General features: G+C 42.9%; 2 protein-coding genes across 3 annotated transcripts; one reads left to right on the top strand and one right to left on the bottom strand.

Annotated features, from left to right (window-relative positions):
- Positions 1 to 351: 351 nt before the first annotated feature.
- Positions 352 to 145,337, top strand: CCDC78 (coiled-coil domain containing 78). 2 transcript variants are annotated; one of them, XM_033915014.1, is made up of 22 exons: positions 352 to 487; positions 9,169 to 9,315; positions 13,182 to 13,417; positions 16,149 to 16,315; positions 19,180 to 19,320; positions 21,671 to 21,867; positions 29,966 to 30,140; positions 36,792 to 36,923; positions 41,257 to 41,388; positions 50,590 to 50,676; positions 53,943 to 54,122; positions 56,371 to 56,544; positions 57,114 to 57,164; positions 59,809 to 59,897; positions 60,365 to 60,443; positions 74,303 to 74,428; positions 97,253 to 97,464; positions 101,591 to 101,765; positions 129,075 to 129,118; positions 133,426 to 133,507; positions 136,508 to 136,608; positions 144,777 to 145,337. In XM_033915014.1, exons 2-22 carry the CDS (start codon positions 9,191 to 9,193, stop codon positions 144,901 to 144,903), a joined length of 2,832 nt encoding a protein of 943 aa, XP_033770905.1. In that variant the 5' UTR covers positions 352 to 487; positions 9,169 to 9,190; the 3' UTR covers positions 144,904 to 145,337. The 2 variants fall into 2 exon arrangements, with proteins under 2 accessions (XP_033770905.1, XP_033770904.1); XM_033915013.1 differs by having other exon boundaries at positions 19,180 to 19,323.
- Positions 145,338 to 150,524: 5,187 nt separating this feature from the next.
- ANTKMT (adenine nucleotide translocase lysine methyltransferase) lies at positions 150,525 to 174,240 on the bottom strand. Its single transcript, XM_033914924.1, has 6 exons — positions 174,111 to 174,240; positions 165,722 to 165,885; positions 159,305 to 159,409; positions 154,901 to 155,041; positions 154,589 to 154,639; positions 150,525 to 151,792 (listed from the first exon to the last, which is right to left on the bottom strand). Exons 2-6 carry the CDS (start codon positions 165,881 to 165,883, stop codon positions 151,604 to 151,606), a joined length of 648 nt encoding a protein of 215 aa, XP_033770815.1. The 5' UTR covers positions 165,884 to 165,885; positions 174,111 to 174,240; the 3' UTR covers positions 150,525 to 151,603.
- Positions 174,241 to 243,793: the final 69,553 nt, after the last annotated feature.

The following is a 243,793-nucleotide window of genomic DNA, read 5'->3' as shown; positions in this document are numbered from 1 at the left end:
AGCAAATATTTCCAAAATCTGCTAATTGACAGTTTCTAGAAAGAGATTTTAAAATAAATAAATAAATAAAACAACACTTGCGCCCACTCATACTTCTAATATTACTTCTTTTACAAATTAACAGGTACCAAAATGGCATCGTAGGACACGATCGAAATCAAGCGATGTGAAGACACTTTAATTGTAACCGTTTAATGTAAATAAATGATAGCCGGCGTGAATTCTTTGCAGCTCAGGCTTCAGGGCAACAGAGAGAGAGAGAGAGAGAAAGAAAGCACCGCTACAAAAGACGCTCTGGGGCACTTTGCGCCCTGTTGCTTCTTTGCAAACTTGCTTTAGTCGCCCATTTTCCCTCCCTCGCTCGAATCCGACCTGCGCTGTAAGTCCTGCGGTCGCTCAGCTGGAGCTGTTGCCAAGGTTTCGAACCGGAAGACTCGGTTACCCTAGCGACGACGTGACACGCTGCACTGTCCAGGATCCTGCTCAGGTAGGCGACAGCTGGTTCTTTCTTCGGTCTTTCCCAGCGAATAGCTCCAGATTCGTCTGGGTGGACGGAGCTGAACGGTGACTCTTCAAAGACTAGATTTCTCATATAAGCTTGCAAAGGATCTGTGGTGCTCTATGAACTACATTTTTTCTGGGTTAGGGGGGGGTCAGTCTACCTTTTTTTAATTTTTTTTCTGAACTTCCGTTCTACATCTTTAAAGTTAGTATTTGGTACTGTAGGGAACAGACCACGCAAATCAACCTAAGCCTTTAGGCATCTGGGTACCGGTTTCTTTTAAAGCTACAAATATATAAGGCAATAGAAATATGTTTTTCCAAGGTTAAACTCCAATAGTAAAACACATACAACCTTAGATTGAAATATTATTCCCGTTTAGGACCTCAGTGGTGCAAGCTGTGAGAGCATTTCATTCACAGAGTTGTTTGCACTAAAGTCTTCATCGGTCTTGATATTTTATATATATATTTTTTTATAAATATTTTTTCTTATTTAAATATTTCATTTATTAAATAAATTAGAAAGGTACTCATCTCTTTAAAGAGATGAGTACCTTCCTAATTTATTTAATAAATGAAATATTTAAATAAATAAAGATTTATTAAATAAATTAGAAAGGTACTCATCTCTTTAAAGAGATGAGTACCTTTCTAATTTATTTAATAAATGAAATATTTAAATAAGAAAAAATATTTATAAAAATATATATATATAAAATATCAAGACCGATGAAGACTTTAGTGCAAACAACTCTGTGAATGAAATGCTCTCACAGCTTGCACCGCTGAGGTCCTAAACGGGAATAATATTTCAATCTAAGGTTGTATGTGTTTTACTATTCTTTTTAAGCTGCCATAAATTCAGTTTTTAATGATTTGTTACAGACCAACAAGAATATAGGGCTCCCTTTACAAAGGTGCACTAGCGGTTTTAGCGCGCGGTAGCCACTACTGCCTCCTTTTAAGCAGGCGCTAATCTTGTGCGTGCGCTAAAAACACTAGCGCACCTTTGTAAAAGGAGCCCATAGTGTTATATAACAAAACATATTTTCCACTTTTAAAAATTCTACACAACACTTTAATATTAGCTAAGTTGCAGTTTTGCTTTTGTTAGGGAACTCATAGAATATAATGTCAGATCAGGACCATATGATCTACCTCTTCTATCCATTTTCATTCTTGAAGGCAGATTTTTCATAGTAGGTGGACAGGGGAATTCACACATTCAGGTTGGGATAAGGAGAATTCCACTACACACTCGCCTAGGGATCAGGGTCTGTAAATTCTACTTTTTTACTCAAAACAATACCCTATATGGAACTGATAAAAAACTCTGCAACACTAAAAGGCCTCAATCAAATACACCATACATTCACACACCCACAAGTGAAAAAGACAAAAGATAAGCAAGAAAGAAAGAAAAAAAAAAAAGAAATAAGTGGAGAAAAAGCCTCAGTTCTGCTTCATCTGGCAAAAAAACTCCACTTCATAAGATAACCACTTGCACATGTGAAAACAAAAAGTGAAAAAAGCACTATAATAGCCTGTCATGACATTACTCTACAGGCTATTACAGTGCTTTTTTCACTTTTTGTGTTCACATGTGCAAGTGGCTATCTTATGAAGTGGAGTTTTTTGCCAGAGGAAGCAGAACTAAGGCTTTATCTCCACTTCTTTCTTTTTTTTTCTTTCTTGCTTATCTTTTGTCTTTTCCACTGGTGGGTGTGTTGAATGTATGGTGTGTTTGACTGAGGCCTTTTAGTGTTGCAGAGTTTTTTGCCAGTTCCATATAGGGTATTGATTTGAGTAAATAAGGAGAATTCCCCATAGTAGTTGAGAAGAAGCTCCTCAAAACAGAACATCTTGTAAAATATGTACCGGACTGTACATACTGTGCACCTCACCATATATATTGGGAGCAGAAATTTTAAAAAAGCTGTTCATGGCAAACAAAAAGCCTCAAGTATAAATACTCCTCACATATAGGGGAGTGTGTGGTGCAGTGGTTAGAGCTACAGCCTCAGGTTGTGGGTTCAAACCCACACTGCTCCTTGTGACCTCTGGGCAAGTCACTTAATCCCCCATTGCCCCAGGTACATTAGATAAGAGTGTGAGCCCACCAGGACAGATAGGGACAAATGCTTGAGTACCTGAATGTAAACCACTTAGGTTATAAGTGGTATATAAATGCTGAAAAATATTCAGCATCCACACTTGTCAATAGCTCTCTTTTCAACTGGCATTTCCAGATGCAGCCAAATATACATGTGTAAATGCTGCTATTTATGTGTGGAGATGCTTCAAGTTTATTATATTTTGATATATTGCTTATTAAAGCCTAAGCGGTTTCCAACCAAATTTTACAAAAATATAAAATTAGGGTAGACTTACAAGGATAATTAGACACTATTAACAGACATACAGGGAGATTGAGAGGGGATATGATCGAAACATTTAAGTTACTGAAGGGGATAGACTTAGTCAATAAGGACAGGTTGTTCACCCTCTCCAAGGTAGGGAGAACAAGAGGGCACTCTGTAAAGTTGAAAGGGGATAGATTCCGTACAAACGTAAGGAAGTTCTTCTTCACCCAGAGAGTGGTAGAAAGCTGGAATGCTCTTCCAGAGGCTGTTATAGGGAAAAACACCCTCCAAGGATTCAAGACAAAGTTAGACAAGTTTCTGCTGAACAAGAACGTGCGCTGGTAGGGCTAGTCTCAGTTAGGGTGCTAGTCTAAGACCAGAGGGCCGCCGCGTGAGCGGACTGCTGGGCATGATGGACCACTGGTCTGACACAGCAATGGCAATTCTTATGTTCTTATGCATAAAAGGGAAAAATGATTAAAGGATACATCATATTAAAATAAAAGGAGAAGGGAAGGGACAAACCAAGAGGATGGGAAAAGGGCAAAAGGTAGAAGAATGGAAAAGAAGGAGAAGAAGAGAAAAGAGGGGAACCCCCCCAACTTCTAAAACAACCCTCATAGGCTCCTTTTACTAAGCTGCACTAGCGTTTTTAGCATGCGCTGAAGGTTAGCGCGGGCTTACCCACGCGCTATGTGGAAAATACTAATGCCAGCTCTATGGAGGTGTTAGTGCAGCTTAGTAGAAGGAGCCCATAGTGTGTAGTTCCTAACACTCTGGTAGATATCTGATTAGATTCACTACTAAGAATCCTCTCTCTGTTTCTACCAGCTTTCTTGAATTCCTCTAGCTTTTTCTTTACCACTGTCACCGAAAGGCCATTCCATGCCTGCACCATGCTTTCAAATTTAATTTACCTTTTTCAAATTTTGACTTCTTGGTCTAGAGAGCCTTGGTCTTTACTCCCAATCCTTGAAGGCTGCCAATAGGTCAGGATCTGAAGATACCCTGAGAGTGATTTGCAAAGTATGCAGGTAGTGGGCCTGCAAATCTCAATCATTCTATTCATTGGAATTTAGGAGTAACCTGAAAGCCTGAAAGCCTGATCAAGGCCTGGAAGTGAATACCGCAGGTCTCTAGAGTATCTTTTCCTCTGAAAAAGGATTTTTTTTTCTTGTGCATATATACCTACCTACCTGTCAGTGAAAATTATCAATAGCCTGTGTTGTTCTAAGGTACACATGAACTCTAGTTTATGCAGACTTTGCTGATTAAAGGTTTCCCTTTGAAAAATGCCTTAAAATGTAGGTGCATACAAAGTGACAGAGTATATTTGTAACTGCTGTTTCTATGGGTGTCTGATCAGCAGGGGATAAAACTGCATGCTTAGTTTTGAAAATTAAATCTCTGCATGCTGTTCTCTTCCCGTAGCTTAATCCCCTCCCTCAGGAATTTCTCTTATTAATCAAGCTTAAAATAAGTACACTGTGGTAGCCCATTATTACTTTTAGCTGATCTGAAGGGAACAATGCTTAGCTAGAACAATCCACCTGAAATTTACCTGAGTTAATGCCCCTGACATTTGTGTGTGTGGGGGGGAGGGGGGTGTAATTTTTTTTTTTTAATGTATTTGGAATTTCTCTATCCATTCCAAAGGGAAATCAAAACTCAGCTCGACTCCCTTCACATGGAATTTTATGCTAACCCTATTGAATATGCAATCAATTAATGTGGAAGAAGATCAGTTTACTTTATATTGATGTTAACAACATTATAGAGACAATTTTCAGTTGACATTGGGACAAAATCAGTACTGTACATACTTTTTAGTTGTAGACTTGGTGCCAGTTTGCAGAGAAAGTAAGCGCAAACTTTTATTTTGAAACTTTCAGCAGTTACAAATTATCCACAAACATTTGCACCTGCTGTATGGCTGGTTGGATGGAAACATCATAAACAAATTTGAAAAGGAAATCTGTACATGCTACAGTATATGCCTTGTGGAACATCAGGCAGACTTCGAGGGGTGTGTGGGCAGTAAAGTCAATTTGCACACTCAGACAAGTCAGTTTGCACACACAGATTGTTTTGAAAATGGCTTGCCTACTTTCACGTCAGTATGAGGTGGGAATTCATCAATGTGTGCTTCTCTTAAGAGGTGTTATTTTGCACAAGTTGCAATATTTTAGCATAAGGGCTCATTGGATAAAAAGGGACCTGTGGTGAAAAAGCATGACTTGTGGTAAAATAATCTGTCTTAACAAAAGTACACATTGATGAATTCTCCCCTAAATCTATTAAAATAATTTATTTCTTATTCTGGCACCCATTATATAAATATGTACTGTAATAAAAAGGAAAATCATAATAATAATTTTATTTCTTATATACCGCCAAAGCCATAGTAGTTCGAGGCGGTTTACAATAAAGAAGGGCTGGACAATCAGTGAATGGGTACAATCAGCAGATACAGATACAATTAATATATGTAAGCATGGAACAAGTACAATATAAGGGGTCAAATGTAAGGTGAGCGGGAAGGAAGGTAAGAAAAAAGAGATCTTAGGGGGCAAGGGTCAAGTAAGGGGTCTTAGGCTACAAATCGGTTAAATAGATTAGTTTTTAATAATTTTCTGAAGTTTAGGTAGGACGAAGAATGCAAGATAATGCTTGGAAGGCTAGAGTTTTGTTCAGGTATCTTTTATAAAGGCAGGCCTTTAGAGTTGGATGGCTGAAGCGATGAGCTCTGCGAGTGGGTCTGGATGGACAATCTAAGGTAAAATGGGGAACCACGTATAAGGGGGCCAAACCAAGAATGGATTTGAAACAGAGACAGGCAAACTTGAACAGCACTCTTGCTTCCAGGGGCAGCCAGTGGAGTTTTTGGTAGTAGGGAGTTATGTGTTCCCATTTTTTTAGTCCAAAGATCAGTCGAATTGCCAAATTTTGGATGATACGTAGTCTTTGAATTGTTTTTTTGATGGGTCATAGACCAGTGGTATTCAACCCAGTCCTCAGGGACCACCTGGCCAGTCAGGTTTTCAGGATATCCACAATGAATATGGATGACAGAGATTTTGAAAACCTGACTAACCAGGTGGTCCCTGAGGACTGGGTTAAATACCACTGTCATAGACAGCTACTATATTTCTTTGCAAAGAAAGACATAATGGAGATCATTCTATAAAGAAGGCACCAAGGGCCAGATTCTATATAGGATTCTATATAGTTCTTCTTCACCCAGAGAGTAGTAGAAAGCTGGAACGCCCTTCCAGAGGCTGTTATAGGGGAAAACACCCTCCAAGGATTCAAGACAAAGTTAGACAAGTTCCACCTGAACAAGAACGTGCGCTGGTAGGGCTAGTATCAGTTAGGGTGCTGGTCTTAGACCAGAGGGCCGCCGCGTGAGCGGACTGCTGGGCATGATGGACCACTGGTCTGACTCAGCAGTGGCAATTTGATTCCCGGTGTCAGAAGCTGCCTAAGCAGCTTTTGAGAATTGCACACATGACAGGATTAATTCATTGGGGGCCCTAGGCATCCAAGTATACTGGGCCCCCATGGACCTGGCCCTTCCCCTCCCCCATGGCCCCTTCCTGTAAGAGTGTACCTATGGGCCCAGCTCCAGAAGTCCAAGCAGCACCTTCTCGATCCTTCTTCATTATTCAGTGTAGCTGAACTTGCAGTCTTCAAAAGACCGTGGGTAGAGGTACCTACACACCACCCACGGCTGGCCTGGAAGCCTTCCCTCTGACACAAAATCCCAGTGTCAGAGGAAAGGCTTCCGGGTCAGCCGTGAGCAGTGTGTAAGAACCGCTGCCCATACCCTTTTGAAGACTGAAAGTTCAACTGCACTTAATAATGAAGAAGGCAATACTTGGATGTCTGGAACTGGGCCTGGAAGCAGGTACACTGATGTCATCGGAGCAGGCAGTATTCTGGGACCCCCTGAACTCTTCGGGCCCAAGGCACATGCCTACTTGGCCCACCCATTAATCCTGACCTGGTTGCACACGGGCATCCTGTATAGAATTGCATCTTTCCTCATGGACAGATGCCTAAGCCCGCCTAACACAATGATTCTTTAACTGGCGTCTATGTCACAAGCGTTGGTTAGAGAATTGGGTTGCCGATGAGCAGGGACGAGAATCTCTCTCATCCATGATCAGTTTAGTGGCAGGGAACCCATCCCCCACCACAAGGATTTCCGGAACCCCTGAAGCTACCCCCTACCCCTGATTGTCCACAAGACATCCCCCAGCAGGAGGGATACCCCCCTCACGAGACATCCTCCGGCAGGAGGAGTTCCCAGTCCCTCCTGCCAGACCCCCCACCCTCATGAGACATCACCTGGCAGGAGGGATGCCTAGTCCCTCCTGCCAGAACCCCCAAAGCTATCCCCTACCCCTGAAAGTCCACAGCAGGAGTGCCCAATTCCTCCTGCTGCCACCATCCTGAGACATCTCCCGGCATATTAAAAAAAAAAAAAAAAAACACAAATAAATATATCAAGTAAATTTTCATGATATTTGTGAAAAGTGCTCAGTGCCCTTGTCTCCTGCAATCAGACAAGAGGACAATTTTGGGACCATCATTTCACATTTCTGCCCCTGTATAACCTTCAAATATTTTATACTTCTAATTTGTTACTGAATTACATCTACTATTGCAGTAACAGCGGGATCTGGATAGCCCCTAACCGCCCAAATACCCCCTCCCTGTATCCCATCCAAATAATTAATAGACCACACACATATTTGGTATATATAGCCGCAGCTCAATTTATTAACAAAACAGGTAATAATTTGCATAAATTAACATCCACAAGCATTAACTTCCATATAACCAATCTGCAGCTCCTCCCGAGCTACACGGTGTAACCATCAACAAATTTCCCCCGACCCCGCCATAAACAGCAAGAGTCTGAGGGGTGGCATGACCTCATGCCCCATTAACCAAGTCAGTAGATCCCCGGGCACGGCTCCCCGCCGGCCCACCACTCATCGCCGGATGAGCCCCAGCACCCAGTAGCTCGGGAGACCCGCCAACCCGAGCTACCAAGGCCACCAATAAAGGGCGGGTGGGCAGGAAAAAAGCCGCCCTGGAGGACCCGGAAAAAACTGAGTCCTCCAAGGTCCCAGCTTTAAAACTTCCTCCAAAGCCACTCCCACTCCTTTCCTCCAATCACACGCTAAATTCCTAGCGCGAACCACACCCCCACTATACTCACGACTTCCTATCCTATCCTTCCCCCCCTTGCTAACCTGCCTCATGGGCAACCTAGGGGCTCCCAGCCCCGTGTTACCCTTCGCCCTTCGAGACGGGCTCTTGGGCTACTCTTGCAATAAACATTGAAACTTAGTAGCACTTATCTCTGTTTCCTAGAAGTATCGTAATATTCTTTGAAGGATATGACTGCAATGTGGCCCAGTAGGATTTTTTTTATTCTTTCCTTTTAAGTGAATCATGCTCCATAAATATACATAAATGATCTCTTTTCTTAGACACATTAAAATACATCTCTCAACTGTAGCTCACAAATGACAGACTGCACTGAACAAGTTAAAACTTGACACACACTGTTACTAAGGGTTGACGTACCGCTTCCCTTATTGAAGATCCTTGCCTTTCTGTTGGATGGCACTCGGCATCAGCATTCACCGTATTTTATTTTATTTTTTCACACCTCATATGTGCACAGATATGAGGGTAAATGCCAATATTTTGGCTATAGTTCTAGAGAATAGCATCTAAATATGATGGTGCATAGTTGGGCGTACACACAGGCAGAATCTGGGTGGAAGATGGGCAGGGAACACAGTTAAGCGCATAAATTATAGAATTCTATAATTTTTGCCTGTTTTTTTTTTAAAAAACAATCTAGGCATGAACATTTATACCAATTTTATGGCTGGTGTAAGTAGTTGCACCTATATTATATGCATGAATTTTAGCTCTTACTCTAGTATTCTGTAAAGGAAAATCTGTGGTTACCTTCCTTTACAGAATATGCTCCAGGTAGATTCCCCTTTTATAGAATTGCCCTGTGACCTAGATTTGCCTAGAGCTGAGATAATGCATGCAAATTTATCGCATCCATATTCATTGTGGGTATCCTGGAAACTTGACTGGCTGGGTGTGTCCTGAGAACTGGATTGAAAACCCCTGTTCTTGGAAGGATCTCATTTAGGACTGCTGTATGTGGGAAAGGTGATCAGTTTGTGTTCTCAAGGACTATTGATCAAAAGTGTTGTCTTAGGATATGTATTGTAATGACATTTCTTCAACTTCTTCATTCCAGTCTTTTACCCAAGGGGAGTGAAATGAATATTGACGTTATTGGGAGAATCCGGCCTAGCCGGCAGGGGGAGAAAGTGCCAAATCTGTATATGTCTGGATCAGGGAAGACTGTATCATTAGTTCCTGGTGGTGAGGGACTATCTTTCAGGTAAAGTTGAATTTGAAATTGATTTACTTATATCATGTTATATTAACAGATGAGAAAGAATAGCTTCTCAGGAATGATGGAAACTATCTTATCATCTATATAATAAAACCGTAGGCGGCGCATGCGCAGTCTTATCGGCGTGCTTCCATGATCCGTATGTCCGTGGCCGCCAAGACTGCAGCATGCCCCGCTCTTACTACGGCCCCACTGCCCTACACTCTCCAGAAGGACTGGACTGTACGAGTCCCCAGCAGAAGCGCGTCGGCTCGAGCCACTTCTCATCTCTGCCTTGATTACACATAACAATAAAAAATGCCCCAGACGTTAACACCAGCCAGAGAGCAAGAGGAGCGCCTGCGATCCACTGTCACGTGAGCCCTGCATTTGACACATAGGAAGTGTGCATGCGCGGCTTACGATTCTTTGAAAGACGCGGCGGTGGCTAATCTCACGATCCCCGCCTGCGTTGGACTTCCGACGCAGGCGGGGATCATGAGAGGAGCCACCGCCGCATCTTTCAACTAAAAAAAAACAAAAAACCAAGGCGGATGTCGGCCCGATGGCTGGAGTTCACCGCTGAGTCCGGTGAGGAGTGCTTCCCTCAACAGGAACCGTCGGGTCTAATTCAAATACTCCCAGCAGGTCGGGAGGGGGCGGAGCATGCTCGCACGCCTGGCGCGGACCGGACAGGAACTAGACTCCCTGCAGGAGCCATCCTGTTGGCTGGAGATCACCGGACTGGACAGGGGGAGCAGGTAAGGGGGTGCTGCAGTACAGGAGGAGCGGGGAAGAGGTGATTCTGGACAGGGGGGGAGGTAACAGGAAGGGAGGCCTACTGCTGGATAGGGGAAGCAGGGAAGAGGTACTGCTAGACCGGGAGGGGGGGGATAAAAGGAAGGGAGAAGGGCTCCTGCAAAGGAGAATAGCTACTGCTGGATATGGGGAGCTGGAAATGGGGTGATGCTGAACAGGGGGAGATAAAAGGAAAAGGGCTACTGCTATATAGGGGGAGCAGGGAATGGGTGGGGGTGCTGCTGGACAGGGAGGAGGTAAAAGTAAGGGAGAAGGGCTGCTAGCACCCGTTAATGTAACGGGCTAAACAACTAGTATACTATAATAAAACGCTAAGCTAAGTTAGATAGCTCTAAGTCTAATAGATGCTGGCATTGTAATTTGGAAGTAGGGACATTGGATCATTTCCTTTTTTACTGTCCCTGTATTAAAATATTTTGGAATTCAATTTGGACGCAGGTCAACCGCTTACTTGAAAATCATGTTGCTTTGTCTTATGATACTATTCTGTTCGGTATGGATATGAGGAAAAAATCTCAAATTTCATCCTACAATAACAAGCTTCTATTGATAATGACGGGGGTGGCAATTCAGCAAATTACTAGAAATTGGAAAAATTATACCAATCTTAATTATTCATTTTGGTGGAATTCACTTTGTCATATTTTTAAAATGGAAAGAGCAATTGCTATACAGAAAGGTAACTATAATAACTTCATAAAGATCTGGGGGGCCATTAGAAAATTATTGTAATGAATGAACACTGTTTTCCTTTTTGATTGTTATATCTATTTAGTTGGGAGGAGGGGGGAAATTGGATGCTTAAGATTTTAAAATAATGATTTGATTTGGATTTATTATGGTTATATTATTTAAAGGACTGGTGGGTGGGTGGGAGGGGTTATAATTTTTACATTAAGGGATTATATGTATAAGAATATCAAGTGTTGTATATCTTATTTGTATTGTATTGTTATAATGTTTATCACTTGTTTGTCAGTTTTAAAATGAATAAAGAATTATTTAAAAAAAAAAAGACAATTTTTTTTCTTTTTTAATTTTCAATGTGTCTGAGCTTTGCAACTTTCTCCATGTATCCTTTTTTCTCAAAAACCACCCACAAAACTTCTCAAAGTGATATCAATGTCTTTAGCAAGGACCACAATATAAAGCTGGAAGGAGGGAGGTTCAGAGGAAATATGAGGGTCATTTCATAAATAATGTACAGGTTGGCAACATTGGGGAGTGGATGATGCAATTGCAATAAATCTTATTTCACTTTCACTTCAGTGCTTGAAGCAGCAGGACATGTGCTTAGTAGCTCAGTAGTGTACATAATGTGGCTATGACAAGGGTGGGAAATGGAGGCTGCAGATGTCTTGGGTACTGTGTCTCTTGACGATCAGAGGTTGTACATTAAGATTGAAACTCTACATGGCAAAAACCCAACAGAAATCCACAGTGCATTACGTGAAGTTTGTGGTGAGTTAACAGTAGACCGTAGTACAGTTTCTCAGTGAGCAACTCGTTTTCGGAGTGGTCGTGTGAGCATAGATGATGATGCAAAACCAGGAAGGCCGAAATCAATAACCGATGAATGATGTATGAAACTTGTGGCTGATGCTCTTGAACAAGACAAAGTTCCATGTGGAAGAAGTGTCACAGCAGTGTATTATCGTGATTTTTTGCAAGCAATGCGCAGAAAAAACCCAACCTCAGTTGCTTTTGGCTGGGCCACTTATTCTTCACGACAATGCTCGCCCGCACATAGGGAATGTAGTCATTGAAAAACTATACGAATACGGCTGGGAGATGTTACCTCATGCTCCCTACAGTCCAGACATGAGTTCACCAGACTTCAACTTTTTCCAAATTTGAAACAACCTATGCATGGACATCTCTGGAAGAGCTTTCTTCCGCAGGTACCGGAGCAATTCAGCAACTGAACAAAAACGATGTCTTGGATGGAATAATGAAGCTTCCCGGATGTTGGGACTCAGTCATTGAAAAGCAGAGAGACTATATTGAAGGATTATAAAGAAATGCTTGAAAAAAAAACAACAACATATAATTTTTTTTAAAAAATAGTGTGTATTATTTATGAAATGACCCTCGTATAAGAGAGTGGTGGTTATCTGGAATAGCCTGCCATTTTGTGAGTGGGGGCCAGAGTAAATCTGTCAGAGTAGGTCGCCAGTGCCAGATGTTGAAGAACAGGGGACTTTCTCCCTGGATGTTGATCAAAATCTCTTACTGTACCTTCACCACTACCTGTTGTTTCACCCATACCCTTCTTTCTTCCTCTGAGGATTTCCCTGCCACCATCATGGGGTTGTAGCCAAAATATGCATGGGATAGATAGTCAATGTAGTGATAAGGACAACAGAGGGAAATGACAGAAAACTGGGTAGTATTTCTGATTCTCTAAGCTTTCATTTTCATACTAGCAGTTGAAATACACTTATCTGGCATTGCCTTTTTGTTTGGAAATTTGTCATTTTTTGTATTATTTACATTTCCAGATCTCTTTTCAAACGCGGTGTATGTACCAGAAGAGGTAGAATTTGAACCCTGCATGATGTATCATAGTTTTCTTCATTCATTTGGTCTTGTTAAGGTGTTTCTCTGTCTTGGACTACTACCTCTAATGCCATCTTTCATGTAATAACCATAGTTTTCACTTCTCAGATGAGATTTCCAAATGATTTCAGAGTACTAGACGGTATACGTGTTGAGGCACAGCTAATTTCCATTTAGAAGTATTTCACTTGCAAACCTTGTTTACAAACCTCCAAAAAATAGAGGATAGAAATGCCAATTTTCACATCCTATTCTTTTTCTCATAAAAATTAGCAGTTACAATATTATTTTGACTTCTGAAACATAAAAACATTTCCAGTGTGGAAGTTATATATTTTTCTGACATCCAAACTTGTAATGGAAGCTCTGGGGAAAGATAAGTCAGACTATTTTGCTTTAAAACTCCAGGCCTACAGTTTTTTGGGGCCTGTAATTCTGATATCTTTCAATGGAACTCAGGTAGTGCCCTTCTTTCTTAAAGTACTTCCTTTCAGTTTCCAGGAGCTGTGTGATGCACAAACCTCAAGAACAGCTGTTTTCTCCAAAACCCTGGAGCCCCTGCTGAGTTTCTTCATTGAAGGGATGAATGTGAGCCTTTTGACTCTGGGGGAGTGGGACTCCAAGAAATCCCAAATGTTGACTGGTGATAAGAATGACCGCTCAGGTCTCGTCCCTCTGGCCATTGATCACCTGTTTGGAGAACTGTTGACTACTCAGCGATTAGCAGCAGGTGAATGTAAAATAAATGAGGTATTTGGGTTATCATTCTTAAGATTTACTGGGGGATTTTGTGTAGTTTGTCCAAAATTAGGCCCTGGGATGATCCATTCGTAAGCACAGACTCTATAAAGGGCTGTTCCCAGTGAACATTTGTTGGTAAAATTCAAAGTACTTATGAAAACTTGCACTGGGTTTTACTAAACAGTAGTAGAGGCTTCTACCATGGGTCAGTGAGTTAAAGGCTCCAATGCTCTTAGAATTCCTATGAGCGTCGGAGCATTTACCTCACTGGCCCATCATAGAAACCTCTATTGCCATTTAGTAAAAGGAGCCCTTGGTCATTTCACTCTATTTTTCCTGAATTCACCTCTTGAGGATTGTCCCTCTTTTGGGATTTTTTAAAATTTTTTAAACTTTTTAGTGGTGCCTTGTTTTGTTCCCTTTTGTGTTCTATTGTATGTATGTTTTATGGATAAATATTATTGTTTTATTTAGTAGTTGTGAATTATTTTTAATTTGTTTTATGTTCTGTTTCTTTATCTTTATTGTTCACTGCCTTGATGGCTCTCTGAATGGTGATTTATTAAATTGCTTAAATTGTTTAAATAAATAGAACACTATTTATTCCTGCCCAAGGGTGGTGTATATATATATATACACCCCTTTGGAGTTGTATGCTATGAAAATCTGTCACCCATGTTATATAATAAGGCATAGGGTAGATCTGTGCATAACTCCTAATGACTGCCATTTAAGTGCTTGTTATTGCCAGTTATTGATTGTATCATTAATTAAGCCAATTAAATTGAGCATTTAACTTTAGGTGACCTATACAAAATCCCCCATCCCCAATAATGTGTATAAGAAGGATGCAATATGTGAGAGTGAATCAGTATGCAGGACAATGAAACACCATTTCATAATAGTATTTATGCCATATATGTATTTCCCAGTTAACTGTGGTTGAAAAATAGCAGGCATAAATCTAGCCAGCCAAATTTTGTCTAGCTAGCTTTAGGTGTCTTCTCAATATCTCACCTCTCTTATCTCTCCCTATACTTCCCCTCGGGAAGTCCATTCATCAGGTAAGTGTCGATTCCTTCTCTCTTGCTGCGCCTTATACCTGGAACAGACTCCCTGAATCATTACATTTAGCACCATCCCCGGCTGTATTCAAATCCAGGCTCAAGGCTCATTTTCTTTGAGGTTACTTATAACTCCTAACCCTCACTTTCTATAAGGCATTCATGCCTGATGAACTCCCCAACCCCTTATTTGTCATGTTTGTCTGTTAAGTAGAATCTAAGCTCTTCTGAACAGGGACAATATCTTAAATGTTCTAATGTACAGTGCTGTGTATATCTAGCAGCGCTTTAGAAATGAAATTGGAATAGTAGTCATTAGTGAACATTCAGTTCATTAGTGTGCTTTAAAAAATTTATTGTGCACAACTTTGCTTTAATACATGTTAAGTTACAATTGAATGCACGTAAAATTGATTAACGTATATTAAAAATGTTATTAAAACAAATATGTGAAACGAACTGAAAAGCAATCTGAAAAAGGGATAATTAACCAACACACTTTTTCCTTCGAATATCACAAGTTTTACATAAAGTATTTTCATCTGAAAACTTAGCTGGTTAAGTTTGGCTTAAAATCCAGCTAAAAATAACCAGGTAGAATTGGCTGGCTGATATTACTTCAAATGTCATTGCCTTGAATCCTCAGTCCTGAATACCAATCCCAAATTCAATTTTTACACTAAATCCCACCAAGCTGGGAGTTGAATTAGAAAAGCGACATCCAGTAGGAACTCAAGTTTTACTTGCATTTTATTTTAAGTGGTTCAGTAGAAGAGCAAGTAAATTATCCACACATTCATCTGGTTTTTGTTTAATTGAAACAGCAAAAGGAATGCTCAAAGTTATTGAATAATCCTGTTTAGCTACCAGTAGAGACAGCAGGGAACTGAAAATGCTTCAAGGGCAGATAATTTAAACTGATCAAGTTGCATGGATAGAAGCAATCAGGGTGCAGATGTCTCCCAAAACCTGCATTGCACCATCTGGATATATCCAAAATGTACATAAATATGATAGAAACTCAGGAGAAGCTTATCAAAATCTATGAGCTTGCCACTATTATTATAATTTTCTTCTCAATATAAAACTTCCATTAAAATAGTTTCTTATATGGCTAGATTAAAATGTCTAGGAGACATTTTTCAAAACTGTACAGGTAGTTGCAAAGTCTGTAGGTGCTTTCATCTGTAGAATTTCCATCAAATCTCATTGGGGAAGTATGATGTACCTTCCTTTTGAAAATTGCTTAGGGATAGAGTTCCTGCAGAGATGTGTATTTGTGCTTAGTGTAGATGCTTTTCCCTGCAAAACAATGTTCATAGTTTTTGAAAATTCAAAACTATATGTGTTAATTGTACCTGCAAATTTACCAACTTTTCCTGTGGATAAAATATGCATATTGTTGATTCTTGCATGGACTTTTACCTACATACATAGTGGATAATGTTAAAACAGCCTGTTTATCCAGATAAAATTGACAGAGGAAGGTGGCACTTTATCGACTAACCAATTTATTGAGGCATGAGCTTTCAAAGACCAGCGTTCACATAGTCAGACTGAAGCCTCAATAAATTAGTTAGTCGATAAAGTGTCACTGGCTTAAAAGTACTGCATGGAATTGGGGTTTTGTGACTTTTGATTTTATAATCTTTTCAGCTTCTTCTTCCCGGAAGCAGCAGCAGAGGAGCTCTGTGACTTGGATTCTTTCTATGTCCATGTATGAAATTAACAGTGAAGTCTTAAAAGATCTTCTCCAATCATCAGGACCAGCTGCTGTGAATTTAGGACTAGCTTATTCTGCTCAGGATGGAGCCTACATCAAGGTAGATTTTCTCTTAATATTTATTCTATATGGTTACCAATTTCTTGCAGAAGTCTATAAATATTTGTGGCTGGCCCAATAAAAAAATCTTCAAGTGATGGCTACTGGGTTGGATATACTAATGGAACTCCTTCCCAGCAATCTGCTGTAGTTTGTTCTTTCAATCCCTTATTCTTGTTGCCTTGGACAAGAGAGATTCTAGTGGCATAGCAAAATGGTTTTCAACCTAGTCCTCAGAGACCACCTGGCCAATCAGATTTTCAGAAAACCCACAATGAATATGCATGAAAGATATTTCATGTAGTGGAAGAAGTGCATGCTAATACATCTTATGCATATTCATATGGATATTCTGAAAATCCAGCTGGCCAGGTGGTCCCTGAGGACTGGATTGAAAATACTAGCATAGTGAGCTGCCATTGTTTTGTTCGGTGCTGGAGTAAAGAGGCATTTCTGGAAACCTTTGCTGGAAACACTGGTGAGACACTTCTGGAACCACTAGACTGCAGGATCTTTTGCAATATCTCTGGGGCTGTTGGAGCAGAAAGATATTTTTAGAACTTTCTTTGTAGTAGGATGCCACTGAAGTGTGTTCAATAGTGTTGAGCGGACAGCTGTTGTATGACACTCTTTGAAAACAAAAGGATCTGTGGAGATGGTGATGTTCAAGATGCAGGCTTTATTCAAAAATGTACAATTGGATAATCCACATAAAATATATCTAGGACCTAAACCATAGAGAGATGTGGACCCAACATGGTCCGTGTTTTGATAATGATGTCTTCCTCAGGGGTCCTATAGATGACAAATTAATGAGTGCAATCTTACAGTATATATTTTTATATTTGCAAGTTAAGTGGACATAATGAACTAATAAAGTGACTGGTGCAAAGATAATGATATGTTACTCTTCACCATTTATGAGGAAATTTTAGACTGTATGTGTGGCATTGATCTTTAGGTCTGGAGACTTTTTAAAAATGATTTTGGGATGTTGCATTACGTCTGGCAGCACTATAGAAATGATAAGTAGTAGCAGGATCCTCTATTCTGTGGCCCAAGTTGCACATAAATTTGTGCACATTGCCAATTTGCATGCATAATTTAATTAGTTAACAAGCCATTCAGCACTGCTAATTGCCAATTAGCAAGCAATTATTAGCTCTAATTGACACTGATTAGAATTTATGTGCACAACTTTTGAAGAGTATTCTATAAAGTGGTGCATGTAAATTTCAGTGCGCAGATATCTAAAAGGGGTATAGCCAGGGTAGGAGAAAGGGCATGTCACGGGCATTCCTAAAAGTTAGGTGCACTGTTATAGAATACACTCAATCTATGCACAGGCATTTAGACCTAGTTTTTATTGGCATAAATGCCTTTGCCTAAATATTAGTCAGTCTATAAACTGCGCCTTACTCCGGAAGTGGTTTATAGAATCATGCTAAGTTTCGACCTTTTTTGATGCTGATTTCTTAGGTGACATACGTAGAATTTTGGCCTAGCTATAAAATGTTTTGATGCTTATTCTATGCCGATGCGATGGCCCTCCCTCCAAAATTTAAAAAAATTAAATAGCACCTAGTTAGTGTGTGCTGATAAGCAAATTACTGGAATACGCTTAACACAGATTAGTAGAAGGGCTATTTAGTAGCATAAATAGACAAAATTATCCATTTAAGTGCTGTGAATTTTTTTTCAAAATCACTTATATGATCAGTACTACTTTTGAGCACATAAAAGCTATTACAGATTGACCTAAGTGGGGTGCCGCAGGGCTCGGTGCTCGGACCTGTGCTCTTCAACATCTTTATAAACGATCTGGACATAGGTACGACGAGTGAGGTGATTAAATTTGCGGACGATAAGAAGTTATTCAGAGTAGTGAAGACACAGGGGGATTGCAAAGATCTGTAACGTGACATAATCAGGCTCGAGGAATGGGCATCAACAAGGCAGATGAGGTTCAATGTAAGTGTAAAGTGATGCATGTCGGTAACAAAAATCTCATGCATGAATACAGGATGTCCGGGGCGGTACTTGGAGAGACCTCCCAGGAAAGAGACTTGGGAGTTATGATCGACAAGTAGATGAAGCCGTCCACACAATGTGTGGCAGTGGCGAAAAGGGCGAACAGAATGCTAGGGATGATAAAGAAGGGGATCACAAACAGATCGGAGGAGGTTATCATGCCGCTGTATCAGGCCATGGTGCGCCCTCACCTGGAGTACTGCGTCCAGCACTGGTCGCTGTACATGAAGAAGGACATGGTACTACTCGAAAGGGTCCAGAGAAGAGCGACTAAGATGGTAAAGCGGCTGGAGGAGTTGCCGTACAGCGAAAGATTAGAGAAACTGAGCCTCTTCTCCCTCGAACAGAGGAGATTGAGAGGGGACATGATCGAAACATTCAAGGTACTGAAGGGAATAGACTTAGTAGATAAGGACAGGTTGTTCACCCTCTCCAAGGTAGGGAGAACGAGAGGGCACTCTCTAAAGTTGAAAGGGGATAGATTCCATACGAATGTAGGAAGTTCTTTTTCACCCAGAGAGTGGTAGAAAACTGGAACGCTCTTTTGAAGTCTGTCGTAGGGGAAAACACCCTCCAGGGATTCAAGACAAAGTTAGACAAGTTCCTGCTGAACCGGAACGTACTCAGGTAGGGCTAGCCTCAGTTAGGGCGCTGGTCTTTGACCAGAGGGCCACCATGTGAGCGGACTGCTGGGCACAATGGACCACTGGTCTGACACAGCAGTGGCAATTCTTATGTTCTTATCCTGTCTGAGTTAATAGCTCAGCTGGAGAATAAGAGTCCAGTTGCTGTCCTGATCCAGTTTCAAAATGTATCTTGTCTTTATGTTGACAGGGTTTGTCTCATGTTGTAGTATCCTCAGCATCAGAAGCTACCACAGCATTCCGTAAGGGTTGGGCACGAAGAACTGGAGCCATATCAGACCATGGACCTATAGCAAGTCATTCTTGTACCATCATCCACTTTAATCTAAAGGTGGTAAGTTTGGTACATATTCTTGTATATCATTCATTTTCTGATTATCTCATTGATTCATTTTGTTTTGTTTTCACCATGATTGTATACTATTTCATCCCAATTTCTCTCTATGTCCATATGTAACAGTTCTTAAAAATACTTGATAGCACTGGTTAAGTGCTGCCGTATAGAAGGTCCGTAGTTCAATTAAACCAGGTAGATTAAAGGTGGAATTTTTTAAAATTCTTTATTGTAAACCAGGAAATATCAACAGACATACAGTGGGTTTTCAGAATACTCTCAGATAGAAACAATAAAACAATTTTCTGCAGTTCCATGTAATGCTATAGCAAATGATTTTTTACCCATCATACCCTCCTACATTCTCCCCCACCTTCCCCACAGAGGGTATAATTCTTTAACTCTCACTAGTAATACTCAATGGGGACCAAAATCTGTAAAGCCTTAGCAGTTCCAAATTGTCTTTAAACAGGAGGTTTCCTCCAGATACCAAAGGTCTCTCAGACTTGTCAAGATAGATGATCCTTGAGAGGATCTTAGAGGCCTCAAAGGTGAATGGAGGTTTAAATTATTTTTTAGGGTCTCTGGCATGGGAGAATCCTGCTTTTCCAGTCCTGAGCATTTCACATATCTGTACTGCTCCTGTAGTAGATAGTGGTTTTGTGGTAGAGAAGTTCCCTTTGTCTCTGTAATTAGAGAGAAATTTACGTAGTTACAATGTTCATTCAAATACTGTCATACCATCAGACACCAGTCTTTTTGAGGAGGAAACCATTTCTGGAGAACAGATTTGTTTTCCATTTTCATATATGAGGGCTGATTGGAAAGTAATGAGACTGCCTCTGGTTTTTTGTTTTTTTTTTTCTAAGAAGTAAACATGGCAATGCTTTGCTAGTTCTTGTGAAGCTCATACAACGACTTTTCTGAACCTTCAGTTGGACTGCCATAGCCTTCATTGTTGGGTCACTGTGAGAGGAAGCACTTCATACGTTCCATCATGGCAGATGAGGAAGATGTATCTGTGACAGTACGCAGCACGGCTAATTAGTTCACCTCTGTATGCTTGCCGTACCATTTCAAGAGTTTCATTACTGCTCTTTCCAAGTTGAACACAATATTCAATCACACACCTCTGGTGTACTCTCACAGACATATCTTCCTCATCTGCCATGACGAAACCTACAAAGTTCTTCCTCTCACTGTGACCCAACAATGAAGACTATGGTGTAAGGATGGAGGAGCCCCCAAAATGTAAGGATGGAGGGGATATGTTGAAGCGCCCTTACAAATGCCAGGTCCTGGGTTCAATTCCTTCACAGAGGTTTCATTAGGAAGTAGAATCAAATGACAAGCACAGCCAGAAGTGATTGCATAAAGAATATAATATAGAAATGCAGAAAAGCAAGATTCATAAAGATTACAATTAAGGAATAAGTTTTACAAATACAGACTGCTTCTGTGCTCTTGTGAATGAGAGAGAAAAGCAGCTTCCTGAATAGGTGTTGTGAGGACAAAGAAAGAGAGAGAAAGGGGGGTGGGGAGGGTGATGTTCCAAGCTTCGGGTTCCAGAGAGAGAGAGAGAGGTAGAGAGAGAAGGCTTTTATAGCTTGGAATCTTATTCTAAATATAGAAACTATTGTATTTCCCAGTATCTTTCTGTTTATAATTTGTAAACTGTTTGAAACAATGGTTAGTTTAATTGATAAGGAAGATGTGATACTTGCAGGCATGGTAGATGGGATTAGTCTCTGGCTTCTTTGTCCCATTCAAGAAGCCTATTTTCTTGATAAACAATCCAGTCTGGCTGGATGCTTAATGTATGTGAATTCTGTGCAGGAGCATTTAGGGTCTATCTGCATCAACATTCCAGAGTCAGATTGATATAATGTCCCAAAGGTCTTTGCTGACATTGGTTAGGACAACCGAAAATGCTGATTGCTAGCAAAGCTAGGCTGACATACGGCAGCCCAACTGCAAGTTCAGAAATGTCAGTGTATGAGTTCACAAGAACTAGCACAATGTTACTATGTCTACTTCTTGGAAAGGAAAACAGAGGCAGTCTCATTACTTTTCAATCAGCCCTCATATTTCAGAGTTTCTCTCAAACTCTGCCTGACCAGTGGACCCTAATCCTCAGTTGGAAGTTAAATAAAGCAGTTAAATAAAGCAGAGTATCTGAAGTGCTTTCCCACTAAGTCTTTGAGACCCACAGTCTTATATTGGTTTTTTTATGTGCTCAGTTTAAGGGATTACTTATATTCCTTCCCAGAAAGTAGCAATGTTTGGGCAGCATAATTCACCTTCCATTTCCTCTCTTGAGATGTGGTTCTCTCATTTCATTTTTCAGCATCTGTACAACGAACCCTATTCAACTAGATCATGGTTGAAAATTGTAGATCTTCCTGGTGCAGAAAACCTCTCTGAAGACTTAACACTGGTGCATTTAAGAGAGAGGCCACTGCTTCACAAATCTCTGTTGACATTTTATCGTGTTGTGAATAAATTAGCAGGATCCCCATACCCAGACCGCGTGATCAATTATAGGTAATGTCGAATGTCTAGAATAAAATTTCTTTTACATTATTAGCTTCCAAAGTGGTGTATGCTCACTTATTAATAATTTTTGGAAGATTTATATGGCAAAAAGGTCTTGAAGCTCCATGTAGGAAGCAAAACTGTCATTGATGAAAGGAGATGTTAAACATTCCAAATGTAATCAAATGAGTTTTTCAAAATTCAAACAGTTTTTGATGAAAAAAGTGTACACATAAAGAGGGTAATTTTATAAACCATTTTCACACGTAAATTATAGATTGATATGTGTAAATGGGCTTTTAGGAAAATAGGTCACCTCTAAAAGTAAGTGCAGTGCAAGTTGGTACATACTTATGCCATATGTATGCTCAGAAGTGGGCAGAGCTTGGGTGGAGTTGTGATTTTTACTTATATTTTATAAGATATCTGCAGGCTTCAATCTAAGTGTAATTTGTGCTAGTATTTTATAAAGACATATAGATACCTATGCATCTTTATAAAATAGGCTTATAATGGACACATTCCTGTCCTGATGAGGACCAGCCAGCATGGCTTCAGCAAAGGAAGATCTTGCTTGACAAACTTACTGCATTTCTTCGAGGGAGTAAACAGGCAGATAGACAAGGGTGTCCCGGTCGACATCGTATATCTAGATTTTAAGAAGGCGTTCGACAAGGTCCCGCATTAATGTCTACTTCGAAAAATTGTGAGCCATAGAATCGAGGGTGATATACTCACATGGATTAAAAACTGGTTGGCGGATAGGAAACAGAGAGTGAGAGTAAATGGACAGTACTCGGACTGGAAAAGCATCACGAGTGGAGTGCCACAGGGTTTGGTACTCAGGCCCGTGCTCTTCAACATATTTATAAACAGCCTAGAAATTGGTACAATGAGCGAGGTGATTAAATTTGCGGATGATACAAAGTTATTCAGAGTAGTGAGGGCACAGAAAGATTACAAAGACATAAAATGAGACATAAACACATTCAAGGAATGGGCCGTGAAATGGCAAATGAGGTTGAAAGAGGATAAGTGCAAGGTGATGCATGTCAGTAACAAAAATCATATAGATGAATACAGGATGGCTGGTGCTGTACTTGGAGAGAGCCCCCAGGAAAGAGACTTGGGAGTGCTTGTAGACAAGTCAATGAAGCCGTCCACGCAATGTGCAGCGGCAGTGAAAAGGTAGAACAGAATGCTAGGAATGATTAAGAAGGGGATCTCAAACAGATCTGAGAAAGTTATCATGCCGCTGTACTGGACCATGGAGCGCCCCCACCTGGAATACTGCGTCTAACACTGGTCGCCGTACATAAAAAGGACATAGTACTACTCGAAAGGGTCCAGAGAAGAGCGACAAAAATGGTTAAGGGACTGAAGGAGTTGCCGTACAATGAGAGATTAGAGAAACTGGGCCTCTTCTCCCTTGAAAAGAGGAGACTGAGAGGGGACATGATTGAAACATTCAAGGTACTGAAGGGAATAGACTTAGTAGATAAGGACAGGTTGATCACCCTCTCCAAGGTAGGGAGAACGAGAGGGCACTCTCTAAAATTGAAAGGAGATAGATTCTGTACGAACGTAAGGAAGTTCTTCACCCAGAGAGTGGTAGAAATCTGGAACGCTCTTCCAGAGGCTGTTATAGGGGAAAACACCCTCCAGGGATTCAAGAAAGGGTTAGATAAGTTCCTGCTGAACCAGAACATATGCAGGTAAGGCTATACTCAAATAGGGCACTGGTCTTTGACCTAAGGGCCACCGCGTGAGCGGACTGCTGGGCACAATGGACCACTGGTCTGACCCAGCAGTGGCAATTCTTATGTTCTGTTAATCCATCTAGTTTTCTTGTTATAAAATTACTCACAAAGTATGTTCTGACTGTTCCCTGTATGCACTTCGGTGAATTAGTAATTAAGGAAAATGTTTAGTTTGATATTTGATATATTTATGTATTTTATTGTGTATGCTTTACTGTTACCTGCCTAGATTGACAGGTAGCATGGATTAATATTTTTTTGTATAAAATAAATATATTTTTTATTTTTTTTTTCCAAATTCTTTATTCATTTTTTAAATAAATATATTTTTTAAATGAAAGAATACTTCTATCTTGAAAATTATCTCAGGGAATTTGAGTACACTTGTAAATCACCATGTACAGATTTTCTGGATTAAAGAGAATGTGTGCATGCATTTTTATCAAAAGTGTACATAAACAACCCCCTCGCCAACTTAACCTTAGGAATGTCTTCTCTCAGTCTAGGGAAAGGGGAAGGGACTTAAGGGACTTGATATACCGTTTTTCTTTAGTTACAATCAAAGCAGTTTACATATTATATACAGGTAAGAATTTTGTATCTGGGGCAATGGAGGGTTAAGTGACTTGCCCAGAGTCACAAGGAGCTGCAGTGGAACTGAACGCAGTTTCCCAGCTTCTTAGGCCACAGCACTATCACTCCTGTGGGCAAAAATTTGTTTTTATAGTTCTTTGAATCTGTGTGGCTGTCAGAATGTACTGTTTTGCTTTTGCCATTCCCCATAAGTTGCTGCCCAGTTTTCCTAATGGTTAAGCTGGCTCTGAGATCTCTGAGTTTATAACCTCTTCAAACACTTCCAACCACATATCTCCTCTGAACTTTGATTAGGTCTTTGAGCCAAAATCCGTTCCAGTCTATACCCTCTTCAAACAGGAGGTAGGTCTGTGCCCACCTTTCTACTTTTCCTCCCCTCTTCCACAAACACCAATATGGCCTTTCTAGGGATTAACATTAGGGCATTTATTTGAAAACATCTCTAAGTATATATAATGGCTTATACACATCCAGAAGGGAGATAAATCCTTCTTCAGGTATATCAGTGATAGAAGAAAAAACTCAGGCGGGATTGTACGTCTTAGGAAACCAGACGGAGACTATGTGGAAAAGGATTCGGAAAAAGCCCAACTATTAAATGAATACTTCTGCTCAGTCTTCACCCGAGAAGCGCCAGGGCTCGGCCCTCAGCTACAGACAAGGGTTGGCTCAATTGACCCGTTTAGTAACTTTGAGTTTACGCCCAGCAGTGTCTACGGTGAGCTGTCAAAGCTCAAGGTTAACAAAGCAATGGGGCCGGACAACCTGCACCCCAGGGTGCTTAGGGAGCTGAGTGATGTCTTGGCGGAGCCACTGTCCGCGCTCTTCAACCTCTCCCTTAGTACAGGCAGCGTCCCGTTGGACTGGAGGACGGCTAACGTCATTCCACTCTACAAGAAAGGCTCAAAGATGGAGACAGCAAACTACAGACCAGTGAGTCTAACATCGATAGTGAGCAAACTAATGGAAACTCTAATCAAACACCAATTAGATAAGATCCTGGATGAGGAGAATCTACGGGATCCCCGACAACATGGATTTACTAAGGGGAGATCCTGCCAATCCAACCTGATCAGCTTCTTTGACTGGGTAACGGGGAAGCTGGATATTGGGGAGTCCCTGGACATCGTGTACCTGGACTTTAGCAAAGCATTCGATAGCGTACCACACCGCAGGTTACTGAGCAAGATGAGTTCTATAGGATTAGGTAACACATTGACGAAATGGGTTGGGAGCTGGCTTGGAGGTAGGCTCCAAAGGGTGGTGGTGAACGGCACCCCCTCCGAAATGACGGAGGTGATTAGTGGAGTACCACAGGGCTCAGTCTTGGGCCCAATCCTATTCAACATCTTTATAAGAGACTTGGCAGAAGGGCTTCGAGGTAAAATAACATTATTCGCCGATGACGCCAAACTGAGTAATGTAGTGGGCAAATGCACAACAGACGAAGATTCAGTGCCCGACAACATGATGCACGACCTACTCCTACTGGAGCGATGGTCTAGGACATGGCAACTCAACTTCAATGCCAAAAAATGCAAAGTTATGCACCTGGGCAGCCAGAATCCATGCAAGTCTTATACCCTTAATGGCGAGATCCTAGCAAAAACGGTAGCAGAACGAGACTTGGGGGTAATCGTCAGTGAGGACATGAAGTCTGCCAATCAAGTGGAGCAGGCTTCGTCCAAGGCAAGACAAATCATGGGCTGCATACGAAGGGGTTTCGTCAGTCGTAAGGCGGAAGTCATTATGCCATTGTATAGATCCATGGTGAGGCCCCACCTGGAATACTGTGTGCAATTCTGGAGGCCGCATTATCGCAAGGATGTGCTGAGACTGGAGTCGGTGCAAAGAATGGCCACCCGGATGGTCTCGGGACTCAAGGATCTACCATACGAAAAACGGCTTGACAAATTACAGCTATACTCGCTCGAGGAGCGCAGAGAGAGGGGGGACATGATCGAGACGTTCAAGTATCTTACGGGCCGCATCGAGGCGGAGGAAGATATCTTCTTTTTCAAGGGTCCCACGACAACAAGAGGGCATCCGTTGAAAATCAGGGGCGGGAAACTACGAGGTGACACCAGGAAATTCTTTTTCACTGAAAGAGTGGTTGATCGCTGGAATAGTCTTCCACTACAGGTGATTGAGGCCAGCAGCGTGCCTGATTTTAAGGCCAAATGGGATCGGCACATGGGATCTATTCACAGGGCAAAGGTAGGGAAGGGACATTAAGGTGGGCAGACTAGATGGGCCGTGGGCCTTTTCTGCCATCTATTTCTATGTTTCTATGTTTCTATACACAGGTTAAATGCTGATTTCAGAAAGACTTCTATTTAAACATGGAGATCACTGGGATGCAAAGATTTCAAGGGAGTGTAGCATGAACATAGTTTAGGTGTGGCATAGGCAGGCCAAGAATCTACACATATATTCCCCATATTACTTAAAGAATACACATCTACATGGGTATGTTAAAAAAATAATTCCTTGCTGGGTTTTGCACCAGCTTGGAGGCATGCATAGATTTTTAATAAGTGCTAGTTTTTTTATAGGGCTTTATATGAAGGATTATAAAGGAATAATTCTTCTTAATTCCCCATTCTTTATTTCTGCCTTAACCCTCCCCCCCAAACAAACCCTGCACCCTAACTACTTGACAACAGTTAGAAGTGGGTAGTACCATTTTAAACAGGTTGTGGAAGTCGGAATCGAGACATGCAGGGCAGTACATTTCAAGTTTCATAAATATTTTAATACAGAATCTGCCCATGTAGAGCTGGCTGTAAAATACAGGAGAAACGGCTGTATAGGCATTGGGGGCCTGATTTTGTAAACAGCGCCTAACATGTAGGCACCATTCCATGCAGTTGTCAATCAACCACTAGGTGTCCTTTATAGAATCACACCTAGCAGTGCCTAAGCAGACTTAAGCATCGCTAGACATCTTAGAGGTAGGCGCCAGTATATTAGGCCAGGTTGTACCTAGTCTAATTTCTGGGCACCTGCCTCAGATGCCTAGTGATGCCTAAGTCAACCACGCCTATTCTTCGCCCCAACCATGCCTACTTTTTAAGTAGGCATCATTAGGCATTGCTGTACATTGTGTGGTATTCCACGCACAACACAAATTAACAATTAAAATAATTGGTTTTTAATGGGTTTTTAATAGTGTGGTCAATTGCCACACCATTTAACCCATTAAGAAACAATTGACTTAGGTGCAGATTTAAGTTAGGCATTGCTAGGCATCCTCAATGTAGGTGTCTAACTGCGCCTAATTTAAGCACCTCTTATAGAATCAGGCCCTGGGTGTGTTCAGCATAAACATCCATTTTTAACTAAGTAAATATAGAAAATAGTGATGTGTTCAAAGCCAGCACATAACCAGTTAGTTACCTTTGCAACTGTAGAAATATAACTTCATATTATCCTGATGCTGTCACAGAGACTTGTTTCCTTGCCCATTTGGTATTTGGGGAGGAGACAAAAACCACTGGGGATTAAGGGGGCAGTCTCTCCTGATCCCTCCCTCCAGCATGAATTTTATGTTAAACACACATGCTATACACAGGCATTAAGTAAAGACTTTCCTAATGTGTCAGATGGGGGATTCAATAATAATTGCCTTTAATATATTGACTTCCTAACGTGGGTTTAAAATTGTTGTTCCTAAACTCCCGTTTAACTAAGTTCTGAGCTGTTAATCTTTGAACATTTACCCTACTGTGCAACTTGGGCAGAGAAATAAAAAAAAACCCCAAAAAACCCCAACCATATAGCTTGACAAACTAATCTTTTATGAGTTGATTCCAAGTCTCTTGAATACTTTGTATTAGCCACAATCCTTTGGTAATCCTGCAAATTATGCTGTTCCAGTCATAGAGCTCAGATCTGTAATTATATTGTACCAAAAGGAAAGGTTATGAGTTACATAAATGGGCACATTATAGGGGAATGGGGAGAACATTGAATTTAGAAGGCTTGCTTCTGGATTTGTCTTAGGAGTTGTATTGTATGAGCTATACAAATCATGGTTATAAATACAAGTAATAAGACAGGAAGTTTTGAATCTGTACAGAATAGTGCTGAGAAGTGAATTAGGTCCAGTGATTTCTGAAGATGTGTTGTGTTACTAATAAAAGGAGGATGGATTGAGACATCTGGGTTTTACGTCCACTGAAAGCAATGGAAATAAGGAGGACAGACTGAAACATCTGGGTTTTACTTCCATTGAAAGCAATACCTGGATGTCGGAATCCGTCCTCCTTTTTCTGGACTTGTATGGTAACCCTAACTCTTAACCCAGTTAGTATCTAGGTTACATTGCATAAAATGGGACCTATGCTAGAATAGCATGGATTGGTGGTAAAATAACACATCTTAATGGTAGCCTACATTGATAATTATGTCCTTTAATCATTTACCCCCAGATTCTATATAGGTTACTTAATGTTAGGTACTCAATTTAGGGCGTGGATTGAAAATCTGTATGCAAAGTAATTGGCTAAATTGGTGTGAAAAATAAAAAAATTAGTGTTAACAAGCACTGTTCCCGGGAGCAATTTTAGCAGCTCTTCAGTGTGGGACTCCTCATAGAGGCTGTGAATGTTCCAACAAATCTAAGAGCACAAACCAAAACAAAGAGAACTGCAGACAAATGTACAAAGATGCAGGCTAAATTTATTATACCAAAATCATGAATGCAATTAATGTTACCACCTTGTACCAAACCAAAGGACCCGACACAGTCCTTGTTTTGGTAAACATGCCTTTTTTTCGCCACAGCGGAGTTTTCAAAGAGATTATTTTCATTGCTGTCGCTGCTATTTTCTCAGGCTAAGTTCTTGTTTTACGGTTTTATTTGAAACCTTATCCACCTGGGACCCCTGATGAAGGTGTGTTTACCAAAACACGGACCGTGTCGGGTCCTTTGGTTTGGTACAAGGTGGTAACATTAACCACATTCATGATTTTGGTATAATAAATTTAGCCTGCATCTTTGTACATTTGTCTGCAGTTCTCTTTGAAAGCAAAAGAAGTAAGGAGGACAGATTGAAACATCTGGGCATTACTTCCATTGTAAGCAACAGAAGTAAAATCCGGATGTCTCAATCTGTCCTCCTTTTTCTGGAGCCATGCGTTAACTCTAGCTCAGTGGTCTCAAACTCGCGTCCCGGGGGCCACATACGGCCCGCCAGGTACTATTTTGAGGCCCTCGGTATTTTTATCATAATCACAAAAGTAAAATAAAACAGTTTCTTGATCATATGTCTCCTTAGCTATAAATGACAATATTATTATTAAGACTTAGCCAAAAGGAAAGATTTATAAACTATAAAGAGTTTTACCTCATGCAAAATTGTCATTTTTTAAATAAAACTTTAACAATTTTTTTTTCTGAGGCCCTCCAAGTACCGACAAATCCAAAATGTGGCCCTGCAAAGGGTTTGAGTTTGAGACCACTGCTCTAGCTGGACTCAAATCTTTCACAAAGTGTAACCAGCAAACAACTGGGACAGCACAAGTATTCCCTGGCTTTTTTAATGTCAGAAGGGAGTTTACCTAGTTTTAGACAGGGAAAAATGTTTGAGTACCTGAATAAATTCATGTAAACCATTCTGAGCTCCCTTAGGAGAATGGTATAGAAAATTGAATAAATAAATAGAACAGCTGACATTTCAAGTACAACATGGACCTTCTGCAAACTGAGAACTTAGCAGTTTTATATTCACCTCTGTTTATGTTCACAGTGACTCCAAATTGACTCAACTGCTGGAAGAAACCCTGGGTGGGAACTGTAAAACCAGGGTTCTTTGTTGCCTGACTCCTACCCCAGAATCACAACGCCTGGCTGTGGTCTTGAAAACTTGTGCAGCGCTCTCTCAAGTCAAGAACTTTCCTGTTGTAAATGACTACTACATGGAGGTATGTTTCAGACAACACAGGAAACAGTGATGACCAAAAGTGTTGTAACTCTTTAATTCAGAATAAAAGTCAGAATCAGTCATGCTGAAAAAGAGCTCTACAGAGTATATGTGGTTTACCAGTTCTGATAGGATACAGGCCTTTGAATATCTTGTGCTACAGGCCTTTTGAAACATCTTTTGAACTCGTATTAAAGCTATATTACAAGTCATTTATCTTAAAGAAAGTGGTCTAAAGAATTAAGACTCCTGCTGTAGACCATGTGGGCTGAAACACAATCTTGTCCAGTCTGACTCTTATTCTGAATTAAAGAATTACAACACTTTTAGTCATCTTCACTGTTTCCTGTGTTAGTTCATTTCTGTGGATTAGGTGATTCCATTTCTTCTCGGTATGTTTCAGATACCACAATCTCTCACAACTCTCCTGGTAAAAACATTTCCTCTGCAGTAGAAAGAATGCCATATTATACTGGCTGATGTAGTAGTGCAAGGGAATGTACTGAATTTATTATAGTTTCCATTATATAAAATTAGACCCCCCAATACATGCCACACATTGCAATGTGCAGATGTAGTAACACATGCTATTAGTGTGTGTCATGGTTGCGAAAGTGGAAGTTAACAGGGCTATGTATATATTGGAGAGACTTCTTCCACCTATCAAAATTCCTTTGAATTATCTGGGTTTAGTAAAATCCATTATGACATATATCTTTGGATGATTTTCCATCTGCAATCTTTGTAGAAGTCTTAATCAAGTAGTTTGTTTTTTAGATGACTCTCCATATGCATCAATTGCATTCATGTGATTATCACCCAATGCCATCAGAATGGAAGTAAACATCCTGAGCAATAATGAATCCCAATAAATAAATAAACAAACCAACCATAATTGAAACCCAACGCAAGTCCTCCCAGAACTTATAGATAATGCACCAGATTGGTTATATTTGGAATGGCGCCTTATGTTTCCCCTAAATTTAGTTCATCTACCAAGTATTAATATACCTAAAAGATACAAAGAAAATAAAATAATAATGGATACTTGGAAAACATTGAGATTTATTGATAAATTAACACCCATCCCAATATACAAATCAACTAATCAATCCATATGGATAAACTCCAAGATCAAAATTGGCGGAGCTCAAATCCTTTGGAAGAACTGGATTAATGCAGGCATTAGAACTCTAGATGATATTATCTCAGAAGGTAAACTGCTGGATTTTCCACAATTGCAACATAGATTTGGTCTCAATAAAACACAAAGTTTTAAATGGTTGCAATTGAAGCAGGCCATTCAGGTTGGGTTCCCTGAATGGAAATCATTAAACAATCAATATAGTTTAAAGTTCTTATGCTTTAAAGCAGACTTCCTAGGACATCAAGCCGCATTGTGGTATAAATTAATATCTGGATATTTAAATAAAAAACCAAAAAATGGTCTAAGAGACATTTGGAGCATTGAGATTGGACATCAAATTAATGCATCTCAATGGCCACTAATTTGGTCTTGGAGAATGGGATGTACAGTGTCAGCATCTATGAGACAAACATGGTTCTTTTTATTACATAGAGCTTTTTGGACCCCTACTCGTTTGCAAAAATTAGACAGTTCTAAGTCTAATAGATGCTGGCACTGTAATCTAGAACCAGGGACAATAGATCATTTATTATATCATTGTCCTTATATTAAAATTTTTTGGAATTCAATTTGGCCACAAATTAATAAATTAATGGAAAATCATATTGCAATATCATATGATACAATTTTATTTGGAACAATGATGAGAATAAAAAGTCAAATTTCACCAGAAAATAATAAGCTTTTATTAATTATGACAGGGGTTGCCATTCAACATATAACTAACAATTGGAAAAATTACAACAACCTAAATTACACATTTTGGTGGAATACAATATGTCATATTTTTAAAATGGAAAGAACAATAGCAATACAAAAGGGGACATATACTAAATTTATAAAAATATGGGGGCCATTGACAAAATACTGTAATGAATAAATAATATGATGTTTTCTTCTTCTTTTCTTCTTTTAAGGATCTTTTTTTATGACACACATAAAGGGGGGGTAAGAAAAATTAATTTATACATAGTATGTTATAATATATTATACAAAATATAACGTATGAATAAAAGGTAATAAAAGGGTGGGGGGAGGGAAATGGGACAAAATTTGTTTAGATTATATTGTATTAGATATAAAAAAGTTATTGAATATTTATCAATTGTATTCTAATATGTTGTATACTTTTTATAAAAATTTGAAAATTAAAATATTATATTAAAGTAATGAAAGGGAGGGGGGAGGGTGAGGGGGAAAATCAAATTCAGATATATAATGTATTAGATATAAAAGTGATAATATGCATTTATCAATTGTAATTTATTATTATGTACACTTTATGAAAAATTAGAAAATAAAAAATAATGGAAAAAAAAAGAAACCCAACGCAAGGTTGCTGCCTGCGTTGGCATCGGCATCGGCACTCTCTCCCACGTCACTTCACGGATCCGTGCCTAGGAAATGATGTCAAAGCGCAGCCGACACCAATATGAGTAAGCTGCTCATGCCAGAGAAGTTAAAAGTATGGGGGGGGGGGGGCAGGGCCGCCATCAGAAATTTCTGGGCCCCTTACTGAGCAATCCTATTGGGCCCCCCACGCACCCCTTCCCCCCGACCCCCCCCTTCTTCCATGGGCCGAATACACACATACTTTTCTCTGTCACCGCACTCTTTGACCAAAAGATTTGTAAGCCTGCAACCACGTCAAGGTAGACTCTTTCAGCAGGGCCCTAACCTAACCTAAACTAAACTAATCTATACCTATCTATTCTAAACTAACATATGTCTAATACTGAACTAATAACAAACTAACAAACATCTGCATAATAAATAACTAATAAATAATAGTGCTAGTAGCTTTAATTCACTTTTGAATGTAAAATCTCAGTTAAGGATTTCTTTTGACCTTTGTAGGCCAGAAGTAGATCACAATTGCACAATATTTTTTGTAACAAGTATTAAATGTGTTTTTATAAATACTGTAAGCTTAATAAATATATCAGAAAAAACTACACATCTAAGCGCATATCTGAACATACACATCTGTATGATCCCATCCTCCTCTGCTTGCCTATAGCTGCATCATGCATGTTAAAAATGTACGATATGTTGATATGTGCACCTTCCTTCCTTCCCATCCATCCTCCTCAGCCTGTCCTTACACATCCACAGCTGCATGTTAATGATGATGTATATGTTATGATGATAAATAAGTGCATATGAGCACATCATTAACATGCAGCTATGGATGAATATAAAAAAGAAACAATATTCTGTACAATTGTCAATTTATAAATCAGCGTCTTCTCCCCATTCTCTCTTCCCCATTTCCCTTCAGCGTCCTCAGCCCACTCTCTCTCCACTTTCCTTCAGCACACGCACATAAAAACAAGCAAGTAATTTATATCATTTTCATTCTATTCATTCATAGAAATTAAAGTCTAAATAATGCCAGTCACATAACAAAACATGATTAAATTCCCTGCACAGTCAAGCCTTCAAGGATTATTAGATGTCTTTCAGCAGTTCCCCTCCCTCCCTCCCCCTTACCTTTGTGGCCAAGTCAAAATGATCTACCAACAATAAAATTTTAAAAACACAAAGCACGCTGTACGCAGAGAAAATGTTAATTATCATTTATATTCCGCGGGCTTTCAAAGAGGTCAAGGCAGATGACTTTATGCAATGTCACCTCAGTAACAACTATACAAAAATAGACAAATATTCCCCCTCCCTTTTTACTAAAACGCGATAGCGGTTTTTAGCGCAGGGAGCTGCGTTGAATGCCCCACGCTGCTCTCAATTCTCATAGGCTCCCTGCGCTAAAAAACGCTATTGCGGTTTAGTAAAAGGGGGCCATAGTGCAAAATATAGACAGCATATATAATTTCTCAAAGCAGACACATTTTGATCACTAAATTGAAAATAAAACCATTTTTCCTACCTTTGGTAATTTCATCAGTCTCTGGTTGCACTTTATTCTTCTGACTGTGCATCCAATATTTCTTCCCTTCTTTCAGCCTCCTGTATGCTTCCTCTCCTCCAGACCTCATTCCCTCCCCAAACTTTTTCTTTGTTTCACCCTGCCCCTTCTTTCTTTTTCTCTCTCTCCATACCCCCTTTCTTTTTGTATGTCTGTTTTTCTCTCTCACCCTGCCCCCTTCTTTCTCTCTCCACACCCTCTTTTGTTCTGTATGTCTGTCTTTCTCTCTCTCTCTTTCCGTGCCCCATTTTTCTTTGTTTCACCCTGCCCCCTTTCTTTCTTTCTGGCTTCCTGTCCCCCCTTTCTTTCTTTCTCTCTGCCCTCCCCTATGCCACCACCATTGGGAAAATGCTGCCACCGCCACTGGGGAATAGGCTGCCACTGCCGCCATCGGGAACAGGCCAGCGCCGAGTTCGCCCTGCTTCTCTTCCCCGCGGGTCCGACCAACTCTCGCCACCCGACGTCAATTCTAACGTCGGAGAGGACGTTCTAGGCCAGCCAGGCAGCGATTGGCTGGCCCAGAACGTCCTCTCTGACGTCAGAATTGACGCGAGTGGCGAGAGTTGGCCGGCCCCACAGGGAAAAGCAGGGAGAACTTGGCGCCGGCCTGTTCCCGATGGCGGCGGTGGCACTCAAGTGACTAAAGAGCCGCAGTTTGCCGGCCTAGGGAGAACACTGGAGGGTGGCCAGCTGTGCACCCCCTTGGGACGTAAACCCGGGGCGGGGCGGACCGCCCCCCCCCCCACTCTGGTATGCCACTTTCTGTACCTCACTCCCTCCCTATGACCAAAAATTCTCCTTTCTTCTATTCCCCGTGTACACAACCATCTCTTTCCCGCCCTTCCTCTCTCCCAAGTCCATGCCTTCTGTGTCCAAAAACTCATTCCCTCCCCCACCTCAGTATCTCTTTCCCTCCCTTCCTCTCTCCCAAGTCCATGCCTTCTGTGTCCAAAAACCCATTCCCTCCCCCACCTCAGCATCTCTTTCCCTCCCTTTCTCTCTCCCAAGTCCATGCCTTCTGTGTCCAAAAACCCATGCTCTCCCCCACTTCAGCATCTCTTTCCCTCCCTTCCTCTCTCCCAAGTTCATGCCTTGTGTCCAAAACGCACTCCCTCCCCCCTTTTGTGTTCCGCGTTTGCCTCCCAGCCCATCTTTGCAACTTTCTCAGCAAAACGAAGCTCAAGCCGCGAGGCTTGTCTTCTGTTTCCTGCCCGGAGCTGACAGGGGGCCCGGGCTCCCCCAGGGTCCTAGGCCACAGTCTAGGGGGAGGGGAGGTCCGCCCCACGTGGACAGGAGAGAGCTGGACGGGGGACCCGCGGAGTTCAATACATCTCGAGCCGCGAGGCTCGTCTTCTGTTCCTGCCTGCCCTGCCGCGCACAAATAGCCGACCGGAAGTATTCTCCGACGTCAGCGCTGACGTCGGAGGGCAGGCTTTGCTTAAGCCCTCCCTCCGACGTCAGCGCTGACATCGGGGAACACTTGCGATCGGCTATATGTGAGCGGCAGGGCAGGCAGGAACAGAAGACGAGCCTCGCGGCTCGAGATGTATTGAACTCCGCGGGTCCCCCGTCCAGCTCTCTCCTGTCCACGTGATCTAATGTCTTGAGCTGGAGCAAGAGAGAGGGGCAGTTCTTTGTGGTAGATTCCACAGAAAAGGAGAGCATTGTTATTTTTTTTTAAAAAATAGAACAAAATATGTATTTTCTTTAAATCATTGACAAGACTCAAGTGACCTTCTAAATCTCACTGCTAACTGGATAGCAGAATTGTTCCATTTTTTTTTTACAAACATAAACTGCTACTTTTCTGTACAACGTTTTGTGCAATGCGATAGCTTGCCAGTTTAGAACTGACATTTTCATACGCGATACATTTACATTAAAACAAATTAGCACATTATTCATTTTTGCTTGCCTGCTGTCTATATGTGGGTAAACAGCTTTAAAAATCCAAACAATAAATTATTAATAAATTATTTAAATATAAAGGTGTTTTAGGATATACCTGCTTGAAATAGATATTTTCAGATTAGAAATTGAGAATTACCTGCTTAGACTGCTCAAAAAAAGTTAATTCTTCTAACCAAAGAAGTATCTCAACATATACATAATTTTTTCAGAAAAGAAAATAGGGAGAAAAGATATAACTAGAAGTATAAGACATCCCATAAACTGCCAATGGAAAGGAAATAATATACATTGAACCAAAGCTTTTTCCTCTGCGAGAGAATCATATTCCTAATCCTGCATTTGAGTCACTGCACCAACATGTAGTAATAAGAAAGCACGCTCCTCTGTTGTAGTGGTCAACCTTTACCATCTCATCCAGTCAAAAATTCAGATTAGGCTCGTATGCCCCTCCTCTCAAAGATCATGGTGATGCCTCCAGATAAAATAATTAGCCCTGCCTCTGTAGAAATGAGATAAGGTTCACTGCGAGAAATAGAGACAAAGGCATATTAGCAACCTGAGTTCCTAGCAACCCCCAGGCTGTAAACACACACAGGTTAAGTAAGTGGCAGAAACTGAACTGTTCTGATTAGACTCATCTGAGTTCCCCTTCTTTCTTTCCTCTACAGTCATTGTTGACCCAGTATCGTGCAAGAATCCTGGCCCTTCAGCATCGTCCATATGACAACATGGACACCCAGGGGGACACTGAGAACACTATTGCCCTCAAGGAGCAGAACCAACGCCTTATCAGTGAAAATGTAAGGATTCAGTCTCTATCTGATCTAAATGTTTAATTTCGGTCTAGTTTGTGTACGTAATATTCCTATGCTTTCCTATGGGTTTAGCAATGAAGTTGAGAGGGTTTGCAAGCAAGGGTTTGCAACAAAATAATCCTGTGATGTGTTATGTCAGTGAATTATTTTTATTCATAGGTTTAAAGGCTTTGTGACTAAAACATATTCTTCTCCCTTTTTTCCTTTATTTTGAGGTACTATCCCAGGATGTTCCCCTATTCTTAGGGCTTTTCATTTTCTATTTAAGATGATTTTTGCCTATAAATTCTCAGCAGATTAGCGTGCGCTAACCCCGCGCTACGCGGCTAGAACTAACGCCAGCTCAATGCTGGCATTAGCGTCTAGCGCGCGCTATTCTGCGCATTAATGCCCTAACGCAGCTTAGTAAAAGGAGCCCCTAAAGTAGCAATTTTCAAACTTCCTATTGTAGCCCTGGCCTGACTCTTATTTGCTGTGGCTGTTTTAGGGAGAAGGAAGGAAGACCACGTAGCTGACTTTTAACTCCACACAGGAAATTTAAACCAAGTTGTATCCATAACATCAAGCTGTTCTCACTCACAAGGATTGTTGGAAAGTATGGAAAAAGTCACAAACAGTAATGTCCGGTGATCTCAGGGGCCACTTGAGGAACACCTGGTCATTTTGTGGCATTGCAATTGTCTGAAGGTTGTAACTTCTGCATCATTTGCAGTTTATAAGGGTGAAAGTGCAAACGATTATGTAAGATCTTGTTAACCGTGCTTTGTGGGACTTGTATTTGCTGTCATCTTATTTATAAACATTTTCCAATAAGCAAGGAGCGTTTTTGTGGGCACCCTGTATATCCACCCTATCCTCATCAGTGACAGCATGCGGTAAATTACCAGGTTCTGAATGCAAGGTACATTCCATACTCATTCCCCACCCATAACCTGCCCATTTCATGCCCCATTCCAGGCCCCATTCCAGGCTATATCAGTGGTTCCCAACCCTGTCCTGGAGGACCACCAGGCCAATCGGGTTTTTGGGATAGCCCTAATGAATATGCATGGGGCAGATCTGCTTGCCTGTCACCTTCATTATAAACAAATCTCTCTCATGCATATTCATTAGGGCTATCCCAAAAACTCGACTGGCCTGGTGGTTCTCCAGGACAGGGTTGGGAACCACTGATCTATATGGTTCCAATATCGGTGGCCTCCTGAAAAACATGTCAATTTGTATAAAGAATTGCGCCTCTGGGAAAGATAGGTGCTTGAAAAGTAGGTCAGGGTGTTCTAGGCTTACATTTCCAGTGCCTATCTTTGTTGTGAATCACGCCTACATAGGTACTTTACTGTGTCTAACGCCAGCGTTAACAACACCCATAGTGGCATTAAGTGCCGTAAAGCCCCTACATAGGCTCAATTCTGGTGCCTTTTATTTAGTCGCCAGTAGACGCATTAACTGTAATGTTTTTTTTGCCATTTTAAACAGCTGGTGCCTAAGTTGAAGTGCTGTTTATAGAATTTCCCCCTTAGTGCATGAATTTATGTGTGCTCCTGTGGCAGCATGGTAATTGATAACACAGCTGGGTTGGTATTCAGCATGTCTTAACCACTTAAATCATACTGACTGGGTCCTGCGCTCATATTCAGTAACATAACTGGAGACTGCCACTGAATATTTGCCTGGACTTCAATGGCATTCTTCAGTTAGTGCCAGGGCGATCGGGGCTTGGAGAAAAGGCAGAGCCAAGAGTTTTCCAGACACCACTAATATTCAGGGCCCATGCCCAAAAGCATCGGGCAAGTTGGAGCAGATAAGAGGCTGTCCTACTGGCACTGAACATTGGTGGTATCCAGATAACTTCCAGTGGCTGCCAATGTACCAGATATTCGTGCTAGTATCAGGATACTGAATATTTAGGGCTCCTTTTGCTAAGCTGCGGTAGCGGTTTTAGTGCACATTGCAGATTAGCGTGCACTGCCCCCCGTGCTACGCGCCAAGAACTAACGCCAGCTCAATGGTGGCGTTAGCGTCTAGCGCATGTGCTAAAACTGCTAGCGCAGCTTAGTAAAAGGAGCCCTTAGTCCCATATCTGCCTTTGGCAGTCAGTGTTTCAAAAGCACATTGACCATCATGGGCTAAATATTAACTGGATTTTGTTTATTATCCTGGCTTCTACCCACCAATATAAACATTGACAATTAATTGGAAAAACTGGCCACTTTTCACTGATTTTCTCCCTTTTCTTTTTTTGGTCATAATAGTGCTATATTCCTGGGAAAGATAAAACAAAATAAAAACTGAAAGTCCCTGTCTATTTTGTATTTAAGGAAAATAGAAAACCAGAATCACGTGGGGTGGGGTGAACTTACTATGATAATTTTTTTTTTTCTGTTTCCATCTTAGGAAGTTATAACATTTTCTAGCATTAAAATAATCTAAATGGAACTAGTAATAGGCTGTCCGCCCAATATTCAGCACTATTTAGTCGGCTGGGAACAGTTTCCTCCAGCTTCAGCTCTAGCTTCTCACCAGCTAAATAGCGCTAAGCTGACTAACCTCCAATTTTCAGTGGGTGATAGCCAGCTATCTCCCACTGAATATCCCAGTCAGCAGCTAGCCTGGTCACTGGCTATGTTACACAACATAGGCGATCAGCACCAATATTCATTGGCTGACTGGCTAAGTTGAGCAGCCAATATAGAGCTGCCTAAATAGCAGGTCTATCTTTGGCTGTTATGACTTAGCTAGTCAGCCAATAAATATCGGCTTGGCCAGCTATGTCAAACATGGCTTGACATAGACCAGAATTCAGTGCCAATTGTCAGATATGGGCCTGGCACTGAATTTCTGGGTTCACCACTGACCATGGGAGGTAGCCAGGCTGCTTCCCATATCTGAAAATCAGATCCTGTGTTACCAGAAAGACAATCTGCTGTGTAAAAAAGATTTTCCATGGACAGCGCAGATTCATCCACTGAAGGGACAGACTTGGAAGCCCCTCAGCCGAGAAAGAAGGGCATCGCCCAGAGGGGGGCTCGAGGATCCTTCAAACAGGAAAGAAGAGTATCCCCAAAACCAACCCACAGAGTGAAACACTGAAATTAGAACATAAATATTCCCAGCTGTGAAACAGAAATAACAAACGTGCAAGCAGAAGTATTTGGCCAAACTATTCAATCAAATATACTATTTTCAAAGTTTCCATAATACCAGACTGCCTTTGCACTAACAGGAGGAAAAATAAAATGGGAGATTCAGAGGCACTGAAGGGGCCAAACAGAAAAACCCAGCCATACACAGCACTGGAGTAAGAATCAATGTATTACCAAGCACCAAGTGGTAACCAGTTTTTCTGAAAAATCCAAAACAGTCCAGTTCAAGGTCTCTAGATTCCCATCCATCAATAACAGAGAAAGACATGGGGATGGGAACCTGTGGGTAACCTTGGTTAAAAAAAAAAAAGGACTTTTACCATGGCTGTAAGAATAAAGCTTTTTACCGTCTCACAAGAGTGGTTTCAAAAACTCATAACAGGCAGCTGAAATTTCATTTCTATGCTGTAGTGGCATTGATAGTGTTGTAAGCTCCCTGTAGTGGAATATAGGTATAGAATGATGTAACATCCAGAATAATAAGCCATGCATCCTCTGGAACATAACCATATTGATCCAGTAATTGAAGCATCTGTGAAGTATGTTTGATATCGGAATGCATCTATATGGCCACCAGCTTCAAAAAACAATTTAAAAATCTTGACAGCGGTTCTAGCCACTGGTGGATACTATTGATCTTTCTGGTGGCTTTCTCAAATTGTTATGTATGTTCAATAATAAAAAAAAATATATTGGGTTTTGAGATGAATTTCAATCAGAAAATTCCTTTTCTTCTTTAGGCGCAGTGGTTGGATCTACAGCCTCATCACCCTGGGGTTGTGGGTTCAAACCCTGCACTGCTCCTTGTGACCCTGGGCAAGTCACTCAATCCTCTGTAGCCCCAGGTACGTTAGATAGATTGTGAGCCCGCCGGGACAGATAGGGAAAATGCTTGAGTACCTGATTGTAAAAACCGCTTAGATAACCTTGATAGGCGGTATATATATATAAAAAAATCCTAATCCTAATCCAATACTACACAATTTATAATCTGCATAATTATCTAGTTTGTTGGATCCATAAGGACCAGTTCTGCCATCAGATTCATGATGTAGCCCTGAGGTCTACTTTTGCCCGTTCAGTAGTCACAATATATTTGGCACTCCTAAATGTGTAATGTGACCATTAACAATGCTTTGACAGAACTGCTGGAATTGACTGTTTGTCACATCCAGGTGCAGCTGCAGGATAGAAATGAGAGATTGTACACAAAACTTGGAGAGATTCAGGAAAAGATGGGAAAGTTGGCAGGCTCCAAAACTGACCTTTCATCTAAGCTGGTCTTCAATGAAGAAGAGAAGCTAAAGGTAAGGCAGACAAGAAAGCGAGCAGTAAAGGATGGAGACTAGAGTTACTGAAGCAGAGTATAAATTAATTGAGATAAAAAAGTATAGCCAACATCCCATGAGCTCTTACAACAAATGCTTTTTGCAAATATTTGTATTCATTGTTCACATATTACAAAAAAAAAAAAAAATCACGTTACAGGGTAAGTCCACATATATTTTTTATTTATTAATTAGGATTTATTTACCATCTTTGTGAAGAAACTCACCCAGGGCGATTTACAGCAAGATAAATTGGACTTAGGCAAAAGACAATTACAGCAGTAAAAATATTCATTTTTTTTTTCCTTCTTTATTCATTTTCAAATTTGACAATAAGGCCCTGATTCTCAAAAAGTGCGTCCCGATTTTAGGCAGCTGTAGGCGTCTTACAGCTGTCTAATCAGCCAATCGGGATGCACGTTTTAAAAAAAAAAAATGCTCCCCAGGCAGGCCTGAAGGCACCTCAGGTAGCCTAGGGAGACCCGCAAGACGCCTAAGCTCGCCTAAGGGCCTTAGGCGAACCTAGGTGGCCCTACGCGTCTCCCTAGTAGAGGAAGAAACCTTAAAAATGTAGGCCAGCAAAATGCTGGTCTACATTGTAAGTAGACGCAGCTGCTATACTTATCGCGGCAAGGGATCTCTCTGCCGCTATAAGTATAGCGGGCCGCGGCCTGTCCGATCGGATGCCCCCCCCCCACGACATTACCGATCTCCCTCCCACCCCGACACTACCGATGCTGGCAGGAGAGTGCCCAATCCCTCCTGCCCGAAGACGGCGCACCCCCCTCCTGCCCGAAGACGGCGCACCCCCACCCCCCTCCTGCCCGAAGACTGCACACCACCCCCCGGCGCTAACAACCCCCAAACTAACCTGTTCTTCGGGCCAGACGGTTCTTTCCCGTCTAGCCGGTAAGCCCGCCTCGTCGAAATGAGGCAGGCTCGCCCCTTCCCGGCCCATCCCGCCGAAGCCTAAGGCCTGATTGGCCCAGGCTCTAGAAGCCTGGACCAATCAGGCCTTAGGCATAGCGGGTCCGCCCATCCCCACTTGGCCAATCAGACCTTAGACTTAGTGGGGATGGGCGGACCCGCTATGCCTAAGGCCTGATTGGTCCAGGCTTCTAGAGCCTGGGCCAATCAGGCCTTAGGCTTCGGTGGGATGGGCCGGGAAGGGGCGAGCCCGCCTCATTTCGACGAGGCGGGCTTACCGGCTAGACGGGAAAGAACCGTCTGGCCCGAAGAACAGGTTAGTTTGGGGGTTGTTAGCGCCGGGGGGTGGTGTGCAGTCTTCGGGCAGGAGGGGGGGGATGTGCCGTCTTCGGGCAGGAGGGGGGGGGGATGTGCCGTCTTCGGGCAGGAGGGATTGGACACTCTCCTGCCAGCATCAGTAGTGTCGGGGTGGGAGGGAGATCGGTAATGTCGGGGGTGGGGGCGGTTGGTAGTGTCGGGGGGGGGGGCGGTCGGTCGGTATTGTCGGGGGGGGGCATCCGATCGGACAGGCCGCGGCCCGCTATACTTATAGCGGCAGAGAGATCCCTTGCCGCGATAAGTGTAGCGGGCCGTGTCTAATCTAACCCGATTCTCTAACCCGCGTCTGTAACATGGACGCCGGTTACAGAATCGGGGTTTAGTTTAGGCCGATTCTGAATAGGACGCCTCTCCCGGGCGTCCTATACAGAATCAGGGCCTATCGCCTTCAATATAGGCGGCCTGCCTGGGGAGCATTTTTTTAAAAAAAAACGTGCATCCCGATTGGCTGATTAGACAGCTGTAGGACGCCTACAGCTGCCTAAAATCGGGACGCACTTTTAGAGAATCTGGGCCTAAGTGCACAAAATAATATATTTCAACAAGTTATTACACAATAGCACTTTGATATCTACTACATAAAAATCTAGTGATACGTTTACCCCCCTACCTCCCAACCTTCATCATATTTTCAATCAGAATATACCCATATTATAGAATATATTATAACATATTATGTAAAATTGTACCCAACACCTTCCCCTCTGTGGAGTTAACAGTAAAAATATTCAAATAACAGTACACATTATGGCATACGGCCTCTTTTACAAAACTGCGCTAGCGGCTGCTGCGCAGCAACAGCCCCGAAGCCCTTTAAATCTCTATGGTCTTTGGGACTGTTAGCGCAGCTGCTACTGCTCTGTTAGCGCAGCTGCTCTGTAAAAGAGGCCGATAGTATGCTACTTAAAATGTCAATATAATATACAGTACATTAAATTGTTTTTATAGACAGCGTGGAGAGGCATAATCGAAAGGGACGTCTAAGCCGGTTACGTCCATCTCGCAATTCGTCCAAAGTAAAAAACAGCTTAAGACACATTTTCAAAAAATACGTCCAACTTTTTTTTCGTTTTGAAAATTGTCTAATTATACGTCCTGCCGATATGATCGTCCATCTTTATACCACATTTTCGTCCAACTTTCCGTCCAAGTCCAAAACGCCTAGAACAAGCCCTGTTGGACGTGGGAGGGGTCTGCAAAGTGATGGACTGCACACCCAGACATGCCACCTAAATAGTGGGGTACCTTACAGGGCACTGCTGTGAACTTCACAAAAAGGGTACCATGTCTTCTCCTCACTACAGCTCCCTTATAGGTTACGATGAGCCCCCCCAACCACCTCCAGAATCCCCTAGACCCACTTATCTACCACCGCAATAGCCCTTATGGCTGCAGGAGCCACTTATATGCCAATAAAAAAGGATTTTGGGGGTGTATAGGGCAGTGCACATGTTTAAGTATCAGTGCAGTGATTACAGAGGCTTATGGGCATGGGTCCTCCTCTCTATTGGTTCCTAACCCACCCCCAAGACGACTTAAGCTGCCTCTGTGCTGGACGACTAGACTTTCCTATGCCAGGCGGCCAGGTGATGATGGTCTGGAGGCTGAATTTTAAAGATGTGATTAATATTTTTATGGGGTGAGGGGAGATCAGTGATCACTGGGTGTGTGGGGATCTGTATTATGTGTTTTCAGTGCTTATCTGGTGAGTTTAGGTGGTTTTTTGTGACTTAGACCATGTTTTACATGGTCTAAGTAACAATGTCCAGGTTCCGTCGATCCCTGGCTGTATAACTTTCGGTTATACATGCTATACGACTAAGTCTAAGCCGGCCCATGTCCCGCCCAACTCCCGCCCTCAACATGCCTCCTGAAACGCCCTGTTTAGCTTTGGTCATTCAGCAGCACTATGAAGGCCTAGGTCGTTTAGAAATACGTCCAAAACCCGTTTTTGGTATCAGCACTTGGACGTATTTGAGAAATGTTCATCCAAGTGCCGAATTAGGCCGGTTTTGGGACATATTTCTCTTTTGATTATGAGCCCCATAGGGTATAAGCAAAAAGTGGAACATATAGGCCCCCTTTTTCAAAGCCACCCAGGCAAGTGCCACAGTATGGCAAAGGCTCTGACGCCCATTCAATTCCTATGGGCATCAGAGCATTTACCGTGCTCTATTGGGCTTTGTAAAAGGGGCCATTGGGTACTATTGGGCTTTGTAAAACGGGCCATAGATAGATAAGATAAAGTAATGTGAGTCAGATGGAAAATAAGGGTGACTAACTTAAGAAAAACATGCACATGGAGTCAGAAAAATTCTGTGAAAATGATTTCAGTACAATAAGAGTAGATAAGCAAGCCCTGCTACAATATGTGCAGCTGGTATTAGTCCTTGTGTATGTGTCTAGCTAATTACCGTATTTTCTCGCATATAACGCGTGCGTTATACGTGGTTTTTACGTACCGCGCATACCCTCGCACGTTATACGCGTGAGCGCGTTGTACAAAATTTTTTTAACATAGTTCCCCCCCCCCCGACGTCCGATTCACCCCCCGCAGGACCGCTCGCACGCACCCCCACCCCGAAGGACCGCTCGCACGCACTCCCACCCGCACCCGCACCCCCACAGCCTCCCGATCCCCCCCATCATGTAGAAGCTCCTACCGGTGTCCTGCTGCTTCCTCTTGGTGGTCCCGACACCCGACACGATCGGGGCAAGAGGGAGCTCAAGCCCTCTTGCCCCAGCCAACCGCGGCACACCCGAAACGATCGGGGCAAGAGGGAGCTCAAGCCCTCTTGCCCCAGCCAACCGCGGCACACCCGACACGATCGGGGCAAGAGGGAGCCCAAGCCCTCTTGCCCCGCCGACTCCCCAACTCACCGACAATATCGGGCCAGGAGGGAGCCCAAGTCCTCCTGGCCCTGGCGACCCCCCCCCCCCCCGCTAGTTGTTCCGGCCAGGAGGGAGCCCAAACCCTCCTGGCCACGGCGACCCCCTACCCCCACCCCGCACTACATTACGGGCAGGAGGGATCCCAGGCCCTCCTGCCCTCGACGCAAACCCCCCTCCCCCCAACGACCGACCCCCAAGAACCTCCGACCCCCCCCCCCAGCCGACCCGCGACCCCCCTGGCCGACCCCCACGACACCCCCATCCCCCTTCCCCGTACCTTTGTGTAGTTGGCCGGACAGACGGGAGTCAAACTCGCCTGTCCGGCAGGCAGCCAATGACGGAATGAGGCCGGATTGGCCCATCTGTCCCAAAGCTCCGCCTACTGGTGGGGCCTAAGGCGCCTGGGCCAATCAGAATAGGCCCGGGAGCCTTAGGTCCCACCTGGGGGCGGGGCCTGAGGCACATGGGTCCAACCTGACCATGTGCCCAAGGCCCTGCCCCCAGGAGGCTTGAGCTCCCTCTTACCCCGATCGTGTCGGGGGTGCCGCGGTTGGCTGGGGCTAGAGGGCTTGAGCTCCCTCTTGCCCCGATCGTGTCGGGGAGTCGGGACTGCCAAGAGGAAGCAGCAGGACACCGGTAGGAGCTTCTACATGATGGGGGGGGTCGGGAGCCTGTGCGAGCGATCCTTCAGGGTAGGGGTGCGGGTGGGAGTGCGTGCGAGCGGTCCTTCGGGGTGCGGGTGCATGCAAGCGGTCCTTCGCGGTGAGGGTGCGAGCGGTCCTGCGGGGGGGGGGATGTGAATCGGACGTCGGGGGGGGGGGCATCAGGCTTTCAGGGTGGGGACAGGACTTCAAGAGGGAGAGGAGAGTCGGGGCGGGCGAAAGGAGAGTCGGGGTGGCCAGAGGAGAGTCGGGGCGGGCGAAAGGAGAGTTGGGCGGCGACGGGAGAGTCGGGCAGCATGCGCAGTATACGGGTGTGCGCGGTATATAAAAATTTCTGTACATAGATTTGTGTTTTTCGCGTGCTATACCCGTGTGCGCGTTTTACACGGGTGCGCGTTATCTACGTGAAAATACGGTAGTTGCTTCTTCAATTAAAAGCTTGGGAAAGCCAAGCCTTTGTGTGCTTCTTGAAGTAGAAATAATCTTGTTGTGGGGGCTACTCCAGAGAATGGGTGCCATATTTTGTGATTTCTTTTAGAGAGGATGCGTTAAGGATATTTTTGGGGAAGTGTATAGAGAGATTCTGTTCTCGAAAAACACTGGCTCATTTATTTTAAGGGCCTTAAAGATCAGACATGAGTTTTAAATTTAGCCCTGTATAGCCCTGTATTGTACTGGTAACCAGTGAAGTTTTTGCAGGAATGGTATGATGTGATCACATTATTTACAACCTTCCATCAGTTATGCTGCAGCATTCTAAATCAACTGGAGTTGATACTAGAGAATGACACGGGCAAAAAATTTGTCCCTGTCTCTGTCCTGTCCCCGTGAGCTCGGTCCCTGTCCCGTCCCCACAAATTGTCTGATCCCATCCGTCCAAGCCTCAAATAGTTATGATTTTATATTGAACTTATTTATATTAAAGTATAAAAAGAAACAATATTCTGTACAATTATCATTTTATAAACCCAAATAATACAGAGCAAGGATCAAGCAAACCCCTGAGTCCCCTCTCCTTTACATATATTCCCTCCACTGTTAAGAAAATGGAATAAGCCAAATTATTACAGAATACTACACAGAAATATCATGCTAACCGCAGTTACACATGACAGGAATAGTGTTAGGGGAGTGCAGCTAAAGAAGCACAGCCTGGGCTTTGTGGTCCCCAGTTATGTCTAATACCAGCTCTAGCAGGATACATATTTCAAATCTGATATATTCTAATCACAAAATAGAAAATAAAATTATTTTTTCTACCTTTTGTTGTCTCATTTTATTCTTCAAATCATGTTGGTCTCAGGCGCTGACATTTAATTTGTCTTCTCCTAACTCACTTGTCAGGGTCTAATGACCATTTGACATTTCTTCTTTCTCCATCCTTACCATCCATCTTCTGTCTCTGTGTATGTATTGTTCCCCATGTTCAGCATCTCCCTTCTCTATATCTCCTATACGTTCCTTTCTAGTATTTCCCCTGTGCCCATCTCCCTGCCTTCATCATCTCACCATTCTGTGAGAGTAGGGAAAAAGAGAGAGAGATCCAGGCTGCATCTCTCCCACTCCCTCTACTGCCACATCCAACATTTCTCCCTCTCTCATCCCCCAGATCATGTGCAGCATTTTTCACCCTTGGCCACCAGCTCCATGCCCAACATTTCTCCTTCTATCACTCCTCTCTAGTACCATGCCACACCTCTCCCTCCATCACTATGTCCAACATTCCTCCCCCTTGCATCCCCTTTAATCTGTCCCTCTGTTCCCTCTCCACCACCATATCCAATATTTCTCCCTCTCATCCTTCTCTTCCCCATTTATCTCAATCTCACTCCTCTCTCTCTATTCCCAACAAATTTCCTCTTTCTTCCTTTCCAAATGTGCACCATCTATTTCCCTCTCACTTACACACTCATGCCCAACAATTCTCCCTTTCTACTCCCTCCCTTGTGTCCCAAGTTCATGCCCCCTCCTTCGGTTTCCCGAGTTCGTGTCCCCCTCTATGCCTTCCAGCCTTTGTCCCAAATTCGTGCCCCTCCCATGTCCCAACACACTCCTCTCCCACCCCCCCATCATTTGTCCCACGCTATCCCTTCTCTTACTTACTTGTTCCCTTCAGGGCCATCCAGCTGCTCCTTCTTGTCTTCAACACCAGATTACTTCTTTGCTGGGACAATGCGCAGTGGCTCTTACATGCGGCACTCGCTTCCGGGTCAGCCACATGCAGCATGTAAGAGTCGCTACGCGCTGTCCGGCAAACAAGTGCAGCTGACACTGAAGACAAGCAGGAGCAGCCAAGCTGGAAGGAGGATAATTGAGGTAACTGGGATCCCTGGCTGACCAGAAAGGCTTCCCTCTGACATCAGCTCTGACATCAGAAGGAAGCCCTCGTGTTGGCTTTGGCAGAGGAGACCTTGTTTATAAATGGAACCCCCGGTGGCAAACGCATTGGGTACGAGGATAGGGGACTGTTCCACCTGTGATAGGGAGGGAGGGTGGCTGCTAGACTCATGAAGGGGGGTGCTGCTGCTGATTCGGAGGGGAAGGAAGGGAGGCAACTCAGCAGATCCTTTACTGCAGGGACAAGGCCATTCACCACTCCACAGGGCAGTGAATAGCCTTGTCCTCGTACCCAGTTAATTGTTTTCCCTGTCCTAGTGGGCTAGCCGCAGGTAACAGTCACCATATCATTCTCTAGTTGGTACAAACCCTTTCTAGAGTGCACTGAAGTAATCCAGCTTTGATGTTATCATGGTGTGATAAGATCTGTGACAAGACTTACCTTCACGATGTATGAGAACAGACAGTACCAAATCCCTTCAAAAATTAATGTGATGCACACAAAATAACACCTCAAGGTGACACGCTATTGTTAAAGAGTAATAGCAATAGTAATCTTTACAACGAGACCAGGGATCTCAAGCGTCTGTGGTTAACCCTTTAGAGCTAATCATGAAAAGTAACCAACAAGCAGACTATCATCAGTCCCATTCGTCTCTTTTAGGGTTTCCGTAAATTATTAATTGCACAGACAGACATTGTCATTGGCTACAGTATATAAGGTTTACTCCTCATCAGTTGGTATTTCTATGTCTTCTATGAATAAGCTGAAAGAAGCAGAAGGTAAAATGCACTTGCAGACTTTCACCAAATGTTGCAGTGACTGGGAGGTAGATTTGCATATGGCCTTGGGACACTGGGATGTGTTAAAAAGTCTCAAGTTCATACCTTCCCTGACCCAGAGTGCTTGGTTATGAGAGACCTATTATTTAGTGTTTTTGCGTGCCTATTTCATACAAAACAACTATTTTATAGAGGGGGCATCCAGGCACCCACCTGCCTGAAGTGTGGGCAGGCTAATAATACATTTGGCCATGCCTTCTGGACCTACTCGGCCATTAAAAGATTTTGGCACCATGTAGTGATTTCTATGTCTGATTTGGTGGGCAGGCCCCTACAGGACACTCTTTCTCAATTGGTATTAGAGTTGCCTGCGGCATTTGACCACTGGGGCCGGGGACATCTGATCTTATGTGGGGCGATGTGCCTGTTGGCCTGAAATTGCATATTGCAGAATTGGACAGTGGCAGACCCCCCCAACCCAGCCTTTTGGCACTGGTATAACCAACTGGCAATATGGGAGGCTCGAGATGCAAGGGGGATACGGAAGAGGAAGCTTATCTTTTTGAAACTTGGGACCCTTACATTCATTTTTTACATCCAAGGGGCAGAGCCTTTTGTTAAACATATTGTGTTAGCCCCCTTCAGCTCCTCCATAGCTGTGATAGTGGGGGAAGCTACCCTATTTTGGCCGGGAGGTGGGTGGGATGTGGAAGTGTGGGGTGGGAGAGGGGGTTTATTGGGAAGGGGGGGATATGACTATTTGATGAACTGGTGGGTTTAATTTTCTCCATATAGTGCTGAATTTGTACCTGTGCAATGTTTTAAAGTCATCATTAACATTGTATTTTCATAAAAGACAGGGAGGGGTATGCTGGGGGGAGGGGAAGGGGGAGTTGGGGGTATAACAAGCTAAAAATGTTTGATGACTACAGCATTATTATTCTTTGTTATGCTGATGCAGTCTGGCTATATTGCATACTTGATGCCATGATTGTTGTTGTTCAATGGATATCAGTTGTCGTCAATAAAATTGTTTGAACGTAAATCCTAAGATGGCAATAACTGGTTTAAACCTTTGGAAATCACTGCCTTTGTGAGGTGTCACTGAGTTATGTCACTACAGTAAAAAAAAAAAATATATATATATACATTTACTATAAGCTCCCTTTCTGTCTTTAAATTGTATGTAATCTCTTTTCAGATTTCCAAGGACCTAATTGACCTCCAGATTGAGACAAATAAATTGAGGGAGCAGTATGAGGCAGAAACCTTTGAACTCAAGAACACAGTAAGATGTTTTTTTGGTTCATAAAGTGAATTTGAGTTTCATTCATTCCGCTGATTGTGTGGTAAAACCTGTGGGTCTGATATTCAAAGCAATTTAACCATTTTAGATACATATACATTTGTTATTATCTTGATAGATTTATCAAGTGTTGTTTGTAAATCTAAGTATCACTTTTATTGTACACTTGTTGAAAAATAAAAAATGAATAAAGAGAAAAAAAACAAAGCAATTTAACCAAACAGAAAAGGCTCCCTTCTGGTTAAATACTTCTCAGCATCTCCATTGTTGGTAATCAGCAGCACTTAACAGGTAGCACCTCTGAACATCAGCTCGGATCTCCATGGTACTGCTTGGTTAGTCCTGGGGCAGCATGTGAGTGGAACTGATAAGGAACTAGCTGTTATGTGAGCACTGGCCATATTCAATGTCAGCTAAGCAGGAAGACAGGACTGCACAAAAGGCAATCCTATCTTTGCCTGCTTGCTGTTTGGATGCTGTCACCCATGTAGTTTCCAGGTTGGTGGCTATCCTCAGATATTCAATGCTGGTGCTTGAATAGAACCTGGCATAGAATAGAAGGACTTTATTCTGCCTGAGGTTAACAGTGGCTTAAAATAATAACAATAATATAAGGGTTGTGGGGGAAAGATGGATAGGGTCTGACATGTGTAGATGTGGGGTGAGAGAGGTGGCAGGCAGAGGAGCAGGGCTGGTTAGGTGAGAGACACAGGCAGGCAGGTAATACAGCACTCAGCAACTCTCCAGTAATTCAGACAAATGCTCACTTCTTGCTTTCCAATTTCCTATACAACCAAATCGCTAGCACAGTGTGCCGCAAACTTTTAAAGCTGCGGCACACTAATCTCGGGGTTGCAGCTGGAGGGTACCCCACAATGCGTGGACATTGATGTGATGACATCACGCACATGTGTGATGTCATCATATTGACGTCTGCGCATGTGCAGATGTCCTGCAGCTGTGGCCCTAAGCCGGAGAAGGAGTAGAGGTGCTGGTGCTGTCTGGTTGACTGACTACATAACATGCCTCTCACCGTGAGTCAGCTGGCACTGGCACCTCTTTTTCTCATTGGCATCTTGTAGCACACCTCTAATTTGCCGGGGCACACAGTTTGCGATACACTGCGCTGGTGGGTCAAAAGACAAGTTGTTCCTCACTTTATTTGCTTTTAAAACAGGTCTAAATCTGGGCATGTTATGGGACTCTCAAATAAATCCTTTTGCTATCTGTTATCGTTCCAAGACATACATTCCCTCAGGCTGCCCATATCATGCCTACATTATGCCCATGGAATGCCCATTTTACAGACATCTTGATTTCGATGACTAGCACCATGAGTTTTTTTGTTTTTTTTTAATGGAACTTATCTTAAGACTCCTACATTCAAAAGTTAAGAGATCTGGAAGGGGCTGTGAAGATCATATTGGAACTTATGGCTTGGAAGATTTTTACCTTGGTGAGTCAAAGGGGTCTCATTATCCAAGACCAATTGTGGATTGGTAAGGGGCCCAATAGACCTGATTATGATATAGGGACAGGAAGAAAAGTGACTGTGCTGGTATAAGAGAGAAGAAACTCCAATTATGTGAACGACTGGCAGAAGGAATGCCCTTTAGCATGGATTGACAGAAGACTGCTATAAAACAGGCATATTCAAGTTTCAAGTTTTATTAAGATATGTTATCTACGGAATATCATATTTCAATACGTATAACATTTTTTAAAAAGAGGAGGACAAAACAAAACATTGAATACAAATTAAATGCGTTCTAATACATAACTGGTACATAAGGCAAGGGGGATGAACTACAATCTTTAGAGAAAGAATAGAAACATTTAGGGAAGAACACATTTGGTGGGGACACAAAAGAAATAAAAGGATAATTTTGCAACCTACTCGTAGGATTGATTAAGGTCTAAAAGATTTAGTGATTGGTAAATTATGCTGTCTATGTTTCAAATGCGTTCTTATAATTATATATTATTCAAAAGTACAGTTGCTTGAAGGCCATTCGGAAAGCGGCATGGGCCCAAGCAGGAGCATGTAAAGCTTGGGCCTGATGTCCATGCTCCTGATTTGTGTGCCTGCTGCCCAGAAATAGTGGGTGGAAAAAAAAGTGCGTCGTATGGAGCAAAAAAATACAGTATATTCATCTTGAGTCTGCTAGATGAATGGTGTTTTGTTGTGCTTTAAATTGGCTTCGGGTTGAGGCCAGAGAACTATTTTGTTTAAGACCAAGCCTAAAGCCAGGTAGTTCTATCAAGCATTTGGTTAGACCTCTAGTGGTGTAGAGTGGTGAACTGAGTGGCAAAGGTTTATAGAATTTTATAATGTTAATTCTTTGTTATTGTTTGATCATCATTGATTATAAAGATTTGTTTGGTTTTATATTGTAAATTGTCAATATTGTAAACTGCTTTAGTGTTGAATTGAATAGCAGAATGGGAAGCACAGAGGATGAGGTAAGAGCGATTAATGTAGCTGGATTTAAAAAAGGTTTGGACAAATTCCTTGAGGAAAAGTCCATAGTCTGCTGTTGAGACAGACATGTGTAAGGCCATTATTATGTTCTTAGTACACTAAACTGAACTAAATTATTCCTTCTGCAATGTAGTTAATTTTCATGTTGTGGATGCATTATGCTTCTTGGATATGCATGATATACATACTAATTCAGGGGTGTCAAAGTCCCTTCTCGAGGGCCGCAATCCAGTTGGGTTTTCAGGATTTCCCCAATGAATATGCATGAGATTTATTAGCATATAATGAAAGCAGTGCATGCAAATAGATCTCATGCATATTCATTGGGGAAATCCTGAAAACCCGACTGGATTGCAGCCCTTGAGGAGGGACTTTGACACCCCTAAAGCAAGTCTATCTTACCTGGAAGCCCCTCGTATATTAATACCACTCCTGCCTTTTTCTGAGTAGAAGACGCTGAATATACCTGCCCCATTTATCTTTTCTTCTCCTTAGCATGTTCCTTCTCATGAAGTATAGGCAGCAATGAAGTTCCTTAAACAAGGTTAAGAACTGAACCTGTGAACTTGCAGTGACAGAGTTACTTTGAGAAACTTTATTTCAAAACCCAAGCCACTGCTTTGGAAAACTGAAAATTGATCCTGCCTAAGTATATAGGCTTTTCTGTGTGGGGGCAGAACTTGCCCTTCTCTTTCCTCTCTCTCTTTCTCTCATGCACATTGTGAGTGCCAGTTTAGAAGGTTACTGTTATAACTATTATTTGTAGATTTTGACCTTAGAGAACCATATCATGGAACTGAAATTCCATAAAGAGAAGCTGACTAATGAGCATGAGACTGCACGGGAACGTTTGAAAGCTGTGGAAACTAATCGCAAGGAGCTGGCTGATGAGTACATTGTGCTTAAGAGCAATTATCTAGCTCTGAGCAAGGAACATGAACGAGAGGTGAGTTTAGAACTGGCATGTTGTCTACTCCCCACATTTGCTCTGTGCTGCTCTGGTATGGTTTGCTTGTTCTCATGCTGTGTGCTACATTTCAGTGCATTCATAATTACTGCTCTTAGTCACTCTGCTGTCATCCATTGTACCTGGGTGTGCTTTCCTTTGAGTGTCTTCTATATACTAAAGGTGTGCTCTGAATTTTGTTGTTTTGTTTTTGTTTCCTTTATTGTTATATTTATTTTGCTTGCTTGTTTCATTAAATTTAAATAAGTCGATGGCACCTAACACATACCACTTCTAGTGTTCTTTCTCTACCTGCTGTCAGTGTACTTTCCTTTCAGTGTATTTTCTACATTTGCTATTCCTCCAAGACTTCATAGCTACCAATTTATCCATTTCCAGGAGGGATGTTTTAGGCTAGTCCTGCACTTTTGACAACTGTATCCTGATATATTATGGGCCTCACAGCACTGATTTCAAAGGGGAGAATCAAAAACCACAAATACCACACTACTTGGACTGTAAATTCAAACATAGGAGTAGCCTAAAATAATTTATCTCTTGTAGTTCAAATGATAATAATATTTATTTTTATATACTGCTCAACCAGGAGCTTACGCCTTATGATATTCTGCTGATTTAATAATTTGTCATATTAAGAGTTATATATAAAGTTTTATAAGTCAGCTGTAAAGTTCCATTTCCTGCCACCATTTCCCACCCCTTCCATCCCCACTCCACCACATCACAAGATACAGTACAGTAGATTCAGTTTGGTATTAAAACAGGGGCCATAGCTTTATTCCATGTGTAAAAACATACCACCTATGACTTAATCCCTTTCTCCCCTGCTACTCCAAATTCACTCTCTGGCACAGTCTACATTACTTCTCTTTAATATTCCTGTCACAGAGGTACCAAGTTACCCATTTCCAGGGTGAAGATTTTGAGACCACTCCATCCTGGTGCATTATGGGACTTGCAGTACTGGTTTCAGTGGGCAGGATCAGGCACCACAAAACCCATAGAGCTTTGGGATGTAAGTTCAAACTCAAGAAGAGTCAAGATGTCTCTAGTCTGGAACTGGGAAATTTAGCATGTCTGCATCAGCTCTATTGTCAATTTTTATATCATTATGCCACTTTATATTAACCCTCCATCAGTAGCTTACTGACTTGGATAGGGTTACCAGATCTCCAGGAAAACCCAGATATGTCCTCTTTTTAGAGGACTGTCTGGGTGCCTGGATGGATTTCCAAAACCTGGCAGTTTGTCCTGGTTTTGGAAGGCCATATGTCCGGGTTTTGAAAGGCCATGAGCTTGGGGTCACGTCTGGAAAGCCACCTAGCTTGCACTGATGTGATGTGATGATATCACACACATGCGCGCAAGCATGTCACATCCATACATGCTCAGAGTCCCTCCAGACATGCCCTGGACTAAGGGAAGAAGAGTTGGGTTTGTGTGGGGGCAGGGATAGGGGTGGAATGGCGTGTGGCTGGAGGTACAATGGGGTGGGGCTGGAGGTAGGATGGAGCAGGGCCACATGTTCTCTTTTTTGCACAAACAAATCTGGTAACCTTAAGCTTGGGTATCCACTCCCCTGAAACTGTGGCATGCTTTCCTTCCTAATGTTCCCCTTTCCATTTCATCCACTGGAGGAGGAAAAGAGAGCAAGTTATCTGGCTTCAACTTGATCCACTTCCTGACCAGCTCCTCAAGCTGAAAACTTCTTTTCAGCAAGAAGAAGAGTTGCCAAATGGTAGAACCACATCAGTTTAGAGTGACTGTCCATTCCAGTCTGAGGTCTTCTTCCTACTTGTGGAAAGTACCTAGATTACAGTAATTAGTCCAGCAATATGACACAAACCCAATTTCTCAGTTTGTGACTATATTACCACTGGCAGTAATGTGACTTATGATGTTTGTTCTCCATTCCAATGAGGTCATAATGGGATCTTGATCACGTCACTGCTGTATAACATATATAAATAGCTTAACATCAGTGAATTATTCATAAAGCTAAAATGAGATGAAGCTGCCTTCTCAGAACAACTTACAATCTGTGTGGATGGAGAAGGGAGGAAGATGGTAAGAACAACAGCTCTGAAATATACAACTCTATCAAATTAGTTGTCTTTGTCTATCCATTTCATGAATTGTAGCTATCTTTATGAGAAAACATCAGATTACGTAAATTGTGTTCTGTTCTTAACATATGTAAATCCTGTGTTTTTGCATGGGCTTGCAGGTTATGAAGAATGATGAGCTGAGTATGGAACTACTGAATATGGCCAACAGCAGACGCAGTTTCCAAACACACCAAGACACCTACTTGCAATCCCAAACTCTTGTCAATGAGGCCACAGCTGAACTTGACAGGGTTCGCGCCATGGTCAATCGCTTATCTGCCCGCAAAATTAAGGTATGTATTAAGCACCCCTATCTCAAGACTGAGCTAGTAGAAACTAGGAGCTGATTTTTCTTTCTCTCATTATAGCACTATACAGTACTATATGCTTGAAGAGCATCCTTGGATGTAAGATGAACTTTAATTTCATTCACTTTGAGGAAGGAAAAATAAATTTAGAGGCACTTGATCATAAGGCAAACAGCCAATGTTAGAAGAAAAAAATCATTTGACTTTTTCTCATTAAGTTTTTAAGTATTTATGTTTCATGAACAGTACACACTATTGCTCAATAATGCACCTTTGATAATTAGTGCACATTATTGAGAATATGAACTGTCTATTGACAACAGAAGAGCAAATCTGTTTTGAGTTAAAAAAGAAATGGGAAATGTCATTTCTTGCCTCTTTTCCAGTTTGTACAGCAGTATTCAGATCCAGTGTGAGGCATCATAAAAAAAACGTTTAATTCACCTAGCATGATTACTTCTACTCATAAAATCTAGCCAATACATGGTTAGTTTAAATCTCCCAAGAAACTGACCAAACCTTTTTTTGTTTATGTGCATGTGTTACTGGATCAGCCAGAAGATGTTGTGGCCTCTGAACATGAACGTCGGAAACTGGAGAAAAATGTGAGTGTGGCCATCAAAGGCTTCAGACCCTCCACCTTGTCTGTCACATGTGTAGCAAGTTGCTTCATGTTCCCCCAGTACTTGGGGCTCATTTTCAAAACACAAAGACATCCTAAAAATGGCATAAACTGGCACTTGGACTTTTTTCTTGCGAAAACATCCAAGTGCCGATTTTCAAAACTGACTTTCAGGATGTAATGCTAGGCTTCTTGTCCGTTGAGTGTCCAAAGTTCAAGGGGGTATGTTGGAAACATGTTATTGGCAGGCTTTGGGTGTGCTTAGCACTTGGACATCTTATGGTGATAATTAAACCTTTCCTAAGATGTTCAGGGTACAACTTAGATGTACGGAGCTAGACCTGATTTAAAAGCATCTAAGTGCCAAAAAGGTAACCAAATTGACCAGATGACCACTGGAAGGATTAAATAATGAACACCCCCCCAATACACACTCCCCCCAAAGATCTGAATAAAACAGTATATACCTGTAACTAGAAAAATGGCATCTGGTATGGGAGAGCCTAGTATAGCAGCAAACAGATGTCTGGAGTAACCTGATGGGCAGTGTAGTGAATCATAGAGAGGGGGGACTCAGGCCCATATCCCATTCTAACCACTACATTTATGGTGAAAAGTGTAGACCCACCAAAACTGCCATATAGGTGCCACCTGGAGCCATAATGGCTATTGGGTGGTAGACAGGTGGGCATAGTAGGTTTTTGATGGAGTTTTGGAGGGTTCACTATATATTATAAGGGGGTTATGACGAGATGTACACATGGCACCCTTAATGTGAAATTCACAGCAGTGCCCTCTAACGTGCCCCACTGCTTTGCTGGCATGTCTGTGTGGCCAGTATAGTATAAATGGCCCTACCTTTGTCCAAATGACTTGGGTTTGGACATTTAGAATTTGGACAATTTTTTGTTTGAAAATGGCCAGAAAAGTTAAGCGGTCCTAAGATTGGATGTCCTGACAGCCAAGAAGTCTAAATAGGCCATTTTTGAAAAGAAAAGATAGACATCTAGCAGTTTTGAAAATGGCCATTTTTGGCATCTGAATTTTGGATACACTTCTCAGGATGTCCAAATCAGACTTAGACACACTATTGAAAATGCCCCTCCACATAAACCACTTAGATGTTTTTATTATTTGTGGTATTTCAAATAAACATGGAACATAAAATAGGCATTCTGACTTCACAGTCATGATAAGCTAAAATAGCTGATGGACTTGCACAGAATTAGTTTGTAATCCCAAGTTTAAAAGATTTAGTAAACAAGATAGGGTTTGGTAAATTGGACATGATATAACACCTTGGTGGCTAACATTAACCATTGAACAAAACAAATTCAATTTAAAACACGAACTTCCTCGAAGCTAAAAGAATATCCTGAATTTCCTGAGAGGAAGGAATTTTAGAAATCACAAACTTTTCAATATCTGAGCTGTAAGGGCTAGAGATTTGAGATTATGAAGTAGAAAGTGATCTTCCTGATATTTTAGGAGTTCTGGATAAGGCTCCAAGAATATTGGTGCATTCATATGAATTATATTTGATGAAGCCAGTGAGGTGATATCAGAATGAGAGTTGACTTGTCCTGAATGATCTTTTGAATCATCTTTGATAGTAAAGGAAAAGGAGGAAAAAAAACACATACTGCCTCTTTTACAAAGCCACGCTAGCGGCTGCCATGCGGCAACAGCCCCGAAGCCCTTTAAATCTCTATGGGCTTCGGGACCATTATTGCAGCTTTGTAAAAGAGGCCGAAAGAGTAAGCCCCTGTTGCAGGAGATAGATAAAGCATCATGAGATAATCTGTGTGATGAACAAATTGATCTGGGGATAGCTGTATTTCTTGAATATATTTAAGGCCACTGAATTGTTGAGGGATCACTCATCAGGATCCAGTCTGTGGCTCAATTTTTCCACAGTCTAGTTGTGATCACCTATAGGCTTGTTCATATGGAGACAGCCAAATTCCAAGGTATGATGGCTCCTTTGCATAGTTTTGCACACTGCATTTCTGCTCCTTCCAGACATTCCTATCCAGACAAATTCTTTGACGTAATCCCCCATCTGAACAAAGTTAGTTTTTTTAAAGTCTAGAACCTTTACTTTTGAATGAGCCCTCTCTATACCCATCTTAATATGTACCATGCAGTGATCACTGGATGCGAGATATTAGAAATTCTGACAAAGACTGTCACCATGGCATAGCATTATCTACAGTTTATCCCCCAGTCACTTGTGGAAATGTTGAATGTGAGAAAAACACTGTGAAGGGGTGTCTCTTCTAAAGGTATGCCTCCCATTGCCAGCAGCAGAAAGTGATTTCAGTCACTGCTGTCTTGTGAACTGATTTACTAAGGTTTATCTTCAAGTCTGTATGTGGCAAAAGATCATGGTGAATGAAATGGTAGTATTTGGGGTATACAGGTAGCTATTTTCAAATGCACTAACATTAGCTTTAATTTTATATTTAAGTTATATGTGTACTTCTTTTCACTGGCCTCCATCATTTTGCTCCAGAGAATCTTTATTTTATTCCAGTTCTTTTCCATCTCTCTGATAGTCCAGACTCCCGCTATTTCATAGCTCTCTGTGCAAACTTCCATCCAGTGATGTCTTATTCTTATCTTAGTTACTAGGTAACCAGGATCAGATAAAAGAAGAGATTGAGCAGATGAAAAAAAAACATGATGGACAGCAACAGAAGTTGGAAGAAAGAGTGTGAGTGTTCACATAGCAGCCAGGATTGAGACCTTCTGATGGGGACTGTGAGGGAGAAAGACTATGAATGTTCACAGGGAACCCAGGTTTGAAGTACTATATGAAGGAAAGCATGAGTATTCACATAGAACTGGGACTGAAACACTGTGATGGGATCTGATGGAGGGAGAGGATAAATATTTGATAACCCAGGTCTGAAATCCTATATCAAGAATGGATAGAACAAGAATTTGAGGGTTGCATACTGAACACACATGACATAGTAGCCTATGATTGATGCATTTGTTTCTCCAGTATCATATCTGAAGAAGGGTCTATGTCCTCTTGAATGCAAAATCATCATGGTAATCCAATAAAAAGTCATAATCTGCAAAGTGTCCATTTTTTTCCAGAGTAGTTAATGGACTCTTTCACTGTCAAGCCTTAATATAAAACTGAATATTTTCTGGTTGCTTGTTTTTTTCCAGGGTTGTAATGGGGAAAGAGCTGCAAGAGGCCAAAAAAGCTATTCGTAACACCCAACACAAGATAGCAGAGCAGTCAGCGGTAAGAGTGCTTGTGCTTCCAAAATTTTAAATGTTTAGCTCCTACTTTACCAGATGTCCATTTTCCCTTTCCTTCCCTACATCTCAGGTTCCACCATGTGTCCTTCCTTTCCCTGCAGTCTTTTATCACCTCAACAGGTTCAAAGCCAGCACATAACTAGTTATCTTTGCAACCTTGAAAACATAACCAGGTATTATCTCAAAACTGTCACTGTGACTGGTTTCCCTTGCCAGTTTAGCACTGGGGGGGGGGGGGAGGGAGGGAGGGAGGAGGAACAAAATCTACTGGAAGATTAAGAGGACTGTCACTCTCAATGTCAGGCACCAGGGCTCTCAAACAGGTTTGGTTTTCAGGGGAAGCAAAACACATAAATGAATCTGATTATCAGGCCAGTGTAACCAGAGTGTTCCAAAGTTCCTGAAAGGGCTGTGTGAGATCTAAGTACATTTGGTCAAGTAGATTTATTTTATTTATGCTTTTGGATTTATTAACCGTCTTTATGAAGAATTCACCCAAGACAGTATTTGGCATGTATATTCAAATCTAATCTAATCTGGTATTTGTGCATCGCACTATGCCTACAGAGGTTCAAGATGACTTACAATACAAAAAGGAGAACTGATAGTACATTGTGTAGAAGCTAGGATATATATTAAAATACAAAGAAGTGTTAACAGTATAACACTTTTTTTATACGTGTTAATAACGTAACATTTGTAAAAAGAATAATACAAGCACAAATACAATCAATGAGATAAACTTGGAGAGGAATATAAATTATATTGAGGCTGAGATGCTGTTCAGCGTCCCTCGTTAAGTTTGATCGGATCTGTTACACCCTGAGGCAGCAGAATTGTGAAACGCTGGCCACCGTCAGTGTACCGATCAACTACAGATAAGTGGAAGCTTTTTCTTCTATCTTTATAAACATATCAACAGCACCAAGCAATGCTTTTATCTATTTACAACATTACAGAGATTGTTTTTTTTTTTTCCAAATATGTTTTATTGTTTTGTAGAAGAAATACAAACACACAGAAATGCAATGGTGTACAACAATGTAAAATGAGTACCAATATCCATCCCAACTTCACCATATACCAGATCTGTCCCCCCCCCCATCCCACCCCCAATCCCCAATCCCTACGGAAACTAACACAAGGTCAGTCCAGTGCAATCCCTTCAGAGAAATTCAAACATTCAATAAATGACTACGTGCTCTAGGCATTAAAGTGTCCCAAAATGGTGTCCAGCAAGTACTAAATGACCGTCCCTGAGCAGTGTCCAAGGATGGAAAACAAAGCCTCTCCATAGAAGCTTGGTGAATCATTAACGTACGCCAGTGAGAGAGTGTCGGAGAGTCCGTAGTAATCCAGCAAAGCAACATCACCTTTTTCCCCAACAATACCGCTCTTGACAGAAGGCTTCGAAATCCCTTCGGTGCAGACAGTGGAACACAATCCAATGTAAATAGCATTATCGGAACTAGTGTAAAGTTGTAATTCCACATGGTTTGAATGTGTACATTGAGCTGGTGCCAAAAGGCAGTAATCCTGGTACAAGACCAGAACTCGTGGCCCAAAGTAGAGGGTGATTGAAGGCATTTGAGACATTGGTAAGACGCGCACATTTTAGCGCGAAATTGGTAGGAAGTAGACCTATAGAGCCTGTGCAGAAATTTATAACTGAGTTCAAACAAAAGCACGTTATGAGTCACCCGGGCCGCTCGAGAAGTCCCCCTGCGGATCATGGATGCAGTCACCTCACAAGGAAAGTCCTGGGTCCAACAGATTGCAAGAGAGTCGTAGGCAGGTTCACCCAATTGTTCCTGGAGGTGGTGATGATGAAAGCGCAGTGGAATTTGTACCTGAGCCAATAAACTCAACGCCTCAGAGAGGGATTCCATGCAACGATCTGCGAGGGAAGCACGCGGCAAAGAGTTCACATAGGAAGAAAGTTGAAGATAAGAAAACCAGTCCATGGGCCCCCATTCATGGTCACATTGAAGTTCTTCAAACGTCTTCAGGGAACCTGAGGAATGGACCAGCTGAAACACATATTGATTATTGCGTGAATGCCAGATGACACTGGGACCAGTCCTGCTTTAAATGCTCCATTGCCCTGTAAAGGTAAGTAGGGAGTCACCTGCGATGAGATCCGAAGTTGATGACACAATAATTTCCATAGACGTCTCAAAGGCATTAGGAAGAGATCCCGTGCAGAAGAGGTCCGCTTTGGCATACTAGGAGCATGAAGCAAATAACTAAAATGATAAGGTGCACAAAGTAAAAGTTCCTGAGTGGAAGCTGAAAAATGTCCAGTGCCTCTGAACCAGTCGTTCAAATGTCTCATCCGACATGCCCGAGACAACAGCCTAAGATTGCGAAGACCAAATCCACCACGATCTCGAGGGCGTGCCAGATGAGACAAGGATAAACGAGCTCTCCTCCCATTCCACAAAAACCTCTGTAAATATTTCCCAAGCAATTTATCATGTCGAGCAGACAGTAATACAGGAATTATTTGGAATACATAGAGCCATTGAGGCACCAGCACCATGTTATACAATGCTATTTTTCCCAATAATGAAAGTGGATAGACCCTCCAATTCTCCAATTTTTGAACCATTGTTAGAACCAGGGGGTCTATGTTGAGGGAGTACAGTTGAGAAGGATCATGAGAAATAATTATACCCAGGTAGGTAAGGTGGCCTGTCGCCCATGCTAAAGGAAATGTACCCGGCCATTGCGTCCGCACCTCCAGGGTCAAGGGCAGTACCATTGATTTGGATTTGTTCAGCATCATACCTGAGTACATACTAAATTCATCTAACAGTTCTAATGCCCTAGGGAGAGAAGAAGTAGGAGATCTTAAAGTTAATAAAAGATCATCCGCATAAGCCAATACTCGTAACTGGGAATCCCCCTCTGGCATGCCCTGTAAGATATCGTCCCGTATGATTGTACACAGTAAGGGGTCTAAATACAATAGGAAAAGCAAAGGGGAGAGCGGGCTGCCTTGACGCGTACCACGCGCTATCTTGAATATAGGAGATCGGGTCCCATTTACCAAAATACTAGCTGTGGGATCAGTATAGAGCAGATGAAGCATGTCAAGGAACCATCCAGCAAAACCCATGTAAGTAAGCACATTAAACAAGTATGTCCAATTAACCTGGTCAAATGCCTTGGCTGCATCTAACCCCACCAATATCCCTGTAGTTCCAGAATCCTTAGTGCGCTGTAAGGCAGTAAGTAATCTGCGTACATTGAGTACTGAATGACGATTTTGTACAAAACCTACTTGTTCTGGCACTATCAATTTCGGCAGCAAGGTAGATAGTCTATTAGCCAATATTTTATCTAATATTTTGATATCTACATTAATTAGGGAGATGGGTCGATATGATTCTAGGTCCGTCTCCAGTTTGCCCGGTTTAGGTATTAAAGTGATGAATGCCTGGTTTGCCCCTAAGGGAAAGGATCCACCCTCCAGAGCCGCATTATAGTATGCCTCCAGAGGACCGCAAAGGGAAGGAGAAAGAAGTTTATAAAACTCTGGAAAAAATCCATCTGGGCCAGGTGACGTGCCCCCTTTAAGCTGTTTAACTGCTACCTGCATCTCCTTACCCTGAATGGGACGATTCAAAAATAATCTTTCTGGGGATGACAATCTGGGGACCCCTGCATCCATCAGATAATCCTCCACCTCGGGTCCTCCCCGGCCGTCCCTAGATGCGTAAAAGTCACTATAGTACTGTAGAAAACTATCCGCAATCTCAGGGGTGGTATTTAATTCCCTACCTGAGCCAAGTAAAATACGAGAAATATGTCGGTTTGGACGGTGTGGTTTGGTCAGATTGGCCAGCAAACGCCCTGCTCTATTTTCGAATCTGTAAAATTTATTATCCCAGGACAAGCAGGCAGCATATTCTTGACTGATGGGTGACGGCACCGACGGAGCCCCGGTACAGACAATTTTAGAGTGATTGCACTCTAAGAACTTGGAAAGTTCTGGTAGGCCGCACCGCGCACGCGCGAGTGCCTTCCCGCCCGACAGAGGCGCACGGTCCCCAGTTTCTTAGTTTCCGCGGAGCTAAGAAGACGCGTTTCTCTCAATGGCCATTGTGAGAAAATCTTTTTGATTCTTCCCGCTCGTGTAAACTCGTGAAGGAAATATTGTTTCCTTCCTTTTTTCTTTATTTTCTTTTCTTTAAAAAAAAAAAAACATTTGTTTTTTTCTTCTTTTTTCGAATTCGCCCCGGCGGGGCCTTTTGCCACCATCGAGGCCTCGGCCTTCGATTTGGCTGAAGCCGTTTTTACATTCATGCCCCCTCAACCCGGGTTCAAGAAGTGCCAGCGGTGTGCACGACCAATTTCACTCACCGATCCACATAATTGGTGTCTACAGTGTCTTGGTCCTGACCATCGAGCGTCTACCTGCACCCGCTGTGCGACTTTAAAAAAGCGAACTCAAAAATTGTCAAATCCAACAGAGATTGCTTTTTGGTGCCGAAATGTCTGACTCTACGACACCGGCACCGACATCGGCTCCGGCGCAGTCGGCACCCACCTCATCGATGCCACGCGATACCGCGTCGGCGTCGACTCCTTCAGGTAAGCCGGCTAAGAAGCCTTCCCCGTTGGAGCGTCCTCCGGTCTCGGTGGCAGCGAGCCCAATCCTGCCGACCTCGAGGCGCCCACGGAAGCGCTCCGCCCCAATAGAGGTGAGCCCCTCGACATCGGGTTCCTCATCCTCGGGGCATAGAGCAGCACCGCAGGTACCGCAGAAGAAAAAGGCGGTACCGGTGCCCAGTGCTCCCTCTAAGCGGGCGGGTGTTGTGAGCAAAATTTTTTTCGCTGTGCGCTAGGCGCCAGCAAGTTATGAGCCAACTCGCCCGATTCTCCTCTCGCCGCCCTGCCATCTGCCGTACGCCGTGCGCTGTGACGTGAAACTTGTGCGCTGCGATGTAATATTTTGTGCGCCAGCGCACGCCAGCGCAGCTTAGAGGGAACACTGCCGGTGCCCTCACTCGAAGAACGTATAGCTGCTGTTCTGCAAGTGCAGCTTAAAGAACAGTTGCAACACCTTCTTCCTTCACTCTTGGCACCGAGCCTTCCGGTCCCGGTCCGGTCTGAGCCACCGGTACCGACAGTGGAACGCCCTATTTTATCCACTTCCACTTTGTCGGTACCGGTACAATCTGCTTCCTCGGTCTCCATGCCGGTTCTTGCACCGGAGCCGAGAGCTCACCATCAGGCTGTACAGACTTCGGCTCCGGTGCATCCAGTGACATTTCCCGGTACCGAGTCGATCAGGTCAGGGAAATCGCTTCGCAAATCTCGTCACCTAGAACCCTCCACACCAGAATCTCGGGACCGGAGTTTTCAAGTTCGAGATCCTGATTTGTGGGGTGATTCAGAGGATCCTCTCCTTTCTGAAGGGGAATGCTCCTCTGGTGACGAGGACCCTTCTGCTTTGGGACCTTCCTCTAGACCAGATGTGTCCTCTTTTTCTTCCTTTTTGAAGGAAATGTGTGATTCTCTCTCCATCCCCTTGGAGGCTGAGTCAAAGAAATCCAAAGCTTTTCTAGATGCATTGGATTTTGACCAGCCTCCAAAAGAATATCTTAAGTTACCTCTCCATGATATCTTGAGAGAGACCTTTTATAAAAATTTAGAATCCCCTTTAACTGTACCTGGAGCTCCCCGCAAATTGGACTCTTTGTATAAAGTCATTCCCATTCCTGGGTTTGACAAGCCCCAACTACCTCATGAGTCCCTTTTAGTTGAGTCCACACTCAAAAAGTCTAAGGGGGCTAGTGTGTACGCCTCAGTCCCTCCTGGCAGAGAGGGTAAATCCATGGACAAGTTTGGAAAAAGACTGTATCAGAATGCGATGTTGGCCAACCGGTCAGGAAATTACGCATTCCATTTCTCATTCTATCTAAAGCAGCTTATACAGAATCTGGCTCTTTTCGAGAAATATCTCCCTGACCGGAAGAAATCTGTTTTTCACCAAACTTGTTCCTCTCTTTTGCAGCTTCGTAAGTTCATGGTCAGATCAATCTATGACACTTTTGAACTGACCTCCAGAGCCACAGCTATGTCAGTAGCCATGAGACGGCTAGCCTGGCTTCGAGTTTCTAAACTTGATGTCAATCATCAGGACTGGCTAGCCAACGCACCTTGTTTGGGGGATGAGCTGTTTGGAGATTCCATGGATTCCACTACTCAAAAGCTCTCGGCTCATGAAACTCGGTGGGACACTCTTCTTAAAACTAAGAAAGTAACTCCACCTACCAGGCCTTTTCGTCAGCACTCGGCCTACCAACAAAGATTTGTGGCTCGTCTTCTGTCACAGACTACACAACAGCCTAGACGTCAGAGACAACAAAGACCAGCTGCTAGACAGGCTCAGCAACAGCAGCAGGTGAAACCTCCTCCTTCACAAAAACCTACTCAACCCTTTTGAATTGGTTCTCCTGGACATAGCCAATCTTCCTCCTTCTACTCATCTTCCACAGCCCATAGGAGGACGCCTTATACATTTCATAAGCCGTTGGGAAATCATCACCTCGGACCTGTGGGTCCTCAACATCATCTGCCACGGCTACTCTCTCAACTTTCAGTCACCTCCTCCCCAAAGTCTGCCAAGAGAGTCTGCTTTCAACACTCCTCGGTCTTCCCTCCTTCTTCTAGAGGTTCAATCCCTCCTCCTTCTGAACGGTATAGAGAAAGTTCCTCTAGATCAGAGAGGCCAGGGATTCTACTCCCGTTATTTTCTAGTCCCCAAAAAGACAGGAGATCTAAGACCCATTCTAGATCTTCGCGATCTAAAGAAATGCTTGGTCAAGGAGAAATTCAAAATGCTTTCTCTGGCCACTCTTTACCCTCTTCTCAATCAAGGCGACTGGCTATGTTCCCTCGATCTCAAAGAAGCATACACTCATATACCGGTCAATCTGGCCTCCAGACAGTACCTACGCTTCATGATCAATCGTTGTCATTACCAATACAAGGTGCTGCCCTTCGGTCTTGCCTCCTCTCCAAGAGTGTTCACCAAATGTCTGATTGTGGTGGCTGCCTTTCTACGATCTCACCACCTTCAGGTCTTTCCTTACCTGGACGACTGGTTAATCAAGGCCAATTCATCTCAGACTGTTCTCCTAGCCACCAACCAAACCATCAGGTTTCTTCAACTTTTGGGGTTCGAGATCAATCTACCCAAATCTCATCTCATCCCCACTCAGAGACTTCAATTCATCGGAGCTGTCTTGGACACAGTCCTCATGAGAGCGTTCCTGCCATCCAACCGTCTTCAAACGCTTCAATATCTGTGTCAGCAGGTGCTTCTACAACTTTCCATCTCTGCCAAGCAAATGATGATACTCTTGGATCACATGGCCTCCACAGTTCATGTCACACCCTTCGCACGTCTTCACCTGCGCACTCCTCAATGGACCCTAGCTACCCAGTGGTCCCAAGCGATGGATCCTTGCTCACGTCACATATCTGTCACATCATCTCTTCGTCAGTCTCTACAATGGTGGTTGACATCCTCAAATCTCTCCAGAGGTCTTCTGCTCCATCTACCTCCTCATCAACTAGTCATCACCACCGATGCCTCCCCTTATGCCTGGGGAGCTCATTTGAACGAATTCCAAACTCAAGGCCTTTGGACAGCCCAGGAAAAGAAGCATCACATCAATTTCCTGGACCTCAGAGCGATGTTTTATGCCCTCAAGGCCTTCCAACATCTCCTCTTTCCTCAAGTTCTCCTTCTGTGCACAGACAATCAAGTTGCGATGTACTACATCAACAAGCAGGGTGGGACGGGCTCTCGCCTCTTGTGCCAGGAAGCCCAGAAGATCTGGACTTGGGCCATAAATCACCATCTATTTCTGAAAGCTATCTACATTCAGGGAGAACAGAATTCCTTAGCGGACAAGCTCAGCAGAATTCTCCAGCCTCACGAGTGGACACTCGATCCTTTCACTCTACAGTCTATCTTCGCTCAATGGGGCACTCCTCAGATAGACCTCTTTGCAGCTCCTCACAATCACCAGCTGCCCCTATTCTGCTCCAGACTCTACTGTCCTCACCATCTGGTAGCGGATGCATTTCTCCTCGACTGGTCCAATCTGTTCCTGTATGCTTTCCCTCCTCTGCCTCTCATGTTAAGAACCTTGTTCAAACTCAAGAGGGAACGAGCCTCCATGATTCTGATTGCTCCGAGGTGGCCCTGGCAACATTGGTTCTCCCTTCTACTTCAACTCAGTTCCAGGGAACCTTTTCTTCTTCCACTGTTTCCTTCTCTGCTTACACAGCATCAGGAGACCCTTCTACATCCCAACCTCCAGTCTCTGCACCTGACAGCTTGGTATCTCTCGGGATGACCTCTCATGATACTCTTTTGTCTCAGCCTGTTCGTTCCATTCTAGATGCCTCCAGGAAACCAGCCACTCTGCAATGTTACCATTAGAAGTGGACACGATTTTCTTCCTGGTGTCTTCTCCATCATCTTGATCCCACTTCCCTAGCAGTGGAGACATTGTTGGATTATTTGCTTTCTTTGTCTGAATCTGGCCTTAAGTCTTCTTCCATCAGAGTCCACCTCAGTGCCATTGCTGCTTTTCATGAGCCGGCTCATGGAAAACTTCTCTCAGCTCATCCCCTGGTGTCCAGGTTCATGCGGGGTCTTTTCAATGTGAAACCACCTCTTAAAGCCCCTCCTGTTATCTGGGATCTCAATGTGATTCTTTCCGCCTTAATGAAGCCTCCATTTGAACCTTTGGCTACCACTCCTTTCAAATTTCTCACTTGGAAGGTACTTTTCCTTATTGCTCTTACCTCTGCCAGGAGGGTCAGTGAGCTACATGCACTAGTTGCAGATCCACCTTTTACGGTCTTTCATCATGACAAGGTGGTTCTGCGTACACATCCAAAGTTTCTCCCTAAGGTTGTCTCTGAATTCCATCTCAACCAATCCATTGTTCTGCCTGTCTTCTTTCCGAAACCTCACTCTCATTCTGGGGAACAGGCTCTGCATACTTTGGATTGTAAGAGGGCTCTAGCTTACTATCTAGAGCGTACGAAACCACACAGATCAGTTCCCCAACTCTTTCTGTCCTTTGATCCGAATAAATTGGGACGTCCTGTTTCTAAACGTACGTTGTCTAATTGGCTAGCAGCGTGCATTTCATTCTGTTATGCTCAGACCGGACTGACACTGGAAGGTTCTGTCACGGCCCATAGAGTCCGAGCGATGGCAGCATCTGTAGCTTTCCTCCATTCCACTCCTATTGAGGAAATCTGCAAGGCTGCTACTTGGTCCTCAGTTCATACTTTTACATCTCATTATTGTCTGGATGCATTTTCCAGACGGGATGGACACTTCGGCCAATCTGTTTTGCAAAATTTGTTTTCCTAATGGCCAACCTTCCCTCCATCCCTCTTTTTGTTAGCTTGGAGGTCACCCATCAGTCAAGAATATGCTGCCTGCTTGTCCTGGGATAAAGCACAGTTACTTACCGTAACAGGTGTTATCCAGGGATAGCAGGCAGATATTCTTGCGTCCCTCCCACCTCCCCGGGTTGGCTTCTTAGCTGGCTTATCCTAACTGGGGACCGCGCGCCTCTGTCGGGCGGGAAGGCACTCGCGCGTGCGCGGTGCGGCCTACCAGAACTTTCCAAGTTCTTAGAGTGCAATCACTCTAAAATTGTCCGTACCGGGGCTCCATCGGTGCCGTCACCCATCAGTCAAGAATATCTGCCTGCTGTCCCTGGATAACACCTGTTACGGTAAGTAACTGTGCTTATTTGCAATAATGAAAGTAATGTTGGGTATGTTCATGTATTAATGAGTTCAAGGCAGTCTGCGCTGCCGTCATGGCTTCCTGAGACTGCGGAGTGGGGTGTGCAATATGAGCACGTTTTTGACGTTGGTAATCACGCTCCAACTTCAAAATTCCCCTGGAAATACGGTGGCGGTGTGCACTGACATAGGAAATGATGTCCCCCCGTAGAACTGACTTAGCTGCCTCCCAAAAGAGCAAGGGTCTGTCCTGATGCTGTGAATTAAAGGTCACATAATCCTCCCATTTCTGTGTGAGATATTTCTTAAAATTCAAATTGGTGAATAAGTAAGATGGAAACCTCCAGGCTCCCCCAGACACGAAGTCTGTTCCACTCAAAATGTCAATCCAAATAGGACAGTGATCGGACACCGAAAGGGGCCCCATCACTGAAGCCTGTATTTTAGGTAAATATGCAGACGATGTCAAGATGTGATCAATACGGGAAAACGTGTGATGTGCCCTAGATTGATGCGTATAGTCACGCTCTGTAGGGTGCAATACACGCCAAGGATCAATTAAGTCTAACGTATCACACAGATAGGGTATACCCTTGGTGGGACCACCGGACCGACAGGGCCCCGGGCCCGTTCTATCCATAGAGGGGTCTAGCACTTGGTTAAAGTCTCCCAGCAGTATCAGGGGATTTGCAGGGTCACGCACATCCACCCCCGCCAAATTAGTGAAAAAAGAGTGGTCATAGTGGTTGGGAGCGTATATCATTAGTATGTTAAATATAGAACCTGACATAGTTACCCTACAGAGTAAAGTCCTCTCCAAGGTGTCCCGATATAGTTGTTCCACTTTCCCCGGGAACCCCTTTCTGACCAACAACACCACTCCAGCTTTTTTGGTTGTGGAAGAAGTATAGAAAACCTGTCCCACCCAACTTCTTAAGAGCTTAGCATGTCCAAGATCCGAAAGCCTGGTCTCCTGAAGGCAGGCCAGATCTGCTTTATGATGTTGAAGACGCTGAAGGATTTTACTGCGCTTTACCAGGGAAGTAATTCCACAAACATTCCAAGATAGTATACAAAAAGTAGGAGGAGTCATGAAAACACCTGAAAATGGTACATTGCCCAATATCTCATGAAAGGTCCCCCCGGCTCCCAGCCATACCGGAGAAAACCCAACAGCAAACAAACCAATTTTGTAAGTGAGTGAAGTTGATATGCGAAGCACTCAGAAACTGCACTGGAAGGAAACACACAATTGTATACTATTCTCCCCAAGTCCCCCAATCCAAACCCCCCCCTTAACCCCTGTCCTACCCACCCCCCACCCCCCACCTCCCTCCCTCTCTTCAATCCCCTACCCATCTGGTTCCTGCACTAAACCAAAACCCACCAGGCTTTAGGATAGCAGATCACATCGCAGAGGCTATCAGAGCCCTGCCTTCTTGAAATGTACCTAACAAGATGCACAAACAACAATCAACATTCAATCAAGTGTAGTGAACTCCCAACACCAGCTTTGCCATAAAAGAAGTACATTAATCAGACAGCTCCAGGATTAAAATCAGGGCGGTTAATAAACTCTCCCGCTAAGTCAGCAGAGTCAAATACATGCCACTTTCCATTTTGATGAATTTTCAGAACTGCAGGATATAGAAACATAAACTGCTTCTTTTGTTCCACAAGTTTAGAGCAGAGAGGATGAAAGACTTTACGCTTTTCAGTAAGCGCTGCGGAGTAGTCCTGTCCTATGCGCACCGGCGAGGATTCATATGTCAGGGATTCTCTTTTGGCTCGAAAGGCACGCAGCAGTTCCACCTTATGTCTGTAATTATGCAGTTTGCCCATGACTACTCTGGGTCTTTGGTCGGTTCCAGCTCGGAGGCCCACACGATGTACCCGCTCGAAGCGAGCCGGGCCTAAGGAGGAGGGCATTGGGAGCTCACTGGCCAACCATGATTACACCACCGAGAGGAGCACCGAGTCGGAAATAGTCTCCGGTAGGCCTATAAAGCGCAGGTTCCCTCGACGAGACCTATTTTCCAAATCCTCAAGCTTATCTTGGCAGGAACGGAGCTGAGTTGTCAAGGTAGTCACAGTAGCATCCATCGCTAGTGCCCCGTCCTCCGCCGCCGAAACCCGCGTCTCCAGGTCTGTAACGCGCTTGGCGTTGTCCTCCAGTAAATTTTCCAACTTGGTCAGTTGGGAGGAAATCGTTTCCATGCGCGGCCCCAGTGCCTGTAAAATCACCCGTTGCAGTTCTGAAAGCGTTTCTGGGGAGAAAATTGCCGCCGAAGTGTCCGCAAGAGGCGTGGCTGCCATCTTGTCTTTGCCGGGCCGTGCCTTTTCCCGATCCTTTTTCGCCGATTTAGTGGTCATGGAGGCGGGTGAATGAGCCAGAAACCTGTCCATGTAATGTACACCCATTTCGCCGGGAATGGGGGCTGAAATAACCCGCGTCTGTGCTCAAATTGCTGCTTATTGAAGTGCAGGGCTCCGGAGCCGAACGAGCGTGCAGCCGTTCAGCTCACAGCATCACGTGATCTCTCCTACAGAGGTTTTTTGCCAGTGAGGTTATCGTCTAACCACCTGTAAACCACCATTGTGGTGGTGGGAGGGCCTCAGTCTGAGGCTTTTTCCTCTGTTTGTGTGTTGTTTATGATTTAGCTTGCAAGGTACCACAGACATCTAACAGATGTCCTCTTTCATTTTTGTGAAAGTGTTTATTTGATTAAACACTTGGAAGAACAGCCGGATGGTAGAATGGACCAGAGGTGGCAAAGAAGAATCAATTTATATAGTCCTCAGGGCAAAACAGTTCCTCAATCTGTTATTTTCATCTAAAACTGCAGACTACACAGTTGGCAGCTTTATTAACTAAATACAGGAAATCAAATATTGACAACCTTCTGCATGCTAATCATTCCAACCTGCTGACTTCAGGTTTCCTCCTAACCATCTCTGTATCTTTCCTCAAAAACTGCCCAGCTATAGCCTGAATCCAAACACATGGAATCTCACATCATGAGTGTTCATAGATTAGAGCTGTGCAAAATATGACCCATGAGCCAATTCCAGCCCATGGGACTGTTTAATCTAGACTCTTCAGCTTTTTTTAACTAATTTAAAAAAAAAAAATCACTTTATTTATGTGCTATACTGTCATATAGGAAATAAGCAACAGGAAGAAAGAAACCTCCATGTATGTGTATGACACCAAGACAGCAGAGGTAGCCAAGAAAAAGCTAGACAAAGAGAATGCCTCTTAACTCAAGCATTTACAGACCTGTCAAAATGCAGCAGCCAGGTTACTACTTAAAGCCAGAAAGGCTGACCATTGTCAATAGTTACATTGGCTTCCTGTTTCATTTTTTTTTTTTTGGGGGGGGGGTTTCACTATACTACAGTTTTGTTAAAGGGAGTGGGGTTAGCTTGTGATTACATATTCCATACTAGGCGAAGGTGTTTTCTGTGTTCTGTGTGTTCGAAAGACATGGTCTTCTGTTAGGATTGACGGTGTAGGATTGATCTGTACTAGTCTGGCTTGTTTAGTTTTACAATAGGTACTGTGGTATGTAAGATGCTGCCTTTTTCTAGGTACTCATGTGTGATGTGTGGCTTGTTACTAAAAATCATGTTTTACGTACAGATGGGGGTGTGTGTGTGCCAAAAAATGATGGGCCCTGGGTGTCACATATGCTAGGTACGCCACTGCTCTGATGCATTCATGTATGCCTAATTTGAGCTGTGCTTGGTCATTTGTATAATAAAGGATCTTGATGACACATCTTGGTTGTTCTCCCTTCCTCTTGTCCCTTGGGCCTAGATTCACTAAACTCACTGATATAAATGTATTCAGATTCTTGTCAGGCAGTTAGTGGAAGGGACGCACAAAATTTTCTAGTTAATTGTACATTAAGAAATAACTTCAAGATGTTCTAAACTCTTAGTAGCAGTCAGTAAAGTAGTAGTAGCTCTCTAGTAAGACGTAAGATGACTCCTGAATGAATTGGTTGTCTAATTGCCATATTCCTGTTGCTGTACCTATAGCTGCTACTGACATCCCAGAGTCAACTAAAAGACGTAGAGGCAGAGAATTCACATCTGCAGTTGCAACTGAAGGAGCTGAATGAGGAGTACCGAACACGGCTTACCCGCTATATCCAGGATCTGGCAGTAAGTGCTCTCTAGACTTGCTCACTAGCTCCCTGATATTCAGTGCTATTAACAAGTCAGGAACGGCTCCTGATGGTTAAATAACCTTTAGCCAGCTAACCACTAATATTCAGTGGGAGTTAGCCGATTAGCGGTTGTTCAGTGAGGATAACCAGTTATGTCACACAACGTAGCTGGCTAGCTGTGAATATTCGGTGCTGGCCAGCTAAGTTTAGTGGGCAAATTAGAACGCATAAACAGCAGTCCTATCATTGCCGCTATTAACTTAACCAACTAGTGTGGAATATTTGCTTAAATCAGAACCGGCCAAAAATAATCCGGATATTCAATGCCAGTCACCAGAAACAGCCCAGCATTGAATAACTGAGTTGAACACCGCATTGGCAGACAGCACACTGCCCAGCACCAGCTGAAAACCGCCTAGTAGAAGTTCCTTTCAGTTTACTCTTGTTCTTTCAGAACTGCCTTCTGTTGTGCTAAGATATGATTCAAAACTATTCATGGATTTATTCCCCCTTTTCATAACCCCTTCCAAATTTATTTAGTTTAGTCATTTCATCCATAATGCTTAAATACATAGAAACAGAAAATGAAGACAGATAAAAACCATATAGCCTATCCAGTTTGCCCATCCATACCATCTACTACCCTTTTCTTTCTCTTAGAGATCCTATGTGCTTGTCCTAAGCTTTCTTGAATTCAGATAGTATTTGTCTCCACCACCTGGGAGGTCATTTCAGGCATTCATTACCCTTTTTGTGAAGAAGTATTTCCTCAGGTTATGCCTGAGTTTGTCCCCTCTCACTTTCATTCCAGAGCTTTATATCAACTGAAGAAGAGACTCACCTCCTGTGCAATTATGCCTTGAAGTTATTTAAACACCTCAGTCATATCTCTCCTCTCCTGCCTTTCTTCCTGATTGAGGATCATAAACCAGCTCCCTTGGAGCTATTGATAAATATGGGATTTATGCTTCCACTTTGATTCATGTTGTCATCGTATCTTGGAATTCTTTTTTTTTTTTTTTTTAATAAATCTTTATTCGTTTTCAAAAATTACAAGAAGTGTACAATAATCCATCAGAAATATATTAATTAATCACTTGACAATCTTATTTGTAATCTTCCAATACATAAATATAAAAGAATCTCACCCCTCCCTCCCATATACTAATAATTAACAATTATCAATTCTTATCATTCATACTCCCACCCTCCCTCTATCTTTTCCAATACTGAGGTGTTTAATATTATCTATCCGTGGCCTGATACAACTAATTCAGTAACCTACTCATGATATTGATCATATATTAGATATTTTGATTAGTTAGGAAGTCATGGTAGACTCATTTTATGCTTTTTAATCATTTTACGTTTTAAGACATAATTTGATTCAAAATCCTCCTCTGCCATGGGGTCAGAAATAGACCCTGAGCAGTTCTTTTCAGTTATAGGCAGAGGATTTTATTAGTTGAGCTGATGAATTTGGTGGTGCAGAGTAGGCAATATTGTTAAGTTTGGATGAGATTGCACCCAACATAGAAAAGTGCACCCAACATAGAAAAGTGAGCCAGCACTGATTTAAGAGAGAATAAAAGTCAACTGAAATTGGAGACTGGCACAGTTGGAAGTGGCGAGATTAACCTGAAGAATAAAGTGTAAGAAGGGAAAGTAATCACTACAAAAAAGGCTTCTTTAGCACTCTCCAGACCAGTAGAGGTTAACTTTACGATTGGGTATATATCTAATCATGACCAGCAGGTGGAGACTGAAAACAAAACTTTGGGACAGTATATCCTAGCCCCTCCTCTCTATTTCCCTCAGTCTTCTTTCAGTCTCCAGCAGGTGTTGAGTGATCTGTACCCATCTCCCTTGGTAGGGCTGTTGGAATTTGTTTAGGGGTTTATTGTCCCTGTTTTTAGCCGGACGGAGCTTGGACGGACTCTGTTTGGGGGTTCGTCCGACCTCGGGGGTGTCAAACCCGGCGGGTCACGAGCGGGGTCCCTCCCCCCACTTCCTCCACCTCCCCATATTTTTTTAGAGGAGCCTCAGCAGTAAGCCTTGCCCCCTAAATCAAGCAAGGCATATTGCTTCGAGAGCCTGTGGAGTCTGTTCTGTAAAAAAAAAAAAAAAAAAAAATCCTGAGGTAGTGCTGGTCTGGAGGGTTGTATCCCTTTAAGAAAACTGTATTTTACTGTATTTTTTCAACTAACCGGCACTTTTTTACAGCTAGGTCGCGTATGGAGCAATGAGCACTTCTAAAGGGAAAAAGTGCTCATTGTGCTCCAGACGCGAGGCACTCGCGGCCGGCCTGTGCAAGCGGTGTTCAGGCCGGTGCGGTGGAGGAGCTCCGTCGGCAGCGGCTGCAGGCGCCCAGAGCTCCCCGCCGATGGTGCCTCGCGAGTCGGCAGGGAACGGTGGAGAAGCCCGGTCTTCTCCGTCCGCCCACGGAGGGATTCCCCGAGCCGCCGACGGTCGGGTTTTAGAGGATTCCCTCTCAGCTGATATTTTGACAGCTGATGCCGGCTTGCCTGTTTTAGCGGCTGAGACTATTCAGGTCTCTCAGCCGCTGCAGGCTGTGGAGGGAGCTGTTTTGGCGGGAAAGACGCCATCTTCTCTGTCTGGCCCCTCCATTTTGTCTTCCACCTCAGGTGACCTTCCCCCTGTTTTGGCTAAGCAGGGGCAGGTTTCTGCTGGGTCCCCTGCTGTGGCAGGGAGTCCCTTGGGACCCTCGGGGGGTTTTTCCCCTGATTTTTTCTTTTCATTATGCAAAGCCTATTTTCAGGCGGCTGGGGGTCCCGGTTGCGCCCAGGGGGTCTCGGGGGGTGGGGTTTCCTCCGCGCTCCCTGCGGCTTTGCCTCTCTCGTCTGACGTGACGTCCCCTCCGCCGCCTCTCTTGTCCAAGCGTCCGCGGGTGTCGTGGGACGAGGATTTGTGGTCGGAGGAACGTGTCGGTCTGGAGGAGGACCTGGACCCTTCTGAGGAATTCCAGGACCCTCTGGAGGGGACGGAAGCTGGCGGCGGGTTGTCGGGTTTCCCGTTCTCCAGTGACGAGGCGTCCGTGGTGCGCCTTTTTCAGAGAGATGAGCTGCCTGACCTTATTCAACAGGTTTCTTCGGCTTTGCGTTTTGAGGACACGCCGCCGGAGACTCCGCGTGTGGGGGACCCTCTGTTACGAGGGATCCGTTCCGTTTCCCGCTCTTTTCCTATGCATCAGGATATTCGGGATATTATTCTTGAGTAGTGGAAAACGCCGGAGACGCCTTTTCGGCTGGCGCGCAGCATGGCTCGCCTGTATCCCATTCCTGAAGGGGATCGGGCTACGTTAGCTTCGCCAGTCGTGGATGCGGTGGTCTCGGCTATTTCCAAGCGGCATACCGTGCCTGTTGAGGGCGGTTCTGCCTTGCGGGACTCTGAGGAGCGCAAATTGGAGACCATCCTTAAGCAAAATTTTCAAGTCTCTGCCTTTGGGGTCCAGGCGGCTATTTGTGGGGGACTGGTCGCTCGCGCCGTGTTTCGGTGGGCGGAGCGGGTCTTGGATCGAGAGTCTGACGACTGGTCTCTGGTGGATCAGGAGGTAGCGAAGATTGAGATGGCTGCCTCATTCCTCTCGGATGCTCTGTATGACTTGGTGCGGATCTCGGCTAAGTCCATGGCTTTTGGCGTGGCCGCAAGGCGTGTGTTGTGGCTGCGCGCTTGGGCGGCGGATGCTGCGTCCAAAGCTAAGCTTACTAAATTTCCCTTTCGGGGGTCGTTTTTATTTGGAGAGGACTTGGATAAGTTGATTCAGACTCTGTCGGACTCGAAAGTTCCCCGTTTGCCGGAGGACCGTGCCCGCCCGGCGTCTCGGGGTGGTGCGGCCCGGGGGCGTTTGCGGGAATTTCGCAAGTATCACCCTGGGCGTGGGGCTGCTTCTTTCCAGTCTCCGGGGTTTTCCCGGGGTCGGTTCTTCCAGCGCATGCAGCCCTTTCGGGGGGCCCGTCGGGGGGCAGGGAATCCCTCCGCCGGTTCCCCCGCTTCCCGTCCTGCACAATGACGCCTTGCCGGCGCCCCCCTTGGTTCCGGTGGGGGCCCGGCTGCGCGACTTTTTTCCCAAATGGGCCGAGATCACGTCCGATCAGTGGGTCCTGGAGGTGGTGCGGGACGGTTATGCCCTGGAGTTCGCCCGCTCTCTGCCGGATTTTTTCCTCGCTTCTCCATGTCAGACTCCTGGGAAGACGCTGGCGTTTCGCCAGACCCTTCAGCGCTTGCTAGATCTCAGGGCAGTAGTTCCGGTGCCCCCCCCGGAGTGGGGCACGGGCAGGTACTCCATTTACTTTGTGGTGCCCAAGAAGGAGGGGACTTTTCGGCCCATCCTCGATTTGAAAGGGGTCAACAGGGCTCTCAAGGTTCCCTCTTTCCGTATGGAAACGCTGCGGTCGGTCATTCTGGCGGTTCAGCCGGGGGAGTTTCTCACTTCTCTCGATCTGACGGAGGCCTACTTGCATGTCCCTATTCGGGCCTCTCATCAGCGTTTCCTGCGCTTTGCGATCTTGGGTCGGCACTATCAGTTCTGTGCGCTTCCCTTTGGGCTGGCCACGGCTCCCCGGACGTTCACCAAGGTGATGGTGGTCGTCGCGGCAGCCTTGCGGTCGGAGGGCATCCTGGTACACCCCTACCTGGACGACTGGTTAATTCGGGCCAAGTCGTTGCAGGAAAGCTCCCGGGTTACGGCTCGGGTGGTGGAGTTTCTCCGGTCGCTGGGCTGGGTGGTCAACCTTTCCAAGAGTCGGTTGGTTCCGGCTCAGCGTCTGGAGTACCTCGGGGTGCTGTTCGACACCTCCTTGGGGAAGGTCTTCCTCCCAGAGGCTCGGGTGAGCAAATTGCAGTCTCAGATTCGCCTGCTTTTGGCGTCCCGGTGTCCTCGGGCGCGAGATTTCCTCCAGGTCCTGGGGTCGATGGCGGCGTCCCTGGACGTGGTGAGGTGGGCGCGGGCCCACATGCGTCCTCTCCAGTATGCTCTGCTCCGGAGGTGGTCTCCCCAGAGGCACGGGATGGATGTTCCGGTTCCCCTGCGAGGCTTGGCGCGCTGCAGTCTGCGTTGGTGGCTCCGGACCCCTCACCTAGTTCAGGGGGTGGGTCTGGATCTTCCGCAGTGGACGGTGCTCCTTACGGATGCGAGTCTCCTGGGTTGGGGGGCCCAGTGTCTGGGTCACTCAGCTCAGGGAACCTGGTCCACGGAGGAGGCCTCCTGGTCGATCAACGTGTTGGAGACCAGGGCGGTCCGGCTGGCGCTGTTGGCTTTCCACTCCCTTTTGTTGGGCAAGTCGGTCAGAGTCCTGTCGGACAATGCCACGGCGGTGGCTTATGTCAATCGTCAGGGGGGCACCAAGAGCACTCTGGTGGCGCAGGAGGCGGCTCGGCTCATGGTTTGGGCGGAGTCGCATCTTCTGGACCTCTCGGCCTCTCACATTGCCGGGGTAGAAAACGTTCAGGCGGACTTCCTCAGTCGTCACTTCTTGGATCCGGGAGAGTGGTGTCTCGGCGCCGAGGCGTTTCAGTTGCTAGTGCGTGCTTGGGGGCAGCCCCTGATGGATCTGATGGCTACAAGTGGCAACGCCAAAGTACCCCGCTTCTTCAGTCGTCGCAGGGACGGTCTGGCCGAGGGTCTGGATGCTCTGATCCAACCGTGGCCAACGGAGGGGCTGTTGTATGTGTTCCCTCCTTGGCCATTAGTGGGCAGAGTACTGCTTCGCGTAGTTCGCCATCCGGGGCTGGTGGTTTTGGTGGCTCCGGATTGGCCTCGTCGTCCGTGGTATGCGGATCTGGTGAGGCATCTGGTGGCGGATCCTCTTCCTCTGCCTCTCGGGTGCGATCTTCTGACGCAGGGTCCCATTCCCATGTTCGACCCGTCTCCCTTTTGTCTTACGGCTTGGCTCTTGAAAGGGGCCGCCTGAGTAAGAAGGGATATTCCGACAAGGTGATCTCTACACTTTTGGGGTCCCGGAGGCTTTCTACCTCTCGGGCTTATGTACGGGTTTGGCGTCTTTTTGAGGAATGGTGCCGAGCGCGGGGAGTGGTCTCCTTTCGCGCTTCTCTGCCTAACATTCTAGAGTTTTTGCAGGATGGCCTGGATAGGGGCCTGGCCTGGTCTTCTCTTCGGGTTCATCTGGCGGCCCTGTCGGCTTTTCGGGGGCTGGTGACAGGTCAGCGTTTGTCAGCCATTCCTGATGTGATTCGCTTTCTTAGGGCGGCCAAGTTGCTCAGGCCTCCCATAAGGCCATCGGTTCCCTCTTGGGATCTCAATCTGGTTCTCTCTGCTCTAGTGCGCCCTCCTTTCGAGCCGTTGGATGGCTGTTCGTTGAAGGACCTTACGCTGAAGTCGGTCTTTTTGGTGGCCATTACTTCCGCTAGACGGGTGTCGGAGCTACAGGCTTTTTCGTGTAGGGCTCCCTTCCTGGAGTTTTTGAAGGAGCGGGTTGTTTTGCGGCCTGTTCCTTCCTTTCTGCCGAAGGTAGTTTCTCCTTTTCATGTCAATCAATCGGTGGTCCTCCCGGTCTTGGGTAGTCGGGAGGGTTCTTCTGAGCAACGACAGCTGCGCAAGTTGGATGTCGGTCGGGTCCTCCATGCTTATGTGCAGCGGACCCGGGAGTTTCGGAGCTCCGATCATCTCTTTGTGCTTCTGGCGGGTCCTCGTCGGGGGGCTGGCGCTTCTAAGGCTACTATTGTGCGCTGGATCAAGGAGATGATTGCTTCCGCTTATCTTCTGAGTCAGAAGCCGGTTCCGGAGTTTCTCAAGGCTCATTCCACTAGGGGTCAGGCGGCTTCTTGGGCTGAGTCGTCGCTTGTGCCTCCGGTGGATATTTGTAAGGCTGCGGTTTGGTCCTCCTTGCATTCTTTTGTTCGGCATTATCGGGTAGATGTTCAGGCGCGTCGGGACGCGGTGTTCGGTGAACGTGTACTGGTATCGGCCCTTCGGGGGTCCCGCCCGTGAGGGGACTGCTTTGGTACGTCCCAATCGTAAAGTTAACCTCTACTGGTCTGGAGAGTGCTAAAGAAGGAGAAATTAGGTTCTTACCTGCTACTTTACTTTCTTTTAGCTTCTCCAGACCAGTAGAGGTCCCCACCCTGTCTGTTGTTGTTGTTGTTGGGGCTGTTGCGCGGGCAGTTTTTGGTTTTTTGCTGCGGGTTCTAGTATTTTTCTAGGGCCGGGGAGTATTGAAGAACAGCGGCTGTGGCTCGGCTGGCTTAGCTGGCGAGCTGTGGGGACCTTCTTCCTTCGGGAATTTCTCCTCTGCATTTTCCAACAGCATTTTTGGGTATGTTATTTGTTACTCCTTTCGGAGTATTGTTTTTTCTCTCTGTTGTTTTCCAGTTCTTGGTTCTGCTTGGCTATTCGGCAGACTGAGGGAAATAGAGAGGAGGGGCTAGGATATACTGTCCCAAAGTTTTGTTTTCAGTCTCCACCTGCTGGTCATGATTAGATATATACCCAATCGTAAAGTTAACCTCTACTGGTCTGGAGAAGCTAAAAGAAAGTAAATTAGCAGGTAAGAACCTAATTTCTCCTTATTTTGCCTCTGGGAATTCTTCATAAGAACATTTTAGAATTGGTAGTAATCTTTTGGAATCATCAGTCAGAAAAGGAAAGACCAGATGTTACTAAGGCCTCCTTTTATCAAACCAAGTTAGTTTTTATATCGCCAGCCACTGTGGTAAAAGCTCTGACTCTCATAGAAATTCTATGAGCATTGGAGTTTTTACTGCAGCGGAGACGATAAAAAGCCCTAATTCGGCTTGAAAAAAGGGAGCCTAAATTTGTAGCATTCTTTCAGGAAAAAATTCTAAAGACTCATAAACAATGCTTCCTTCACAGCTGTAGCATTCTTTTTTTAAGTTTGCAATATCATAACAAGTGATACACTTGTAATAAGCAAAACAAAGTAAAAAAAGAAATACAATCTCTTATCAATGGAAATTAGATTTATTAAACCAAATCATTTGCCAAGTTTATTCCAATTTTTTTTTTAATCTTTATATTTATTGAAATTTTTACATACTCCACAAGAACATTCTTCTTGTACAAGTAAAACAGAAAGAGAAACAAATTAAAGATACTCGCATTTACTGCTACTAGGAACATAATCAATCTTCCTTAGACCACTAACTCAAATGGGGGAGAGGAATTGAATAAATTAAAGAGATACAATATTTAGGAATATATCAATAAATGAAAGGCTTAACAGCTATTAACCCCCTCTTTTCTTCCTGATCTTAAACATTCCCAGTAGCCAAACCTTTCAAGTCTAAAAAAGCACGTAACTAATCTGGTGTATAGTAGACATATTTAACTCCTTGATATTTAATCAAACATTTGCATGGATATGCTAATAAGAATGTCGCTCCAAGGGTTAAAGTCTCTACTGTCATAGCTAGAAATAATTTTCTTCGCTCCTGCGTTGTTCTCGTGACGTTGGGAAACATCCATACTTTCTTTCCTAGGAACACTAGTTGAGGATTTCAAAAATACAATCGCATAATTGCATTCATGTCTTGTTCAAAGACAAAAGAAATGAACAGTGTAGCCCTCTCTGTGGATTCGGAAATAAGTAGATTCTAATAATTCAGTAACATTTTTTTTTTTTTAAATTCTTTATTCATTTTCATATTTTACATCAAGTGCACAAAATATTGAATTACAACAAATGAATACACAATATCACTTTTATATCTACTACATAAAATTCTAAGCATATTTTTTCCCCTTCCCCCACCCCCCACCCTTCAAGTACTTTCCAAACACCTTATACACATTATATACCATATTATAACATGTTATGTACAATTACTTTCATTACCCACCCCTTTATATGTGCCATAAAGAAGACAACGAAAAAAGAAAAGAAGAAGAGAAATCCTACTATTCATTCATTACAATATTTTGTCAATGGCCCCCATATTTTTATAAATTTAGTATATGTCCCTCTTTGTATTGCTATTGCTCTTTCCATTTTGAATATATGACATATTGTATTCCACCAAAATGTATAATTTAGGTTACTATAATTCTTCCAATTGTTGGTTATTTGCTGAATGGCAACTCCTGTCATGACTAATAAAAGCTTGTTATTTTCTGGTGAAATTTGACTTTTTTTTCTCATCATCATTCCAAATAACACAGTATCATATGATAGGGCTACATGGTTTTCCATCAATGTATTAATTTGTGGCCAAATTGCATTCCAAAAACTTTTAATGTGGGGACAATGATACAGTAAATGATCCAATGTCCCAGGTTCCAGATTAGAGTGCCAGCATCTATTGGACTTAGAACTATCTAATTTTTGCAAACATGTAGGGGTCCAAAACACTCTATGTAACAAAAATAACCAAGTTTGTCTCATTGATGCTGACACTGTACATTTCATTCTCCAAGACTAAATTAGTGGCCATTGAGATGCAGTAATTTGGTGCTTAATCTCAATGCTCCAAATGTCTCTTAGACCATTTTTTGGTTTTTTATTTAAATATCCAGATATTAATTTATACCACAATGCGGCTTGATGCCCTAGGAAGTCTGCTTGGAAACATAAGAACTCTAAACTATATTGATTATTCAATGTTTTCCATTCAGGGAACCCAACCTGAATGGCCTGCTTCAATTGCAACCATTTAAAACTTTGTGTTTTACTAAGGCCAAATCTATGTTGCAATTGTGAAAACTCCAGCAGTTTACCTTCTGAAATAACATCATTTAGAGACCGAATGCCTGCAATAATCCAGTTCTTCCAAAGGATTTGAGCTCCGCCAATTTTAATCTTGGAGTTTATCCATAAAGACTGATTAGTTGACTTGTTTATTGGGATAGGTGTTAATTTACTAATAAACCTCAACGTTTTCCAAGTATCCATTAATATCTTATTTTCCCTGTATCTTCTAGGCATGTTGATACTTGGAAGATTAACTAAATTTAGGGGAAACATAAGGCGCCATTCCAAATATAACCAATCTGGTGCATTATCTATGAGTTCTGGGAGGATCCAATACATACCCTGATGTAAAATATAGGCTTGATGATACCTATAAAAATTTGGAAAATTTACCCCTCCCTCCTTAATTGATTTTTGCAAAGTTACTAAAGCTATTCTAGGTATTTTACCAAGCCAAAGAAATTTCGTTAAAATGCTATTAAGCTTTTTATAAAAGGACCCCTGAAAATAAATAGGTATCATACTCATTTGGTAGCAAACTACAGGCAACATCATCATTTTAATAGTTTGAACTCTCCCCCACCAAGAAAGATGTAAAGGATTCCATTGCTCACACAACTCCGTAACTTTTTTTAATACAAATTTTTCATTTTCTTTTACTGTATCTTCAATTGTATTTTTAACTTGAATACCAAGATATTTAAATCCTTCTTCTTTCCATATGAACGGAAAAGCATCAAATAGACCTTTTACACAATGAACATTTAAAGGTATAAGTTCAGACTTACTCCAGTTAATTTTATATCCTGAAAATTTACCAAACATATCAATAATTCCAATAGACAAGATAAGGTAGACTCTGGATTCCTCAAATAAAGTAAAATAACATCCGCATATGCCGAAATTTTATATTCCATATCAGAATATGGAATACCCTGTATCCCCCTTGCTTGCTGTATTGCTAACAATAAGGGTTCTAATACAACATCAAATAATAAAGGAGATAAAGGACAACCTTGTCTAACTCCCCTCTGCAATTTAAAACCTTCAGATAACATATTGTTAATATTTAATCTTGCAGTCGGGAAGCTATACAATGTTTTTACCATTTGTATAAATCCAGAACCTATACCAAACCATTCCAAAGCCTGATACATAAAATTCCATTCTACCCTATCAAACGCTTTTTCTGCATCCAATGAAACTGTAAAAGCCGGTTCATCCATTTTTTTTGATAAATTTAACATATGAAACAATAATCTAGAGTTATTAGAGGAATGCCTTTTAGCAACAAAACCAGTCTGATGCGTGTCTATAATGTGTGGGAGAGCTTTGGCTAATCTCAATGCCAAAATTTTCGCCAAAAGTTTATTATCCACATTTATTAAAGATATAGGCCTGTAGTTCGAAACCAACGTAGGATCTTTATTTGGCTTAGGCAAAACAATTACTACTGATTCAGCCATAGTACCTTTAATATCACCTTTTATAAGTTGTGTCTGATATAAATTTAATAAATATGGGGAAAGGACATTTTGAAATGTTTTATAAAATTCTACTGTATAACCATCACCACCTGGAGCGGATCCAACTCTAAGAGATCTCAATGCAATTTCTAATTCTTTTAATGATATAGGTTCATCTAAACTCCGTTTTATATGATCAGGAACCTTAGGCCCATTAATTAAATCTAAAAAATTTTTACCATCTTTTTGCCTCTCCAAATAAGGCTCAGAAGAATACAATTCCTTATAAAATTTTAGAAATTGTTTTAAAATTATATCCGTTTGATTCGTTATTATACCATTATCATCTTTTATCCCATTAATGTTAGTTCTTCTTTTTTTTGCTTTAAGATAATTCGCCAATAATCTTCCCGCCTTATTAGAATTTCCATAATACATTGTCTGTTTGGAAAACAAATCTCTTCTTATCATTTTTGAAGCTAATTCATTATATTTACCTTTTGCTTTCAAAAGAGCTTGTAATATATCATGTTCCCATTTACGTACCAATTTAGTTTCTAGTACTTTAATTTCTTTTTCTAACTCTATATACTGTATTTTAATCTGTTTCCTAACAAAAGCTGAATAAGATATAATATGACCTCTCATAGTCGCTTTAAATGCGTCCCATACATTTTCAATAGATGTATCCTCCACTAAATTAAATTGAAAGAAATCACTAATTTGTGTTTTAAAATTTTCCAAAAATTTATCATCCACCAGCAATGCATTATCAAATCTCCAAAGAGGTCTTCTATTCTCTAATTGATCTAATTGTAATTCTATCCATACTCCCGCATGATCCGAAATAATAATGGGATCAATGGAAGCCTTAATCACCTGTTGCACCTTATGTGATGAAATAAAAATATAATCTATTCTTGAAAATGATTTATGAACCTGTGAACAAAATGAAAATTCCTGATCATTAAAATGAAGAATACGCCATATATCCTTCAAATCACATTATTGAACCAAATTATCTAATCCTAAAGATTTTATATTTTTACCTGGATTTTTATCCATTAATGGATCCATTACAGCATTAAAATCTCCAGCCACCACTAAATTAGAAGCAGCCAGTGGTAACAACATACTCTGCAACTTTTTAAAAAATTCTGATTGATTTGAATTAGGGGCATATATATTGAACAACATCAGGGTAGTATTTCCCATACTCATATCAACATGTAACCATCTTCCATGTGGATCCGAATTTATTACCTTAAAATTGGCCATACACTTTTTATTTATAAGAACTGCTACCCCTGCTTTTTTACCTGCTGCTGGAGCAAAAAAACATTCCTTCACCCACCCACCCACTAGTTTCTGTGATTCCTTTATATTCAGATGAGTCTCTTGCAAACAATAAACATCCGCATTTTGCTTTTTTTAAAATGATAATACCTTTTTCCTTTTGATTACATGATTCAGACCATTGACATTAATAGAAAATATCTTAAAAGACATAATATATTTTAAACTCCTCATCATAATCCTCTTCTTCCCTTCTTTCATATTTAATATTTAAAGAACTTCTCCCTATGGCACACATTCTTACCCCTAAATTACCCAATCCCTTATTAGTCATTTCCTTAATCATTCTAGTAATACCTTTAATGCCCATCTCCTTCCCACCCCTCTCCCCCCAATATAATGACTGCTTAAGGATACACATTGGACCAGTAATCCCAACTTTCCCCCTCCCCCCCAAGCAACCAATATTTATTAATATCCCCTTTATCATTTATTAAGACAATCTCACTAACCCTCTACAATGTAACTAATTATGACTTTTCTGATCATAAACCCTTTTTTTTATACCATTTTAAAGTATTTAATTTCTCTATCTGTTATTTAACCTTTGGTCACATAACCATAATTAATTCCTAACATTCCTTTAATGCATCTTTATCTTCTTACCAATCTCTAATTCATTTCCCCAGTATTTATTTCATTCAACAAAATTTTATCATAAACATATATTTAATAAATTAGTATCATTTTCCCTATATCACATACTATCCAATCCATCAACCCCTATCATCCTTTTAATATCCAACAACCAATAACCATATCTTCATATATTTCTTTAAAAATTGTTTTCAATTTTATAAGTTTTTATCTTCTATTTATAAATAAACATTTTTATTTCATTTTCGAAAATAAAATTTTTCCTTTTTTTTTTTTAAACTATAATATCACAAAATCAATCTTTACATTTGATCCTTTATTCATCCCCTACAACTACCAATAAATTCTTATTTTGTATCTTTCTTTATATATTATTCAGTTTCCTTTCCTTTACTTTCATCAAAATGTCATATAACTTGTCCTGTCTATAATTAGTCCCTTCTGCATTCTTCTTCTTCTTGTCTTTTCATTCTGTACTTTCTCCTTTACTGACTTATTACATTAATTGAACTTTTATATTTATTCTTAGCTACATCCATCCTCTCTGAAAACTCTTCACTGCCATTTTTCTTTTTATTTAATATCCTTTTAGTCTATCAATCCTGCTTTTTCTTCTTAACATCTTTTTATTTTCTTGTCCATTCTTCACTTTTCCCCTTTTGTTAATTTGTCAAGTCCATTCTTCCTTCCTGTTCATTCTTTACTCCAGCTGTCCATCCTTCATTCTCCTAAAGTTCAGTCAAATAACTTCACTTAATAAACTTTCCAGTCCATTCTTCTTGCTTCTTTTTTCTTTACATTCTTTTATTGTCTTTTGCACTTGTCCATTTTTATTTCTTGTTCTTTATTGTATATTTCTCTTTCTCCAACAAACAAAAGTCCCATAGCTCCTTATATTAAATTTTTTGTTCAATATCCATCAATCCAGTCCTAATATGTATCCCTTCATTTCAACCACCATTGTGCTAAAATGACATAGCTTCTGACTTTGAAAGAAAGGTCTTTAGCTTTTCTGGGTCAACAAAATACAAAGATTTTTCCCCACTAGATATTCTCATTTTTGCTGGGTAATATTAACTCATACTTATATCCTTTTTCCTTTAATTGAGGTCTCGGATCAAGGAATTTCTTCCTAATATTTGCTGTATTTTTTGCAAAGTCTGGTAAAAAACATATTTTGGACCCTTTATAGTTTAAATTTTTATCTTTTTGGCAGCATTTAAAATTTCTATTGCTTGCTGGTATCTTAACATCTTGAATATTAATGGTCTTGGTCTCCCTTGATTTTCCATATTTTTTATTGGAATCCTGTGCACCCTTTCTATTTCCAAAGGCTGTTTGAAATCCAACTGCAGTATTTTAGGAATTAGATTTTCTAAAAACTGTATGGCATTTTTCCTTTCCAAATTTTCCTGTATTCCAAAAAGTTTTATATTCTTTCTTCTTCCACGGTTTTCGTAATCTTCCAGTTGATTTTTCAATTGAATAATTTCCAAACTGTCATTTTTACATCTTTTTCCTTCACATTCTAAACCCTCCATTTTAGCTTCTAACTCTGTTGTTCTTTTGTTAGTTATTTCCATTTGTCTGTGGATGTTCAGTATTTCTTCCTTCATTTCTGCCATATTACTCACATTTTCTTTCAGCATTTGTTTAATTTGCCTCAGTTCCTCCATAACTTCGGCTTTGCTTAACTCCTCCGACTCTTCAGCAGGAAGCGGAACCTTACTCGGGGTAATTTGATCTTGCTTCTGCCTTTTCGCAGCCCCACCAGTTTCACTTTTGCTCTGTCGGGTGCTCGCCATGCTCCCGCTCTCCTGTAACGATATGGGTTACAGGATCCGAGGCAACATGGCTTTACAAAAGGTAAATCGTGCCAAACGAACCTGATTGAATTTTTTGATTGGGTGACCAGAGAGCTGGATCGAGGACATATGCTAGATGTAATTTACTTGGATTTCAGCAAAGCCTTTGATACAGTTACTCATAGGAGGCTGTTGAACAAACTTGAAGGGCTGAAGTTAGGACCCAAAGTGGTGAACTGGGTCAGAAACTGGCTGTCGGACAGACGCCAGAGGGTGGTGGTTAATGGAAGTCGCTCGAAGGAAGGAAAGGTGACTAGTGGAGTCCCTCAGGGTTCGGTGCTGGGGCCAATCCTGTTCAATATGTATGTAAGTGACATTGCTGAAGGGTTAGAAGGAAAAGTGTGCCTTTTTGCAGATGATACCAAGATTTGTAACAGAGTAGACACCGAAGAGGGAGTGGAAAATATGAAAAAGGATCTGCAAAAGTTAGAGGAATGGTCTAATGCCTGGCAACTAAAATTCAATGCAAAGAAATGCAGAGTAATGCATTTGGGGATTAATAATAGGAAGGAACCGTATATGCTGGGAGGAGAGAAGCTGATATGCACGGACGGGGAGAGGGACCTTGGGGTGATAGTGTCCGAAGATCTAAAGGCGAAAAAACAGTGTGACAAGGCAGTGGCTGCTGCCAGAAGGATTCTGGGCTGTATAAAGAGAGGCGTAGTCAGTAGAAGGAAGAAGGTGTTGATGCCCCTGTACAGGTCATTGGTGAGGCCCCACTTGGAGTATTGTGTTCAGTTTTGGAGACCGTATCTGGCGAAAGACGTAAGAAGACTTGAGGCGGTCCAGAGGAGGGCGACGAAAATGATAGGAGGCTTGCGCCAGAAGACATATGAGGAGAGACTGGAAGCCCTGAATATGTATACCCTAGAGGAAAGGAGGGACAGGGGAGATATGATTCAGACGTTCAAATACTTAAAGGGTATTAACGTAGAACAAAATCTTTTCCAGAGAAAGGAAAATGGTAAAACCAGAGGACATAATTTGAGGTTGAGGGGTGGTAGATTCAGGGGCAATGTTAGGAAATTCTACTTTACGGAGAGGGTGGTGGATGCCTGGAATGCGCTCCCGAGAGGTGGTAGAGAGTAAAACTGTGACTGAGTTCAAAGAAGCGTGGGATGAACACAGAGGATTTAGAATCAGAAAATAATATTAAAGATTGAACTAGGCCAGTTACTGGGCAGACTTGTACGGTCTGCGTCTGTGTATGGCCGTTTGGAGGAGGATGGGCAGGGGAGGGCTTCAATGGCTGGGAGGGTGTAGATGGGCTGGAGTAAGTCTTAACAGTGATTTCGGCAGTTGGAACCCAAGCACAGTACCGGGTAAAGCTTTGGATTCTCGCCCAGAAATAGCTAAGAAGAAAAAAAAAAAAAAAAATTTAAATTGAATCAGGTTGGGCAGACTGGATGGACCATTCGGGTCTTTATCTGCCGTCATCTACTATGTTACTATGTTACTATGTTATATTTTTTGCCGAAATCGGTTTAAAAGGGAAATCTTTTTTTTCTCAACCGTTGCCTAGATAAGAGGAGCGCCGCGATCACACGTCCATTTTGTGTGCGCGCTAAGCCACGCCTCCTGTTTCTCAATTCAGTAACATTAAGAGCGTCTGTTGACACCAATTCCTCTACACCTGGTGTAGTTCCTGCAATTTTCTTTTTAGGCAAATAATAAATTCTATTAAGTGAAGGAAAATATTCTGGGGAGAACTTTAATATATCAGTTAAATACCTTTTCCACATTTCAGTAGGTGTAACCCCCAAGGCCTTCGGAAAGTTCAACAGACGTACTTTTAATCTTCGATTATAATTTTCCATTTGTTCAATTTTTTTGCTCAAAACTGTTTGTTCCTTTATCAAATGATTGGTTACAGCTGAATATTTGCCACATTATCCTTAACCTCTTTTATTTCTGTTGAAAAATCGCCTTTAACTTTCTCCAAGGATTTATCCAGAGCGTCTACAGTACTTACAAGTGTAGTTAATTCTTGTGAAGATCTGGCTACCTGGGTGTTTAACCGCTCGAGAGAATCCCAAATCTTCTCAAGGGTGACCGCCTCCGACTTTGCTGGCTTGCACTACTCCCTGCTGTCCTTCAATCCTCACAGCTCCAAGCCCCTGAAACGTGGTCTCCCCAGTGCTGGCTTCCGCAAAGGGAGCCTCCGATAGGACCATGAGCAGGGTGCAGGGATGGAACAGGCTCCGGAGGGGAGAGAGACGCCTCCTGCTCGAAGTCTCAAGTCGCTTTTCCGGCTGGAGATAGCCCGAGCCTTCCTCCCGGAGTTTCGGGGCCAAAAGAGGCAGCGGCAAAGTTCAGAATGGATCTTTGGTTGGGAGTAGAAGTCCGGGCTGCAGAAGGCTCAGAACAGACACTGCCCTTCCGTTTTGAATGAGGCATTATGGATATAGAAGAAGAGAAAAATCTGGACCGCTGGTAAAACCACCGACTTCATGCTGCCGTCATCTTAACTCCTCCCCCCATTCCAAATTTTATATACCATCAATCAACATGTACCTAGATGGTTTACAATACTATAAAATTTAAAAAGGATAAGAAAAAAAAGGTTTAAATGTAATATATATGTATAGAGAGACTGGACATATTCATACAGAAACAGAAGGATTTGGGGCTAGGCAAGAGTAAAATGGGTGGTAAAAGGGGAAGAGAAAAAAACCAAAGGGGAGAGGGATTACATTTCTTAAAAGCAGTTGGTATTCATTTCTGAGAGCGGAGGGAGTAGTTTGGGTGAACATAAGAACATAAAAATTGCCGCTGCTGGGTCAGACCAGTGGTCCGTCGTGCCCAGCAGTCCACTCATGCTGCGGCCCTTAGGTCAAAGGCCAGTGCCCTAACTGAGACTAGCCTTACCTGCGTACGTTCTGGTTCAGCAGGAACTTGTCTAATTTTGTCTTGAATCCCTGGAGGGTGTTTTCGCCTATAACAGCCTTCGGAAGAGCGTTCCAGTTTTCCACCACTCTCTGGGTGAAGAAGAACTTCCTTACATTTGTATAGAATCTGTCCCCTTTTACCTTTACAGAGTGCCTTCTTGTTCTCTCTACCTTGGAGAGGGTGAACAACCTGTCTTTATCTACTAAGTCTATTCCCTTCATTATCTTGAATGTTTCGATCATGTCCCCTCTCAGTCTCCTCTTTTCAAGGGCGAAGAGGCCCAGTTTCTCTAATCTCTCACTGTACGGTAACTTCTCCAGCCCCTTAACCATTTTAGTCGCTCTTCTCTGGACCCTTTTGAGTAGTACTGTGTCCTTCTTCATGTACGGCGACCAGTGCTGGAATTGGTGAATTGACCATTCTCATGTTATAAAGATGTCCCTGAATAAGAAAGTTTTTAAGTTGGTCTTAAATTTATCCAATGATTCTTCCAATCTAATATCTGATGGGAGAGCATTCCAAAGAGTAGGGGCTCTAACGGAGAATATGATATTGCATGCAAAGGATATAGTAGTCTGGACTATAGGTTTTATTCTCATAATTTTGGGAAACTTGCAGAAGGCATCAAACAGATTCTTCAGCTCCACCTCCTTGTGTCACTGGGCATTGCCCATCTCCCTTAGTTTCTCCTGCACACAGGTTGCGAAGGTATCATTTCTCCTGCTCTGCATCCTGCTCTGGTTTATTTATTTTTTTAATGCAATTCTGCAGGGCTTTCTGGTACCCAAGAGGTCCCCAGTATTCCTGGGGGCATCTCAGCCTGGGAGAAGATGCAGACTCTCTAATCAGAGATCTGTAGATGGAAGAGGCAACTCTTCCTTTAGGGCCTGCACTAGCACTGTGGACTGCTCAGGGTTCATTCCCCTGGGAGTGTGGCTTGACCCTGATTAATCAATCACTTGAGCACAGATTGACTGGCCCATGTATCGGTCCTGAGGAATTTGCAGGTGCTGGCTACATCCCCCCGCCCCCCCCCCCAAGACGCGTCTGAAGCTAGTAGGGTTGAGGGTTTCAAGCTCTTGGAGACTGACTAAAAGGCAGCCTGAAGAGACAAACTGGAGGATCTGCATGTTTGTCTGAGGCAGAAAATCTTCTCTAGAATGCAGCTGCTGTGTAAAAATGATGTAAACAGGCACCTGACAGGATTGTGAATACAACCTATTACTAATCAACTTTTGGGGTGCTTCTGGGGCCAGAATTCAAATACTGCACCACCAAAACTCCTTTTTCTGAATTTTCTGGCTTTTAATATTGCTTTCCTAGGCCATTTATGCCCTGGCTGCAGGTGTTCCTTCTGGGAGGAGGTCTTCAATTGGTGAGGCTTGGGGATCCCCACTAGTGATAATAATAATAATAATAATAACTTTATTCTTCTATACCGCCACAACCTTGCGACTTCTAGGCGGTTTACAATCAAGAGAGCTGGACATTCAGCGAGTTACAATGTGCAGATAGTCAGAGGAAATACAGAGTGCAGAAACATTTACGAAGCAAAATTATAGATATACAATTTGCTGAGCGAGAGTATAAGGTATACAGATTGGAAGAAATTTCCAAGTGGGCCTGTTAGGAGAAGGCCATGCAATTCAAAAAGTACAGCAAAAATTACGATAATAATTTATATATATCATAGAACCAAGAGTTCTATGTGCAATTTTGAAAGTACAGCGAAAATTACGATATGATAATAATAACAATTTGTATATATCACAGAACCAAGAGTTCTATGCAGACTTAAGAGGGGAGAGAGGAAAAGGGTAAGAGGTCCCTCTCTCCTCAATATTGTTATTGAGGAGAGAGGGAAGAGTAGGTCAGTTGTTCAGGTTTTAAAGTATTTTCTTGTAACTTCATTGAGTGTTCCCTAGTCTTTCCCACATGCATCATTTTGCACTTGTACACATTAAATGTCATTTGCTATTTTGATGCACAGTCTCACAAGGTCCTCTTGCAATTTTTCACAATCCTGTTGTGATTTAACAACTTTGAGTAATCAACAAATTTTATTATCTCACTAGTTGTTCCCATCTCATTGATAAATATGTTACAAAAGCAGCAGTCGTAGCACAGTCCCCTGAGGAACTCCACTATTTTCCCTTCTCCATTGAGAATATTGACCATTTAAATCTACTCTCTGTCTTCAGTCTTTTCAACCAGTTCTTAATCCATAAAGAGAAATTAGGTGCTAATTTTCTTTCTTTTAGTCTCTCCAGACCGGCACAGGCCACCGATGGGCAATATTCCACCATGAACAGCAGGTGGAGACCGAGACACAAACCCTGGTTGCAGCATGTCATCATCTGAAGAGAACTTCTTTCCGTGCGGTTGTTTTTTTTCAGGGCCATAACATTTCAAGAGTTTCATTACTGCTCTTTCCAGTTTTAACACAAAATTCAATCGCACGCTTCTGGCGTACTTTCACAGATACGTACAAAGTTTTTCCTCTTGCTGTGACTCAATAATGAAGATTACAGCAGGCCAACTGCAGGTTCAGAAACGTTGATGTATGAGCTTCAGAAGAACCAGCAAAGCATTTTCACTCCTACTTCTTGGAAAGAAAAACAGAAGCATTACTTTTCAGGCAGCCCTTGTATATCTTTGAAGTACCGACGGAAGCACGTGTAAAGTTTAAATTTGCCTGCCTCTGCTTCAAAGTACTATATGGACTAGCCCCCAAATACATAACTGACCTTTTCTCCTTTTCCACCAACAAACATAAAAGAAGCACACATTCAAACTTCGTTTCCCCTCCAATTAAAGTTTGCAAACTGAAAAAACACCATGATCACCTTCTCTCACACCAAGCAGCCTTATGGGTAAAGACCTAGATCAACTGCTTTCGCCCACTACCTACGAGGAATTTAGGAAGCGCCTAAAAACACACCTGTTCTGCCCAATTCACGATTCGAATCGGTTCACCGATTCACTTCGGGTGAATCGATTCAAATTGATTTAAAACAAAAAAAATTGGCTTCCCGATTTGGCTGACCCTCCCCCCTCACCCCCTAAAGCAGGAGCTGCAGCGCTGCTCTTGCTGGCCGGCCGCTGCCACACCTACTTTAGAGGGCAAGGGGGGAGGGTCATTCAGGAAGTGCTGCTGTCCAGCTTCCCCCCCTGGCATCCAGTTTCCCCACCTTGGGGTCCGGCTTCCCCCCCTGGCCTCCCGCTTCCCCCCCTGGCCTCCCACTTCCCCCCATGGCCATTTACCTTAGAGGAGCAGCCTGCAGACAAGATGGCAGTGTTAGCAATCTTTGCAAACTGCTTCAGAGCTGTTTCCTCCGCCGCGATCCTGCCTCTGACGTCAGAGGAGGGGGTGGGACCGCAGCAGAGGAAACAGCTCCGAAGCAGTGCAAAGATCGCTAGCACCGTGATCTTGTCTGCAGGCTGCTCCTCAAAGGTAAACTGTGCGGGGAGGCCAGGGGCGAAGCCAGATACCACTGGGAGGCCAGGGGGAACACGCAGGCCTTCCGGGGGGGGGGGGAGCAGTCCTTCGGGGTGGGGAGGGGGACAGGCAGGCCTTCAGGGGTGGGATTTAGGCCTTTAAAGGGGGGACAAGCCTTCAAGGGGGGGAGACAGGCCTTCAAGGGGGGAGATAGGCCTTCAAGGAGGACAGGCAGGCCTTCAGGGGTAGGATGCAGGCCTTTAAAGGAGGGGGGAACAAGCCTTCAAGGGAGGGAGACCAGGCCTTCAGGGATGGTGGCACAGGCCTTCAGGGGCTATAGACCTTCAGGGGAGGGGGGCCCTGGTGTAGAAGCACATGGAGGGAGGGAGGGAGGGAGGGAAGGGGGGGTTCAAAGAGACATGCATATGCAGGACTTTGGGGGGAGAAGAAATAATGGGTCTATAAATAGAGGAGAGGGAGAGAAATGATGGACAATGGGATTTAGGGAGGGAAGGAACAGAAAGGGAGAGAAGTTGGACACAAGGGATGGTGTGGAGGGGGATATAGAGATACTGGATAGGAGGGTAGTTGGGAAGAGAAAGGGAGAGATGGTGGACCCTGGGGTGGTGGGAAGGAGGGGGAGATGCTGGATGAAAGGGTAGTTGAGAAAAGGTGAATCTGTAGTTGGAGACGAAAAAAAGGAAAGATGCCAGACCTCTGGGGGAGGGAAGGGAAATGGAAGGGGAGGACAGAGATGGCAGATGGATGTTTAGCACGGAGAAAGAAGAAAGAAGGAGACCCTGGCAAGCAAGTTATCAAAAGACAACCAGAGCATGGGACCAACAAGATTTGAATATTGACCAGACAACAAAAGGTAGAAAAAATAATTTTATTTTCTGTTTTGTGATTACAATATGTCAGATTTCAAAAGTGTATCCTGCCAGAGCTGGTGTTAGATTGCAAACGTGAGCTAGGATTTAACAGAGAGAGGAAAAGTCCTTTTTGTTTCTTTATTTTGTTTATACCACAGCACCAGTGTGGTTAGGAGAAGCCTAAGGGGGTGAAGAAGCTATAAAATAAACTCACCATGATGTTTGAAAAAAACACCCAATTGGGCAGGATAATCGAATCAAAAAACCAATTCAATAGGCTGAATCGAATCGAAATTTTTTTTTCCTGAATCGGGCAGCACTAATCCCCACCAGCTGAGCTATTTCTTTTTAGTTTGGGGGTGGGGCAGGGCAAGAAGGGCATGGGTGGAGGTGGAGATGAAATTATGGACCTACCTACTTTGGACTCAGGTCCAACCTAAATAAGTTGTTTGGCTATGCCACTGCTCTCAGTTCATACCCCAACCTTTTGAATTTTAGTTAAAAAGATTGAGAGCAATATTTCAGTTTATTCAGTCTGAAGAGAAAGCAGGGTAGGAAGCTATCAAGATTCATGCTTTCATATGTTGATGTGCTTTTCTCTATTTCTTCCCGGTTGTACCCAACTTCTTTTTCTACATCTTTGCGTTTATAGGAATATGTAGACAGTACCTCAGATGCCAGCCATGGTGCCAACAAATTGCCTGTGGACCAAGCTCACATGAAGCGCTTTGTGGATAGCATGCTGAAAGACATCCGTGCATCTCACAAATCCCGAGAGGAACAGCTGATAGGAGCAGCACGAGGGTACAAGAAACGCATGCAGAACCTAATTAAGAAACACGAACATCTGCTTATCAGTTACCGGTGAGGCTCATGAGTGGTTTTATTCCTATTTTGCTTTGATCCTCTCTGTGTTTTGTTGAAAAATTCCAGTTAAAACAGAAGTCAGAGCAGTTTGGAGTATAATAATTTATCCTAGGACAAGCACCCAGCATACTCGTATGTGTGGGTGACGTTATCCATGGAGCCCGGTATGGTCAGTGGAAAAGTGTACTGTCACTTTAAAAAACTGAAGCATCTTAAGACTGCCCATACCGCACATGCGCCACTGCCTTCCTACCTGATGTTGGCTTGCAGGACTATCAGTTTTCAGTTTTCCGTGGAGCTGAGAAGCTGTATTTGAAGTTCCTCCTATGCATCAAACTTTGTGAATTTTTTCTTGCTTTCCTGTTCCTTTTTAATTTGGTTTTCCTTTCATAATTTTCATTGTTTTACTTTATCTTTCATCAGTTCAAAATTAAAAATTTTTGATCGATTTTCAATTTTGGGCCTTCAGGCTCTTCACAGCCTATTTTCAGGCCGGGAGTGTCCACGTTTTCTCGGTATACCATCTACTCAACCTCCCCAGACCATTGAGTCCTTTGATTTTGCATTGGTGGTCTTCCTCTCAATTTCCAAGCCTTCCAGTGGCTTCAAGGGATGCACTCAGTGCAACAGGACTATTTTGGCTACTGACCCACATAACTGGTGTGTTCAGTGCCTTGATCTTGACCACTGTGTTGACTCTTGTCTGTGCTGCTCTAAACTACAGAAGAAGTCACTTAAAGCTTGACAGCTCCAATATAAAAAACTTTTTGGGTCAACTTCAGGAGCATCAAGAATGTCTGCTAGCAGGCAGGTCTAGCAAAGGCTAAACCAACACTAGCAGCAGCTGTGTGGGGAAGTTAAAAGCACACAGTGAGCTGCCGCTGCTGGTCCAAGGGAGGGGTGGTGGAGAGGGAGGCAGGGGAGAGGATATGAGGAAGACAGGATATACACGACAGTAGAAAGAAGTTAGGAGGCATACAGCACTGGCACTGCATCCCCCCTGACAGTGGTGCGCCTACCCCCTGAGGTACGCATACTGTGTGTTGAGAACCTCATTGCGGGAGAGGAGCCAAGGGTTCTACTCAAAGTATTTCTTCATACTGAAGAAAACTGGAGGTCTCTGTCCAATTCTGGACCTTCGCACTCTCACCAAATACTTGGTGAAAAAGAAATTTCAAATGGTATCACTAGGAACCCTGTTACCACAATTAGAGAAAAACAACTGTCTCTGCTCTCTAGACCTGAAGAAAGCATACACACACATTCCCATCCTACCAGTCCACATAGGGTTACCATATTTATTTTTTCAAATTCTTTATTCATTTTTCCATCTTACATCAAAAACACAATAATACATCATTTAAACCTTATAAACATCACTTGTATTTCTTCTAACATCATCTTAAAAACATAAATGTATACCCTTCCCATCTACCCTTCCCACACATATTTTAATCAAAAATATCATATAAATATTATATTCTTATCTATTGATCAAACCTTTAATATAACTTTATACCCTCCCCCTCCCCCCTATGTATAAGAGTACTTTCAGTGGATAATGGTGTCTACTCATTGCAATAATTTGTCAGTGGCCCCCAAATCTTTTTAAAATTGTTATAATTCCCTCTTTGTATGGCAATTGTTCTTTCCATTTTGTAAATGTGGCATAACGAATTCCACCAGAAGGTATAGTTAAGTCTACTGTAATTTTTCCAATTACTGGTAATTTGTTGTATGGCGACTCCTGTCATGATCAATAAAAGTTTATTATTGCTTGATGAAATTTTACTTTTTGTTCTCATTGACATACCGAACATTATTGTATCATATGATAATGCTACATGGTTTTTTAATAAACAATTAACTTGAGTCCAAATTGATTTCCAAAATGCCATAATACAGGGACAATAGAATATTAAATGATGTAAAGTCCCTGCTTCCAGATTACCATATTAAAAAAAGGAAAACCCTGGACACTTGATCCCGCCCTATTCCACCTGCATCCCCACCCCATTTTGTCCTGTCCCACTAAGTTCCACCTCTAGTCCCGCCCAGTTTTGCCTCTAGCTCTGCCCCAGAAAGCTTCCTCTCTTTGATGAACTCTAGCCTGCAAGTGGAGGGCCTGGAGCATGTGCGGATTCATGTGACATCATCTGTGGATGCTCAGAGGCCCTCTTGATGTGACCGGAGCTTATAGGGGCTTTCCAAAACCCGGACATATGCCATGTTTTGTAAAGTTCATCCGGCAGTCCAGATAGTCCTATAAAAAGAGGAACTATCTGAATTTTCCCGGATGTCTGGTAACCCTAAGGCCACAGGAAATATCTTCGCATGTGATTGGGAACATACCACTTCCAGCATAGAGTACTACTGTTTGGCCTAGTAATAGCTCCCATGGCCATGATGTTCATGCTAGGCCATATGGCATCCACAGTTCATATAATTCCATTTGCCCATCTACATCACAGGCAGCCTCAGTGGACTCTCTTGGTGTAATGGTCTTAGTCCATCGTAAAGCTGTCCCAACAAATACAAGTAACCTCAGACCTTCATCAGTCCCTTCAGTGGTGGCTGTCACTGGCTAATCTCTCCAAAGGCCTCCTTTTCCATACTCCTACACATAAAAAACTATTAATGACAGATGCTTCCATGCTTGGATGGGGAGCCCACCTTGATGGCCTTCATACTCAGCACAGCTGGAATCCTCACGATAACTCTACATATCAATTTCCTTGAGCTTCAAGTAATCTGAAATGCTCTATGCACATTCCAGGATTGCCTTTTCAGTCAAGTAGTACTTATTCTAACAGACAACCAGGTAACAATTTACTATGTGAACAAACAAGGAGGCACAGGGTCTCATTCTCTTTGCTAAGAAACCATCCAGATTTGGTCCTGGACGATTCCCCACAACATTTTCCTGAAAGCAGTCAACCTAGCGGGAAACAGAATGTCCTAGCCAACAAGTTGAGCAGACTCCTACAACTTCATGAGTGGTCACTCAACTATATTGCAACAGATTTTCAAGGATTTGAGGACTCCTGAGGGTGATCGCTTTGTTTCTCCCCACAGTATTCCTAATCTGCATCACATCTGCACACCAAGTTAGTAAACTTCAAGCACTGGTGTCAGATTCATTGTGTACAACATTCTTCCACAATAGTGTGATTCTTTGTATACATCCCAAATTTCTCGCAAAAGTTATTTCAGAATTTCATCTGAATGAGTCTATAATTCTTCCTGTTTTCTTTCCAAGACCACATTCTAACCCTGGTGAAGCAGCTTTCCACACATTAAACTGTAAACATGCTCTTGCTTATTACTTGGATTGGACCAAACCTCACAGAACTTCCACTCAGCTGTTCCTGTCATTTGATCCTCACAGGCTTGAGGCTCCTGTCACCGAGAGAACCATCTCAACATGGCCAGCGGACTGTATCTCCTTTTGCTATGCTCGGACTGGCCTGGCATTGGAAGGTCGTGTCACTCCACATAAAGTTCAAGCAGTGGTGACTTGAGTGGCTCATCTGTGTTTCACTCCCATTGAGCACATCTGTATGGCAGCTACCTGGTCCTCAATTCACACCTTTAAATCCCACTATTATTTGGAGAATCCTTCCAGATGGGATAGTCGGTTTGGCCAAGCAGTTTTACAAAATGTATGTCTCCATTTAGATGCCAACTTCACTCCAACCATTTTAGTTTTCTCAGGCTCATGATAAAACCAAACACATTTTCTTAGAGGCATGATCCTGGCAGCTACGGAGTCCCACATGTGAGAATATAATACCTGCTTGTCATTGGATAAACCACAGTTACCTCTAATGGTTGTTATCCGAGGACAGCAGGCAGATATTCTCACAACCCTCCCACCTTCCCTAGTTGGCTTCACAGTTTTTTTATTGAACTGATAGTCCTGTAAGCTGATATTGGGCGGGAAGGTACCGGCACATATATGGCATGGGCAGTCTCAAGACTTTTCAGTCTTTTAAAGTGACAGTACACATTTGCACTGTCCATACTAGGTTCCATGGATGACATCACCCACATGTGTGAGAATATCTGCCTGCTGTCCTTGGATTACATATGTTACAGGTAAGTAACTGTGTTTTATCTACAGAATGCAGCGGGAGCAGATCCTGTCACTGAACAACAATGGTGTGGATGCTGGGCCCCCTGAGTATCACTTCACCATTACTGATCATGAGTTGCAGCCAAGCATGAGCCAGGAGTTAAACAAGCTGCGAGAGGACAAAGCTCGACTGGAAGCACAGATCCAGGAACTGCAGGAAAAGGTAAATGGAGACCATCCAATCCACTACAAAAAAGCATTTAATCCAGGGCTGCCAATTTACTTTGAGATGGCAGTTTCACTGCAAACAAGCAGAAGGATGCAGGCACACTCCATGGGTGATGTTACATAAGAAAATAAGAATTGCCGCTGCTGGGTCAGACCAGTAGTCCATTGTGCCCAGCCGTCCGCTCACACGACGGCCCTTAGGTCAAAGACCAGTGCCCTAACTGAGACTAGCCTTACCTGCGTATGTTCTGGTTCAGCAGGAACTTGTCTAAGTTTGTCTTGAATACCTGGAGGGTGTTTTCCCTTATAACAGCCTCCGGAAGAGCATTCCAGTTTTCTACCACTCTCTGGGTGAAGAAGAACTTCCTTACATTTGTATAGAATTTGTCCCCTTTTACCTTTAGAGAGTGCCTTCTCGTTCTCTCTACCTTGGAGAGGGTGAACAACCTGTTTTTATCTACTAAGTCTATTCCCTTCATTATCTTGAACGTTTCAATCATGTCCCCTCTTAGTCTCCTCTTTTCAAGGGAGAAGAGGCCCAGTTTCTCTAATCTCTCACTGTACGGCAACTCCTCCAGCCCCTTAACCATCTTAGTCGCTCTTCTCTGGACCCTTTTGAGTAGTACTGTTTCATTCTTCATGTACATCAACCAGCGCTGGACGCAGTATTCCAGGTGAGGGCATACTATGGCCTGGTACAGAGGCATGATGAACTTCTCCGATCTGTTAGGAAAAGCCTGAAAACATATCTGTTTGGCAAATATTTTGAATAACTGATTGTGATCAACTGTGAATGCTCAGTAATTTTATCTTTTGTTAACCTCTCTGAACCAAGAAGTAGCAGCGGTATATAAGTTTTTTTGTTCTGTTACCTTATGTTATCCTCTGGGAATGAGTTCCAAAGCTTAACTATTTTTTGAGTGAAAAAAATATTTCCTCCTATTAGTTTTAAAAATATTTCCATGTAACTTCATTAATTGGCTCCTAGTCTAAGATCTTTAGTCTTTCCTCATATGGGAAGAGTTCCATTCCCTTTATCATCTTGATCAATCTTCTTTGAACTATTTTTAATTCTGCTATATCTTTTTTGAGATATGGCGACCTGATTTAGATGTAATACTCAAGGTGAAGTCGCATTACATATAATAATTCTTGGTCTTATTTACTATCCTTTCTTAATAATTCCTAGCATCCTGTTTGCTTTATAGGCCACTGCCACACATTGGGTGGAAGGTTTCAGTGTATTTTTGTTTTTCCAGTTCTTTATTCATTTTTTCATCTTACATCAAGTGTACAATATTACATCAATTGAATCAAACACATCACTTGAAATTATTTTCTATTATCATCTTAAATACATAAATTAAGCCCCTCCCCCACCCTCCCTTTCCACAAATATTGTAAATCAAGCATATCATACATGTTATATTCAAAAATATTGATTAAACCAATAATATAACTATATATCACCCCTTTCCCATTATTATAACTATACTTTTAGTGTAAAACGATGTCTAAGCATTACAATATGTTATCAATGGCCCCCAAATCTTTTTAAAATTATTATAATTCCCTTTTTGTATGGCAATTGTTCTTTCCATTTTGTAGGAAGGTGTAATTAAGTCTGGTGTAATTTTTCCAATTTCTGGTGATATGTTGAATGGCAACTCCTGTCATTATTAATAAAAGTTTATTATTGCTTGATGAAATTTGACTTTTTATTCTCATAGACGTCCCAAATAGAATTGTATCATATGTTTTCTAATAAACAATTAATTTGAGACCAAATTGATTTCAAAAGGCCATGATACAGGGACAAAAAATATATTACATGATCTAGAGCAGTGTTCTTCAACCTTTTTACACCCGTGGACCGGCAGAAAAAAAAGAATTATTTTGTGGACCGGCAAACTACTAGGACTAAAATTTAAAAACCCCGTTTCCGCCCCATCTCCGCGAGCTCGGTCCCCACAAATCATCTGATCCCATCCACACAAGCCTCAGTTATGATTTTATATTGAATGTATTTTATTAAAGTATAAAAAGAAACAATATTCTGTAGAATTGTCATTTTATAAATACAAATAATTCAGAGCAAGGATCAACAAAACCCCTGTCTCCCCTCCCCTTCACATATATCCCCTCTACTATCAAGAAAACTGAACAAGCCAAATTATTACAGAATGCTACACAGAAATATCATGCTGACAGAATACTGCAGTCACACATGACAGGAATAGTTTTAGGGGAGTGCAACTTGGGCAACTGCCCCCTGGTCGGAGAGCGCCCTAAGCCAGCCGGAAGCTAAAGAAGCACTTCCTGGGTTTTGCAGTCCCCAGTTATGTCTAACACCAGCTCTAGCAGGATATATATTTCAAATCTGATATATTCTAATCACAAAATAGAAATAAAATTATTTTTGTCTACCTTTTGTCGTCTCTGGTTTCTGCTTTCAATCTTCTTTTCACTCTCTTCCTTCCAGCGTCTGCCCTCTCTGTCTCTTCAATCCAGCATCTGCCCCTTCCATCCACTGTCTGTTCTCTCCCCCTTCCATATGGTATCTGTCTTCTTTCTATGCCCCTTTCCCCTTTCCATCCAGCTTATACCCCTCTCTCCTTTTTACATGATTCATTCCAGCTTCATTGCTCTCTTCATTTTTATCTCTCCTACACCAGATCTATCATTGTTATCCCTCTCTGCTTATTTTTCTGCTGACCCCTTCCTATCATCAATCTCTCTACTTTCTCATGCCTGTGTCTCCCCTTCCCCTCCTCTAATCTCTCTGCCAGCTGTTTCCTTCCTTTTTCATTCTCCCTTCCCTCCTCCTCCTGTCCAGTAGTAACTCTCTTCCCTTCCTCCCCTCCCAGCAGCATCTCTCCTTCTCCCTCTCCAGTAGCAGCTGTCCCTTTTTTCCCTTGCCCAGCAGCTTCCCAGACTCCTTTCCCTCCTCCCCTCCCAGCAGCATCTCTTCTTCTCTTTCCCTCCAGTTCCAGTAGCAGCTGTTCCTTTTTTTCCCTTGCCCAGCAGCTTCCCAAATTCATTTCTCTCCTCCCATCCCAGCAGAATCACTCCTTCTCCCTCTCCAGTAGCAGCTGTCCCTTTTTTTCCTTGCCCAGCAGCTTCCCAGATTCCTTTCCCTCCTCCCCTCCCAGAAGCATCTCTCTTTCTCCCTCTCCAGTAGCAGCTCTCCCTTTTTTTCCCTTGCCCAGCAGCTTCCCAGATTCCTTTCCCTCCTCCCCTCTCAGCAGCATCTCTCCTTCTCCCTCTCCAGTAGCAGCTGTCCCTTTTTTTCCTTGCCCAGCAGCTTCCCAGATTCCTTTCCCTCCTCCCCTCCCAGCAGCATCTCTCCTTCTCCCTCTCCAGTAGCAGCTGTCCCTTTTTTTCCTTGCCCAGCAGCTTCCCAGATTCCTTTCCCTCCTCCCCTCCCAGAAGCATCTCTTCTTCTCCTTCTCCTTCTCCAGTAGCAGCCCTTTTTTTCCCTTGCCCAGCAGCTTCTGATAGTGTCTTTCTCCCCTCCCAGCAGCTCTTCTTATTTCCAGCGCAGCGATTCAGGAAGGCAGCCTCAGGTCCTTTGTTGGGTCGTGCCGCCTCTGAGGAAAGAGGAAGTTGCATCATCAGAGGCAGCCGCGACTCAGCAAAAGCCCCGAGGCTGCCTTTGTTAATCGCTGCGCTGGGAAGTAAAGGAGAGCTGCAGAGAGGGGAGAAAGCCACTGTCGGAGGCTCCCCAAGATCTCTCCGGCCCAGCGCAGACTCCCCAAGATCTCTCCGGCCCAGCGCAGATGTTGATCTTGCCGGCCCTGCGCGGACCGGCAGGAAGTTGAAGTAAGTCAATCTTGCCGGCCCTGTGCAGACCGGCAAAAATTTCCTGCAGACTGGCACCGGTCCGCGGACCGGCGGTTGAAGAACTGTGATCTAGAGTCCCTGCTTCCAGATTACAGTGCCAGCATCTAATAGACTTAGAACTATCCAACTTTTGTAATCTAACTGGGGTCCAAAATGTTCTATGTAACAAAAAGAACCAAGTTTGTCTCATAGATGCAGACACTGTACATCTCATTCTCCAAGACCAAATTCATGGCCATTGAGATGCAGAAATTTGATGCTTAATCTCAATGCTCCAAATGTCTCTAAGACCAGTCTTTGGTTTTTTATTCATAAATCCAGATATCAATTGATACCATTGTGTGGCCTGGTGTCCCAAGAAATCCGCCTGAAAGCATAAGAATTCCAGACTATACTGATTGCTAAGATTTTTCCATTCAGGGAACCCCTCCTTTTGTGATTTGTTTAGACCATATTTATGTTACTTCTTTGAAAAATCAAGCAGTTTACCATTTGAAATAACATCATTTAAAGTTCGTATACCTGCAATAATCCAATGCTTCCATGCGATTTTAAAACCACCAATTTGAATCTTGGAGTTTAGCCAAATAGATTGATTTGTTGATTTGTGTATTGGGTTAGGTGTTAAATTGCTGACATAACGTAATGTTTTACATGTATCCATCAATATTCTATTCTCTTTATATATTCTAGGCATTTTTATACTGAGAACATGAGATAGATGTAAAGGAAACATGAGGAAACATGAATCGCCATTCCAAATACAACCAATCTGGGATGTTTTCCATGAGCTCTGGGAGGACACAATACATACCCTGGCGTAAAATATAGGCTTGATGATACCTATAAAAGTTTGGAAAATTTACCCCACCCTCCACAATTGATTTTTATAAAGATACTAAGGCAATTTTAGGCATTTTAACCAGCCAAACAAATTTTGTAAGAATACTATGTAATTTTTTATAAAAGGACCCCTGAAAAAAAACTGGTATTATACTCATTTGATAACAAACCACGGTCAATATCATCATTTTAATAGTTTGGACTCTCCCCCACCAAGAAAGATATAGAGGATTCCATTGCTCGCACATTTCTGTTACTTTTTTAATAAAAAATTTTCATTCTCCTTGACTGTGTCTTTTAGTGTGTTTTTTATTCTAATACCTAAATATTTTAATCCATCTTCTTTCCATAAAAATGAGAATGAATCAAATAATCCTTTAGTACAATGCACATTAAGTGGAAGAATTTCTGACTTGCTCCAATTTATCTTATATCCTGAAAACTTTTCAAATTTCTCTATCAATTCAAGTAAGCATGGAATGGTAGTTTCTGGATTCCTCAAATAAAGCAGTATATCATCTGCATAAGCAGAGATTTTATATTCCCAATCTGCACGAGGAATACCCTTTATCCCCTTTGCCTGTTGACTGGCTAATAACAAGGGTTCTAGAACAATATAAAAAAGCAAAGGAGATAAGGGACAACCTTGTCTAACCTCCCTCCGCAAATTAAAATGCTCAGATAAATTGTTATTAATGTATAATCTTGCATTAGGTGAGTTATACAACGTCTGAATCGTTTGTATGAATCCTGAACCTATACCAAACCATTCTAATGCCTGATACATGAAAGTCCATTCAACTCGATCAAAGGCTTTCTCCGCATTCAAAGAGACAGAGAAAGCCGGATCATTCATGTTTTTTGTTAAATTTAGAGTATGAAAAGCCATTCTAGTATTGTTAGAAGAATGTCTCTTAGCAACAAATCCTGTTTGGTGCATATCAATAATAAAAGGGAGAGCCTTAGCCAGTCATAAAGCTAATATCTTAGCTAAAAGTTTTCCATCAACATTGATTAACGAGATAGGCCTGTAGTTTGAAACCAAAGTGGGATTTTTGTTTGGCTTTGGCAAAACAATTGTTAATGATTCTGCCATAGTACCTGTAATGCAACCTTTAGTCAGTTGAAACTGATATAAATTTAATAAATAGGGTAAAAGGGTACTTTGAAATGATTTATAAAACTCTACTGTAAAACCATCACCACCCGGAGTGGATCCAACTCTAAGAGACTTCAATGCTGCTTCTAATTCTTTTAGTGATATAGGCTCCTCCAAACTTCTTTTTATATGTTCAGGAACCTTCGGTCCAATAATTAGATTCAAAAATTCTAAACCATCTTTTTCCCTATCTCCATAAGGCTCAAAAGAATATAGGTCTTTATAAAAATTTAGAAATTGTCTTAAAATATTTTCAATTTTAGTATGTGTTTCTCCATTTTCATCCTTTATTGCAATAATTTTTGTTCTTCTTTTCTTTGCTTTAAGATAATTTGCCAATAATCCTCCCGCCTTATTTGAGTTTCCATAATACTGAGTTTGTTGGGAAAACAAATCTTTCCTTACAAATTTAGAAGATATCTCATTATATTTGCCTTTTGCATCATTGGAATCTCTGAAACATGGTGGAATGAGGAAAGCAAATGGAATACAGCACTACCGGGATACAAGCTCTATCGCCAGGACAGATCAGGACAAAAAGGAGGTGGAATAGCCCTATACATAAAAGAAGGCATACCATCCACAAAAATGGACACAGCAGAGACGGCCAGCAAGCTGGAATCTCTATGGATCAAAATACCGGGAAGGAAAGGGCCTGAAATAAAGATGGGCCTATTTTATCGCCCACCCGGGCAAACCAGAGATATCGATGAGGAAATGGAAGCCGAGATGAAACGAGAATGCAAAAGCGGCAACACGGTTATTATGGGAGACTTCAACTACCCTGGGATAGACTGGAGTCTTGGAAGCTCGAAATGCACTAGGGAGACAAAATTCCTGGAAGCTACACAGGATTGCTTCATGGAACAGCTTGTTAGAGAACCGACGAGAGGAAATGCCACTCTGGATCTAATCCTAAATGGGTTAAGGGGACCTGCAAAGGAAGTAAAAGTAGTGGGACCGTTGGGAAACAGCGATCATAATATGATCAAGTTCAAGGTTGAGGTAGGAGTGTCAAAAGGCAAGAGATCCATTGCGACAACCTTTAACTTCAGGAAGGGAAACTACGAAGCAATGAGGGAATTGGTAAGGAAGAAACTTAGGAACACTTCCAAAACATGGCTAACGGTAAATCATGCCTGGTCCTTCTTCAGGGACATGGTGAGCGAGGTGCAAAATCGGTATATCCCCAGATTCAGGAAGGGGTGCAAAAAGAATCGAACAAAAGACCCGGCGTGGATAACCAAAACAGTGAAGGAAGCGATAGGCAATAAGAAAAATTCATTCAAGAAATGGAAAAAGGACAAAACTGAGGGGAACTGGAAAGAGCACAAGAAGCATCAAAAAGAATGTCACCGTGAGGTTCGGAAAGCCAAAAGAGAGTATGAAGAGAGGCTAGCCAGGGAAGCAAGAAATTTCAAACCATTCTTCAGATATGTTAAAGGGAAGCAGCCGGCTTGAGAGGAAGTGGGACCGCTGGACGACGGAGACAGGAAGGGAGTGGTGAAGGAGGAGAAGGTAGTGGCAGAAAGGCTTAACATGTTCTTCTCGTCTGTATTTACAAACGAAAACACGTCCAACATACCGGATCCTGAGCAATTCTTCAACGGAAGTCAAGCAGAAAAATTAACATCCATAGAAGTGAGCCTTGAGGACGTTCGAAGGCAGATAGAAAAACTAAAAACTGACAAATCCCCGGGTCCGGATGGCATACATCCTAGGGTACTGAAGGAATTAAAGGAGGAGATAGCAGAACTACTGCAACAAATTTGCAACTTATCCCTGAAAACAGGCGAGATCCCGGAAGATTGGAAGATAGCCAACGTTACGCCCATCTTTAAAAAGGGATCAAGAGGTGACCCGGGAAACTACAGGCCGGTGAGCCTGACTTCAGTTCCGGGGAAAATGGCAGAAGCACTGATAAAAGAAAACATCGATCAACATTTTGAAAAACATGAACTTCTGATAACCAGCCAGCATGGTTTCTGCAAGGGAAGATCGTGCCTAACAAACTTATTGCACTTCTTCGAAGGAATCAACAAACGGATGGACAAAGGAGACCCCATAGACATCATATATCTAGATTTCCAAAAAGCCTTTGACAAGGTGCCCCATGAACGTCTACTCCGGAAATTGAAGAACCATGGGGTGGAAGGAGACGTACTTAGATGGATCAGAAACTGGTTGGAGGGTAGAAAACAAAGGGTAGGAGTGAAGGGTCACTACTCCGACTGGAGGAGGGTCACGAGTGGTGTCCCGCAGGGCTCGGTGCTCGGGCCACTGCTATTTAATATCTTCATAAATGATCTAGAAACAGGGACGAAGTGCGAGATAATAAAATTTGCGGACGACACCAAACTATTTAATGGAGCTCAGACTACAGAGGACTGCGAAGAATTGCAAAGGGACTTGAACAAACTAGAAGAATGGGCGGCGAAATGGCAGATGAAGTTCAACATTGAGAAATGTAAAGTATTACATGTGGGGAGCAGAAACTCGAGGTACAACTATACAATGGGAGGGATGTTATTGAATAAGAGTACCCAGGAAAGGGACTTGGGGGTAATGGTGGACATGACAATGAAGCCGTCGGCACAGTGTGCAGCGGCCGCTAAGAGAGCGAATAGAATGTTGGTATAATCAAAAAGGGTATTATAGCCAGAACGAAAGAAGTTATCCTGCCGTTGTATCGGGCGATGGTGCGCCCGCATTTGGAGTACTGCGTCCAATATTGGTCGCCGTACCTTAAGAAGGATATGGCGTTAGTCGAGAGGGTTCAGAGGAGAGTGACACGTCTGATAAAAGGTATGGAAAACCTGTCATATTCTGAGAGATTAGAGAAGCTGGGTCTCTATTCCCTGGAGAAGAGGAGACTTAGAGGAGATATGATAGAGACTTATAAGATCATGAAGGGCATAGAGAGAGTAAAGAGGGACAGATTCTTCAAACTTTCTAATAACAAAAGAACAAGAGGGCATTCGGAAAAGCTGATAGGAGACAGATTCAAAACAAATGCTAGGAAGTTCTTCTTTACCCAACGTGTGGTGGACACCTGGAATGCGCTTCCAGAGGACGTAATAGGGCAGAGTACGGTACTGGGGTTCAAGAAAGGATTGGATAAATTCCTACTGGAAATGGGGATAGAGGGGTATAGATAGGAGATTACTACACAGGTCCGGGACCTGTTGGGCCACCGCGGGAGCGGACTGCTGGGCATGATGGACCTCGGGTCTGACCCAGCAGAGGCATTTCTTATGTTCTTATGTTCTTAATAAAGCCTGTAGGGTATTTTGCTCCCATTTATTAACTAATTTATTTTCCAAATGTTTAATTTCTTTTTCAAAATTATAAAATTGTTTTTTTAAGTTGTTTTCTAATATATGCCGAATATGAAATAATATTACCTCTCATGGTAGCCTTAAATGCATCCCATAACATTTCTATGTTAATTTCTTCTGAGGTATTAAGTTGGAAAAATTCAATCATTTTTAGTTTAAATTCTTCAAGGAAATTTGAATCCGCAATCAAAGTATTATCAAATCTCCAAACAGACTTACAATAATCTTGCTCATCAGACTGTAACTCAAATCCATACACCACCATGATCAGAAAAAAATGATAGGATCTATGGTGGCTGTTGTCACTTTCTGAACTATTTGATTTGAGACAAAAATATAATCAATTCTTGAAAAAGCTCATGGAAAAGCTTCCAAACTAGTTGTGGTTGGAATGGCAGCTCATGTTTCCCATTAAGCTTGGTCATGTTCTCAGTATCAAAATGCCTAGATTACATAAAGAAAATAAAATATTAATAGACACACGGAGAACTGTACGATATGTCAATAATTTAATACCTATTCCTATTCAAAAATCTACTAATCAAACTATATGGCTAAACTCCAAGATTCAAATTGGCGGATTCAAGATAGTCTGGAAGGATTGGATTAAGGTAGGCATACGTACGTTAGATGATGTTATATCTAACGGTAAACTGCTTGATTTTTCACAGCTGCAACATAAATTTGGCCTTGATAAAAAACAAAGTTATAAGTGGTTGCAACTGAAGCAGGCTAATCAGGGAGGGTTCCCTGAATGGAAATCTCTCAATAATCAATCTAGTATAGAATTCTTATGCTTTCAGGCAGACTTCCTGGGTCACCAGGCCGCACAGTGGTACAAATTATTATCTGGATATATGAATAAAAAACCAAAAACTGGACTTAGAGCATTGAGCATTGAGATTAAGCATCAAATTACTGCATCTCAATGGCCACGAATTTGGTCTTGGAGGATGAGATGTACATTGTCTGCATCTATGAGGCAAACATGGTTTTTCCTGTTGCATAGAGCATTCTGGACCCCTGTTCGTTTACAAAAATTGGATTGCTCTAAGTCTAATAGATGTTGGCACTGTCCCTTTGGATCATCTATTGTTTTACTGTCCATTTGTTATGGCTTTTTGACAGTCGATTTGGGATCAAATAAATTGTTTGTTAGAAAATCATGTGGCATTGTCGTATGACACAGTTTTATTTGGTATGTCTATGAGAGCTAAATGCCAAATATCTGAATGGGCAATAGAATAATAAATGATCTAATGTCCCAGCCTCAAGATGACAGTGCCAACATCTATTAGACCTAGAGCTATCTAATTTTTGTAAGCGAGCAGGGGTCCAAAAAGCTCTATGCAAAAGAAAAAACCATGTTTGTCTCATAGATGCTGACACTGTACATCTTAACCTCCAAGACCAAAGTCGTGGCCATTGAGATGCAGTAATCTGGTGCTTAATCTCAATGCTCCAAATATCCCTAAGACCATGTTTTGGTTTTTTATTTACAAATTCAGCTATTAATTTATACCACCTTGACTGATGGGTGACGGCACCGACGGAGCCCCGGTACAGACAATTTTAGAGTGATTGCACTCTAAGAACTTGGAAAGTTCTAGCAGGCCGCACCGCGCACGCGTGAGTGCCTTCCCGCCCAACGGAGGCGCGCGGTCCCCAGTTTCTTAGTTTCCGCGGAGCTAAGAAGTCGCACTTTTCAACGGCTGTTGAAAAGATTTTTTTCCTGTCGCCTTCCCGCTCGCGAAATCTGTTAGGAAATTGTATTTCCTTTTTTTCTTTTATTATTTTCTTGTAAAAAAAAAAAAAAAAATTCTTACTTTCTTTTTTCTTTACTTTAGTCGGTTTTGCCCGGGCGGGGCCTACTGCCACCATCGAGGCCTCGGCCTTCGATTTGGCAGAAGCCGTTTTTACTTTCATGCTCCCCCAGCCAGGTTTTAAAAAGTGCCAGCGGTATGCACGGCCTATCTCTCTTACGGACCCGCACAACTGGTGCTTACAGTGCCTAGGTCCAGAGCATCAGGCTTCCACCTGCACCCGCTGTGCCACTTTGAAAAAACGTACATTAAAAAACCGACAAATCCAACAGCGGTTGCTTTTCGGTGCCGACATGTCTGACCCGGCGGCATCGACACCGGCATCGGCCTCCAACTCAATTGGCACCCACTTCGTCGACGCCGCGCGATACCGCGCCGGCGTCGCAACACCCAGGTAAGCCGGCTAAGAAGCCATCCCCGCTGGAGCTTCCTCCGGTCTCGATAGCAGCGAGCCCAGTCCTGCCGACCGCGAGGCGCCTGCGGAAGCGCTCCGCCCCTATTGAGGTGAGTCCCTCGACCTCGGGCTCCTCATCTTCGGGGCGTCGAGCGGCACCGCAGGTACCGCAGAAGAAAAAGGCGGTACCGGTGCCTTCTCTGGACGAACGCATTGCAGCCGTCCTGCAGGTGCAGCTAAAGGAGCAGTTACAGCAGCTCCTTCCTGCTCTCTTGGCACCGAGCCTTCCAGTCCCGGTCCGGTCTGAGCCACCGGTACCAGCAGTGGAGCAGCCTCTTTTGTCTGCATCCACTTTGTCGGTACCGGTCCACTCCGCTTCATCGGTTTCGATGCCAGTCCTTGCACCGGAACCGAGAGCGCAACACCAGGCTGTTCAGACTTCGGCACCCATGCAGCCTGTCACATCTCCCGGTACCGTGTCTATGAGGTCAGGTAAGTCGGCACGCAAAACCCGACACCTGGAACCCTCCACTCCGGAGTCTCGAGACCGTAGCTCCCATATTAGGGACCCTGATCTGTGGGGTGACTCCGAAGAGCCTTTTCTTTCTGAGGGTGAATGTTCCTCGGATGAGGATGATCCTGCTGCCCCAGATCCATCCTCAAAACAAGATTCTACATCTTTTACTTCCTTCCTCAAAGAGATGTGCGAATCTCTGTCTATTCCCTTGGAGGCTGAGTCTAAAAAATCCAAAGCCTTCCTTGATGCATTGGATTTTGACCAGCCTCCAAAGGAATTTCTCAAACTACCCCTCCATGACATCTTGAGGGAAACCTTTTATAAAAACCTGGAGACTCCTTTGACCATCCCAGGAGCTCCTCGTAAATTGGATTCTTTATACAAAGTAATTCCTATCCCTGGATTTGATAAGCCGCAGCTTCCATATGAATCCCTTCTTGTGGAATCTACGCTCAAAAAATCTGCCGGAGCTAGTGTATACGCTTCTGTCCCTCCTGGCAAGGAAAGTAAAGCCATGGATAAGTTTGGTAAATGTTTATACCAGAACGCAATGCTAGCTAACAGATCTGGTAATTATGCTTTTCATTTTTCTTTCTATCTTAAGCATCTTCTTACCACCATGGCTTCATTTGAAAAGTACCTTCCTGAACGAAAACGACAGGCTTTTCACCACTGCTCGTCATCTCTCTTCCAACTCCGTAAGTTTATGGTTCGCTCAATATATGACACCTTCGAACTTACTACCAGAGCAACGGCCATGTCTGTCGCTATGCACCGCCTTGCTTGGATCAGAGTGTCGGAGCTTGATGTCAACCATCAAGATCGGTTGGCCAATGCACCATGCCTGGGGGATGAACTCTTTGGGGAATCCATGGACTCTACCACCCAAAAGCTCTCCACCCATGAGACTAGATGGGATACTTTGCTAAAAACAAAAAAGAAGACTCCACCAGCGCGGCCTTTCAGACAGCAGTCGGCCTATCAACGCCGTTATGTGGCTCGTCCCTTGCCATCAGCTGCCCAACAACCTAGGCGCCAACGTCAGCAACAACGACAGACCCCTAGGCCACCACAGCAGCAACCTGCGAAGCCACCTCCACAGCAAAAATCCACACAGCCCTTTTGACTTGGTTCTCCAGGGCATAGCCAGTTATCTACCATCTGCCCACCTACCTCAACCTATAGGTGGCCGTCTTACATTGTTCCTCAGCCGTTGGGAGATCATCACATCGGATCAATGGGTCCTCAACATCATCCGCCACGGCTACTCTCTCAACTTTCAGACACTTCCTGCCCAAAGTCTGCCAAGAGAGTCTGCTTTGAACACTCCTCAGTCTTCCCTCCTTCTTCAGGAGGTTCAATCCCTCCTACTTCTGAACGCCATAGAGGAAGTTCCTCTAGATCAAAAGGGGCAGGGATTCTACTCCCGTTACTTTCTAGTCCCCAAAAAGACAGGAGATCTCAGACCCATTTTAGATCTTCGCGATCTCAACAAATGCTGGGTCAATGAAAAATTCAGGATGCTTTCTCTGGCCACTCTCTACCCTCTTCTCACTCAGAGCGACTGGCTATGCTCCCTCGATCTCAAAGAGGCATACACTCACATACCGGTCAATTTGGCCTCCAGACAGTACCTCCGCTTCATGATCAATCATTGTCATTACCAATACAAGGTGCTGCCCTTCGGTCTTGCCTCCTCTCCAAGAGTATTCACCAAATGTCTGATTGTGGTGGCTGCCTTTCTACGCTCTCACCACCTTCAGGTCTTTCCTTACCTGGACGATTGGTTAATCAAGGCCAATTCATCTCAGACAGTACTCCTGGCCACCAACCAAACCATTCTATTTCTACAACTTCTGGGGTTCGAGATCAATCTACCCAAATCTCATCTCATCCCCACTCAGAGACTTCAATTCATTGAAGCGGTACTGGACACAGTTCTCATGAGGGCATTCCTGCCGTCCAACCGTCTCCAAACTCTTCAATCTCTATGTCAGCAGCTACTTCTGCAAAGTTCCATCTCTGCCAAGCAAATGATGATACTCTTGGGTCACATGGCCTCCACAGTTCATGTCACACCCTTCGCACGTCTTCACCTGCGCACTCCTCAATGGACCCTGGCTACCCAGTGGTCCCAAGCGACGGATCCGTGCTCACGATACATATCTGTGACATCATCTCTTCGTCAGTCTCTACAATGGTGGTTGATATCCTCAAATCTCTCCAGAGGTCTTCTGTTCCATCTACCTCCTCATCAACTTGTCATCACCACCGACGCCTCCCCTTATGCCTGGGGAGCTCATTTGAACGAGTTCCAAACTCAAGGTCTTTGGACAACCCAGGAAATGAAGCATCACATCAATTTCCTGGAACTCAGAGCGATGTTTTATGCCCTCAAGGCCTTCCAACATCTTCTCTTTCCTCAAGTCCTCCTGCTGTGCACAGACAATCAAGTTGCGATGTACTACATCAACAAACAGGGTGGGACAGGATCTCGCCTCTTGTGCCAGGAAGCCCAGAAGATTTGGGCTTGGGCCACAGATCACCAACTATTCCTGAAAGCTATCTACATTCAGGGGGAACAGAATTCCTTAGCGGACAAACTCAGCAGAATTTTCCAGCCTCACGAGTGGACACTCGATCCTTTAACTCTACAGTCCATCTTTGCTCGGTGGGGCACTCCTCAGATAGACCTCTTTGCAGCTCCTCACAATCACCAGCTGCCCCTCTTCTGCTCCAGACTCTACTCTCCTCACCGTCTGGCAGCGGATGCATTTCTCCTGGATTGGTCCAATCTGTTCCTGTATGCTTTCCCTCCGCTTCCTCTCATGTTGCAAACCTTGTTCAAGCTCAAGAGGGAACAAGCCACCATGATTCTCATCGCTCCACGGTGGCCCAGGCAACATTGGTTCTCCCTTCTACTTCAACTCAGTTCCAGGGAGCCTATTCTTTTTCCATTGTTTCCTTTTCTTCTTACGCAGCATCAGGAGACCCTTCTACATCCCAATCTCCAGTCTCTACACCTGACAGCTTGGTATCTCTCGGGCTGTCTTCAAGTGATACTCTGTTGTCTCAGCCCGTTCGTTCTATTCTGGATGCCTCCAGGAAACCGGCCACTCTGCAATGTTACCATCAAAAGTGGACACGATTTTCTTCCTGGTGTCTTCTCCATCATCATAATCCTACGTCCCTGGCAGTGGAGACCTTGTTGGATTACCTTCTTTCTTTGTATGACTCTGGTCTCAAGTCTACTTCCATCAGAGTCCACCTCAGTGCTATTGCTGCTTTTCATGAGCCAGTTCATGGGAAACTTCTCTCAGCTCATCCTTTGGTTTCTAGATTTATGCGGGGTCTTTTCAATGTGAAACCACCTCTTAAGGCCCCTCCTGTAGTCTGGGATCTCAATGTGGTTCTCTCCACCTTAATGAAGCCTCCGTTTGAACCTCTGGCTACAACTCCTTTCAAGTTCCTCACTTGGAAAGTGCTCTTCCTTATTGCCCTTACCTCTGCCAGGAGGGTCAGTGAGCTACATGCACTAGTTGCGGATCCACCTTTTACAGTCTTTCATCATGACAAGGTGGTTCTGCGTACACATCCAAAGTTTCTCCCTAAGGTTGTCTCTGAATTCCATCTCAACCAATCCATTGTTCTGCCTGTCTTCTTTCCGAAACCTCACTCTCATTCTGGAGAACAGGCTCTGCATACTTTGGACTGTAAGCGGGCTCTAGCTTACTATTTAGAGCGTACTAAGCCCCACAGATCATCTCCCCAACTCTTTTTATCCTTTGATCCGAATAAATTGGGGCGTCCTGTTTCTAAACGTACGTTGTCTAATTGGCTGGCAGCGTGCATTTCATTCTGTTATGCTCAGACCGGACTATCACTGGAAGGTTCTGTCACAGCCCATAAAGTTCGAGCTATGGCAGCATCTGTAGCTTTCCTCCGTTCCACTCCTATTGAGGAAATCTGCAAGGCTGCTTCTTGGTCCTCAGTTCATACTTTTACATCTCATTATTGTCTGGATGCATTCTCCAGACGGGATGGACACTTCGGCCAATCTGTTTTGCAAAATTTGTTTTCTTAATGGCCAACCTTCCCTCCATCCCTCTTTTTGTTAGCTTGGAGGTCACCCATCAGTCAAGAATATGCTGCCTGCTTGTCCTGGGATAAAGCACAGTTACTTACCGTAACAGGTGTTATCCAGGGACCGCAGGCAGATATTCTTGCGTCCCACCCACCTCCCCGTGTTGGCTTCTTAGCTGGCTTATCCTAACTGGGGACCGCGCGCCTCCGTCGGGCGGGAAGGCACTCGCGCGTGCGCGGTGCGGCCTGCTAGAACTTTCCAAGTTCTTAGAGTGCAATCACTCTAAAATTGTCCATACCGGGGCTCCGTCGGTGCCGTCACCAAGAATATCTGCCTGCTGTCCCTGGATAACACCTGTTACGGTAAGTAACTGTGCTTTCCTGCCAACATCCAATGTTTCCAGATGATTTTAAAACCGCCGACCTTGATCTTAGGGTTTAGCCAAATCGTTTGAGTTGTTGATTTATTTATTGGAATAGGAGTTAGATTACTTATATACCTTAAAGTTTTTCAGGTATCAACAAATATTTTGTGTTCCTTGTATAACCTTGGCATTTGGATACTAACAACATGACCAAGACGCAAAGGAAACATGAGTCTCCATTCTAGCCAGAACCAGTTTGATATATTATCAATGGGCTCTGGGAGGATCCAATACATACCTTGACGCAGAATATAGGCTTAATGATACCTATAAAAGTTTGGAAAATCTACCCCTCCCTCCACAATTGGTCTTTGCAAAGACACTAAAGCAATTCTAGGAATTTTACCTAGCCAAATAAATTTTGTTAAAACCCTATTCAATTTTTTATAAAAAGACCCCTGAAAGAAAATTGGTATCATTCCCATTTGGTATCATTATTCTGGAATTCAATTTGGCCTCAAATAAATATGATGTTGGAAAACCCAGTAGCCTTGACTTATGATACTATCTTATTCGGCACAGCAATGAGAGCAAAGAGTCAAATTTCTTCAAACAATAACAAACTTTTATTTATACTGACTGGGGTAGCAGTACAACAAATTACATATAACTGGAAAAATTATGATAGGTTAAACTATAACTTCTGGTGGAATTCCGTATGCCATATATATAAAATGGAGCGTGCATTAGCAACACAGAGAGGTTATTTTGGCAAGTTTCAGAAGATCTGAGGACAATTAGCAGATTTCTGTAATGAATGAAATCAATTTCCCATAATAAAAATCTTATTAAGAAGGGAGGGGGGTGGGATTAATTTTATTTAATTTATCTCATAAAATATTTGTCATTATTTTTATTATAATTGTTATGTGTATTGGGAGGGGAGGGAAAAGAAGGGTTTAATTTTAACAACAATTATTATACATATTAGGTAATACAGATATTTTAGGTATTATTGTTTATAAATACAGAATAATATATTGTATTTACAGTGATACATGAAAGGAATTCAAGTGTATGTTTTATGTGATCTTTTAAAATTTCTATGTTACACTTGTTGATATATGAAAATGAATAAAAAATTTAAAACAAAAAATAAAACATAAATGCCAAATATCTTCCAATAATAACAAACTTTTAATGATTTTGACAGGAGTTGCCATTCAACAAATTACGTATAATTGGAAGGATTGGAAAAGATTGAATTATAGTTTTTGGTGGAATTCAGTGTGTCACTTGTATAAAATGGAAAGAGCGTTAGCTGTTCAAAAAGGATCTTTTAATAAATTTAAGGATGTGTGGGGCCATTAATAAAGTATTGTAATTAATAATTATCCTTTTCCCTGTATAGCATAAATGATTTTTAGGGAGTGGGGGGTGGGTTTGTGATTTTCATCATTTGATATGAAGAGATGGATAGATTATACTGTATTTTATTATGAAGTTTATTTGATATTGGCATGGGGGGGTGGGAGGGGGATAACTCTTATTTATGGAAAATGTTGTGGAACTTCAAGTGATGTTTTGGTGTTTTATGATGTTATTTTCTGTACACTTGATGTAAAATATAAAATGAATAAAAAATTTAAAAAAGAAAAAGAAAAAGAATTATGGACTTGTGAACAAAAGGAAAATTCCCGATCATTAAAATGAAGTATACGCCATATATCTATTAAATTACAAGATTGTGCCAAATTATCTAACCCTAGTGACTTCATAATTTTACTTGGTTTTTTTATCCATTAATGGATCCATTACAGCATTGAAATCTCCAGCCACTATTAAATTAGAAGTAGCCTGTGGGAGTAGTAATTGTTGTAGATTCTTAAACAATTCCATTTGATTCGTATTTGGGGCATACACATTGAACAATTCCAGGGTAGTATTTCCCATGCTCATTTTTACATGTACCCACCTACCCAAAGGATCCGAATCAATCATCTGAAAATTAGCTGTATTTATATAATACCTAGGTGTTTAAGATGTCTGATCATTAGAATAAGTAATCAATGGCCCCCAAATCTTTTTAAAATTATGATAATTTCCTTGCTGTATGGCAAGCACCCTCTCCATTTTGTAAATATGACATACTGAATTATATAAGATATAGGTGGGGTGGGATTGGGAAAGATAATAATTGCTAATTGTTTTATTATTAATAAATGGGTGGGTGGGTGGGAAGGGATTCTTTTATATTTTAATGATTATAAGTAAGATTGTCAAGTGATTTGTTAAATATTTTTCTGATTGATTATTATACACTTGTTGTAAGATATGAAAATGAATAAAGATTTTTTTAAAAAAAATTAGCTGTACATTTTTTATTTATTAATATGGCAACCCCAGCTTTCTTGCCAACTGCAGGGGCAAAAAAATTTTGATGAACCCAACCCCCTTCCAGTTTTCTTGATTCTATCATTGACAGGTGCGTCTCCTGAGTAAAATACAAATCAGCGTTTTGCTGTTTTAGGAAAGCTAACATTTTCTTCCTTTTTATTTAATGGTTAAGGCCATTGACATTCAATGAAAATATCTTAATCTCCATCTATTTCCAATGTATAATCCAACAATGATATTTAAATTTATTTAATTTGATATGATTAGACACCATTACACAGATATTAATCAATGAAAAGTTAAATTGATCTTCAATCCCATCATTCCCTATCTTCCCACCCCTGATTTTGAAAAAAACCCGCTCCCTCTTTCCTCCCCCACCCCCCACATAAATTGATTGCCTTGGAACATACATAGGATTAGTAATCACAATACCCCTCCAGGCAACATTCTAACACATCTTTCCTCTTACAATATATATAAAACAATAGATTTATTCATTAATGCATTATGAATCAAGTAATCTTACAATAATACTCCCTGCAATAATGTAGTCCTAATTATTTATAGTAAAGAAGTTCTTCATAAAACTCATTTTAAAAATTTCCTATTAAACCAGGTTTACCAAATCATATGTTCTTATGTTCTTATTACCATAAATATTTTACTTTCTTTTGCAAAAGAAAAAAAAATGATATATATATATGATCCTTGTTATCACGACAACAATCACAATCAACCCTTAAACTTCCGTCTAACTATTTCATGTTTACATGCCTATCAACTTAACCTTAAAATGTAGACTAAGGCACTAATAGATGGGGTTTTTTAGAATGAAGAAAATATCAAATAGACTAAACTCGACTGTAAGATGTTATCCCACAGCTTTGCTGCACTTCATTTAACAGTGGTTTATTTAAAACTTTATGTTCACTGGTCCTCAGCGGGCCACCACGCACTCAAACTCTCTCATTGTGCTGGGCTTTACGCTCCCACTCGTCATTGGATCCAGTACATGCTTCTTCAACCTTTTCAATAAATAACTTAGTATAAATACTAAAAGTACTTAGCTTTTAGTAAGACGCTGTTCAGGGGGGGTTATTACACCATGCACCAACAGGTTTCGCCCGTGCAGTTCGGAGGGCTTTATCAAGGTTCCCACTCTCTTTTAATGCTACTCAACCAACCATTGCGTCCAAAACGCAATGGACGCAATGGTTGGTTGAGTAGCATTAAAAGGGAGTGGGAACCTTGATAAAGCCCTCCGAACTGCACGGGCGAAACATGTTGGTGCATGGTGTAATAACCCCCCCTGAACAGCATCTTACTAAAAGCTAAGTACTTTTAGTATTTATACTAAGTTATTTATTGAAAAGGTTGAAGTAGCATGTACTGGATCCAATGACAAGTAGGAGCGTAAAGCCCAGCACAATGAGAGAGTTTGAGTGCGTGGTGGCCCGCTGAGGACTAGTGAACATAAAGTTTTAAATAAACCACTGTTGAATGAAGTGCAGCAAAGCTGTGGGATAACATCTTACAGTCAAGTTTAGTCTTATCAACTTAACCTTGACATTAAAACAAATTACTTTACCAGTTAGAAAAATCTTATTCAGTATAACTTAAGTCAGAATTTATAAAACCTTTGAATTCAAAGATAAGAATCATCTTTCCTCTTAAACAATTCATAAACCCAAAATATAGCATATGAACTTTTATTTTTTTTATTTTTTTATTTTTCTCTTATTTCTCTTTTTTTTTTCCTTTTCCCCTTTCCTCTTTTTTTTTCCTCTTTCCCTTTCCCTTTTTCCTTTTCTTTCCCTCTTTTCTCTTTAATCCCTCTAATATCCTATAAGTGGAAATTTAGTTAATCATCTCTATAAAACATCTTCATATATCAGAATTAAACTACTATTAAATAATTCATATTTTCCAACTTTCATGTATATCCTTTTAAGTTTTATCATGACCATCCCAAAATGCAGAAATATTGACTCTTTTTCCCCATTTTACAATTCCACTGACTTTATCAAAACACATTAGTCCATCTTTTCATTTAATAAAATATTCATAAAACAACAAATATTGTTCAATTAATCAGTTTCATCATATAGATTCACCCTTTGCTTTTTATCATTAAGCATGTCTGATGCATTTAAAATAAACTATTCTAACTAAAGTTAATATGTCAGAACATAAATATCTTTTCATTATGAAGCAAACTAGAGATGCTGCTGAATATGTCTCTTATTTTTTTATTCCCCTTTTCTCTTTCTTCCCTTTTTCCCTTTTCTTTCTTCTCTTCTTTTCCTCTCATCTTTAGATTGTTAAATATGACAAAATTCATCCATTCTCTTTTTCCGCCTTATTATAGATGTTACTCTTTTCTTTCTTCAAAGTTTCTCTTCTTCTTCAAGTTAATTTGTCCAAAAACCTCAAAAATATTGTAAAGTCTAGGTTTTTAACTTAAAACCATTTAAATAGACATTGGCTCAGAATTTGTCAAGAAATCTTTTAATTTTTCCGGATTTTCAAAATATAAGGACTTGTTTCCACTTGTCACCCTCATTTTTGCAGGATAATACAAGCCATATGTAAGACCCTTTTCTTTCATTTGAGGTCTTAGCTGGAGAAATTGTTTTCGTATGGTCACAGTGTTTTTTGAGAAATCCGGCAAGAACAGCAACTTTGATCCTTTATAATTTAAGTTTCTGTCAGCTTTAGCCAAATTCAAAATCTCCAAGGCATGCTGGAATCGTAAGAGCTTGAAGATTAAAGGCCTTGGCTTCACTTGGTTAGCTAACCGTTTAGATGGAATCCTGTGTGCTCGTTCTATTTGCAGGGGATGTTTTGAATTTAACTGCAGTAACTTTGGTAAAAGGTTTTCCAAGAATTGAATAGCATTTCCCCCTTCCAAATTTTCAGCTAGAACAATTATTTTCACATTCTTCCTCCTTCCACGATTCTCATAATCTTCAAATTGTTTTTTCAATTCTTTAATATCTCGACTGTCAGTTTTACATTGAATCGCGTTAATTTCCAACTGCTCCACTTTGTTTTCTAATAACAACATTCTTTGATTGGCAACCTCCATCTGCCTGTTAATATTCAAAACTTCTTCCTTTACCTCAGCAATCCCGCTTGCGTTATCTTGAAGCATTTGTTTAATGCACCGAAATTCTGCCATTATTTCATTTCTGTCCAGCACATCAACAGCTTCAGCAGGAAGAGGTAATTTTGACGGCGTAACCTGATCTTGTTTAAGATGCTTTGTCAATCCTCCTGCCGCGAAGGCAGTATCCAATTTCACTTGCCGCATAGTTGCCATACTCAACAATGTTTTCTATATCCTTTGATGAAGAAAAAGCCGCAACATGCTTTTCAAAATTATCTGTGTGCCTCCTGGTATTGAGGAGCGCCGCGATAACACCACCATCTTGTGCGCTCCCTCAGTGTATTTTTTTCAAAGACACATAGATCTTTTTCTTGGGTGCTGACCCCTAAGATGAACACTGGCATCTGGTAACTATGATTTTAATTATTCTTCCCAATGTGCATCTATTTGCATTCATCCACACTGAGTTTCATCTACCATTTGGATGCCCAGTCTTCCAATTTCCTAAGATCTTCCTGCAATTTTTTATAGTCCACATGTGTTTTAACAACTTTGAATAATTTAGTGTCATCTGCAAATTTAATTACCTCACTTGTCATTCTAGTTTCCAGATCATTTATAAATATGGTAAATAGCACCGGTCCCAATAGAGATCCCCGAGGCACTTCACTATTCACCCTCCTCCGTTGCGAAAAATAACCATTTAACTCTACCCTCTGTTTTATGTCCAATAACCAATTCCTAATCTACAACAGAATATTGCCTCCTATGCCATGACTCTAATTTTCTCAGGGGTCTCTTATGAGGAACTTTGTCAAAAGTCTAGATACTACTACTACTACTTTTCATTTCTATAATGCTGCTAGATGTAAGAAGTGTTGTACATTAAAACATTCAAGAGACAGTCCCTGCTCAGTAGAGCTTACAATCTAATCAACAGACAAACAGGACAAGTAGGGGGTTAGGGAGTTTCTCAGGCATGGGTGCTTTACAAGCGAGTTGGGGTTAGGAGTTAAAAGCAACCTTGAAAAGTGGGCTTTTAGCTTGGATTTGAATACTGCCAAGGACGGATACACTATGTTAACTGGCTCAGCTTTATCTACATGTTTATTCACAACTTCAAAGAAATGGACCAAACTGGTGAGGAACAATTTCCCTTGGCTGAACCCATGCTGACTCTGACCCATTAAACCATGTTTAAGTATTTTGTAACTTTATTCTTTATAATAGTTTTCACTATCTTGCCTGGAACTGAAGTCAGGCTTACTGGTCTGTAATTTTCCAGATCACCCCTGGAATCCTTTTTTTAAAAAAAATATTCTTTATTCATTTTTATAACTTACAACAAGTGCATCAGAAAGAACAACATTTTAACTTGGATACAACACTTGATATTCTGCAATAATCAAATTAATAAAGTTTATCCCCCTCCATTCCACCCTTATCTTTACACATACAAAACACGTATACCATATATTGAATTCTCTTCTACCAATCCAACTATTAATGAAAGACCAAAAAACTACTCCCCCCCTCCCTTCCATTTGTACTATTAAAGGAAAAATGGTATCTATTCATTACAATAATTTGTTAATGGACCCCAAACATCTTGAAATTTATTAAAATTCCCTTTCTGTGTGGCTAATGTTCTTTCCATTTTATATATATATGACATAAATAATTCCACCAGAAAATATAATTCAATCTACCGTATTTGCCGGCGTATACGGCAAATATACAGCGTATACGACTGGGCGTATAAGACGACCCCCCAACTTTTACAGTTAAAATATAGAGTTTGTTATATACTCGCCGTATAAGACTACCCCTTCTTCCGCACACCTTCTGCACAACAAATAAAACTTAAAAGAACATCAGAATTTATTTCAACAATTTTAATTAATTCACTAAAGCTGAATAGAACAATAAACCCATGGGAGCTGCCATGCTATTTGTTTTCTAAACTGTTAACCAAACTGAAACTGTCAATGATAGAAGGAAGATAACACATAGAGGGAGAGAGCAAGTGCCGGGCAAGTCCCTAGCAAGTTTGCTGGCATGACAGTTTCCCTTTAAAAGCCTTCAAAAGCCTCCTGTTTGCCCCCGCAACTTCCTTAAGGGCTAGACTCCACACACGGCCGCATGTGCGAGAGACGTAGTAAAGAGAAAAGGGGTGGGGCCAGAGCGCCGCTGCTTCCCGCTGCGCAGGATGAAGGAGCTGGCACCCTTGTCACACTGATGTCCCGCCATGGCCCCGCTGATGTCCCGGCAGTTTTACTAGTACCGTAAGCACCGTAAGGAGGTAAGGAAGGAGATGTTAGGGCATGTAAAGTAGAGAGTTGCGCGGGGACAGAAATCCCACCCGTCCCCACCCATCCCTGCCAAAGTCCCACCCGTCCCCACGAGGAAACCCACCCGTCCCCACCCGTCCCCGTGAGGAATCCCTCCGTCCCCACCCGTCCCTGCAAGGAATCCCCTCCATCCCCACCCGTCCCCGCGAGGAATCTCCTCCTTCCCCACCCGTCCCTATAAACTTCAGAAATAGTTATTTCATTTAATTATGCTACTGAATTAAAGGCTCTGGTAGAAACCCATTTACAAATAAGCAAAAAGACTTTATTAATTTGAAAATATTAATTGGGAAGAATACATACTTTGTAAACGGGTTTCTACCAGAGCCTCTAATGTTTATAAATTTTTATCAACACAACTAATATACTACTTTATCCTGAAGCAAAAAAAAAAAAAAAGAAATAGAATTCTTTTCCTACCTTTGTTGCCTGGTTTCTGCTTTCCTCATGTTCTCATTCAATTCCTTCCATCCACTATCTCTCTTCCTTCTGCATCTTCCATTTGCTCTGTTACTGTGCCTCTCCCTTTCTTCCCCCTTCCAAATTGGTCTGGCACCCATCTTCTTCTCTCTGCTCCCCCCATAGTCTGGCAACTGTCTTCTTCCCTGCCAGCGTCTTCTCCCTACTCTCTCTTCCTCATTTCCTTTGTGTCCTTCTCCCCCCCCATCTTCCCCATGTCCTTTCAGCGTCCTTCTCCACCCCTTTGTCTTCCCCATGTGCTTTCAGAGTCCTTCCCATGGCCTTTCAGCGTCCTTCTCCACCCCTTTGTATTCCCCCATGTGCTTTCAGCCTCCTTCTCCCTCCTCTGTCTTCAAGTGCTTTCAGAGTCCTTCCCCCCCCTCCTGTCTTCACCATGGCCTTTCAGCGTCCTTCTCCCCCCCTCCTTCTCTACCGCCCCGGGTGCAGCACAGCCGGCCAGGTCCCCTTACTTTTGTGGCACTTCCCCGACCGACCGACAACAGCCCCGGTCCGACAAACCTCCCTGCCCTTAACCGCGAATCTAAATTACCTTCTTACAGCTGCTGTAAGAAGGTAATTTAGATTCGCGGCTACAGGGCAGGGAGGATTGTCGGACCCGGGCTGTTATCGGTCAGTCGGGGAAGTGCCACAAAAGTAAGGGAACCTGGTCGGCTGTGCTGCAACTGGGGCGGGGCGGGCCGCCCCTCTCCTTTGGTAGCCACTCGAACCGCGAGGCTACTCTCCTTCTCCTTATCTGCCCTGCCTGCAGCACAGAGCCGAACGGAAGTCTTCCCGACGTCAGCGCTGACGTCGGAGGGAGGGAGGGCTTTGTTTAAGCTTTGTTTAAGCCCTCCCTCCCCTCCGACGTCAGCGCTGATGTCGGGAAGACTTCCGTTCGGCTCTGTGCTGCAAGCAGAGAAGGTAGGGAGAAGAAGAGCCGCGTACATCCAGAAGACTGAGTACATCCAGCCCCGCAGGAGCCCCGCGACCCTCGGAGGCGTCCCCATGGGATCACCGCGACCCTAGGGGGCGTCCCCACGGGATCCCAGCGACCCTAGGGGCGTCCCCGTGCAGCTCTCTAATGTAAAGTAAGGGCATGTAAACAGTACCCGGCGTATAAGACGACCCCCAACTTTGGGGAGGATTTTAAGGTACTGAAAAGTCGTCTTATACGCCGGCAAATACGGTATTCTAATTCTTCCAATTACATGTAATCTGTTGTATGGCAACTCCTGTCATAATAAGTAAAAGCTTATTATTTTTTGAAGATATTTGGCTCATAGCCCTCATTGACATGCCAAATAATACAGTATCATACGATAATGCCACCGGATTTTCTAACAAACAGTTTATTTGGCCCCATATTGATTTCCAAAAAGCCAAAATAAATGGACAATAGAATAATAAATGATCTAAAGTCCCTGCTTCAAGATGACAATGCCAACATCTATTAGACTTAGAGCTATCTAATTTTTGTAAACGAACTGGGGTCCAGAATGCTCTATGTAACAGAAAAAACCAAGTTTGTCTCATAGATGCAGACACTGTACATCTCATCCTCCAAGACCAAATTCGTGGCCATTGAGACGCAGTAATTTGATGCTTAATCTCAATGCTCCATATGTCCCGAAGACCAGTTTTTGTTTTTTTATTCATGAATCCAGATATCAATTTATACCATAGTTTAGAGTTCTTATGCTTTCAGGTGGACTTCCTGGGACACCAGGCCCTGGAATCCTTTTTAAAAATCAGCGTTATATTGACCACCTTCAATCTTCAGGTACTATGGACAATTTTAACAACAGGTTACATATCAATCTGATAATTGACTACACTCTGTATATGAGTTCCCAAGCTGAAGTTTCACCCCCTGTACTATATTGCCCAAATGCATGACCCTGCTTTTTTTTAGCTTTAAATTTTAGCTGCCAAGCTCTAGACTATTCCTCAGTTTTTGCTAGATTCCTCCTTATAACTTACATATTTTCCAAGGTATTGTCAACCTTTCCTATTGGCTCTTCCACAATATCATTTATGAAAATATTAAAAGGAAGTGAACCAAGGATAGATCTTCGTAGCAGCATAATAGTAGCAACAATGCTGCAGCACCATTCAAAATTTGGCCCCCAGGCCCACCTAGTTCTACCTAGCCCCGCCCCATTCCAAGTCATGCCCTGTTCCAACCCTGACCCACTCCCTCAATCTGTTCTCGTGCTCAGAGCCACTTCAGGAGGGCATCTGCGCATGTGCAGGTGTGACATGATGATGCCATGTGCATGCGCACATGTGCAGATGTGATGCGATGATATCACGTGCCTGCATGTAATGTCACTGCATTGCATCCATGCATGCGCAGATGCCCTTCCAACGTGGCCCCGAGCTGGAAGCATTTCAAAACCTGGACAAAGTGCCGGGTTTTGGAAAAGCCGTCCAGATGCCTGGATATGGCCTCTAAAAAGATGACATGTCTGGGTAAATCTGGAAGTCTGGTAACCCTAGCCCTAAAGGCAGTTAACTATGCCTGAATTTGGGCCTGTTTAATGGTAAAAATGAACAAATGGAAATGTGAAATTTTAGCTCATGCAGTTATGTTCTTTTCTTTTTTTTTTCTTTCCCATAGAAGAAGCTGAGTGAATCTTCAGGCAAGGGACATTATCCTCAAGAGTAAGTGGACTGTACTGTAGAATCTGTTCTGTGATTATTTACATTTTCTGAGAAATTTTGGATAGGAAGCTTCCTTTTTCTCATTTTATACTCCTGAAGAGCATGCTAATTCCCCCTCCTCATATACTAGGGGTTTTTCTGTTTCCACACTATTTCCTATGGTTCTAAGGGGCTGATGGGTCCAACTTCACAGAGAGGAACTAGTATATCAGAGTAAGGTAAGATTCTTGTGATTCCCACCCCATATATGCAGGGGGATGTAAAAGCTCATCTTGAAAAGGATTTTGCAGTTTGCTGAGGTGAATCAAGAAATAGAACCTGTTGTTCCTTTTGCAGAATTGGAATATCCTGATGGGGCTAAGCAGAGACTGCTAGTTTTTTGGGCAACTCTGAGCCACTGCCTTTTTTGTTTGCACTTCATATTACTTGTGGGAGCAGTTTTATATATACAGTGGTACCTTGGAATCCGAACTTAATCCGTTCCAGAACCCCATTCGAGTTCCAAAACGCTCGAGTTCCAAGACAAGTTATCCCTTTGAAAAGAATAGAAACTGGATTAATCCGTTCCTTGGTCCCACAAACTCTGCAAGATTGGGCCTACCTGACAGAAACAGCAAGATCAGGATCCCCAGCAGCAGAGGCAGCAAGATCAGGATCCCCAGTAGCAGAGGCAGCATGATCGGGACCCCCAGCAGCAGAGGCAGCAAGATCGGGATCCCCAACGGCAAGACAGCAAGATTGGCAATGGCAGCTGCAAGTGGTGTTCAGCCCAAAGCTACCCTCCCAGGCGGAAACAGGAAGCTGCGTCAGAGGGGATACTTTGGGCTTAGCACTGCTTGCAGTTTGGATTCCAAAGCAGCGTTCAGATTCCGGGGCAAAAATGAAGAAAAAAAAAGTTTGGATTCCAAATTGTTCGGATTCCTTCTGTGCATATTTGGATTCTTGAGTCTTTTTTTTGTGATCTGTCTCAATGGCTTTTCCTGTCTCAGGCCCTTTAAGAACTGACACAGCCAGCAGCTAGTGAAGTAATTGAACAGTTGCTATAATTTATTTATTTATTTAAAAATTTATATACCACATACAACTATGAGATTTCCAAGTCACATACATAAAATCTTGTTTCCCTACGTTTCCACATTTAACATAGACATATGGGGTAAAAAATGCAGAGGTCTGCATCTAACCTCTCTTTCTGTTGTGTTTATATATTTATTCATTCAGCATTTGATGTACTACTATTGGAAAAAAAAAAAAAAAACACCCAGGGATAGGGTATGGCAGAGCCATGGGTTGGGGAGGGGCGGGATCATGGGTCCTCTTTTTTGACTCTACAGATATGGTAACCCTAAGAAGAGCAGATGTGAGAGATGTTCTGACTGAGCCATAGAAGAAAAGTGGACAGAAGGCAGCTGCATAACACACTGTTTTTAATAGTAACTCTTTTTTTTCTCAGAAAAGATAAGCAAATTCCTGTTTGACTAAGGGCTCCTTTTACTAAGCTGCGCTAGCGGCTACACGCTAACGCCTCCATAGACCTGGCGTTAGTTAGTGCACGCTAATCTTCAGCGGGGGTTAGCAAACGCTAATCTTCAGCGCGTGCTAAAAATGCTAGCGCATCTTAGTAAAAGGAGCCCTAAGTGATCATTCAGGGAGGATGTTTGTGATTCATCCAGACTCTGAGGACACCATTTTGAATATACATTGAAATGTGTGTATATCCTGCATGTGGCTAACAGCATTGTCTGTTTTGTTGGAAATATCTCTAGATTATTTATGACAGTATTTACAGCCTTGTATGATAGCCTAATCCCAAGGATTTTAGTGTGATTCACAACTTTTGGAAAGGGAAATATCTCAGGGCCAGATGCAAAAAACTCACCATGCATTTAACGTTCATCGCTAAACAATTTTAACAGGTATAGCGACAAAGTATTGTATCTATTGATGCACATAACGGCAAATTGCGATATATTCTGTGGTTTGTAGCAATCTCTGATAATTGTATGTACATCTGACATAATAAAACGCTAAGCGCACATGCGCACTCCTACCTGCGTGATCCGTGATCCGTAGATCCATGACCAGCAGGAGTGCGCATGCGCGCTTACAACGGCCCCACACTCGCGGACACCAAGATAATGTTGCGGTCTGGCCAGCTCCCTTAAGTTTATTTTTAAAGTTCAAAGCCGCCGCCGCAGCTCCTCTCACAAGCCGTACCTGCGTTGGAGAAGGCTTCTGATGCAGGCGGAGATCATGAGCGGAGCTGCCGTGGCACCTTTAAACTTAAAAATAACTCTGGCAAGGGACTAAGGGAGCCGGCCAGACCGCGGGAAGGGAAGGGGGGAATTGCAGCTCCTGCTGCACAGGGGCGTGGAGGAGGATGGAAATACCGCTGCTGCACAGAGAAGTGGAGGGGGAGAGAATGCTGCTGCGGCTTCTGCACAGGGAAGTGGGGGGTGGGGTGAAAGGAAATGGAGGTGGAGGGACTGCTGCTGCAACTGCTGCACAGGGAAGTGGGGGGAGGGAAATGCTGCTGCACAGGGAAGTGGGGTGGGGGAAATGATGCTGCAGAAGGAAATGGATGGGAGGGAATGCTGCTGCTGGGGGGAGGGAAATGCTGCTGCTGCATAGGGGGTAGGGAGAGACACATAGAAAGAAAGACAGACAGCAGGAGGGAGACAGAAAGAAAGGAAGAAAACACAGGGACAGGAAGAGAGACAGAAAGACAGACAGACAAAAGGGGCCAGGGAGGGAGACAGACAGAAAGAAAGACAGCGGGAGGGAGAGAGACAGAAAGAAAGAGACAGGGATAGGGAGAGAGACAGAAAGAAAGACAGATAGACATATATTCTAGTACTCGTTAATGTAACGGGCTTCAAGACTAGTATACTATATTACAACAAGCTCATTAATATTGAAATGAGCACTCCAATCGATGCCCATATGATGCACAAAATGATGTACCAGTTTTTAACGCTTTGAACTCTCCGATAGGTCTGGAGGTGCCGATAGCGTTAAAAAATGCTGAACAGCTTTTTTTTTTTTTTAATGGGCTTAGATGATGTGTGTTACATATGCACAATCTGTACTCATTAAAATTTTTTTTTAAAGTCATGATGGCTCCTGTACAGAAAAAGTACAAGCGATAACATGGAAAAAGAGACCTTGTCTTAAAATATAGCACATGAACAGAAAAGGCAAGTGAGATGTCCAAATCAACCAGTGGACATTTTATTGAGCATAGAAAAACTCTACAGGGTTGTTTGTTTTGTCACATGGAGTACACATGTACTTCATTTGACAAAAAAACAACCATGTAGAGTTTGTCTATACTCAGTAAAATTTCCACTGGTTGATTTGGACATCTTACTTGCCTTTTCTGTTTGTCCTTGAACAGAAAAAAAAATTGGCAGGCCACTCAGACCCCACCACACCCTGACCCCATCCCATCCCCATGAAATTGGCAGGAGTGATGCCCACTCCCTCCTGCCTCAGCCACTCATACCCCCCACGCACTCCGATTTACCCCCCATATCTTATTCAGAAGATCAACAGTAGGGATGCCCATTCCCTTCTGCCGGCAGGCCTACTTCTTCAAAATGGTGGGCCTTCCTCTTCCCGGTGCATCCTGGGTGCACTGGGAGGAGCCTAAGGCTCTGATTGGTCCAAGTACCAAAGGCTCCTTCCATAGGATCCACCAGGAAGGGGAAGGCCTGCCGTTTTGAAGAGGTGAGCCTGCCAGCAGGAGGTAGTGGGCATCCCTCCTGATGATCTCTTGAATAAGATACGGGGTGGGTTGGGGGCTTGGGGGGAGGATACGGGGATGGGGCGTGGAGGGAATCTGGATGGCCACCAAGGCAGGAGCAAGTGGCCATCTCCTGATGATATTCCTTGTGGGGTCTGGGTGGCCTGCCGATTTTTGTTTTTGTTTGGGGGCTGTTGTTGGGCAGCTATTTGGGTTTCCTCTGCCGGCTTTGCATGTCAGTTGCTTTTCCAGCATCTGATCAGATGGGATTATGGTGGATCTCCATGAAACTTGTTTGCATGCGAAATTGTTTCAACATTGATCACCATTTTAAAATCGGACAATTTGCCAGCATTACAGCAACCCAAAATATTTTACTGGCGATATTAGAGAATCTGGTCCTCAGTTATACTTACTTCCTAACACTCCTCCGACTCTAGGTGGTGGGTATGAAACCTTAGTCCTTTAAGTACTATCCTACTGCCTTCAGTATCATAGAACTCAGGAAAACTTCTGATCCATGAGAATTGTTTGAAACTAACTCACTCCCTCTGTTTTGTAGGTCAGGGGAGAATGGTAAACTTAGTGATGAAAGATGGGCCGAAATAAGGAAGCAGCTGAGAGAATTCACACACAGCACTCAGGTAAATTCAGAAAGCTCTCTGCTACCCCATCTCACTCCACACATTACATTACATTACATTACATTACATTAGAGATTTTTATTCCGCCTGTGCCTTTCGGTTCTAATCTAACAGCAGGTGGGAAAAACCTCATCATTTCACCTAATCTGCCAATGTCAGAGAAAGTAATGATGGAGAGAAATGTGTGTGAAACCTAAGTACAGGAGCATAACTTCTAAGGCCCATGCAATGTCCTGAAATCTCTAGCTTCTGCAGTTTTTCAGATGTTGTCTATCAGCAGACCTCCATATAATCTCTGAAAAACTTCCTATGTAGTTTTGAGAACAGGGAAACAGCATGGCCCACTATAGAAGTGAAGGAAGCGATCAGAGACAAGAAGACCTCGTTTAAGGAATGGAAAAGGTCAAAAATGGATAAAAACTGGAAAAAGCACAAACAACATTAAAACAAGTACCACAAGGAGGTAAGAAGGTCCAAAAAGACTATGAGGGAAAAATAGCCAAGGAGGCGAAAAACTTCAAGCTGTTCTTTCGATATGTTAAAGGGAAACGCCGGCGAAGGAAGCGTGGGGCCGTTGGATGACCATGGAATAAAGAGAGCGCTAAAGGAGGACAAAGCCATCACTGACAAACTGAACACATTTTTTGCGTCTGTCTTTACCGAAGAGGATATACGCAACATATCGGAATCCAATAGGGCATACGCAGGAAATGAGGAAGGGAAACTGACAGGGATGATGGTCAGTCTAGAAGAGTTATGTAGGCAGATTGATAGGCTTAAAAATGATAAATCCCCGGGACTGGATGGCATCCATCTGAAGGTGATCAAGGAACTGAAAGGGGCTCTAGCTGAACTGCTACAACTAATAGCCAATCTGTCGATCAAATCGGGAAAGATGGTAGAGGCGCTGATAAAGGACTGCATCATTGATCACCTTGATGGACACGAGCTGATGAGGACCAGCCAGCACAGCTTTAGCAAGGAAAGATCTTGCTTGACAAACTTGCTGCACTTTTTCGAGGAAGTAAACAGCCAGATAGACAAGAGCGAGTCGGTCGACATTGTATATCTGGATTTTCAGAAGGCGTTTGACAAGGTCCCGCATGAACGACTACTTTGAAAAATTGTAAGCCATGGAATCGAGGGCAAAATCCTCATGTGGATTAAAAACTGGTTGGTGGATAGGAAACAGAGAGTGGGGGTAAATAGACAATACTTGGACTGGAAAAGCATCACGAGTGGAGTGCCACAGGGTTCAGTGCTTGGGCTCGTGCTCGTCAACCTATTTATAGATGACTTTGAAACTGGTACGATGAGCAAAGTGATTAAATTTGCAAATGATACGAAGTTATTCAGAGTGGTGAAGACGCAGAAGGATTGCAAAGACCTGCAACGTGCCATAAACACGCTCGAGAAATGGGCTGCCACATGGCAAATGAGTGTAAGGTGATGCATGTCGGTAACAAAAATCTTATTCACGAATACGGCATGTCTGGCGGAGAGACTCCCCTGGAAAGAGACCTTGGAGTACAGGTCGACAAGTTGATAAAACCATCAGTGCAATGCGTGGCAGTTGGCAAAAAGGGTGAACAGAATGCTAGGAATGATTAAGAAGAGGATCACAAGCAGATCAGAGAAGGTTATCATGCCGCTGTACCAGGCCATGGTATGCCCCCACCTGGAATACTGCATCCAGCACTGGTCGCCGTACATGAAGAAGGACACGGTACTATTCGAAAGGGTCCAGAGAAGAGCGACTAAAATGGTTAAAGGGCTGGAGGAGCTGCCATACAGTGAGAGATTAGAGAAGCTGGGCCTCTTCTCCCTTGAAAAGAGGAGATTGAGAGGGACATGATCGAAACATTCAAGATAATGAAGAAAATAGATTTAGTAGATAAAGACAGGTTGTTCAGCCTCTCCAAGGTAGAGAGAACGAGAGGACACTCTCTAAAGTTAAAAGGGGATAAATTCCATATAAACGTAAGGAAGTTCTTCTTCACCCAGAGAGTGGTGGAATACTGGAACGCTCTTCCGGAGGCTGTTATAGGCGAAAACACCCTCCAGTGATTCAAGACAAAGTTAGACAAGTTCCTGCTGAACCAGAACATACACAGGAAAGGCTAGTCTCAGGGCAGTGGTCTTTGACCAAAGGGCTGCCGCGTGAGCGGACTGCTGGCACGATGGACCACTAGTCTGACCCAGCAGCAGCAATTCTTATGACTGTGAAAAACTGCAATATACCTATATTCAATGCTACTGATTCTCCAGTAACATCAGGAAGAAAATATCCACATGTATTGTGATGTTATCCAGTAATAGCAGCTTTCCAGACAATCTTTTAAAACTTGTACACTACTGAAATATTGCTCCTTTTGTTGCTACCCTAATGTCAGTCTTATTTATCTGCTCAATGCCAGCATTTACATATTGGGCCCATAGTGTGTTATTTAAATAGTAAAACATGTTGATTCTGCTATCCTTTAGTAGCAAAATTGGATAGCCTTGAAGACACTGGTGCTTCGGTTCAGGAAGGAAGGGGGGGGATTGAGATCTGGGTTAAACAAAGTTTCTAATACAGCACTCTCAAGCAACCAGAAAAACAGTTATCTGATATCCACTAATCCCCATAGTTACTGGATAACTGAGATTCTACTGTACTTAATTTAGGAGAGAGAAAGCTTAACCTTTCACACCTGTAGAACAAGCTAAAGATGAGCTGGAATACATTTGCTTGGCAATATAATGAAGCTCTCATTGCTGCTACCTGCCAGGTTCCTACTTGCATTAGCTGGAAGCTTTAACTTTGATTTGATTTAACTTTTTTTAGTCTTGTTCTATTATAGGTTGAACTGAAATCATAATGAGATTTAGTATTGTACAAAATGCTTGTATTCTTATCATTCCTGTTACATTCCTTTGAGTGTCTGAATAAAATAAATACTCATTAAAAAGCAGGTTTCAGTTGTTCCCATTCTGTGTGCCATGGTCTATTTCTTTTAGGAGGAGCTGGAGAGGGAGAGGAGTCAGTTATTATCAAGATCCATTGTGGCAGAAGAACAGCTGGCAGAGCTGCAGGAATATGTAGACAAACATTTGGGAAGGTAAATTCAATCAATCTCTTTTTCTCAGATTGTGGCATCAGATGCAGCGGCAGGGGCACTCCAGTTTTATATGTGTCCCAAGTTCAGTTTGGGATAAGATATTTATTCTACCCATCTAACACAGACATGCTGGTTTATATGGTAACAGCAACTTCAGATGCTCATACAGTACATTCTTGTTAGACATCTGCTATAATAAAACGCTAAGCGCGCATGCGCACTCGTACCGCGTGTTCCCTGATCTGTATGTCTGTGGCCGGCAAGAGTGCATATGCGCGCTTAAAATTATCTCACACTCGCGGCAGCAGAACCCAAAGTGAATTACAATGACCCCACACTCAGGGCAGCAGAACCCAAACTGAATCGCGGATCCAACAGCCCTGGCAGCTGAACTAAATAGCGGCCCGGGAAGAGAAGCGCTGACAAAAAAAGACTCCAGCCGCTTTGCCGGCTCCCCACTCACTCCGTAAGTAATTTCTTCGCTGTCTGACCCTCCCATCCCTTCCTGACGTCTGACCGGCTCACTTAGTCCTTTGCCGCCGCCCCCCTTCCCTTCCCGCGGTCCCAACTCCAAACCTACCGACTCCAGCAGTGTCCGCATCACTCTGCACATGCTGCTTCGGGGCCTTCTATTGTCCTGATTTGCTCTGTCTCATCTCTGATGATGCTATCAGGGACGTGCCAGAGTAAATCAGGGCAGTAGAAGGTCCCGAAGCAGCGTGTGTAGAGTGCTGCAGATGCTGCTGGAATCGACAGGTTTGTTGGGACCGTGGGAAGGGAAGGGGGGGCGGTAAGGGACTAAGGGAGCTGGCCAGACCATGGGAAGGGAAAGGAAGGGTAGGGGAAATGCTGCTGCTGCACAGAGAAGTGGTGTGGGGGGAGGGAAATGGAGGGGGAGGGAATGCTGCTGCTGTGGCTGCTGCACACGGAAGTGGGGGGGATCGAAATGCTGCTGCTGCACAGGGAAGTAGGGTGGGGAAATGCTGCTGCACAGGGAAATGGAGAGGGATGGAATGCTGCTGTGGCTGCTGCACAGGGAAGTGGGGAGAGAGAAATGCTGCTGCATAGGAGGCAGGGAGAGAGACAGATAAATAGAAAGACAGCGGGAGGAAGGGAGACAAAAAGAAAAGAAGAAAGACAAAGGGGGCCAGGGAGAGAGACAGACAGAAAGAAAGACAGCAGGAGGGAGAGAGAGACAGAAATAAAGACAGACAGACATATATTCTATTACCCATTAATGTAACGGGCTAGTTGAACAATAATCTTTCAGTAGTGTTGATCTATGTTTCCTCTAAGCTGAGCTCATGAGCAATTGATCATAAATTCTAGGAGTGTTGCTCACAGATATTACATGATCATTTATAAAAAATACTTGCAAATCTGGAAAATCGTTGGGTTTTAGAACTTGTTGATTACACACAGAAAATATTTTAGAACTTGTTGCTCACATGAGAAAAAATGTGCATGCAACCAGCCAATCCTTAGAGGGAGCATTGGTGTTGATGTTCCCCATCCTCCTCCTACTCAAGCAGAAGGTCCCTATCCATTTTCATTGTGATATTAGCACTATAAACCACTGTGGTTTTGAATTGAAAAGCAACGTATCAAATATATTAAACTAAACAGTGAGACTACACCCTACCATTAAAAAAACTCTCTTTATCTCAGGGATTTCACATGTATTACCTCGTTCTTCATAGGTCTGCTAATGCAGCCTGGTTCTGGAGGATTGGATAAAGTTATCCGGCACCCAAGGGTTGGTGTAGTTTCTGGTTGCTTGAGAGTTACTTTTAAAAATACTACTGTTGCTGCTGTCCTCCCACTCCAAACTACTCCCTCCCCCCCCTCCAAGGCCACCAGTACTACTCTTTCCTTTGCGCTGCTGTCTACCTCCTCCACCCACTGACCAGCACTATGCTAGTGCAGAAACAGCCTGCTGCCATAATCCCATCTGATCAGTCACTGGAAAAACAACTGACATATGCGCAGAGCTGAAAGGGGAAGCCCAAACAGCTGAGCGGCAGGGGAAGCCCCGAAGCAGCCTCCAGCTGCTCAGCTGTTCAGGGCAGGAAGACTTTCTTTTTTTCGTAGTGGACACAGATGCTATGTGTTAAGCACAATATCTGTCCCCATTTTAAAAAAAATGTCATGCTGTTTCCCCCCCCCCCCACAATGGCCCCCTCCTGACAACGGCTTGTAAATATCAGCAGCTGGGATGCCCACTCGCTTCTGCCTTATGGCCACTTGGACCCCCTCCATGCCCCCTCCCCCCATATCACTCTCCCCCACAACCCACCCCTCGTACCTTATTCAGAAGATCATCAGGCGGGATGCTCACTCTATCCTGCTAGCAACTATTATAAAAGTCATTCTATGTATCTTAAAAAAAAATTCCATCAAATGTTAATCAACTGTTATTGAAGCTTATGCTCAGAGACATGAAGGCGAATGTACCGCCTCACCACCCAATCATCACATTGTTCAATACAGTGTCAAAATGATAACAGTAGTCACTATTGAATTTATAAGAGCCAAACGGGCTATAAGTTTAACATTAGAGAATGACACGGTGGCGGTTTACCCGCGGCCACCGCATTTTAGCCACGGGTCACCCGCCGAAAACGGGGAAGAAAACTAGCAGTCGCTGCGGCGACGGGGACAAGGCCATTCACCGCCCGCGGGGCGGTGAATGGTCTTGTCCCCGCAGTGAGGCATGAAGGATCGCGCGGTCCCCGCAGCTCACACCCGCCTGCCCAATCGATTCTAGTGTTTAGCCAGCTCTCTCCCTTCTCCTCACCTTAGTTTGTAGATTTTCTTTTTCGGCGACCCGCACGCTATCAGAGAGCCGCGCACCCGCTGCTGCTCAGTTTCGATCTTCTGCTCTGACGCAACTGGAAACAGGAAGTTGCAGAAGATTGAACACTGAGCAGCCGCGCGTGCGCGGCTCTTTGGGAAAGCGTGCAGGTCGCCGAAAAAGAAAACCTATAAACTAAGGTGAGGAGAAGGGAGAGAGCTGGCTAAACACTAGGATCGATTGGGCAGGCAGGTAGTGGCTGCGGGGACCGTGCGATCGCTAGTGTTCCCGGCTCAAATTGGAAGGAGGGAGTGAAAGGGAAAAGGATTCTGGGCCAAGGGGATGAAGTCGGAAAGAAAAACCCACAGCAGGAAAGAAAGGGAAGGACTGGCAGGTGAGCCAGATGCTAGAAGCAGGGGGGGGGAAGAAAGAGGGAAAAAAGCTAGATGGGGTTGAAAAGAAGAGACACACTGGTATGGAAGAGGAAGATAGGGGAAATCTGGACACAGGAAGGTAACAGAAAGAGGGGAAATTATGTGCATGGGGCATAGGGACAGAGACATAAAAGGGACATGCCATGGGGATGGTATATGGACACAGGGGGGGCAATGACAGATACATAGGGGAGATATTAGAAATGGAGAAAATAGGAGCACAGAAGCGAGATGGTTTGTGGGGATGGGACAGGGACCAAGCTTGCAGGCTCCAGTGGCTTGCACAAATTACATTGTAACGTGCCATGAAAATAAGAGGAAGATAGGTAGATAGGCCATGCGAGAGGAGCTGAAGGGTAGTAGAAAGGAACAGATGGTAAAGGAGGGAGGGAAGGGTGGTGGTGGAAAGGAATAGAACAGACATTGAAGGAGGGTGGAGAGGAACAGACCCCCAAGGGAAATGTGGAAGACAGAGTGGGAAGAAGACAGATGCCAGACTATGAGGGAAGAAGATGGGTGCTAGACCAATTGGGGGGGGGGGGGTTAAAGGAGAGGCACAGTAACAGCAAATGGAAGACGCAGAGAGAAGACACACAGTGGATGGAAGGAATTCAATGAGAAGATGTGGAAAGCAGAAACCAGACAACAAAGGTAGAAAAAAAAATTATATTTATTTATTTATTTTTTGCTTTAGGATAAAATAGTATATTAGTTGTGTTGATAAAAATTTATAAACAAAGCCCTGCCAGCTGAACATCTCTTTCTCTAGTTCAGCAGCAGGAACTTTGATTTATAAGAAAGGAATAAGCTAAATATTACAGTACTAAGGCTTATATGGATGCAGCGGGGACGGTGACGGGGCGGTGAATGGGATGGCAGTGGCAGTGACGGGGCGGTGAAAGGGATGGCGGTGACGGTGACGGGGCGGTGAAGGGAACGGCGGTGACGGGGCGGTGCAGAGGATGGTGGGCCGGTGACGGGGCGGTGACGGGGACAGATTTTTTCCCCGTGTCATTCTCTATTTAACATCTTATATTGATGACTGTAAGATGAAAAAACTTAGCTTTCTAAATTCACTGGTTCCAACGTGACACATTTCGGGCCTGCTTCAGGGAACCGACATTGCTCTGCTACACCACCTCAAACTTTGGGTAATGAAGTCTTGTGTAACATCAAAACTATCACATACTCGCCATAAAGTTTAACTTCTTCCTGGACTTCATTACCCAAAGTTTGAGGTGGTGTAGCAGAGCAATGTCGGTTCCCTGAAGCAGGCCCGAAATGTGTCACGTTGGAACCAGTGAATTTAGAAAGCTAAGTTTTTTCATCTTACAGTCATCAATATAAGATGTTAAACTTATAACCCGTTTGGCTCTTATAAATTCAATAGTGACTACTGTTATCATTTTGACACTGTATTGAACAATGTGATGATTGGGTGGTGAGGCGGTACATTCGCCTTCATGTCTCTGAGCATAAGCTTCAATAACAGTTGAATAACATTTGATGGAATTTTTCTGTAAAGATACATAGAGTGACTTTTATAATAGTTGCTATATCCTTTTTTGGTCACTCAACATTAGTATTTTGGTTGAGTTATTTGCCCTTTTCTTTATTTTTGACTCACTCTATCCTGCTGGCAGACCCGCCTCTTCAAATTAGTGGGCCTTCCCCTTCCCGGTGCATCCTATATGAGGGTCCTTAGGCATAGGGTTATCAGAAGTCCAGATTTCCCTAGACATGTCCTCCTTTTCAAAACCCGGCACTTTGTCTGGGTTTTGAAAAACTATATCGGGCAGGAAGTCCGCGTATGCACAGCTGTCACACAATGAAAACCTGGCAACTCTGCTTAGGCATCTGGGCCAATCAGAGACTTAGGCTCTTCCCAGTGCATCCCAGGATACACTGGGAAGAGGAAGGCCCTCCGTTTTGAAGAGGCAGGCTTGCCAGGAGGAGGGAGTGGACATCCCATCTGCCTATCTTCTCAATAAGGTATGGGGGAGAGGGTCATGGGGGGTTATGAGTGGCTGAGGCAGGAGCCAGTGGGCATCCCTCCTGCTGATATTCAATTTATCAACGTTGCAGTAGAAAAATCAGGCAATGGCAGTTGTGGAGCAAGACAGGAAGAGCTCAGTGCAGTGCCAGTGGTAACTGAGATGGGTATGGTGATTTCTGAGACTGAGGAGGATAACACAAAATAAGTCTCCTTGGGGCTGGAGAAGAAAGAATTGTGGAGGCATGCAGCTCCTGAAACAAGACAGTTAACCTGACAACAAACTTTAGGACTCATAGAGGAAGAAACCCACGAGGACATAGAATAAAACCCAGCTAGAGTTGCTGAGCATAGGATAGGATAAGACCTAAAATGGAACACTTGTGTTTCTAATCAATGCCTTTAAAAATCAATTTTCTTTCCTGGAATGTAATTACTATTTTGGGTTGTTTGTTTTTTTAGCTAAAATGAGCACTTCTGAAAGTGCTTCAGAGTTTGTTTCATCATGAAATAGAGAGAGGGAGAAAGAGATTGGTAGAGAGAAGGAAGAAAGACTGATATAGCCACCTCCACATCCTGTTCAATCTCCTCATTCACACACAGCTCACACCCTAAAACCTCCAATTAGATCCCCTCACCGTAAATCTCTCCCTTTTCTCTTTCACCCCTCTCTCCAAACTCTATATGCTATATCCAATCCAAATGTGGGCTGCACTCTCACTCCACTCAAGATTGAACACTAAGTAGAAGGGGCCTGCTTGGAATCTAACTGTAATAATGATCTCTAATAGCACTGAAGGCTTGAACAGCCAGCCCATTGTCAATGGCCACCACTGCTTCCTGTGTACTTGTTCTTGTTTATGATCCTATATCTTCCAGCAGGGAAGACTCGCTGTGTGACAGCAAGGACATACAGACCAATCCCTCGCCATCTGAGTCCCTGTCAGAAAGGTCCACAGGATCCTGGTCAGCCACTGTTAATGACTCTGATGCACCCTGGGAGCCCAAGGCTCCTTGTGCAACCCTTGGCTCGCTGCCAGACCTCTTATGAAAATCCTGACAATCCAAATAAGCTTTCCACATCAAAATAACAAGTTCAGGAGAAAAGGCCTTACTAGGCATCAGTGAGCCCCCTTTATTTAACTCCACCTTACGTCTCTTGGACTCCACAGCTTCCACATTCTTATGCTTAGTTACGCTGCTGTTCTGAGGCTCCGGGAGGGATATTCTCATAGTAGACAGATCCCCCAGAGGTTCCTCAGCCCTAGAGACCAAAGGGAAGGCTTAGCATGGCACGTGGTGCAAGGGAGCTCTTCTGGCATCCAATCAGCATAAATTTGGCATGAATTAGGGGTATAAGAGCCTGAGGACTCATTTGTCCAGTTTTCAGGCAAAATGAGGTGATTTGAAGGATCTGGAGTACTTTGAAAAAAATTGGAACATCCAAGATGGTCACTGTGGTAGTGTTTTGGTACCAAAAAACAGCTCAAAATACCTTAACTAAAAGTTTTTTTTTAACCCACAGAAAACAGGATTTTAGGGATGGGGGGCCCTACAGGATGCAGCAGAAACCTTTAAAAATAGGGATTTCAGAATCACTCGATTTTATCTATAGGCAGTAATAGCCTTACTCACTGTGACATGGTCTGAAGGTGCTGCAGCCTGCCTCAGCTCTAAGAAGTAGCTGGATCTGTAGGAAGAATCTCTGCCTCAATTAGCTAGTCCTCCAAATGCTGAGATCTTTGGGCTGCCAGTCAGACCACGGTCAGACTGATCTTCAACTCCCGCAGAACTATGCACACAAAGGGGGGGGGGAGGCAAAATTGCAGCCAGCACCCTGAAGAGCCCCACGGAGTCCCCTGCATTCAAGCCTTGCAATTCAGTAGGCAAGCTAAGCTACTAGAGATGTGGACCCTGAGCTCCACAATAGTTTCTGCAGGCTACCAAACAGGTCCCCAAAGGATTATTACCCTGCTTCTCTTCATGCAGGTAGAGCTGTTCTCTCACTTGGGAGCCCTGGTGTACTGATAGCTGCAAAATAACCATGAAAAAAACAATAAAGAAATACACAGAGCAGATTAGAAAGACACCTTCTGGCTTGCAAACAGAAGGAAAAACTGAAGGGGGTAGAAGAGCTTTCTAGAGGAGCAGTAGTTGAAAACCTGGAATGGATTCCTTTTGCATGGCTCACAAACTTGGGGAGAACACCCTACTGTCCAGAATGAAACACTTGTTGCACTAGAACAGTGGTAGGCAATTCCTGTCCTTGAGAGACATAAGCAGGTCAGGTTTTCAGGATATCCACAATAAATATGCATGAGATAGATTTGCATCTCAAGGAGTTAGTGCATGCAAATCCATCTCATACATATTCATTGTGGATATCCTGAAATCCTGACCTGCCTGTGGCACTTGTGGACTGGAATTGCCTACCCCTGCACTAGAAAACCGAATATAATGATAAAGAAAACACCATGATGGCATTGATTATAGAGTTGTTGGTCCCAAGCAATTACTTGATGAATCCATGGCAAGAGAGAGAGAATCTTCAAGTACCAAACAATGCAGTCCAAGACCCATGAACTCCAGAAATAAATGTTAGTCGTAAATTTGAGAGAATGAGATCATATTCCACATGCCTCGACATAGGTGTAAGGTTCATTCATATCATGGTATGTGCAAAACTAACTCATTTGGAGAAATTGCCCCTGAGTGAAACTATATGAACATTTCTTTTCACCTATTTTCCTTGAAAATCATCTTTAAATTCTGCTAAGTTTTACCCAAGGGATTCTTTAAATTCATACACATTTATGTCCCTATCTTCTACAATGATACCAATAGACAGATGCACAGCAGAAAAAGCCAGTTTCAGATACAAAAAACAAAGCTATCTGCTTTAGTTTCTGCCTGACTGAAGTATTCTCTATTTTTTTTCTCACTGTAGATATAAGCAGGAGATTGTCAGGCTACGGAAACTCATTGGAAATGAGATACCACGGGCTTTCAGTGCTGATGTTTCCCAGAACTATGTACCACGTGCATCCAAGAAGGTCACCAGCCAGGAGTTTTAACTTTTGTAAAATATGACGAGTAGAACACCAGAAAGAAGCAAGAAACATTACTTGAAGGATGACATCTAATGTTCCCATTGTTTGTCTCTTTATACTTAATTACTGAACCTATCTTCTCAGTGTAGTAACAGCCAAAGATGTTCTGTTTAGTGGGCAGATGCCTGGGCTACCATCCGGAGAAACAAATCTCAGCTTAAAGGACTACAAGGAAAAGACAATCTAACTGATTGGAATGTTTAAAAGATATAGAACATGAATATTCATGCACTAAAAGTAATGCAGACTTTTTCCTTTAGAATATCCATCATTCTTTGTAACATTTTCATGTTTAACTTTCATCATGTTTAATGTTCTGCTTATCCCTAATGGAGCACAGGCATAACTGTGAGTACTGGATATCTGGCATGGATGACAGAATTAAAATTGAGGAGCTACCACATGAGAAACCACTAGTCATCCTTTTGTTAGTAGCACTTCTCGATCTTGCTTCCAATATGACCTATTTTAATAATAATAATAATAATAATAATAATAACTTTATTCTTATATACCGCCAACAATCTTGCGACTTCTAGGCGGTTCACAATAACGAGAAACTATATATACAGCGAATTACAGAGTATAACAGTGTACATCTGATGATAAGAACATTAAAGATAATAACAACAGTTCGTATGCTGCAGGGCCGTGATGTGCCATGCGGCTTACGTAGGATTAGAGAAATTTCATAAATAGAATGGGGTATTCATAGTTAGTGATTAGGGGTTAACAGTTTACAAGTTACGAGGGGGCCTGTTGTTTTGGTTCGTTACCTAGGTGTTTCGAGAACAGGTAAGTTTTTAGGTGTTTCCTAAATTCTCCATAGTTGTTTGTGTGTGTAATTAGTTTTTCTAAGTCTTTGCCCCATAAGGCTGCTTGATACGATAAGAGTTGTTGATGGTATCTCAAAATTCACATGACCCCCAGTGATGAAAACAAAGTATGACCTCTACCTTCCCTGCCCACCCTCTCTCCCAGCAGATCTCCACCACCCTCATTCTATCCTTCAACAGACCTGCACTGCTCCCTCACCCTAGCCTTCAGAAGACCTACTTTTACCCCATCCCTCAACAGTCCTCCACTGCTCTTTCACTCTATCTCAGCAGACCCCTACTGCTCTCTCACCCTTTCCCTTGGCAGACCCCTCCTCCCCCCCCCCCCACTGCTCTCTCTCACCCTACCCACCTGACTCTCACTATTTCCCACTATCCCTCATCCCTCCACTGCTCTCTCACCCTGTCCCATAGACCTCTATTCCCCCCCCTTATCCCTCAGCAAAACCCCACTGCTTTCTCACCCTAGCCCTCAGTAGACATTCACTGTTCTCACCCTAACCCTCAGCAAAGCTCTACTGCTCCCTCTCACCTTATCCCTCAGCAGACCTCCATTGAAAGTACTTGCATATAATAAACTAGTTTTTTAGCCCGTTACATTAACGGGTGCTAGAATAGATGTGTAGACTTAGGCATTTCTTTCTTTCTTTCTCCCTGGCCCCGTCTGTCTGTCTTTCTTTCTTTCTGTCTCTCCCCCATGTCCAGCAGCACCCCTTCCCTGCTATCCCTGTCCAGCAGTAGCCCTTCTCCCTTCCTTTTACCTCCCCTTTGTCCAGCAACACCCCATCCCTGACCCCCTGTCCAGCAGTAGCCCTCCCCCCCCCAAAGGAAAGCAAGATTGCTCCCTGGGCCCTTTCTCCAGTACACCCTCCCCTGCCCTTTACCTAAATCAATGCACAATAATTTACAGCTTCCCCAGCACACATCCTTCACCCAAAACAAACCACAAGTGTTTTTTCCTGCCCAGCAAACTGATTTTAAAAAAAAACCCAAATGAAAACAACCTTTTAAATCAGTAATTGTCAGGGGTTTGTGTGTGGAAGCCGGCAGTTATTTTTGCTTGCCTCGTGTGCTCCTCACACGGCGGTTGCTAGGGCTGCGAATACTTTTTCTTCAATGTCGGTGCCTTTGACGATGCTACACGGTGGCAAGGGAAAGATGCCAGGCAAACAGCTGACTTCTTCGGCTTCCTCCCTATCTGCGAAGTGTCCCTTGCTTTCGGAGGCAGCTGGGGCAGGGCTCGCTGTAGGCTCCTTTTGTTAACTGGGGAAAATGAGGCGTGAAAACCTCCACTGCCGCAGTCTCCTTTTTCATAATGGGAAACTGCTGCATGGAAAACACAGCCTTCACTTGGGAAACCGTCACGCGGAAAATGCCACATGCTCGGTGTATTGCACGGAGCTACGGATCACGGACCCACCAATTGCTGGAGAGCAGGGAGGCCCGCGCTTTACAATTTTTCTGCCGGCCACTGGCACAGCTAAGCGTGCATGCGCACTCCTGCCGGCCAGGGACCTACAGATCACGGATCACGCAGGTAGGAGTGCGCATGCGCGCTTAGCATTTTATTATGATAGATAAAAATCAATTTGGCTGTACCACAGAAAGGTGGTATATCAAGCTCTTTACATATGCATTGCTCATTTCTCACCCTCTCTTTCAGCAGACCTCCGCTCCCTCTTTTTCCTCTGCATGGACCTCTACACTCTTTTCCTTTCCCCACTCACCTAAAGCAGGGAAGTGGCAAGATCAAGAAATGCAGCAGCAGAAACAACAGAAGCCAGAACAGCATCGGTGATCATTGTGGGGTATGTGAGTTAATGCGCACGCACAGGTTTTCATTCTAACAGGAAATCCATGCAAAAGGATGTGTATGATGCCTCACAGGTTCTGCGTTAACTACCAGTTACAGGATAAAGCAGATGGCTGAGTGGTGGAGCCAGTAGGGCAGAGCAGAAGATGGGTGTGGTCTGGTCAGGTGTCTTGCAAAAACAGCTACTGTTTAGCAACTTTATTGCTGATGCCACCCCAGTTTGGGAACTGTATCATCATATTCCTAACGACTCTAAAATCCAGATGAACTTAAAGTGCCTTTGGCCAGAATCTTCTGTATATACAATGCAAAATCCCAGTTTCAGAATCTGGATTTTAGCTTTATTGCACACCTTTTCAATTAAGTTTATTCTCCTTCCATATGATCTCTGTTCACTGCTCTAACATGTAAAATAATTTCTGCCATAGGACTTATCTTAGAAAAGCAAGGAAGTATACCTATAATTCTGCTTAGAACCTGGCAGTTGTGGATTCTCTTCTATTTAGAATGGACTCCTGCAATAGAGGAGGATGGGGGGAGGGGTGTAAGTATCACAAAAGCCCAACCTGAAGCTGTTCATTTCATTGCGCAGTATTCAGTAATAAAGGGGCATTTTCAATAGGATGTCTAATTCCGATTTTAGATGTTTTAATCAGGTGGAGAAAATGTCCATTTTTAAACCTGCAAGACATCTTTTTAATTGCCTAGAAAGATGTTTTGTCCAGTTAGATGTCTCATTTTTTTTTGCCATTATCTGAAAAAAGTCCAAATTAAAAATGTCCAAAACAATCCATTTGCATGTAGAAGGGGCCAGTATTTTTAATAGACTGGCCACACAGACATGCCAGCAGAGCAGTGGGGCACCCTAGGGTGGCACTGCTTTGAACTTCACATTAAGGGTGCCACATCTCACCATAATACCCGTACATCATATGGTGAACCCTCCAAAACCTACTGTATCCACCTGTCTACCACCCTTATAGCCCTAATGCCTGCAGATGTCACCTATATGGCAGTACAGAGGGTTTTGGTGGGCTTACACTTTCCACCACAAGTGTACTAGTTAGGGTGGCATATAGGCCTGGGTTCCCTTCTCTGCAGTCCACTGAACTGCCCACCAGGCTACTCCAGAGAACTGCTTGCAGCTCTGTTAAGACTGGCCATAGTATCTGGAGCTGTCAAAGAGACAGATATGTACTGTTTCATGCAGATATCTGGGGGGATGGCAGGGGGGTCAGTGACCACTAGGGGAGTGTGTAGGGGCCTCATCCCTCTAGTGGTCATCTGGTCAGTTTGGGTACCGTTTTGGCCCGTACTCTTTTTTAAAACAGGTCTAGCCCAAGACGTTCAAATTGTGCCCTGGACTTTTTGTAAAATGTTTAATTATCACTGTAAAACGTCCACATGCTAAGCCTGCCCTAATCCCACCCAAAACATGCCTCTAACATGCCCTCTTAAGATTTAGGTGTATTGGAGACAAAATGACCAGAAAGACATCTAGAAAGTCAGTTTTAAAAATGCCCATTTGGATGTTTGGACGTCCTAGTGCCAGTTTATGTCACCTTGTGGACATCTACCTTTTTGAAAATGTGTGTCTTCAAGATGGGCATCATCAGTATGGATCTGAATCCCCAGCATCTGTTCCTGGATAGGGAAAAATAAAGTTTGGAGGAACAGCAGAAGCTGGCAGTCAGAAGGAAACTTGTAAACAGAGAAAGCAATCTTGCATATGTATTCTGTTTAGAAATGACCATAAATGAATACTGTACATACAATGGATTTTATTATTTAAAAAAAAATATATTAAACGTTGATAAAGTGTTACCTCTTGGAAGACAATTTATTCTCTGTGTGTGGTGCTTATAATTCCATTGTAAACTGATTTTGAAATTTCAAAAGCTATGAATAAGTGAATACCTATAAAGATTTCTGCTTGCTTTGGAACAGGTACAGAAAATATGCACAGGGCTTTCAAAATGAATCCTCATGTGTACTTCTCCCCAGACTGCCTGTTTTTCAATGTGGATAAAAGTACCTGAGACTTTACGCACTTGGAGAAGGGACAATTTTCAGCAGAGCTTTTCCATGGGAAGGTTGAAAATTGCCCATCAAAACATCAGGCTGCCGATAAGAGCAATTCTTAACTGGGTAGCATGCACACCCAGCTCTCACAGGCAGACGGATATGTTATAGCGTCTTTACCTGCCATCAGATCACAGTAATTAGGACTTCTATTAAGTGTATGTTTATGTTTATTAAAACTTTATATACCGCTTAAACTACAAATAAGATCAAAGCGGCTTTCAGTCTGCCGCTGTAACCCATAAGCTACTCCTGATTAGCTGGTAAAATGCTGGAAACCTTGAAGGCTCAAAAACCTTTTATTGGGTCCACAGAAATACTAGTACATGAGTCCTCAAGAACACAGCACTGCACGACCTCTTCAGAAGTTCTATCTTATGATGGTTCAATGAAAGGTTTCATAATCTACAGTACCAATACAGGACTATGTTTAAAAATCTAAAATACACTATATTCCATGGTATTTTTGTACATAATTCCCCATCCCTTTCATCTAGTATCCATAGCACCTCCTCTACACTTCCTCCAGAGAATTAACTCTACTGTGGTGTGGAATGAGATGACAGCTCATTGGTAGAACAATTTTCAGAGCAATTTCTGTGGGTAAATAACAATATACCTGACAAAATGACTGTCTCAAAAATCATACTTCCTTTATGCAACTAAAAGTAAGCATATAATTCTTTTTTTTTTTTTTCAAATTCTTTATTCATTTTTCATCTTACATCAAGAACACAATATTACATCATTTAAACCATGTAAACATTACTTGTATTTCTTTTAACATCATCTTAAAAACATGAATTTATATCCTCCCCACCCACCCTTCCCACAAATATTTTAATCAAACATATCATATAAATTTTATATTTTATCTATTGATCAAACCTTTAATATAACTTTATACCCTCCCCCTCATATACTTTCAGTGGATAATGGCGTCTAATCATTACAATAATTTGTCAATGGCCCCCAAATCTTTTTAAAATTATTATAGTTCCCTTTTTGTATGGCAATTGTTCTTTCCATTTTATAAATATGACATAGCGAATTCCACCAAAATGTATAGTTAAGCCTTTTGTAATTTTTCCAATTACTGGTAAGTAAGCATATAATTCTATAGTGCACATATGTTTAGCTATGGTTAGCTATTTCAGGAGCCTACCTCCTATCCATCATTCAATGTTCATGTCCTCAGTTATTAATCTTGTTGTAAACCACATTGAATCGTAGCTGAAATTTGCGGTATAAAAGAAAAATGTATGGTATGGTTAGAGAAGGCATTCCTGAGGAAGGTTGAAAAAAATAACATATGTAGACTGTATTTTCAATTATATGCATGTTATTTTCTAGAGAAAATCTAGCTGCGCTAAAAGAAGTTGCAAAAGTCTACAGGATAATAGCTGTTCCCACTCTTTCCTGATCGCAGCCACCACTAACCATTTCATGACTCACAGCCTAGCTAGGCAGATCTCATGTATTGCAAAACAGCATGGACAGTCCATGAGTTTTGAAACCATTTTTAAACAATCTGGCATGTGTACCCTAGAATACTAAAATATAACATAATAGATGATGGCAGATAAAGACCTGAATGGTCCATCCATCTACCCAACCTGATTCAATCTAAAAATTTGTTGGGGGTTTATTTTTTCTTCTCAGCTATTTCTGGGCAAGAATCCAAAGCTCTGCCTAGTACTGTTCTTAGGTTCCAACTACTGAAGTCTCCGTCAAAGCTCACTCCAGTCCATCTACACCATTGCAACCACTGAAGCCCTCCCCAGCCCATCCTCCACCAAACAGCCATATACAGACACAGACTGTAGTGTACCCCACTATGACACAATGGGTCCCTACAATCTTCATTTTTTTTCTGTTTATACCAGTATAAATGCTTCATCTTGTGCCATCCAGTCTATTGGTGTGCAGTATGTTACACTGCTGACTCCTGTGCTTTTTTCTGTGTTGCTTGTCGTACAGTTTTGAGGTCATAAGCCCAGGCTTTGTTTACACCTTCTCCCACGATGTTGCTTGGTGCCCAGGTTGGCAGTGGGAAGCGTCCAGTTACCACACAAGCCTCATCTGGAAGTTCTGCCAGCAGCTTTGTCTCCAGTAATGCCAGCTGGGGGACAGCAAATATATGAAAGAACTGGATTAGGCATCCATGTAGCCTAGCATTCTGTATCAACTCAAAATACAAGGGTTTTCCACAGCTGCAAACTGAATTGGCTAAAGGGGTGTGTTTTGAGATGATTTCTTCACATTGAAGTTATACCATGGCATCAAAAATCTATAAACCCAACTTTTCAAAAAGAAAGTGACTTGACTAAAACTTTCTATATCAGTATTTGCATCCCCTAGATTGGAGAACAATCTCAGCTGTTACACACCAATAGGAGGGATTTAGGGAATACCTGTACTGGGGCTTCCTACCAAGGACTTTTGCAGTGCTGGGACCAGCAGGTAAGACAAGGAAGATGGCTGACTACAAGGGATGGAAGAGAAGTGGGGGCTACTACAGGAGGGAATGAGACGATTCAGCACGGCCGTTTCAGCACAACCAGATCAGCATGGCCCTTTCAGAGCGGTCCTTTCAGCATGGGGCAGTTCATCACGGTCCTTTCAGCGTGGGCTGTTTCATCTCTTAATAGTAAGACACCCTCTCAAAGTCAACCTTTTACCCTAGAAATCTTCCCTCTGGACAACTTTCGGTTCCAATATAAAGGAAAACCTTACAATGCACCTGATTATCTGTGATGATGCCTCCTCCCCTCCCCTTTCTTTCAAACCTTGGGGCTCCTTTTACAAAGGTGCGCTAGCGTTTCTAGCGCACGCACAAAATTACCATGTGCTACACTGCACGGTACACTTCTAGAATAATGCCAGTTCAATGCTGGCGTTAAGGTCTAGTGCGCATTGCAATTTAGCACGCGCTATTCCGTGCATTAAGGCCCTAACGCACCTTAGTAAAAGGAGCCCTTAAAGTCAGATGATGCAGATGCAGGAGAAGACCATGGGTGGTGAAAGGAAAGGAAAGAAGCACCAATGGGGTGATGGGGGCTATTGCCCCTTCTCTTTGAAACCTAGCAGTTTCAGAAAGGTAAGCGCTCGCCATTACAACAGCCACGATGAAAACAGTTATGGTTAAATGGCCATGCTGAACCAGGCTGGCTGAAACAACTGTACTGAACTGGCCATGATGAATCATTCTCGACTCACTACAGGGCAGGAGGTTGCAAGACAAAAAAATACAGAGGGAGAATACAGGCAAGCATTTAAAAGAGAAAAATAGAGGGTAAGCAATGAGGGAGAGACAAAGAAGTAGCATGAGGGGAATTCAAGGAGAGGGAGAGGGAGAGCAAGTGATAGAGTAGAGTACAAAGAAGGGGTGGAAAGAACAATGTAGATGACGAAAGAAAAAGACTTACTAATCGGGAAGGGAAAGAGAGAGGAGTCTAGGCCCAGGATTTTTCTAGATGCTGGAACAATAATGCAATATCCAGTACAATTTAATAATAGCAGATATATATAATACAAATCTGTGTAAATACTGTTATAGAAAATATTTATTTTGCCATATTCTGTGCTTACAATGCAATAAAATATTTTTTAAAATACCTTTAATAGCAGCCTGGACTGATGGTCATGTTACAGCAACTCACATCACAATTATAATATTTACTTAAGTACCTTGATATACTGCCTTTTGAGATGGGCCTTTCTTTTTTTATAAATCTTTATTGAGTTTCTAAAGCTAACAAAAATGCAATACAGTATCTATACAAATAATATTAATCTTATATGCATTTATAATCAATCAAAATCCGTACAACATTTTTTTTTTAAACCTCACCCAACCAATATTTCATACAAAGAAATACCCCTTCCTGCCCTCCCTCCTCCTGGGTGTGTGTGCAGCAATATACTAACAGGAACAAAGGAAAAATCAATTACAATAAATCCATAAAAGATATCAAAAGGCCCCAGATTAACTTAAATCTCTTAGTATGTCAAGCGGAGATGGGCCTTTCAAAGCGGTTCACAATAAATTGCTCAAAAATATAAAAACACAATTATATTCACAGACCAAATTTATAAACATAAAGAGATGAGTCTCTAAATAAATCAATATTTAACCTTCTTTGTTAGGCCCAAGCTTTGACTGTCAGAAAGGCCAAAATAAAGAAACAGGTTTTTAATTTTTTCTTAACAGAGTCCAGGCTGGATTCTAATCATATATTTGCAAATAAAGAATTCTATAAAGTGGGGGCTAAATAAGGCACAGTGCAAATTCACAAGTTATCCCAACGTAAAATATTTTATGAGTTAAAACCAAGATCTTGAATTTCATATGATACAAGAAAGGTCAGGAATATCCAGAATGTAGGTAGCACATCTACCTCTAGGACCCAACTATATCATCCATTATAAAACAAATCCTCAGCTAGTTACAGATACATTTTTTAACTAGTACAAAAATTTTCAGAAGAGGATATGTTTATAACAGTGTCCTGCAAACTTTCTCAAATTGCAGCATACTAAAGGTAGTGGCTACAGCTCGAGGCACATGGAAGTGCGCAGGCATCGCTTTGATGACATGTGCACATGCACATGTGCACATGCACGAAGGCCCTTCAGACTGGCCCCGAGATGCCAGTGGGGGGTACCAGCAGGGAAGAGGGCTAGAGAGAAGGAGAAGCCCTGGTGCCGGCTGATTGCCTACAGGATATGCCTCTTGCCGTGAGAGGCACATCCTGTAGGCAGTCAGCCAGCGCCTCTCCTCTTCCCCAGTGTGCCGTGGCACACCTGAAATCTCAGGAGGCACACTAGAGTGTCATGGCACACAGTTTGTGATACACTGGTTTATAACATCTTAACCATTGCCAGGAGAAATGAGCAGTGAATTTCTTACACTTACCACACTGGGGGCAAGGAATACTGAAACGTTGACACAGTCATGCAGCCTCACCTAGAAGGACACCAAATTCAGACATCTTTATAAGAAATTTACCTGTTTCCTCCCCCCCTCCCCCCTTCCCCCATTTTGCCATTTTTGTAGGATCTTCATTGCCAGCAAATCTTGGGATCTATATTTGGAATTTTCAGGGAGAAACTGTTTCCAGGGAGGACTTGGGTCAGGTTTTAAAGCAGAGATTTGTTGTTGTCTGGAGAAATATTGGAAAGTCTTACTACACAGGCACAGAAAGGCAACATTATAGCACTCACTTACTTTCCAGAGATCTTTTCGCTGATAGGAAACCTTCCTGTGGTACCCAGCCTTCCAGGCATAGAAATTGGACAGTCGGACTAGCCAAGGATTGAGTTCATAACCTATTGCTGGTTGGAAGCCACGTTTATGTGCCTCTAACACCTGGAGAAAATCACATGGATAAAAAAAATCAGAGCTGTCTCCTGAAATAGATCACATGAGCTCTGATTATGGGGGAAGCTCAGCACTTTTCTAGTTCCAGCCTCTCCTAGCACAGGTCACTGGGAGAGATTGGTTGTGAGAAACATTCAACTATTCCATTGCCCCCAATAATTCTGAACTCTGACCTTCCTAATTTTCAAACAATTCTGGTTGCACAGTAATCAAGTCACTTAGTTTTTGTACTGAATGTAAGCAAATATGTGTCACTCGCATGTCCCTGTCTCGTCCTGAAGCATGGACCATAACTGAGAGCTACTAGTCTACCAGCAAATTATTCATAAAGAAATATGGGGAGGTGGAGCCTAACTAAGATGGCGACCTGAAGAACTCGGAGGAATGCCGTCGGGTCTGTGGATTAAAAATGGTTAAACGAAAGTCCAAGACTCGGGTTTTCCCTTCGGATCCCGGGTCTGGAGGAAATTTACCTGGCCCGATGGATTTTTTCGTCGAGCGACACCCGGGTGGAGAGCCGGAGGAGAGAGCCTTGGCTGGAGGCGCGAGTTTGACGGTGAACTCGGGAACCTCCTTTGAGGCAGTCAGCTTCTCCCCGGAGGAGCGCAGCACGCCAGTGCAGCCACGCCCATGTTCGTCGCCGAGTGCGACGGGAGAGGCAAGTGAGGCGGCAGACTCGGAGGACAGTGAAGTGGGGGAAGACCAAGACCAGGATGTCCAGAACGTCCTGACCGCCGGAGGAATACAACGGCCACAGCGTGAGTTTGCAAGTTTGCTAGGGGACCAGCAGAGTCAATCTCCAGAACAGCAAATTTCAGGTACTGTGAAAATTAAACTATTTGCAATAGTACCCTTGAAAAAACCAGCGGTGATAGATCTAAATTCAATATGGGAAGCTATTTCCGAATTGCAGACCTCACTGGGAACACAGATGCAAAACTTAACTTCTTATTGCTCTGGGATATTACTGGACACAAAAAAATTACACCAAAGAGTTGATAAAATGGAGGTAGATATCCTTCAACATAGACAAAATTTAGACACTTTGACTGTGCAAAATCAGCTATTAATGAAAGATAATGGGAATATCAATTTTAAACTTGAAATGCTGGAGAACGCGTCAAGAAATAAAAATTTGAGGTTAATTAAATTGTTAAATTTGAGGTTAAATAAATTGTTAAATAAATAAATTAAATAAATTGTTAAATTTGAGGTTAAATAAAAATTTGAGGTTTCCTAAATTGCAATTGGTTTCACCACTTGACCTGCTCAAAAAGTTTCTCACTGAAGTTTTGAAAATACCACAAACATCTTACCCACCAGTGGTTAGAATTTATTATCTTCCAATTGGAAAGAAGAAAATAGCTGAAGAACAACAGGATCCTGTGGAAGGAACTTTGGACGTACTAGATTTGACTAATATTTTAGAAAGATCAGATTCTGAACAGATAACTGTGGCTACACTTTTTGTTCAACTAGCATTGGAATCTGATAGGGATTGGTTGTTGAAAATGTTTTTCAAATTTAAAGATATAGATTTATGAAGAATAAAATTAGAATGTATCCAGATGTATCTAGAGTAACCCAGAAAAAGAGGAAGCAATTCCTAATTATCCGACCCCAGGTGTTAAAATTGGGGGCAACATTTGTACTTAGATTTCCATGTAAATGTATAGGTGTTTTTTGAATCTTCACAATTGTCAAGATTTATTTCAGCTAAAGAGGTTTCTACTGCTGTTAACCCTAGCAACTTGCAACAAGAAGCTTCTTAATTAGTAGGGACCTAGGTGTGATTCAGGTCTACTCTTTGTTTACCCAAGAATGTATAGAGAATTATAATTATACCGATTTTTCTTAAGCTCACTCCTCAATATTGTGGACTAAATAACAGTACAATTGAAAATTTTATTTAATGATTTAATTATATTTTACTTTTAGCTAATTTGAAATGTAACTGTTAAAATGTTGATTTTTGTTGATTATTAAAATGAAAATTAATAAATATTAAAATGATATAAGTACGGCCCTTAAAAAAAAAAAAAAAAAAAAAAGAAATATGGAAGCAAACTTGTACCAGTCCCATTTTCATCTAACAGGGCACTAAGGATGACACAGAAGCACTAACACACCCTAGTAGCTCCCTTTCAGTTCATTTGAATTCCAAGTGGCCCCAGTATAAAAACTAGTGAAGACCACTGTCATAGAGTGCATCCGCTACATAGTCTATGCCCACCAGCACAAGCTGAGGTAGGAGCTCGGAGTCCAGCAGGCTCTGACTTCTGAGCCTAGAATGACAGGCACATGCCATGAAGGAGGCCGCAGCTGCAATCTTAAGCCCTAAGACTAAAGCCTCAAACTGCTTCTGGAGGACCATATCCACTCTGCAGTCATGAAGATCATTTAAAACCACTCCTCCTTTGCTTGGTAGGGAAGTGTGTTTGGTCACCTGGGCTACCAGGGAGTCCCATTTTTGACATAGTAAACATTTGCTGGAATTCCTGATCCATGGGATACAGTTTAGTCAGGGCTCTGTGACTAGGATTCTCATGTCCAGGTGCCACGGAAAAGATGTGGATTGAGCCCAGACTGCTCTGAGAACACTGAACAGACAGGGTTTGCGGAAGGTCTATTTTCAATTCTTGAAGGGACTTGGTAATGATCTCTAGTAAGTCCTTGTCCGATCAACCACCATAGTCCAGCATAGCCTCCGCTTTCAGGGAGGAAGCACTTTGGGTCTCTAGCGAGGACTGATCTGCTCACCTACAGACCTGACCAGCAGATTTCTGCCTTCCAGAGGTAAAGGCCTAGGAGGACAAGTCACCTTGTCCCTCTTAAGGTAGGGCAAATGCCTTTTTTTGGCTTTCGAAGCATCTATACCCTTATAGTGCCCAGAGCTGCTGCCCCGGGGTTCCAGAAGGTGTTTCAAGCTCCCTGACAGCACCAACTGCCATTCTCCAGCCCTAGAGGCCTGGCTATGTCTGAAGCTCCCACCCCTCATGTTGCACTGCACAAGGCACAATGGTGCTCTTCAGCTGCCCATCCAGTGCAAATAAGGCATGATATAGGAGTATTATGATCTGAGGACACAATCCCAACTTAGGGGGTGGAGGAAATTGAGAAATCCAAGATGGCCATCATAGCAGCGATTTGGGACCAAAAAAATGGCTTAAAAACAGTTCAGGGCTGACCAAAAACAAAACAAAAAAAAAGGATTTTAGAGGAGGGGACACAGCCCTGGCTACAGAAATGATCAAAACACAATTTTTCAGACCCCCGCCCCAATTTTCCTGTACTTATAGAACATATGCTGGGGAAAAGGTGCTGCAGCCTATTCAGCTCCATGAGAGATTAGCTAGCTGCACAGGTCCTCAAAGGATGCACCTGCCAGCTGCAGAATAAAGTCTGCCACTCTCCAAACAGGCACAGCAGTTCCTTGAGTCATGTAAAAACCATGAAGAACTAAAAAAAAGAAAAAGAAAAACACCGCAAAATAATAAAGAAATAAAGGGAACAGATCAGCACAACTTCATGCTCGCCTGCAGAAGGAAGAGGAGCTGAAAAGCTGTGTGACATCTTCTGCAGAATGCTCAGTAGTAGGCATGGACAATACTACAGTTCAGCATACAATCCCTACTGCACTGATATTGATGTTAGGTGCACTTAATTGGATGGTAGGCACCTAACTTGGTAGGTACCTACCAGAAAGTAGGTATGGTTAAGGGCATATCGTGGGTGTGCTTTTCATCTAGATGCCTGTTTTGGGGCTTAGGCACCCATAGGCCAAGAAAACCCTAAATAGGGTGCGCCTAAGGTTAGGACACCAATAGACGCCTATGTCCACTTTAGGCACCACTAAGCATGATTCTATAAAGTGTGCTTAACTTTTATAGAATCATGCTTAGGCCACACTACTTGGCATCTAACCTTTAGATGCCATTTACAGAATCGGCCAGAATGCACTCTGTGCAGAGCCCTTTATCCAATTACTAGCTAGTACAGATTATCCCAGCTTTGGGCACCATTTACTGAAGTCACCCCCCCCCCCACACACACACACACACACAGTGATGTATATTTCTAATAGTGCAAAAGAAATGAAAAGTAGGAACAGTAGTAAGAGCTGTGTACAAGGAGTTACTAATCTGTAGCTTGCTATGTGGAATGTGACATTTCCATCTAATACACCATGCCGTACAGAGCTAGAAGCTGTAGAATGCTTGGAGAAGACTGTGGATTTCTTTTCTTTCTTACAATTCTGCCGTCACCTGAGCCGAGATCTACCATCTTCCCCGAGCGGCCTTTCAGTAAAGCCATAACATTCTCCACCTGCTGGGAACTTGCTGGTATGTAGGGAACCTGCATTTAGCAAATGAGAATCATAAGACCCATCTGCACACCAGTGATAACTGTTAATAATAATGTTATAATTAATTATATGCTTGATTTAATCACAGTATATTGTATAAACAAGGCATAAAACTATGACTTAGCAGACATTTTAATTCAGTTTAGTTTAAAACCACCCTTCACACAGTGGTTTATAATAAAATTCTAATAAAAACTAATTCTTGAGTATCTGAATAAATTCATGTAAACCATTCTGAGCTTCCTTGGGAGAACAGTATAGAAAATTGAATAAATAAATTAAATTTTAAATACTAATGAAAGAAGAAAATAACTAAACCAAGAGAAGGAAATAGTGAAATGCTTGAGTATTAATCAAAGGAATACTTCAGTGCTCCTCACATGATGAATAATCTAAAGGCATTCCAATAAGCAGTTGTAAAATAATGAGTCTTTAAACCAGACTTAAATTTCATGTAAGATGAGTCTAACTTATTCCAAATAGCAGGGACTCAATAAAAAGCAGAATTGCAGGTAGATTCTAAATGTACCTTTGCTAGGGGAGGGTCAACAAATTTTCAGACAGAGCAAAGCAATACCAAGGAGCATAAGGGATACAGAAATTTGCCAAGTATAAAATGATATTGTAACAAATTACCTAAATCATTATAGTATTATTTCTAATTATCTGGTTATCTAATTTGTCTCTTAATTGTATTCTTTTTTTTTGTACACCGCATAGAACTTTTATGGCCCTGTGGTATATAAATTTATTATTATTATTAAGGATGTTTTGATATAGCGTTCTATGGGGTCCTTTTACCGAACTGTGGTAAAAAGTGGACTTAAGAATGCTTTAAGGCCATTTTTGCCACATGGGTAAAATGGCAGAGTTTTCTACTTTTTGAATTATTGGCCATGTGCTAATTTTTCCATCTGTTTTGTAGGTGGTAAAAGCTCACGTGCCAACCACATGCTTGCTCTCCCTGACCCTCAAAAATAAAATCTATTTTTAGCATGTGAGAAGTGAATGTAGACACGAAACTTACAAGGGAATACCTAAGGGCACCCTGCAGTAAAGCATTTTAAGCTGTGGTTCCGGGCAGTGTTCCCACTAAGCTGCGCTGGCGTGCGCTGGCGCACAAAATATTACATCGCAGCGCACAAGTTTCTCGTCACAGCGCACACACGCGTCGCAAAGGTAAGGGGAGGCTGGGGGAGGAATCGGACGTCGGGGTGGGGGTTTGGTTTCCGACCCTGGCGGTGGAGACATCTAACCTCGGCCTGCCCCGGAACTCTTACTGCAACAGTGACTTCCTGTTCCTGCCTAGACGGGCAGCTGCTGCAGTAAGAGTTCCGGGGCAGGCCGAGGTTAGACGTCTCCACTGATGGATACAGCGCCGCCGCTATAACATTTAAAATAATAGCGATCGGGGGGGGGGGGGAAGGTGCGGGGAAGTCCGGAGCTGCAGGGCCGGCGTTAGAGGGAGTAAGAGTTGATGGTGCTGCAGGGTCCCGCGGGGGGAGGGAGGAAGAAAAAAGAGGAACCGAAGCATGGCAATTTTGGGGGAGCAGGTGTGGGGAAGTCCCGCGATGACTCGTCTGCTGGCTCTGCTCTGGAAGAAGTAAGTTACGTCGGAGGGGGTGGACCCGGCAGACACAATCATTGCGGGACTTTGCCGCAACTCCCTGTGTCTGCCGGGCCCACCCCCTCCAACGTAACTTACTTCTTCCAGAGCAGAGCCAGCAGACGAGTCATCGTGGGCCCTTCCAGCATGCAGCTGCTGAGTCCGCTCTAGAGCAAGTACGTCAGAGTGGGGTGGATTGGCAGCAGGCAGCTACAATCATCGCGGGACCTTGCTGCATGAAGGGAGAGAAAGGAGCAGGACTGCTGGAATGGAAGAGTGGTGGAGGGAAAGAAAGGGGGCAGGGTGGTATGGAAGGGTGGTGCTGATGGAATTGATGTACAGAGAAAGGAGAGAGACATAAGGGGGAAGGATATTGGAGGGAAAGAAAGGGGGAAGATGCTGATTGAAGAGGGGTGGATGGAGGGAGAATGGGCAGACATTGGATGGTAGTGGGGAACCTATGCTGGATGGAAGTGCAGATGGGAGAGATAAGGGAGCAAATGCCAGAAGGAAATGGGAGGAGAGAAAGAGGGGAGCAGATGCTGGATGATAAGTGGACAGAGAGAGGAGAAGGTACTAGATGGAAGGGTTGGAGAAAGAGGGTATATGATGGAAGGAGGAGATAAATAAAAGGAGGACACATGATGGGGAGAAAAGGATTGAGTTAGGGAAACACTGGAGGGGTGAGGGAAAGAGGTGGCAAGCTTTAGGTAGACAGTAAAAAAGAACATTGATGAGAGAGTAGTAAGAACATAATCTAGACAGATGCAGAAAATAAATTGAAAAGGGAAATGAGGGAAAAAAGGGAAAGGGATTGCAGAGGAGAGGTGTGGGAGAGGGAAGGAGAGGAGAGAGATGCCAGACCAATGGGGGTGAAAGGAGAGATGGAAGGGGGAGGCATACAGTTTCTGGAAGGGGCATAGAAGGAGAGAAGATGCCATATAGGGGAAAAGAGACGGCAGACAGTGGATGGAAGGAAGAGAGTTACAAGAAGATGAGGAAAGCAGAAACCACAGAAGACAAAGGTAGAAAAAAATTTCTATTTATTTATTGCTTTAGGAGACATGTGTCACTGTTTCTGTGAAGCATTGTATGCAGAGTCCAGCTTCTTGCTGGTTCAATTTAACCTTTGTCTATGGGAGGGGTTAGTTTGTGATTACATATTCCATACTAGGCGAAGGTGTGTTCTGTGTGTTCGAAAGACATAGTTTTCTGTTAGGATTGACGGTGTAGGATTGATCTGTGTTGGTCTGGCTTGTTTAGTTTTACAATGGGTGTATTGATGTACTGTTCACTGCAATATGTAAGATGCTGCCTTTTCCTAGGTGACGTGTGACGTGTGGCTTGTTACTAAAAATCATGTTTTTCGTACAGATGGGGGGGGGGGGGGTGCCAAAAAATGATGGGCCCCGGGTGTTACATATGCTAGGTACACCACTGCATTATGTAAAGATACCAGAAAGCTGGAGAAGCAAAAACTTTAAGTAAATTGTTATTCTTCTAAGTTTTGAGTATTTAACCCTCCCACAATCTCATGGGCACTCATTTCAAGTTTCAAGTTTATTGAGATTTTGATTTAAACGCAATATCAAATATTTTCAATGTGTATAACAAAAATAAATTTTGGGAAATAAATAAAACCATTTGAACAATAAACATACAAACATATCCATAGATGATTAAAAATACATAAGGAGTACAAGGATAAACTACATTTGTTTACAAATGCGTCCTCCGTGCCTGCTCATAAATTTGTGGAATATGTAACTTGTCGCTCATGCATATTTTTTTTTGCATACACCTCATCAATCCTTAGAGGGAACATTGGTGGTAAGCACACATTAGTGCTTACTGTACTTTAGAAAAAGAACTCTGTGTTTTAATTAAAATCTTGATTTTAATGCAATATGATATTGGGAGCCACTACTGATCTAAAAGAAAGGGACAATCTGAAGACGTATATGGGGTAAGTCTATAACATAGATGATAACATTTTCACATGTATTATACATATAACCAACCTACCTGAACAACCACCTCATCCAAACTACATCAACTAGACATAGGAAAACTCACACTCCATTCACTCCCCCCTCCCCCCCGATCAAAGAAATCAAACAGAAAAAACTATATGATGGCCTCCTAGCCACACAAGCAGCAAAACTCCACAATCAAATCTCCAATCTACTAATTATGACCCCAGACTACAAAACATTCAGAAAAGAAATAACGACTCTACTTTTCAAGAAATTCCTGCAAACGACTTAATAATGCTAGCTCCTTCCCATCTTCCAATACCACTTTCCAATACCTTCCCCATTCCCCAAAACAACCTCATCTACTCTTTATCTCCTCTAGAAATTACCAGATATCTTCTTCATGTAATTTGCTTTTTGTAATTCTTTTGTAATCCGCCTTAAACCGCAAGGCAATGGCGAAATAGAAATCTCTAATGTAATGTAATGTAATAACCCCCTGATATTCAGGCTAACACATAGGATCAGTCTAGGACGTTACCATCAAGTGTGCCTGCATCTCCTCTGCTAGTCTCGGAGAAAGGGACAATCTGAAGACATATAGTATATGAGGCAAGTCTATAACATAGATGATAACATTTTCACATGTATTATACTGTGCATATAACCCTCTGATGTTCAGACCATGTGGTCAACCAGGAAAGTCAATGCCGGTGACATTAATATCCTGTTATCTTTTGGCAATGCAGATTTAGACTGCCCACTGGGACAGACAGAGAAAAATGCTTGAGTGCCTGTATGTAAACCACTTAGGCTGTAAGATATTAAAATACTTGAATAAATAAATCCTTCTGCAAGCAGTTCATGAGCATGGATTCATTACCTAACATACAGACTTCCTGTGCTTATTTAACAGAATAGCCTTTGATATAAATGAAAGGTTAGAGAAGGGTTAATAGTTAGATAAGATACTTGCATTCAAACACTCTGGTTTTGTTAAGGATGAGTGAATTGCTGCCTACTTCCATGTGTCAGGAATTATACCTGAGTCAGGGTTACTATGAGGGATCTTCAAAAAGTTTCTGCACTTTTATTTATTTTATTAAATATCTCAAAAGCAAATTACATTACTTTTTCCACATAATCACCCTGTTTAGTCACATAACATTCTATGACATGCCCTCTTACCACTTCTTCTCCCACCCCAACCAATTCCCAGGAAAATATGAAAGTATGAATTGCTTCAGTCCAAGCAGAGAGAATCCTTCAGCAACTGAACCAACACTAAATTTGTTAGGGAAGTGGAATAATTCATAGAAGTTGTAAGTCTATTTCTAACTGTTTTTAATAGGGTGCTCTGGCAACATAAATCTATTGCTTCACTGGTAGGAAGAGGCATGTTACTGAATAGTGGCTCGTGGACTGTAGGGGGCGATATCTGTGGTACGTTAATGGAATGGACAGTGCAGGACATGATGGTGCAGTATTTTGTGGAGTTTTCTACAAAAACGCCTGCTTTTCGTATGGTTATGGGTAACTCTAGTTAGATACAAGCACATGTGTTAGTTAAGGCCACGCCCAATAGAAGCATACGAAAAGTTGGTGAATAAAAATCTGAATATGGATGTAGCTAAGGCCAGAAAAACACACTACAGATTAATATTAAGAAAAAAAAAAAATAATATTCTTTTTATGTATTTCGCTATTAAGCCAGACCATAGAGGAAATCAGGATCTATATAATATATAGAGGTTTGAAACTGCCTCCATGTTTCTTTTTCTCTCTCTCTCTCTCTTTCTCTCTGTCTGAGCCTCTGTTCAGCTTCCCTCATGGTCTAATTGATACCAGATGGGCTTGGGCTGGATAGCTTGATTTTACATTCCAATACTGGGCATAGAAGAAAAGCTTTCTTGCATTAAATATGAATGAAATATATTGTGTGGATCTGTGGATGAAAGGGGCCCCGATTGAATGATAAATGAAAGATATGTGAAAGAATAGTTTGTACTTAATTCCCAATATGTTATATATTTTGAACCTGAAGAAACTCCAAGGAGAAATCCTTAGGCAACATCTGGAAATAGTTAGAATCAGAAACGCTATCCCAGTCACCAGCATAGGGAGGGGTCTGGGGTTTTCTGAGTCCGTGTGTTAGTGAAATTTGTAACTGTCAGTTTTTGCAAAGCTCAGAGCAGGAGGGGGAATATCTCTTCTCCTTTCTATGGTGCTAACAGGGAGAGACAATAACTTTTCAGCACTTTTTAACAAATGCAGGCTCTCTTGAAACAGATAAACAGGTTTAGATTTAAAGTTTTCTTTGGCTATGTTATAAAATGTTTTTGCATATTCAGAAATTAATGTAAACAAAAATATGACTTTAAAAACTTTGCTTTTGAGTGTGAAAAACTATGTAAAAGGAATTTCCTTTGTCCAAAGCTAAGGACAGCCTCTTTTAATGGATTGGTTGACAAGTGTGATGTCATACTGACTTGTGAACAATATAAAAGGAACAGACCAGTATAGACTCAGAGGGACCATCAGGAGAGGTGCAATTTTCACGCCTGATGGGACTCCATCACACATATGATTTCTGAGACATGTAAGATTATCATTAATAAATTAATTAATATTGAACTGGTAATATATGTGTGATTGCTATTACTCCTAAGCACCTCTTGGCACAGAGCGCAGTACACACACGTGAATCGCTACTCAGTTACCTGCAATTTTAGAGGGACTTTTCGGAAGCCGGGCATAAGAATCCCTGCCCACACAGCATAGGTAGCCAATCCAGTGCATCCTGCAATCTGTAGGAGGCCCCACCCCCCTAAACTCTTTCCCTGAAGCTCAGCTGTCCTTTCTTCCAAGTCATCTTGATCCATTCCTATGGAAAGAGGCACAGTTTAACAAAGAAACATGATGGCAAATGAAAACCAAATGGCCCATCCAGTCTACCCATCCAAGAATCTACTATCTCCTCCTCTTCCTAAGAGATCCCATGTGCCTGTCCCATGCTTTCTTGAACTCAGACACAGTCTTTATCTCCACCACCTCTTCCGGGAATCTAAGGAAACGTATTTCCTTAGATTACTCCTGAACCTATCACTTCTTAACTTCATCCCGTGTCCTCTCATTCTGGAGCTTCCTTTCAAATGAAAAAGACTTGCCTCATGCGCATTTATGCCACGTAGGTATTTAAATATCTCTAACATATCTCCTGGTCTCCTGCCTTTCCTCTAAAGATTAATAACTGAACTTCGGCTTGGCCTTCCACTCTCCAGAACCACTCTCTTCCTTAGCATATATTAATATGCTACAGACTGGGAAAGCAAGAATGTATGACTTTTAGGATATTGTTGGTCTCAAAGAATAATAAATGGACTGGTGGCACTTTAAAGAATAACCAATTTGAGGTGTGAGCTTTTGAGGACATAAGTCCTCTGCTTCTGATGAAGAGAACTCAACCCTGAAAACTCATATCTCATGTCGTTGGTTGGATGCCACCAGTTTCTGTTGTTTCTGCTGATACACACTAATACAGTGCCCCCCCCCCCCCCCTCTGAATGTTGCCTCAGCACGCTAAATTCTGTGACTGATCCAAGATATAGTAAACACCTAAATTTTATTATGGAAAAAACCAGGCCAGCATCACTGCATTAATTTAAGCTTCAGAGCCAAGACACATGCATATTATCCACTAAGTTAAATCCACAGGTTCACTCAGTGGTCTCCAATCCAAACCCTTTGCAGGGCCACATTTTGGATTTGTAGGTACTTGGAGGGCCTCAGAAAAAAATAGTTAATGTCTTATTAAAGAAACGACAATTTTGTATGATGTAAAACTCTTTATAGTTTAAAAATCTTTCCTTTTGGCTAAGTCTTAATAATAATATTGTAATTTATAGCTAAAGAGACATATGATGAAGAAATTGTTTTATTTTACTTTTGTGATTATGATAAACATACCCAGGGCCTCAAAATAGTGGCCCCTGGACCGCAAGTTTGAGACCACTGGGCTAACTGAATTATATTTCTTTATTGATTTTTTTTCTCTTAAACACTATTTCAACATTCGTACAGTACCCTAAAGCTAGGCAAAATATATTACACATAGCCACAAGAAGCACCTTCCCCCAAAAGCCCCACATTTAAGCAAGTACCTGAGAAAATGGGGAAATTACTTACCCAAGAAAATAAGTGTAGGTACAAAAAAAAACCCCGCCTAAACTTAGGGAGGAAAATGCTTGCAAAACCAAAAAAAAAATCCTCACTAAGGGCTCCTTTTACTAAGCTTCAATAGCGTTTTTAGCACGCGCAGGATTTTAGCATGCGCTAAACCCATGCTACGTGGCTAGAACTAACGCCAGCTCAATGCTAAAACCACTATTATAGCTTAGTAAAAGGAGCCCTAAGTATATTGGGAGGTGACACACAATGATATAGTGAATAAAAATGTAAATAAGTAGAGTCAAACCTCGGTTTGCGAGTAACGTGGTTTGCGAGTGTTTTACAAGACAAGCAAAACATTTTTGCAAATTGTGACTCGCAAACCAAGCGTTGACTCGATTTGTGAGTCCCCCGCCCATGAACCGGCATTGCCCCCCACCGCAAACGCCACCCCTCGCGAACTGGCATCGCCCCCCTCGTGAACACCCCCCCCCCCGCGTGAACCGGCATCCCCCTCTGGACCAAACTGAAGGTTTACCCCCATCTGGCACCAGCACGCAGTACCAACCCACAGGAGGTGCCGGTGCCCGAAGATCCTGCCTTTTGACGGACTGAGCATCTGCGCATGCTCAAGGCATTCTGGCTCCCGCCTCTTTCCAAGTTTCTCGGAGAAAATGAGAGCCTTTGACCAGAGGGCCGCCGCGTGAGTGGACTGCTGGGCACGATGGACCACTGGTCTGACCCAGCAGCGGCAGTTCTTATGTTCTTTTGCTCATTAGGCCTCCAATTCAACTTGTTTCTCTTGCCTCGCCACAGTGCATTACAGAAGCAACAGAGTATGCATGTTCATCTCACCATTGTTTTAGAACTCAAACAATGAACGCGATTGCTGTGTCTGATTCAGAAGGGGCCAATAAAGATGCAAATTACAAGTTAAGCCATAGAACATTGGCAAAATGCAGTGCCCTCTGGAACAAGTGCAATCAAAGTCTATAGGTCGCTGAAATAGTGTAAGAAACTTCAGAAACCACACTTGCTGTACCAAATGTTACTAAGAACATAAGCAATGCCTCTGCTGGGTCAGACCTGAGGTCCATCATGCCCAGCAGTCCGCTCACGCGGCGGCCCAACAGGTCCAGGACCTGTGCAGTAATCCTCTATTTATACCCCTCTATCCCCTTTTCCAGCAGGAAATTGTCCAATCCTTTCTTAAACCCCTGTACTGTACTCTGCCCTATTACGCCCTCTGGAAGCGCATTCCAGGTGTCCACCACTCGTTGGGTAAAGAAGAACTTCCTAGCATTCGTTTTAAATCTGTCCCCTTTCAACTTTTCCAAGTGTCCTCTTGTTCTTTTATTTTTCGAAAGTTTGAAGAATCTGTCCTTCTCTTCTCTACTAGTTGGAATTCATTCTGTTATGCTGTTTGCAAAGTGTATTCTGTTGTGGAGAAGTCTGAAACTGTGCTCAATGACATCTGTGAGAAGCTTTCCCTAACAGCTTTCCACTCAAATGAAATTGCTTTCATGGCAGAGTAAAAGGTGATGAAACCGATTGCTATGGCACAGTGTTTCATGGCAGTTCTTCTGCTAACAATTTCTTCCCTGCGGGAATATCTTACCTTCATCAGGCCTTTGCTCAAATTTGCCAGTCCACTTGTTCGTGCTCTAATGAATGGAATCATTAAGCGCTTTGGTTCACTTGAGGCTAAGGTTTCAAGGTTTCAAGGTTTATTAAATATTTGATGAATCGCTATATCTTTATACAAAGCGATGTACATTAAAATACAAATTAGTTAAGATAAAAACATACAATAAATATATAAACATTAGATATTAGACAAGACCAACAACAATTGGGAGGAAAGGGAGGTTAAAGTTACATATCTTATAATAAGAAACACATTTAAGGGTAAAACATTGAGGAGGTAGTAAAATTCTTGAAACGAAAAATTTTTATTTAAAAGAAATAAGGATGATTTGATAGTAACAAGTGTTTCACAATACATCCACAATTCAAGCTACGCTGGATCCAGTTAGATGCTGCCAGAGCTTGTGCCAAATACTTGCTGATGTAGGCAATGCAGGCTGAGGCTGACTCTGCAAACACAACTCTTAATGCAGCACCAATTTCCAGTGAAGACACCAGCTTCTTCTGCTATATGAATCAAATAAAGAGGACAACGCTGTGCAGTCGGAACTAGACCTCTTCTTTAATGATGCTGCTTGTGATATATCCAGTCTCCAGCGCTATCCAATGAAAAAAAGTGTTTATTATGAAGAATATGAGCCTTCCATCAAGCACACCAGTGGAGAGACTCTTCAGCATCGGTGGACAGATTCTTACACCATGCAGGAACAGTTTAACCGACGAGCATTTTGAAATACCTTTAATGCTCAGAGCTAAGAAACTCATTTGAAAATAAAGTACTCATTGTTGGAATGTTCATATAGTTCATATACACTTCCCCCTCCGTATTTGCAATTTCATTATCCGCGGTTTCAGTTATTCACGGGTTTTTGAACGCAGTCTCCGCTCCCAAATTTACGTCACAGGAAATTGGAGGAATCACCCGAAACCTGCAGCCAAGGCGGAGGCCGATAAACTGACAGGATCCAGCTCGCCACCGAGCACACACACACCTGCAACTCAGCGGGCATGCGCTGACTCTGTACCTAGCATTTGCCAGCGCCAGGCACGCAGTCTGATCCGGAAGTCCCCTGCCAAACCACAACAGGTTACTGCTCTCTCCCTCGCGCAGTGGTAGCCCTGCGCTCTGTTCTGGAAGCGGCTCTCAGGATCCAGACCCACACTTTCCTTTACAGCCGCAGGAACAGGTCAGGTTATTCACGGTTTTGTGCCTTTTCTAGGGTTTGTTTGTTTTTTACAGAAAACCCGCGAATAGCATACAAAAAGTTATTTGTGGTTTTTCTGTATTTGCGGCCATGCTGTTCCCCTATCACCGTGAATACGGAGGGGGAAGTGTAGTTATAATTAATAAACAAAGTAACCATTAACTACCTAGTTAATTTTTATTAACTATTTACATTTAGTGAAGAGTAACTGAAATCAGTAACCATTTCCTTTTATCCCATGTAACTAGTAATGGTAACTAGTTACTTTTTTACAGTAACTAGCACAGCACTGAAAGACAAATAGAAATTCCCCCTTCATCAGTATATTCAGGGTTCTGGGACACTGATCCCCTGAGCTATATGCATAGAGGTAGCCTGCTGCTTAGAGAAATTCTCTGCCAGCTCTCACAAAACTATTAACCAGAGAGAGACAAACTGTTTCTCCATACTCCCTTCTCCTTCTGACTCCAACTGCCTTCTGTGCTTTTCTCTACACTGTTTATCAAGCTGAGAAAACTCTGACTCATTCAAATAGTAGCTCTCTGCTTTTGGCAATGGGAAAAATCCATACAGTGTGCATGAAAGATGCAATGAACATGGGAATCCCCCTCCTCACGCTACTTTGATTGTTGTAACCCACCCTCCTGAGAGAGACACCCTGACCTCTATATCTGTGTAGTCGTGGTTGCTGAGGTCTGAGTCAGAGCCTTCACTCAGCAGAGCAGGATACAGAAAACAAAACTTTCTCCCACATAAACAATGTAAAATATGGGAGAAATAAGTTTAGATATAACTGAAGATGTCAAAGAATCAATATGCGTTACAATATCTCAACACAAGAATCACACCACAATAAAGTGCAACAATTTAAATTTACTGCAATAAATCTTTTTTAAAAACCAACAATAATATAACAAGTCACTAGAGTCAGGAGTGGTACTGGAAGACTAGAGAAGGGCGGATGTGGGCCCTCTCCACAAATATGGAAGTAAGGAAGAAGTAGGGAATTACAGACTGGTAAGTCTGACTTCTGTGGTAAGCAAATTAATGAAAACACTTTTAAAACAGAGAATGGTCAAGTTTCTGGAATCCTGTGGCTTACAGGACCAGAGACAACATGGATTCACTAGAAGTAGGTCTTGTCAGACAAATCTGAACAATTTCTTTGACTGGGTGACCAGAGAATTGCGCTAGATGTGGTGTATTTAGATTTTAGCAAAGCCTTTGACAGTATTCCACACAGATGTCTAATAAATAAACTGAGTGCCCTCGGGATGGGTCCCAAAATATGGGCTGGGTCAAGAAATATTTGAGTGGAAGGCGACAGAGGGTAGATCAATGGAGATCGCTCTGAGAAAAGCGATGTTACCAGTGGTGTGCCTCAAGGTTCTGTTCTTGGGCCTGTTCTTTTTAACATTTTTATAAACGATATTGCTTAACGGTTGTCGGGTAACATTTGCCTCTTTGCAGATGATACCAAAATCTGCAATAGAGTAGATACACTGGATAGTGTGAATAACATGAAAAATGACCTGGCGAAGCTTGAAGAATGGTCTGAAATTTGGCAGCTAAAATTTAATGCTAAGAAATGCAAGGTCATGCATTTGGGCTGCAAAAACCCAAGGAAACAGTACAGTTTAGGGGGTGAAGAACTTATGTGCATGACAGAAGAGCGGGACTTGGGTGTGATTGTATGTGATGATCTTAAGGTGGCGGCAAAAGCTAGAAGGATGCTAGATTGCATAGGGAGAGGTATGGCCAGTAGGGAAAAGGAGGTATTGATGCCCCTATATAAGGCTTTGGTGAGACCTCATTTAGAATATTGTGTACAATTCTGAGGGCCACACCTTCAAAAAGATATAAAAAGAATGGAGTCGGTCCAGAGGAAGGCTACTAAAATGGTGTGTGGTCTTCATCATGAAGCGTATGGGGACAGACTTTAAGATCTCAATCTGTATACTTTGGAGGAAAGATGGGAGAGGGGAGATATGATAGAGATGTTTAAATACCCACTTAATATAAATGCGCATGAGTTGAGTCTCTTTCATTTGAAAGGAAACTCTGCAATAAGAGGGCATAGGATGAAGTTAAGAGGTGATAGGCTCTGGAGTAATCTAAAGAAATACTTTTTTACAGAAAGGGTAGTAGATGCGTGGAACAGTCTCCCGGAAGAGGTGGTGGAGAAAGAAACACCGCAATTAAAATTATAACAAATAGGAAAAAATTTGATCACGTGACTCCTCTTCTCAAAGAAGCACATTGGCTTCCCATTGTTGATTGAATCTCATATAAAATAGCACTATTAACATTCAAAATATTAACAATTAAAGCTCCATCATTCCTAGAAAGATACATTATTTCATATATTCCTACTAGAAGTTTGAGATCAGAGGATAAAAACCTGCTAGTAATTCCATCGCTTAGCATAATAAATACAAGACAAGATACGATTTTTGCGGTTACAGCACCCAGAATATGGAACTCCTTACCATCATTTATTAAGGAAGAAAAATCACTAAGTAAATTTAAAGGACTGTTAAAATGCTGGTTGTACGAGGATGCCTTCGAGACCTAATTGTCGGATTCTCCTTTGACCCCGATCTTTGCAGAAACTCATGTCTCCACTGTCTTAGGTTCTGAGAAATTAAAAAAAAACCAAAACAAAACAAAAAAACTCTTAGGGCTCCTTTTACGAAGGCGCGTTAGGACCCTAACGTGTGGAATAGCACGCACTAAAATGCCCTGCACGCTAGCCGCTACCGCCTCCTCTTGAGCAAGTGGTATTTTTTCGGCTAGCGCACACTATAGCACGCGCTAATCCGATGCGTGCGCTAAAAACGCTAGCGCTCCTTCATAAAAGGAGCCTTTAATGTTCCCTTTTAATTCCTTAAAATTTTTTTACCCTCCCTTTGTATTTACTTTTTATGTTTTCTTTACTATACTTATTGTAGTTCCCCCTACTTACCCTACCAGTTCGTAATGTTCGTGTGTTTTGTTGTAGTTAATAACTAAGACCCTGTTTTTAATTGTAAATCGCTTTGAATTTATGATATTGCGATACATCAAATTTTGAATAAAACTTGAAACTTTATCTGCCATCATGTTTCTATGACTACAAAAAAGGCAGTCCTATCTGTCTGGTTGGCTATGCTGGTGCCAACACTGAATATCAGCCTACACAACTTCTGGATCTGTGGCTAATCCAATGCCAGTGGCCAAAAGGTGGTCTTGGCATTGACTAACTGGATCAGAACTGCTGAGCACAGTGAGTTGAATATTGTGGGGGTGGGAGGGGGATGAATATTATGGTTTTTGTACAGGATCATTCTTGGTGAAGAAGAGGGTAAGGTGGATCATAATTATAGCTATAGTAATCAAAATCTTGGGTGGAGATTCTGAGAACCTGAACTGTGATTCTTTTAAGTACCAAGTAATACCTTTGTCCACTGATCATAGCCGCTGTCCACTGTCTTTTAATTTTTGTTTAATTTAATATAGATAATTTTTCATCATTGCCTAAAAGAACATCACCATGCTCATCTCTCTTTTCTCCCTCACCTCTCTAGGAGTTGGAGGAAAGGAGTCAAAAACACACAGGCCAGGTTTCTATAAGCCCTTCTCTCTGTCACTAGTGTCTCTTTCAGTTGCTCCAACCAAATCTCAGGCAGGCCAAGCAGCTGATCTGAGCTGTGAATCAGTGGACAAGAGGGGCGACAGTGACAGGAAGAGCAGATTAGAGAAACGGATGTCAGTGAAAGGGGAGGGGGGTCGTGGGGTGCAAATGTAAAACACTGGACGGATTGCTGGAGATTCACGATACGCCCCTGCTCTAATGTGACCCACTTCCTCTTTTAACAAAAAGAAATATAAACAAAGCCAGCATTAGAGCTTACAAGCGAAAAGAGGGGGGGGGGGGGGTGGAAATCCTAACCAGGAAGCGATGTCAGAACTGCCTGAACTGTGAACCCAAAGCATCGAACAGAGGTACCAGTAAGCACAGCCAGAACCCAGCGGGCTCCAAAATATTATAGGCAGTGCAAGCAGCTAGCAGCAGGGATCTCGGACATCCCAACCTCCCTGATCTACTTACCCTCACCAGTAAACAGAATCAACTGTCAGCTGAAGCAGCTTCTGCAACTTGCAAAGGGGATGTGATATTTTTTTTGCAAACTGAAATCTCCAGGCTCTCGAGAATAGCAAGAAAGCTTCCGCCTCTGACAGTTATTAAAAAAAAAAAAAAAAAAAAAAAAGGAAGAAAGAAATCTGAGAAGCCAAGTCTATTAAAGGGGAAGTGTCTGAAAAAGCTACTGCACACTTGCACAGCTTCATCAACCCCACAGCAAATGAAACAAAATCCTAGGGAGGTGGGAGCAGAGCTGCCAGGAGAAAGGCATTTTTTTGCCAATCCTGATTTAAAACTTCCATCCCAAAGCAATGTGCTATTTGCAGGGCTATATAGCAAGCTGTAATTGTGCCCTCTACACCGGGAAGGGGTAAAACGCAGACCTCACGGACCTTATGGATCTCGCGGATCTAAAACCGCCGTACACCGGGAAGGGGTAAAACACGGACCTCACGGATCTAAAACCGCACGTCCTTAAAAATCCGAGGTCCATGCATTGACAAATCCGCCTTCGCTTTCCCTGCAGCTCAGCTCAGGCCCCCGGCTCCCTCGCAGACCTCACGGATCTGAACTGCACGTCACATCTTTAAAAATCCGAAGTCCGCGCCACTTTTGAGGTCCGTGCCACTTTTAGTCTCTTGTTCTGACAGAGCTCTATGACAATTTAACTCTGACGGATCCTAATGCTTTTCCCTCCCTATGCTAGGATCCGTCAGAGTTAAATTGTCATAGAGCTCTGTCAGAGCCAGAGACTAAAAGTGGCACGGACCTCAAAAGTGGTGCGGACCTCGGATTTTCAAGGACATGCGGTTTTAGATCCACGAGGTCCGTGAGGTCCGTAAGGTCCATGAGGTCCGCATTTTACCCCTTCCCTTCTTTGAAGCCCTGTAACGTGCTCCTGCCTATCACAGCCTCCGGAAGCGTGTTCCATGTATCCACCACCCTCTGGGTAAAAAAGAACTTCCTAGCGTTTGTTCTAAACCTGTCCCCTTTCAGTTTCTCCGAGTGCCCCCTTGTACTCCCAGATAAATTAGCATAGGTAAGAAGAATCCGCATATAAAATTCTAAAATAAGTTTAAAAACTTAAACAAAAATATTTGTAAGGACCAATGGCAATTATGGCCAATTGACTTGCAGTAAAATACTGCAATTGGAATGATTTTGCCACTGATGGCCCTGGGATAAGGTTTGTATACAGTAATATCTGAATTATGGCATCGTTCTTTTTTTGAATATCAAATGAGAACGCTCTGCTGGGAGTGTTTCTATTGAGCAACTCTGTCACTGGCAATAGCAACTCCTTCTTACAGAGGCCATGCTGGGCAGCAATGTGCGATTCAGGCCTGTTCTCTTCAAATTATTTGTCTTTGTTTTAACCACTTGATTATTTTAATTGTGCAGAGAGCGCCACAGACAAAGAGCTTCGTGATTCAGAGACCGAGAGAGGGATTACATTGTATGGACCAGACTCTGTAAGAAGGAGCTGCCGCCTGCCCTGGTGCTACCACAGGCCCAGCCAGATTACTGTCCGGTTCTGACTAGGGTGGAAAAAGTGAGGGGGAGGGAAGAAAATTGGGGGGCTGGCACCTGCCACCCCATAGTGATGCCTATAACGAGGATTAACATAGCTGTACAAACTGCAGAAAAACATGCTTAACCATCATACTCAAGCTGAGATCAAATTGCAAACACCTTTTCTGACTGCAAATGCAATTTTTTTTAAATTTGTCACCCTTTCGTCTATCTAAACTCCAATTACCCTGTTTTATTACTTTATATGTTCCATTTCCACTTGTCCACTTTGGTGTATATTAAGATGCCTAAATGCCTATTGCACTGATTCCCAATCGGTCCTGGTTTCAGGGATTTCTTTCATTGCGTTCTTATCAAGTTCAATGTGATAATGTCTGTTCCGTATGGTGTTCCACAGGGTTCTCCGCTCTCTCCACTGCTTTTCAATGTATATCTAGCCTCACTGGGCACAAGATTATGTAATCGTGGGGCTCAAATTGTTCAGCTCTGCTGATGATATTACTATCATAATTCCAACCTCATCTTCAATCTCAAGTATTAGTCATATAGTTGCTGAGGTATTTAGGGTCATTGAAAAGTGGCTGATTAAATTTAAGTTGAAACTTAATCCAGAGAAGACAAAATTTTTCTTTGCTTCACCACGTCAAACTCAAATGGAGACCTCTTTGACATTAAACTCAACAACTTATCCAGTTCAACTCACAATTAAGATTCTAGGGGTGATCCTAGATCAGAATTAAACTATGAGAAATCAGGTTGATTCCCTTATACGAAAAGGTTTCAACATGTTGTGGAAATTGCGCACGCTGAGAGTCAATTTCGATGTCTCATCTTTTAAATTGTTGGTCCAATCCTTGGTGCTGGGTCAGTTGGACTATTGTACCATTGTTTATTTTGAAGGTATTTAAAAAAACCTGTCAAGAATGTGTATTCGGCTTAAATTTGGTCTGAAAGAATTTGACCATGTTACTCCTTTTTATCGGGAGCTGCACTAGCTGCCTGTCGAGGCTCGCGTGATATTTACATTTTGATGTAGAGAATGACACGGGGACAATTTTTTCCCCATCCCTGCGGGAACTCATATTCCCTTCCCGTTCCAATAAGTTCTTTTCCTATCCCTGCCCCATTCCTGCAAGTTCTGTCCTCATCTGTACAAGCCTCAAATCCTTTAAAATAAGTGCTCGAGGTTTGTGCAGTTAAGGCTGAGCTTACAGGAATGGGGCAGGGCCAGGGACAGCGACCAAACTCGTGGGGGGGGGGACAGGGAAATTGAGTTCCTGCGGAGATGGGGACAAATTTGTCCCCGTGTCATTCTCTATTTGGATGCATTTGTTACAAGGTTTTAACCGATCTAGTACCAAATTATAGTACAGATTTATTTCTCTTTGCAAATTTAATGCATTCCCGAAGATCTCATGCTTTTTTGTTTTTTCTCTCAGTTAAAGGTTGCAAATTTAAAAAGTGCTTTCCTATCAAGAAGTTATCTGGGACAAGGATTTTAAGCTATTGATATCAACCTCTATTTCCACTTTAGGAAACAATTGAAAACTTTCTTACTTTCTAGGTTTCTGGGGAATTGATATTCCATATTTAACTGTATGATTTTGTAACTTTTTGTAAACCGCACAGATCCATGGTGAGACCCCATCTGGAATACTGTGTACAATTCTGGAGGCCGCATTATCAAAAAGATGTGCGGAGAGTTGAGTCGGTTCAGCAAATGGCCACCAGGATGGTCTCAGGTCTCAAGGATCTCCCGTATGAGGAACGACTGGGTAAGTTGCAGCTGTACTCACTCGAGGAACGCAGAGAGAGGGGAGACATGATCGAGACGTTCAAATATGTCTCAGGCCGTATCAAGGTGGAAGAGGATCTCTTTTTCCTTAAAGGACCCACGGCAACAAGAGGGCATCCGTTGAAAATCGGGGGGTGGGAAATTTCATGGCGACACCAGAAAATATTTCTTCACCAAAAGGGTGGTTGACCGCTGGAATAATCTTCCACAACAGGTAATTGAGGCCAGCAGCGTGCCAGATTTTAAGAAAAGATGGGATTGGCATGTGGGATCTCTTCATGGAGGTAGTTAGGGGGTGGGCCATTAGTGTGGGCAGACTAGATGGGCCTTGGCCCTTTTCTGCCGTCATGTTCTATGTTTCTATGTAAGCTGATTTTTATGTTATGTTATGTTATTCGATAGATTTGCATACTAAGGAAGCAGTGGATGCAAATTGATCTCATGAATATTTATTGTGGATATCCTGAAAACCTGACTGGGATCCCTCCACGACAGGTTTGGAAATCACTGGCATATTAGGCCAGATTCTATAAACGGCGCCTAAGTTAGACGCTGCCTATCAGAATTCCGTGCGCAACTCCAAATTGTTTAATTGACTTTAACTGGTATTTTAATTGAAAACACCATTAAAGGTAAATGCCTACCGGTACTTAACAATGCCTATCTATGAAGTGGTTGTGGGTAAGGACAGAGAATAGATGTGGTATGACTTTGGCACTGGTAAATTAGGACAGGAAAATCCTAACATTATGAAGCTTACCAGCACCTATGTCGAGTTAGACACCAGTAGGCCCAATTCTGTATATGGTGCCTAGCAGTTGCTTGACATTCGTGCCGAATGGTGCCTAGGAAATAGGCGCCATTAGTTGTGTAGAGTTTAAAGCCTGCATAGATTTTACACAAACCTGAATACATTTCTCCTGCAGAATTAAAAGGCTGTGCCTGAAGTAGGGAGAAGCTTTGGCCTACTTCTGCTCCTTAGAGGTCTTATCTGTGACTCACTGAACCTCTACCCAACAACTAGCTTGTACCTGTACGTCTTCCGCTAGGAATGTACATTCAGTTAAATAGGTAAAATGTTTTAGTGTGGGTGCCAGTCTCCTATCTGCTTTTTTTCAGATTTTAAAGATTCTGAGTGGTCTTGCTTACAGGTGCTATATATAGAATCAGTCCCATTGTGTTCAATGTAGTAGCATATTATGCTATAATCCAGTGGTCTCAAACTTGCGGCCCGGGGGCCACATGTGGCACGCCAGGTTCTATTCTGAGGCCCTCGGTATGTTACCATTGTTCTGGAACGCTTGCCCACCTCACTGCTGTAACCTCCCGCAAGCGCTTTCCTGCGTCTGTACGCGATTGTGAGGTGGAGTGGAGAGGACAATCGCGTACAGACACAGGAAAGCACTTGCGCGAGGTTACAGCAGTGAGGCGGGCAACGTTCCAGAATGTAAGGTAACCATTGGAGGCAGTGCAGCTTGTGCATGTGTACGTAATCTCATGAACTCTCATGAAATTCGGCACCTCTCCTGGCGGTGACTGCTTGATGTAAGATGGCGGTTGTGTCTGGTGCTGGAGGAGGTGAGAGCTGAAGGCAGTTGCGGACGTGACCACCGGACACTTAAGGCACAAGTTTTCCAGTCACAAGTCAGATATTGATTCTCCCCTCTACAAAAAAAAGCCTTGAGGCCTACACCAAAATCTTGTCTCTTGCAGTTGATACTTTATAAAGAGTTTTACCTCATGCAAAATTGTGATTTAGATTCTAGTTTATAAATCTTTCCTTAATGGCTTCTGATGATTTACACAGCTGAAAGCAGTGCAATATGCAGAAAGTGGAAAACTATCTAAACTCTGCTTTCTGCATGTTGCACTGCGTTCAGCTGTGTATAGCTGAAATTATCAGAAGCTATTAAGGAAAGATTTATAAACTATAACGAGATTTACCTCATGCAAAGTTGTCAATTCTTTAATAAGACATTAACTATTTTTTTCTGCGGCCCTTCAAGTACCTACAAATCCAAAATGTGGCCCTGCAAAGGGTTTGAGTTTGAGACCGCTGCTAAAATCTATTCTGTTTTGTCATTGTGCATTACTTATGTTTATTTATTTATTCATTCAGGTTTCTATACCGTTCTCCCATAGGAACTCAGAACGGTTTACATGGATTTCTTCGGGTACTCAAGCATTTTTTCCTGTCTGTACTGATGAGCTCACAGTAATGTACCTGGGTCAAAGGGGGGATTAAGTGACTTGTCACAAGGAGCAGCGTAGGTTTGAACCCACAACCTCAGGCTGTAGTTTTAACCACTGTACTACACTGTCTAAGACTTGCTGTATACCACCTTAGGTGAATCTATTCAATAAAGCCTTTACTAAATGCTAATAAATAAAGAAATGAAAATAAACATGTATACATTCAATTGTGACCCTGGCTGGGAAAACATGACTGAAGTTGAAGATCCGAAATGTTAAGAATGGCCGGTTTTCCATGTCAAGGGCCCATGTTTGAACTTCTGTAACTACCGGTACTTTTTTCACATAAAAGAATAGGGTCTGGGTTGTATATTACAAATTGTTTGCTTTAACAAAATTAATTATAACCTTATTTTCCTCTCTGAGAACTTTTATTCACCTTTTCATAGAAATGGTCATAATTGTCGTGCCAACATTTGTTGAATTTTAACTGAACTTCAGTTTACCACAAGATGGCACCAAAGACTGAACTCACATGATTTTGGCACCAACTGTCTCAGTCTGAAGCTTTTCTATTGGTAATCAGTGCAGGTAGGTAGAGTTACAGCCTGTATATCATCTCTAAGCATCATGGATAGTGCTATATTTTGTAGGAATACAAGTCTCTGAGAAAGCAGTTTTGAATGAGGCAGGGACCATGGGATTTTGTCTCCCTCCCCCTCCCCCCCAATTATGTCATTTCAGCAAATATGTATGTATAATGAAAAATAAATGTCATTATGGCTTAAGGACATATATAATAAAAGTACATCAAGGTATTCTTCTTGTGTAGTGCACTAGTAATAGGAGGTATGCTTTGCTGTTTTGTGATTCTTTGACTGTTACTCTGTTGTGTGGTGTTAATAAAAATTTATATGAACAAAATGAAATCATCATTACCAAAATGTTATTTTTATTATTAGATTCTTGATATACCACCTTTCTGTGCAGTGGTCTCAAACTCAAACCCTTTGCAGGGCCACATTTTTTAGATTTGTAGGTACTTGGAGGGCCTCAGAAAAAAATAGTTAATGTCTTATTAAAGAAATGACAATTTTGCATGAGGTAAAACTCTTTCCTTTTGGCTAAGTCTTAATAATAATATTGTTATTTATAGCTAAAGAGACATATGATCAAGAAACTTTTTTATTTTACTTTTGTGATTATGATTTTATTTTACTTTTGTGATTATGATTTTACTTTTGTGATTATGATTTTACTTTTGTGATTGTGATTATGATAAACAAACCGAGGGCTTCAAAATAGGACCTGGCGGGCCGCATGTGGCCCCCAAGCTGCGAGTTTGAGACCACTGAAGCGTTCTATATATTATATGCAGGTACTTTCCCTAGCAGACTCACCATCTAAGGCAGTGTCTCTCAACTTCTTTAGCTACGGTTCATTAAATGGAGCAAATGTTTTTCGCGGCACAGTGTAATTGAAATTATAAAACTGCAAAACCAACAAGAAAATAAAATTTGAGAGTTATTTATTTATAGTTCTTTAAGCTGTGTACGGGTAATTGTAACAATGAAACTAAAGTAGATAGAATAGAATTGCTAATCAATGCGATGGATGTGCAAATGAACTCAAAACACAGATCGATAGTTGATAAGCAAACACGCATTTCATCATCCACCATCCGCAGTCGTTCTCTTTATTTCAATTTAATTTCTATCAGAGACGAGATTCCAAGTTCACAAAGATAAGAAGATCCAAATGGTAACAATGCCTTGATTGTTTTGTTGCTCAAGTAAGGATAGCTACCGCATAAAAAATAAAACCAATGATGCTTGTTTGGGCAGTTGGATCTTTATGCACACAGATGCTCATAACATTGGCAGACTCTTGCGTAGGCCATGTACATGTCATCTGTTCTAGTGTATAATGTAAAATTCTGGAATCTCTTCGGGGCACACCACTGTGCCATGGCACACAGTTTGAGAGACACTGATCTAAGGAGTGGTGTGAAGGAGTAGCCTAGTGGCCTGAGAACCTAGAGAACTGGGATCAACTTCCACTGCAGCTCATGACTCTGGTCACTTCACCCTCCATTACCCCAGGTACAAAATAAGTATCTACAGTATATATAATGTAAACTGCTTTGATTGTAACCACAGAAAGGTGGTATATTAAGTCCCATCCTCTTTTCCTTTTTCTGCTTGGGACAATGGAGGATGAAGTGACTTGTTACCTCATTTTGTGAAATCATAACTACCAATCAATGTAACATCGCTTCCAAAACAGGAAGCATAGAATCATCGTTATCAATGCTTAGGAAGTTGCTGAAATAATAAGGCGTCCTGCAGCTGAGGATTAGAAAAGTTTCTACAGCCTTTGCTTACCTGAGGAATTTGGGAACTGAACGTCAGTTCCTCGGTTCACATTACCTTTCCCCTTAGTCCAGGACGTCCCAAATCTGGCTCGGAGACCTTACAGCCTTCTTTTTTTTTCCCCTATTCTTATTAGTTTTCTCTCCTTTGCTTCCTTTTGCTTTAGATTCAGTTTCAAAATTGCTCTTTTCTTTTGGACATGTCAGGGCCAAGTTTTAACATATGCAGGTATTTTTTATTGTGCATACTTTGTAGCTGATTTTCAAAGGGAAATTACCGAGGTAGCCTCCCTTTGAAAAATGAGCTAGCCTAGCGTAAGGTCTGAATGATAAATGTGCCTCAATACTCTGCACCTGCTATTTGTGTGGGCAGCCAAAGGAACTGGAATGAATAGCAGAGATGCAATTTTAGCTGCTATGAATAGTTGTCATTGAGGAAGACAGTATATAAAAGTATGATACATAAGATTTGATCTGTGTGCTGTCTTATGTCTCTAATCTAAATACATCGTTGGAAATCCCTCCTTTTAACTTGCCTAAAACTACGCATACAAAGGAAGTCCATGCTTCCTTTTAGCCACCCTGATGGCCCAATTTACCCAGATAAATGACTTTGAAAATTGCCCTCCCTCCATATATACATAAGAACTTAAGAATAGCTTTACTGGATCAGACCAATGGCCCATCAAGCCTAGTATCCCATCTTCACGGAGGCCAATCCAAGTCACAAGTACCTGGCAAAAATCCAAAGAGTTGCAGCATTCCATGCCACCGATCTAGGGCATGCATTGACTCTCCCATGTCTGTCTCAACAGCAGTTTATGGACTTTTCCTCCAGGAACTTGTGCAAACCTCTTGGCCATACTGATTTAAACATCTAGGATCAGCTTGATTCAGAAAGACAGCCTGGGAATGACAATCTGGAAGGCTTAGGAGTGTAAATAAAAGTGCAGGAGCCACTGGCTAGTGTAAATACAGCGGAAGAAGATGTTGGCTAGTGTAAACACATGGATTCAATACATGGCAAGTGTAAATACAGGGATAGAAGATGTTGGCTAGAGTAAATACAAAGATCAGAGTTTCAGCAGATTGGGATGTTACAGGTCTGACTGATGTTCCAGCCTGCTGGAATCTGATAAACATAAAGATTTGCGGGTGGGGAGAAAGAAAAAGAAACAGAGACGTTGCAATACATAAGCTTAGTTCACGACCACTAGATCCATCCTAGTCTGCCCTGTACCCCTTCTGTTTGAATAACACAAATGACTTTGATTTCCAGCTTTACCCAGATTTGCCTCAGCTATGGATCTTCTATGCTTGTCTCATGCTTTCTTGAATTATTATAATGTTGGTTTGGGCTCTTATGCACCCAAGTGTCTCCATACTGTAGAAGTCCCTTTGATTTGGCCTGTGCTTCATGCTTGTCCACTTTATTACTACAGCGTCACTTGTACACTCTCCCTAGGGCATTTAACTGTTTCTTGAGCTGTCTTTTTCCTGCTCAGTTCTATAATTATGAATTACTATTGGTTAGTCTTAACATTTACAATCAGTTATAGCAGAGGGAACAGAAGTTACTTGCTGAACATCACAGTGCAGGTCATGGAATTCAGGTCTCCAAGTCTGCAGCTCTGTGCTACGGTGCAAGCCATTAATATACATGGAAGAAAAAAACGGAAATAAAACAGAATTATACAAAGCAGTAACTTGTTAAACACACAGAAAGTTTACAGCATAGACAGCAAAGGGTAGTGATGAGGGCTCAGTCCTATACCTGCAGATGCACATTATGGGGTTAATGCAGTAACAGTGGCATACCTAGCATATGTGACACCCGGGGCCCATCATTTTTTGGCACCCCCCCATCTGTACGAAAACATGATTTTTAGTAACAAGCCACATGTCACACATGAGTACCTAGGAAAAGGCAGCATCTTACATATGCAGTGAGCAGTACATCAATACACCCATTGTAAAACTAAACAAGCCAGACTAGTACAGATCAATCCTACACTGTCAATCCTAACAGAAAACCATGTCTTTCGAACACACAGAACACAGAAAACACCTTCGCCTAGTATGGAATATGTCATCATAAACTAACCCCTCCCCCTTATACAAAACTGTAGTGTGAATTTTAGCCACGGTGGTAACAGCTCTGACGCTCATAGAATTCTGAGCATCAGAGCTGCTACCACCACGGCTGGCGCTAAAAAACACTCCACAGTTTTGTAAAAGGGGGGATAAAATAGAAATACATAGACAAAGGTTAAATTGAACCAGCAAGAAGCTGGACTCTGCATACAATGCAACACCACAGAAACAGTGACACATGTCTCCTAAAGCAATAAATAAATAGAATTTTTTTTTTTTACCTTTGTCTTCTCAGGTTTCTGCTTTCCTCATCTTCTTATTACTCTCTTCCTTCCATCCACTGTCTGCCATCTCTCTGCCCCTATATGGCATCTTCTCTCCCTCTATGCCCCTTCCAGAAACTGTATGCCTCCCCCTTCCATCTCTCCTTTCACCCCCATTGATCTGGCATCTCTCTCCTCTCCTTCCCTCTCCCACACCTCTCTTCTGCAAACCCTTTCTTCTCTCATTTTCCTTTTCAATTTATTTTCTGCATTCATCTAGATTATGTTCTTACTACCCTCTCATCAATTTCCTTTTTTACTGTCTACCTACAGCTTGCCACCTCTTTCCCTCACCCCCTCCAGTATTTCCCTAACTCAATCCTTTTCCCCCATCATGTGCCCTCCTTTTATTTATCCCCTCCTTCCATCATGTGCCTTCTTTCTCTACCCCTTCCATCTAGTACCTTCTCCTCTCTCTGTCCACTTCCATCATCTGCGCCCCTCTTTCTCTCCTCCTATTTCCTTCCTGCATTTTCTCCCTTATCTCTCCCATCTGCACTTCCATCCAGCATTGGCTCCCCCTCTGCCCACCACACTACCAGCCAATGTTTGCCCTTTCTCTCTCCATCCACCCCTCTTCAATCAGCATCTGTCCCCTTTCTTTCCCTCCAATCCAATTCCATCCAGTATCCTTTCCCCTTATGTCTCTCTCCCCTTTCCCTGTACATCAATTCCATCATCACCACCCTTCCATTCCACCCTGCCCCCTTTTTCTCCCTGCACCACTCTTTCATTCCAGCAGTCCTGCTCCTTTTTCGCAATGACTCTAGCTGCCAGCTGCCGGTCCACCCCCTCTGACGTACTAGCTCTGGAGCAGAGTCGGCAGCCGTGTGCTGGAAGGTCCCGCGATGACTCCAGACTTTGCGCCAGAAGAAGTAAGTTACGTCGGAGGGGGCTGACCCGGCAGACGCAGGGAGTTGCGGCAAGGACCCGCGATGACTACGTCTGCCGGGTCCACCCCCTCCGACATAACATACTTCTTTTGGAGCAAAGCCAGCAGACGAGTCATCGGGGGACCTTCTCAGCGCAGCTGCTGACTCTGCTCTAGAGCAGCGTTTTTCAACCTTTTTACACCCGTGGACCGGCAGAAATAAAAGAATTATTTTATGGACTGGCAAACTACTAAGACTGAAATTTTAAAAAACACATTTCCGCCCCGTCTCCACAAGCTCAGTCCCCGCAAACCATCTGATCTCATCCGCATAAGTCTCAGTTATGATTTTATATTGAACATATTTTATTAAAGTATAAAAAGAAACAATATTCTGTACAATTGTCATTTTATAAATATAAATATACAGAGCAAGGACCAACAAAACCCCTGTCTCCCCTCCCCTTCACATATATCTCCTCTACTATCAAGAAAACTGAACAAGCCAAATTATTATAGAATGCTACACAGAAATATCATGCTATCAGAATACTGCTGTCACACATGACAGGAATAGTGTTATGGGAATGCCCCTTGGTCTGAGAGAGCCCTAAGCCAGCAGGAAGCTAAAGAACCACTGCCTGGGCTTTGCTGACCCCAGTTATGTCTCTAGCAGGATACATATTTCAAATCTAATATATTCTAATGACAAAATAGAAATAAAATGATTTTTTTTCTACCTTTTGTTGTCTCTGGTTTCTGCTTTCATCTTCTTTTCACTCTTTTCTTTCCAGTGTCTGCCCTGTCTCTTCAATCCAACATCTGCCCGTTCCATCCACTGTCTTCCCCTTCCAGAAACTGTCTGTCTCCCCCTGCCATCTCTCCTCTAGACCCCCCCCCTTTGGTTTGGCATCTATCATCTTCCCTCTGTTCCCTCATGGTTTGGCATCTTTCTTCTTTCATCTCTCTTTCCCTCTCCCCTGTGGTTTTTAGCAACTCTCTCTTCTCATTTCCTCTGCTCAGATCTGATATCTCTGTCTCCTTCCCCGTTCTCTGGCATCTCTCTCTCCCCTTTCCTTCTCTGGTCTTCCTTCTTTATTTTCTGCGTCCATCTAAATTAAATTTGCTCTTACTATGCAGAACTCAAATTCCCTCTTTTCACTATGTCTACCCACAGCATGCCACTCCTTTCCTTCACCCCTCCACTATCTCACTAACTCTATCTTCTTCCCCCATCCAGAAAATGTCCTTTTTCTTTATCCCTTCTTCTATCCAGTATGTGTTCTCTTTCTCCACTTCCATTGAGCATTTGCTCTCCCTTCTCTCCACTTCCATCATCTGCCCTCTTCTCTCTCCCCACTTCCATCATCTGCCCCTTCTCTCTCCCCCTTCTCTCCACTTCCATCATCTGCCCCTTCTCTCTCTTTCCCCCCAGTTCCATCATCTGCCCTCTTCTCTCTCCCCACTTCCATCATCTGTCCCCTTCTCTCAATCTCTCCATCCACCACAGGCCCATCTTTCTATCTTCCTCACCTTTCCGATTTTGGCAACAAGATCGGCAAGGCCCCCCACCCACGACGGCACTCAGCGGCATCGGTGCCCACCACCCCCCCGCGACAACACTCAAGTTCGGCCTCCTTCTCCCGGCATCAACAGAACTTCAGATCGGCAACAAGTGCTCAGTCAAAAGCTTCCAAGTTTCAAGTTTCAAGTTTAATATTCATTTGATGAATCGCTTATAACAATATCTAAGCGATGTACAGTTTTAAAAACCATCAGAATGTGGTAATACATTTAGTTTACAAAATTTAAACAAAAGACAGACAAAATTGGACAGACAAGAAGGGGTGGGAAGGAGGGAGAAAATTACAATTTTTTATATATTAGAATTTAACATCAAACGGAAAGCACATTGGGTAGTAATGGGTTATGATAAAATAAGAAGAATGCAGAAACCTGAAATGTTACTTTTCATGCATCAAATGCATCTTGAAATAAGTATGTTTTTAAAATTTTCTTAAAAGAGACTAGGTCTGTTTCATTTTTAATAAAATTTGGAAGGGAGTTCCACAATGTAGGGGCTTTCACGGAGAACATATCATTACGTCTTGTGCCTATGATTCTCAGCGAAGGGATTGAGAGCAATTGTGAAGAGGAAGATCTTAAAGAACGAGAAGGTCTGTATGGGACAATCATTTTAGCTATAAATTGGGGTTCGTTGAAGCTCAATGTTTTGTATACCAAAAATAAAATTTTGAAAGTAATTCGATGAGTTATGGGGAGCCAATGTGATTTAATAAGTAAAGGGGTAACATGGTCGAATTTTTTTGCATTGTGAATTAATTTAACTGATGTGTTTTGGATGATTTGGAGACTTCTATTTTCTTTCTGGGTTATGTTGATTAGAAGAGAATTACAATAATCCAATTTAGAGATAATAAGAGAATGAACTAAGATATTGAGTGACTTAGAATCTAAAAAAGTAGAAATTGAACGTAGGAGCCGTAATCTGTAAAAGCATGATTTAACTATTTCACTAATATGGTTATGAAATGAAAGATCTACATCAATTGTTACCCCGAGGATTTTCAGCTTAGAGACCGTTTCTATAGGAGTATTATCAAGTATGAATGGTATTTTTTGAAGTATGTCACCTTCCCTCTGACTGAACTGCCTGGACGGAAACAGGAAGCTGAGTCAGGGGAAGCTTTTGACTGAGCACCTGTTGCCGATCTGAAGTTCTGTTGATGCTGGGAGAAGGAGGCCGAACTTGAGTGCTGTCGCGGTGGGGGGGGGGGGTGTGCCGATGCTGCTGAGTGCCATCGCGGAGGGGGGCACTGATGCCACTGAGTGTCGTCACCGGGGGGGAGGAGCCGATGCCACTGAGTGTCATCGCCATTGCAGCCCAGGAATTTTCCGGACCTGACCAGCTGTGCACCCCACCTAAGGCTGCACCCGGGGTGGACCATCCCCCCGCCCTCCCCCTTGGTACGCCACTGTGCAGTAACCCTGCGTTATAATCATGTGCTAACTTCTTAATACTAGAGGAATACCAAGTTTTGCTCTCCATTGCAGGAAACCAAATAATATGCAAATCAGCTCTGCACAGAAAATGTAGGAGAATGCAGCAGGCGCATGCGCACAAGGGTCTGCACTAGTGGCAGCAATATCTTGCATAAAAATTGGCACCAGGGTTTCATCATGAACATAAGAACATAAGAATAGCCTTACTAGATCAGACCAATGGTCCATCAAGCCCAGTAGCCCGTTCTCACAGTGGCCAATCCTGGTCACTAGTACCTGGCCAAAACCCAAGGTGTAGCAATATTCCATGCTTCCAATACAGGGCAAGCAGTGGCTTCCCCATGTCTTTCTTAATAACAGACTATAGACTTTTCATCCAGGAACTTGTCCAAACCTTTCTTAAAACTAGCTATTCTATCCGCTCTTACCACATCCTCTGGCAACGCATTCCAGAGCTTAACTATTCTCTGAGTGAAAAAAAATTTCCTCCTATTGGTTTTAAAAGTATTTCTGTGTAACTTCATCGAGTGTCCCCTAGTCTTTGTAAGTTTTGACAGAGCGAAAAATCGATCCACTTGTACCCATTCTACTCCACTCAGGATTTTGTAGACTTCAATCATATCTCCCCCTCAGCTGAAGAGCCCTAACTGTTTTAGTCTTTCCTCATATGAAAGGAGTTCCATCCCCTTTACCATCTTGGTCGCTCTTCTTTGAACCTTTTCTAGTGCCACTATATCTTTCTTGAGATAGGGAGACTAGAATTGTAGAAGCAATATATCTGCGCATGTGCTAGAATGTTATTCTGCGCACAAATTTTTTTGTGATACCAAAATGTAGCCGCTTGCAACTTCAGGTGCCAATACAATTTTGTGTGCAGACTCAAGGCCGGTCTTAAGTAGGGATGGCTGCACAGGGACTTGTGGTAATATAGAAGAGCTAACAGATTAGCACAGGAATGCCCACTCTCCATCCCCTGACATGGCCCTTTAAAAAAAAAAAAAAAAGGAAATTTTTTTTTTTGCACACTTACATTTTATCAAGCTGTGCTAGAGTTTTTTACACAGTAAATGTTCCAACGCTCATAGAATTCCTAAGAGCGCTGGAGCACTTACCTCACACACATATCCCCTCCAGTTTCCCAGCATCCAGTTCCTGCCTCTTGCCTTCAGCTCCCCTTTCCCCAGTATCCAAACCACAGCTTCTTCTTGTTCTGATGCAGATTACCAGCACAGCACCATGAGCAGGTCCTAAATTCACAAGACAGGACTCAGCAGTGGTACTAAGGAGAGGAAGTCTAGGCCCGAGTTTAGAATCTGCTCTCGGTGGAGTGTTGGTGATTAGTTTCAAGGTGGAAGTTCCTGATACATTCTCTGCACTGTCACTGGTGTAGGTCAAAGATGTTAAGCAAGGGAAAGATAGAGGCAGGAACCAAGTATTGCAGTAAAGGGTGAAAGGATGAATCAAGGCTAACAGAAAACTGTCTCCCATCAATGACTAGGCCCTAGCCCCATGCCTGGTTTGTCTCTGCCTTTATTTGGCCATACCCAGGAGGAGGAGAGCCCTATTAAGCTCTGGAATGTGTTGCCAGAGGTTGTGGTGAGAGCAATTAATATAGCTGGTTTTAATAAAGATTTAGACAAGTTCCTGGAGGAAAAGTCCATAAACTGCTGTTGAGACAGTCATGGGAGAAGCCACTGCTTGCCCTGGATCGGTGACATGGAATGCTGCTACTCTTTGGATTTTTGCCAGGTACTTGTGACTTGGATTGGCCTCCGCGAAGATGGGACAGTGGGTTAGATGGACCATTGGTCTGACCCAGTAAGGCTACTCTTAAGTTCTTATGGTATGAAGAAGCCTCATTGCTTCTGCCTGCCTGTTGCCTAAAAACCTAACACCATCTGGAAATGAAGGGCAAGGGCTGACTGCAGCCTCAAAACAAGAAGCCTCCCCCACTAATACTGCTGCTGTGTTGCCACTGGTCTGCTTGATAGAGAAAGGAGAGACATGAGAACATAGGAATAGCTTTACTGGGTCAGACCAATGGTCCATCCAGCCCAGTAGCCCGTTCTCACGGTGGCCAATCCAGGTCACTAATACCTGGCCAAAACCCAAAGAGTAGCAACATTCCATGCTACCGATCCAGGGCAAGGAGAGGCTTCCCCCATGTCTTAATAACAGACTATGGACTTTTCCTCCAGAAATTTGTCTAAACCTTTCTTAAAACCAACTACACTATCCACTTTTACCACAACCTCTGGCAATGCGTTCCAAAGCTTAACTATTCTCTGAGGGAAAAAATATTTCCTCCTATTGGTTTTAAAAGTATTTCCCTGCAATTTCCTCACATGTCCCCTAGTCTTTGTAATTTTTGATGGAGGCAGACTTTTATGGAGACAGTAAGTATAAGAACATAATATTGTCATATTGAAACAGACAGAAAGTCCATTAAGCCTATTATCCTGTTTCCAACAGTGGCCAACTCAGGTCACAAGTACCTGGTAAAATTCCAAAGAGTAAAACAGATTTTATACTGCTTATCCTAGGAATAAGCAGCGGATTCCCCCATGTCCATCTTAATAATGGCTTATCAACTTTTGTTGTAGGAAATTATCCAAACCATTTTCAAAACCTGCTTAACTAACTGCTTTAACCACATTCTCTTGCAACAAATTCCGGAGTTTGTACCTCAAGTGAAGAAATATTTTCTCTGGTTTGTTCTAAATCTACTACTTAGTAGCTTCATTGCATGCCCCCTAGTCCTAGAATTTTTGGCAAGAGTAAACAAGTGATTCATATCTACCCATTTCACTCACTTGGTATTTTATATGAGACCTCTATCTTATCTCCCCTGAGTTGTCTGTTCTCAAGGCTTAAGTGCCCTAGCCACTTTAGCCTTTCCTTATAGAGAAGTCATCCCATCTCTTTTATCATTTTCGTCGCCCTTCTCTGTACCTTTTCTAATTCCACTATATCTTTTTTGAAGTGCAGCAACCAGAATTGCACACAGTATTCAAGGTGCAGCTGCACAATGGAGTGATACAAGAGAATTATAACATTCTCATCTTTGTTTTCCATTCCTTTCCTGATAATTCCTAACATTCTATTTGCTTTCTTGACCCCCACTTCACATTCAGCTGAGGGTTTCAACATATTCCCAGGCAGTGGCTCCTAATGTGGAACCTTGCCTCATGTAGCTATAGTCCAGGTTGATCATTCTCATGTGAATCACTTTGCACTTACTCACATTAAATGTCAGTTGCCAGTTTGATGCCCAGTCTCCCAAGGTTCTCGTGAAGTTTTTCACAACCTTCATGTGATTTAACATCTTCAATTCACTAAAGTCAGCAATCGTTGCTAAACCTGTTTTCACAGATTTAGCCACAATCGCGGCTAACTGACCGATTCGCAAAATGGCCCACCGCGTGTTTTCCCCCTCAATCGCCCATTTTCTGATCCGGCCATGCAAATTTGTAAAACCCCATGCAAAATAGCCAAGCAATTGATTCACTAACATTTGCTTGGCTATTTTGCATCGGGATTTATGATCTTTAGTGAATCTGGGCCTATGTGTCATTAGCAAATTTAGGGCTCCTTTTACAAAGCCATGGTACACGTTTCTACTGCAAGCCAGCGAGGTAAATGCTCCGACACTCATAAGAATTGTATGTGTGTCGGAGCATTTACCTTGCTGGCATGTGGTAGAAACCTCTACCGCAGCTTTGTAAAAGCCAGTATTAATTATCTCACTAGTTATTCCCATCTCTAGATCATTGATAAATATGTTAAAAAGCAGCAGTCCCAGCACAGACCCCTGGGGAACCCCACTATTTGCCCTTCTCCATTGAGAATATTGACCTTCTCTCTGTTTTCTGTCTTTCAACCAGTTCTTAATCCATAATAGGACATTACCTCCTATCCCATGACTTTCTAATTTACTTAGAAGTCTTTCATGAGACACTTTGTCAAATGTCTTGAAAATCTAGATACCGAATATCGACCGGCTCACCTTTATCCACATGCAGTAGATTGGTGAGGCAAGATTTCCCTTGTCGAAATCCATGTTGGCTTTCTCTCATTAATCCGTGCTTATGATATGCTCTGTAATTTTGTTCTTTATAATACTCTCCACCATTTTACCCATACCGGCATCAGACTCACCGGTATATAATTTCCTGGATCATCTCTGGAGCCCTTTTTAAAAATTGGCATTACATTGGCCACCTTCCAGTCTTCTGGACCACGCTGGATTTTAAAGATAAAATTGCTAATTACTAACAGTAGCTCAGCAAGTTCATTTTTTTAAAATTCTATCAGTACTATGGAATGTACACAGTCCAGTCCAGGTGATTTTCTACTTTTCAGTTTGTCAAATTGCCCCATTACATCTTCCAGCGTTACAGAGATTTGTTTCATCAGCACTGAATATCATTTCTGGTACTGATACCTTCCCCATATCTTCCTCGGTGAAGACCAATGCAAAGAATTCATTTAATCTCTCCGCTATGGCCTTATCTTCCCTGAGTGCCCTTTTACCCCTCAGTCATCTAGTGGTCCAACTGATTCTTTTCCCAACTTCATGCTTCTAGTATACCTAAAACTTTTTTGCCTGTAGCACAATCTTCTTTTCATGAATTCTCTTTGCTTTCTTGATCAGCACCTTGCATTTGACTTGCCATTTCTTATGCTGTTTCTTATTATTTTCAGCCGGATCCTTCTTCCACTTTCTGAAGGATTTTCTTTTAGCTCTAATAGCTTCTTTCACCTCACTTATTAATCATGCTGGCTGCTATTTGGTCTTTCTTCCTCCTTTTTTATACATAGACTATATCAGGCCTGTGCTTCCATGATGGTATTTTTGAATAGCATCCATGTCTGATGTAAATTTTTGACCTCTGCAGCTGCATCTCTGAGTTTCTTTGTTACCATTCTCCTCACATTGTCATAGTCTCTCTTTTGTTTTTAAAGTTAAATGCTATTGTATTGGATTTCCTGTGTGTACTTACTCCAGAGATTACCGTATATCAAATCTGATCATGTTATGATCACTGTTATCAAGTGGCCCCAGCACCATTACTTCCTGCACCAAATCATGCACTTCACTAAGAACTAGGCCTAGAATTGCTTCGCCTCTTTCAACTCTTGAATCAGCTGTTCCATAAAGTAGTCCTTGATTTAATCAAGGAATTTTTATCTCTAGCATGTCCTGATGTTACATTTACCCAGTCAATATCAGGATTAGGGAGGTTCCAAGGCCATGGGGAAAGAGAGGAGAAGCTTGGGGATCAATATAACAAAGAAGGTGACAATTGATACAGCAACTGACAAGCTGGAACAATCCAGCAGTCTGGACATTGATCCCAGCTGTCATTGTAAACTAATGATTTCAAGAAAGATTGAGATGAAGTAGATAGCATCACTGAACAAGTGCTGGAGGAAATGGAGTATGAAAAAAATATACAGTGAAATTACCAGGTGGCCTGTTACTCTCCCATATGAAAAATGACCAATGGATAGAAGTAATTTCAGCAGACAGCCAAGTAAAGTGATATATTAGGTCAAAAGGCTTGAGTGTGCACAGTGACATTTTAACCAAGAGATAGAAACAGAGAAAATGATGCCATATAAAGACCATATAGCTTATCCAGTCTATCCATTCATACCTTCTATTATATCTTTCTCTCCCTTAGAGGTCACGTATTTTATTTATTTAAAAGATTTCTTAACCGCCAATAACTAGGCGGTTTTACAAAAAACCAGTCATATAAAAAGCATACAAGCCATGTTATAAAAACAATAAATACAGCAATTCTTTCATATCTAATCTAATCTAATCTAAACCTTAAGTTTATATACCGCATCATCTCCATGAGAATGGAGCTCGACACGGTTTACAAGAACTTAAAATAGTGGGTAGAGAAGAAGAAAAAGGATTACATGAACTTATGTGTAGAAGGGGGGAGAGAAAGGGGGAAGGATAGAGCTACAATTTGCTGAAAAGCCAGGTTTTCAGTTGTTTGCGGAATAACTGAAGGGAGCTCAGGTTCCGCAGCGGGGTGGTGAGGTCGTTCCAAAGACCTGTGATTTTGAAGAGAAGGGATTTTCCCAGTTTGCCTGAATCGTGGATGCCGCGTGGAGAGGGGAAGGCTAGTTTAAGTCTTTGGGCAGTTCTGGAGGAGTCGGGACTGGAGGAGTTGAAAGACAGTGGGATAAGAGGAGGCAGGATTACGTGAATGATCTTGAAAGCCAGGCAGGAACATTTGAAATGGATTCTGGAGATTATTGGGAGCCAATGAAGTTTGGCAAGGAGTGGGGAGGCATGGTCAGACTTGCGTTTTGAGAAGATCAGTTTGGCTGCAGTATTCTGGATTAGCTGGAGTCTTAGAATACTTTTTTTTGATAGATTTAAGTAGATGGCGTTGCAGTAATCTAGTTTGGAGAGGATGATGGATTGGACAAGGATGGCAAAGTGTTGTTGGCTGAAGTAGGATCTAGCTTTCCTCAGCATGTGAAGGCTGAAAAAGCATGATTTTGCCAAGGAGTTGAGGTGGTCATTGAGGGAGAGAGAGGAATCGATAGTGATACCAAGGATCTTGCATGAGAACTCGAGCTGTAGTGTATCGCCTGTGGGTAGTGTGAAAAGTGTGGGCAGGTGTTCGAATTTTGGGCCGAGCCAGAGTAGTTTTGTTTTAGATTCGTTTAGTTTCATCTGTACCGAGAGGGACCAGGCACGGAGTCTCATTATGCAAGCTGTAATGTTTTCGTGGAGGTTGGTGAGGTTCTGGTCAGTCTCAAGGAGGACAAGGATGTCATCTGCTTAAGTGTAGATTGTTTCCAGGGGGGATAGTTGAAAGAGTTTCAGGGAGGACATGTAGATGTTAAAGAGAATAGGGGAAAGAGGTGATCTTTGAGGGACACCGCAAGATGGAGTCCAAGGAGTGGACATGGTGCCATTTGTGTTGACGGTGTAGAAACGGGAGCATAAGAAGTTTGAGAACCACATTAGGACGGTGGAGTCGATTCCAATCTCGGAAAGATGGTAAAGTAGTATATCAGCCATTTTTTTACAGCATTCAACAACATATCAATAAAAGATCATTCATAACCCAGGATAGACATTTATTGAAATGCTTCTACAAATAATGTAGTTTTGAGGAGTTTCTTAAATGTCTGAAAATCTACAAGAGCTCTTAGCGGTCCAGTCAACTATGCTGTCTTGAATTCAGACACAGTCATGGTCTCTACCACTTCTACTAGGAGGCAATACTATGCCTCTACAACCCTTTCCATAAAGAAATATTTCCTTAGATTACTCCTGAATCTATCCTCTTTCACTTTCATCCCATGCCACCTCATTCCTGAGCTTCTTTTCAGTTGAAAGTGACTCACCTCCTGTACATTTATGCCACAGAGATATTTAAATCTATAATATCTCCCTTCTCCCACTTTCTTCCACAGTATACATATTGAGATCTTTAAGTGTGTCCCTATATGCTTTATGACAAAGACTATTGACCAATGTAATTGCCACCCATTAGACTGACTCCATCCTCTTTATCTTTTGGAAAGTGAATTTTCCAGAATTGTATACTTTACTCCAAATGGGGTCTCACCGCTTCTTTTTTTTCCCTGCATGCTGTTCCTCTTCCTATGGACTCAAACATCCTTCTGGCTTTTGCTTAAGATAATTTGATGCAATCATCCCCCAACTCCTTTTATATACAGAAGTATTTCACCCCTATTTATTCCTCTGGATTATTGTAGCCCAGATGCCCGATCCTACATTTTGTTAATATTAAATCGTAACTGCCAAATTCTAGACTTCTCTTCACGCTTCACTAGCTGCCTCTTCATGCTATCTACATGATCCTATTGCAGATTCTGGTATCACCTGCAAAGAGGCAAACTTTTCCAGTTAGTCCTTTTTCAAAATTGCCCACACAAATGTTAAAAAGAGTTGAACCAAGGACTGATTCCACTGGTATACTTGCACTGTGCCCCTCATTATTTCTCCTCACTTATCTCCCCCTATGTTCTCCCCCTCCCTGGGAGCTCTACTCAGTTGGTAAGTCCCTCTTGTCTGTGCCCTTCTCCTCCTCTGCCAACTCCAGACTATCCCTTCTATCTTGCTGTGCCTTATGCTTGGAAAAAACTGCCTGAATCCCTACGGCAGGCTCTGTCTCTGGCAGTGTTCAAGGCCTCCTCTCACCTTGGGATCTGCATCTCCAACCATATATGTCATGTCTGTCTGCCAGATTAGATTGTAAGCTCTTCCGAGCAAGGACAGCCTATTAAAAGTTGAACTGTATGCCTTTCAGTGCTATATATGTGATAAATAGCTAGTAATACTGTGCTAAATTGTATTTCCTCTAAATTGCACTATAAACCAATTTCTAATAGCATCACCATACTATGTACCCCCATTTTTGCACCATTTTTGGTTTAGATTCGAGTGTATATGGTACATCTGAAGATGTAGTGATCAGAAAGCACAGTATATGAGAAAGAAATGAAGCTGGTGATAACTTAGTACAGTTTTGCAAAACAAACCAACCGTCAATCATGAATACACATTTCCAACACCACAAACGTCGCCAGTACACATGGACCTCTCCAAATGGAACTCCAGCCTCGGCCCGAAAAGACGAGGTTTGTGTGAGGCTGGGGGGCGGGGTGGAAAAGGGTAGCCCCGAGGGTGGAATGGGGCGGGACCACGCGCCCTCTTTTACCATATAGAAAATCTGATAGCTCTACTCCTAGGGAAATATTGTGTTGAGGAATGTTTTTGCAAGGGAAGTTTCTAATGCTTTCTTGGGAGAATCTAATAAAGAAGATTTATTAGTCTTAATTTGTTTATTGAGATTTTCATATAAAAAATACATTAGTACAAGAAGTAACAAAACAATCATACACTATATAAACAATCAACAGATTTGCATTCTAAATTTCCAGATTTATTCCAAATTTCCATGGCTTTAGGCTTTGTGCTCCTCCTGCCCTGTTTCTGCCTTCCTCAAGGACTTTTTATAGAGTCACAAAGGGTCAGGCCAGTGCAAATTAAGAAGCCCCAGAATTTAAAAAAAGACATAGAAGCAGATTTTTAGCTATAGAATTGTGCAAACTTGATTATAATTAAGGAATAATTCAGTAACCAAATTAATTTTTTATTCGATTAAAAAATACTAAACAAATAAGCATTTCCATACAGAGGCTCCTGGATTTATGCAAATTGTTATGCTATAACTATGTCTTTTATTTAAGCTGTCATACAATGCATTGAGTGAAATTCTCTTAATTCATAAACCTTAATAAATAAAATCTTCAGATTGCTCTAAGTTTCCAAGTTTATTAAAATTTGATATACCGCTTAAAAATTTGTCTAATTAAACTAATTTCTTTCTATCTGGTGGTCATCTCACTAGTAATCACAAGTTCTTCTGAGTCATGCCTGTGCTGAATGGGCAGCCCTTAATTCAGCTCAAGCGCACCTGATAAATTAAGTGCTGCTGTAGGCCTCATGGGAGCCTATGGGGGTGGGGGGAACTGGGGTAGCCTTCTGTTTCCCTTGAAGGGTAGGAGAGAGGTATGCAATATTGGCCCCAGGCCCTATGTGAGTTTAAATGGGCACTGGCCAATATTCAGACCAGTGCCTAGTTAACTTTGTTATATAAAGGGGGGTCTTTTACTTTAGCACGTGCTAAATGCTAATGCATCCATAGAATATAAAGGGCGCGTTAACATTTAGCGTGCGCTAAATTGACTAGTGTGCCTTAGTAAAGGACCCCCACAGTTAGGACAGATTTTTTTTCTGTTTTAACTTTAGGCCCTTACCTAGTAAGGTAGTGGTCTGAATATCTTCACTAACCAGCTAAAGCTATGCTCCACCTGATCTCCACCTACTCCGCCCCACCCCCTAACCTTGCTGAATATTGCAATATTCAGAGGCAATATCCTGTAATATGCTGGTAAATATTGCCTGTTAGACCCAGTCAAGTGATTTCAATGGCCAGGAGCCTCTCCTGGTCATTTAAATCACTTTGAATATCTACCCCTTAATGGAGTTTTCCATCTAACACACACTTGTCAAGGTCTTGATGGAAGGGTGAGATAATATCTATCCATTGCTCCATTACGCCTTGGTATTTAAATCAAGCTCAACACCTAGCCTCTCTGCAAAAGCCAGCCCCATTCAAATATCGAAGCTCACATAGATTTCATGGATATATGCTCCTTGAAGCAGTTATATGCATTCAGCCACAAAACCCATTGAAGATTTGATATATTCTGCCTTTGAAGAGTGATGAATAGTCTGGATTATTGAAAGCTTTGTTATGGCACAGCACAGTGGCAACGTCAAGTGCTTGATAAATCAGGTTAAAGACAGATTTGAACAATTCTGTTCTAAGGTGATTGTGGGAGTCTTTTGGTAAAAGTTCAGACTTTCCTTTTCACACAGGCTCAGACCATTATACAACTGTGAATAATTGAACATGGATAAAAGATGCACTTTCGACTGTAATATTTTATTTCCAAGATTTCATTACCTGACTTAGAAGAAGGTCTGAAAAGCAGTAGATGCACTTTTGTTGAGAAAGAATAAAGTCTTTCTAAAAATAACACAAACACATTGAAAGGGAAATTCTATAACTGGCTTCCCACATTTTTTGCGCTGAGTGAATGTGAAAATGTACAGAATACGTACACTTACCTGCATAAGGGGCAAAAATTAACTAAGAGCTATTTTGTATGGGCACCTGTAAGTGGCATAGGAGTAGTGGCAAAATTACCATTATAGAATAGGGCATATGTCAGCAAGTGCGTGCCCATGGGCATTTGGAACAGGGGAACCACAGGTGTGATGGCACCCCCCCAAAATCTCTTCGCTCTCTGCTATCACAGCTGCTGTTTCAGCAGCGGCAAAACAAAAGGTAAAGGCATTGCGGAACCGCTCTATTCATCCTTAAGGCTGCTGGCTTTACCCCGGAACTGAAAGTAATGTCAGAAGGGAGCAGGGCCAGCAGCCACAAGGATGAATAGAGCGGCCCTGCGATGCCTTTATCTTTGGTTTTGGTGCCACTGCCGCAATTTGGGATGCATTGGGGAGGGGCCTGAGGCTCTGATTGGCCCAGGTTGTTTAAGGCCCCTCTTATTTTAGTATATTGACAATTTTCATTTTCATTTTTCAGATGTCTTGTGCACCTTTTTGAGTTACCGTATTTTTTTGCTCCATAAGACATACTTTTTTCCCCCAAAAAAAGTGTGTGGAAATCTCTGTGCATCTTATGGGGTGAATATTACCTTTTTTCCTCCTTTTAAAATCCTGGTGGTCCAGTGGTGTATCGGCAGGAGCGAGCTTTCTGCACTCCTGCCCCTCCCTCGCTGGACGGCTGTCTCCTGATCTCCAGGCCAGCGGCGCACAAGGCAGCAGCGAGCTTTTCGCACTTCAGCCTGAGCCTGCGCCGCTCCCTGAATGGCTGCTCTCAGTTCGAACCCTTATGCTACTTCAAAGGCTGGTGTAAATGCTGGCCCCTTAATTTGGCAATTGTGTGCATAAGTGATACTATTCTGAAACTTATCTGTGCAGCTACAAGAGATGCCCCCAACCTGCACATGGCCTTTGTAGTTGCATGCTACAGGATTTAGGCACTAGCCCCCAAATTCTGAATATAGCGCATAGGTTGCACACACACATTGGTGCGCACAGCCAATTTGCGCATGTGACGTAATTGTTTATTGATGCTGATAACTGGCAATTAAAACCTCATAACTGAAGCTATTGAGCAATAATTAAAGTTATGTTCACAACTCAGTCAGCGCATTCTATAAACTGGTAGGATAGGTTCTAGTGCATGAATCGCAAAAGGGGGTGTGGTGAGGGGAGGAGCATGGGCAGATCATGGGTGCTACTAAAAGTTAAGCACACTGTTACAGAATAAGTTAAGTGCGGGTACTTAGGCCTGGTTTTCCTTGGTCTACAATGGATGCATCTAAATGTTAGCGATGCGTACAGCTGTTAAGCGCAATTCTATATATGGCACATGTATTTTAAAGAATTGTGCTATGTGCCGATTTTTTAGGCATTATCAGGCTCATAATTTAAAAACACAGACTTCCAAAAAGCATCCTAAATCAGCATTTGGACATTAGACGTTCTGGCGGCCTAGACGTCACACTGGCCAAAGTGTCTAAAGTAGATGATTTTCAAAAAAATTATATTTGGACGTCCAGCACTTTGCCATTAGAAAATGGCCATTTTTGTACCTCCAACTTTGGATGTTCAGCTGGAAACGTCCAAGTTGGACATAGACTTTTTTTTTTCTAAAATGCCCTTCTTTGTATAGAATCAGAGCCTCTATTTATAGAATACTGCCTAAGTGCAGTTGCATGCATATCTATACATTAGCGCCAGTCATCAAAAATTAACATCGCTTAATGGCTTTTATTTGCACTTAATGCCAACTGGCACCTAATTTAACAATTAAGTTAGCTGCACAATTTGCACTATTCTATAAACTACGTGCCCAAATTTGTGTGCTAATTGGAAATTTGGGAGTCTGACTTTTATAAACTCCAGGTAGTAGTGTGTAAACGCTAGGGAGCGTTCACCTAGGTGGAGCATAAGAGACGCATGGGTGGGGCTGCTGCGTAGGCATGCAGCTTACAGAATACTGTACGTTACGTGTACCGTTGTCACATGTATGTGACTACATTTACACCAGGTCTATGGCTGGTATAACTTGGCAGGAGTGAGAAAACAAGAAGGCAGCCGGTCTACTAGATCCACCGTGAGGAATAATAGAGAAGGAGACCAAACAAAATAAAACACAGTCCTTATTAGACGTACTCCCAGGATAGAAAAGTGCCCAACGTGGCTGCGTTTCACCACAGAGGCTGTGTCAGGGGCCATTGACTGCCTGGGACCCACATGTGTATTGCAGCTTTGATGTAATTAGTGTGTTATCCACCAGCTGGTCAATTGCCCCTGACGCGGCCTCTTTGGCAAAATGCGGCCACTTCAGGCATTTTTATATTTTGGGAGTCTAATAAAGTCTGTGTTTTATTTTGTGTGGTGTAATTTGCAGGCAGAGAAATATAAGGCGTGCCAATGCCAGATTATACTATAACAGGCACCCAGATGGTGCATGGTACAACCTACTCTATAATAACACTATTAACTATTTGCTTACTTCACAGTCTTAAACATGCTGATCTTGTAACTTCCTTCTTTAAAGAGGATAATTGGCTTCCAGTTGTCTATAAAGTTTAAAATACGAGTACATTTCTCCCTCCGTATTCGCTGTGACAGGGGATTAACAGAACCGCAAATACTGAAAAACCGCAAATAACTTTTTTTATATGTAATTTGCTGTTTTCTATTAAAAAAAAACATCGTGAATATGGTGAAACCGCGAATAACATGGAGGGAGACCTGGCCTGTTCCTGGAGGAGAGGCAAAACACGGTGAAGAAAGTGCTGGGAATCAGTGATTTTCTCTGTAAACGCTTGGAATCAGCGATTTCTCTATGCAAGCTGATGTAATTTGTGGGGAGGAGCCAGCAAGCTAAAAATCGAAACTGCGAATGCTGAAACCGCAAATACGGAGGGAGAAGTGTACATGGCTTGGCTTTTTAAGTCATATAAATTGGGTGGCCTGCAGCACTGTTTAATGGACAGATTCCACATTTTCATCATGTGTGCATTATGTTCCCAGATAATCTTTTATCAATCCCCCTCCCCCCCCTTTTAGGGTTTATAACTCAGCAGCCCATAACTTTGGAATTCAGTACTTAATTAAATCTCTATGAACTGAGACTTCTTTACCTAATTTAAGATAGAACATAAGAATAGCCTTACTGGATTAGACAAATGGTCCATCAAGCCCAGTAGCTCGTTCTCACAGAGGCCAATCCAGGTCACTAGTACCTGACCATAACCCAAAGAGTAGCTACTGATCCAGGGCAAGCAGAGGTTTCCCCCATGTCTTAAAAACAAACTATGGACTTTCCCTCCCGGGAATTTGTCCAAACCTTTCTTAAAACCAGCTACGCTATCCGCTTTTATCACAACCTCTGGCAACGTCCCAGAGCTTAACTATTCTCTGAGTGAAAATTTTTTTCCTCCTATTGGCTTTAAAAGTATTTCCCTACAGTTTCATCGAGTGTCCCCTAGTCTTTGGCGGCGTGAAAAATTGATCCAATTGTATCCATTCTACTCCACTCAGGATTTTGTAGACTTCAATCATAGCTTCCCTCAGCCTTTTCTTTTCCAAGCTGAAGAGCCCTTTTTAGTCTTTCCTCATATGATAGGCTTCAAGGCTCATTATTTTGCTCATTAGTTTTTGGAAAGTGAACTTCATTTTTCTGGGGTTGGTGATCTTGGCAGGGCCTCTAAACATCAAGCATTTCTTTCTGGATTATTATTGAATTGTGAACTTCTCTGGTGGGGTTTTTTGTTTTAATTTCTATTAACATAAACTATTGCTGTGTCTGAGATCAATAGGAGTGTGGAGAGAATCAAAATGGAAAACATCTCCAGCATCTGTGAATAAAATCCCATGGTGCTAGTGATCAAGCTAGCGGCTCAAAGGAACAGGAGGAAGCTACGAGTCCAAAATACAGACATATAGTAGTTAGCAAAAGCTGGATTTAAACTTGGGCGAACATTTTTCGAAGCCATTTATGTGGATAACTAGCTACAGTATATCCAAGTATAAAATAGGCCATCTGGAATTGTGTGGTTCCACATTTTAATTGCATTTAGAAACATAGAAATAGACGGCAGATAAGGGCCACGGCCCATCTAGTCTGCCCACCCCAATGACCCTCCCCTACCTTTCTCTGAGAATAGATCCCACGTGTCTATCCCATTTGGCCTTAAAATCAGGCACGCTGCTGGCCTCAATAACCTGAAGTGGAAGATTATTCCAGCGATCAACCCCCCTTTCAGTGAAAAAGAATTTCCTGGTGTCCCCGTGCAGTTTCCCACCCCTGATTTTCCACAGATGCCCCCTTGTTGCCGCGGGACCCTTGAAAAAGAAGATATCTTCTTCCACCTCGATGCGGCCCGTGAGGAAACATTTCTGGGAGTGGTATTAGGGAAATTGACTGCATTTCCATTCTGTATGCTTTACTTTCTCTGAAACTTTGTACATGGCTAAAACATAGGTGCAAAGGTCTGCAGGCACTAGTCTCTGCACCCTCAGCAAGTTTCAAAGTGAAAGTGGCTTGAGCCAAGTTTTCAAAATGTTTTCAAAAAGTTTTCAAAATGTAATACAAATTAACCCCTCCCCCTTGTTTAATATTGGGTGTGAAAACATGTGTGCACTTTCTCTGAAAATGGTTGCAAAGCTTACAGGGGGAAGAAAATTGCCTCAGTGGAGATAATTTTAAAAATGCCCCTAAGCCACATTAGCGTTGATACAGTGCTGACATATTTTTTCATAGGTATATTTATTTTTGCCTTGCAAAAGAGCAGATTAATCATTTTGTTCTCTCTCTTTGCTTCCTGTAGGTATTTGATATTTTCTGATCTACCTTTTATTTAAACCAGGCAAAACTTTACAGATATCTTTAGATGAATTGCATCTCCCATAACTTTGTTTGTCAGCCTGTACATGTAAGGAGGGAAGATTTCGTGGAAAAGACTCTTTATAACCCAATATATCAACTGATACTGCTCCAATCAGCCGGATCACTATAGACTACAAGATGCACATAGCATAATTGGCCTGTGGGAGGGGGGTGCGGCATGCAGACTGCAGCAGAACTGACTTAGAGGGACTGAGCCTCTCAGGAACTGAATTGCTTTCCTGTTATTTTTAAACTCCTTTCAATTAGTCTGTTTGGCTGGAAGGTCAGAGGTGAGGCTGTCTGCAGGAAGCAAGCAGGCGGCCGCATGTTGCCTTTACAGAGAGGTTTCTGGCCTTTTCTAGGCAAGCCACAAAGATCAGAGGAGGGCTGGGAGTCATACCAGAGACAGACAGCGAGTTAATCTCTGTTTATCTAGATGAAAGCAGAAGAAATATGAATACAGTTGGATCAAAGATTTTACTCTACTGTATGAATTGCTTCAGTGTGAAATTAATCCAGTGTTTTTAGGAGAACGCCACCACTATTTTTATGGTGGAACAAAATCGTAGAGTGACCAGGTTACCCATTCCAGAATGGAGACTTTTTGGCCAGTCCTGGATTTTTGCCAACCTCATCCTGGTGCATTATGGGACATGCAGCACTGATTTCAGTGGACAGAATCATGGACTACAAATACTTCACTGCTCTGGAATGTAATTTTAAAACCAGGACTGGCCAAAAAGTCTCCCTTCTGGCATGGGTAATCTGCTCACCATACAAAACTGTTACACCTGTGCCTTATTTCTCTTCCACAACCTTCATTTGATACTCTGCAACAGCAAGAAAGCCAGCTTGTCTTTTTCTGATTTTAAGTGTTAAGATTCTTCATATTGATTGATATTCAAAAGAGTGGTATAAATAGCAACTTTTTAATGAACATAAAACTGAACAGAAACACTTAGGGCCATATTCTGTAAACGGCGTCCCAATTGTAGGCGGCAGCAGGCATCCTACTGCTGTCTAACCAGCCAATTGGGATGTACATTTTCTTTAAAAAAAAAAACAACCTGAGGCAGCCGCCTACACTGTAGGCGTCTGTCGCGGTTGAAGGAGACATTTAGGAATGTTTAAGCTTGCCCAAGGCTGGGTGTGGGTGTGGTTTTGCCCGGAAGTGGCTTTAGGCGAGCTTAGGTGGCCCTAGGCATTTCCCTAGGGCCGTGAAAGTCACCTGAAATATAGGCCATTGAAATGTTGGCCTACATTTCAAATAAACATGGCTGCTAAACTGATCGTGGCAAGGAAATCTCCCTGCCACGAACCTCCCCTCGAAGTCCCCTGGCAGGAGGGATGCCCACTCCCTCCTGCTGGAACCCCCAAAACTCCCCCAACCACGATAGACAGGAGGGATGCCCACTCCCTCCTGCCAACAGGCCAACTTCTCAGAGCACAACCCCTACCCTGACACCCCTGCAGAGAGTAGCCCCCACCCATCACCCCCCCAAGAGCAGAACGCCCACACCAGCACCCCAACCCCACATACCTTTAGGAGTACCACCGGCCAGAGGGATGCCTACACCTCTTCAGAATGGAGGGTCTTCCCCTTCCCAGTGCATCCTGAGATGCACCGGGGAGGGGCCTAAGGCCCTGATTAGCCCAGGTGCCTAAGGCCCTGCCCATAGGAGGGGCTTTAGGCACTTGGGCCAACGGGAGTCTTAGGCCTCCTTCCCAGTACATTCTTGGATGCACAGGGAGTGGCCTATGACTTCGATTGGCCAGATACCTAAAGCCACTCCCATGGGAGGGGCCTTAGGGATTACAGTAAATTACAAAATCACCCACCTATTGAGAACTGGTCGTAGGGGTGATACTGCATAAAACATCTTTTCACATTAAAATCATGGAATCTATAAATCTCAGCTCCCTGGAACTATTAATGATAGAAATAAACAGCAACTCTTCCCAATGATGCATCTTCTGCATACTATTCTACATCCCTCCTGGACAGTGGCTGAAAGCTGAATCACAATTCTCAGATATCATCTCAAGTGTAGGCATGGTACAATATGACTACACTTTCATCACAGGAGACCTTAACCCCCACCTAGAATCAACCTCAAACTCTCAAATTAAATTCCTCAATCTCTTAAATGAGTTACACCTCAAACCTTTGTTTCAACAACCCACACACAACCATCAGATCTACTCACCTCTTCCATTTCAGCAAAAAGCACAACCTACCTAGAATTTAATTCCCTATCCAAAGTACCTTGGGCAGACCAGCTACTTCTAGAATATAGTGCTCCCCCGCGAATTCGCGGTCCCGGTCTTTCACGGTATTTTCCGACCGCAAATGACTGGGCAGGGGAGGCAGGAGAGGGCAGCCGGAGCGCCGGTGAGTGAAGGAAATCACTTGCTGTATGTTCCAACTGCCTCTTCCTGTACTAAAGTCGGGCCTTACCAATCAGGAGCTGCGGGTCAAACCTGATTAACATAACACTGGAATTTTGATTAACATCATGAAATTTTGGTAGAGGCGCCGCCCCAACTTATCCAGGGTGCACCCCTCACGCTCCGGCGGAACCGCCGCAGACACCCGAGAAGGTTGGGACTTCTTAAGAGAAGACTCCACCAGCAAGGACTGGTGGGACAACTGAGCCTTCTCAAAACCCTTACAAGGCACCGTGCAGTATTTGGATTCCATCTTGGAGGGGACAGCCGTCACCGCATAGGGGGAATCCAAATTCCGCAAGAAAGTCTGCTGCAGAACCTTGTTCAAGGGCAGGCGGGGAGACTCCCGAGGAGGAGAGGGCAGATCCTGTTCCTCCAAAAATTATTTGGAATACTGAGACCCCGCCAAAAGGTCCAGATCCAAAGCCTTCCCCATGTCCACCACAAACCTTGAAAACGAGGAGGGACGCAAAGAAGGAGAAGGAGAACGTGAACCTCGAGCCGCCGAAAACGACGGGGACGCCTAGCGAGAATAGTGGGGCTCACGACCAGTGCCAGCCTCCGACCCCCAGGAAACCGCGCCGAGGGAATGCGCCGGGGTCGGAGACCTCCAAGGGCCCAAGGAGCCCCTCGGGGAAGACCTCAGGGTATGGGGCACAGAGACCTTCCGCCGCCGCGGGGAGGAATCCCTCAAGCCCCGTGGCGAACCCTTCCTAGCAGGAGACCGGAACAGCCTCGGGTTGGACAGGCTGAGCTCCGAAACCCGAAGAGCCTCGATCTCTCGTGCCGGCGAGGAGCGACCCCGCCTCCGAGGAGACCCACGAGGCCGTTTGGACCTCTGTGACCGGCGCTTCGCCCGAGGCCGGCCCGAGGGTGAGGACCCGCGGGAGGCTCCCGACGAGGAGTCGGAGGAAGAAATCCTGCGAACACGGCGCACCTTGTCCTGAGGTCGAACACTACGCTCAGGCTGGTCCGGAGTCGAGACCGAGGCTAAGGCTGGCGCCGAGGCAGGTGGCAACACCGGGGCCGAGGCCGGGGCTGAGGACGGCTGCAAATGGGCTAGGGCACAGGACAGCTCCGAGGAGATAAGCGCTCGGAGTATGTCCTGGAACACAGGGATGGCCATCATAGACGGCATGTCCGACGCCGTCGGGTGCTCCGCAGAGGGCGACCTCGTCAGCGAGTATTACCGAGGAGCACCCGACTTCGACGTCCGGGGCAGGGCCGAGGACAACCCACCCGCCCTGTCGAGGACCCCGAGGAAGGCTTCTTCGAGGACCCTGGAGCTGAGGAAGGAAGCGGGGACTTACCCGGGGCCGACTTCGGGGTTGAGGATGAAGGATTCGCAGAGGAAGACATCCGAGGTGAGGTCGAGGGTACCGAGGCCGAGGTCAAAGCCGGGGCCGAAGCCGAGGCCGACGTCGAGGTCTTCCCCGCCGCGGGTTCCACAATAAAGAGCTCCGCCATGCGAGCACGCCGGCGGCGAAGCGCCAGAGGCTGGAAGGTGGAACATCAAGGGCAGGAGTTCGTAGGGTGATCCGCACCCAAGCAGATGAGGCACCACCGGTGGGGATCGGTGATCGAGAGCAACTGATCGCACCGGGTGCACTTCTTGAAGCCCGACAAAGGCCGGGACATGAACAAAAAACAAGGCCGCGAACGAACGAGGTCCCGCGGCCGCGGCAACCGGGAGCCCCCGGTGCCTGCATGAAAAAGTTTTTTTGTTTTTTTTTCGACGAATAACAACTTCACCGATGAAGGGAAAATAAAAAAACGCACAGCGACTAAGTAAAACAACCCAGCCGCGGTGATAGAAGGCAAAAAAAGCACGGAGCAAAAACACAACAGGACTTCTGGCTCCGCGGAAGAAACAGAACTGAGGACCACGAGGTGGGGATGCGCCCTCTAGTGGAGGGAGAAGGCATGCACATGCGTGGTGCAGCATAGCAAGCTTGAAACTTCAATCGAGTTTGCTTGAAAAGCTGTCCGCGTCGGGGCTCCGTAGATGACGTCACCCACATGTGAGAATATGCTGCCTGCTTGTCCTGGGATAATAGCAGTTTTACACAACTGCAATAACTATTCTAGAATTTGTGTACTCAATTTCCATCACATGCAACTTCTAGGGGGCAAAGCTCTGGGAAGGGCATGGGCTGATTAGTGGTGTGTCTATGAGTTACGCACGTAGGATATAGGGATTACTTGTCTACCAACAGTTAGACATGACCACTTACATCAGCCTGTGACATGGTGTAAGTGCCTGTGCCTAAATTTAGGTATGAAACCTTGGGCGCAGTTTGGGAGGGCTTTGCCCCCTTTCCCCAAACAAGCTGCCTGTCCAGCATCCCACCTCCCTTCCCCCAGTGATAAACCCCTCTCTTTTCCCCAGGCTGCAGCTTGCAATCTTCAGTTCACTGGCAATGTCAGTCAGCTAAACACACTACTTTCAGAGGCCCAGGAACCTTCCCTCTGCTTCAGTGTCCGGCCTCTGCAGAGACAGGAAGTCGAAGCAGAGGAAAAGCTTCCAGGGCCACCAAAAAAAGCAGTGTGCTTAGTTGACTGATGCTGCTGTTGGCTCATAGATTGCAAGCTGCAGCATGAAGGAAAGGGATGAGAGAGAGCCGCACCCAACTGGGGGAGGGAGGGTAAGGGAGAACGCTGCCAAATGTGAGGGGGAGGGGGAGGAAGGAGAGAGTAGGGAAGGAAAAGGCGACCAGGGAATGGAGATGAGAGATGTCAGACCACAAGGGAGGGATGAAGGGAAGGAGTAGAGAGATGCCAATTATGGATGGAGGGAGGTAGGAAGAAGGGAAGGAGAGGAAAGGGGAGACAGATGGCAGACCATGGGGGGGAGGGAAAAAGGAAGAGATGGAAGGGAAGGAGATGTCAGAATGGGGGGGGAGAAAGGAGAGAAGAGACAAGAGAGATGCCAAACCACAGGTAGAGGAGAGAAGAAGGAAGGGAGAGATGGAAGACAAGGAAACAGATGCAAGACCATGGGGGAAGGGGAGGAGAGGGAAGAGAAGGAAATAGAGATTCCAGACAGTGGGGTGAGGGAAGGGAGGGAGAGAAAGAAAGAAAGAGAGAGAATAAGATGGAAGTGAAGGAGACAGAGATACCAGACTATGGGGATGAGGGCAGGTAAAGAGACAGATATGCCAGACAGTGAGGTGGGTTAGGGCAGAGGAAAGGAGGGAGAGATGGAAGGAAGGAGACAGAGATGCCAGACCTTGGGGAGGGAAGGAAAGATGGCTAATTTTCAGTTTTAAAAACTGTGTGTGTGTGTGCATGTGTATCTATACAGTATATCTATAAATACACATACTATCTTCACTGTTTAGATATTATGACCTTCTATTCAGTTGTTTGTTTGTTTGTTTTTTGGGGTGGGATTAATAACCATAATGAACATATGTGAGTTGTATGCATGCAAATTATGTTAACTAGTTTTTTTAGCCCGTTACATTAACGGGTGCTAGAATAGATGTGTAGATTTAGGAATTTATTTATTTATTTATCTTTCTTTCTTTCTTTCTTTGTGTCTCTCTCCATGCCCGTTGTCTGACTGTATTTTTTTCTTTGTCTCTCCCTCTTATCCAGCAGCACCCCTTCCCTGCTCCCCCTGTCCAGCAGTACCCCTTCCCTGTACCCCCTGTCCAGCATTAGCCCTTCTCCCTTACTTTTACCTCCCCCTGTCCAGTAGCACACCTTCCCTGCTCCCCCTGTCCAGCAGTAGCCCTTCTCCCTTCATTTTACCTCCCCCCTGTCCAGTAGCACCCCTTTCCTGCTCCTACTGTCCAACAATAATGCTTCTTCTTCCTTAATTTTACCTCCCCCCCTGTCCAGCAGAACACCTAGCTCCCTTCCCTAAGCAGATTTATCTGAGAAGTCTCTCTTGTTTTGTTTTTGGAGGCAGCTTTGTTTTTGGAGGCAGCCGCAGGTTCTTTTTTTCAGCTTGGGAAACCACCGGAGGAAAACCTCTACCGCCGCAGGTTTCCAGCTTTCGCAGGGATGGACCGCAGGCTCCTATTTTTAGCAGGAGAAACCGCCGCACGCAAAACACAACCTGTTGCTGGGGAAACCGCCGCATGCAAATTGACACAGCCTCGATCTACTGCACATGCGGAAGCACTTCGCCATGGATCACGGACCCACTGACTTTGAAGTGCGCATGTGTGCTAAGGGTTTTATTATAGCGAATGTACCACACTACAGGGAGTAGGTAGTCAGGGAGTAGGTCATTGGTATGGGCAGACTCGATGGGCTGTGGCCCTTTTCTGCCGTCAATTTCTATGTTTCTATGTTTCTACACCACACCCTTTGGGTCCCTCCCCTCAATGAAATAGTCAAACTATGCCCATGTACAAAACTGCTGACTTATGCTTGTATTTTAAAATGTCAATTCTGTGTAGAACTGCTATTATAGATTTTGTGCTTGCATGCATCATCTGGCAACTAAATTTTGGAACTCTTTCTTGAATGTATCCCTCTATATGTCAGATAGCCAAACATACTAATTGAAAGGAAATTACAAATAACAGGAAAGCAATTCAGCAACTTAGAGGCTTGGTCCCTCTTCATCAGTTCTGTTGGGAAAGAATGGAGCGCGAGGAAGAGCAAGGAAAGGCAAAAAGTTATACTTTCTGCTGCAACTGTCAGATGTTCTCTTGAGGAGGCTGAGTATTTCATTCATTGCATTTGTGAACACAGTTGATGTGTCATCATCAAAAAGCAGGTGTATCAATATATACCTTAATAAATAATTGGAATGGTTGACTCCTGCCGCAGGCACTTTGGCCAAAACATAGTCATGCTGAGTCTTGTTCCTTCTGCTGCACTGATTGATCCACAGAAACATGGACTGTCCTTTATTTATGTTATTGACTGAATTCTATAAATAGCACTGAAAAATTGGTACTGACTAAAAAAACACGCTAAGCACTATTTGTTGCTCAAAGTTGAACACGGTTTATAGAATAGCCCTTGGTGCCAGGAACTGTGCCTAATTTTAGGCGCAATCATGTACACCCTGGTGTAAATCCTCGTCCCTAAATTAGGCGTGGATCTCCCTTATTCTAAAACACGGCACTTACGTTTCAGGAACACTCCCGATCTGCCCATGCCCCTCCCATGGCCATGCCCCCCTTTTGAGGCTGTACGTAAATTTTGCACGCAGATCAAGATATGTAACTTTTAATTCATTCTAATTAGCACCAATTGACTGATAGAGCCTAATTATCTGTGCTAATTGGCTTGTTGTTCAATTTAATTGCATGCACAAATTGGTCACATACCCAAATTTGCACTCAAAAGTTTTAGCGCCATTTGTAGAATTTGAGGATTCACGAATGAATTGAGGGCACATTTTACATTTCTTAGACTCTGACCTTTTTTATTTGGCCTCACTATGGACTCCTTTTACTATGCTGCGATAGCGGTTTTAGTGCGCGCTGAATTGCCACACGCACTAGACGCTAACACCAGCATTGAGCTGGCGTTAGTTCTAGCCGTGTAGCATGGGTTTTGCGTGCGCGCTAAAAATGCTATCGCAGCTTAGTAAAAGGAGCCCTATGTTTTTGTTTGTATTTATCCATGAGGATCTTTTTCTCCTTTTTGTTTTGTTTCTTCCACAAGGTTCATCATTGTTTCCGTCATTATTAAACATCTATATGTCATCTTTGGGTTACAGATTAACGTATTTAGGAGTGCATTTGTATATATATGCTGATGACATTCAAGAACCATCTGATCAAGTTAATTAACCAGGTTATGTTTAGAGTTAAACACGATGCACTAAATTTCATAAGCCAAGTTCTGTGGAAGATACTTCAAAAAACATTTTGGTGTGTGTGTGGGTGTTTTGGCTCACAGTATAGATAGAATAGTTGTACTTGTACACCCAAATGTTGCATCTACGTTAGCTGTAGACATGGTGGTTGTGCCTACTGACTTACATTAGCATTCTAGAACAGATTTGGCAGAAAACTCTGCTGTTATAGAATAGTAGCTTTGGGCCTAGTTTTTTGGCACCTATTTTTAGCAGCCTATATTGAATTTACCCCTTAGTATTTGAATGGCCTCTGTGCCAATGAATATTTCCTACCTTACCGTTAACATTTTCTGATTCCTGCCAGTGTCAGGCTGTCAGTGAACATTCCCTGACCCTTTTTCCCTAGTGACAACTTCTATAATTGCTGTGCCTCCAAAATAAAGCTAGTGGCAAAATCTTCTGATTTGTGCCAACCGCAAGATAACTATGAGTGAAAATGCAAGGCAAAGTTGCATTCTCCTAATGGATCACTTCTTCCACCCTAGTCAAAGATATTTGTGGTTCTCCAGCTGTGGTCCTTCCAGGTCCTTGTTTCCAGCTCTCCCACCTGTTACTGGCTGATATTCTGCGAACAGACAGGCTGCATATGGGTTGTCAGTACAGAGAACACCTCACTTATATAACTCTCACATGGGAGCCTACAACTTATCACCTCTCAGACCCTATGATATCCAGAATGGAGTGTCAGCTGCAGTTGTGAACATCGCTCTTTCCTCCAACCATAGGGTGAATTTTGTGAACATACGCAGTTTTAGGATAGATTGCAACTAATCTATATATATAAAATCGGAGGTATGTATGTGTGTATGTATGTATGTGTGTGTGTGTATGTGCCGCGATCACGCAAAAACAGCTTGACCGATTTGAACGAAACTTGGTATGCAGATCCCTCACTACCTGGGATGATATGTTCTGAGGGTCTCGCGGCCCACCTGCACACGTGGGCGGAGCTACAAACAGAAAATCAGATTTCACCCATTCATGTCAATGGAAAGAATGTAAAAAGCTGCCATTCTCACAGTAATTCAAAAACGGCTTGACCGATTTGAACGAAACTTGGTATGCAGATCCCTCACTACCTGGGGTGATATGTTCTGGGGGTCTCGCGGCCCACCTGCACACGTGGGCGGAGCTACAAACAGAAAATCAGATTTCACCCATTCATGTCAATGGAGAAAATGTAAAAAGCTGCCATTCTCACAGTAATTCAAAAACGGCTTGACCGATTTGAACGAAACTTGGTATGCAGATCCCTCACTACCTGGGGTGATATGTTCTGGGGGTCTCGCGGCCCACCTGCACACATGGGCGGAGCTACAAACATAAAATCAGATTTCACCCATTCATGTCAATGGAAAAAATGTAAAAAGCTGCCATTCTCACAGTAATTCAAAAACGGCTTGACCGATTTGAACGAAACTTGGTATGCAGATCCCTCACTACCTGGGGTGATATGTTCTGGGGGTCGCGCGGCCCACCTGCACACGTGGGCGGAGCTACAAACATAAAATCAGATTTTAACCATTCATGTCATTGGAAAGGATGTAAAAAGCTGCCATTCTCACAGTAATTCCAACTATAAAACACTTTCTATGACACTATAACCACTAGGGACATCGTTTCTATTCTACCACGGACACCATACATATAGAGTTTGTATGTTCTAACTGTGTTTGTAACTGTTTCCTTCATGCACCCCAGTTCATAATGTTATTACATTACATGAGTACTCACATATGCTGAACTAGGAACACAGGTTCCATTCTGAACCGGGAAAAAACTGCATGGAGTTTCTTTTCAACCTGAATTTCCACATATTGAGTTGTTTAAATCAATACTGAAACTTTTGGATGCCACTTATTCCAACAGATCTTCCTTTTCAGTTTACGAGATTGCAAATTCCAGTGAGACTTGCATTCTCTATCACAATCAACAAATCACAGGGACAGACTATTACATACTGTGGAGTGCATTTAAGATCCCCCTGTTTTTCCCATGGACAACTCTATGTTGCTTGCTCAAGGGTGGGTTCACCCAAGAATTTATATGTTCTTGCTCCTGGAGGTGAAACTAAAAATGTTGTTTATAATCAAGTTTTGTGTTAGTTGTATTGTATTCATTTTGTCAAATATTTCACATTATAATTTGAATATTGTACTTTTTATAAAGCTGTTAAAAAATAATTTCATTCACCACTATAAAGTATCTTTATTTGAATCCATTTACAGTGTTATTGCTATAATTAAATACCCGTGCAACGCCGGGCCATCAGCTAGTTCCTTATACAATCCATGAATACTGAATGCACTCCTTTTGTAGTTTAGGATATAGTTTTGGAGCATAGTCCTTTATCAGGGTCACTGAAGTGTCCTGTTGTTACATGTTCTTTTTTCAAGGTGGAATTCTGTCCTTCCATTCCCATTTCTGTGATGATCTTTACCAACCTGTAACACTCACTACTTTCGCCATTGGATCTGAAGTAAAAGGTGTAAGCAACTTTCTGACTTGGTGTCCTGATTATCATTTATTTTATTAAGAAAGTTGTGCTCATTTCTTTCATGTTGTAATTTGTCCTAGTCCTTCGCAGACTCACTGAAAATCAACATGAATTATTGTCCAGTCTTTGGAATAATTTACCCTGTCCCTCTGCTCTGAGCTCTCCTTCAAAAAGTTTAGGGTAATGCTTACAATCATTGCACTTGTTAAATCATTGGGGACCTAGATATTCTGGGGCAAAATGCCTCTTTGTTCTCATTGTATGATGATTAATAGAAGGCAATTGTGAACAACTCTGATTTACCTGTGACTGATTGTGTCTTTCCTGTCATTTCTATGGAGTTTGAGAATTGAATTGATTGATGTCTACTCTGTAGTTCACTGGGAATGTCCAGTTTTGTATTTTTGTGAACTGCATCGATCCGCGAGGTTTTGCGGTCTAGAAATGTAATGCTTCTTTTTTTCTTTTATTTTAATTGGAAAACCTTTGATTTGGTCATCAAATTAGGCAGTATAGAAAATTTTATATAAACAATAAACACTTCTTCTCTCACCTATTCCTAATACCCCCACACTCATCCTTCTCACCATCCTTTTCCTGTCTTCTTGCCTTGTCTCTCACCTTTCCCTCCATCATTTATCTTTCTCTATTTTTTCTTTTTCTCTTGCCCTTTTTCTCATCTCTCTCTCCATCTCTGTTTGCCCCTCTCTTGCGCACTATTCTTTTGTTTCCTGTCTCTCGTTCCCCCCCCCCCTCATTTTATTCTTTCTCCCTTTGGATTTGAAATTCTCACCACCTGTTGAGGCCATAGACACAGCATTAGCAGTAAAGTCTGAGCCTGGAATTCCCAGTTAATGAAAACAGTCTTGAGAATGAGGCTTGGACTGTGGGAAAGTTCCAGTGTGGGGGAAGACAATAGGGAACTGCAGAGCAGGAGAGAAGGGGAGGGGTAACTGGAATTAAGCTCCCCAGCCTCTGCTCGCTTCATTTAATAGAATCCCTAGCCATAATTATGAAAACTGAACAACAGTGCTTTAATGAGAAAAACCGAAGCATGAACACTCTCTTTTCTTTCTTCTTGGGTCACTTCTCTGTGTGCTTGCATGCATGCGTGTGTGTGTGTTTTGGCTTTGGAATAATGAACTCTTCCACAGTAGGCACTTCTGCTACATTTACTGCAGCACCTTCTGATGGCTGTTGTTAGATCTGCATCTGGGGGAGTTTCTCTGCACTGTACACTACCATTACTGCTCTCCTGCTGACAGAGGCTGGGGCTGGATGGGGAAACAAGGAGTTTCCCAGCGCTATAACATTCCTTTTTGCAGATTATGGTATGTCTTCTGCTGGTAGATACTGGAGCAGGAGCAGTCAGGGAGCTTCTATGCATCATATCCTCCCTTTGGTGAACACTGCAGCGCCTCCTGCTGGCAGAAATTATGTGGCATTATATCTTTGCTTCACAGTATCTGGCAGTGGAGGGATTTTGTTTTGAGGCACCAGAATTAAAATATATATTTATTTTACTCTAGACAAGTGAGAAATCTGGGAATGATGTATTGTATGCAGCTTTTTGATATGGGATGGGCAAAATGAAATATTTAGGCATGCTTTATTCTTCCAATCTACTGTGTATTTTAGTATTCAGTGTGTCACAAACATGAACATTGTCAATTAGGATGTCACAGCAGAAAAAAAGTTGAGAATCACTGTTGTAGACCAAGAATGGTCAACTGGAGATGTTACACTTCTCCCTTCATATTCGCGGTGGATGCGGGCGGAACATAGCCGCAAATATGGAAAAACCACAAATAATTGTTTATATGTTATTCACGGGTTTTTTTTGTAAAAGTCAGCGTTTTTGCTATTGAAACCGCAAATAACTAGAGACTCTGCAGCTGAAGATACCTGGGAGTGTGACGGATGCCGCGTACGTGAGCAGCTCTCGCTCTCTCAATATCGCTGGTTGGGCTGGCTGGGCTTCGTGCAGGCTCTGTTTCTTCTCCATGTCGCAAAGATAGGGGGTGGGGGCCTGCATGAAGGATGCGTCAGTTTTCAAAGCGCTCGGCACTTGCGTTTCCTGCACTGTCTTCTGGGTTGTTAGGTCGCCCTGTGGATTGTGTGGGGCTGCTCTCCTCAGAGCTTCGTAGATTCACCATCACACAGATGTTTCTGTCAGGTGAGCCCTCCAAAAGGCACTGTTTTTATTTTAATTGCTCTCTGTGATGTAATTCAGATTTTGCATGTGAATATTCAGAGGAAACTAATTGTAGTGGCCCAAGGCAGAAGCACTCCTCATTTGTTTTCATTTTTATTTGAATCAGGGGTAGCAAGGCAAAATGTATTATACAGGATGATTCTTTTACTTGAAGGTTGATCACCTGCATCTCGGTTTCAAATGTAGTTTGCGTTCAGAGTTGATTGATTTGGGGGGGGGCGGAGTCTGCATGCGAAAAATCGTGAATAAGCAAAACCACGAGTGCAGAAACCGTGAATATGAAGGGAGAAGTGTATCTGGATTGTGGTAAATTGAACTCAATACCCTGGACCATATGGAAATGGGATCGAAGGAGTTGATATTTAGAAAGACTTATGTGGTTAACATCAAGCTTTAACTGCCTAAGACCTTTGTTTTGAAATTTTTGCCCCCGTCAACTCATAACATTTAGGGTCCCTTTTGGAAAATTGGCCCTTAGGCTCTTGGTAAGAAATGTGTTAATCAACAAATCCTTGGTGCTATTTCTGTAACTGATATTTGGCTGCAAATCCAAACTGGTGTGTGAGTTCTTTCCCTACTACATTTATGACATATGGAAGGAATTTGGATTTAGCTCAAACCTTGTTTTTCAGTAGTACGTCAGGGTGAATTATATTAAGGTACATTTGGCATCTTTCCTCTCCCTGGAGGGCTTATAATCTAAAGGGTTGATATTCAAAGTGATTTAACTGGCCAGAAATGGTTTACTGGCTGGTTAAATTGCTTGTAAGAACATAAGAACATAAGCATTGCCTCTGCCGGGTCAGACCAGGGGTCCATCATGCCCAGCAGTCCGCTCCCGCGGCGGTCCCCCAGGTCCATGACCTGTAAGTTCTCCACCACCTAAATTGTTTATACCCTAATCATTTAATATCCTGTATAGTAACCCTCTAGCTATACCCTGCAATCCCTTTCTCCTTCAGGAAGTCATCCAATCCCTTTTTGAAACCCAATATTGTACTCTGTCCTATCACCTCTCCTGGAAGCGCATTCCAGGTGTCCACCACCCTCTGAGTGAAGAAGAACTTCCTAGCATTCGTTTTGAATCTGTCTCCTTTCAGTTTTTCTGAATGCCCTCTTGTTTTTGATGTCCCCGCTAGTCTGAAGAATCTGTCCCTCTCCACCTTCTCTATGCCTTTCATGATTTTATAAGTCTCTATCATGTCCCTTCTAAGTCTCCGCTTTTCCAGGGTAAAGTGCCCCAGCTTCTCTAGCCTTTCAGCATATGAAAGGTTTTCCATGCCCTTTATCATCTTTGTTGCTCTTCTCTGGACCCTCTTGTGTATCACCATATCCTTCTTAAGGTACGGCGACCAGTATTGGACGCAGTACTCCAGATGCAGGCGCACCATCGCTCGATACAGCAGCAGGATAACTTCCTTCGTTCTGGTAGTGATACCTTTTTTGATAATGCCCAACATTCTGTTCGCTTTCTTTGAGGCCGCTGCACATTGTGCCGCCGACTTCATCGTTTTATCTACCAATACCCCCAAGTCTTTTTCTAGGTTGCCTTCCCCCAGTACCCTCCCTCCCATCGTATAGCTGTACATTGGGTTCTCATTTCTCTACATTGAAGCTCATCTGCCATCTTTTTGCCCACTCACTCAGTTTGTTCAGGTCTCTTTGTAGTTCTTTGCATTCCTCAACAGTTCTGATCCTACTGGAGAGTTTTGTGTCGTCCACGAATTTTATAACTTCGCACTTCTTCGCTGTTTCCAGGTCATTAATGAATATATTGAACAGCAGCGGTCCCAGCACTGACCTCTGTGGGACACCACTCGTGACCCCTTTCCAGTCAGAGTAGTGTCCCTTTACTCCTACCCTCTGCTTCCTGCCCTCCAGCCAATTTTTGATTCATCTGTGCACGTCCCCTTCCACCCCCTGGCTCGTGGGGTACCTTGTCGAAGGCATTTTGGAAATCCAGATATACAATGTCTATGGGGTCACCTTTGTCCAGTTGTTCGCTTATCCCATCAAAGAAATGCAGTAGGTTCATTTGGCATAATCTTCCTTTACAGAAAACATGTTGGCTTGTTCTCATCAGATTATTTTTTTCTATATGCTCATTGATACTTTCCTTGATCAATGATTCGGCCATCTTCCCCGGAACTGAGATTAAGCTCACCGGTCTGTAGTTTCCTGGGTCGCCTCTCAATCCTTTTTTGAAGATAGGTGTAACATTTCTATCCTCCAGTCCTCCGGGATTACCCCTGTTCTCAAGGATAGATTACAAATCTGCCGCAGTAATTCCGCTGTTTCGTCTTTGAGCTCTTTCAGTATTCTCGGGTGGATTCCGTCTGGGCCCGGAGATTTGTCAGTTTTTAATTTATCTATCTGCTTGAGTACATCTTCGAGGCTTACCTCCATGCATGATAATTTTCCCTCTTGATCCCCCTTGAAGATTTTTTCCAGTTCTGGCACTTTGAATGTGTCTTCTCTTGTAAAGACCGACGAGAAAAACATGTTTAGTCGGTCAGCCACCTCTTTTTCCTCCTTCACCACTCCCTTCCTGTCTCCCTCATCCAGAGGTCCCACCTCCTCCCTCACTGGCTGCTTTCCTTTCACATATCGGAAGAATGGTTTAAAATTTTGTGCTTCCTTGGCTAGTCTCTCTTCGTATTCTTTCTTTGCTTTTCTGACCACTCAGTGACATTCCTTTTGTTGCTTCCTGTGCTCTTTCCAATTTTCATCAGTTTTGTCCTTTTTCCACTTCCAATATGATTTTTTCTTGTCTCCTATCACTTTCTTCACTTCATTGGTTATCCATGCCGGGTTTTTTATATGATTCTTTTTGCCTCCTTTCCTAAATCTGGGAATATACAGGTTTTGTGCCTCGTTTACCGTGTCTTTGAATAAGGACCAGGCTTGCTTCACAGTCTGTGCTTTCTTGGTGCTGTTTCTGAGTTTCTTCCTCACCATTTGTCTCATGGCATCATAGTTCCCTTTCTTGAAGTTAAACGTTGTTGCATTGGTTCTCTTGCCCTTTGGAAATCCTATTTCCACTTTAAACCGGATCATGTTGTGGTCACTGTTTCCTAATGGTCCCACTACTTCCACTCCCTTTGCGGGTCCTTTCAGCCCGTTGAGGATTAGATCCAGAATCGCTGACCCATGACAAGTTGTTCCATGAAGCAGTCCCGCACAGCCTCCAGGAACTCCGTTTCCTTTGTACATTTTGAATTTCCAAGACTCCAGTCTATCCAGGGATAGTTAAAATCTCCCATAGCTATGGTGTTAGCGTTCTTGCATTCCCGACTCAACTCGGCTTCCATTTCTCTATCATTTGCTTCAGTTTGCCCAGGTGGACGGTAGTACAGCCCCATTTTTATCTCGGATCCATTTCTACCTGGTATTTTAACCCATAGTAATTCCAGTTGGTCATTTGTCACTGCTGCACCCACACTGGTCGAGTGAATGGTGTCCTTTATGTATAGTGCTATTCCTCCTCCTTTCCGATATGTTCTGTCTCTTCGGTAGAGCTTGTACCCTGGCAGTACTATGTCCCATTTGTTTTCCTCGTTCCACCATGTTTCTGTGATCCCTTTGATGTCTAGGCTCTCATTTTTGGCCATGACTTCTAATTCCCCCATTTTGTTCTTTAGGCTCCTTGCAATATTCAGTGCCCCTTAATTGGTTACTGCTGCTGAATATACCAGAAAAGTGAGACAAAACACTGGACAATGAAGGGTCAATCTAGTACCAAACTATTTTTATTAAAAGATTAGCTGATGGCCCGGCTTTGCACGGGTATTTAATTATAGCAATAACACTGTAAATGGATTCAAATAAAGATACTTTATAGTGGTGAATGAAATTATTTTTTAACAGCTTTATAAAAAGTACAATATTCAAATTATAATGTGAAATATTTGACAAAATGAATACAATACAACTAACACAAAACTTGATTATAAACAACATTTTTAGTTTCACCTCCAGGAGCAAGAACATATAAATTCTTGGGTGAACCCACCCTTGAGCAAGCAACATAGAGTTGTCCATGGGAAAAACAGGGGGATCTTAAATGCACTCCACAGTATGTAATAGTCTGTCCCTGTGATTTGTTGATTGTGATAGAGAATGCAAGTCTCACTGGAATTTGCAATCTCGTAAACTGAAAAGGAAGATCTGTTGGAATAAGTGGCATCCAAAAGTTTCAGTATTGATTTAAACAACTCAATATGTGGAAACTCAGGTTGAAAAGAAACTCCATGCAGTTTTTTCCCGATTCAGAATGGAACCTGTGTTCCTAGTTCAGCATATGTAAGTACTCATGTAATGTAATAACATTATGAACTGGGGTGCATGAAGGAAACAGTTACAAACACAGTTAGAACATACAAACTCTATATGTATGGTGTCCGTGGTAGAATAGAAACGATGTCCCTAGTGGTTATAGTGTCATAGAAAGTGTTTTATAGTTGGAATTACTGTGAGAATGGCAGCTTTTTACATCCTTTCCAATGACATGAATGGTTAAAATCTGATTTTATGTTTGTAGCTCCACCCACATGTGCAGGTGGGCTGCGAGACCCCCAGAACATATCACCCCAGGTAGTGAGGGATCTGCATACCAAGTTTCGTTCAAATTGGTCAAGCCGTTTTTGAATTACTGTGAGAATGGCAGCTTTTTACATTTTTTCCATTGACATGAATGGGTGAAATCTGATTTTATGTTTGTAGCTCCGCCCACGTGTGCAGGTGGGCCGCGAGACCCCCAGAACATATCACCCCAGGTAGTTGGAATTACTGTGAGAATGGCAGCTTTTTACATCCTTTCCAATGACATGAATGGTTAAAATCTGATTTTATGTTTGTAGCTCCACCCACGTGTGCAGGTGGGCTGCGAGACCCCCAGAACATATCACCCCAGGTAGTGAGGGATCTGCATACCAAGTTTCGTTCAAATTGGTCAAGCCGTTTTTGAATTACTGTGAGAATGGCAGCTTTTTACATTTTTTCCATTGACATGAATGGGTGAAATCTGATTTTATGTTTGTAGCTCCGCCCATGTGTGCAGGCGGGCCGCAAGACCCCCAGAACATATCACCCCAGGTAGTGAGAGATCTGCATACCAAGTTACGTTCAAATCGGTCAAGTCGTTTTTGAATTACTGTGAGAATGGCAGCTTTTTACATTTTTTCCATTGACATGAATGGGTGAAATCCGATTTTCTGTTTGTAGCTCCTCCCACGTGTGCAGGTGGGCCGCGAGACCCCCAGAACATATCACCCCAGGTAGTGAGGGATATGCATACCAAGTTTCGTTCAAATCGGTCAAGCCGTTTTTGAATTACTGTGAGAATGGCAGCTTTTTACATTTTCTCCATTGACATGAATGGGTGAAATCTGATTTTCTGTTTGTAGCTCCGCCCACGTGTGCAGGTGGGCCGCGAGACCCCCAGAACATATCATCCCAGGTAGTGAGGGATCTGCATACCAAGTTTCGTTCAAATCGGTCAAGCCGTTTTTGCGTGATCGCGGCACATACACACACACACACATACATACATACATACATACCTCCGATTTTATATATATATAGATATCTGCATCCTTCTACAGAGGGCACACTCATCAACAAAGGTTAGTGACACAGAGATGAAAGACTCGATGTGGTCATGTTTCTGCAACAATGCCTGCATCAGGAGTCACAACATACTAATGGAGTGTGATGAGCTATTAAGATAATGTCTCCCTTCATATTCACAGGAGTTAGAGGCACAGCTGCCTCGAAAATATTTAAAAATTGTGAATAACTTTAGGGCCCTGACCCTGACTCCCTCCTGCCTCCCTGACCCCTCCACAACTTACTTTGGTGGTCTAGCGGTGAAGCGGGGCAGGAGCAATCTTCCTAGGCTCCTTTCTCATGTAGATCCACTATAAAAAATGGCTGCCTCAAGTTCCCACAGCAGTCTTGCGAAACTGCAGGAACTCACGAGACCGATGCGGGAACTTGCAGCAGCCAATTTTTATCACGGATTTGCATGGGGCAAAAGCGTAGGAAGATCGCTCCTGTCTCATTTCATCAATACAACACCTTGGCTTCAAAGTAAGCTGTGGAGGCAGGAGAGATCTGCTTGTTTGGAGACTCGCAAATGACCAAATTCGCAAATTCCAAAACTGCAAATACAAAGGGAGACCTGTAAAAACCAAACTGCTGTATACTATTAAAAAAAACCCTAATCAGGAGACTTCAAATAATTCAAAATATTGCAATAAAAAGGATCTATAATGCTAAAAAATTTGACCATGTAACACCGCTTCTGAAAAAGGCCCACTGAATGCCCATTTCCCACAAAATTGCATTCAAAATCCTATATCTTGCATTCAAAGTGCATACCAACCATTCTCCCACGCTTATGGATAAACTTCTGATTCCATACGTAACCTCAAGAACGCTTAGATCAGGGGTGTCCAACCTGCGGCCCAAGGACCGCATGCGGCTGCGTGAAGTATTTTGTGTGGCCCTGGTCGAGTGCTTTCCTCTGCTGCCCCCGGGTGTTTACCGTCTTGCCGGCTCCCTCCGCTGTCTTGCTGCAGCGTTTGCGCGGCCCCAGAAACATTTTATTTTTGGCCAATGCGGCCCAGGGAAGCCAAAAGGTTGGACACCCCTGGCTTAGATCATCAGAACAATATCTTCTTATAATTCCCTCTGTTAGACAGTTATTCTATGACACAACCCGCAAAACAATTTTTTCAGTGGTAGCGCCTTCACTTTGGAAGTCTCTCCCAATAACTTTGAGGCAGGAAGCCAACTCTAATAAATTCAAGTCTAACCTCAAAACCTTCCTCTTTAAAGACACGTATGAGGTTTAGACCCAGAGCTTAATCTTATCTTACCCATGTGCCCTTATGTTTTATCCTCCCCCTTCTATTTTTCATTTTAGGCAATGTAATCCCATCCTCTTCCCTTTTACGTCTTGTACAGTTTTCCTTTTTAAATATATGACTCATGTACCGGTATGTCTTATCCCTTTTTAATTTTCTTTAATTCTTAAAATTTTTTGAACTGTGGAGGTCTTTTACTAAGGCGTGCCAGCCGATTTAGCGTGCGCTAAATGCTAACACGTCTATAGAATATAATGGATGCGTTAGCATTTAGCGCACGCTAAATCGGCTAACAGGCCTTAGTAAAAGGACCCCTGTATTATGTAAACTGCTTAGGAAGGTCAAACAGTAAATCAAGACTTAGGCCCCCTTTCACTAAGGTGTGCTATGCATTTTAGCGTGCGCTAAACACTAATATGTCCATAGAATTATAATGTGCGCATTAGTGTTTAGCCCGGATGTATATTTAGCGTGCGCTAAAATGCATAGCGCACCTTAGTAAAAGAGGGGGTTTAATAAAACTTGAAACTCGAAAACTGTTTTGATCAGAATCTGTTTTTACTTTTCATTATATTGTTAGCACTGGATGTACGTGCACTGATATTTAATTAAGTGGAGTTTTTTTTAAACATAGAGATATACCGGTAAGTTTTAAACTCAGAAGTCCCTTTTAGTCATGTTTTGGTTTGTGGAGTTCCTGTTTTGTAAGTGCCTGTATTTTTGGTAAGCTAATGTGGCTCATTTAAGGTATTTAGGGTTATTATACTGTATGTCTTTTTTTTTTGTGCTTGAAAAGGCTCTGTTTCTTATAAGGAGTGATGCAGTTTCAGAGATATTTTACCAACTTTCTTAAATCTATTTCTTCTCTTTCTTTTTACTTTTGACATGTTTTATTCTGATGCTAATTTTAATATGAAGTTAATTAGTTTTATTTTGTTGATTAATTTTTATTATGTTGTTTGTTTTTATAGGTGGGTGTATATATATTGTCTTTCATATACAGAAAACACCAGTGCTTAATACAGTACATATTCTCAATTGTTAATGTGCACTATAATGAACCACTACTAATGACAATAAGGCTCAGAGTCTACATCTAAATCAGGGATCTCAAAGTCCCTTCTTGAGGGCCGCAATCCAGTCGGGTTTTCAGGATTTCCCTAATGAATATGCATTGAAAGCAGCGCATGCACATAGATCTCAACCGGGGAGCTGTTACCACATCGGGATTGACTGGAGGAGACTCTGTTTTCTTGCCCCTTATCTCCCGCAGCAGTGGTAAGGCTTTGTGGGTGGCCCATTGGGCAGGCACTGGAAGAGACGGACCCTTGACGTCATTGGGTCCTGTAGCGGAGCCGGTACCTGTATCTTCAGAATTCCCCGGACTCTGCTCACTTCATCGCCACCTTCGCGTGCTTCCTTCAAGTAGGAAGTCCTGCTGGAACAGCTTTGATAATACTGGAACCATAATTGTCAAAAAAGAAACTCAAATCCTAGTTCAAAAATAAAGCACTTTATTGTGGCATGGGGGAGTCTATGTACAGCTAGTCCTGACTCCACCGTTAATAAGGAAAGTCCAGCCACTAAACAAAGTTCAACAGAGCTCAAGAAAAAGGGCTCAATTATTGCCTTAACTCAGGTAAGTAAAGAAAATATTACATAGTCCAAAAGTCCTTGTTGTTAGCTGGTCCCAATAACGTTCACACAAAAAAAATGCTGCTGCCATAAAACTCCACTAGGCTTGCAACAATAAAGCTAGCACTCCTACTAGTGCTATATCCAAGCCTTGTAGTTCTGCTGGCTTGTTCCCAATCAGCTTAGCTAAGCTGATGTGGGGGGAGGGGAGTAAGTGAATCCACCTTTTAAACTTTTCTGCAAAACAGAATGCCACAAATGGCTCCACTAACCCACCCAAATGGTAAGTGGATTCTCCCCAATATTACTTACTTCCCTCAGGTACCTTAACCCAGCCAAAACACAGCTCATAAACTTCAGGTATTCAGTCACTCACAGTTTGGAACAAAACAAACGTTTTTTTTTTTCTCTGTTCCAAATGAACATAGCAGTACTAGCCTCCTTCTTTTCCCAAGGCAGTTTACCTTGAACAGCATCCCATTAGTTTCTCACTGCTATCTTATAGACCATACAGAACTGCCACTTAACTCAAGTCCATGCAGGAATCTTCAGGCAATCCTTCTGTCTGTGTCCAGTCCATGGGTTCAGGTACTGTCTGCTGGCTGGTCCCAAGGTCAGTATCAGCTTCAGTCATTTCTATATCCTGGGACTCCAGTGCTCCCTCAGGAGGGTCCTCTCCTCCAGCTGGCCCAGGAAAGACTGCCTTTCTCCTTCTGAGGGCCGCCTCTAAATTGCACAACTTCCCACGCCCTGTTCTCGGCGGGGGAGGAGTTATCTGTCCTGCCTGCTTAGGTTTACCTGAATTCTTGCTTATCACCTTCAGCTGGGGACTAGCAGAGGGAGAGGTATGTCTCAGAGGCTGTTCCAGGCTGTTCCTCTTATCAACCTCCACTCCCTGCAACTGGATTTTTTCAGACTTAAAGGGGTAGTCAGTAAATTCTTTCTTACCGCTCACTACCCTACCTCTTCCATTAGTGTTTTGTATTTTAGGGGGGACCTTAGTCCTAGCACGGCTAGGCACGAGTCCAGCTTTAGGGCTAGGGTCGTGACAGTCCGTCTCTACTGATTTCCTTAAATTCAACACCGTTGCCGCGGTTTACTGGGAGCTGTTACCACATCAGGATTGACTGGAGGAGACTCTGTTTTCTTGCCCTGTGTCTCCCACAGCAGCGGTAAGGCTTTGTTGGTGGCCCATCGGGCAGGCACTGGAAGAGATGGACCCCTGACGTCATTGGGTCCGTCTCTACTGATTTCCTTAAATTCAATACCGCTGCGCGGTTGCGGCTGCAGGGCGTGGATGAAGGGGCGTGCCCAAAGGAGCACGTTCTGCCCCTTGGGAGCCCCTTGGAGCAACGAGGAGCTGAGGAGCAGGAATTTAAGGTTGTATTATATCTAAACTGTCAGGAAATGGGGAAAAGGAAAATTAAACCTAAAAGTTCAACACCTGCTGTATCTGGTCCTAAGGATAAGCATTTGACATCATCAACGGATAATCCTCCACAAATTTCACTTGATATGAACTCTCCTATATAGGGAGCATCAATGAGCCCTCTCAAAAGGATTCTTCCCCTTCATCCAGTATCAAGTGATAGTAGGAATATAAATCCTGCTATTTCCACTGAATATGTGGTATCCTCTACTCAGATAAATAAATTAACTTTTACTGGAATACCTAAATCACTTGAATTTTCAGGTGTAGTAGAGGACCAACCACCAACATTGGAAACACAAGATATTACCCTTAAAGATTTGTGGTTAGGTATTTCTAGAGTAGAAGGGTTTCTCAGGAAAATAGTGAAACAAACAGTGGACTTTTCACAGTCTTTGTCTCAAAAGTTTGAAAATGTGGATTCCAATATAGGTTGTTTAGATAAAAGATTAAATGTGGTAGAAACTCAAAGTAATACACTTCAAGCTGTCTCAGTATCTACTGTTAAGGATTCTACGGTGATACATTCTAAAATGGAATTGATGGAAAACATGTATAGAGCGAGGAATCTCCGCTTGGTTAATTTCCCAGTAACTCATTTATTATCATCTGAAATTTTGTTAAAGAAATTTTTTAAAGAAATACTTGGACTACCCAATGTGGAAAATTTCCCAATACATAATTATTATTATGGTCATCAAAGAAAAATAGAATCCGCCCAGGAGGTGGACCATCTGGTTACAAATGAAATAAATTTGACAGATAGTCAGGATGTGATCCAGAGTAGGTCCACTATGGTAATAGCATGCATGAGTGAGATAGATAAAATGTTAATAATGAAACTTTACTTTAAAAATAGGTTAACAAAATTTTGTGGAGATTTGGTTAGAATTTTTCCTGATGTCTCAAGAGCTACGCAATTAAGAAGGAAAGAATTTTTGAAATTAAAAACAAGAGTTTTAGCTCTAGAGGCATCTTTTTACCTAAAATTTCCATGTAAATGTCTTGTTAAATTACAAAGACATTGAATATGTTTTTTGGGATCCCATTCAATTACAACAATTTTTAATAGCAGTTTTCAGTTTCACTACTGAGAAATAAGAGGATGTAAGAATCCCTAAATAGTAGGGGAATGGTTTAAGATTCACAAGGATGAGTCAAGAACCAATTCCTTAGTTTTTTCTTCTTAATTTGTTTTTAGTTGGAATTGTAACATGTCTCCTCATTGTTGTGGGCTTGGAAAGGAATTTTGTATGAATAATTAAGTATTGTGAATTTTGTGTAAGAATCCTTTTTTTCTTGGTATCATCTGATATTGTAATCATTAAATTTATTAAAAAAAAAAAAAAAAGATCTCATGCATATTCATTGGGGAAATCTTGAAAACTCGACTGGATTGTGGCCCTCAAGGAGGGATTTTGAGACCCCTGATCTAAATGAGCCCAGTCTCTGTGTAAAATAGTGTAAAATAGTGTTAAAAGGAGGAAAAAGCTTCAGAACCCCATCTGTCACCTTAATGGAACTAACGATGGATTACTGCTGCATAAAAAACTTCCTTCACTGTTCACTATTCTGTATCAGGCCCCGTGCAAGGCAAGTGACTCAAATATCAATGTGACGAACGATACACCTGAGTACTTATCTGAAACTGGAATCTGCCACAGAGTTTCTAACGTCCTGCACAATTGGTTCAATATTTAACAAGGTATCTTCCGCACTCAGTTGATTGACCCCTGAGGCAGGCATATTTGCCGAAACACGGCCCGTGTCGTGTCCTAATAAGCCGAGCTTCTGGATATCGTGATGGCCCTTTGTGCCGTTTTTTCCTCTTAAAATTTACTGCCACACACCCAACTTTTGAAAATCCACTGACATACCCCTGCCTGTGGACTACTTCTGAGTCCCTAACCTGTCATGGGATTCTGGGCTTTGCGGTTCTGATTACAATACTAATTTGTAAAAGGAAGGCTGCAAGTCTCTGCACCGTAAGAGCCATATGTTTATGAACCGAGAACAGCAACTGCTTACAGCAGCTACTACCAGCAGCTACATTGGCTACCGATGGAAACACGCATAAAGTTTAAATTTGCCTGCTTCTGCTTTAAAGCACTATACGGACTTGCCCCTAAATACATAACTGACCTTTTCTCCTTCTCTGCCAACAGACACAAGAGAAGCTCTCATTCCTACTTCGTTTCCCCCCCAGTTAGAGGTTGTAAACTGAAAAAACACCATGAAGACCTTCTTTCACATCAAGCAGCACTGTGGGGTAAAGACCTAGATCAATTGCTTTTGCCCACTACTTATGAGGAATTCAGAAAACATCTAAAAACTCAACTGTTCCTAAAGTATCTAGACAACTGACCCACTCATCTTCTTTCTCCTCCATAGTGATTCCTCTGTCCTATTATCACTTTCTCCTCAACAACGCATTTCAGGTCCTATTAACTCTCCTTCTTCTCCCCTCTTAAGTTCAATAAATTTGTACCTCGCTTAATCTTTGTAAACCGCATAGAACTTAACGGTATTGCGGTATATAAACTGTTATTATTATTATTACAGATAACTATGTTTAACTTTTAATTTCAAAATTATTTTCCACTTTTTCACTCATCTGAGACATGCAAGGCTTGAAAATGTTTCACTTACCAGGGACAGTCCAGTCATGTGAATTTGGCAGAAGAGCTATAAACAGCAGGTGATGCCAGAAATTTTGCATGCATATTTTAAAACCCAAATTTCCCTGCTTTATAAAATATATAATGTAAAACTTTAATTCCTTTCCTTCCACTTGTTATCTTTCCTTTTTCACTGACAGCCAATTTTTTTAGTACTGTATATGAGTGGGATATTCTGTAACAAAGCACCTACGTAATGCCTACTGTATAAAGGAAAGTAGGCTCCTTCCTTCTTTTACTGCAGTGTCTCGCAAACTTCTTTAGCTCCAGCACACTAAACAGAACAAATGTTCTTCGTGGCACATTATAATTGAAATTATACCTCTGTACATGTTCACCAATAAGAGCAACATCTTCCACCTGCTGCTTGTACCGCCCTCGGTTCCTTCTGATGTCATTTCCTGGTCCTGTGACAGGAAGTGATATCAGAGGTTGACCAATCCTACATGCAAATAGCTTGTTTTGGATGTATTTAATTTGGACATTTTTTTTCAATAACGGCAAAAAAAAAAATTAGACATCTACACGGACAAAACATCTAGCTGGGCCATTTTTGAAAAAAAAAAAGAAAGATAGATGTCTTGTGGATCGAAAATGGACATTTTCTCCACCCGATTTTTAAACTTAGACGTTCTATCAAAAATGTCACTCTATGTTTTCATTGGCCTAAATGTATGGGCCTAAATGTTAATCAGCACAGTAAGACTATCACGGCTACAATTTCTGTTTATATATCACTACAACATGCACAAAAAGATCCTCAGCCTGAGGGAGCTCTGATGGATCTATGAGTTTAATACCATTGTCCCTTATGGATTAAATGAGGATGCTGAATGGTTAGCTGTTGCAGCCTAATCAGTTCCTCTAGAGCAGACCCACGGTCTGAATCCGGCCCGTCTGGTCTTTTTATGCAGCCCACGGTCCGATACCCCAGTGTTATCTTGTGGCCGGTTCCCTACTCCTCACAGTCTCAGTGTGCACGAAGCCGCGTGCAGCAGCTCCTCGCGTGTCCCGAGCCTCATCCAGAAGCATTCCCTCTGATGTTGCGACATCAGGCGCAGAACGCACAAGGAGCCGCTGCACGCGGCTGTGAAGAGGAGGGAGCCGTCCACAAGATAACACTGGGGGCACTGGACTATGGGCCGCATAAAACGGACAGGTTGGAGCCGGCCAGAAGGTAAGACACCCACCAGAGGGAGGCATAGCATGGAGGGAGGGAGACAACAAAGGTAGGAGGAATGATTTGATTTTCAATTTAGTGTTTGAATTGTGTCAATTTTGAGAATTTTAATCTGCTGTCTATATTTTACACTGCTCAGGAAGAAATGCATTTGTTTCTTTTTCTCTGGGGTTGTACTGCATGCAGAGTCTTGAATCCTAGGGTTTGGTTTGTATATATTAGTTCTTTTAGTTTTTGGTCCCGTATTTGCACAGGGGTTATCTGTGTGTTCTGGTAGGAATGAATGTTGAGAAGCATACAGTGTGCTTTGTGTAGTTTAATTTTGTGGTTGACCATTATATGTTGTTAATAAGATTATATTGTGTGAGAGTATATGAAAATGAATGGAAAAAATGGTATTACAATTAGTACTATTCTGGGGCGATTGGGTGGAATGTGGTCCGCAACTGAGCCTTATTTTTGGATTTCAGCCCCTTAATGTGATTGAGTTTGACACCCCTGCCCTAAAGAGCAGATTCTCTGCGCCATAACTGACTCTTTGCGCTGTTTAAAACTATTTTTCAGTGTGTGTGCTCGACTCTGGGGCATACTGAAACATAAAAAAGAAAAAGAAAGCAGTGAACAAAAGAGTAAGCCAGTCTGTAGTTACTTTCGGATCCCTGTTTATATTATTGTTAAGCAGAAAGGTTTAGTCTAATAGCGCTATGGGATTAAAAGTAATGTCAGAGGTTTCCCTCTCTTTAAAATGTGTAGCAAGAACGCCGCAGCCATTTTACAATTGTGCAGCGGTCAGTAGTATAGCTGAAAAGAAAATTATGATTAGGTAAGTTTGAGATTTTAATGTTATAGTGTTATTTAGTACTAGTGTTTTAGCCCGTTACATTAACGCGTGCTAGAGTAGATGTCTGTCTGTCTGGTTTTTTTTTTTAATTTATTTGTCTCTCTCTTCTTGGACGCTGTCTGTCATTCTTTTTGTCTGTGTCTCTCCCTGGCCCCCTGTCTGTCTATCTTTATTTCTAACTCTATCCTCTTTTTTCTTTCTCCTCCCCACTTTCTTCCAACGTCTGCTCCCCCTGTCCCTCAGACTTCCATTCAGCAGCTGTCCCTCCTCTCCCCCACACTTCCATTCAGTGTCTGTCTCCCTCTCTCTACCCCTTCCATCTACTGTTCACCCTATGTCTTGCCCCTTCCATTCACTGCCCTCTCTTCCCTTTCCATCCAGTGTCCACCCTCTCTCTCTCTCTGTTCCATATGGCATGTACTCCTTCCTTTTCCCTTGGTCTGGCATACCTTCCTCCTTCCCTCCATGCCCTGCCATCTCTTCTTCCCTCCAAGCCATTCTCTCCCCCTCTGCTCCCTTTCCTCCTTGAACTTCATCGGGCAGCAACAGCAGCAGCATTCACAATTCATTGCTGTTGCCGGCTTCAGGTCTTCCTCTCTGGCGGGTCCTGTCTTCATGAAAACAGGAAGTAGGCAGGACCCACCAGAGAGGAAGGCCTGAAGCCGGCAACAGCAGCGAATTGTAAACGCTGCTGCTGCCCGAAAAAGCCAGGCTTTGAAGCACCCGAGGCAGACCGCTTCTCTCCCCTCCCAGCCCAACCCCCGCTGACTCTCCTATCTCTCCCTCCCATGCCACCCTCCCAGCGAGTGACCTTAACAACAAACCTCCCTTCAGCATTGGCAGCCCCAAGAGCCGTCTAGCGAGGGAGGGTTACCGCTGGACCACCAGGCTTTTAATGATGGCGACAGTGCTGGGGGGGAGGGTTTGAAAAGGTGTAGCAGCGGCAGTGCTGGGGGGTTTGAAAAGATGTCGGCCATGAAGTATGCCGCCTGCATCGACTTTAAAAACTTACCAACTATGGCGGCAGTTCTAGGGGGGGAGGGTTTGAAAAGGTGCGGCGGCAGTGCTGGGGGGGTTTGAAAAGCTACTCAATGTCAACTTTGGCCGTGAAGTATGCCGCCTGCATCGACTTTGGCCGTGGAGTATGGGGTCTGCGACAGAGGGAACTTTGTAAGCGTGCATATGCACTCTTGACGGCCACAGCCCAACAGATCAGGGATCAGGGAACACGGTGGTAAGAATGCGCATGCGCGCTTAGCATTTTATTATATAGGATGTGTTTAAATGAAAGGTTTGAGATTCCAATAAATCTTTCTTTTTGCAGTATTAATTAGTAATTGCACCTCATTCCTGAAGAAGAAGTTGATCTTAGTCCTGGTTTATTTTATGCTCTGATATATTGCATGGGCTGGATTCAATAAATAGTGCCCAGTTCTAAATATCAAAAAGATCCGCACTAAAGCAGTATTCTGCAAAGGGTAATCACCCTTTGCAGAATATTAGCTTAGCGTGGATCTCGCAACTAGCGTTGGGTGCTGGATTTACATCTGCTGAAATTTGATGTAAAGCTGGCACCCAACTTAGGGCTCCTTTTACAAAGCGTGCGCTAGCGTCTACCGCCTCTTTTTAAGCAGGCGGTAATTTTTCGGCGTGTGCGCGCTATAGTGCGCGCTAATCTTTTGCGTGCACTAAAAACGCTAGCACACCTTAGTAAAAGGAGCCCTTAGGTGCAGAAATAATATAATTCTATAAAATCACTCGTAACTTCTGGGAATGCCCCCCCGATCCTCCCATACTACTCCCACAGGGAAGGAAAGGGAATGCGACCTGATATATCGACTTTCTGTGGTTATTATCAAAGTGGTTTACATGTTGTATACAGGTACTTATTTTGTACCTGGGGCAATGGGGGATTAAGGCCCCGATTCTATAAATGGCGTCTAAAAAATAACAGGCACCGAGGAATGCAGCACATAGTGGCTGACAGTCTTCAGTTAGGTGTCATTTATAGAATCGAGCTTAGCGGCACCCAAATTGAATTTAGACACCTCCTATTTATGCCAGGGTTTTTCTTGGCCTAAATAACGGCGCCTAAGTACAATTTAGGCACCTAGATGCAAACGATGCTCAAGATCTGCCCATAGCCACACCCACTTTCTGGTAGGTACTTGGGCTAGGTACCTACCTGAAAGCATGATGTGCCTACCGTGTTAGGCGCCTACCACCATATTAATTTTAATATTTGCCAATTATGAGCTCATTATTGCTCATTATGATTAAGCTAATTAAAAAATTAAGTTAGGCGCACAGATTTAGGTGTCTTTTTATAGAATCTGGATCTAAGTGACTTGCCCAGAGTCAAAAGAAACTGCGGTGGGAACTCCACTCCACTCCACTAGGCTACTCCACTCATTTAAGATGTGCACTATGAAATTTAGGTGCGGATGTTATAGTGAGTAGTGACTAGGGCAGATGCACTTGTAAATGCAAATTGTTCTCAATTAACTCCAATTATTGATTTTTGATGCCTTGTTAATTAATTTGCATGCGCATCTGCAGTGAGGGTCGGATTCTCAAAACTTACTGTGCCTTTAATGATAGTCGCTAAACTGACTCCAGCTGGTTTAGCGTGGTAGTATTTCACCGTGCAATTATCAGAATGGCTCACCGTGGTTTTTCCAAGCTCCCCGGCAGCCTCCGATTCTTCCATGCAAATGTATTGCAACGAGGTCATAAATATTAAAATGGTAGTAAAATTGACTCATTAATATTTAAATGAGAACTCCGGGTGATTCTCCATCATCGCCGGGTGATTCTCCAAGTGCGGCGCCTGCTTTTTGGCAGCCAAAACTTACCGGCTGGACTGGAGGTGCCGGTACTGTGAAAAGCGCAGCTCAGACGTGTGTTTCTGGCTGTGGCTCATGATAAAATTTTAAACAAAGTACACCATTCGCATAAATTATGGTAGTATAGTTGTATAATAGTTTTTTTGGGGAAAAAATCTCATAAGTACACATCTTGGGCACGTGTACTAAAAGTGTGCCTTATGCTCACGCTTGCACCTCCCTCCATTCCCTTCCCCTCCATCCAATAGCACCTATGACATGTACATATATTGCACTCCAATAAGGCACAAAAAATCATGGAGAGTCAATGTCCAAGATGAGGGCTTTATTCAAACAAATAAATAAATAATCTACATAAAAATGTCTAGGGCCTGAACCTCTTGGAAACATCTGGACCCAACACGATCCGTGTTGCGACAGTGTAGTCTTATTCAGGGGTCCCTATGTAGTCCTAAATGCAGGCATGTGGATTAAATGATGAACGTAAAGCTGTAACGCTTTAGAAATGCACTTCGCTATTACCCTTTGTGGAGGGACCAGGGCCAATTTTCTTGTTGTACTGCACACATTTAAGCCTCTTTCCATGGACTTTTCTGCACATGTGCCGATTGCAAACACCAATGATTCATCTCATGTAAATTTAGTGACCCTCTGTGAACCTCATTTGATGCATGTTTCTTTGAGAATCTTTTTGAAATCATTACATTTACGGCCGTAACAGCAGCCCGACGGATTTTACCGGCGATATTAGAGAATCCGGCCCATGGGCCTTATATAGAATCCAAGGGCATGTACTTCTCACAGACTCCTCTTAGATTGAGAGGGGACATGATCGAAACATTCAAGGTACTGAAGGGGATAGACTTAGTAGATAAGGACAGGTTGTTCACCCTCTCCAAGGTAGGGAGAACTGGAGAGCACTCTCTAAAGTTGAAAGGGGATAGATTCCGTACAAACGTAAGGAAGTTCTTCTTCACCCAGAGAGTGGTAGAAAACTGGAACGCTCTTCCAGAGTCTGACATTGGGAAAAACACCCTCCAGGGATTCAAGACTAAGTTAGACAAGTTCCTACTGAACAAGGACGTACGCTGGTAGGGCTAGTCTCAGTTAGGGCGCTGGTCTTTGACCAAAAGGGCCGCCGCGTGAGCGGACTGCTGGGCATGATGGACCACTGGTCTGACTCAGCAGCGGCAACTCTTATGTTCTTATAACCATGGATGAATCCAATGAAGGGTTACCAGATTTTGCATCTGGTAAAAGAGGGTGTGTGTGGCCCCGCCCTGTTCCGTCCTCGGGCCTACTCCATTCCAACCACCAACCCCAGCCCCATGCAAACCTCATCTCTTCGGGCTGGGTCTGGAGCGCATATGCAGACTCAGCCCCGATCTTACCGGCTTTTCAAAACTTGGACAAAGTGCCGGGTTTTGAAAAGCTGTCCAGGCTCCCATAAAGTCTTCTAAAAAGAGGACATGCCTAGGTAAATCCGGATGTCTAGTAACCTTAATCTAGTGGCCTTCTGAGTAGGAATGGGCATAGCTATGTCTAGTACAGAAGCTGATTCCCTATCATTGCATTCTCATGCATGCAGTGTAGTAAAACCAACTTCCGATCAACTGGTCCTGGAAAGTTGGAACCAGTAGATAAGCTTAAGCCGCTGCATTGATCCTGAAAGCACTGCTCATTGCTAGGGAACTAGGTTCAAGCCTGGTGATGTCCTTCAGGGATTCACAAATGGGTCATTGTCATGGTGGTTCAGAACTGCAGAGGCAACCAGACCCATGTGAGAATAGTTAATGTGTGGGAATTAGGAATTAAGCCGTTAGAATATGCAAATGATCTTCACTCCATAAGAATGATTCCCTGTTCTGTGCTGCTAATAAGCTAAAATCCCATGACAAGCACTGTGAGCAGTTTAGATAAGGTTCACAGTCGGTTGCCGGTGAAATCCTAGACAGGAAACGTTTGGTGGTGGTCAGCAATACTCGGACCAGACTTTGACGACAGCTGTTAGCTGAGGGAGGTGTTAGTGGTGCTGATGGGGTGGGGAAAAGTTATGTTTGCCAGAATTTTTTAATTCTCACACTGTGCAGACAAAATATTTAGTTGCAATAAAAAAAAAATAGTGTTGCTGACCCATGAATTTCTTTCTCTCCATGGAAGTTTAACAGCTCTTGGAAGACACTGCCTGACAAACTGCCAGAACTCTCCCTTCTCCAAGAAGGAGAACCTTTCTATTTAAGAAAGTTACTGTTTAGCTTTAAACCCTCCCAATAAAAGTCCTTGAACTAGTGGTTTTCAGTGGAGAGTAAATATCTCATTGTACTTACTGTCTGAAGTCTCTTACTTAAGGAAAGAAAATGTATCACATTGTGGTAGAAATACCCTGTGCCTTATTAATCAATAATAATAAAATGTTAAGCGCGCATGCACACTTGAAAGTTGTGTTCCCTATTCCGTTGCGACGGCACGAGTGTGCATGCGTGCTTAACGTCACAGTCTCCTTTTTTTCAAACCGCTGCTAGCGCCGCGCCGGAGCTGGACCCCCCGTTGACCCTCAGTCTCCTTTTTTTCAAGCCACTGCTAGCGACGCGTCGGAGCTGGACCCCCCGTTGACCCTCCCACCGCTACAAGGCTGACAAACCCGGCATAAGCAGCAGTGTCGCAGGCACACTAAACGCTGCTTCGGGTCTTCTACTGGCCTAATTTCCTCAGGGACGCGGCAGAGGAAATTAGGCCAGTAGAAGACCCGAAGCAGCGTTTACTGTGCCTGCGACGCTGCTGCTCCTGCCAGGTTTGTCAGCCCTGTAGCGGTGGGAGGGTCAATGGGGATTTCGGTTGTGCCGGGTCGGCGGCGGCGGGGGGGGGGGGAGTCAGGCAGGTGGAAGGGGAATGGGAGGGAGGCAGGCAGGCTGGCATCGGAGGAGGGGTGGGGGGGGTTCAATGGAAGGCAGACAGGATGGCATGGGGGGTTCCATGAAAACATGCTGCTCAGGGGGATGGGTGGCAAGCAAGCAGGCAGCAGGCATGGGGGCGTTTCAGTGGAAGGGAAATGGGAAGCAGGCAGGCTGGCATCGGAAGGGGGGTGGGGGGTTCAATGGAAGGCAGACAGCCAGGATGGCATCGGGGGGGTCCATGGAAACATGCTGCTCAGGGGAATGGGAGGCAGACTGGCATGGCGGGGGTTCGGTGGAAGAGGGATGGGAGGCAGGCAGGCTGGCATTGGAGGGGGGTGGGGGGTTCAATGGAAGGCAGGCACGCAGGATGGCATCGGGGGGGGGATTTCCATGGAAATATGCTGCTCAGGGGGATGGGAGGCTGCTAGCTGCTGGCAAAGATTTGAAGAGGTACCGGGGGGGGGGGAGGGTTGATATGGTGATGCTGGGCGCCAGCACCCTGGGCGCCTCCTTTCCTCACTAAGCCGCTGTGTGGAGGCAGTATTCACAGCCTAGGGGGGTGTGATGCTAGGTCATTACACAGTGGTGACAGCTGATGGTTGGATTTTGGGCATAGGCCTTCCTCTCTGTCGGGTCCTGCCTACTTCCTGTTTTCATGTAGACAGGACCCAACAGAGAGGAAGGCCTGAAGCTGGCAACAGCAGCGAATTGTAAATGCTGCTGCCGCCCGAAGAATGTAATGGCGCCAGGCCTTGGATCAAACGAGACAGACCGCTTCTCCCAGCCGAACCCCCACTGACCCTGCTATGTCTCCCTCCCAAGCGAACCCTGCTAACCCTCCCAGTGATATGACCTAGCAGCAAACCTCCCTCCAGTAGCGTTGGCAGCCGCAGCACGCTAAACAGGTTGCTTTGTGGCTTTCTCCTGCTGGTGAGTCCCTCTGCCGTGTCACTGATGACATCATCAGTGACGCTTCACCAGCAGGAGAAAGCCACAAAGCAGCCTGTTTAGCGTGTTGCGACTGCCAACGCTACTGGAGGGAGGTTTGCTGCTACTACTCTGGTCATCGCAATATTCTTTGGCGCCATCAGGAACCCAGTAATCGTGTGCCCAAAATCCAACCATCAGCTGTCACCACTGTAATGACCTAGCATCACCCCCCCCCCTAGGCTGTGAATACTGCCTCCACGCAGCAGCTTAGTGAGGAAAGGAGGCCTTTGGGGTACTGGCGCCCAGCATCACCATATCACCCACCCACCCACCCCCGGTACCTCTTCAAATCTTTGCCAGCAGCTAGCAGCACCACCTACCTGCTGCTCAAGCCAGCCTCAGATCTCTTCTGATGCCACTTCCTGGTTCTGCAACAGAGGGAGAGCTGAGACCAGGGTGAGCAGCAAGAAGGAGATATTGCTGGCTGCCGGTGAAGCTAAAGACATGAGTCAGAGATTAAACATAGGTCCCTCTGAATACAGCTGATTTTATATTATGTGAAACAACTTTTCTGAGAAATGCCAAGCCTCTGGGTCACTCTTTATTTAAAAAAAAAAAAAAAAAGAATAGGAAGTCTGGATGAGCCCAGCTCTACTAATATGGCACAGGGCATTTCTACCACAATGTGATACATTTTCTTTCCTTAAGTAAGAGACTTCAGATAGTAAGTACAGAGGCAGAAAATAAATTGAGAAGGAAGAACAGGGAAGAATAGGAGGAAAGGAGTGGAGAGAGAGATGCCAGAGCAGGGAGGAAGGAGAGGAGACAGATACCAGACCTGGGAGGAGGAAAAGAGGAAGGAGACAGATACTAGATCTGAGGGGAAAAAGGAGGAGAGAGATATGCTAAAATCTGCTGGGAGGGAAGGAGGGAGGAAAGAAAGAAGGAGAGAAAGAGGCAGAGAAAGGGGGGGGGGTTGTAAGCACATTAAAAAGACTACAGAGAAAAAGGCTTGGACGAAAGGGGAAAGACAGAAGGCAGATGCAGGACTATGGGAGGTTCAGACAGAGGGGGAGAGAGAGGGAGACCTGGAACAAAGGTAAAAAGGAGAACTGACACTGGATCTGGGGAGGGTAACAGAGGGAAAAGAGAGAGACCTGGACCCAAAGGGGATGGGGCTGGTTTGTGAAAGAAATGTTGGATGCAAAAGAAAGAAAAATTGGATGCACAGTCAGAAGAAAGTGCAACCAGAGACTCATGAAATCACCAGACAACAAAGGTAGGAAAAATTATTTTATTATCAATTTAGTGATCTAAATGTGTCTGTTTTGAGAATTTATATCTGCTGTTTATATTTTGCACTATATTTGTCTATTTTTCTATAGTTACTGAGGTGACATTGCATATTTTAAAGTAATCTGCCTTGACATCTTTGAAAAACCCCTGAAACTCATAAATGATAATTAACATTTTCTCTTCGTACAGTGTGCTTTGTGGATTTTTTATATTTTATGTTTACCATTATGAATTAATAAGATATTGTGTGTACATGAAAATGAATGGCGGGGCTAGGGCGGGATTGGGGGCAGGACTGAATATTAATAGATGTCCCGTTTTGATGAAAAAAATAAATGGTCACATTAATATTACTGCCACTAGGGACTAAGGTGGCACCATTTTGAATGTGGAGTTGCTGGGGCAGCAGTGACTGGTGATCATTCCTGTTCCCACTAAATTCAAAGGATTGGCATTAGATGTTGTCATTATAGAATTTTTAGAAATGGGTTGGGTTTCTGGAGCACACTTCACTGTAACAGTATACAGACTGGTTGAGGGTATTAGGATATATCCTTTATCACTCACTAACCCATCGCTGACTGCAGCCGGGGTGTGTGGGGAAAGGTGGAAGGAAGCATGTTTCAAGTCATAGACCAACCCCGTTAAATTGCTCTTGGGAGTACGTTAATAGCATCTTTGGAGGTGTTCTAAGACCCAACCTATACCATGACTGCATGATGACAGTTTCAAGCACTAGAAAAATTTATCATTTATTACATATGGCATCCTGTTGATTGAGATGCTTTTTGAATCAAGTTGGACGTAAAAATGGTTTTATATTTGTTGAGTATAAAATGAACATTAACAATTTTTGACATTGCTCACGCGTGATAGTATGTATACACGTCTTTTACCCACCCCCCAACTCCTTTTACAAAATCATAGTGCGGTTTTTAGCGCCAGCCATGGCGATAACAGTTCTGACACTCATAGAATTCTTAGGAGCGCCGGAGCTGTTACTGCCACAGATGGCGCTAAAAACCATGATACGGTTTTGTAAAAGAGGGGATTCATGTGATACTTTAGTGTTATTTTTTAATTTTTTAAAATAAAGGCTACATAGGTTCCTAAGTATCTTTATATACCGTAATAGGCTCTCAGAACAATCCCTAATAGTGCAGAAATTCTCTTAAATTTACATCTGTTCTAAAAAGGTGTAAATGTGTACTGTTCTCTGTTCGAGTATCGCTAGTTTGTATTCTTTCAGAAGGCTTTATAAAACTTTAAAGTAAACAATGTTAAAAAAAACTCCTTTTTTATGCAAAAAGTAATGGCCACTGATTATAATTATGAAATATAATCTTCTTGTGCAAATTAAAACAGATCTACTACTACTACATCTACTCTCTTGTTATCTGTGAGAAAAATCAATAGTACCAGGCTGTATAGTGAATATAAATATTAAATTTTATCTGACCCTCACGGACCCCAGGTTAAGAACCCCTGGCTTATAGGCTCATCTTTATTCCAGCGCTGGCAAAATTTCACCTCTCCCAACGCTCAACCAAATCCTTAGAGCGTTTCAATCAACACGATCGACTTCGGGGGATTAGTACATCTGTTGCCGAAACACGCCACCAAACACATCGTTACAATATGATTACTTTTGGTGATAAGGTGGTTGCTTCTACCCCGTGTGATCTTATTTTGCAATTTTATGAGAGCCATTATCAATGTGTAAAAAAAAAAGGCTTTATATACAAAAATTTTTATAAAGTTACCCCTTACTATAAGAAAATCACACCGTACTGTTTGTATTTCAGTACAGAAGCCACAGTTTGTTTTCCTGCTTCGTTATGGGCTTATCAGGCCAGGAGTTGCTAACAGTGACGCTGTGTAAGAAGAAAAAGGGGGTAACGTAATAACATAATAAATGACGACAGATAAACATCCGTGTGATCCATCCAGTCTGCCCAACAATCATATTCATTCTCAAGGCAAAACCAGTAGTAATTTGATTTTATTTGCTAACTTTCGGTATAAGATGTTTTCTCCACCCCCCCATGAAATAGGTAAGATCTGTACTCAGATGATTTGAAAGTGATATGAAATGCTGGTCCTTCTTGCTGCTTATGGGGACAGAGATTGTAGAAATCTGTCCGGCATTGGCTACACCACCCCACACTTCCTCACTGCTAGAGTCGCCATCACAGCTAACTCCAGCTTTCCCCCACCCCGATCTATCTTGCCATATACTGTACAGGACACAGACCATAGAAGTCCCTCCAGCATCATTTTCACTTCCCCGCTACTGGGCTTCTATTTAAGCACCACTCGTGCATATCATAAATGAAGTTATAGTTTTTGATCTGTTGAGTTTTGTGTCATTATACTAACCTCTTTCTATTTAGGGATCCTTTGTGTTTATCCTATGTATTTTTTAACTCTATATGAAGGGCATTCCAGGCATCCACCACCCTCTCCATGAAGAAGTATTTCCTGATGTTACTCCTAAGTCTACCACCTCGCAACCTCATGTTATGTCCTCTAGTTTTACCTCTTCTCCATCTCTGAAACAGATTTGTTCGACGATTAATACCATTCAAATATTTAAACGTCTGTATCATATCTCCTCTATCTCTTCTTTCCTCGAGGGTATTCAAGGTATTCAGGTATTCAAGCCTCTTCTCATAAATCTCTCGGCACAATCCCGGTATCATTTTTGTGGCCTTCCTATGGATCACTTCAAGTCTTCTTACATCCTTAGCAAGGTACAGCCTCCAGAACTGAACACAATATTTCAAATGGGGATTCCCAACGACTTGTACAGGGGCATCAACACTTCTCTTTTTCTGCTGGCGATTACTCTCTCTCTATGCAGCTGAAACTTGCTAGCCAGACCAGAAGCAGTGGTCTGAGGCAGGACTTTCCAGATCTATCCTGGGGACTCCATAGCCAATTGGGTTTTTACAATATCTGCAATGAATATACATGAGATAGATTTGCATATATGGGATCTCCAATGCGTGCACAATTATGTCATGCATTTTCATTGGGAAACCTTGGTCCAAAGTGCCCATTTAGTGTCATGTTGTGACAGGATCAACGACTCCTGGTTTCGTGCCAATATATCTATGGACCTGTGATTCTGCCTTTCTTAGAGAAAATAGAACTGCAGATCTACAGAGGCAATGGCATGGCTCACACTATCCCTCTTGGTATGGTCACATTAGCCTAGATTCAGAGAAAATGGGGTAATACTGGAGATGCACATGGTGCCCCCTTATGGATATTGGATGGGAAGAAAAAAGGAAAGAGATGGGGGACTAAACTGGCCACTGCTGCGATATTCTCTCTCATAGTGTACGGCCTAGACTTGGCCCAGCACCTGTGTGAATGTGTCCAATATACTGCGTCTGCATTATGGCTCTCAGTCTATTACCAGCAGACAGCATGGCTCATGGTTCATTCTCATGCTATGCATAAATGTTCATGGATTAGATTTTTTTTTTTTTTTTTTTTTACAAGTATGTGCATTTTCCCAGGGGGATGTCAATCTAGAAGCATTTCCATGCCTGGGTTCAGTACATTACGCCTTTCATGCAGCCCACATGGATCTCATCAGCTGAGATCCCCATTTATTAAACCTCTGCTCCCTAACCATAACTAACAGTAAAACTCTGGCTACATGGAAACTATAGCAAATGAAATTATACATGAAAAATGAATTCAAAAGTGTAATGCAAAAGTCCATGTAACTGAAACTTCCTTGCTATTTGGGCTATGAAATTCTCAATTCTTCTGGGACTCACAGTCTCTTGCAGGGGCGGAGAGACTTCGTTTGTGTTGGCTTTGAGCTAGAAAACCTCTTCATGCCGACATGGTGCAGAGCAAGTTGGGGAGGTGGGGGGGGGGGGAGGACTGTGAGTTTGCCTCTCTTGGGAAAGGCTGCTGGCCAGCATTGACTCCCTCTTGTCCACTGTCAATACAGACCAGAAGAATCATTTTTCAAATCATAGACAAGGGAAATTAGAGCCTGTAAAATAACACAGTTCATATTTGTAGTCTTCTGGGGAATATTTTGCATGAGAACAGAAATCCAGTTATCAACAAAAGAAATAAACTATGGATTGTTAATTGCTTAGTGGGTTTGCAGAGGGATTTTTAGAAACCCTTTCATCTCTAGCTCCTGGACAGGATGGCTGGGGGACCGACACAAGGATTCCGTTTCTCACCTATAACAATGGGAAGATCTATCCAAAGTGGAATTCATTGTATGATGGAATACAGTGTGCCTAACAATGGAAGGA

Source organism: Geotrypetes seraphini, chromosome 11 (assembly GCF_902459505.1).
Source record: "Geotrypetes seraphini chromosome 11, aGeoSer1.1, whole genome shotgun sequence".
Classification (NCBI taxonomy): domain Eukaryota; kingdom Metazoa; phylum Chordata; class Amphibia; order Gymnophiona; family Dermophiidae; genus Geotrypetes; species Geotrypetes seraphini.
The sequence above is the reverse complement of the archived record's forward strand: the minus strand, read 5'-3'. Positions and strand labels throughout refer to the sequence as shown.

Bases quoted from the DNA above. Each gene is read 5' to 3' on its own strand.
- CCDC78 (XM_033915013.1), top strand. From the start codon at position 9,191: ATGAATATTGACGTTATTGGGAGAATCCGGCCTAGCCGGCAGGGGGAG. The intron at 36,924-41,256 runs GTAAGGATTCAG...TGTCACATCCAG, and splicing joins AACGCCTTATCAGTGAAAAT to GTGCAGCTGCAGGATAGAAA. The intron at 97,465-101,590 runs GTGAGGCTCATG...TTTTATCTACAG, and splicing joins CATCTGCTTATCAGTTACCG to AATGCAGCGGGAGCAGATCC.
- ANTKMT (XM_033914924.1), bottom strand. From the start codon at position 165,883: ATGGATCAAGATGACTTGGAAGAAAGGACAGCTGAGCTTCAGGGAAAG. The intron at 159,410-165,721 runs GTAACTGAGTAG...TGCTAAATGCAG, and splicing joins AAGTCCCTCTAAAATTGCAG to GTTCCCTACATACCAGCAAG. The intron at 154,640-154,900 runs GTAAGTGAGTGC...GTGTCCTTCTAG, and splicing joins AGCGAAAAGATCTCTGGAAA to GTGAGGCTGCATGACTGTGT.